The 288358-nt window shown below is 36.1% G+C and overlaps 3 protein-coding genes and 1 pseudogene across 3 annotated transcripts; 2 read left to right on the top strand and 2 right to left on the bottom strand.

The window, feature by feature from the left end:
- Positions 1–16304: 16304 nt before the first annotated feature.
- LOC148945876 (annulin-like) lies at positions 16305–24718 on the bottom strand. The gene is made up of 3 exons (XM_089098163.1): positions 24575–24718; positions 21418–21544; positions 16305–16745 (listed from the first exon to the last, which is right to left on the bottom strand). The coding sequence occupies exons 1-3, from the start codon at positions 24604–24606 to the stop codon at positions 16734–16736; spliced, it is 171 nt and encodes a 56-aa protein (XP_088954289.1). The 5' UTR covers positions 24607–24718; the 3' UTR covers positions 16305–16733.
- Positions 24719–45454: 20736 nt separating this feature from the next.
- Positions 45455–263522, bottom strand: LOC148945874 (annulin-like). The gene is made up of 10 exons (XM_089097538.1): positions 263223–263522; positions 258267–258397; positions 221528–221660; positions 212760–212989; positions 195071–195245; positions 176424–176562; positions 154711–154977; positions 152857–153081; positions 148235–148380; positions 45455–45564 (listed from the first exon to the last, which is right to left on the bottom strand). The coding sequence occupies exons 1-10, from the start codon at positions 263452–263454 to the stop codon at positions 45455–45457; spliced, it is 1788 nt and encodes a 595-aa protein (XP_088953664.1). The 5' UTR covers positions 263455–263522.
- LOC148945875 (small nucleolar RNA U3) lies at positions 98910–99089 on the top strand (annotated as a pseudogene).
- A 13042-nt stretch (positions 263523–276564) lies between the features above and the next one.
- On the top strand, positions 276565–276963 carry LOC148945873 (uncharacterized). Its single transcript, XM_089097537.1, has one exon. It carries the CDS (start codon positions 276565–276567, stop codon positions 276961–276963), a length of 399 nt encoding a protein of 132 aa, XP_088953663.1.
- Positions 276964–288358: the final 11395 nt, after the last annotated feature.

Genomic DNA, 288358 nt, shown 5'->3' with positions numbered 1-288358 from the left:
TTATAAGTTTCCAGCTTCAGTTGCTATTCAGTCTCTGACCTGTGAAGACCAATTTGTTCTTTCAATAGGATAAAATCCCAGTTTTAAACAAGTGTTGAAAACGCATCATATTCAGAATCAATTAGAGTCAGTTCCTAATCCAGTGGCTGTTATTTCGAAACATTTTACTTTAGGTTAAAGTGACCTAAATTCAGGATATTCATTTAGATTTTGGATAATCTTTACATTCAACAACCAATTGTGAATGGTGGCTGGCGTTTTCCCCCCCCCCCGGCCTCCTTGGAAAATACTTCCGAGGCAAAACCTATTTTCATTTCACCAGTGTTGTGACGTAATAATCGAGTGAATACCTGTTTTGGTTTATACATTAGCTGGCTTGCGCTGGACTTTTTGAATATTTATTTGGAATATTTTGTTTGGCCTCACGTAAAGATAAGTCTTTTGCTTTTTTTATCTTACTACTCACAATCATGGCTTTTAAACAGTTTGATCTTGCTCTTGCGAAGTTCAAGGATTATCCCCTCTGGCCAGTAAGAATAATCAAACCTGGTAAAGATACACGAGGCAAGCCAGTTTATACGGCATTTTGCTGTGGATCGCATGATGAATTTCACCTCGTGGCTGCAAATCTCAAAGTTTATGATCCTACCACTGTTAATTTGTCCGCTCCTTCTTCAAAAAAAGCTTTTGAAGAGCTTGCTACTAAGCCTGATATTTACATGAGACTATCAAAAACATACCTTGCGATGAGAGGTAATGATAAGAGCAGAGCAAATGGCCCAGCATTAGCATTATCTAGCAGTATTAGCCCGATACAACAGAGACTCGTAGCTACCCAAGCTGAACTGGATAAAACCAGAAATGACCTGATGGACAGTATAACTCAAAAAGTTTCGGAAAAACTGGCTAGCTCAGACTCTCTTAAGGAATCGACTGAGCTTATTGCTAGTCAAATTTATGATGCTCTCATGATTGAATTTAACCCCAAGTTTCAGCGAATTGATAAGTCGCTAAAGGGACTGAGTAATGAACTTCAAAATTTAGAGGACAGACTGAACAGGCTTGAGAATAAGTTGGATAGTTATGAACAAGAATCACTACTAGACAGCCTGGTTTTTCACGGTGTTAGGCAGAAAACTGGTGTTGACACTCATTCTGCTGTGTTGCTAACTATTAATCAGAAGATGTCTTTGCCTGAAATTAGTACAAATGAGGTCGTGAACGTGTATAGACTTAGACTGAATAATGCTGCTACAGCTGATTCAACTCAGGCGGTTCCATCTACTCCAAGGGTCGCTCCGATAACAGTGAAGTTTTCGAGCAAAAGCGTTGCTTGTAGAGTGTTCAAGGCCAAATCCAAGTTGACCTCTAATGGTATTTTTGTTGTTGAGTCTCTGACCAAGCAGAGACGAGATATTCTGAATGCGGCGAAAGACAAATTCGGTCAGCGGAACGCTTGGTCTGATCGGGGAAAAATATTGGCAAAGCCTAGTGACGGGACTCCAATAAAAAAAATAAGGTCTCTCGCTGACTGTATCTAGTTTGTTTTTTTTATTTTTTTGTTTTTGTTTGTTGATAGTAGGTTTGTTTTTTTTTTTTTTTTTCTCTCATTGATTGTTTGTTTATTGTCCCTTTTCTTTTTTTTTTATCTATACCAATTCAATATTTTTTGGTTAATTTTTTTATTCTCTGTTTTTTTTTTTTTTTTTTTTTTTTTTTATAAAAAAATTTTTTTGTTTATATTTATTTTTGGGTGTACTGTTAGGTATTTTTTTTTCTTTTTATTAATTCGCCTGTTTCATTTTTAGATGTTAATATTTTTCTTCTGCATAAATACCATAGCTCTGCTGTGAAGTCATTAACATTTGGTCTGGTGAGTTTGGTCGCGGAGCGGATTTACTATCCACCGTAAGTAAAATGATTAATTCTTTTAGTGACCAGGGTGATGTTAACTCTTTGGGGGAACGTTTTGTTGAGTTACAAAATAATCCTTTAGATGTAGAAAGTATAATTAATAATTCAGTTGGAAGTAGGAATAGGAATTATAATGATCCTAAATCGGTTATTGAAAGTAAATATGTTTCGCAATTAAGTGGTTCTGCCTCTTCTAAACAAGATGGTATTTTCTCTGTGCTTCACCTAAACATTCAGGGACTTTGTTCCTCTTTTGATGAGCTGAAACGGATCGTCAGTGGTGGAACTCCGGATGTTATTGGATTGTGTGAAACTATCCTGGATTCAAAAAAGGATATGCTTTTAGATATCCAAAGATTTAGGATGGAGAGGATGAACCGAAAACAGATGGCGAAAGGTGGCCTTGCCCTGTATATTGCCGATCATATTGTATATAATTTCCGAAGTGATTTGAGTAGAAATGAGGAAGGAATCTTTGAATCCCTTTTTATTGAGATTAAGTCAGGTTGTAAGAATTTAGTTGTTGGTTTGGTTTACAGATCCCCTAGTGGATCTATTCCTTCGTTTATGAAAATTCTAGAAGAGGTTTTGGACTTACTCCAAAAGCATCCTTGCGAGCTAATCCTTATGGGGGATTTCAATATTAACCTGCTGGATCAAAATTCTGCTTCGGCTGCAGATTTTTTGTCAATGATGCTTTCTGCGGGAGCTCTACCTTCAGTTTGTATACCAACCCGAGTTACTGAGATGCATGCATCACTTATTGATAATATTTTTTCGTCACTAGATGTCTTAGATAATTCGATGATTATTAGTGATATTTCTGATCATTTCCCTGCTATTTCAGGGTATAGGACTGCTAATCGATCGCAGTGTAAAGTTTCGCCATCTAATCTCCCATTTTTCCGTTTTGGTGTCAGTGAGATCAGTCTACTTAAATCTCGTTTGACTGATCAGTCATGGGATAGTTTGGATTCTGAATCGGATTTTAACCGCTCTTTTGATTTCTTTTATGATTCAGTAAAAGAAGGTATCCTAGAAGTTTGCCACCAGAATCCAAAGCCTCATACCTCGAAAAGGATAGTAGCCTACTGCTGAATCCGTGGATGACTCCAGGTCTCCATAAAAGCTAGAAAAGGAAAAATTATCTGTGGAAACTATATAAGTCTTCGTCATCTGCTTCTCATCATCAGCGGTTCAAGGCCTATAGGAATATATTTAATTCTCTGTGTCGGAAGGCCAAGTCTCAGTATTATCACAGGAAATTTTCTGAGTGTGGAAAGGATGTTGGGAAGACATGTAAAATTATTAATTATGTACTTAAACATACTCCCCCTCCGCATTATTTACAAACACCGCTTTTTTTTGCGTTTAAAAGTTTCAAAGTATAATAAATTGTTCAGATATAGATTAGTTCTTATTTTTGATAATATAGGAAAAGCGACTGCTTCATCTGTGAGCTCTACAACTTCCCGTTGTGATTTCAGAGCCTATATTGGACACTTATGTTTAAAGTCAATGGTTTTGAACTCTGTTTCTGAGTTTGAGGTAGCTTGTACCGTGAATGCACTCAAAGGATCATCGTCTTTACGCCCAGTCAGAATTCCTACAAGGGTTATCCGTGCGGTTCTTCCCGCTTATCTGTCACCATTGACTAAGCTTGTCAATCTGTCTTTCGTGAATGGAATTTCCCCTGAATCACTCAAGCGAGCTAAGGTTATAGTGCTGTATAAAGGTGGGTCCCAGAGTGATCCTGCTAATTATAGGCCAATTTCTCTTCTATCTGTTTTCAGCAAAATTTTTGAGAAGGCTATGCTATCTAGGCTTCTTAGTTTTCTGGATGTCAAAAATTTTTTCCATGATTTCCAGTTTGGATTCTGAGTGAATCACTCTACAGAGCATGCTTGCGCATCTCTCTTGAATTTCAGTCATTCGGCAATAGATTTCGGTTTTGTTCCGGCAGCTTTATTTTTGGATGTTTGTAAAGCTTTTGATTCTTTGACTCATCAGATTCTTCTTTGAAAATTATCGCATATTGGTATAAGATCAAATGTTTTTTCTTGGTTTGAATCATATCTTTCTGGTAGACTTATTTCAATTGATACGCTTTTCCGAAGCCCTTCTGAAGTAGAATATGGTCTCCCCCAGGGATCTGTTCTTGGCCCCGTTTTATTTCTGATTTATGTCAATGATCTGATTTCAGCAGTCAAGAACACCAGTCCTCTGGTATGCTACAATCTGTGTCATCCGGATGTTCCTTTGTGTCCCAATGCTACTTCTAATGAAGATTGCCTCGTTGCTTTTGCTGACGACAGCACTTTTGGGACTCTAGGGAGGACGGAATGTGATGTCAGGTCTAATCTGGTGGCAATATTTGAGAGAGTAGTTTCATGGTTTGAGGCGAATTACTTGGCATTGAATGTTACCAAGTCACATTTTCTTATTTTTTCTCGAATTGGTGTAGCTTTCCCTCAACTGACACAGCTTCAGGTGTCACAAGGCTTCTTGTGTAGACCAAAGAATCGGTTGGTCTGATTTCGTGGTATCCTACTTGATGAGAACCTTTCGTTTAGACACCATATAACCATGATTGGGGTTAAGGTCTCACGGAGTTTGGGGGTCATTCGAAAACTCAAACACACCTTTCCTGGATCAATTCTGAAGCTTCTTTTTTTCTGCCTTGTCCAGTCATATGTCTCTTATTGCCCCATAGTATGGATGTCTACTTTTCCTTCTACACTGCGGTCGCGTTCTGTCATTTATAAAAAAAAACCGCGTCAGGTTATGGACAACCACAGGTCTTAACCAAGAACGCATCTAAAACTAAAGTCTAAATACAATATTTCTTGTGGTTATTTTTTTTTTAATAAGCTTCATGGCAATCTTCCAAAATCTCTTCAAAAAACTCCTCAGTTTATTTCTGATTCAGCTCCATATAACCTTCGTTCGTTACATAATATCTGCATTCCTCCTACTCCCACTGTGCGGTCAGATTTCAATCCCCTCATCGCTTGTCATCAGGTTTGGAACTCCCGGCCTTCTTCAGTAAATAAATTTCACTCGTTTGGCACTTTAAAGAGTTTTATTAAGGACCATTTTGTTAATAATAAAACTGAATAATTTTTTTTTTTTTTTTTTTTTTTTTTTTTTTTTGTGGAGTTGATGTCCCCTGAATGGTTAGTTTGTTTTATGGTGGTTTTCTCTGCGCTATGACTCCCAGGCCTCAGGTATGATTATCATTTTTTATTGGTGAAACTTGTATAGTTCACTAAGGAGTAGCATTCATGAAGATAGGTTAAATTTTATTGCTTTCGCACCATTTTATTACAGTCTAATAATTACAGTCTGTTTCGACGACAGGAATTCGCTTATAGTAATTTTTTTTTTTTTTTTTTTTTTTTTTTTTTTTTTTTTTTTTTTGGGTCTATTTAATATAATTAATTAATTTAGTTTATTTATTCTAATTTTTTCTATAGTTTCTATTTTATTTATATTTTCTTTTCTTCTCCTTCATATGTGAGTAAGTGATCATTTTAAATTTTCTTTTGTTTTTTATAATTGAGTATGTAATTCATATTGAGTATGTTTTTTATCCTTGAGTATGTAATTCATATGTCTTCCCTCTTTGTACAGGCCAATGAGCCTTTGAGGGATTTATAACATCTAATATTGTATGTGTATTTAATGAAGAATAAAACTTATCTTATCTTATCTTATCTTAAATCCAGGGAAGTATTAACTACTTTTGCTTCTTGAAACTAAAATATAAACTCAGTCATAGCTGTTCGTTTTGGTTTCATCTATTCTTTAATAGTAATTTCTGATTGTTTCGAGTTTAAATTTTAAATGGTATTTGCATCTGCTGAGCTTAAGTTTAAAATGACCTTTACATTTCTTTTGAAAACATATTTTTCGGAAAGTTTTTTAATTAATTTTTGTTTGTTTTTAATTGCAAAAAATTTCATGTTTTTAAAAATTTCTTATTTCATAATCAAACCGAAAATTTACAAGAACCATTATTAAATTTCTGCATTTTCCAAAATCTCACTCTACATTTCGAGCTTCCAGGCAAGTGTTAACTGCTTTAGCCAGCGGTGCATGCTCCCCCACCATAGAGGATGAGTGGTCTATACTTACCTTTTTAGGAGTGATTAATTAGAACTATGTTTACAGAAAATTTACGTTTAAGCAATTATTCAACTTTATTTCTGCTCTCTTTGCTCTCTTTATCTCTTTATCGTATTTATCGTAGTGGGAAAAAAGAGGTGTGGGAGGGGGCCTAGTTGCCCTCCAACGTTTTTGGTCACTTAAAAAGGCCACTAGAACTTTTAATTTCCGTTCGAATGAGAACTCTCGTGATATTGTAAGACTGCTGGGTCTATACTATCACCCCTGGAAAAAACAACAACAAACAAACAAACAAATAAACACGCATCCGTGATCTTTCTTCTTGCAAAAAAAATACCAGTCATAGCTGTTCGTTTTGGTTTCATTTATTCTTTAATAGTAACTTGCTTTTTCTTCATGGAACTAAAGTATAAGAATAATACTTACCTTTTTAGGAGTGATTAATTAGAAGTATGTTTACAGAAAATTTAAGTTTAAGCAATTATTCAACTTTATTTCTGCTCTCTTTGATTTAATGTCGTAGCTCTTTACTTTTCATTGAAAAACATAGTTCTTGGAAAAGTTTTTTTTTCCTGGTTTTATCACAGACATTAAATCTCATACAGGCTTCTATCAATGACATTAAATCTCGCTCCGTATTTAAAAAATAATAAAAAAAAAACCCACATCTGGCTAATTGATGAATTTTAGACATACAAAAATTATAGATAAAATGAAAAAAATAAGTAACCCTGTTTATTACATTTATAGAACACCCCTCAGTATATTCATGAAGACTATACCTTTCCACAGAGCTTTTGACCATAGTGTTCTCGACCTTTTTAGGATGTATGGAGCGAGTGGGGGCTCACTATCGAGGTGGAGGAGAATCTTCTAGCTACATGTGCAGAGAACGAGAACATCGAGATCACCCCTGAGGAGGAGGAAGAACTTCTCTGTACATGTAGAGCGGTGGATCTCTTGAGGAGTGGGTCCTCGGTTCGAGTACATAACCCGCGAGTTCGAGTGCGTGAAGATTTATTTGCGGAGGAGATACCCTCTCTCATAAATATTGTGCCAGTGGAGGGGGATCTGTTGAGGAGTGGGTCCGAGGATTTATTTGCTGAGGAGATACCCTCTCCCATAAATATTATATCAGTAGAGGAGGATGAGGTTCAAATAATAGAACCTCCTGAGGTAGTATACATAAAAACAGTGATAAATATGGATATTACAAAGGAATAAATATTTGAACATAGATTGTTTGTAAATTTGTTCATTAATAAAATGCATATATATATACAACAATGTCTTTAAATCTTCACTTTAGATTTCTTCATCTTCGATGTATAGGCAACTGTCGTGAACCACTAATGCTGGTAAATCATCTGGATTCACTGTATATTGATCTTGATTGACTGCAAAGTCAGGGTCACATTTTCTACAGTACAATGTAACTTCACTATTGTCATATCTCTTTGTATAGTCAATGATACTATTTGCATTCATATTATGAAATTCAAGAGTTTCAATCTGTCTATTTGAAGTAATATCACATACAGTGTTTTCAAATGGGGAATCACATTCCGTCACAGCCAAATAAAAATCACTTGGTTTATAGTTATTGTAGGTGGTGTCATCGCAGCGATGTCGTAGAAACCAGATTGTCTTGTTACCCCAACGGTTTAATCGTCGATCATATTCCTCATCCCAAAATAATTTAAATCCACGACGATACTAATCTCGTAGCAATAAACTAAAATCACGTTTGGGATTCTTTCCAATCATTGCGGGGTAAGTATTCTCCCACTGATCACATTTATCATAGTGACAATTGGAGCACAGGTGCCCTCTAGGATGAGAGTCACACACCTCCTCAAGACATGAATTACATCTTTTAATTTGTACTGCATAGCCTCTATGTAATTTACAAGGATTACATAATTTACACTTTTCACTATAGTCATCAATAATTGTACAATTCTCACATTGATTCCAACTGCCAAGAGTGTACATGCACAATGGACATATATAGAACATTTTTCGGTTTCCAATGTCAACTCACTCACAGCTAAAACGTAGCTGATCCTCTTCGTTCGATAAATTCAAGGTAGAGGGAAATGGGGGAGAGAGGAGTAACTCTGTGACGTTACCTCTATCGAATGATGGGGGGAGCCATCTACATTGAATCCAATATTCCCACCACCACTAATATGTAAGCACGTCTCTGATTGGCTGAGAAGGAGGATGTATCCGACTCTATGATTGGCTGAGAAGGAAACACGTGATCTAACTGTTTCCTGTTCCAGGACACCTTGACATTCACCCCTAGCATGCACTTGTCCAAAACAACAATAATAAATAAATCCCTCAGGCCTAAAGATTAAAGAAACCTTAATGTTTCTTAATTCCCCCCTTCGTGAATCAATAATTCCCCCTAGCGATTATGTAAATCAATTTCTCAGGACAGGCTAGCCAAACAACAATGAAGCCATGTTTGTTTCTTAATTCCCCCCTTCGTGAATCAATAATTTCCCCTAGCGATTATGTAAATCCAAGTGAAAAAATTCCTGTTTTTTCATTCTCACTGAGAAAACCATAAAACAGACATGAATTGCTGTTGACATCCATAAATGTGACAAATTCCCTGTTTTTCAAATTATCACTGACAAAAACAATTAAACATCAATGAAAAACATCAAATAAATCGACCAACACACAAAAACATCCAAGAAAACATACATAAATGTGACAAAATTCCTGTTTTTCAAATTCTCACTGACAAAAACCATAAACCACGTGGTTCTCGTGCCAATATATGGTGTTAAAAAAAAGTTGTAGGTGGCAGCAGGGGTGCGTGACACGAGTATAAGATAGCCTTCTACTATAGTTGTGAGAAAGTCAAACTTTAGCGTAAAGAGCGAGGCGTTGAGGAGGGGACAGCCCCCTTCATATACGGAATAATTTCTGTTCGTTTTAAGTTTTAATGTCGCTCCTTACTTTCAGTTTAAAAAACTTGTTTTTTTTATTTAATTTTTGAACGTTTTTGAATTAATACAGGTTTTGATTTTGGCTCACCGTACATGAATAATTAAAACAAATTTTGCATATTATATTTGGTTAAATGGCTTTCTCGAAACTTGTTTAATTTTATTTACGAACGTTTTTATTAGTAATAAATATACGTAACTTAGAATTAACTTACGTAACGAACTTCTATATTCATAAAATTTTAACATGTATATTAGGGGGTTCGCCCCCTAGTCAATACCCTGCTCTTTAAACTATAGTTCGAATTTTTTTTCCAGTTCTTTAAAAATGACCTCTTAATCACAATCAGTTGATCAGTTGAAAAACTTGTTTTTTTTTTATTTAATTCCTGTTCTTTTTCTTTAATAATGCTGGGAAATCCGGCGCCCCCGTCGGAGCAAGGGCCCGGGCCCCAGGAAAACTTCCTTCATGGAAAGATCCTTCCATATAGCCCCCGACCCTCTCCTTCCCCCACCTACCAGAAAAAATCTCCTCTGAAAAAGTCTGTATACTTCCCAATAACCAATACTATATGTTAACATTGAGTAAAGTTCATAACTTTCAGCCCTCCCCCTGGGGACTTTGGGGGATCAAGTCATTCTAAAAGACATTTTTATCGACCATGCTGAACAAAATGGCTATCTGAAAATTTTGATCGGGTGACTTTGGGAAAAAAATGAGCGTGGGAGGGGGCCTAGTTGCCCTCCATTTTTTTTGGTCACTCAAAAAGGGCACTAGAACTTTTAATTTCCGTTCCAATGAGTCCTCCCACAATATTCTAGGTCCACTGGGTCAATACGATAACCCCTGGGTAAAAAAAAAAAAAAAAAAAAAAAAAAAAAAAAAAGCAACCGTGATATTTATTGTGGCAAAAAATGGAAAATTCCACATTTTCGCAGATAGGAGATTGAAACCTCTACAGTAGGGTTCTCTGATACGTTGAATCTGATGGTGTGATTTTTATTAAGGTTCTATAATTTTTAGGGGTTTTTCCCCCTTTTTGCGAAAATCAGGCAAATTTTCTCAGGCACTTAACTTTTGATGGGTAGGATTAAACTTAATGAAACTTATATATTTGAAATCAGAATTAAAATCTGATTCTTTTGATGTATCTATTGGTATCAAAATCCCGTTTTTTTCTATTGGTATCAAAATTCCGTTTTTTAGAGTTTCGGTTACCATTGAGCCGGGTCGCTCCTTACTTACAGTTCGTTACCACGAACTGTTTGAAAAATGCAAAATTCCACATCTTTGTAAATAGGTGCTTGAAACCTCTACAGTAAGGTTCTCTGATACGCTCAATATGATGGAGTAATTTTCATTAAGGTTCATTAATGAAACGATAAGGTTCATTACGGAAGGTTTCATTAATGGAACGGAAGGTTCATTAATGAAACGTATATATTTGAAATCAGCATTAAAATCTGATTCTTTTGATTTATCTATTGGTATGAAAATTTTTTAGAGTTTCGGTTACCATTGAGCCGGGTCGCTCCTTACTTACAGTTCGTTACGACGAACTGTTTGATTACTTTTTAAGTTAAATAGGTTGCGGACAGGTTTCCTTATAAAAGTTTTCAATTGTGTTCCCAGCTTTTCAATTCTTTTTGAACACGTTAAACAAATACAGACAAACGACTGTAGTATAATTGAAGCAATAGTTGAGATATCTTTTGAGAAAGTTCATCCTGGTCTATCCTTGCCAAATACTGGAGTCTCTATAGAAGTAGATGCCGCTGAAAAAATCGAAGTTGCTTGTCCTCAATGCAGAATCTGGCGGAAGAAAAAAAAGCATTGGAAGAAGTTTGCTATTCGGAAATTAATTTCAAAGAAACGGTAGGAATCAGCAGTATCTTCGCTCTTCTTTCTTGCATTATTGACTGGGCCGAGGCAGCAAAAAAACTGACACTTGAAGCTAAGTCGGATTCTGTCACTAACGTATTAAACGCTGTAATACAAATGTTAGACATGCTGTGATCATTACACGAATATGGATCTAGGCTTGTTTTTTTTTTTTTTTATTGTTAATACATTTTTATTATACTCCCTCATTTCTTTACAAATTGTCAACAGTCAATTTTCGGCGAATGCACGAAAGGAAAATAAAAACAAACTTTACATATTTCAAACAGTTATATAAAGCACCGGCACTCTATAAAACAAACACCTATAAATTTGTCCTATTAAAATATATTTTTGAGAATTAGCATTCAATTAAAACTGGTATTTAATATTTTTTATAAATCGTTTTAATTTTACACTAATAAAAAAAAAACTAACGACTCGGTGGAATTCCTATAAGATGTTCATCGGTATATTAACAGAAGGAGATTTTTGTAAACTGGAATTGTAAGAGTCGAATACAGTCCCAGGCTCAGAAAATAAAAATTTGCAGACTCCAAAAAGCTGAACCTTATAAAACCAGAAGATTTTAGGCGTAAACCAATTTTCCAATAAACGACGAAACCCAATAAAATGGCATTTCAATGCTATGATTTTACAATTAACATGAGTGGGCGCTTCGAGGGAGAGCACAGCTTCACATTTTCAAGAAGTTAGAAGAACTATTTTATACCTCAGATATATGGCCCACGGAGGGAACTTTATCGTTGAGCATTGCTGTGAATCAACTCCTTAACACGTAATATATTTGGTATCTTACAACAAATCTATAACTTTTCCACAGGGGATCTAAGCGTTTCAATTTGTTTCACTGGAGTGTAAAAGATGTTGATGACAACATCATCTTACGGGACCTTAAGAAACAAGGTGTTCTTCGGTTTGGACTTAATTGAAACTCCATGGAATATTCTTCTGACAGTTGTAGGACTGCTAAGGGATAAGACAAATTCAGATGCTCTTGATGCAAACACCGAATTGAAGTCCTACGGTCTTCTCAGTGCCCTTGCTTGTTCCGACTTTACAGCACAACTGATATTCATAAGTGTATTGCTTTCACGAACTCTCTGATTCAGGAACTACAAGTTATGGGACTGAATATTGTTAGTACGTGTCGCATAATGAATAACATGAAAACTCTAATCAACGGGTCTATGAGCAATAAGAGTAAACTCATTGGTCAAGTTATAGCATCGATCAGTATGGCCAAATGATTCATTTTGGGAGGAGATGGTTGCTATTTCATCGGATGAAAATAGCAAGTCAGAACTAGAGTTCCGTCCGTGGCGATATCCTCGCATAGACGATGATAATGAGCATAGTATAGACGATATCATCGTCCGTGGTGGGTTCCTAGAAGATTTGTTGATGAAGAGAGGACAACGAGGTATTGCCTATGATGCTCGACATATTATATAATGGAGTTCAAGGAAGCTTTAGCATTCGTTGGTGATAAGTTAGTGCTTGCGTAAAAAGGGACTAAAGAGATTATCCTACCTATATTTGACTGTCTTCCAAAAATTAATACTTCACACTGCCACTTTCTGTGTAACTTTTTGTATAACAGAAATAACTGTTCAAGCGTTCCAATTAGAAATGGGACTTTTAGCAGAGATTTGCAAAAGCGCTGGAAACGTCATTGAGTTTATCAAGGTGTTCTCAAAAAGAACAGACGAAGGTTGCCTTTAGTTTACAGAGCATTCACTTTTGGAAAACTATTTCAGTGACATTGGCCGTATTCTAACGAATATTTTGCAAGATGAAAATCACCAAGAACAGATTGAGGTCAACTATGGGAAACTATCGACTTGATGATCTCATGCTCATAATGTAAGAAAAATACCTGCTGGAAAATTTGGCCTCAATCTACTTCCAGAAAAGTGGAAAGTTGAAAAGCTGCGCAGACTTAAAATTTAGCTTATTTCCTATGTCACGACTTTGCTATTATATCTGAGCTCTTTCTCAACAATTTATAAAATTTTACGCTGCAAATAAACACTATTTTAACACATGAAAAAAAGTAAAACAAATTCGATTATCTTCGACACCTGCCCGATTTTGTCGACACATTTTGGACACCCTCCCCCCTAAAGGTAAAAGGCTGGTGATGCCCCTGAGCAGTAATAGTAATAATAGTAATAGTAGTAGTAGCAGAGTAGCAGCAATAGTAGTCATGGTTATTTAGGATTGTTCAACATACACGTCAACCTTCCCTGAGTGTCTTATCTAAATGCCCTTGGTCTTGGTAATTATAGCAGCAGTAGCAGTAGTGGTATGCAAATATTGCTTGTTGTCACTTCAACATTCCCCTCAAAATGCTCTAGAAATTTTAAATTAATACTCTAAGCTATTTCTGAGGAATAATTGATACGCCCTTTTGCACACATGTGACCTCTGTACATGGTATGTGTTCGGTCTAGTTCAATATCCCCTCTAATATTTCCTATGAGGTTCATATAATTACCATTAGCTTTTTTGGAGACCCAGAGTCAAACATGCCTCCTTTTTCAATTGGAAGTGAACGTTGGACATGCTGTTTAATGAAATCCCTTGCCTCTTTAGGTGTGGAGGTCCTGTCAACCCCAAAGACATAGTTGTTCGACCTTTCAACTTTGCTGAAGAAAATGGCAATCTCACAATTTTGATTGGATGTCTTCTGAGGGAAGGCAGATTAAAGGAGGGCGGAAAGGGACTTGTTTCCCTCTAATAACTTTTGACTCATACAAAAAAGCGCAACAACTTTCATTTTTTGATTGAATGAGCTCCCTTCAGAGTTTCTATAACAACTCCTTCCGTAGTTGTGAAGTGTTACTATTTGTGGTATTTGGGGGTTGCAGTCGTAGATGCCTTTATTCTCCCTTTATAGGGGAGATAAACTCTGGCCCTAAGGTAATTAAACTTTGGTAGCGTACCTTAGGCTAGGACCGAACTAATTAGGTATACTGACTTGGTATGTTCGAAGGCTAAAAGTAGATCGTAAAGAGGTTGTCTAAAATAAAATACTTTTATTCATTTTACATATAATAAACTCGGATATATCCTGTCTACTGGGACTGGCTGTCCCAAGTAGACTACAAGTCTCGAAAACAACAATAATATATAAAAAAGATACAGACACTTACAATGATCCAACAAACTCAAAGGTATTTCCAATGAGAAAACAAACGGGCAGAGGTTCACCTGGCAAGTCAATAAGTCTGCCTTCAGTCTAAAAAATCGGGGTATATATGTGAAAAACCTAACCACGTCCTTCCGGTGAATTGACGCATTTAGCCAGGAAATTGGTTATTGAGCAAGTTCCTTCCAAGCCCACACATTCCACGATTTGTATCCTTATCTTAAAAAGTGGTATTTTGAAACTTTGTTTTTGCGTCTTAATATATTTTTACTCAATTAATAATTAACTAAATTAGAAAGCTTTACCACACAAAGTGGCTTGGTAAAAAAAAATAGCTACAATCCACTTCGATCTTTATTGAGATTAATTAAAAAAACTTTTTCCACAAAATCAGTTTTTCAAAGACAAGTAAAGAACTCCACTAAACCAAAAATGAGCAAAAATAAAATCAAATAATCTACCAAGCGTGAAACTACCACACACATGCATCGATAAATAAATGAAACCCAAAACGAACATAAATTACAATAAATAACCGAGTCAAACTCAAAACGAGCAGAAATTGGGCGTGGGCGTGAGAGGGGGGTTACTTGCCATCCAGTCACTTTCAACTATTAAAAAGGGAACTAGCCGTTTCAATTTCCAATCGAATGGTTCCTTTTCGAAGTTTCTAGGACAACGCTTTCTATAAAAAAAACCTTATATGTCCCCAGGGCATACAACCTTTTCTCTGAGGACTGTGTGGGGGGGGGGGAGTGTCATCCTCAAAAACATAATTGACACACTTTTTAACTACGTCGAAGAAAATGGCTATCTCAAAATTTTGATTGGATGTGTTTGGGGAAATGGTGGGTGTGAGAGGGGTGTTAGCTATCCTCCAATAACTTTCGACAATTAAAAAGGGCACAAACTCTTCTTATTTCCAATCGAATAAGCTCTTTTTGAAGTTTCTGCAACATCAATATCTATAAAAAACCTTATATGCACCCAGGGTATAATTTACAACCCTTGCCCCAAGGGCTTTGAGGGGGTTATGATTCTAAAAGACCTAATTTCTAAAACATATAGCTACATTGAACAAAATGGCCTTATAAAAATTTTGATTGGATGTGTTTGGGGAAAAGGTGGCCGTGAGAGGGGGGTTAGTTGCCCTTAAATCACTTTCGACTATTAAAAAGGGCACTAGCCCTTCGAATTTCCAATCGAAATAGCCCTTTTTCAAGTTTCTATGACAGAGATTTCAATAAAAACCTTATATGCCTCCATGGCATAACTTACAACCCTTACCCTGAGAGCTGTGGGGGGGAGTGTCATCCTCAAAGACATATTATCCAGAATTTTCAACTACGTTGAACAAAATGGCTATCTAAAAATTTTGATTAGATGTGTTTGGATAAATGGTGGGCGTGGAAGGGGTGTTAGTTGCCTTCCAATCACTTTCGAATATTAAAATGGCACTAGCCCTTTGGATTTCCAATCAAATGAGCCCTTTTTGAAGTTTCTACGACAACGCTTTCTATAAAAAACCTTATATGCCCCCAGGGCATAACTTACAACCCAAGGCCGTGTCCACGGGGGGGGGGGGGCTACCCGGTTTGAACCCCCCCCCCCTGAAATTTTTGACCGAGTCGAAATTAGTCTAAAAATACGTAACGTAATGTTGCTCGAGGATGTCAGACAAAGTCGACGGGAAAAAATCGGGTAAAACTCCCCCCGAACAAAATCCTGGATGCGACGGTGTTACGACCCTTGCCCTGAGGGCTGTGGGGGGGGGGGGTGTCATCCTCAAAGACATAATTTCCATTTTTTCAACTACGTTGAACAAACTGGCTATCTCAAAATTTAGATTGAATGTGTTTGGGGAAAAGGTGGGCTTGAGAGGGGGGCTAGTTGCCCTCCAATCACTTTCGACTATTAAAAAGAGCATTAGCCCTTTGAATTTCCAATCGAACGAGCTATTTTTGAAGTTTCTACGACAACGCTGTATATAAAAACCTCATATGCCCCCAGGTCATAACTTACAGCCCTTGCCATAAGGGCTGTGGGGGAGTGTCATCCTGAAAAATGTAATTTCTATTTTTAAATCAACTACGCTGAACAAAATGGCTATCTCGAAATTTTGATTGGATGTGTTTGGGGAAATGGTGGGCGTTGAAGGGGTGTTAGTTGCCTTCCAATCTCTTTCAACTATTAAAAAGAGCACTAGCCACTTCAATTTCCAATCGAATGAGTCCTTTTCGAAGTTTCTACAACAACTCCTTTGATACGAAATGCTCTCGTCTAAGACCAAGAGCCAAAAATAAAAAAAAATAAAAAAGTAATACATTGTGCCAACATCGTTCTTTACTTAGGCAGCGCTATTGCGCTGCCTATGAAGACAGCGCTCTTGCGCTTCCTATGAGTTAAGTCAATAACTCCCAAGTTTTTTAGAACATCAAAGGGCTAGGCTTATTTCTACTTAGTAGGATTTTTGTTTGTATTACTAATTTTAAATATACAATTTTATTTTAATTATGTTTCCAAGAAGATTATATAAAAAACAACTTTCAATCAATGCTAAGCTAAAAAATGGCAACAATCCGAAGTTCAAGAAAGTTGTAAGTCTAATATTCACTGGGTTTTAAGGCATCGAATGTAGTAGAGGGTCATCAAAACTTGAATGATGTCAATTTATAACCTAAAAAAAAGAATTAATCAGAACAGATCTAAAAAAAAAAAAAAATTAAAGGGCAATTGACCTGCTATAGAATAAAAGTTCAAATAGGGATAAAATCCTTTTAATAAACAGTGCTTCACAAACAGTGATAAAATTTCACAAAAAATATCAGATATTTATTTTTGAAATTTTATAACTGTTTGTGAAACACCGTCTATTAAAAGGATTTTATCCCTATTTGAATTTTTATTTATTGTCACGGAAAGGAAGCGTGGTCTCTGAAATTATCTCTGCCACAGGAAATTAACACTACTAATAAAGTGAAAATTTTGAACTTAATAACTGTGAAATATAAACAACATGCATTACAAATAAGTCACGTGTATCAAACAGTTTGTGGTAACGAACTGTAAGTAAGGAGTGACCCGGCTCAATGGTAACCGAAAGTCTAGAACACGATATTTTGATAAAAATAGATACATCAAAAGAATTAGATTTTAATGCTGATTTCAAATATATAAGTTTCATCAAGTTTAGTCCTACCCATCAAACGTTACGCGCCTATGAAAATTTAGTTGATTTTCGAAAAAAGGGGGAAAGACCCCCTAAAAGTTATAGAACTTTTAATGAAAATCATACCATCATATTCAGCGTATTAGAGAACCCTACTGTAGAGGTTTCAAGCTCTTATCTACAAAAATGTGGAATTTTGCATTTTTTTCCAGAAGAAAGAACACGGGTGCGTGTTTATTTGTTTTTTTTCCCAGAGGTGATCTTATCGACCCAGTGGTCCTAGAATATCTTGGGAGGGCTCATTGGAATGGAAATTAAAAGTTCTAGTGCCATTTTTGAGTTACTAAAAAAATGGAGGGCAGCTAGGCCCCCTCCCACGCTTATTTTTTTCCCAAACTCACCCGATCAAAATTTTTAGATAACCATTTTGTTCAGCATGTTCGAAAATATTATAACTATGTCTTTTAGGATGACTTAATACCCCAAAGTTCCCGGGGGGAGGGCTGAAAGTTATTAACTTTACCCAATGTTAACATATAGTATTGGTTATTGGGAAGTATACAGACGTTTTCAGGGGTTATTTTTTCTGGTAGTGGGGGGGGGGGGGTTGTCGGGGGTTATGTGGAAGGATCTTTCCATGCAGGAAGTTTTCATTGGGGAAGGGACATTGCTATGAAGGGGACGCTGGACTTCCCAGCATTATTTAAAAAAAAGATCAGAAATTAAATGTAAAAAAAAAAGTTTTTCAACTGCAACAGCAGCAACATCAAAACTTTAAACGAACAGAAAATATTACATATATTATTGGGTTCACCACCTAGTCAACACCTCACTCTTTAAGCCAAAGATTTTTTAATACTTTCATAAGAGCTATTTATTCTAATGAACGGCCTTTGTGATTAAGTGGTCATTTTTAAAGAATCGGAACAAAATTCGAACTTTAGCTTAAAGAGCAAGGTATTGACTAGGGGGCGAACCTCCTAATATACGTATTAAAAATATATGAATATAGAAGTTCGTTACGTAAGTTAATTCGTAAGTTACATATATTTATTACTAATAAAAACGTTCGTAAATAAAATTAAACAAGTTTCGAGAAAGCCATTTAACCAAATAAAAGTAAATTAATATGCAAATTTTCTTTTAATTTTTCATGTACGGTGAGACAAGATCAAAACCTGCATTTATTCAAAAACGTTCAAAAATTAAATAAAAAAAAGTTTTTTTAATTGAAAGTAAGAAACGACGTTAAAACTTAAAACGAACAGAAATTATTCCTTATATGAAAGGGGCTGTCCCCTCCTTAACGCCTCGCTCTTTACGCTAAAGTTTGACTTTCTCACAACTCTATTTTTTTAAACAATAAAAAACTTTAGCGTAAAGAGCGAGGCGTTAAGGACGGGACATCCCCTTTCGTATAAGGAATAATTTCTGTTCGTTTTAAGTTTTAACGTCATTCCTTACTTTCAGTTAAAAAAACTTGTTTTTTTTTATATTTAATTTTTACAAGGTGTCGAAAGAAAAGAGAGGCAATACTGAGTGCCTAAAATAGAAACCTCAGCGCTTATTGAAATGAAGGAATAAAACTAAAAAACAACAAAATTACAAAATCAATACATTAATAAATAGAAAACAATGAATAAATGAATCCATCTGGAGAAGAAATCCAGTACCGGTGGGAAAATCTGAAGAAATATTTCTAGGCCAACTTTGTTCCTGGTATTCACAAATGACTTAGGGGACTGCCAAGTAAAAAGAAACCTTTTTACTTTCCTGATAATATGACGACAATGATCTTCATGGTGGACGATGAAAATCGTAGCAAATCCCTTGAGAAGCTTCAGGTTTATTTGGAAGATGTGGAGATACTTGTGGATACGGCTCCTCAGTTTCAAAGTCTCAAATACGAAGGAACTCTTAATTTTCAAGGTAGAAAGTGTGAATGCTCTCCATGTTTTCATCTTTAAAGGAGAGGCAATAACGAAAATTCATACGCTACATCTCCTTGGAGTTCATTCCTCGTTAGATGTCACATCGCCCAAACACATAAGCAAAGTGAGATGCACAGGGCTCCTCTCAGAACAAACTACCAGAATTATGTGTCGAAATCTTTAGTTGCCTCGGCATTTCTGCTAGACTTGCTGATTTTTTTCCATTTCCAGGATATCAGCATGAGTTAAAGGCTCGCTATTGACTAGAAATGCTGGTATTAGCTTATGTGTAATGAAGTGTAATACTAGTAATGCTAGTACTAACTATTATCTTATGACATCGTTAAAACTAGAATAGCAGTGGATATTTGTAAGCAAAAAAGCTCTGTTTCTAGTTTAAAATTATAGAAAAGTAGATAATCTGAAATTTGTATTATGAAACTTTATTTAAAATTAAGAATGTTAGTAATTTTACTGTTTATATGATACGGCCGGAATGTCTCCCATATCCCTTTAGTTTTTCCTGATTAAAAATTCATTGAAGTAAGGTTCACGCAGACCAATAAATCGTCTATAAACAACTGCCAATTTAAGCAGAAATAAGATTGTTGGGGTTCCACCCCTGTTTCTTTTCCTTTCAGATAAATGACCTGTTTTCTTTTTCTTAATTACATTTGAGTATAGTATAATTTCAAAAGACAGGTTAAATTCCCGTTACTAAGCGATAGTGGTTTTGCAATAGGTAAGCCTTGAACCAAGTTTATTTTTATACTTCCTGGTTTGGGAGTCATTGAAAGATAAATCTAAGAGTGAAAATTGGGTTTGAATGAGGATGTAACTGATTGGCTGGGCCAAGCGAAGGTCCACCCATATGAACAGTTGTGTAGATATTATTATTATTTTTTAGTTTGCGTTATGACCCCGTTTAGGGAAGGATATTTCGATAGTCATATGTGACCCTTTTTGGAAGAATACAAGTAAGGTATTTTCTACAAACTGTGTACTAGTTTCCGTAACCCAGGCAGGGTAGGAATAGAGCTACGAGGTACCGTCATTATTATATTGACAGGGAGGCTTGTTACCTCCAAGGAGAAAGTTAAGAGATTTTCTAGCCGTAACCCAAGGCGGGTACATTTGGCTATAGAAAGTGGTTATTTGACCATTCGACCGCATTATCATACCCTGGGACAGGGTATACTGTAAATAAGGTAGTACCAAACCCGATATTTGCAGAACCGTTGGGGTTAGAGCGGGAATCCCACTAATATTTGGGCCGACAAGGGGTTCTCCCCTTTGAGTAAGTGGCATAGCAACCTTTTTCCGCCATTTTTGCATCAATAAGTGGCGACCCCCGTACTTACACCCCAATAAAGATTATCTAAAAACGAAATCTAAAAGACGAATTATAATGAATAGGCCTATTATGGATTCTGAACCAAACAATTGGTTATGGAAAATTGAACCAAATTAATTGTTTGAACCAAAACTGAACTGTTGACATCAAAATTACCGTTAGCTTGTATTTTATGGGTCATACAATGCAATTCCCCTCTTACGGGCCATGGATTCTTTGTGGGGATTTGTAGATTCTTGTCTAATTATTGTACTGTTATATGAAAAATAAACCTATCAATCAATATATCTCATCTAATTAAAAATTGTTGAGGTTGCAAAAACAGACTAGCAGTTGGGTACCATCAGATAATGGCCTGCTTTGTTTTCTTAAAATAATAATTCTCAAATCATAATAGTGCTAGTGCAGAGAAATAGAAAGTTTACTTAAGGAAAATGTTATGGCTCTCCTTTATTTTCACTAATAAACGTCTAATTTTTAAAACAAACTGATTTTATGCAAGTTTTCCATGTAAGAGAGTTTAAAACCAATCAGGTTTTAAAAAGGCAGGTTTTTTTCTCTCCAGAAGTAAGGAATCATGTGATTGGCTTACGAAACGTGTCGCAATAATAAATCAATGATAAAGCACACTTCTTAACACGGAGTATAGGACAGTGATTCATCTTTTTCGCTTTGGTGTAACTGCTTATGCAATTATTGAAAATAATTTACATCTTCTTTTGTTTATATCTTGACATCGAATTTTGTCCCACAATCTATCCAAAATTATAATAACGTCACTGCGCCAAACTTGGTGTATCCTAAAGTTGTCTCCAAGCGACACCAAAGGCTACTAATCTCATTTATTTACTTAAACAGTAAACTGTTCTCTAATTGTGGGTGAAGAGCTACTTACTTTAACACTAGTGTATCCATTGACATCCTGCAAGTCTCTGGCCCAAAACTTCACAGCAATGGTTTTTACGCCTTTATGTTTTGGAGTTAATCGGACTGTGGCTGTGCCTTCACCACCAGGTGGTATTCTGCAGAAGGGAATAGATATAAACATTATTCGTTAAATAATAATGAAAATCTAAAAAAGCAAAACAAACTGGTCAAATACAATCGGTTAAACTAAAGTCAGTTCTTTAGCATAAGGTTCAAGACTCCTTAGATCAAAGTCGGGGTTCCAGAATGTTAATTTCGTCACTAAAGAATATTTGAAGGTATTGTAAAATTTGGTGTTCAGAAAAGCAAGAATATCTATTTTTCAGCTTCTAAATTCGTGACACCGGGTGGTTTTGATTATCTGATTTGTCATTAATCTTTTACATCACTCAATAATGAGGTCTTAATGACTTAAGTTTTCTCTTGAAGGAGGCGACAGAGAATCTTTAAGGGGAAACCAGTGACGGATCCAGGGGGGCGAGGGGGGCGTGCGCCCCCTAACATAATCTAAAGTAGTGGAATTTACTTAATTAACGCAAGTTTGCGTTAATTAAAGTTGCTCCTAACGCAATTTTATCAGATCAACCTGTTTCACGCCCCTCTATAAAAAAAATCCTGGATCCGCCACTGATTTGAATAACGGTTGAGTTGAATCAAACCTTTCATTATCAGACTGGAGAGAGCCATCGGTTAAATAGATTGCTAATATAGTGTTACCAATATATTACTAATATAGTAATGTGTATGACAAGTTAATAACTTACAAATATTAAAGTAGTAATGAAGATGTATAGAACTGAGGAAAATTGTTAACCGAATTAATCCCCAAGACCTTTAGAACCAAAAATGAAGTGTCAACTTAATTTTACAAATATTTATCTAAAATTAATATGATAGTTCTACCTTATGCACTAGAAGATAGCATGTTACCCTCTATTTTATTTATCAGTTTTCCTAGCGTACCGCCATTAGCAAGGTACCATCCCTAATTTAGATGGTTTTGGATCATAAAATTAGTGATTCATTACCCCAAGTCTAAATTTTTAGGCATGGGCACCCATAGGCTGATTTTTTTTTTTTGGGGGGGGGGGGGCTACGTGGTCTAATCGGCACTTCCAGTATTTTATAATTAAAATCTCATGACAAAATATCATAAGAAGCGTGATAGTGCTGCCTAAGTAAAGAGCGATTTGGGCCCAATATATTGTTTTGTTTTTTAGACCAGGCCATTTCTTATAGAAAGAAATGTCATAGGAACTTCAAAAAGAGCTCATGGAAGGCAACCAGTTATAGTACTTTTTTAAGTTATGGTGTTACAAATCACTACCAGAAATTTTTGGGGGCGTCCACCCGCCCAGAGTCTCGGGCAAGTGATCCAAAAATTTGAAAAATTTGTGAAAGATTGAAATTTTCTCAGAATGTGGGGCTGAGCTTAGGCAACGAATAGGTACTATTTGAAAGATAAAGATGGCTTTAAATGATTGTTTGCCTGTTATTTCAAGCAAATTAATGGTCCTATGTCAGTTCTATATTCTTGGTCAACCTTCTTAAGACCATAGGCGGGCGTGCCTTGTTTGCCTCCCATTACAGGCAATCTAACGGTCTTATGTTAATTTTAAATTCTTGGTCAACATGATGCCTGAGACTCTAGGCAGGCATGCCATTCCAAAAACTAACCTGACAAGTATGCGTCCAATAAAAGAGTCATGCCTACTCCAGCCATTTACCCGTGCAGCCCCAGTCATTTAAATATTTGCCTCTCAATTACTTGAACTATCTGTCTTGGCTTTTCTCTGTCTACAATTAGCCATGTCTTGATGCAACCTATGCATCCTGCTGCAAAATACTTGATAGCTTCAATTCCATTTTTTTTTGTTACCGATTTTTTTGCAAACCACTACCCCCAATTCACGATTTTTTAGACACATCAAAAATTCGCTTATATGTATTTTAGATACGTTCTTACGAGTCGGACAAACGTTTTGAGGGAGGGGAGGGAAAGTAATGCCTTCTAGCCCCCTCCCCTAGATAAGGCCTTTTGGGTTACTTATTTTAGACTTTTTAAATTTGTGTTGTTTCTTCCAGCTTAGACAAAAAATAGGGTTCACATTTAAAAATTGCAAGTTCATCATATTGCAGTAAAATTAGAATTAGTTCACAGATGACATTCAAAAATATTTTTCGTCCGAATTTCTTCGCATCACCTCTTTATCAAGTTTGTTTTTCAGTTGTGGGCTTGAATTGCTCTTTTTCTTTTTGTTTGTTTTTCTTTCTTTGTTTGTGTGTTGCTCTACTTAATATATTATATATGGTGTGGGTGAACTTTAAATAATATCGATTATCTGAAAAAGACTTCCAGAGTCTGCAAATAGGTGTCACGCTTAACCGGCTTAAAAAAATAGTGGCATTCACATTTTATACAACACAAAATGAACAATAGACCTGGGCCAATTCGTGATAACAGTACAATATTTTCTACAGTGTTGTCATAAACAAAGCTGATGTCACACTTGTAAATTTTCATAGCAAGTCACAGTGCAACATGGGCGCCCATAAGCTGAATTTTAGGGGGGGGGCCTTACCTGGTCTAATTGGCACTTCCAATGATGTATAATAAAAATCTCAAAACAAAATATAAAAAAATAAGGCAGCACCATCCTGCCAGGGGGGACTGGAGCTCCCCTCTGTCCCCTCCACCATATGGGCACCCATGCATTGCAATCATAGATCATCAACCAAAGACACAAAAACAGCAATAAAAGCTATTGATATGTTAAATGGATCTACTATGCTTGCGTTGAATTGAGGCTGAGCCAAGTAGGGTAAAGTTTTTCAGATTGAGCAATTTAAGAGGTTAAGTTGACCGGGAAAAAACCAATATAATTGATTAACATAACCATGCTTGCATTAAGTTGTGTTTTGGGAAGGTTCTTTTGGGACAGAGTTCCGAGAGTTTTGGTTGTGTCAAACATGCTCCAATTGTGTGTAATGTGACATGTGATTGCTTGTTTGTTTGACCCAGATTAGAGAGAGGTAAAGAGAAAGGGAGATGAAGAGAAAGAGAAACGGGATTAAGTAAAAATATAGAAGTGGACAGAGAGATTTTAAAAAGCGGATAGATTTACCTTGTGAGTTTGGATTTTTGAGCTCTACCCATTCCGGCTCCTTGTACTATAAAACGAGGTGAAACCAGATTTATTGGAAGTGGATTCGCTAAGGAAACAGTAACAGGAAATTCTTCACCAACAACCACTTCTTCGGGTACCTGTAAAACCAAATGGCAAAAAAAAAAAAAAAAAAAAAAACAACAAGGAGCATAAACATGTACCATAACATTATATACAGTAAACAAATTTCATATAGGATTAATAGATAAAGGTAAGAGCCAGATTGTAAACAGAGTCTTATCTTACCAGAAATCTAAGACTGTAAATTTAGCTTGCTAAAACTGCACAATAGCATAGATGGGGTGATGTTACCCTCGTGGACATGGAGTAGCATTTGCCAAAGATATGTACGTAGCATAGAGAAGGGGGCCTTCCATCCCATACTCTTCCCGAAGTATTAATCACTGCGTTATTAGTTATAATTTCTTATAGATTTCCATATAAATTATCCATGTTTGGCACTTTTACCAAAGGTTTGACCAATACCCCCCCCCCCCCTCTAAAGAAAATTCTCCGCAAATGTCTGCCAGTAGGAACCTTATATCTGAAGACTGAAAAGCCTGGGCAACGAAGATAATAATATAGACAATGTGAAACTTGGAACAAGTCTTCCCGTGGGCACTATTTCCATCACCCCCCTCGAAGAAAAAAAAAGGAATGTAATCAGAATAAAAAATTGTTTGAGCTATAAAGTATCCAGACCTAGTTTGACAAAGGGAAGAAGTAGATAAAAAAAAAAAAAAATAAATTACGAAACAAGATTCCAAAACTTGCTGGAGCTAAAGAATTACCGTTTCTACCTTTTAAAATATTCATATTTCTCTGCAATCTATATAAACTTCTTTTTTGGAAAGTTTTTCTTTTAATTAATTTCTGTTCGTTTTTTATTGCCAAATTTTTGCCAAGTTTTTCAACATTCCCCATTTCAGCATCAATTTTTTTGCCACATTAGAGTTTTAGTAAACTATCAAAACACATAGATGATGGTAGCCTATTTAAAAATTAAATTTTCTAATTAAACAATCCACCTACACAGGACCTGAATTTTTTAAAAATGATTGGCGGCAGATGGAGTGTCCTGAGGGGGGTGGGTGGAGGGAGGGGCCCTCCGAGCTTCCAACTTTTTTTGACTTCGTTCAAATTTTCTCCTAACGCTTACATTTAACAAAAACTTGTTCCCAACCCCCCTAAATTTATAAAATTTATTTTTTTATCAAGACATTTTGGAATACATAAGTTAGGACTGCATTCCCAGTTCCTCCTATCGCCCCCCCCAATCACATGAGACGCTGGACGCCCCGGGCGTGCAGTCACTGTCAGGGTTCAGGAGACAAAAGAAGGCACGTACAACTTGAAACAGGGCAGAATTAACAGTCCGGGCACTTGGTGCGGTGGGGTACGGGCATCTATTCAGGCTTAGCTCTTAGACTTTATTACTCTTTCAGAGAGCATGTTCCAAATTGATATCATCAGCTGTGTTCTTGATAGTGCATATCTATACCTTTTTAATAAACATTATGCACATAGTCTCTTTAAATTTTGTTTAATATAACACTCACCAGTCCCTGAATTTTAAACCTAAGACCCTTCGACTTTTAAAAAACTAGTTGAATATTAATGTCTCATTGTAATTAGTATACATCCTGAAGGTCAAGTGAGTAAATTTTATCATCTATACTCATACTCCTTGGGGCCGTGGGAGGCAGGGCATCCCCGGAGGCCTAGATACTCGACCTGTGTTTTGTATTGATCAAAATCTATTTGTCAAAAGGTTAATCGGTGATGAGGGGAATCAGCATCTAGAAATGGCAAGGGGAATGATTACCCTCCCGTAGCTCTTAAACTTAGTCCTCCAGCTTCACTGAGATTTTAAAATTAAGAACCTCATCCGGTCTCTAAATATTGATGATAATTTCTTATGACCATCAGTACTCTAACCTGGTGTTGAAGTGTGGTCAGGATCACTCGAAACTGGTTTGTTTTTTTATTATTTAAATAATTTTAACACTATATATCTTTAAAATTTTTTATCAATTGGTATGTTAGGGTTATTCAATCAATTTTCTTAGTTGTGTGCGTGCAACCCGCAAGCCCAGGTTTACACCCCCCCCCCCCTCACGTGGGCGTAAATGTTACAGCCCCACAACTACGAGTTACCTCACTTAAATAATATCATTCTGGGTGATAACATTTCTTCACATATTGCATGTTTATGTAATTTAGCATACCCCTCAAGATTTTCCAAGGTTTAACCTTGATGCCCTTAGCCTTTTCGGATACACCCAGGAACAAATATTTTCCCTTTTCCTAATGATAAACCCTACATGTAAACAATTGGAAAATTCCATAATTTGAAATCCTTGCCCCTAGGCTACAGGAGAATGGCAAATTTTGATCAACTTTGAACAGAGGGAGGTGCCTGAAAAAGAAAGGAGGGAGGTTGGGGACAAAAAAATTTGACTTTTGACAAGATCACTAAAACTTTCGACTTCCTATCAAAGTTTATACGACCACCCCTTTAATAAGAACCTGATATGGTAAAACTCATACTCGGGCTTACAGGCACTACATGGCCGCCGCGTCTGAGAGGGAGGGTTAGAAGGGGGTCTGCCACGAACTTCAATTGATGGGGATGGGATACAAATTGTTAGACCATGTAAAACGCCAAATTTTATTGGGTGCGCTTGGGGGGAAAAGGCGGGGGGGGGTGTGGAACTGGTTTAAATAGTGTCTCACATTGCCAGGGAATGGAAAGTTAAAAGGGCACGATCCCCGTCCCCGTTTAACAGACATGCCCTTCCACCACAAAAAAAAACATAGCTTAGAAAACATACCAATCTCCAGAAGATACACTCGTCTCCCCTGGTGCTATTATGGCTGTATCAATCCCATACTATTTGTTATTTGACTGGTTTTCTATTTTTAAAAAAATTAAAACATAAAATTTATAATCCTATGAAGGTTAACAAATTTTATGACGCGGGGGGGGGCCTGGTCACACTAAGATAAATTTTGAAACCTAAAAATGCCCGAGAATTGTAGATTTAAAAACAAACGAGACCCGTTCGACGTTTTTGGTAAACCCCCTTTTATAAAAAGATTTTATTGTCACCCCGGGAAACTAGACTGACTACTCTCCCGGCCCCCGCTTCATGGTGGGGGGGGGGGGGTTTAAAACCCGAATTTCGATTGTATACATTTGAGGGGGGAGAAGGGAGTGAGGAGGAGCCGGAGCGGCTCCCGCACATTAGGGTTGACGCTTAAAAAGGGCCCTAGAACTTCCGAGTCCCAGTTGTAAGAACCGCCTCCGAAGTTTATACGACAGCCCTATCCATATCCCGTGCGGTTGAGGGAGTAAAGATAATAGAAATAATTGAAAATTGAAGCCTTATGGTTTTTATTATAGGCAACACTATAGTGTTGCCTCTGATTATTAAAAAAAATAAATTTTTCTACTGTCTTAAAAAAGATTTATCTGTTATTATTAGGTTTTTGTTTCAATTTACGGTTAAGAACTGCTCCAAGCCTTGAATTTTATATATACAGAAAGTCGACCCATAATGATCGATATCTAAATTTCTCTTCATATCACCCTCCTTCTGTGAAAAGAGGGGCAATGATTAGCTGACAGAGTTTTAAAAATCTGTTGTCGTAATCATATAAATTCTGAATTAAACTATATCAAAAATATTCTATTCTGCAATGGTTACCCAATAAAACTTATTGAAAATACCATAGATAGACGATTAAAAAAGATAAACCAAGAAAATAGGGAGCCCATCCCCCTTGATTCAGGTACCCCAGCAATTGTAAAACAAACTTTCATCACTTTACCATACATTCCAAAACTTAGCGATAAACTTGGAAAAAAAACTCTCTGTTAGTAGAGATCTAAGTTATACTTTGGGTACTCTATGTTCCTTCCCATGCTATTCTGGGCCTTTACGTTCCTTGGCACCTTTCCAAGGCAGATTACCAGACTGGTTTTTTGGCAATGTATAATGTGGTCAAACATGTTTTGAGAGTATGTACGAAATTACACAGCTCAAGCAGACTAGTTTTTGAGCCAATATCCGTTTCTTAGAAACTATTCAGATAGCGGAGGTTACTCCGTATATGGTAAATTAATTAGTGATTGGGATTTGAATAAAAGGACTGATTTTCATTACAATTCATATTAGTAAGAGAATTGAATTCAGAGAGAATAGTTTATTCGAGAGGATATTATTAGAGAAAAATAAAGGGTGCATTTACATTATTGGAAAATAAGATGGACCCTACAGCAACAGCAACGATTTACGAGTACCCAATGTGGCAGTGGAAATAACCGGTGGCTGTAGACTATGCCTTGAATGGGACAATATGTATGCTAGATATGTGATATCATTAAGCAAGTTTAATCAGGAGGAGCAACTATGTTTTGCTGGAAAAGTGAATATTCTTGATATAAATAATTTTCGGTCAGCATTAGATGTCCTATCGAAATATATTGATGAGAACAAAATGTATCAGTGAATACTATTATTGTAATTATGTTCAATAAAATTGTTTCTAAATCAAAGGTATTTTTCTTTCTATAGTAGACTAGCGTATATTTTTTAGAGTAAAAAAAGAAATTCTGGTCAGTCTGAAATTGGTTGTGAGAGTGTTAGGACTAAAAAAAAATGGATAGATTTGAGAAAGAGCGAATCATGGGGAATCTAGTGCTTATGGAAAAACGTTTGATTCTAGATGACGATTTTCTAGAGCTGTCTATTTAAAGGAGAAATTTTCTCAGGGAATGCTTGTCGATATAATAAAAACTGATTCCATCATTAGACTATTGTATGAAGCTTCTGAGGCGTGGCCCAAATGCATTTACACAATTTATTGATATATTGATCACGAACCGGCAAAATTATATTGTTGATATGCTTTTAAACATTATTTTAGAAATTTAGGACATTTTTTTTTCATGAGAAACATGGCATTCAAGGATGATTTACTCCTCTCTCTCTCTATCTCAGACAATCTTTTGTTGTTGCTAGCTCAGTTTCATTGTGGCGGTGAGAGTGTCAACACATGAAAAAATGTTCCATATATGTCCGCTATGTATGTACACACTGGGCAGCTGGTCATCATGCGAGAATTGCATAATGATTGATGAGTATGATGAAAAGTGTAGATTATGCAACCCGTGTAAATTGCATAGAGGATATGCTGTACAAATTAAAGGCTGTAATTCATGTCTTGAAGAGGTGTCTGACTCTCATCCTAGAGGACACCTATGCTCCAATTGCCATTATGATAAATGTAATCAGTAGGAGAATACATATCCCGGTATGATTGGAAAGAATCCTAAGCCTGATTTTAGTTTATTGCTACGAGATTGGTATCGTCGTGGTTTTAGATTGTTCTGGGAGGAGGAGCCGGGTCAGCGATTCAACTGTTGGAACAAAAAAAAGAATATGGTTTCTACGTCATCGTTGTGAAGACAATGGGTGTTATGATTATAAACCCACTCATTTTTATTTGGCTGTGACGGAATGTGATTCGCCACTTGAGGACACTGTTTGTGAAATTGCTTCAAATAAGCAAATTGAAACAAGTGAATCCCATAGAATGAATGAGAATAGTATCATTGACTATACAAAGAGATATGACAAGAGTGAAGTTACACTCTACTGTAGAAAATGTAACCCTGACATTGCAGTACATCAGGATCAGTATACTGTGAATTCAAATATTCTACCTGCGCTAGTTGTTGTCGACAAATACCTAGTAGAAGATGAAATCTAAAGAGTAGAAAAGTCGTTTTGTCATGTATATAAATTTTTATTAATAAACAATTTCACATTCATTTTTAGAACAGTTTATTCGTAGGGCACTAAAATCAACATTAAACACGCTTGTAAGTATATTTTCCACTAAACAGTCGTTCAATCGAGGTAAGTCAACGTAGATGTCAAGAAACTGCTTGTAGGTATAGCCACGATATCTAAACATGAAAAAGAGTAGTGCATGAAAGCTAAATGTCTTAGTCGTTAAGTCCTATACTCTTCGTTGATTTTGAGTAATAGCTTTCAATAAAGTTGTTGATGTACGGAGTGTAGAATTTATACGATAGGCCAAGAGGATAAAAAAATTCAATATTCTTCGCTGTTTGAAAGATGCAGAGCCAATGACCTGTCTTCAAAGTCAATGGACTGCTATTAACAATGATTAGGGTATTGTTAACACTTGGAATTTTTTCAATGAAGATTGAAAGTATACAATAGGAGTTGTACTGGGACATGTAAGAATCCATACTAAATACGTTTATTATTTGGTTTGTGTTCATGGTACTAGGTCTAGTAGAACACTGCCGTCGATCGTTATTTCCTAATATGTTTCAAATTGACTCAGTGATAATAGCATGATACTCTCAGTCAGAGCATCGGCCAATGCACACTCTAAATGTGCATTCCCTGTTCGTACTATTTTAATGCGTTGAATCCTTGAAGAGTCCATCACATTTAATGCGTAATTGTTTTAAAATATTGAATCGGTTATTCCATTTTCAAATAGTTTAGAGTCTTGATCTAGGGATTGCATGGTCAACTCGTACAAAGTTCTATGGGATTTTTGTCAAATGATAGAGTGTACAGTGGAATACCATTCACTTTGCACAAAAGGCTAGATGGACCAAAAAAATTAAAATCATGGGGGGATTCAGTCCAGGATCCAACGGCACTGCCACTCTTCACCAAGGCCAAAGCCAATTTTGATGGGATTTCTCCATTGGTAAATGATGAATCGCTATGGCTACGAGAGCCGGTGGAAATGTGACGTTGATTAGTGATCGTATGGGGGACAAGAAGTTTAGTGTTGTTACCATTGGCTCTTAGCTTTTCCACTACCAGTGCAATAGAGCTCATAACTTGTTGTTTTCGAACATGGAGACTTACAAATGTGATAATAACATGTGTATCGGGTGCATATGGAAAAGTTTATCTCAAAACAGAATTCAATAGTATCATCTGTAACTATATTTCAATCCTGACATTAGAGGGTAACCATTGGGATGTATTGAATATTTCATGATTTAATTTTCCGACCAGAGAATACTCTTGGGTCACTGCAGTAGTCAATTCACCATTAGTATCAACACCTGATCGATATTCATAGCCCAATGATTGTCCTCTCAACTCCTTGTACGCCTTTGGCGTCATCATCATAAATTGTATGTAGCTTCCATAGTTTGATAAATTATTGCTAGTGCTCACCAATGTTCCATTAATAAATACATTAATTTATTCGGACAGATTGTGTAGAATCCAGTTCTCATAGGAGAGACCATCGTCAACAGTTGGAGTTGTATTATCTGAATTTTTCTTCACCACAACATTTAAATCAATAAATGTTGATGACAAATCAATGAAATAGTCTTCATTGGAAAATATTTGAAAATATATATTTTCCGAGAGGGGTTGCTGGGGATGAAATTGTTCATAGTAGCCATACTTGAAACTGACATCAACATTTTCAGCATTGAATAGATTCAATGAGGAACTCATTTATTGGTGTGATTGCTTGTGTGGGAGATAGGTCATCTTATCAATGGAAGTACATCATTGTTATCACAATCTTTTTCTTCTGCTAAATAGTTTTTCTTGTTTTAGTCATCGAAGGTCTTTGTGATATTCTTTAATTCATACCTGGACGGAACATTATGAGCAGATAACATGAACAAGTCCACTTCAGGCCCTCCCCTTTTTGTCGAGATTTTAGTTGCTCAACAACGGCTCTTGCTGAAGATCTAATATTTTTCTTAACACTCTCCTTGAAATTCTTGCCCGACCCCCAGTCCTGTAGTGTGGAGGCAGCAAAATTTGATGCAGCCGGTAAAAGATATTTTCTGGCAAGGGGTAGTGCAGAACGATATAGCATAGTAAACCAGCTACCAATACCATAGCCAGACATTGTAATACGCCCCTTGTAGTAGTCCAATCCATTGCCTATTTGACGTGGACTTAAAGCATCAACATAACAATCGATATCGGGACAGACAAGTGGAATTCTTCTATTGTTCATTTTAGGTGATGGTGCTGTCGCTGACAATGGGTCGAAAATGACATGTAATCACTGCTTAGCCTTTTGTTATTGCTAGAGGATCACCCAATTCACTTCTTAGGGTTAACTGACAGAGTTCCAAATACGAAGTGTTTACAGGAACATACTGAAGATGCTTTATATTACAATGATGAACATGTTTATGAGTTGTTTTTTGTTCAAGAACACGTAAGAGGAGAAAATTTGAATTACCGACTCTTGATGTTTACACAAAAGAGGCATAGAGAAATATTCATGAGTCCGAGGTGAAACGAGATGGATAATCCGCAACAATAACTTGGTCCATCCCGTAAACAGTGACAGCATTTTCCCCATTGATCATATTTTGTTTAAAGCCAAGAACGTCTCTAAGATTATCACTGAAAATAATTATTTCAGTGTCAACAGGAGAGGTACTGTAAATCCTATCGTGTTCCATTGAATAATTAAAATAGAATGTACCATTCCTAAGATATGAGATTTTTCTATTGATTGTACGACACAAATCTCTCATATCATCATATTCAATATATTTCAATTTGGCGTGTGAATAGTCGCTAGATTTAAGTGCCTCAACCCATTCATAGTCGACAAAGAGTGTCCAATCAAATGGTATAACTTTCATATCATACAAACGATCCTTTCTCAGGATGTCATAGGTATTTTTGAGAATACAGCCGACAAGAGGCACTTCATACGTACCGTCAAATTTGATGGTGGGGGAGAGTTTCGTCCAAAAATCACTTGTCGTATTCAAGTCGTTGTAAAGAGGATTGGAAACATTGGACATAAATGTTTCATAGAAATCATTGGGCATTGTCAATATCTTCAACACCGATCCAAGAATCAAAATCAGAGTTGTATCCTATCCACCGAACAAGTAACCGTTTCATACCCCTGCGAGTACGAGTCTTTAATATCTTTTCAATTTGATTGATTTCCCTCTTAATTTCAATTTTTTGTAGTTCATAGTCATAAAAGCCATTGATAATCTATTCATATTTGTTGTCGCGGAAACGAGAAGCTATGGTTTTAGTGTCTAGGATTTTTGCCACTTTAAAAAGTTCTGTGGACCACAAGTAATTCCCCTTTTCAAAAACATTAGTTATTCTATTAATTCGAACAGTATCACCAACATTGAATTTATTTTTCTTCTTGACAATCGTTTCATTGGATTATTGTTTAAGAAAGGTGTCAATTGTATCATGATCAGAATGATGATCTTCCGTTGGGGTTGAGTTGGACAATGATCGATGGGGTCGTTGATCATAGATCAACATGATTTTATTTAAATAATGAATAGAAGCCGAAGTATTTTTCATTGTACAATATATTGAAGTTAAAGGTTAAATATTTCCTGTTAATAATTCGGCCAATGCAGCCTTTCTAGGACGGTGACTGTGATGAAGTAGTGCACTATATTTCTCAAGTACTTTTGCAACATGGGGATAAACAAATTCACCACCACGATCCGTTTGAATTTTTTTTATACAAATCTTGTTCGAGAATACTTTCAATGGCCTGAGCAGCATCAACGCCTCTCTTTGATCGCAATGGAATTGCATATTCAGAGCGACTAAAAACACTGATTTCAAGTAGAATGTACTTTTACGGTGTTTTTTGACGTCCTTGGATCTCATCAAGAGTCAGAAGATCTGCTTGGATTGTATACAATGGGAAAAAAGCTTTTGTTTTTTTATATTAATCAGTACGAAGTATATGATTTCTATGCAAAGTGTACCTTGATTTATTTTGTAGATAGTTCTGTAAACTTTTAGTGTGAACACCAGTGACCGTGGAAAGAGTGATGGGTGAACTTAAACTCCCCGCTTCACCAATATTTTCATAATCACCTTTCAGAACTTCAACCATTTTGAACGTAAACACGTTGTGTAACGTCAGCTACCCTTTTGTATACTAGTTGTTGTTGGTGATGGTGACATGATACGTTTTTGCTTTTTCCTCGCCACCATTATCAATTTTTTTCCTCTAGGTGTGCTAGTATTTTCCCGGATTTATTTAAAATCTTCTTCTTGTTCTTATGATTGTTCCTCTTCATATTTATTGGTGTTGTTTTTGTTGTTGTTGATGTTGATTCAAGTTCATTTAATTTTTTTTATAATTTTTCTGTTACTAATAATACTTTTGGGGAACTTTAATGTATTTATAAAGTTGTATATATGAGCGTCAAATGATAATAGTACTTTAAGATTTGTAACCATATTACAGATTAAATAAAGTAGATTATAGCTCTTGCCCTGAATTATAATCCCTTTCCCATTGCTCTCAACTTGAATATGATCTTGACCACTTTCCATGAGATAGGTTAGGAGTCGTGTTATTTTTTCAAGATATTATTGGGGGCATATATTTAAAATTTTAAATAAAAAATAATACAATTCCTCCTGCTTTAATTGTGTTCCAGCACCAGCAGCAGCAACAGACTCTTGAGGAGATGATTCTTTTTTGTGATCAATACCAGCAGTGTCCTTCGACCGATAGGGCTTATGTTTGTCCACTCGGCGAAGTGCATCTTGAAGTAAAAGCAGTTTTTTATCATCCTCAATATTCTCGTTGTCAATGAATTTCCTCAGATTGATCTTAAAGTGTTCCACGTGTGAGAGAGTGAGTTCTATTGGAGTCAATTTGTAGGGTTTAGCCATTCTCTCTAGAGAAAACTGTTTACAAGTCCTGCAACTATTGGCAGTAAAAGTGTGAAAAAGCTACCGCCCGCCTGAAGAAGTCGTTTCTTTTTAAAATTCTTTCCTTTGTTTTTAGAGGCCAATGTATGTAAAATAGAACGATGTTGCTTTGCCTGTTGCTTAACTACTTCTGGCAGTTGAACATTTCCCTCGGTTAAATTTAAACAAAGATCAGATATTAGATTAATGAAATCATTGTCAATACCATGTTTGAGTATGGCTTTCCTAAGTGGGAGTTTTGAAGTGCTTAGAACGGAAAATAGATGTTTATTTTCATGTAGTTTCTTCAGTGTCATGATAGCAACTAATATGTCTTTTTAGTGTTCACGGGGAGATATACTGTAATTTCATTGTCGAAAATATCTGACTACACGCAGATCCTCGGGTGTATTTTGATTAAGATCTAATAGCATATAGGCGTAGGGTTTATTAGTTGCCTGATTGTATGCTGAGAGCAGAAATTTAGGGGCGCCTGGATAGATTTGTTTATTGAGAGTTATTAGGGAGCTGAAATCACGAACAACTCTGTAGATGATATAGTAGGTGCAGTTCAATGCAAGTTTTTGCATAAATTTGCTCTGATGAAAGAGATTGTGTAGAACCAGAGTAACGGAAATCTGTTCATGATGAGAGCGAACGGTGAACAATTGCAGCATTTCCTGGGACCATTGTTCAATAGATTCAGCCAGATCGTCAATAATCAGCCAAGAGTTTGCTTCAATAATGTTAAAAACATCAAGTCCCTGTATGAGTTGTATCTGCACCAATTCCGTCGTGGAAATTGCTTTTATTTTATCGTATGACTCCTGCCAAATACTGTAACAATAGTAGATTTTTTTCGGCTTTCCCACAAACATTTTATCACAATTTTTAATTATTTTAGTTAAGAGTGTTGTTTTGCCCGACATTCACGGCCCACACAGAAACGATCTGAATGGTGTTTTAAATTGATACATGTTCCCTTCAATAGTTCACCTGAACCACTAACTGTAGACTATAGTTGTCTAATGACTAAATACTTTCCCTACTACTACTAGTCCTTTCAAGAACAAAATCAATAATGAATCATATTTCTTGTATTATAAACAGCACTTTACAGAAAAAAAACAAAGAAAAATACACCTTTTAAATTTATTTATAAAAAAAAATCACTAGAAAAAGCACTTAAAATAATATCACTTTTTAATTTGAATGCAATATGTATATTTACAAAAAATATCTGCTCTAAGTAAAAAAAAGAGATAACTTTAGTAGTGGCTGGCGGTGCGCCCCCTACTGGCGGCCGTCCCCCCCCGGGCCGCGAGCCCCCCCCCCCCCCCAAGGCCGCGAGGTCCCCCCCAATGGTTTTGGGAAAAATTTATTGGACTTTATTCAAACCGAGACTTTCCCTATGGATAACGCATTCGGCCCGGTCTGAAGTTAAATAGTGCCCAAGGGGGAGGGTAGTCAAACCGTCTTGACAAACATAGACCATGTCGGAAATGGTACTCATGGCAATTTTTTCTACATTTACAGTAAAGTTCCTGTAGTTGAGGGAACGAATTGCCAGCAATTTGGCTCGTGGAATTGTATTTTCAGCAATACAATTCCTATAGATGTCCATGTCCAAATTCTTATCCACATAGCGCGTGGGTACTCCTTTGCAACTTTTCTTGATTTCCTCGTCGTGTGTCTGTATAAAGTACACCTTCGGACTTACAAACATACCACGGGAAATCATGTCGCTTCCTGTTTCTGATTTAAAAAATTAAAGTTGATTTGGCACCCGACGTTTCACTAGCACTGGGTAAAGCCCACTCCAATTGGTGTCGTCCATGCGTGAGCTGATAATTACACCGTACGCCAAATCGTCAATTAGATTTGGGTTTTTACTTTTAACAGTAGAGAGTCTGTGACCCCGTAGCAGACCTCTACTTGCCCCTTCTCCGGCCACTGTACACTAGCCACATTGTAGTAGAATTCCAACATGAGCTTTTTAGAGATCTCGAAGATCGCACTGCCTGCAGCAATATTTTTATTCAGGACAATGCTTCTTTTTTTCTATTCAATAGTATCAAGTCCGGGCCAATGACCTTGAAGGACGTGCAATTTGGATCGGCACTAATTTAAGCATAGTATCCAACATCGTTCATGACATCATAGCGATTCCAAGTACGAACACTCTCACACATTTCGCCGAAATTCGAATTCAAAATGAGTTTTAAAATTTCTTTTTTAGCTTTCATTTGTGCTTCAGAACGTTTCCTGACAAAAGTGTCAACAAATGTTATTAAATAGGGTTTTTGGCTAAACCGGAGCGCTCTATGGACCTTTGTGACGTTGAAACCGTTGTTGCACATCCTTTTTAATGGCAGATCATGTACAACAATATTTTTTTTCGGCAGAAGGTCAGCAATAAGTTTTTGTTTTGAAGGTGACCAATGCAATCCGTCCACCTAGAATAAACGCCTATTGCGGGGGCTCAAAGAATCCCTAGTCACAGGTCTATTGACTCACGAAAAAACAAAATCCTTTACTGAATTGTGAAGCTCAACTGGTATCTCCCCATCAATTTAAAAAAACCATTCAATCTGTCCATTCTCCTCAACACTGTCAATGTTGGGGAAATGGGGAGCTTGAGGGTCATTGAGTCATTTATAGTCATTGCAAGGTAGCGCATAATGGGACATGGCCGAGGGGTAGAGAGAATTCATATCCTGGAAATTTGCATCCGATTTTGTCCCCGTCTTCTCTACAGTTGGATCAGTATCCAAGATATGATCCCCGTGAAAAACAAACCCAACCCTCACTGACCTTTTAATGAACTGGTGTTGATCAAAGTCTGTGATTTGATCAATTTTTTCTTCGCTTATTCTAAGTATGAGATCCATCGCAAGATTAGGATATGAAAAATAACATCCCAAATCTAGATAAAATTCTCCAGATAAACTTTCCACATTTTTAAACGTTATGCCGGAAAGACTTCACACATTCTTTGAAAAATATAGCTTTCATCACTCAAGGACATTTTTAAAACCTCCCTCTGTACACACTTTTTTTTAGTGAAGCTTTTGTTATCGGGGGTGCACCTATAATTATGCAGACTATCGTAAAGCAATTTGATTGGTAAACTAGTTTCTACAGCAAATCTCAATTATGAGCAGTAATAATCATATAGCTGGACAACATTGGCCTTCAAAAAATCAAATAAATCATTTTGAAATTCTTGCTTGAGAAGGGGAAAGCTTTGCAGCTTTCATCGGTTTTCTGCACTTGAAACATTTTATTCAATGATCTGGGAAAAAAATCAAGGAATCTGACAAATGAATTTTATTCGTTTACTCGACTTTGTCTTGAGAATATCTCCACCTAACTTCAAACACAATCAACTTTTCACACGATTTAGGAATGATATTGTAGGACAAGCTGTCTATCACCCATGCATCATCCACTGTTCCATTTCTTTGGAGATGTGCCGTTGCTGGTAGCACATACTTTAGATCGTAGTTAGAGTTATATATAAAAACCGGAAGAAATAGTTGCTGTTTAATTTTTAAATTACATGAATTGTGAGCCCACCCCGAAAGTTACTTTTTCCCGTTGAATTGGGATCAATAAGATGATTATGATCCTACACAGCGTCTTTTGGGGCAAGATCGCTTCTACAAACCCAACAAATTGTCCCCTTTTCTAGTGCCAGCTCCTCCTTGTCTGATAATGACTTTCGGTATTTTGTGTGACGCAATCGTGAAATTGCGCTGTTTGCTGTTTTTATTAAAGATATCAATAAGTCTTCCATGCTATCCTCCTTATCCATAGCCAAAAAAACTCTTCCAGCTGCATTTTATTATTGGAATCGCGACGGGCATGCGCATAGGAACACGCAACTAGTTTATGTTCCTTGACTATATGTCGCGTTGATGGGTCTTATACCTCAGCCAGTCTTGATTCACAGTCCGAAGACAATTTATCAACTTGTAGCAGAGACTTTCATAAGTTTATAATTTGAAAAGTATCTTTGCCTTCTGCCAGCATTTTTGTTCGTTGATTTTCATGAATTTTGAAATGTCTCATGGGATCCTTAAATGTTTGTTCATATCTAAATTGGAAAAAGCACATCGGGGAATAGAGACGTTCCCCTTTCTTCACACCTTGGGATAAGAGTCGAATTATTGCTTTAACGGGGGAAAAATGACAATAAGAATTTACATCTTTGGGAGGCTTGTAAATAACCCAAACTCAATTTTTAACATTATCTGTCATCGGTGTCCTAACTGAATACAAAACCCTTTTTTATTCGGTTTCTTCCCCCCATTTACAAATTCTGTGTCATTCTGCAGAACAAACATCCCCTACCCCAGATTTTCATTTTTTATTTCAAATATGGTTATTGCTTTCAATGCCACCGGATACTTCCCGTCTAAACAGTCAAAATTTACTTTAGGGAAATTTTCTCCACCGTTACGTGCAAGTCCATCGAGATTTTTCATTGTTGACTCATCTTTCAATGTTTTATGGGCTGCTGCTAAAAATGCATATTTAAAGCATTGCAGCCCTGTGTCAAATTTGAAACCTTGAGCCCCTCCTGTAGCCGACAAATCTGGGTGGCATTTTATTTTGTTACCCCCCGCCCCTCTTAAAATAAAGTTTTTTTTAAATTTACTGAGATTCAGATCCATGTGTTAAATGTATAAAATTGTTGACCTGCTTCCCCTCTCGTTAACTGTGTCCAAAATCGATATTAATTTATTTATCCAGTCGAAAAAGTTAACATTAAATTCCTTTAGACCAGAGTAAAAAGTCGGATTGCCAGTTTAAAAATTAAAATAAAAAGTATCCCCAGATATCAACTTTTGTAAATAAACTTTTTGATTTACTGTTGCTTTAACCCCCCCCCCCCCCCCCCTTGACCCCCCAATTCTGAATCTGAATCTCTATAAGTGCTTGAATTTGGTCGATGTAGGTATGAAGAAGATTTACAGGGTCTGTTAAAATAACACCCCCTTCGTCAACCACGTTTTCTTCGGGAGGGTTAAAGTCTACCCTATGTGTTTTTAAGTGACCTAGAGCAGATTCTAACAAATAAAATTCACGTAGTTCCGGGGACATACCACTATTTTCATGTCCTGCACCTATTTGTACAGGATCCAATTCACTAATTATAAAATCATCGTCAAAATGTCCCCGGAAAAATTAAAACCCACAATTTGCATTGTTGTTGCTGTATTACTACTGCTATTACTAGCACTAGGTGTATCATTAAGCGGAATGGTGGGGGGCGATGTAGAATTGTCAATAACACCACCCCCCGTCTGTTCAATTACATTAGATGGAGATGGCATAAAGTCCCTTAGGTTAGTTAGCATGTTTTCCAGCGTGTTTGGGGGCAGCTGATCGAGCCAGCCTGTATTGTCCTGTGGCGTAAATTCTATATGATGAGCCGGTTCAGTTGCACTACTAACATCACTTAAATGCTCAAGCATGAATATATCTGCCCACTCAGGATCCTCTATCACGTCAATGTCACAAGTTAAATCATCTACACTAGCCACGTTTCCAAAACAATCATTAAGAAAACCTCTATGCCACTCCATATTGTCTAGAACTAATGAAGGTTCGTCTCTAAACTCCATTGGTGGTGCTAGAATTGGTTCAGGTCCAGTAAATGCTGATGGTTTATGATCCAATGGCACTGCTATTTCATTAATCTGTAGAAAAAAAGGGCTTATTTCTTATGTGAAATAAAGATTATTTTTATAAAGTTAATAAACTATGTCAATTTTTCATAGTCATTGTCCCACCACCTGAAAAATTAAAAGAAGCAAAGTTACATTGGCTTATGTGTATCATAATGACAACCGAACATGTTAAAATATATGTTTGGTTTAGTCAGGAAAATGAAATCTTATTCTAAGAGGATAAGTTAGAACAAGAGAATGCTATATAAAACTAATGTTTTTATTCGAAAAAAGTGTAGTTTTCAGAATGAAAATGCAAAATGGGGATCCAACTCTAGTGCCTGCTCCTCTTGATTGTAAGTCTCAATAAAACCCGACCATTGTTCAAACGAGGCAATATGTTCTATGAAGCATTGCTCTTCAGCCTCGGTTAATGGGCATGCATCCCATATATTGGATGTTGGTGGTGGTACTGGTGTAAGTTTCTCCCTTTTCTCGACAATCCGAATTTTCCTATGTCGCTTGGTGATGGATTTGATTGAAGTGCTGGTAGCAGTAAATCTGGACTAAATAAATCATTGTAAGAAGAAGAAGAACTTTTTTCTCCCTCCATATCAACGATTAAAGTACCAGTTCCGCAAGACACAATTTTTCTTTTCAAAGGAAAAGCTTTAAAAATTTACAAACGATTTAAGAATTAATGCTTAGGTAAATATCCACGATGGCGACTCTTGTAACAACTTTTATTATTAAAGTAGCCTTCACCGTTATCTAAGATTTTTCTTCTGATCGTTTCGAAAATTATGAAGTTCTTCAAACATTACCCGGACCTTGTCTGTTAAATGAAACACACTCTAGAATTATTAAGACAAAAATTTTTACATTCTAAATTTGTTGAATATCGAAGATGAATATTCAAAAAAATTTACTTATTGTTATAATTGAACCATCCATGTATTTCAAACGTCGTTTATAAGGATTGAATAAAAACCCTTATTATACAAAATAAATTTTTAAAAGAAAAATAGAAAACTCCATTAAAACAATCTAGATATCTTAAGCACAGATGAAGCTGATGGGCCTAGAAATTTGTAACACCCAGAAGACTCCTGCATCTCATTAACCCAAATATACATGCTAATTTCAGTTATATTGCGTCCTATATTTTTTACAACTCAATCGCCAAAGATCATTATTCACTTCAAGCTTAGTTTATAAGGAATTAATTAAAAACGCTTTTTCTACAAAATAAGTTTTTCAAAGAAAAGTAGAAAACTCCATTAAACAAAAAAAACAACAAGAATAAAAATCAGAATAATCTAAATGTCTCAAGCATAGATGAAGCTGACGGGGCTATATATTTGTAACACCCATAAGTCACTTACATCTCATTATCCCAAATATATATGATAATTCAGCTATATTGCGTCCTATATTTTTACAACTCAATCGCCAAAGAGCATTGTTCACTTCAAGCGTAGACGGTACTATTTAATAAATTATTAAAATATTTTCAGAATATCTATTTACACTTACGTCGAAAATCACAGCTAGCTCGCTAGATTCCTTCTTTCCTTCGGAATGTGGGGCGAAGCGAATTACACTTGGCCTGATTGAATTTAATGATTCGATTATCCCTGTCTCAATGTTCTCCTGGGATTCATCCAACTTTGTACGCTTTGGTTGCGATGGCTGATCAACAGCATTATAAAAAAAAAAATCATTTTCAGCTTTTAAACTATTTAGCTTACGAGAGGGCACCCCCCTTCAATACCACAGTACCAAAGTCCCAAAAGTTGAAAGAATTACAGAATTTAATTAGCTAGTTTAATTTTTACTTATTCAGAATATTAATGGAGGGCACTGGGCTTTTCAATTTTATAGTACCAAACACAAAAAGTTGACAATTATAGATATTTTTTTCAATTTTATATGCAAAGCTTTTAAAACTTTATAGACCTAAATTGCGAAATACTTAAAATCATAGAAAAAGGAAGAAAGAAGACTCCTAAACATAACCTAAACCAAAAAATTATTAAGTATATGAAGGGGTTCGCCCTCTAGGCAATACCTGAACCTTTACGCTAATTTTTTTTTTTTTTGCAATTTAAAAAGAGGTATCTATTATAATTAACCGGCCTTTGTGATTCAAGAGTTTTTGTTTCGAACAAAATTTGAACTTTAGCGTGAAGAGCGAGGTATTAACTAGGGGTAAACTCCTTAATACAAGTGATAAAAACATATAAATATAGAAGGTTCGTTATGTAAGTTAATTCGTAAGTTATGTCATAACTCAATTTTGAGAAAGCCATTTTATGATGAAACTGACTGCCCTGTTTTGAATATTTACTGAAATTTGAAGAAAAAAAACAGGACTTTAATTAGAATAGTAAGCTTTTTTGAAAATGATAACAGCTTTAGCGTTAAGAGCAATGTGTGGCCTAGCTGCAAACGCCTCAATACACATTATAAGCACAACTACCTAGAGACGTACTTTATTCGTAAGTTAATTCGTTAGTTACGTCATATCTCAATTTGGAAATAGCCATTTATTGTGAAACTGACTTCTCTGTTTGAATATTTACTGAAATTGGAAAAAAAAACAGGGACTTTTTAATTAGAATTTGAAGCTGTTTTGAAAGTTCTATCACCTTTATCGTAAAGAGCATGATATTGAGGAGGGGACGACCTTTCCTATTTGGATTAAATCTTCCAAAACTAATATGCACATTCTGTTTTAATTTTTCAATTAATAATGATAAAACATTGAAGTGAACCTGCCTATCTTTTTTTTTGAATATTTACTAAATTGAAACACAGGGACTGTTTTAATTAACATAGGAAGCTTTTTAAAATAGCTAACAGCACGGTGAAAAACAGCATAAGTAAGGAAGGTAAAGGAAATTCTTCCTTAACTTAATGACTAGACAAAAATAGATTTCTTTTTTATTATAATATAAAAAAATTTTACTCACCAAAAGTCGCTTAGAACATTCCATATCTCTACCAATGTAAATGATCGTAAAATACATATATCAATAGAACGAATGAAATATTCAAACTGTATAAAATTATAATTTGAAACTCGATTTTATACTTAAAAAACTGAATATATTAACACATAAACAAGACACACCGGTTTTTTTTGACACGGATAATGTACTTACCCTAAAAGGAATGTAGGCCATATATATATATATATTATGAAGTAGAAATCTGACCTACATAAATTATGTCAGAAACCTGTCCTTCATAACATATTACGCAATCCCAAATAGCACAGGAAGGAACATAATCTACCCAAATAGCATAGGAAGGAACATAAAGGCCCAGAATAGCATGGGAAGGAACATAAAGTACCCAAAGTATAACTTAGATCTCTACTTCTGTTTCTTTCAAAACCGAACAAAAAGTTGAACATTTTTTCAACTCAGGAAAAGATAAAACTGACCCTGTACTGGGTAGTGGTGTCTACAGAATCCCGTCTTCATGTGTGAAATTTTACATTGGTAGTACCCATAAACAACTAGGTAAACGTTTTCAAAAACACAAAATTTAAATAGATATGTCCTAGAGATTGGAAAATAAAAACGACAACTTTGATTTGGCATTGGCCCTGCATATTTTTGAAAGTCCGACACATCTGGTTCTTTTTGACGAGGCAACCTTAATATCTACTGTAAATGGCCTACCACAATCTTTTAAAGAGGTAATTGAGATAAAAAAATACATAAACCAAAACTTAACAATAAATAGAGACAATGGAGATATTTTATTAAGTCCAATTTATAACAATTTAATTTTGAAGAACTCAATCAATATTTTCGCCCGGTCTAACTTGAGAGAACCTATTTGCACATCAAATGAAGACCGAATTTGTAGACCAGGTAAAGCTATAGCAAGACAAAGGATTATTGCTCAATCATCTTGGTAAATTTCTTTTTCATTGACTCCAACCTGGTTCTTATTTAGTTTTTGTTCTATCGTTTTCAAGCAAACTTCAAAAGGTTCGATTTTCAGTAGTTTCTTTTTTCTTTTCTTTCTTTTTTGTTTAGCACTGAGGACGACTTGGTGGAGGTCCTTGTCGAAATATTTGCTTGTTTCTTCGTCTTCATGGTTCGCCACTGGCTGAAAAAATCCTCGTCTGTTCACCCTGTTTTGAGGTATTGTTCGATTGTGTTCTTTAAGGTAATCTATGAATTTCATATATCTAAATTGGAAACAAAAAGATACCCTTTTAGTAATGTCAACGCGGATGTTAAGTAAATGTTATTATATCTTCACACTCCTCTCGTATTACGTAAATTTTAAAATGATAAATACATCAGTTGTAACTTCTTTTTTTTTATAAAAATTACATGGATGTAAATTATTTTATTGTACCTTTATAAGTCATATTTATATAAATATTAAAATTCAGTGTCAGCAAAATATGCTATGCAGGAGTCCGTTAAAGATGAGTGTTCAGAAACATGTCCTGCATATTCACGAAAGGGGAGCTCTAAAGTCAATGTTGTTCCTAAAGAAACAAAAAAACATTAAACTGAAGAAAATGTGAAAAAGAGAAACAAGGTCAGCGTCTTGCAATCGATTGCTGAGCTATTGATTATGTCAATACCTCTTAGGTGAGTAGGTGAATCAATAAACCAATTCGTTTGTTGAGTTCTGAAAGAAGTAAACTTCAAATTAACTTTTGAAGTTTTTTTCAATACAGAAATCAGTTTAATAAATACAGGGGAAAACTCGATTCCCCTTATTAACCAAAACCTATTTTATGAAGAAAAGCTTTGGGAAAATGAGATTCATCTTCAAAAAAGACGAATTATTTGATAGATGTCAGAAAATAAATAAGAAATATTTTGACACTGTAGAAGGAAACATATAGTCAAATCGTATATACTCTGGTTATTCAAGACATAATAATTATTTTTTCATGTCATAAAACTATTTTTTTTGTCAAACAGTTCGTGTTAATCCAATAGTTCGTGGTAACGAACTGTAAGTAAGGAGCGCCAGTAGTAAGCTTGTATAAGATTTGAACCGTGCTTTTGAACCGTGCTTTTCAAGCGTACATTCACGCCTACAAGAATATGCATGTTCCTTCCACGTGGAGATTGCAAAAAAGCTGGCAACCTATAAAGTGATTAAACACGTTTTGAAACTATAGTCAAGGTTGTATAAGACAACCAGACTGGTTTTTTTTTAATCGAAAACTAGAGATTGTCAAATTGCGTTATCCACTGTTCCATTTCTTTGAATTATGTGCTATCAAGAGTGGTTTCTGATTTTTTTGGACAATTGCCTTTAGCCAAGAATAGTTTGATATGAATGTGTCGGTAGATAGCATTTGCGAATTGGGTCCTAAAATCAGAATTGTTTGATTGATATTTGCAAAAAAGGGATAAGGGATTTGCGAATTGGACTATACGAACTATATTAATTGAATAGTAACCAAGTTGCTAGCGAAAAAACCGATTGGATGACTTGAAAATAAAATTTTTAACGAGAAATGGCTGAAAAGTGTTTTGGGGGAGATGACTTGATTGGCAGAAGGATGTCTGTGGGTCAAGTTGCTAGCGAAATACCCGAGTGGATGACTTGAAAATAAATTTTTAACGAGAAATGGCTGAAAAGTGTTTTGGTGGGAGATGAGTTGATTGGCAGAAGGATGTCTGTGGGCCGAGTTGCTAGCGAAAAACCTGAGTGGATGACTTGAAAATAAAATTTTTAACGAGAAATGGCTGAAAAGTATTTTGGGGGAGATGAGTTGATTGGCAGAAGGATGTCTGTGGGCCGAGTTGCTAGCGAAAAACCCGGGTGGATGACTTGAAAATAAAATTTTTAACGAGAAATGGCTGAAAAGTGTTTTGGGGGAGATGGGTTGATTGGCAGAAGGATGTCTGTGGGCCGAGTTGCTAGCGAAAAACCCGAGTGGATGACTTGAAAATAAAATTTTTAACGAGAAATGGCCGAAAAGTGTTTTGGGGGAGATGGGTTGATTGGCAGAAGGATGTTTGTGGGCCGAGTTGCTAGCGAAAAACCCGAGTGGATGACTTGAAAATAAAATTTTTAACGATAAATGGCTGAAAAGTGTTTTGGGGAAGATGAGTTGATTGGCAGAAGGATGTCTGTGGGCCGAGTTGCTAGCGAAAAACCCGAGTGGATGACTTGAAAATAAAATTTTTAACGAGAAATGGCTGAAAAGCGTTTTGGTGGGAGATGGGTTGATTGGCAGAAGGATGTCTGTGGGCCAAGTTGCTAGCGAAAAACCCGAGTGGATGACTTGAAAATAAAATTTTTAACGAGAAATGGCTGAAAATTATTTTGGGGGAGATGGGTTGATTGGCAGAAGGATGTCTGTGGGCCGAGTTGCTAGGGAAAAACCCGAGTGGATGACTTAAAAATAAAATTTTTAACGAGAAATGGCTGAAAAGTGTTTTGGGGGAGATGGGTTGATTGGCAGAAGGATGTCTGTGGACCGAGTTGCTAGCGAAAAACCCGAGTGGATGACTTCAAAATAAAATTTTTAACGAGAAATGGCTGAAAAGTGTTTTGGGGGAGATGGGTTGATTGGCAGAAGGATGTCTGTGGGCCGAGTTGCTAGCAAAAAACCCGAGTGGATGACTTGAAAATAAAATTTTTAACGAGAAATGGCTGAAAAGTGTTTTGGGGGAGATGGGTTGATTGGCAGAAGGATGTCTGTGGGCCGAATTGCTAGCGAAAAACCCGTGAGGATGACTTGAAAATAAAATTTTTAACGAGAAATGGCTGAAAAGTGTTTTGGTGGAGATGGGTTGACTAGCAAAAGGATGTCTGTGGGCCGAGTTGCTAGCGAAAAACCCGAGTGAATGACTTGAAAATAAAATTTTTAACGAGAAATGGCTGAAAAGTGTTTTGGGGGAGAGGAGTTGATTGGCAGAAGGATGTCTGTGGGGCGAGTTGCTAGCGAAAAACCCGAGTGGATGACTTAAAAATAAAATTTTTAACGAGAAATGGCTGAAAAGTGTTTTGGGGGAGATGGGTTGATTGGCAGAAGGATGTCTGTGGGCCGAGTTGCTAGCAAAAAACCCGAGTGGATGACTTAAAAATAAAATTTTTAACGAGAAATGGCTGAAAAGTGTTTTGGGGGAGATGGGTTGGTTGGCAGAAGGATGTCTGTGGGCCGAGTTGCTAGCGAAAAACCCGAGTGGAAGACTTGAAAATAAAATTTTTAACGAGAAATAGCTTAAAGGTGTTTTGGGGGAGATGGGTTGATTGGCAGAAGGATGTCTGTGGGCCAAATTCCTAGCGAAAAACCCGAGTGGATGACTTGAAAATAAAATTTTTAACGAGAAATTGCTGAAAAGTGTTTTGGGGGAGATGGGTTGATTGGCAGAAGGATTTCTGTTGGCCGAGTTGCTAGCGAAAAACCCGAGTGGATGGCTTGAAATTAAAATTTTTAACGAGAAATGGCCGAAAAGTGTTTTGGGGGAGATGGGTTGATTGGCAGAAGGATGTCTGTGGGCCGAGTTGCTAGCGAAAAACCCGAGTGGATGACTTGAAAATAAAATTTTTAAAGAGGAATGGCCGAAAAGTGTTTTGGGGGAGATGGGTTGATTGGCAGAAGGATGTCTGTGGGCCGAGTTGCTTGCGAAAAACCCGTGTGGACGACTTGAAATAAATTTTTTTTTAACAAGAAATCTGAAAAAATATTTTTTTTTTTGGGGGGGGGGGGGGGGGTTGATGGCAGAAGGATGTCTCACTGGTTCAAATGTGAAACGTAAGTCCAGTTATGAATCGAAAAATAAACTATTTCTTTAAAATTTGAGCTAATAAGGGTTTTGACCATAAACTCTTGTTTTTTGTAAGAAAATTATTGGAAAATACAATTCTCTGTTTCAAATATGAAACTTAAGTCCATTTTTGGATCGAAAAATAAAACTATTTCCGTAAAATCTGAGCTAATAAGGGTTTTTGACCGTAAACTCTAGTTTTATGTATCAAAATTATGGAAAATACAATTCTATGATTCAAATGAGAAACTTAGTTCCATTTTGGATCGAAAAATAAAACTATTTCCGTAAAATCTGAGCTAGTAAGAGTATTTGACCGTAAACTCTAGTTTTTTGTAAGAAAATTATTGGAAAATACAATTCTCTAGTTCAAATGTGAAACTTAAGTCCATTTTTGGATCGAAAAATAAAACTATTTCCGTAAAATCTGAGCTAATAAGGGTTTTTGACCATAAACTCCAGTGTCTTGTAAGAAAATTATGGAAAATACAATTCTCTAGTTCAAATGTGAAACTTAAGTCCAATTTTGGATCGAAAAATAAAACTATTTCCGTAAAATCTGAGCTAATAAGGGTTTTTGACCGTAAACTCTAGTTTTTTGTAAGAAAATTATGGAAAATACAATTCTCTAGTTCAAATGTGAAACTTAAGTCCAGTTTTGGATCGAAAAAGAAAACTATTTCCGTAGAATCTGAGCTAATAAGGGTTTTTGACCGTAAACTCTAGTTTCTTGTAAGACAATTATGGAAAATACAATTCTCTAATTCAAATGTGAAACTTAAGTCCAGTTTTGGATACTCATAATGATGAGGACTGATGATTCTAATTCAATATTTTTTTTGATAAAAACAAACTTTTTTTTTTAACTTCGAAATTATTCAACTTTATTTTTTTTTGTATGTATCTTAAAATGACAAAATATGCTTACGGCTCTAACAATTGTACTCTATGATTGCTCAGAGACACGATGCGGCTTTCCCACTGGTACTCTCTGGTCGGTTTTCGACACTACCTAGTTTATTGCATGTATTAAATCAGTATTTTTTACGCAGCTGAACGATAAACACATAAGTTATACCTTAAAAAATAAAAAGTGAAGATGGTGCATTTTAATAAAGTGTGTTCACATGACAATGTTATTGTAGCATTGAATGCCGACAAGGAGAAGTATTTAAACTAAGAAACAAGTACAAGTGGTAGCACTATTGGAAATGTATGCATGCATTGTCATGACAGTAAGGAATTAAATTTCTTTGGAATACCGAAAAGATTCCATTGTACAAATGGTGGATATACGAGATTGAGATCTCCGGAAATGATTGCAATCAAAGAGAATGCCAACATAAAAATAATCGTTGATGATAGAGGACAACTCCTTGATACTGTTGCAGGTAACACATTACCTACTGATACATCCAATCGTCATCTCTTAGGTATTAGCATTCAACGGAAGGTCAATAAAAGAAAGGCCTACTCTTCTATTAATATCGTAAACCATATCTTGTCTACGTGCCGAAACTGTTACCTGTGTAAAAATAATGTGATAATAGACAGCGAAATTGCCAGAAAAATAAAAAGGGCATTGTCAGAAAATATCACTATGAAATATCAAGATGAATCGATGAAAAACAAAGGGCCAGCAAACGTTACTACCATTAATCAAACAGTCGATGAATCGAATAATACCAGAGATGAAACCCATATTGAACCTGTCGGTGACAAACCAGTAAATATTGTGTATGACTCAAAATGGAATAATGATTATTCTACGGATTACGAGTTAAGAGAAGAGAATAGCTACAATATCAAGAGAGAACTTGGTGAACTATTTTATGGAACAGACTCAAAATGTCCAAAGTTGATCATTGATATTAATAATGTATCATAATATATTTTTGTATTAATATTCCACATGGCATTATTTTATTAAAAATATATTATGCATTACATTGTTATGTGTTCATTATTTTTAGAGTAAGGTAGCATATCAAACGTTTAGAATGTCTATTAAAACATCGGAGATGTAAGAAAAGGAATTCGCATACATTTATTGTCAGACACATGGGATAACATTGACAAAATCTAGGTATCAGAATGAATAAATTCTTTATCAACATCCGTAGTTGGATATGTCATTATGTCATTATGAAAAAATTGTAAGTAAGTAAGAAGTAAGTAACAAACAAACTCTTTCTTGAATTCACCTCTTGGATACACAATACAGAAATTTAATTCAGGAAATTATGAAAAAAAAGGAACAAATTCTTTATTAACATTCACTATCGATTGAAGTCGCTTCCTAGACAGACAATACAGCAATTTCACAAAATCTAAGTAGTCTAAGTCATTATGTCATTATGAAAAAATTCTAAGTAAGTAAGTAAGTAAGTAACAAACTCTTTCTTGAATTCACCTCTTGGATACACAATACAGAAATTTTATGCAGGAAATTATAAAAAAATGCAACAGTTTCACAAGAACTATCTTTCAGCGTGTTTTAAGTTTAAATGAAAAGTATTCAATGAAGATTAAATTTGATTTTGATGTTGGATAAAAATCCATCCATTCTTATAGAAACTGCAATAGTTTCACGGAAAACATCTTCTTATTTAATACATACAATAAACTAGCTAGTGTCGATAACCGGACAATTCAGCGGGCCCCCGCTTCCCGGCCCCCCGCAGCGGGCCGGGGGCGGAGTAGGCCGGAGGGGGTTATTAAATAGTGGAATTTATGAAGAAATTGCTCTGCCTTGCACACATTGAAAATTGTTTGTGATAAAAAGAGAAAAAAAAAGAATTGTCCGGTTATCGACACTAGCTAGTTTATTGTATGTATTAAATAAGAAGATGTTTTCCGTGAAACTATTGCAGTTTCTATAAGAATGGATGGATTTTTATCCAACATCAAAATCAAATTTAATCTTCATTGAATACTTTTCATTTAAACTTAAAACACGCTGAAAGATAGTTCTTGTGAAACTGTTGCATTTTTTTCGTAATTTCCTGAATAAAATTTCTGTATTGTGTATCCAAGAGGTGAATTCAAGAAAGAGTTTGTTACTTACTTACTTACTTACTTACTTACTTAGAATTTTTTCATAATGACATATCCTACAATGGATGTTGATTAAGAATTTATTCATTCTGATACCTATATTTTGTCAGTGTTATCCCATGTGTCAGACAATCGATGTATGCAAATTCCTTTTCTTACACCTCCGATGTTTTAATAGACATTCTAAACGTCTGATATGCTAACTCTGGTACTTAGACTTTGTCAATTTTATCCGACATATCCGATAAAGGATGTTGTTAAAGCATTTATTCATTCTGAAATTTAGATTTTGTCAATTTTATTTGATGTATCTGACAAAGGATGTTGATAAAAAAAAATTATTCACTCTGAAACTTAGATTCTGTCAATTTTATTCGATGTATCTGAAAAAAGATGTTGATAAATAAAATTTATTCACTCTAACCCTTAGATTTTGTCAACTTTTTCCGATAAAGGATGTTGTTAAAGCATTTATTCATTCCAAAATTTAGATTTTGTATATTTTATTTGATGTATCTGACAAAGGATGTTGATAAAAAAAAAATATTCACTCTGACACTTAGATTCTGTCAATTTATCCGCTGTATCTGACAAAAGATGTTGATAAATAAAATTTATTCACTCTAACATTTAGATTTTGTCAACTTTTTCCTATGCATCCGAGAAATAGACGTTGATATAGAATTTAATCAATCTTATACTTAGATTTTGGGAAATGGCTGTATTGTTTGTCTAGGAAGTGACTTCAATCGATAGTGAATGTTAATAAAGAATTTGTTCAATTTTTTTTCATAATTTCCTGAATGAAATTTCTGTATTGTGTATCCAAGAGGTGAATTCAAGAAAGAGTTTGTTTTTTACTTACTTACTTACTTACTGTTGGAACCCTTGGTCCCAGTTTTTTTCAGATAAATGTCCCTCCCAGATTCATTTCTTTTGGCCCCTTAATTATTTTCCTTCCTCAAGTAATAAATATTAATTTTCCTTTTATTTTGTGGCGCCATTTTGGGTCCTCTTAAATGCGTACGTGCTTAATAGACCACGAAGTAAAGAATTGCACAGTTAGGGAGGCCGGCCAGTAAATTAGTATGTCCTAGGATTGGCTGGAAAGATTCATTTACCACCCTCGTAACCCCTGCCGCAGCATGCGGCTAGCAGAGCGGGCTGGGAGAAAGAGTCTTTTTGAAATCATTTCTTTTATACAACGTTGAGTGATTACAGTAAGCTTTTTTTTACTATGTACTCTTTTAACTTTTCAGCTTAGGTCGAGTCTAAAATAGATAGTTAGAAATCTTATCGGTAAACTTTGGCTTTAAATGTGGCCATAGACCATCCGATCACGTTTGTATATGCGGAACCGTTGGAGTAACCGCGGAAATCCCACTAATTTGGGGCCGACGAGGGATCTCCCCTCCAGTAAGTGGCATAGCAACTCTTTGCGCCATTTTTGCCTTTAAAAGTGGTGACCCCCGCACAATAATCCTCCAACAAGTGGTGGCAGCGATTTAAGGTCCTATCAATAAATCTGATAATAAAATAATTTTGCGCTTTCGAAGAGACGGGTTAATTTGGCCTAGATAGTAGCCTATGGTGGGTACATATATAAAAATCTTAAAGAGAAAATTTTTATCTGAGCTGCGCCTAGTCAGATAATAATAGGTAATAAAATTTAAGAATCAATAAATCACGCGAATAATTAACTTCTGAGACAAGGGAGGCTGCGCCACCCACAGATAATCGACAAATTAAAAGGAAATAATTTTTCACGAAAGGATAAAAAGAAAACATTGATAAAAGGATTTTCATTTGAACAAAAGACGTTAAGTAAACATTGAAATAATGGTGGCCAAACGAAGAATTCAGACAAGATCTACAGCGGTAAAACAAAATAAGATTCAGACACACAGTTGTATGCGACCCCCGCTGGAATTACACTAAGAAAAACACCATCAGATAGAACCATATATCACTCAACAGGTGAAATAGACATTTCCGGGACATGTGAAGAGGATATCTTCAAACCAAAATCAGTAATAGAGCGATCCCCGGTACGAACCAGAGAAGAAGAGAAAAGTCTAAAACAAATGCAGAAAGAATTACTCGCAGATAGAGAAACCCGAACAAAGGAAACAGTGGCGATAATACATGAGGAAAAATCATTACATGAAATAACGGGTATAACAAAACAAACTCACCCTTCGGAGAAGGTATAAAAAGTAGGGGAGTTGCGGGGAGAAGAAAATATTATACAACGAGCAGACTCAGAAAATGAATTAAGAACATATAAAGACAGTGGTATTTAAAGTAGGCCAAGTAGCAGGAGTAGTAGAAGTTCAATTTCCAGCAGGAGCTCACGAAAAAGCACTCAAATAAATATGACACAACAACTTTTAAATTACATAGAGATTAGATTAGAAAGAGTAATAAAAAATTAATAATATATAGAGCACATATAAAGAGATAGAAGAGACATAGGCAAAAGAGGCTGATAGAAGAGCCTGAGCGAAAAAGTAAGAGGCTGATAAGAAAGACAGAGATAAAAAGGAAGAGGCTCACAGAGAGGAAAGAAAATACATAATGGAAATGATTGCAGGGAGAAATTACCAAGAGCCTCAGAAATCGTCTACAATAGAGATAATGCAGGCAGTAAACCTTCAACCAATGAAAGAATATGAAGATGTACATTTATACATATACAATTCTGAAAAAACGGAGGAATTAAGCGGGTTGCCGAGAGAAAATTGGGTAACAAGAATACAGCCCAAAGCACAACTTGCAAAGCATTATCAATGGAATACTCAAAAGATTTTGAAAGACTAAAACAAGCCATTTTTGAAAAATTTCAACTCTTCCCCGAGCACTTTCAAAGAATGTTTAGAAGCGAAATAAAACGAAACAACGACACTTATAAAGAACATGGGTACAAATTGAAAGATATGTGTTTAAAATGGCTAGAGATAGAGAATTATACAATATTAGAAGACCCGGAGGAAATAAAAGACAAGATAACGGGAATAGTTAATAAAACAGCGATGGAACAATTCTTAGAAAACACCCATCCAAATATGAGGATGTACTTAAAAGAGAAAAGCCCACAAACAATTGAAGAAATGTCCGAATTAGCAGACAGGCACATTGAAATTAGAAGGGAGGCATTCTCGCAAAAAAGAAGGTTTGGAGGAAATGGCAGAAAAAAATACCAACACAAGGAGAACAAAAAGAATACTAGTGAAAAATGGCAAACGCAAGGAGAAGTAATATACTACCATTTTAACTTAAATGGCCATTATAGCACCAATTCCCCGAATAAAGACGATAGAAAATACAGTCAAAAACAGGAACAGTATGACGTTACCTGTTATAACTGTAATAAACGAGGACATTATGCTTCAGATTGCCGAAGCGCGAAAAAATACGACAATAATTACAGAACAAGGGAAGATGGGGCAAACGGAAGACAAGACAATCCGAGAAACGGTCGATCCCGAGAGAATTGGGAAAAGTCTCAAACGTATAAGAGAACCGCATGGGTTAAAAGCCCGGAGAATATGAAAACTTGCGCATTTGCAGAATCACACAAAGTATGTGGTGAACTAAATGGTAAATCGGTAGAAATAGCTATTGATTCCTGCAGCGACCAAAGCTATGTACGGGAAGACTTGATAAAGAAAACCGACATAAATTACAAAAATAAAGTGGCATCGCTATGCTGCTATGGAGCAGAACATAAATGTCCGACAGCTCAGGTCATAATAGAATTAGGCCATAAAGAGGGAAATACGGTTAAAAGAGAATTAAAAGTAGGGGTTATACCTACTCTTGCGGTAGACGTTTTATCAGGGGGAGACTTCGGAAATATCAAAAGATTCCTTGCACTGAAAGAAACTTCCATGATAAAAAGAGTAAATGCGGTGACACGAAGTCAAGAAAAAAATAAAAGGGAGGCTGTACCCCCCACTAATGAAAATGATGATCAGAATATACAAAACCCATTTCAATTCAACGACGAGATGTTCATAAAAAATGCAAAACTAAGAAAACCGAAAAGCCAAAAAAGGGCAGATAAAAAGGAATATAACCAAAAACAAGAAAAATTATTGACCATAGAAAAAGAACCAGAAAAGACCAAAGAGGAACTAACCGAAAAACTCAAAATAACTTCCGAAAAATTCGCAGAACTACAAACAAATGATAAAGACTGCAGAAAAATAAAACTAGCACTAACGAATAAAAAAATCCGCAATCTAAACAGTTTTCCAATAATGGAAATCTACTTTACAGAATAATGGAGACTGGGGAAAACGCTAGAAAACTACAACTTTTGGTACCACATGAATTAAGAAAAGTGGTAATAGAGTTGGCTCACTCAAGCCCAACGGGGGGAAACATGGAATCCCAAAGAACAAGAGATAGAGTCTTGCAGCGTTTTTGGTGGAAAGGTTTCAAAAAAGATATTATCAACTTTTGTAAAGGATACAAAGATTGTCAATTAATTGCATACAAAAAAACAAATGAAAAAGCTCCAATGAAAAAAATGCCTATTTTCGGCAAACCCTTTGAGAAAACTTCAATGGAGATTGTAGGTCCACTTCCGAAATCTAGCGTGGGAAACAGATTCATTTTAGTTATTAATGATCTGGCTACGAGATACCCAGAAGCTATCCCAAAGCGAACAGTAAAATCGCCAAAAGTCGCAGAAGAATTAGCGAAATATGTCTCGCGTCACGGTATCCCGAAGGAAATTTTAACAGATAATGGAACCAATTTTATATCGACATACATCCGAAAATTATACGAAATTCTCGGTATTAAACAAGTATTAACTACTCCATTCCATCCTCAGTCAAATGGAGTGACAGAAAGATTTAACAGAACCCTAATTAGTATGTTGAGACGTTTTGTAAGAGATGATGTAAACCAATGGGACAAAATGCTTCTTTAAGTCCTTTTTGCATACAGAGAAACTCCACACCAAGCTACAGGGTTTTCGCCATTTGAATTACTATATGGGACAAACCCAAGGGGGGTGTTAGACACTTTAAAGGAATCATGGGAGAATGAGGAGAAAAATGAAGAAACAGTGATAATCCACTTGCTATCACTACGAGAAAAACTGCAATTGCAATTGCAATACCATGAAATTGCAAAACAAGCACAGGGGAAATATGCAGACAAACGAAAACATGGTACGATAAATCCGCCCGAATGCGCAAATTCAAGGAAGGGGAGGAAGTCCTCATTTTATTACCGGACGGAAATAATAAATTGGAAGTGAGATGGAAGGGACCTTTTAAGGTAAAAAAGAAAATGAATGATGTAAATTATATGATAGAATTAGAGGGAGCGAGAAAAAAGGAAGAAGTTTACCATGTGAATTTACTGATGAAATTTAACAAAGAAAATGAAAAAGAAAACCTCAAGGATCCGCAAAAGCACTGTCTCATGATTTCAACCTCAGAACATGACGAGGAAAGTGCCCCTTTAGGTACAATAGACCCGGCAGAAGCAAATATAAAGGCCATTGAGAGGGCTTCGGCGGAGACATATCTGAGAAAGGCTCAGAAACCACAATTTAACAAGTTATTCACGGATTTTGCCGACGTATTTACAGACCAAATCGGAATAACAGAAACTGTAGTACATAGAATACTATTATAGGAGAAGAAAGCATTAAAACAATACCCGTACCGAATACCGGAAGCAAAAAGAAAAGTAATGAAAAAAGAAAGTGCCCGACGGCTCGAGTTAGGGGTGTTAGAGTCATCATACTCAGACTTGGCACCGCATGTTATTTTATCCTCGAAGAAAGATGTACTCAATAGGTTTAACGAAGACTGCAAAAAACTGAGTTGCACTTTCAAGTTAGACGCTTACCAAAGACTAAAGATGGATGAAATTCTTGAGTTAGAAGACTCCGTAAAACTTATATCAATTTCAGACTTGAGAAGAGACCCAGATGTTTCAGCCAAAACTGCTTTTATTACTCCATTTGGCTTGTACCAATTTAGGTACATGCCATTCGGACTAAAAGGGGAACCAGCAGCATTCTAAAGGCTAGTAGATTATATTTTAAATTCCTTACCCTATACAAGAGCCTACTTGGATGATATTATAGTATTTTCGAACTCGTTCAATGAACATCTAATCCATATGGAACAAGTATTAACCAGGCTGAGGAGAGCAAGACTAGCTTTGAATGTAGAAAAATGTAAATTAGTGCAGACAAAGAAAGAATACCTGGGACACAAAATAGGAAACGGTATAATAGCCCCATTAAGGGAAAAAACAGAAAAAATTAGAAACGCAGCAGTTCCGACCACAAAGAAAAAAGTTTTGTCACTTTTGGGATTGGCACTTTACTACGAAAAATCCATACTCAATTTTGCAACGATTGCTACACCTTTGACAAAGTTAACAAGAAAGGGGGCCGTAGACCCCATTCAATGGTCACAAATTGAACAAAATGCATTTGATACACTGAAAGATGCTCTTTGTGGCGAAAGGATACTGTGAAATCCAGATTTTTCCTTACCATTTGTGCTACAAACTGACAGTTCAAATTACGGATTAGGGGCAGTTTTATCCCAAAATTTTGAAGATGGGGAACATCCAATCACATTTATATCCAGAAAATTATCAAAAGCAGAATTAAATTATAGCACAATTGAAGAAGAATACCTTGCAATAATTTATGCAGTCAAAAAACTGGACTATTATTTATATGGCCGGATATTTAAAATAATAACGGATCACAACCCATTGAGATGGCTGAATATAATGAAGTCAGATAACCGACGATTGGCGGGGTGGGCCCTATGCCTACAGGAATATGATTTGAAAATAAAATCAAGACCGGGGACAGATAACGGAAATGCTGACGGCATGTCCCGATTGTGAAAAAAGAATGATATAAGTTATATTAGGTGGGCTGTGCCTACCTAATACCATGTATACATATGAAAAAGATAATAATTGTATTTTTTTCCATTGAATAGATGTCGATATTTTGGGGTAAGCGTCTGCCGACGGAGAAGGAGGTCAAAGAAGCATTTATGGCACAGGACATAGGATGTCTCAAAAATTGGACGAAACCAGAAATGATACCAATGGTAGAAATCAAACAAAAGCAACCAGTAATAATGCCAGACCGAGTAGTAATGGGGGGAACCATTGTAGGGTACACAATATTTAAAGCCGACATTGTCGCGTGGAAAATAACACCTCCAGAGGGAAGGCTTGTGGAACTGGCGAAACACCTGCACCGCAGCGGAAATCATCTAGCGGTGAAGGAGATGTTTCACCGCATAAAGGAATACGTACATGTTCCAAGCCTCAATCGAGTTTCAAAGGAATCGGTGAAGGGGTGTGGCTGTTCGGCATGGAAGGAAGAGTCCCTTCGAAAACGCCAGCTGCCGTCCCATCACAAAGGGAAAAGAGAGGTAGGGACCCACGCCAGAGCAGAAACAAGCAGATCCCAAAACCCTCCACCGCATTCACAAAAATTAAAGACACGTCAGACTGGACGGGGGGCTGTGCCTGGCCGTCCATCGTTATTAGGAATCGACCAACCAATATTCAGCTATCAAATACCCCGAAGGCCTTAGGCTGAGCCCGCGCGCCCTTACGTCAACCCTCTTCTTCCCCCTCCAAATCGTAACACCCGTCCGCCCACCACACACATTCGCCCAAGCACCACTCCTTATTTACACCCCTCCCCAAATCGTCACTCCCAACCGCATTCTATATCCATTCGCACCCCAATAAAACCCCACCACAATCCCCGTAACTCTAACAATCCCAACTCATCACCAGCCTCATCTGGAGTGGCCTTGCAAAGGCAACCTTCGAAAGGAACAACTATTAATGCAGCCGCACCAAAGATTCATTACCCCTCTATCGATATTCGGTATCCTTCTACTGCAACTACAAGCAGAGCAGAGATTATTTATCCCGCCACGGATATTCGATATCCGGCCGAGGAAATAAAACCCCTGCTACCTATGTCAACCCCCCTAATCCCCCCAGAAAGATTAACTGATTGGGCTCTCCTCAAAATTTTCGTTGACCGTCAGGAGACTCCCGAGGAAGACATCCTACAATTATTTCCAACGGAGGAGGAAGAGAAACTACTGAAAAACGAGGAAAACTTCATAGTACCCCACACTACTCGGCAAGGCAGAAACCCTCGCACGGCAGGAGCTATAAGAAAGAAGTAAACAGGAAGACCGGAGCAAGATGAAGAAAAATTTAGTGTTTATTTTAATTTGATTTTATGTCTGAGTTTCCAGCCAATCCACCGGAGAAACGGGCCATTTATCTTAGGAGGAAGGTGTTGGAACCCTTGGTCCCAGTTTTTTCAGATAAATGTCCCTCCCAGATTCATTTCTTTTGGCCCCTTAATTATTTTCCTTCCTCAAGTAATAAATATTAATTTTCCTTTTATTTTGTGACGCCATTTTGGGTCCTTTTAACTGCGTACGTGCTTAATAAACCACGAGGTAAAGAATTGCGCAGTTAGGGAGGTTGGCCAGTAAATTAGTAAGTCCTAGGATTGGCTGGAAAGATTCATTTACCACCCTCGTAACCCCTGCCGCAGCAGTGAGACATCCTAGCAACTCGGCCCACAGACATCTTTCTGCCAATCAACCCATCTCCCCCAAAACACTTTTCAGCCATTTCTCGTTAAAAATTTTATTTTCAAGTAATCCACTCGGGTTTTTCGCTAGCAACTCGGCCCACAAACATCCTTCTGCCATACAACCCATCTCCCACCAAAACACTTTTCAGCCATTTCTCGTTAAAAATTTTATTTTCAAGTCATCCACTCGGGTTTTTCGCTAGCAACTCGGCCCACAGACATCCTTCTGCCAATCAACCCATCTCCCACCAAAACACTTTTCAGCCATTTCTTGTTAAAAAATTTTATTTTCAAGTCATCCACTCGGGTTTTTCGCTAGCAACTCGACCCACAGACATCCTTCTGCCAATCACCACACCTCCCCCAAACCACTTTTCAGCAATTTCTCGTTAAAAATTTTATTTTCAAGTCATCCACTCGGGTTTTTCGCTAGCAGCTTGGCCCACAGACATCCTTCTGCCAATCAACCCATCTCCCCCAAAACACTTTTCAGCCATTTCTCGTTAAAAATTTTATTTTCAAGTCATCCACTCGGGTTTTTCGCTAGTAAACCGGCCCACAGACATCCTTCTGCCAATCAACTCATCTCCCCCAAAACACTTTTCAGCCATTTCTCGTTAAAAATTTTATTTTCAAGTCATCCACTCGGGTTTTTCGCTAGCAACTTGGCCCACAGACATCCTTCTGCCAATCAACCCATCTCCCACCAAAACGCTTTTCAGCTATTTCTTGTTAAAAAATTTTATTTTCAAGTCATCCACTCGGGTTTTTCGCTAGCAACTCGGCCCACAGACATCCTTCTGCCAATCAACCCATCTCCCACCAAAACACTTTTCAGCCATTTCTTGTTAAAAAATTTTATTTTCAAGTCATCCACTCGGGTTTTTCGCTAGCAACTCGACCCACAGACATACTTCTGCCAATCACCACACCTCCCCCAAACCACTTTTCAGCAATTTCTCGTTAAAAATTTTATTTTCAAGTCATCCACTCGGGTTTTTCGCTTGCAACTGGGCCCACAGACATACTTCTGCCAATCAACACATCTCCCACCAAAACGCTTTTCGGCCATTTCTCGTTAAAAATTTTATTTTCAAGTCATCCACTCGGGTTTTTCGCTAGCAACTCGGCCCACAGACATCCTTCTGCCAATCAACTCATCTTCCCCCAAAACACTTTTCAGCCATTTCTCGTTAAAAATTGTATTTTCAAGTCATCCACTCGGGTTTTTAGCTAGAAACTCGGTTATTATTCAATTAATATCGTTCGTATAGTCCAATTCGCAAATCCCTTATCCCTTTTTTGCAAATGTCAATCAAACAATTCTGATTGTAGGACCCAATTCGCAAATGCTACCTACCGACACATTCATATCAAACTATTCTTGGCTAAAGGCAATTGTCCCAAAAAATCAGATACCGCTCTTGATAGCACATAATTCAAAGAAATGAAACAGTGGATAACGCAATTTGACAATCTCTAGTTTTCGATTAAAAAAAAAAACAAAAAAAACCAGTCTGGTTGTCTTATACAAATGTACGCTTGAAAAGCACGGTTCAAAAGCACGGTTCAAATCTTATACAAGCTTACTACTAGCGACCCGGCTCAATGGTAACCGAAACTCTAAAAAACAGAATTTTGATACCAATAGATATAAGTTTCAAATATGTATGTTTCATCAAGTTTAATCTTACTCATCAAAAGTTACGCGCCTGAGAAAATTTGGGTGATTTTAGAAAAAAGGCGAAAAGACCCCCTAAAAATTATAGAACCTTAATAAAAATCACACCATCATATTTAGCGTATCAGAGAACCCTACTGTAGAGGTTTCACGCACCTATCTACAAAAACGTGGAATTTCGCATTTTTTACCAGAAGAAAGATCACGGATGCGTGTGTATTTGTTTTTTTGTCTTTTTTTGTTTTTGGTCCCAGGGGTGATCGTATCGATTCAGTGGTCCATTAATATCGTGGGAGGGCTCATTGGAACAGAAATTAGAAGTTTGAGTGCCCTTTTCAAGTGACCAAGAAAATGGAGGGCAACTAGGCCCCCTCCCACGCTCATCTTTTCCCCAAAGTCATCCGATCAAAATTTTAAGATAGCCATTTTGTTCAGCATGGTCGAAAATATGATAACTATGTCTTTCAGGATGACTTAATCCCCCGAAGTCCCCGGGAGAAGGGCTGAAATTTATGAACTTTACCCAATGTTAACACGTATTATTGGTTATTGGGAAGTATACAGACGTTTTCTGGGGGGATTTTTTCTGGTAGGGGGGGGAGGGGGGTGGGGGGGTCAGGGGTTATATGGGAGGATCTTTACATGAAGGACGTTTTCATGGGGGAAGGGACATTACTATGAAGGGGGTGTCGGATTTCCCAGCATTATTAAAGAAAAAGATCAGAAATTAAATAAAAAAACAACAAGTTTTTCAACTGAAAGTAGGCTAAGGAGCAACATCAAAACTTAAAACGAACAGAAAATATTACGTATATGATTCGGTTCGACCCCTAGTCAATACCTCGCTTTTTAAGCCAAAGATTGCTTAGTACTCTCATAAGAGCTATTTATTCTAATTAACGGCCTTTGTGATTAAGGGGTTATTTTTAAAGAATTGGAACAAAATTCGAAATTTAGCTTAAAGAGCAAGTTATTGACCAGGGGGCGAATCCCCTAATATACATATTACAAATCTATTAATATATAAGTTAGTTAAGTAAGATAATTATTAATTTAATTATTATTATTAATAATAAAAAAGTTATTAAATAAAATTAATCAATTTTATAGTAATAAATTTAACAAAATAAAACTAAAATTAATATTAACTACTATTTTTAATTATTAATGTACGTTGAGCAAAAATCAAACCTTAATTAATTAAACAAATTAAAAACATGAATTAAAAACACAGGTTTTTTTTAAATTTCATTAAGTTCCGACGGTATTTATGTCCTATATTATTCATTTGTCCTGATAGTAAATGGGGGGGCACCTCCTCAAACCATACCTAAGATATAGCAAGTGGTGTTGTTTTATAAACATTTTAGGGTGTATTCCTTGTACCCTTATATTTCATATCGAGGAGGGTAGTGGGGAACAGCACATTTTATATAATTACGCATTTAGTTAATTGGTAATAAAACCCGTCGTTCCTTAATTTAATATAAAATAAAATAATTATTTAAATCCATTTTTTTAATTTTTTTTATTAATTACTGGTTTTATTTTTAATTGTAAAAATAAGAGATGTGGCTCAATAGGAGTGACACTCGTCTTATTGTACTGATTTTAAATATTAAAGTTTCAGTAAGTTTAGTCATACCCATCAAAGAATACGAGCCTGATAAAATTTGCCTGATTTTTGAAAAAGGGGGAAACACACCCTAAAAGTAAAAAAATCCTAATGAAAATCTCAAATTCAGTGTATCCAGAAACTCTACTGAAGAGGTTTCAAGCTCAGCTCCGGTTTCAAGCTCGTACTCTACTCAAGTGTTGTCACCACTTGTAAAATTTTACTAGATCTTGTAAAAAGCATATCCACCTTGTAAATCGAGTAAAATGGTGGTCAGATCTAGTAAAATCAAAAAAATCTAGTAAATGTTTGCCAAAATCTAGTAAATAGTTTACCCTAATTTGAAAGTATTCTGTTGGGAAAACGTACCGGAGTCGGTTGCCTATTGTCTTACTGCTCCTACGACAATTATTCCGTGGTCACAAAACACGACAAACTGCTTAAGTCTTTTGGCGTGAAACTCGACACTTTTGAAATCTGTTTTTTTAATCAAGATCTGGACTTATTGGATCTGAATTTTTCATTTTATAATTAGGCGATAAGTCATAAAAGGTATGTTGAGCAAAGGCTTCATGCTTGCAGGCTGAATGCCTGTTAAATGTTTTTGGAGTGACCCATTTGTGCTTATCCTTCTCTTAAGTCTCCTCTAGGCTAGTTGTATTTCCTTGTAATGCTCCCTTTCAGGGATGGGTCTACAGGCTAAAATATTTCCCGGTAAGGTATTTTGAAGTACCTATCTCCATTTCTCCCTCTAGTGGGTCCTGACCTTTGGTGACCTTTAAAAATCTATGAGTTATAGAAGTGAAACCTAGCAAAATAGATCTTCTGCCTAAATGAATTATAACAAAATTGTTTTCAGCTTCACAACTTTGCTCAATCCCGATTTATAAGGTTTTAAAGATATTATTATTATTATTATTTATTTTTAACCCACACTATACAGAGGTACAATACGTGGAGTATCACGAGGAAAAACACAAAAAATGCGACACAAGACAATATATAAATCAAAAATTACCAAATTACAGTGTAACACATAATAATTTAAAAGAAACGAGAGCAAAAAAAAATAACGTGAAAGGAGGGGGAATAGAGGAAAAGAAAAAAAAACTGACACCTAGCAGAATCTAATAAGCAGGCATTAATATTATCATTATTGGTTTTTTACTCACTCTTTACAGATCTAAATTTTAGAATGACCAAACAGAGAAAAACAACTAAACAAATAAAAGAAAAATAACTTACGACTGAAACAACTTGATAAGGTGATAGTGCGGAGAAAAACAGATACAAGGAGTATTTGAAAGTTTTCTGTGTAGTGCTTCCAGTTTATCAGTAATATTAGGAATAAGAAATTTATCAATAATTACCCGGTTTTTAGTCCAAGGTGGAAGAAACAACAAAAATTTACAAAATCTAAAATAATTAATCTGGATTCTTTTTAACTCAGTTTTCTTCAGAAGGAGAAAAATTCCAGAAGCAAAAAGAATTGAATGGTCACAAAGAGTTGAGTAGAGCTTGGCTAACATGACTTTATTATATTTACCTCTATTGGCAACAATCTTAGAATATCCTAATTTAATTTTCATATTAATATCTGAGACTGTGCTCTGGCGCTAGCTCGGAAGAATATTAGTAATAGAAATACCGAGCCATCGAAGAGAATCTACGAGAGGGATAATAAAGCCACTACAGCGAAGGGAAGTACTAGACATATTATTAAAAGAAATTTGCATTTATCCACATTAAGAGAAAGGCCTATGTCAGAAAAAGAAGTAGCAACACGAGAAACCATGTTAGATAAACCAGTTTTAGTACGGCTTATATGAAGCAGATCATCAGCGTAAGCCAGGTAGGAAACATCAGAAAAACCGGAGAGATAGGTAGCCCAAATCTTTGCCAGAACTCCTGAAATACACAAATTAAAAAGGGTCGGAGATAAAACTCCACCTTGCCTTAAACCTCTTTTCAATTTAACATTAGATGCAGGCACAGATTTCAGCCGAAGAAAAGAATTAGAGTACCGGTACCGAAGAAGAAAAATAACCGATAGATTGACATCGCAACCACAAAGAGCAGAAAAAAGCTGACTATGATATATACTATCAAAAGCTTTTGATAGATCTAAAGCACAAAGATATATACTCTTTCCCTTGGAAGAATTTTCAAGGAGCAAAGAAGATAATACACGATGTGCGTGTTGACAACCCACTCCGGGCTTAAATCCAAACTGGTTATCTCTCTCAAGCATATTATTAGTCACAAAAGGTATTAAAACATGCTCAAGAACTTTACTAAAAGTGCAAGAGACAGTAATAGGTCGTTAAGAAGAGCAAATAAAAGGAGAATTCCCCTTCTTTAAAATTGAAGAGACAGTACCACACAAAAAACTCTCCGGTACACTAGAAGTACAAATACACATCTGGACAGTGCTTCCACTTTGTTCCTACTAGATTTCTGTTCCGTCTTTTTGAAAATCCTGAAAATTCCGACACCCGACCACAGAAAATCCGACTATTTTTCCGACACTGTGGTAGTCCGAAATCCGACAAATGTCCGACTCGAACCGAAAAATCTGACAAAAGTCCAACTTCAAGAATGAAGCTTCTCTTTTTCTACACTATTTATAGACCTTCAGAACGGCTTAAAATAGTTTCTCAAACGTCTTCTTCTGCAAAGGATTTTGGCAATTTCAGCTTGCTGTTGTGTTAGGCTGAAAAGGATGCAGTGAGTCGCCTTTCAGTTCCCCGATCCGATCCCACTACTCCCGCTTTCATCCTTTTGGCTCTTCTTTTAGCACGCAGCCGCGCTAGAAATTCCTTGCGCTGACGACGCGTCTATTTGCGGTTCAGACGTCGTGGACCATTAACCAAGACACTATGTCTTCAAAACGCCGTCAACCGCTACAAGAAGAAAATGAATTTGCACCGAATTTGGAATTTCGACGAAAAACCGAAATTGTGAACCAAAATTCTTCTTCTGGGCGTAAAAAAAACCTGTTTATTTTGTATTCCAAACTATTTTACTTTCTGCTTTGCCTATTTTTCCATCAGATCAAATGGCCAAGAGCAACTTCTACTTCTTCTTGGGCTGCTGTGTGGCGATATTGACCACGTTTTAGACAGTGTTATACCTTATGGGCCTAATGGTCCAGTCCAGTACAAGCTCTCTACGAAGGTGACGAACGCGGTGACGATTTCAAAAATGCTTAGCTACTCATGAGTATTCATTTATTGGAAAACTGGTATAACAAATCAGACTATTAATGTAAACAAGTATGGCAGTCTTTGGCCATAGTTTTGCATATTCAAAAGAAGAACAAAAAAAACGCTGTTGCTGCTGCCTTGTAGATTGCACAAGTCCATTGGACTATGCCCAAACGAGCAATGTAAGCCTGATTGCAGAAGCATAAGAAAATGTATGTGTTTTCTGCTGTCAAGATCAGCCCGGCGATTTTCGCCGTGTACGAGACATCCAAAACAGTGGAAAAGTAATGCAAAACAGGGTTTTCGATTTCTGTTTTCTTTTAGGAGAGAAACTTGCAGCTTAAACATTCACTTATGCTCATTACCCTCTTACGTCGTTCATCTGCACCTAACTTAAACTAAAGCTGCAGTTCCACTCGACTGAACGCACTCGTCTGCCGTTGCGTTTGCTCTAACACACTTGAGTCGTTTTAAGAGGGGAGCATAGATCTCTAAGTCTCAGGACACATGTTTCTTTCCTTTCATGCCAGACTTGGCCTGCATGATAAAGGTAAGGGTCACACTTTTCAGTGAATTCCTATGATCTGTTTTGACGTCTTTCAACGTAGAAAAGAACCGCCCCACAACTGCGGTCGAAAACGGCAAGGTCAAAAGATACTGCACAACCCCAACTATGTTGGGGAATCTCTGCGTACCATTTGGAGTTTTCAAAGAAGCCACATGGAGCCAGAAATCGCAGACGTCTGTCACATCTGGAAGATCAAAGATCAGTAGACTCCGCCATTCTTCTATAATTTTTGGTGCAACCCACGTTGGTGCCTTACACCGCTGAAGGCTCTTTTGGAGAAAAGTGACAGCACTGATATATAAAGCTTTCACAGGGTCAAGTATTTCGCAAAATGTAAACAGTTCATCTTCAAATGAAAATCGCTGCTTGATTTGCTTCACCGCCTCTACATACAACTTCTGAGCACATTCATAGATGACTTTCACTTCACGTTCATCTGCTTTTTTACTCGGGTCTGATTGCAAGGTCTGAAGAGACTCGTGAGCTGCAACTCCCAAGTACACATTTTCCACTGCAAGGTATTCAATTCCGTTGCCACGGTCAACATTCAAAGGCGAGGTTGATCTGACGTAGCAGGTATTCATGAACTTCATGGCCAGTTTTCTCAAGACTATCTCTACCTCTAATTTTTTTTTGTAGAACAAAGGTTTTTCACTTTGAAAAAGAAGATTGAAATCTGTAAACAACTCCAGTACATAGAGCTGGAACTCAAGCTGAATCCGAAACAGTGGATTCTTTAGGGCTTGCCATGCCCAGACGTTTGCGTGAGTGGGATCTTCAGCTACAACTAACTAAAAGTAGCTACAAAGTGCATCCCAATTCTGCAATAGTCGCTGAACGCACATCCGAAGTGATAGCCAACGTGTCTGACCTGGGGCAAGCACATTCAGGACTGGGGTGTCAGTAAATAGCTGATGTAGTTCAAACTCAGAGCGCCTTTTGGCACTCATGTTGAAGTGATTGTATACAGTCCGATGTAGATCTTCCAGTTGCTTTGGCAATTGTTTGCAAGCATAAGAAGCCACCAAATGAATGGAATGGCTGCTGCACTTGACACAACATCACAGATGGGAATTTTTCTTTGATTCTGCTGACAACAGAGTTCTCACACCCAAACATAGTATTGCAAGTGTCTGCACAGAGCCCAACCCAGTTCTCCGTAGGTATCTTTTTATCTTCAAAAACTTTGCATAGCAGATTGAAAATAGTTTTCGCCTTCCCGTCGGAACACTCAACCATATCTAGAAATTCGACTTCTACTTCGAAATCCTTATTGCAGAACAAAACTGCAATTGCAAGTTGTTTTTTTACTGCCACATCAGTTGTTTCATCAATACTGATAGAAAAAGGTTTCAATCTCAACTGGTCACACATTACTTCATTGTAGTGCGGTCCTAATGCCTGTCTGATCACATTTGTCACATTTTGCTTGCCCAGCCTAATTTTTTCAACAACAGCCTTGTGTGGCAAACTTTTCAGAAAAGGTACAAGAGTTTCTACAAATGATAAAGGCAGATTATTTTCGACAACGAAAGCAGCCAACTTGGCCTTTAGGCTTTCTTCTTCGTTTTTGTCTGTGGTAAGGACATGATCAATCCTTGTAGTGAGCTTTCTTGGAGCCTCTAATTTCCTTACACTTTCACTGTGCTTTGCACTCTTTGCATATTTTCGGAGTTCGGATTTACCACAACACAAGGACTGACTGCAGTGCAAACAGAAAGCCTTTTCATCAGAAGACTTGTTCTTTACAAGCCACCCTTTAAATTCAGGGATGTTCAGCCAGCTGTGTCTGAATTTGGCTTTTTTCTTCTTAGCCTTCTTTCTTGGGAAGGATTTTTTCTTCTCCTTTTCTTTTCCGCCTTTCTTCCCCACTAAGATATTCAATGTCAGTTTCAGAAGATGACGAGCTGTCCGACATGATGGTACTTCCTGCAAGCAGACTCGATAAGTAAAACGTAATAAGTGTATTACAGCACAGGATCTATAAAGTATGCTTAACTTCAAAAAGTAAGAAATTCACTGTCTCTTCACTGTTGAAAGCTGGTCCTCTTAAATCAGAATATTCTATTAACAGAGATATTAGCAAAAGATGAACCTGTGAAGCACATTAAATAATTGTGTAGATGATATTGAATTTATCTTGTAGATGATAAGTTTGCTGTTTTCAATACAGTTTGACTGAATAATTGTAGCTTTCTTAATCTCAATAGTAAAAAAAAAGAAAAGAAAAACGAATGTTAATTAAATAGCCTATGACGCTTTTTGATATATTAGAACAAAACTAATCTATGACATAGGCTCCACCAACCTGAAAAAGCCAGCGTAAATCTACTGTACGATAGTGAGAGTAGCTTTAAAGGAAATTGAAGCCCTCTTGACCTTTTAAACCTTCCTTGTAGGATACCCTAGTTATAGTCAGCCAGGAACTCTACTCTTTTGAGACTATTGCACAATAGAGCCAACTTTGCCTGATAAGTGGATATGCTACTACTTAGTGAATGCCCAAAACAAGATACAGTCCCGAGAGAGCTAAATTCCACTCAGGAGGAGATCTACCAATTTTTCTCCTAAGTGGAAGTTAGCTGTGCTTGGGAATAATTTCACTTTGGGCATTACTGACAAGAGACAGATTTTCTCATTAGAGGAAGTTTCCTAGGTTGGGTGATGATCGCAAAATAGTAGAGTTCCTGACCGGTTAGCTAGAGCCTACTGCTCAGAGAAACTCTTTTTTTTTCTCCTTCCATACCCCAGTTCCAGAAAAATACAGCCCATGCAGGGTACATGTAGGCTACATGTAGGCTATCCTGCTTGATGCAGAATCCATTTATTCTGTCCTGAGTGGCCATAGTGCTGCTCAGGATAGCTATGATGGTTCAAGTGTGCTTTGCAGATCAGTTCTGGAAAAATTGTGGGTAATTTCTCTGTTAAAATTAAACTTGACTTCAAGAAGATTGCCAGAATTACCAGTCTTTACCAATCTACATACATAGACCCAGACCCAACTTGAATTTTTCTTTTGAGCAGGCTATTTTGAGATTTTAAAACATTCTGAACCTGTGAAGCACACGGTGTCACTAAACCATGTTGGCGTAGCTCTCATGTTGGCTACTATGTTGGCAATAGACTTTCTAATCTTATGCTGGCATTGGAAAAAATTCTCACCTTAACTTTCCTCAGATCTTGAAATTAACTGAAATATCAGAGCAGATTGAAGCACAGCATGTGTAAATTTTCAAAAATTGTGCCTTGTCAAACTGTCGCCGCTAACACTAATGACTTTCTGAAAATCCCTAACAGAATTGGCCTTCTAATTTTACTAGTTTGAAAATCCTTTTTTATTGGAGTTGGAGACTCCAGTAGTCTAGAAAAATACACAAATCTGAAAAATATCCGTTTTTTACTGAAAATCTGACAAAATTCCGAAGTCCGACACGGTGTTTTTTTTGTCCGACAAGAGTGCCGAAAATCCGACAATGTCGGAAAAATCCGACAAAGTGGAAGCACTGCATCTGGAGAAGTAGGTGTATATGGTTAATAAGGGGGGAGCAATCTAATAAAAGGTGAAATCTAGATATACCATCATTATCAACATTATCTGATTTAAGTTTCTTAATTGCTTCAATTACGGATGAAAGAGAAATAGGAACACAGAGATGCTGAGATAGAGGGGTACTAAAAATAGCAGAAAGAGAATGAGAATACAAAGAATGCACACGGTAATTAACATTAGAAAAAATAGACGAGTAATGTTCATGCCAAGCAGATGCAGGAAGACAATCACTATTTGGTAAATAAATTCTAATCGACTCAGAATTAATAACTTTTCGCCATTCTCTCTTTGACACTGGAAAATCCATACCACGATAACGCATAGACTTAAGATATTTTTTATAGTCCCTGCGGGTCTTACGCCTAAGGTCAGAAACAATACCACAGGGCGGTCTATCACATTCATTCCAAACTTTTAACCAAAACTTAGCTTTATTTTTCAAAGTTTTTAAATTAGGATCTAAAGACCAAATAGGTTTTTGCGTACCACGTCTAACACGTTGCAGCGGCAATACAACTGCCTCGGCATCTTTTAAACATTTAATTATTTGATTATACTAGCAATCCAGGTCCTTTTTGCAATTCCCGTGTATAGAGCTCTAAAGCAGATGATAGGGAACTCGTAGAGCAGACTGCAGCCTTGTTAGTGTAAACGCATAAAAAGGAACATCAGCTTTCTTCCAATTACTTTTTTCAAACCCTTTTGAAGACTGGGGTACTTTGCAGAAACTAGCAGGGTTTAAATTCAGCGTAAGAGTAAGTGAAATAGGGAGATGGTCTAAGTTTTGTTCTTCAGCATGTAGAAACACTATTGATGTAATAATACTAGGTGAGCAAATAATGTGATCAATATTGTTCTTACTGCCTGAATGGTGAATATAAGAATACGGATGAGTATTGGGTATAATATGATAAGATGGAAGGCAATCCAACAACAAATCACATCTCACTGATGAGTTATTTATATCCGTATTGAGGTCACCAATGATCATATAATCTAGAGGAATAGAAAGAATTTTTTCCACTAGAAACTTCAACGTGTTATAGGCTTTAGCAAATCTAGCCATCGATCTAGAGGAACGGTCATCATAAGACAGATAAGAATTAAGGAAAACTATAGTGCCCATGCGAACAGCCAAAAAAACTCATCCGAGTAAAAAATCACCGGCGAAACCAAATTAGGATTGTGCTTAAAAACACAAGCTAGTCCGCCGGATGGCCGGCCTCTTGTGGCTCTGGCAGTAGTAAAAAACACATCATGATGAAGGCTACGACGCAAAACGTTAATGCTAGAGTCTGTAAGAAGATGCTCCTGTAAACAAACCAAATCAAAATCATAGTCGAACTCATCAATAACGAAATCCTTATCCTTTCTACCATTAATATTAAACGATATTATTGAAAACTCCAAAGTCATTGCAAAAAGTGGGAGCGCGACATTAGTTCCTTAGATATAGGGCAGGACAAGCTATAAGAAGTATGATTTTTACCACAGTTAGCACACTTGGGAGCAGCACTACAAGGACTATCCTTAGTAGAAATATGTGGCCCAGCACATCTGGCACATTTCTTGACATTTCTGGTGCAAGCACTTTGAAAGTGATCGTATGATCGGCATTTGAAGCAGCATTTAGGTATTTTTTTAAATACGTGAATTCGAAAAAATTCATATCCCACTTTAATTCCTTCTTTGAAATAAGCAGACTGAGTGAAGGAGTCTTCAAATTCCAGCTTGACTGACATCGTCTGGCCCAGTCGATTTGCACATATTATACCTTGCAGTCTCTTAATAACTGGAAGGTCAACATCAACTGGGAAACCTGTGAGAATCCCAAAAAAGTGCTTGGATCGTACTTTAACTGTTGCTCCAGTAATAAAGTTCTGAACGGATGTACAAAAATCTTCAGTTGCAGATTTATCAATATTGACATACCATCTGTCTTTAACAGGTTTCACAGCTATTTGATCGAGAACAGATTTGCGTTTAATCGGATCAGACAGATCTGAAGGCACTTTAGAAACAATAACTGTCGTATGAGTGTCAATTGCTGAGGTAGGTTTCGGAAGTTGAGGAAAATTCAACTGATAATTGTCAAGTTTCCCTGACATATCAACAACCACTTGTTGTAGCTCATTAAACTTAGAGAGTAAAGAAGTATAAGCATTCGCAGGGAGACATGGAACCTCTGTAGGTCGCTTTATCACAAACGTAGGTGCAAAAGTTTCACTACTGTCAAGAGATCTTAACAGATAAATAATGTCACTAAAATGATTAGAAAGTGCATTGTGCCCCTTATGTACTCGGCAATCCGATTCAGGTGCACTTTTTGCCACACTAAACTTTTAGCTTCTTTGACTATATTCACGTCGAAAAACTCCATACCATGTCTTTTGATAATATCCTCCTCAATTCCGCTTAGAAAATTGCTTTGAATAAAATTCAGAACCGGAGAATATACAAGTTCAGGCATTTCGTCGCAGCTTTTCATGGCTATCGCACTCACCACAAAATTAAAAAGTCTCAATATTAATTCAGGAAAAAATACTGAGTTAATAAATATCGAAATATAGGTCAAACTAAAAACACAGTATATTCCATTTTATAATCCTCTTAAAGTTAATCCTCTTAACTCAGGTCATCAACTAATTTGGAATAAATTATGACCTCACCAAAATAAATCCAGACAGGAATAATATCCAATTCAATTTTGATGTTACCTCACTGAACTCTGAAACGAAATACATTTCCTAAATTTTGAAAATAAAACATTGATATGGCTTAAAATTCTACTCAAATAACTTAAATTGCATTTTCAGAGCTAAAGCCAGAGAAAAAGAAACTGATAACTGAAAATTAAGGTAAAATGTTTTTTTGGTCAAAATTTCAATGGGTATACACGTGCCATGTGGGCAAATTTCAGGACCCTCTAGAGAGAGAAGGAGTGGAGGTAAACACTTCAAAATACATTCCCAGACATACTTAAGCCTGTAGACCCAATCCTGAAAGTTTCATTTTCCTAACCCAACCCCTTTCAAAGACAGCCAAAAGTAGCTAAAGTAGAATTTTACCAAATTCATTCCTCTGTCCAAATATAGCAATCTTTTCCGGTGGAAATTAATTCCAGAAATTTTAAAAGGCCTGGAGTTTCCAGATTCTCAGATAGAAACCCCTATTTTCAGTTTAGTTTTTGGCTTACTTGGAGCTCAGGGTCTAGACCACCACACTTATAACCCTGCAGCCCACCCTAGAATCCCTTTGTGCCCCTTAAAAGCTTGATTTATAGAATCTAGAGGATGAGTTTACACTGGAAATGATTGCTATATTTGGATACAGCCTTAAACTCTGAGTCAAATGGTTTAATTATTTCCCAAATATATCATTATCATCCTATATTTGAAATTAACCAAAAACAAATCATTCCTCAATCTATGTTATTCAGTAACATGTACTGTAAAGTTACAGAAATGCTGCCCAGTAGATACAGGATATGAACAACTCATTTTTTAATGTCTATTCTGGTTCTATCAGGCACCCTACACTATAGGGATAGCTAATCTTGCTAATCAGCACCATTATCAAACTGAGCTGGACTGTGTTCAAGAATCAATAGCAATTTCGGAAAGCAGTGTTTTGCAGGAATCCGATGAAATTGCATCTACATCTGCCACAATCGATCTGGCGGAGGACTCAGAGACTCGTGTGAAGTCTGTTGGTCACAAGTCTAAGAAGATGCACTATGCACAGAAGTTTTGACCAGAGTGGTTGACTGATTCAGTGCTGAAACCTTTCCTTATTCAATCGCCAGACGGAAGCAAAAAGGCCTATTGCAGATATTGTCAGCGAAAACTGATGGGAAGTTTGACTGCCATGAAGAATCACGTAACTAGTTAGCTTCATAAGAAGAACGTAAAAGCAGCATTGGAACAACTGACAGTTGAGGGAGCAGTTGGAAACGAGCAAAGGCAAGAAAAAGAGAACAGCGATAGGATGGTATCAGCTGCTAAATTACACCTTGCAGCATTGGTTGCAGCTGAAAATATCCTTTGACAAAAATTGATACTTTGTTCCAGTTTTGAAAGTCTTTTAGGGATTCAGCAACAGACAAACATACTGAAATGAAGCAAAATAAATTGTCCGGCATTATTAAAATGTTATAGGATTTCATGGCAAGAATACTTTAGAATCTGTTCTTCAAAAGAACCTTTTTCCAATAATCACCAATGAAAGCACAGACAGAACAGATAAAAGTCCCTAGTTGTTATTGTGAAGTATGTAGACAGTGAGAATACCGTGAGGGAAGAATTCCTGGCACTACTAAAGGTGGACGACGCAACTGCAAGTGGGCAAAAGGATCTGAGAAAGTACTTTAAGAAAGTTGATGTTCCATTAGAAAATATGATTGGGCTTGGTCTTGATAATGCGTTGGTAATATAAGGCGCAAAAACGGCTTCACAGCCCAGCTGCTGCGTGAAAATCCACAGCTGTTTGTCCTTGGTTGCACTTGCCATACTGCTGCATTGTGTGCTTTTTCTGCAGCGAAGCACTTACCTGCTGAAGTCGAAATTTTTGTGAAGGAACTCATCAACTTCATAAGCGCAAGCCCTAAGACACAGTTGGAACTGAAGGTTTTCCAGGAGTTTTGTGAAATTGCCAACCACAGACTTCTGCAGATTAGCAATACGCGCTGGTTGTCACTTGAAGCCAGAATTAACAGATTACTTGAACCGATTAGCCTTGCATTTCTATATGATAGAGTTGTCCCTAACATTGTCGGACAGCTTTACAAGGGATATAGACAAAAAGCTGCTAAGTGCGATGGATATAGGCGTGAATAAGGCCTATTTGTACTTCCTTTCGTATATACTGGCAAAGATCAACAAGTTAAACATTGAGTTCCAGTCATGCGGAACAAGGATTTATTGCTTTTTGAGACGTACCCATGAGCTTTACTCGTCTACTCTGCTGTGTTTCCTTCGTCCTGAGAAGCTCAAAGGTAACTTTACTTCCTTGAACGTGAGCAGTCCTGAAAACTTTTTGAAGCTTGAAAATGTTAGACTTGGGATGAATACTGAGTTGCACCTTGCAAGCCTGTCAGTGGAAGATCGACGTCACTGGGTGCAAGCTATTTGAAAAGCCTGCCTTGCTTATCTTATTGAACTTCCTAAGCAGATTCGTACTAGGATAAGACTGGATGACCCTGTTCTTACATCTTTAGAACTTCTGGATCCACTGAAAGCTATGAGCAACGAAACTATGTCACTTTTCCCTCTTCTACAGATGTTTCAACATGTTGCTGTTACAGAGTGCAGAAACGAAAGGGAAAGGGTGAAGATGCTGGAGGACCTTAATAGTAAGTACGTAGAAATTCAAATTCAAAGTGAATTTATTTCAGAAATAGTATCAGAATCAGATTTGGAGTGTCCTCCGACATTCTGGAAGAGGCTTCCCAAACTAAAAGATGGTAGCGGGAAAGCCATGTTCAGAGTGTTCCCCAAGTTTACGTTGACCTTTTCTGCTTTATCCAATGCTCCAGCTGGTGCAGAGCGGCAGTTTTCCAGTTTAAGTATTATCAAGGCGACTGGGCAAAACCAATTAAATATCAACACAGTTGGAGCTTTCATGCACTCCAATCAACTCTGCCTCAGAGACACAAGATGTGTTTTGGAGTGGGAGATTCCGCCCGCTCTGATTGATAGATGCAGAAAATGGAAGATGAACGCGAACGAACCCGGTACCTGGGAAACAGAAGAGGGTGCAGGACCGACGGTTAAGCTTAGAAAAAGTCGAATTTGGTCTGTCGAATCGGGCTTTATTATTATTGTTTTTTATTTTGAATTTCATTTTTCGTGGTCGTGTGTTTGTTTTTTTTTTGTGACTGAAATTTTTGTGTAGGTTAGTTGTAAGTGTATACTGAAACTAAAAAATTTAAGAAAAGTTGGTTAAACTATGGTGTAAGGCCGAGCCTGTCGATAATTAGGAGTCTGGAAGAAACTCTTTGGACCTAATGAATAACTAGGAACACATTTCTTACATATTTGAAGGCAAATACGCCGAATGGCCAAAAAAAATCATATTAAGATGTTGCACAAGCAAAAAAAAAATACACACTAGCTAATTTTTAGTTTTGTTTTCATTTCGATGACAAAAGTAGCCAATCTAGTAAATTTTTTCGCCAAAAACTAGTAAAAACCAAATGGTCAGAGTGACAACGCTGGTCGCACTATTGGAATTAAAATGTGTATACATGGTATGGGCTATATATTTGTCAGTTTGTAATCCGCAATTAGGAATTGTATAAGTAACTATTTTAGAATGTTTGGTACTTACGTGTTATAGCGACCACACCAAAGAGGTGCAATAAGGTTAATCATAATAAAATATACCAAAATATGATGAAAATCCAATACTTTGGCAACAAAATTATGGAAAATACAACAGAGAATTATCAGGCCGCTCAGAATGCATTATATTAAATACTGAACCTAACCACCTCTATATATCAAAAATTCAATTAAAATATACCAGCAAAGTTTCTCTCACCCAGGCTAAGCTGATTTTTTTTCGGAGTGTTGAGACAGGAAACCGGTTTCATTACAAATCAAGAACAAAGTGTGGTCGCTATAACACTTAAGTACCTCTCGGGTACTTATGTATTATACCAAACGTACTCAAGAAGTGATATTACCTTATTCATAATGAAATGTACCAAAATATGATGAAAATATAATACTTTTGTTTATATTATAACATAATTTGGGCTATATATTCTAAGATTTGTGGGTAGGGTGGAAGTAAAGTAACTTAACCTTCCTCCATCCCCTCCAATAATATGCAAATATATAGTCCAAATTATACAAGTCGAATGCAGTCTGTCACCCGTCATTCGTCTTTGTGGCTAGGAAACCGGTTTGCTTAGATCTTACATTCAGCAAACTTCTCGACTGTGTTTGGTATAGTGCGTAACTAACTTATTCTCGAAATGATATGAAGGATGCTTTACAGATTGGCTAAAATAAAAAAATTCTACCTCTTACTGACCTGAGATAATTCGGGAACCTAAAATCCACTTCTATCTCCCATTACTTTGCTTTTCTTATTAACTTGATTGGGAAAATTCTCAAAAAGGCTATTTGCTTTTTGAACTATTTGCTGCTGGCGAAATCTAATTTTAATTAACCTAACATTCAAAAAGGGTTTGATCTTGTTAACCACAATATATTTGTTGAGAGACTTGTCACTGAATTCAATATTGATTCTTTTGTGGTGAAATCGGTTGCCTCCGTCTTTTCAAGTAGATCATAGGTAGTCAAATATGAGAATCATTATTCCAGTCCCCTCCCTGTCCACAATGGAGTACCCAAGGTACTTTCCTATATCTGATTCTTTCAGTTATAATTAATAGCCTCGCTAAGGAATTTCCTGAGAGGTGGAAATTTTTGGATGACCGCTTGTTGAAACCTGCTACAGAAATTTAATAAGCAACCAATTTTAATTTAAAGTAGAATATCCACGTTAAAGACATTATCCATTGAGTTAATGCATCGATTTCCCTCCTTGAGTACAGAAATATATTTAGTGCCCCCTTCCTATTCTTAGGGATTTATGCTCCCTTTTTCCGCCAACATCTTGAATATTCTTGTCCAGTTTGGCATCCTGGCATCTCCCGTGAAGAATCAGAAAAAATTGAATTAATTAAAAAAAGTGCATTGCGAATAATTTTAAAGGAACCTACGGGTCTATACCCTCTCCTTCTAAAAAAAGCCAGGTTGGAAACATTTGAGCACAGGGGAATTACAATGGACCTCCGTATTGCAAAAAAAAGAACTAGTAAACCCTCGCATGGAAACAATTTGCAGTTTAATAATTTTGACTGGAATGATTTGTCATTCTGATAGTGTTATTTTGGCATTGTTCGCCAGTTTTTTAGTGGTCGTGTTTATTTTTATGATTTTTTGCTTATATCCTATCTGTATATCTTTTTAAAAGTTTGAATCTGAACTCTTTTAATTCATTGAGAGCAGAAGGGAGGTGAGTCACATCTTCGTTTGTTTAAACGCCCAGTCCGTGCGTGTAAGAACCTTCATTACGTAAAAAACCTTCTGGGAATACTTATTATAATTTTGAGCCCACGCTGCCCACGACTAGCCCTAGACTAGCCAACGTTGTCTAAGAAGATAGGCAACAAATTTTGATGGAAACCATTGTTTTTCTGTTTTTCTAGCACCATTTTATGACACTCTTCCCTAATGTCCTTGGATGGTAAATGCTAAAACCACAGATGAAATGTAATGGTTTAATTCTTTCTGAAATTTAACAATATGTAAATAAAAATGCCTGTATAATTGCCCCAACAATTAAATTAGCAAAAAGTTTAAATCAAAGTTTTAAAAGTTTTTAGTCAAACATTTGATGGAAAATAAATGGCAAATAAAAAGCGACCGTCAGCAATAAAAACTAAAAAGTCAAAATCAAACAAAATAAACAACTCTGTAAGAGCTCTGTAATAATGTACTAAACAATTTTCTAACAATATAGTATGTAGCAAATGCTATAAAATATAATAAAATATAGCAAATGTGGTTGACCAAATCCCAACACTAATCAACTGACAAGCCTGAACAACGTTTCACGAGACGTGAATGACGGAGGATTGCTACTTGAAACGGCCTGGATTAGTTGTCGGACAAGTTACACTTGCTAACCTCGGCACATGCAGGATAAATGAGGATAAGTGACGTCACATGTAAACAAAAATTCAATCTTTTTAAAAAGGGGAAAAAATATATATTCATAATCAGAGAACGAGAAGGAACAATTATTATGATAACAAGCCCGGATACAGGGGGGGGGGGTATTGGAGGGGCCCCCCCACCCAAACGAATTTCTTAAGAATCCTTCCTAAATTATACTACTGAGAAATCAGGACTTCCTAAATTATACTACTGAGAAATCATAAATCAGAAATCAGGACATAAATATATACGAGAAATCAGGACTGAAAAATCCATTATTTTCTGAAATAAGAACAATGAAACATATCAATGCATTAAAATTGTCCAAAGACGGCATGTGTTATAAACACAAGACTGAAACGTTTCTGTGTTGTTAGGGAGAGCCCTAGGGAGTGCAGACCCAAGACAAGAAGGTTGGACAGTGACAGTGCTGTGGACTCTATAAGCATGCACAGGTTGGTACCACTTAGGATGAAGTGTACGTAATACATACGTCCAAATGGAATAATTTTGTTTCGATCACTGAACTTGAAAAAAATCAAGACTCCTTCAATAACGCTATAAATGTGTTACTCATTGATAGAATCCACGCAACCATAAATGAAGTACCCTGACAATTGTGCCAATTCATCTGCCAGCAATCTAATGTCTGCTTCATTTGGTGGCACTGAAATAGCTTAGAGTTGTGATGAAGATACTGGCGTGTCATCAAACAGTTCGTGGTAACGAACTGTAAGTAAGGAGCGACCCGGCTCAATGGTAACCGAAACTCTAGAAAATGGTATTTTGAAGTAGTAATCAACCTTATACTTTGCCAAGGCCCCTGTACCAGACAGGTTTCTGGTGGGTATAGTCTGGTTTGGTGGGTACAATCTGGTTTGGTGGGTATAATCTGGTTTGATGGGCATAGTCTGGTTTGGTTTTTCAAAGAGAGTGACTATCCCCATGCATATAGGTAATACTTCTACAGGGCTTTACACCATTTCAAAAAGATTCAGAGCTCCCTCACATTGCGTTATACTATGTTCCGTCTTGTACTTGTTACATAACATGTTATGAAGGACAAGTTTTTCTGACACAATATACATGGACCAGATTTCTAATTCACGGTATACATGTCTTTTTAGGGTAAACCCGTGTTAGAAAACCAGCGTGTCTTGTTTAGCTGTTAATATATATCAATTATTTTTGTATATATTCAGCTTTCAGATTAGGATTTTCTACAGTTTGAATAGTTCATTCAATCTATCAGTATCAATATTTTTGCAATCATTTACATTGATATGAAATATTCTAAGCAGCTTCTGGTAAGTAAAGTTTTATAATTATTATAATAAAAAGAAATTGTCTCGTCATTAAGTTAAGGAAGAATTTCCTTCCTTGCACTTTTTTTTCACCATGTTGTTACCTCTTTTAAAAAGCTTCCTTCTTTTAAATATTAAACGGTCCATGTATTTCAATTTTAGTAAATATTTAAAAAAAAAGGCATGTTCACTTTGATTTTGGCTCATTGTATATGAAAAATTAAAATAGAATTTGCATATTAGTTTCGGCAGATATGAAAGGTCGCCTCCCTCCTCAATATCTTGCTCTTTACACTAAAGTTCGAATTTCGTTCGAATCACAAAGGTTGGTTAAGATATATCTTTTGAAAATGCTAAAAAAAACAAGCGTATAGGGTGAGATATAAGCTAGAGGGCGAATTCCTTATATACTTAATAATTTTTTAGTTTAGGCCATGTCTAGGAATCTTTTTCTTCCTTTTTTTCTGTGATTTTAAGTATTTCGTAATTTAGGTATATAACTTTTAAAAGCTTTGCATATAATTGTCAACTTTTTTTTTGTGTTTCGATACTATGGAATTGAAGGTCCAATGCCCTCTGTTAATATTTTGAATAAGTAAGAATTGAGCTAGCTAATTTAATTTTGTCATTTTTTTCAAATTTTGAGGGTTTAGTACCATGATATTCATATGTACGCGAAGGAACATTTGAGCAGAAAAATATTGATTTGTAAAAAATAGCAGGCATTCTAAAGCACTAATAGATTGAGCGCTACAAGTTTCAGAATCGACTTTATAGATCAAATTATATCACGGGAAGGGGGTTTTAAAATCCCCCCTTCCCTCCAAACTCAAAATTTTCCAAAAATTTATTTTAAAAGCTTTTTAAATATTTCTAAAGTGCTAATAGTTATAGCACTACAAACATCAGAATTGACTTTATGGGTCAAATTATATTATGGGGAGATGTTTTTGAAATCCCCCTCCCTCCAAACTCAAAATTTTCCAAAATTCTACTTCAGAAGCTTTTTTAAATATCTGTAAAGCTTTAAGACATAGAGCACTACAAACATCAGAATTGACTCTATAGGTCAAATTATATTATGGGAAGATGTTTTTGAAATCCCCCTTCCCTCCTTCCCTTCCCTCCAAACTCAAAATTTTCCATATTCTACTTAAGAAGCTTTTTAAATATTTCTAAAGTGCTACAAACACCAGAATAAACTTTAGAGGGCAATTTATCTGTAAAAGAGGGCTTATTATTTCATTACTAAATTTTTCTTCTTTTTTAAGGATGTTGAGGTGGATTCTTGCAATCACCCTCCCTCCGAAAAGAGACCAAGATGGGATGATATCACATCAATGCAAGCTGCAAGACCATCAGTCATTAGATTTGCTAATTCCAATACACGTTCATTGGACCAGCCAGGAGTTACTATGCAACCTGACAAGAAATTCGAGTCAGCCTCATCTGATCAAGATGGAGGGAACACTCCTCTTCATGCCTTGCCAGGAACTTCTGATGTACAAGTGCAGCCAGAATTTGTAAATGTATATATTTTTTTCCGTATTTTTTCAAGTAGCAAATAACTTATCATAGATTTATGAAACTTTACCTGTAATTTCTCTTTTAATCAAGATGTTTTCTAATGCAAAAATCCGATTATTTCTTTAAACAAACTAACTATATAAACAAAATTACTATTTCATTGTTGACAGTTGAACAAGCGCTCTTAAACCAGGTTATCTTTTGTGTGTTTTCGGTCCTTATCAAATGTCCCATCGAGAAGGGTGAATTTTTAATCCTACAGCTATAAATTCGAATGCTAATCAATCGTTACAAAAGAGCATTTCAAACGACTGGATGTTTATCTTCGACAAGATATTAACATGAGAAAAAGGGATTCTTAAAAGATGATTTTAAAAGTTGTTTTCGAAAAGAATTTGAGGCTGAAACTCTAGGGTCGTTATAATACACAAGTTCTATTTGAACGGTATTGTGAAGTCCTCTACCCTAACTCGAAAGAGCTCCAATCCTTCTACTCCAAAGGAAGCTCCCAGCCCCCAAAGGTCCCCCCCCCTGTGTGAGCGGTAAATGTGCCACTTTTTTTTCCGTATATCCGATAATTCAAATGCTTTACTACATATCAACCAAATTTTATTTTAAACCGTCAAAAGTTATGGGAAAATTAAGAATTTTTTGAGTAGAAATTAAGACATTACATAATTTGTTTCCGCAGCACGTTTCTATCTGACTTCAGCGCATTTCTATCTGACGCTGTTTCCGCAGCACGTTATAGACTAATTGAATATAGGCTAAGGAGTTAGAAACAAATTTCAACCTGTAAGAATATTTCGGTGTGTGTGTGTGTGTGTGTGTGTTTTTGTGTGTGTGTGTGTTTGTGTGTGAGCGTGTGTTTGTGTGTGTGTGTGTCTGTGTGTGTGTGTGTGTGCGTGTGTGTTTGTGTGTGTGTGTGTGTGCGTGTGTGTGCGTGTGTGTGTGTCTAGTGTGTGTGTGTGTGTGTGTGTGTTTTTGTGTGTGTTTTTTTGTGGGCGTGTGTTTGTGTGAGTGAGTTATTAACAAAATTTGTAATTTATTATACATTGTTTTGTAAATAATGCTATAAGCAAAAATTTCTAATTTATTATGCATTTCGTCAAAAAAAAAACTTAATCCATTCATTTTCTAGTTTCAGGGGGAAGCTGTGAAAACTTCTGCCTTCCCTGGTCCAGGACTTCAAAGTATCATGGGTAATTGTCCCCTCTCGCCAGATGTTAGTGAAGGTACGTTATTTGATATCCCCCTGGATTTTCAATTTACAGCTGAAGAAATGGACAGTCTTATGCAAATTGTTGGGCCTAATTTTTCCGGGGACATTTTTAATGAGAACTTTACTAATAGTGAATTAGATCCTGTACAAATAGGTACAGGACATGAAAATAGTGCTATGTCCCCGGAATTGCGTGAAATTTATTTGTTAGAGTCTGCTCTAAATCATTTGCAAACATATAGGGTAGATTTTAACCCTCCCGAGGAAAACGCGGGCATTATTTTAACTGACCCCGTGAAAGTTCTCCATAACTATATCGACAGAATTCGAGCAAAAATTGAAATTCAGATTCAGAAATGGGGGGTCAAGGAGGGGTTAAAGCATCGGTGAATCAAAAAGTTTATTTACAAAAGGGAACATCCGGGGATATTTTTTATTTTCATTTTTCAACTGGCAACCAGACTTTTTACCCAGGTCTAAACGAATTTGAAGACAACTTTTTCAACTGGGTGAATAAACTAATATCGACTTTGGAGACGTTTCATGAGAGGGGGAGTGGGTCCACCATTTTATAAATTGAATGCATGGATCTGAATCTCAGTAGATTTAAAAAAACTTAATTCCAAGAGGAGGGCGAGGTAAAAGAATCTACTGCTATTCAGAGTTTTCGATTACAGGAGGAGTTTAGGGTTTTAGACTTGAAACAGGACTACAATGTTTTAAATACGCATTTTTAGCAGGAGCCCAAAAAACATTTTATAATGAGTCAACAATGAAAAATCTCGATGGACTTGCTCGCAACAGTGGAAAAAATTTCCCTAAATTAATTTTTTACTTTTTAGAGGGTAAGTATCGGGTGTCATTTAAATAAATAAGAATATTTGAAAAAGCAAATGAAAATATTGGGGTGGGGGGGGTTGTTCTCCAGTATGACACTGAATTTGTATATGGGGTAAAAAAAACAAATAAAAAAGGGATTTTGTATTCAGTGAGGACACCGTCAGTAGATAATATTAAAATTTGAGTATGAGTTATTTACGAACCTCCATTATATTTATATTCCTATGGACATTTTTTCCCCGTTACAGCAATAAATTAACTCCTATCTCAAGGTTTTAAGAAAGGGGAAAATCTTTTTTATCCCATGTGCCTTTCCCCCTTCACATCAGATAGAAAATTCTCGGATTACATGAACCATTGTAAAATTCATCGGAATCAAAGACTAGACATGCCGATAGAAGGCAAAGATGTTTTACAATTTAAAAATTTCTGCAATTCCCTGCTACAAGTTGATAAAATATCTTACGATTGTGAAACAAGGCTGGTTGAGGTATCAGACCCATCAAGGCCGAATATAGTCAAGGAACAGAAACTAGTTGAGTGTTGCTACGCACATGCCTGTTACTATTCCAACAATAAACTGAAATTAGAAGAGTTTTTTTTTTAATATGGACGAGGAGGGCAGCATGGATATGCTAATGATATCTTTAATAAAAACAGCGAGCAGGGCTGTTTAAATATTGTGTCATATTAACTACACAATGACATTTTCAGATAAAGAGCAGCTGGCGTTGGAAAAGGGGACGATTTGCTGGGTATATAGGGGCGCTCTTGCCCATACAGACGCAGTCCACCACCACGACTACCTTATTGACCCCAATTCAACACGAAAAAGTAACTATTGGGGGTGGGCTCAAAATCCATGTAATTTAAAAATTAAACAGCAACTTTTTCTACCCTTTTTTATACATAATGCAAACTACGATCTAAAGTATGTGCTACCAGTATTTGTACATCTTCAAAAAAATGAAAAAATAGATGATGCATCGGTGATAGACAGCTTTACCTACAAAATCATACCTAAATCATCGGAAAAGTTGCTTGTTTTGGAATTTATGTGGAAATTTTTTGAAGCCGACGTTGAGTACACGAATAAAATTCGCTTTTTGGATTTTTTACAGTTTTTTCCCTAAATCATTGAGCGAATTAATTCAAGTGCAGAAAAACGATGACGGTTGAAATGCTTTCCCCCTTCTCAAGCAACAATTTCCAAATGATTTATATGATTTGTTAACGGTGAAGGGCATACATCCTTATGATTTTTATTTTTCCATGTCGAGATTTGTCGAGGAAACTATTCCTCCAATTGAATTGTTTTATGATATTTTTCACGATTGTAGTTACACCCTCGATGAATACAGTTTTTCTACAAACGTTTGGGCAGAGGGAGGGTGTAAAATAGGTTTGACTATTGCAAGCTGTATTTGTCGAGTGACGTGTTAACTCTGTTAGACATTATGTGTAAAAATACGGATAAAATCTATGAAGAATTTAATCTTGATTTGGGTTAATATTTTTCATCTCCTCATCTGGTGATGGATCTTATCCTAAAAATTAGTGGGGAAAAAATTGGGCTAATCACAGACATTGATCAGCACCTGTTCATCGAAAGATCAATGAGGGGGGGTTTTGTTTTTCACGGGGATCGTATCTTGGAAACTGATCCAACAGGAGAGAAGACGGGGACAAAATCGGATGCAGTTTTGCTTGATATGAATTCTCACTACCCCTCGGCCATGTCCCATTATGCACGACCTTGCGGTGAATATAAATGGCTAAATGACCGTCAAGCTCCCCATTTCCCCAACATTAACAGTGTTGAGGAGAATGACCCGATTGAATGATTTTTTGAAATTGATGGAGAGATATCAGAAGACCTTAACGGTTCAATAAAGGATTTTTTCTTCCCGTGCATCAATATAATTGTTACTAATAACTCTTTTAGACCCCAAATCAGGTTTCTAGTTAAGATAAGTGGCTTTTATTGGACATCTTCAAAAAAAACGCTTATTGCTGACCTTCTGCAGAAAAAAAAAATATCTGTAAAAAATTTATAGTTAAAATTTATGCTAAAAAATGGTTTAAAAGTAACAAAGGTTCACCTAGAACTCCAGTTTCGTCAAAAACCCTATTTGAAAATGTTTGTTGACACTTTTGTCAACAAACGTTCTGAAGCACAGACGAAGGCTGAAAAAGAAATGTATAAACTCATTTTGAATTTGGCTTTCAGGAAAATGTGTGAGAGTGTTCGCAATAGGAATCGTTGTCATTCTGTGACCGATCCCAAACGATGTGCTAGAATCATTGCCGATCAAAATTACACTTCCTCTATAATCATTTGCATAGACAGGGTACTTAGCAGTAGGAAAAAAAGAAATATTGTCCTGAATGAAAATATAGCTGCAGGCGGTGATATCTTTGAGATCTATGAAAAGCTCAAATTGGACTTCTCCTACAATGTGGCTAGGGTATAGCGGCCTGAAAAAGGGCAAGTAAAGGTCTGCTACGGTGACACGGATTCTCTATTGTTAAAAGTAAAAACCCGAAATCTAATTGATGATTTGGCGCACGGTGAAATTATCAGCTTTTATTTTTTAAATCAGAAACGGGAAGCGACTTGATTTCCCGTGGTATGTTTGTAAGTCCGAAGGTGTACTTTATACAGACACACGACGAGGAAATCAAGAAACGTTGCAAAGGAGTACCCACGCGCTATGTGGATAAGAATTTCAACATGGACATTTATAGGAATTGTATTGTTCAAAATACAATTCCACGAGCCAAATTGCTGGCAATTCGTTCTCTCAAATACAGGAACTTTACTGTAAATATAGAAAAAATTGCCATGCGTACCATTGCCGACAAGGTCTATGTTTGTCAAGATGGTGTGACTACCCTCCCCCTTGGACACTGTTTAACTTCAGACCAGGCCGAATGTGTTACCCATAGGGAAAGTCTCGGTTTAAATAAAGTCCTGTAAATTATTTCCTAAAACCTTTGGGGGGGGGGGGGCCTCGCGGCCGGGGGGGGCCTCGCGGCCCGGTAGGGGGGGGGGGGGGGCGGCCGCTTGCGGGGGGCGCACCGCCACTATCAAATTTATCTTTTTGACTTAGAGCAGATTTTTTTTTGTAAGTGTTTCATTAAAAAAAAGTGATATTTTTTTTTTCAAGTGCTCTCTAATTTAATGTTGTAATTTTTTTCTCTATAAATAAACAAAAAGTATTCAAGCGTTTTTTATGTCTGTGTGCCTATGTACATTTTGTATTTTTTTCTTATAAATAAATTTAAAAAAAAATTTATTTTTTCATGTTTAATGTGCTTTTTTTCAATGTATTGTTACTTTTTTATGTATATAATAAAAGAAAAATATGATTCTTTATTCGTCTTCTTGTTCTTGAAGAACAGAGTAGTAGTAGTAGGGAAATTATTTAGTCATTAGACAATTAGGGTCTACAGTTAGTTGTCCAGGTGAATTGCTGAAGGGAAGATGTATCAATTTAAAACGCAATTCAGATCATTTCTGTTTGGGTCCTCATTGTTGGGCAAAACGATACTCTTAACTAAAATAATCCAAAATTTCGATAAGATGCTTCTGGGAAAGCCGAAAAAAATCTTCTATTTCTACACTATTTGCCAGGAGTCGCACAATATAATAAAACCAATTGCTGCCACGGGATCGATGAAGATACAGTTTATACAGGGACTTGATGTTTTCAGAATAATTGAACCAAACTCTTGACTTATCATCGACGATCTGGCTGAATCTATTGAACAATGGTCTCGGGAAATGCTGCAATTGTTCACTGTTCGCTCTCATCATGAACAGAATTCCGTTACTCTGGTTCAACACAATCTCTTTCATCAGAGCAAATGTATGCGAACACTTACTTTGAATTGCACCTACTATATCATCTACAGAGTTGTTCGTGATTTTAGTTTGCTAATAACCCTCAATAAACACATCTATCCAGGTGTCCCTAAATTTCTGCTCTCAGCATACAATCAGGCAACTAATAAACCCCACGGTTATATCTTATTGGATCTTAATCAGAATACACCCAAGGATCTGCGTGTAGTCACAGATATTTTTGACAATGAAATTACAGTATATCTCCCCGTGAACACTAAAAAGACCTATTATTCGCTATCATGACACTGAAGAAACTACTTGAAAATAGATATTTGTTTTCAGTTCCAAGCACTTCAAAACCTCAGCTTAGGAAAGCAATACTCAAACATGGTATTGACAATGATTTCACTAATCTAATATCCGAACTTTGTTTAAATTTGACCGGGGGCAATGTTTAACTGCCAGAAGTAATTAAGCAACAGGCAAAGCAACATCGGTCCATTGTATGTATATCGGCCTCTAAAAAGAGAGGAAAGAATTTTAAAAAGAAACAACTTCTTCAGGCGGGCGGTAGCTTTTTCACACTTTTACTACCGATAATTGCAAGACTTGTAAACAGTTTTCTCTAGATGGCAAAAATCTATAAATTGACTCCAATAGAACTCGCTCTCTCACCTGTGGAACACTTTAAGAACAATCTGAGTAAATTCCTTGACAATGAAAATATTGAGGATGATAAAAAACTGCTTTTACTTCAAGATTCACTTCGCCGAGTGGACAAACACCAGTCCTATCTATCGAAACCCACTACAGCTGCTGGTCACAAAAAAGAATCATCTTCTCAAGAGTCTGCTGCTGCTGCTGCTGGAACACAATTAAAGAAGGAGGAATTGGATTCAATTGTACTTAATTTTGTAAATATATTGCCCATATAATTTGTTTAAAAAATAAAACGACTCCTAACCTATCTCTTGGAAAGTGGTCAAATTCAAGTTGAGAGCAATGGGGAAAGGATTATAATTCAGGGCAAGAGCTATAATCAACTTGATTTACTGTAAGACATGGTTACAAATCTTAAATGACTGTTGACATTTGACACTCATATATATAACTTTCTAAATACGTTAAACTTCCCCAAAAGTCTTATTGGCAATAGACAAATTCTAAAAAAAATTAAATGAACATGCATCATCAACATTGACAGCATTAAAATATGAAGAAGAAGAAGATTTTAAATCAATTTTGGAAAATACTAGCACACCCCTGATAGCTAGACAAAAGCGAAGACGTATCAAGTCAACGTCACCAACAGCCAGTATAAAAAAGGGTAGCGGACATTACACAACGTGTTTACATTCAAAATGGTTGAAGTTCTGAAAGGGGTTTATGAAAATATTGGTGAGGCGGGGAGTTTAAGTTCCCCCGCCACTCTTTCCAAAGTCACTGGTGTTCGCACTAAAAGTGTACGAGAATATCTACAAAATGAATCAAGTTACACTCTGCATAGAAATCATAGACTTCGCGCCAATCAATATCGAAAAACTAAATCCTTTTACCCATTGCATATAATGCAAGCAGATCTCCTGACTCTAGATGATCTTCAAATACTTCACAATCCACCGTACAAGTACACTCTACTTGCAATCAGTGTTTTTAGTCGCTATACATATGCAAGTCCTTTGTGCTCAAAGATAGGTGTTGAAGTTTCCCAGTCCTTAGAAAGTGTTCTCGAAAAAGATTCATATAAAAAATTCAAACGGATCGTGGTAGTGACTTTGTTTACCCCCATGTTGCAAAAGTACTAGAGAAATATAGTACACTGCTCTATCATAGTCACATCCTATAAAGGCTGCATTGGCCGAACGATTGATAAGAATTATTCGACTTTCAATTTCAAGATATTGTACATTGAAAAATACATCGACTTTTATTCATGATCTAGATAAAATCATGTTGATTTATAACCAACGACGTCATCGATCATTGTCCAACTCTACACAAAAGAAGTTCATCATTCTGATCATGATACAATTGACACCTTTCTTAAACAATATTCCAGTGAATCAAATGTCAAGAAGAAAAATAAATTCAATGTTGGTGATACTGTTCGAATTAATAGAACAACTAATGTTTTTGAAAAGGGGAATTACTTGTGGTCCACTGAACTTTTTAAAGTGGCAAAAATCCTAGACACTAAACGCATAACTTATCGCTTGCTTGATACCAAAGATGAAGAGATTCTCGGCGGCTTTTATGACTATGAACTGCAAAAAGTTAAAAATGCTAGTGAAATCTACCAAATTGAAAAGATATTAAAGACACGTACTCGCAGGGGTAAGAAACATTTACTTGTTCGATGGGTAGGATACAACTCTGACTTTGATTCTTGGATCGGCGTTGATGATATTGACAATGCCCAATGATTTCTATGTAACTTTCATGTCCAACGTTTCCGATCCTCTCTACAATGACTTGAATATGACAAGTGATTTTTGGACAAAACTCTCCCCTGCCATCAAATTTTACGTTGCGTATGAAGTGGCTCTTGTCGACTGTATTCTCAAAAATACCTATGACATCCTGAGAAAGGATCGTGTGTATGGTATAAAAGTTATACCATTCGATTGGACTATGAATGGGTTGGGCTATGTCAACTCTGAGCGGGTTGAAGCACTTAAAGCTAGTGACTATCCACATGTCAAATTGAAATATATTGAATATGTTAAAATAGGGGATTTGTGTCGTTCAAGCGATAGAAAAATTTCATATCGCAGGATTGGTATATTTCGTTTTAATTATTCATTGGAACTTGATAGGATTTACATTAGCTCACCAGTTGAAACTGAAACAATTATTCTCAATGATAATCTGAGAGATGTTCTTGGCTTTAAACAGAATATGATTCATGGGAAAAATGCTGGCACCGTTTACGGGATGTATCAAGTTTTTTTGCTGATTATCCACCTTGTTTCGCCTGGGACTCTTGCATATTTTTCTATATATCCTTTTTGGAAACATCGAGAGTCGGTAATTAAAATATACTTCTCCTACGAGCTCTTGAACGAAGAACATCTGCTGAGCTTGGTCATCCCTTTAATATACAGAGTCTTTAATATGGTCCTGAAAACAGTTTAGACTTGGAACTCTTTCAGTTAACATTTATAAGTGAATCAGGCAATTTTCTAGCACTAAACAAGGGTTAGCAGTGATTAAAAGTCGTTTCTAACCCATTGACAGCGACGGCACAATCACCTAAAATGAACAATAGAAGAATTTCATTTGTCTGTCCCGATATTGATTGTTATATTGGAGCTTTGAGTCCACGTTAAATAAGCAATGGATTTGACTACTATAAAGGTCGTACTACAATGTCTGGCTATGGTCTTGGTAGCTAGTTTGCAAGGTTATTTGGTTCTGCATTACCCCTTGCCAGAAAATATCTTGTACCTTCTGCATCAAATTTTGCTGCCTCCACACTACAGGACTGGGGGTCGGGCAAGAATTTCAAGGAGAGTGTTAAGGACAATATTAGATCTTCAGCAAGAGCCGTTGGTGAACAATTAAAATCTCGACAAAATGGGGAGGGATTGAAAAGGATGCGTTCGCGTCATTTACTCATCAGTCTCCACCCAGGCAGGAAGCAAAGGACATCAACAAGGACTTTGAGGAATAAAACAACGAAGGCCAATAAGAAGAAAAAGAAAAAGATTGTTAGATCGAAGAAGGATTTCTTCTCTTAAGATGACTTATCTGCCCCACAAGGAATCATATCCATCAATCAGTTCCTCATTGAATCTATTCAATGCTGAAAATGTTGATGTCAGTGTCAAGTATGGCTACTACGAACAAGTTATCCCCCAACAACCCCTCTCGGAGAATATATACTTTCAAATATTGTCCAATGAAGACTATTTCATTGATTTGCCGTCAACATTTATTGACTTAAATGTCGTGGTGAAGAAAAAGTGAGGTAATACAACTCCTAAAGCAAGCGATGGTCTCTCCTATGAAAACTGTATTCTACACAACCTATTAAAACAAATTAATGTATTTATTAATGGAACCTTGGTGAGCACTAGCAATAATTTATCGAACTATGCTAGCTACATACAATTTATGATGATGACGCCAAAGGAGTACAAGGAGTTGAGAGGACAATCATTGGGCTATGAATATCGATCAGGTGTTGATACTGACGGTGAGTTGACTACTGCAGTGACCCAGGAGTATCATCTGGTTGGAAAATTAAATCATGAGATATTCAATATATCCCAATGGCTACCCCCGAATGTCAAGATTGACATAAAGTTACAGATGGCACCGTCGAATTTCATTTTGAGAAAAATACTTCCTGCAGCACCCGATGCAAATGTCATTATCACATCGGCAATTCTCCACGTCCGAAAACAAAAGGTTATGAGCTCTGTTGCATTGGCAGTGGAAAAGCTAAGAGCCAATGGTAACAACATTAAACTTCTTGTCCCTCATACGGTCACCAATCAACGTCACATTGCCGCCGGTTCCCGTAGCTATACCGATTCTTCATTTATCTATGGAGAAATCCCATTAAAATTGGTTTTGGCCTTTGTGAAGAGTGGCAGTGCCGTTGGATCCTAGACTGAATCCCCCCATGATTTTAATTTTTTCGGTCTATCTAGCCTTGTGTGCAAAGTGAATGGTATTCCACTGTACACTCTATCATTTGACAAAAAATCCTATAGAACTCTGTACGAGTTGACCATGCAATCCCTAGATCATGACTCTCAACTATTTGAAAATGGAATAACCGATTCAACGTTTTCAAAAAATCATGGGGTTATTGTTTTGGACTTGTCAGACACACAGGATATGAGTATAGTACGAACTGGGAATGTACGTTTAGAGTGTACATTTGCCAATGCTCTGACTGAGAGTATAACGCTAATATCACTGAGTCAATTTGAAACCTATTGGGAAATCACACCCGACGGCAGTGTTCTACTAGACCTTGCACCATGAACACAAACCAAATAATCAATGTATTTAGTATGGATCCATACATGTTCCGTTTCAAGTCTTACTGCCTACCCTCGGACTTCATTGAAAAAATTCCAAGTGTTAACAATACCCTCATCATTGTTAATAACAGTCCATCGACTTTGAAGACCGGTCATTGGCTATGCATCTTTCAAACAGTGAAGAATATTGAATTTTTTGATCCTCTTAGCCTATTGTATAAATTCTACACGCCATACATTAGCAAGTTTATTGAAAGCAGTGGGAAAACCATTATTCAAAATCAACGAAGAGTACAGGATTTAACGACTAAGACATGTGGCTTTCATGCACAACTCTTTTTCATATTCATACGCTTGGGCTGTACTGAACATTAGTATTTTACTGACTGAGGAGAATTGTTACAATTTCACGACTTTCTTTGGTCGAATAGTCCACAATGCACGTTTAATAATGATTTTGGTGTCCTGAGAATAAAACGTAACAAAACTATACGACAAACCGGTTACAGCTTAAACAAATTACATAAATGATAAAACAACTTTTCAACTCTTTAGATTTCATCCACTACTAGGTATTTGTCAACAACAACTAGTGCAGGTAGATTATCTGAATTCACAGTGCACTGATCCTGATGTACTGCAATGTCAGGGCCAAATTTTCTACAGTAGAGCGTAACTTCACTCTTGTCATATCTCATTGTATAGTCAATGACACTATTCTTATTCATTCTATAGAATTCACATGTTTCAATTTGCTTATTTTAAGCAATTTCACAAACAGTGTCCTCAAGTGTCGAATCACATTCCGTCACAGCCAAATAAAAATCAGTGGACTTATAATCAAAACACCCATTGTCTTCACAACGATGACGTAGAAACCATATTCTCTTGTTGTTCCAACAGTTGAATCATTGACCTGGTTCCTCATCCCAGAACAATCTAAAACCACGACGATACCAATCTCGTAGCAATAAACTAAAATCAGGGATAGGATTCTTTCCAATCATACCGGGATATGTACTTTCCCACTGCTTACATTTATCATAATGACAATTGGAGCTTAGGTATCCTCTAGGATGAGAGTCACACGCCTCTTCAAGACAGGAATTACAATCTTTAATTTGTACAGCATATCCTCTATGCAATTTACACGGGTTGTATAATCTACACTTTTCATCATACTCGTGAATCATTGTGCAATTCTCACATGATGACCAACTGCCTAGTGTGTACATACATAGTGGACATGTATAGAACATTTTGTCATGTGTTTACACTCTCACTGCCAGAATGAAACTGAGCTAGCACTATCAAAAATTTTCTGAGATAGAGAGAGAGAGAGAGGTGCAAATCATCCCTAAATAACATCTTTCTCATGAAAAAAAAAGTCCTAAATATATAAGATAATGTTTAAAATCATATACACAAATAAGTTTTTTTATTTCTTGATCAGTGTTTAAAAAAATTTCGTAAATTAATTTGGATTACAATCAAGAACTTTCAGGCAATATTCAAATAACGAGAAATCAGTTTTCATTACATTGACCAGTAATTCCCGAGAAAATATATTCTTTTGAATATTTAGGTCTAGATGACCGTCATATAGAACTAAATGTTCTACCATAAGAATTAGATTCATCATGATTCGCTCTTTCTCGAATCTTTCCATTTTTTTAGAGTCCTAACTCTCTCACAACCAACTTCAGACTAACCAGAATTTTTTTCTACTCTAAAAAATATACAGCTAGTCCAATATAGAAAGAAAAAAATACAATTGATTTAGAAACAATTCTATTGAGCATAATTACAATAACAATATTCACAGATGCATTTTGTTCTCATCAATATATTTCGATATGACATCTAATACTGACTGAAGTAAATTCATATGGAGAATATTCACCTTTCCAGCGAAACATAGATGCTCCTCCTGCTTAAACTTGCTTAATGATATCATTTGTCTGGCATACATTGTTTCCCATTCAAGACATAGTGTACATCAGGCGGCTATTTTCACAGCAAGATCGGGTAATCGTTTATTATTGCTGTTGCTGCGGTCAGTTCCAACATTATTCTCCAATAGTGTAAATGCACCACTCATTTTTTCTTCCACTAATATCCTCGCAAATAAACTATTCTCTTTGAATTCAATTCTCTTACTAATATGAATTGTAAAGAAAACTATTCCTTTTATTCAAATCCCAATCACCAATCAAGTTATACTCACTCTCTTTGAAAAGGTGTAATGCCCTGTAGAAGTATTACCTATATGCATGGGGATAGTCACTCTCTTTGAAAAACCAAACCAGACTATACCCATCAAACCAGACTATACCCATCAAACCAGACTATACCCACCAAACTAGACTGTACCCACCAAACCAGATTGTACCCACCAAACCAGATTATACCCACCAAACCAGATTGTACCCATCAAACCAGACTATACCCACCAGAAACCTGTCTGGTACAGGGGCCTTGGCAAAGTATAAGGTTGATTACTACTTTTTGATACCAATTGATACATCAAAAGAATTAGATTTTAATGCTGATTTCAAATATATAATTTTCATCAAGTTTAGTCCTACCCATCAAAAGTTACGCGCCTGAGAAAATTTGGCTGATTTTCAAAAAAAGGGGGAAAACCCCTAAAAGCTATAGAACTTTAATGAAAAGCACACCATCATATTCTGCGTATCAGAGAACCCTACTGCAGAGGTTTCAAATTCATATCGACAAAAATGTGGAATTTTGCATTTTTTGCCAGAAGAAAGATCACGGGTGCGAGTTTATTTGTTGTTTTTTTTTTCCCAGGGGTGATCGTATCGACCCAGTTGTCCTAGAATATCGTGGGAGGGCTCATTGAAATGGAAATTAAAAGTTTAAGTGACCAAAAAAATGGAGGGCAAATAGGCCCCCTCCCACGCTCATTTTTCCCAAAGTCACCCGATCAAAATTTTTAGATAGCCATTTTGTTCAGCGTGTTCGAAAATATTATAAGTATGTTTTTAGGATGGCTTAATCCCCGGAAGTTCCCGGGGGGAGGGCTGAAAGTTAGGAACTTTACCGTTAGTATATAGTATTGGTGATTGGGAAGTATACAGACGTTTTCAGGGAAGATTTTTCCTGGTAGTGGGGGTGAGGGTGGGGGGGGGGTTATGGGGGAGGATCTTTCCATGAAGGAAGTTGTCATGGGGGAAGGGACATTGCTATGAAGGGGAGGCCGGACTTCCCAGCACTATTTAAAAAAAAAGATCAGAAATTAAATATAAAAAAACAAGTTTTTCAGCTACAACAGCAGCAACATAAAAACTTTAAACGAACAGAAAATATTACACATATGATTGGGTTCACCCCCTAGTCAATACCTCGCTCTTTAATCTAAAGATTTTTTAGTACTTTCATAAGAGCTATTTATTCTAATTAACGGCCTTTGTGATTAAGCGGTCATTTTTGAAGAATTGGAACAAAATTCGAACTTTCGCTTAAAGAGCAAGGTATTGACTAGGGGGCGAACGCCCTATTATACGTATTAAAAATATATGAATATAGAAGTTCGTTTCGTAAGTTAATTCTTAAGTTACATATATTTATTACTAATAAAAACGTTCGTAAATAAAATTAAACAAGTTTCGATAAAGACATTTAACCAAATAAAAGTAAACTATTCTTAAAATTGTGTTTAAATCTTTCCCGTATGGTGAGCAACAATCAAAAGCATTATTATTCTAAATATGTTCAAAAATTAAATAAAAAAAAAAGTTTTTTTAACTAAAAGTAAGGAGTAACAGTCAAAATTGAAACGACGATATCTTACTCCACATATGACAGAGACGGCCCCCTCCTCAGAGTTCCGCTCTTTATGCTAAAGTTTGACTCTCTCACAACTTTATTTTTTTAAACAATGAAAAACTTTAGCGTAAAGAGCGAGGCATTGAGGAGGGTACAGCCCCTTTCATATGTGAAATTCTTTCTTTTCGTTTTAAGTTTTGATGTCGCTCCTTACTTTCATTTAAAAATAACTTTTTTTTTTTAGTTAAAGAAGGGTTTTTAATTTTGTCTTTAACGTTTGACTGTAGCTTCTCTTGTTGGACTTCTTTAGAGGAGCACTGATAATGCGAAAGTACCGTTTTATCTTTATAATCCTTTTGGTGCCTGCTAAGTAAAAGGTCGCTAGCCGAACGTCCAAAAATAATCGTTGTCTACCGCTAGTTTCAATTACTAGCTCTAACTAGAAATTAAGATGTATAAAAACAGCTGACTTTTGGAAAAGTAATTTTTAAAAAATAATAGAATTCGAAAAACACATATTTTGTATCTTTATTTAAAACTGAAAGAAACGTCCCTGTCCCCCTTACGTTTTCGTGAATAGGCGCCCCTACTGAAAGACCTAACTGTGTTCGATTCTTGATCAGATTTTACAATTTCGTCATTTTGTTGTTGGTTGATGTTGCCTGCAGGTTTTAGAAAAATATAACAATTATCTTTTTTTAGCACTACCCTAAAAGACATGTAGGATATGACTTTCCTTTATACTTGTCGCAATCAAGTCCTTCTCCGCAGGGGGGGGGGTACCCGTGCTGCACCCCCATTTAAAAAATTTTTCGTATGCTAAAAAATTCCATCCAAAAAAACATTGTTTTGTTTATTTTGTAACCCCCCCCCCTCCCAAACGAAAATCTTTGTTGCGCCTTCATAGCCATATATGATCAATTGAAATGTTGCGGATTTTTTCTTATTCTTTTTTCTTTTATTTAGTGTCATCCTCACTTTGCGTTCGAAATTAATAGATACATCCAGCAATTAAGACTATTTTTACTAAGGTTTCCTGATACTAGCACTATTCATATTGCATTCATTAACAATATGTATGTGTCAGTAACAGTAAGTAGAATAATTGATTATTTAGTTTGCAGTTCTATTCTAGTAAGTCTCTAGTCCCTCGCAAAGGGATCAATTTTTAGGTAAAAAATCATTTAAACGAACAGGCAAAATCATAATTTAAACGAACAGAAAATATTACATATATGATTGGGTTCACCCCCTAGTCAATACCTCGCTCTTTAATCTAAAGATTTTTTAGTACTTTCATAAGAGCTATTTATTCTAATTAACGGCCTTTGTGATTAAGCGGTCATTTTTAAAGAATTGGATTGCCTTCAGAATTGCGCCTTCATAGCCATATAAGATCAATTGAAATGTGGCGGATTTTTTCTTATTCTTTTTTCTTTAATTTAGTGTCATCCCCACTATGCGTTCGAAATTAATAGTTACATCCAGCAATCAAGACTATTTTTACTAAGGAGCAATCAAGATCATTTCTGTAATGAAAATGATCAATTCTTCAAACCACGATGATGAGTGGAAACGTCTACCTCTGAGCGTGGAACAGACCGGATCTGGTTTATGCTGGAATTTGGTCATTGAGGATCGATATTGACTGTTATTATTACGCCTGGGATGAGGCAGGTGTAAACCGAGTGGTTGGGAATATCATTTATGTTGGAACTATTATAGTTTTACTAATTTATACTACACTTACACTTGGGGGTGGGGGTTAGGGTTGCCACCGTTAGTAGGATTTTACTAGATCTAGTAAATAAAAAAAAAAAGCTAGTAAATTTAGAGGATCTAGTAAAAAGACATGATTTATTGTAGACAAAACTTTTTTTATTTTCCACGAATTCAGGGGAAAAAACTATTGTAAACATGACAATTTACAATTTTTGCTTGTCTGTTTTAAAATTTACAATTTTGCTTGTCTGTCTCAGAGACAGACAAGCAGTCGCCTATTTTCATAAACAGACACTTCACTTCCAGCGTCTAAAGGTCGACAAAATCAGCTTTCTTTGTATCAAATCTTACCAACAAAAAATGAAGCTATAATGCAACTTGGATTTGTGATGATTGGGAATCTAATGGAATCAAAACAAAATCCAACCACCCAAGGTGATTAGGTGAATTCTCCTCAGTTTGAAAATTTTTATTGTGGAAAAAGGAGCCTGCTGAGAGAAATTAAAAGTAATTAGAAATGTAACATTATATATATATATATATATATATATATATATATATATATATATATATATATATATATATATATATATATATATATATATATATATACACACATATATATATATATATATATATATATATATATATATATATATATATATATATATATATATATATATATATATATATATATTATATATATATATATATATATATATATATATATATATATATATATATATATATATATATATATATATATATATATATATATATATATATGTATATATATACAGGGGCGTCGTTTGGGGGTGGCAAGGGGGGGCGGTTGCCCCCCTGCCAATAATGTGGAGAAAAAATTATACATCCCATGCGCTTTGACTATCCAGATATGGACCCCTATTGCCCCCCCCCCCCCCCAATAAAATTGCTGGAGATTCGAAAAGCGAAAAAAAAGAAAAGGAAAAGAGAAAAAAGAAGAAAAGGAAAAGAGAAAAAAAGAAGAGAAAAAGAAAAAAGATTGTGAAAATCGTATTTATTACCCTCCTATAGTAAAAATTGATGCTTGATGGTGCGCGTGCGGCGTAGCCGTACGTGGAAAAATTTTTTTGAGCATTTAGTAAAAACAGATGCAATCTAGTAAATTTTTCCTCTCCAATTTAGTAAATTCTTTCAGGTCAGGGTGGCAACCCTGCTTTACTCCTTCAGTCTCTGACCAGTTCACATCTTAAAACAAAGAAGTACATTTCATGGATTACATTTTTACTTGTGGATAAACCTAGGCACGGAGCCACTAGATTTTGAGTAAAAAGAAATCTATTAAGATAAGATCTGATTACACAAGTTACTTGTATGTGATTACGGCTTAAGGATTGTGGCTTTGGATTAGTATTCAGCACTATTATCATCTGAATCGTGCATTGAAATACTTGGACTTCTTGCAGTTACTTGAAATTATTTGCAAATTACTGAATTAATTGGCCAACTCAAAGATAAGCAATTATTTATTTTCATTTATTTTGAAATTACTTTCGGATAACTAGTGCTCGCAAAAGAACGGAAAAAGATGTTGGTAAAGCATTTACCGAATTAGATTCGTTTCCAGACATTTATAAATCGTCATCACCTACTTATCTAGCATTAAACCCAGCGATTGTTATTGCAGAAGACTCACTGGCACCTAGCCAATTAAATCGGACACAAGTGAATCTTACAGCTGATCAAGCAATTGATATTATAGTAAAAAAAAAATTCATGATGATATTTCCGTTGATTACAACCCAAAATTCCAAGAAATAGAAAAATCACTGAAAGGACTATTTGCAATGGTTAAAAGCTTGGAAAGTAGGATTTTGTCATTGGAATCGAAAGTGGATGATTTTGAACAAGAAAAGATGTTGGATTGCATAGTGATGAATGGAGTATATCAGAGGCCTGGAAATGATCTAAAGAAAGAAGTATCGGTTATCATTAAAGACAACATGCTGGTCCCTGGTTTTGAAGTCAATAATATTGTAAATGTTTATCGATTTAGTTTGAATGACTCTAACGATAAATCTAAAGTGTCGCCAGTGCTAATACGCATCAAAAATGTGGAATTAGCTCGAGCTGTTTTCAAAGCAAAGACTAAACTAGCAAAGAGTGGAATATTTTTTATCAGAATCGCTAACAAAAAAGCGTCGTGAAATTTTAAATGCGGCAAGAGATTGCTTCGGTAAATTTAATGTATGGACTTACCGCGGGCAAATTTTGGCCAAACCACCTGGTCAATCAATGATACGAAAGATTCGATCATTCGCGGATTGTGCTTATATATATATATATATATATATATATATATATATATATATATATATATATATATATATATATATATATATATATATATATATATATATATATATATATATATATATATATATATATATATATATATATTTTTATATATATATATATATATATATATATATATATATATATATATATATATATATATATATATATATATATATATATATATACATATTTTTTTTGTGTGTGTGTGTATGTGTGTGTGTGCATGTATATTTTATGATTTAATTCCAGATCTAAAATCTATTGTCTTTTTTTACTGGAAAATTAGAAACGCCCCCAGTTGTAGGACGACTTTTTGAGCTTGAAAATAACCCATTAGATGTTTTAAGCATTATCAATAATTCTATCGGACATGTCAACAGTGATTTGACCACAGTGAACCACGCAGTAATAAGTAAATATGTATCTAGTCTGAGGGAGGGTGTCAAGCGGGATGGATATTTTTCAGTGCTCCAGTTGAATATTCAGGGTCTTTGTTCTTCAATAGACCATCTAAAACAGATTGTTTCTGATGGGCCAGCTGACGTTGTTGGTTTATGCGAGACTTTTTTAGATTCTAAAAATGATATACTTTTGGATTTGCAAGGTTATAAAATAGAACGACTGAATCGACAAAAGATGGCCAAGGGTGGTCTTGCTTTGTATATTTCTAATAGTCTCCTATATTCTCTTAGAATGGATTTATCCAGAAATATCGAAGGTGTCTTTGAGTCACTGTTCTTCGATATTAAATGTAGAGGTAAGGATTTAATTGTTGGTATTATTTATCGATCTCCTCGTGGCTCTATTCTTCTCTTTCTACGCATCCTTAATCATCTGCTGGATCCTAAAACAGTCGACTGAATTAATTATTATGGGAGATTTTAATATAAACTTGATGGATATAAAGTCTTCTGTGTCTTTGGATTTTCTGTCGTCCATGCTTGCCAGTAGAAAGGGGGGTTCTACTCCGAACCCCACACCATATATGGGCATAGAATACTGACAGGACATAATTTATTCAAGGATTATCGATCGAGTCTAATGGGGGTCAAGGTCAATCGATCTGTTGTCGTTTGGCCACGTGTAATGACATGAGGGGTGATTTACATAATCGGCGGGAAAATTATTGATTCACGAAGGGGAAATTAAGAAACACTAAGGCTTCTTTAATCTTAGGTCTGAGGGATAAACGTTCTTTAGGTCAGAGAGAAAAACTAATATTCTATTTTTAAATAGGGCTTCATTGATCTTTAGTGTCAGGAATTATAAATGACATCACTTGTTATCTCGGAATTATGCGGGAGTCTAAAGAGATAGAAATTCTATTTTTAAATACGGCTTCACTGAGCTTTAAGTCGGAGAGATAAATTGATATTCTAACGAAACCTTAATAGTTTACCTAGGAAAATTTATGAGATGAAGAGATTAACGTAGGAAAGGGTTTCCTAGAAATTTGAAATGTGAAAGCACAGAGATGCCAAACAAAAGGAACACGCTGAAATTACTTTTAGGGGATTATTTGGGCGAAATGCTTTTAGACAGCTTATGGAATTATTTCGGCGAAACAGTTAGAGACATTTTAAAAGATGATTTAAAAGATGATTTTAGAAGAGGTTTTGAGTGTGGTCGTTATAATACACAAGGTCCATTTGAACAGTGTTGTGAGGTCCCCTACCCCAACCCCCAACGGTCCCAAACCCCCAACCTCCATACCAAGGGTTCCAAAACCCCTACCCCAAACCAGAAGGAACCCCCCCCGCCCCCCAAGGTTACCACGGCTACCCCCCGGCCCCCCAGACCCTCCAAGGCCCTCCCCGGGCCTCGTCTTTCGTTGATGTATGTTGACTGAAACCGATGATTTGGGGGGTATGGGTTGCTATTTTTGACTTTTCTGAGTTGGATTTCTTAGTCTTTCATAGGTATGTGTTGTCTGAAACCAATGATTTGGGATGGGTGGTTTGCTATTTTGACCATTCTGAGCTGGATTTCTTAGCCTTTCATAGGTGTGTATTGTCAGAAAATTATGATTTGGGATGTGTAGTTTGCTATTTGGACTTTTCAGAGCTAGAATTCTTAGTCTCTCATTGGTGTTTGTTGTCTGAAACTTCTAGTTTGAGATGAGTAGTTTGCTATTTCAGACTTTTATGAGCTAGGCTTTCCTAATATATCGTAAGTGAATGTTGTCAGAAAATTATGATTTGGGATATGTAAATTACTATTTCGGGCTTTTCTGAGCTAGATTTCTTAGTCCCTCATAGGTGTTTGTTGTCTCCAACCTATAGTTTGGGATGAGTAGTTTGCTATTTTTGAATTTCCAGAGCTAGGCTTCTTAGCCTTTCATAGGTGTGTGTTGTCAGAAACTTATGATTTGGGATATGTAAATTACTATTTTTGACTTTTCTGAGCTAGATTTCTTAGCCTTTCATGGGTGTTTGTTGTCTCAAACCTATAGTTTGGGGTGAGTAGTTTGCTTTTGGATTTCAGACCTGAATTTCTTAGACTTTCGTGGGAGTGTGTTGACTGAAACTTATGATTTGGGATATGTAAATTACTATTTCGGGCTTTTCTATGCTAGATTTCTTAGTCTCTCGTTGGTGTGTGTTGTCTGAAACCTATGATTTGGGATTTGTAGTTTTGCTTTTTGGACTTTTCAGAGCTAGGATTCTTAGTCCCACATAGGTGTTTGTTGTCTGAAACCTATAGTTCGGGATGAGTAGTTTGCTATTTCAGGCTTTTCTGAGCTAAGGTTTCTTAGTATTTCATAGGTGTGTGTTGTCTGAAACTTATGACTTGAGGTATCTAATTTGCTATTTCAGGCCTTTCTGAGCTAAGGTTTCATAGTATTTCGTAGGTGAATGTTGTCTGAAACTTATGATTTGGGATATGTAAATTACTATTTCGGGCTTTTCTAAGTTAGGTTTCGTAGTCTTTTGTTGGTGTGTGTTGACTGAAACCTATGATTTGGGATATAAGGTTCTTATTCTTTCGGTGATGTGTGTTGTCTGAATCCTGGCGTTTGTTGACTTAAACCTACGATTTGGGAAATAAGGTTCTTAGTCTTTCGTTGGTGTGTGTTGTCTGAAACCTATGATTTGGGATTTCTAGTTTGCTTTTTGGACTTTTCAGAGCTAGGATTCATAGTCTCTCATAGATGTTTGTTGTCTGAAACCTATAGTTTAGGATGAGTAGTTTGCTATTTCAGGCTTTTCTGAGCTAAGGTTTCCTAGTATTTCATAGGTGTGTGTTGTCTGAAACTTATGATTTGAGGTGTGTAATTTTCTATTTTAGGCTTTTCTGAGCTAAAGTTTCATAGTATTTCGTAGGTGAATGTTGTCTGAAACTTATGATTTGGGATATGTAAATTACTATTTCAGGCATTTCTAAGCTAGATTTCTTAGTCTTTTGCTGATGTGTGTTGTCTGAAACCAATGATTAGGGATGGGTGGGTTACTATTTTTGACTTTTCTGAGCTGGATTTCTTAGCCTTTCATAGGTATGTGTTGTCTGAAGCCTATGATTTGGGATGGTTAATTTTCTATTTTTGACTTTTCTGAGCTAAGTTTCTTAGCCTTTCATAGGTTCGTGCTGTCAGAAAAGTATGATTTGGGATTTGTAGTTTGCTTTATAGACTTTTCAGAGTTTGGATTCTTAGTCCCTCATTGGTGTTTGTTCTCTGAAACCTATAGTTTGGGATGAATAGTCTGCTATTTCAAGCTTTTCTGAGCTAAGGTTTCTTAGTATTTCATAGGTGTGTGTTGTCTGAAACTTATGATTTGAGCTATGCAATTTGCTATTTCCGATTTTTCATAACCAGATTTCTTAGTCTTTCGTAGGTATGTGGTGTCTGAAACCAATGATTTGGGATGTGTGGGTTGCTATTTTTTGACTTTTCTGAGCTGGATTTCTTAGCCTTTCGTAGGTGTGTGTTGACTGAAACCTATGATTTGGGAATGAGTGGTTTGCTATTTTTGACTTTTCCGAGCTAGATTTCTTAGCATTTCATAGGTGTGTGCTTTCAGAAAATTATGATTTGGGAGGTGTAGTTTGCTTTTTGGACTTTTCAGAGCTAGGATTCTTAGTCCCTCATAGGTGTTTGTTATCTGAAACTTCTAGTTTGGGATGAGTAGTCGGATATTTCAGGCTTTTCTGATCTAAGGTTTCTAAGTATTACGTAGGTGAAGCTTCCACGTCAGTTTTAAGTTCACCAAGACATAAAAAATTTAAAGTTCAGTTCTAATTTTTCCACAGAAGATAGGAAAAGTTATACTATGATTGTGATTATTTTCTATGAAGATAGAAAGTTTCACTTTAATTCTAAATTTTCTTAAATTCAGTTCCGACTTTTCTCAAAGAGATGAAAAACTTTAAAGTTCAATTTAAAATTTTCTCAACGAAGTCAAGGAAAGTTCAAGTTCTCTTCTGAATTTTCTCAATGAGAAAGAAATTAGTCATTGATCATTTCTACTTTTCCAAATAATATAAAAATTTTCCACTTTAGTTCAGATCGGTCTCGAAGAGATGAAAAATTTAAAATACTATTCCAAATTTTTCACAGAAGATAAAAAAGTTCAAGTTCTCTTCGGAATTTTACCAAAGAACACAATTCAATTCTAATTTCTCCAGAGAAAACATAAATCTTCCACTTCAGTTATTTATTTCACAAAGACATAAAGAAATTTAGAGTTCAATTCTAAATTTTTCGGTGGAAGATAGAAAAAGTAATACCATACTTGTGAATATTTTCACGGAACATAAAAAGTTCTAGTTCAATTTTAAATTTTCTCAACGAAGTGAGGAAAAGTTCAAGTTCCCTACTGAATTTTACCAAAGAACACAATTCAATTCTAATTTATCCAGAGAAAATAAAAATCTTACACTTAAGTTCTTTATTTCACAAAGACATAAAGAAATTTAAAGTTCAATTCTAAATTTTTCAGTGGAAGATAGAAAAAGTAATTCCATACTTGTGAATATTTTCACGGAACATAAAAACTTCTAGTTCAATTTAAAATTTTCTCAACGAAGTGAAGAAAAGTTAAAGTTCTCTTATGAATTTTTCCAAAGAACACAATTCAATTCTAATTTATCCAGAGAAAATAAAAATCTTCCACTTCAGTTCTTTATTTCACAAAGACATAAAGAATTTTGCATTTTAATTCTAAATTTTTCAGTGGAAGATAGAAAAAGTAATACCATACTTTGGAATATTTTCAAGGAATATAAAAAGTTCCAGTTCAATTTAAAATTTTCTCAACGAAGTGAATAAAATTTCGACTTCTCTACTGAATTTTACCAAAGAATACAATTCAATTCTAATTTCTACAGAGAAAACAAAACTCTTCCACTTAATTTCTATATTTTACAAAAACATAAAGAAATTTAGAGTTCAATTATAAATTTTGTTGTTGGAAGATAGAAGGAGTAATACCATACTTGTGAATATTTTCACGGAAGATAAAAAGTTCTAGTTCAATTTAAAATTCTCTCAACGAAGTGAAGAAGAATTCAAGTTCTCTTCTGAATTTTATCAAAGAACACAATTCAATTCTAATTTCACCAGAGAAAATAAAAATCTTCCACTTAATTTCTTTAATTCACAAAGACATAAAGAAATTTAAAGTTCAATTCTAAATTTTTCTGTGGAATATAGAAAAAGTAATACCATACTTGTGAATATTTTCTCGAAGAGATGAAAAATTTAAAATACTGTTCCAAATTTTTCAAAGAAGATAAAAAAGTTCAAGTTCTCTTCGGAATTTTACCAAAGAACATAATTCAATTCTAATTTCTTCAGAGAAAACAAAAATCTTACACTTCAGTTCTTTATTTCACAGACATAAAGAAATTTAGAGTTCAATTCTAAATTTTTCGATAGAAGATAGGAAAAGTAATACCATACTTGTGAATATTTTCCCGGAAGATAAAAAGTTCTAGTTCAATTTAAAATTTTCTCATCGAAGTGAAGAAAAATTCAAGTTCTCTTCTGAATTTTACCAAAGAACACAATTCAATTCTAATTTCACCAGAGAAAATCAAAATCTTCCACTTAAGTTCTTTATTTCACAATGACATAAAGAAATTTAAAGTTCAATTCTAAATTTTTCGGTGGAAACAAGAAAAAGTAATACCATACATGTGAATATTTTCCCGGAAGATAAAAAGTTCTTGTTCAATTTAAAATTTTTTCAACGAAGTGAGGAAAAATTCAAGTTCTGTTCTGAATTTTAGCGGAGAACACAATTCATTTCTAATTTCACCAGAGAAAATAAAAATCTTCCACTTCAGTTCTATATTTCACAAAGACATAAAGAAATTTAAAGTTCAATTCTAAATTTTTCGGTGGAAGATAGAAAAAGTAATACCATTACCTGTGAATATTTTCTCGAAAAGATGAAAAATTTAAAATATTGTTCCAAATTTTTCACAGAAGATAAAAAGGTTCAAGTTCTCTTCAGAATTTTACCAAAGAACACAATTCAATTCTAATTTATCCAGAGAAAATAAAAATCTTCCACTTAAGTTCTCTATTTCACAAAAACATAAAGAAATTTAAAGTTCAATTCTAAATTTTTCGGTGGAAGATAGAAAAAGTAATACCATACTTGTGAATATTTTCCCGGAAGATAAAAAGTTCTAGTTCAATTTACAATTTTCTCAACGAAGTGAAGAAGTTCAAGTTCTCTTCTCAATTTTACTAAAGAACACAATTCAATTCTAATTTCACCAGAGAAAATAAAAATCTTCCACTTCAGTTCTTCATTTCACAAGGACAAAGAAATTTAGAGTTCAATTCTAAATTTTTCGGTGGAAGATAGAAAAAGTAATATCATACTTGTGAATATTTTCACGTATGATAAAAACTTCTAGTCCAATGTAAAATTTACTCAAAGAAGTGAAGAAAAGTCCAAGTTCTCTTCTGAACTTTACCAAAGAACACGCTTCAATTCTAATTTCTCAATAGAAAATAAAAATCTTCAACTTCAATTTTAATTTCAACAATGAAATGAAGAAATTTAAAGTTCTATTCTAAATTTTTAGATGAAAGATAGATAAAGTAATACTATGATTGTGATTATTTTCAATGAAGATCAAAAGTTTCACTTTATTTATAAATTTTCTTAAATTCAGTTCTGATTTTTCTCAAAGAGATGAAAAATTTAAAGTTCTGTTCCAAATTTTTCATAGAAGATAGAAAAAGTTATACATTGATTGTGAATATTCAACATGAAGATAAGGAACTCCACTTTAATTCAGAGCTTTCTCGAAGAAGTGCAAAATGTTCAAGTTCTCTTCTGAATTTTCTTAAAGAAGAGAAAAAAGTTAGCTCAATTCTGAATTTTACCAATGAAAATGAAAAAACCTTCCACTTCAGTTCATAATTTCTCAAAGACATAGAAATTTAAAGTTCAGTTCTAAATTTTTCTGTAGAAGATAGGAAAAGTTATACTATGATTGTGATTATTTTCCAGTGAAGATAAAAAGTTTCACTTTAATTATAATTTTCTTAAATTCAGTTCCGATTTTTTGCAAAGAGATGAAAAATTTAAAGTTCTGTTCCAAATTTTTCATAGAATATAGAAAAAGTTATACATTGATTTTGAATCTTCGACATGAAGATAAGGTGCATCACTTGAATTCTGAGTTTTCTCGAAGAAGTGCGAAATATTCAAGTTCTCTTCTGAATTTTCTCAAAGAAGATAAAAAAGTTAGCTCAATTCTGAATTTTACCAATGAAAATGAAAAAAGCTTCCATTTCAGTTCTTAATTTCTCAAAGACATAAGAAATTCATAGCTCTCTTCCAAGAAAATAAAAAATCTTCCACTTCAGTTCTAGTTTTATCTCAAAGAGATGAAAAATTTAAAGTTCTATACTAATTTTAAATTAATTTTTAGCTCCTTTGTCTTATGGATTTACCCATAAAATTTTTAAATTAGAAAATGAGTGACTTCTTCTATTATTAAAGACAATCGATCCAACTCATTCATCTAACCTCCAAAACAATAGGTTAGGTTAGGTATAAATAAATATTAATAAATAAATATAAACATTTCTACATTTTTAAGTTAGTTTAGGTTAGGTTATCTTATCATGAGCGCTCATGATAAGTTAACCTAAACTTTTCTGGGGGGTATGGTTAGGTTAGGTTAGGCTAGAGTAAGTTAGGTTAGGTTAAGTTAGGTTAGATTAGCCTACGTACGATTCACTTAGGTTAGCTTAGGTTAGGTGAGAGACAGGCAAAAAGTTAGGTGTATGATTAGGTTAGGTTAGGTTAGATTAAGTTAGGTTAGGTTAAGTTAGGTTAGGCTAGGTTAGCCTACGCCTAACGCGCAACTTACCTAGCCTAACCTAGCCTAACCTAACTTAACCTAACCTAACTTAATCTAACCTAACCTAACCTAATCATACACCTAACTTTTTGCATGTCTCTCACCTAACCTAAGCTAACCTAAGTGAAGCGTACGTAGGCTAACCTAACTTAACCTAACCTAATCTAACCTAACTTAATCTAGCCTAACATAACCTAACCATACACCCCAGAAAAGGTTAGGTTAACTTATCATGAGCGCTCATGATAAGTTAACCTAACCTAACCTAACTTAAACATGTAGAAATGTTTCTATTTATTTACTAATATTTATTTATACCTTACCTAACCTATTGTTTTGGAGGTTAGATGAACGAGTTTGATCGATTGTCTTTAATAGTAGAAGAAGTCACTCATTTTCTAATTTAAAAATTTGATGGGTAAATCCATAAGACAAAGGAGCTAAAAATTAATTTAAAATTAGTATAGAACTTTGAATTTTTCATCTCTTTGAGATAAAACCAGAACTGAAGTGGAAGATTTTTTATTTTCTTGGAAGTGAACTTTGAATTTTTTATGTATTTGAGAAATCAAGAACTGAGGTGGAAGGTTTTTTCATTTTCATTGGTAAAATTCAGAATTGAGCTAACTTTTTTATCTTCTTTAAGAAAATTCAGAAGAGAACTTGAACATTTTGCACTTCTTCGAGAAAACTCAGAATTCAAGAGATGCACCTTATCTTCATGTCGAAGATTCAAAATCAATGTATAACTTTTTCTATATTCTATGAAAAATTTGGAACAGAACCTTAAATTTTTCATCTCTTTGCAAAAAATCGGAACTAAATTTAAGAAAATTAGGATTAAAGTGAAACTTTTTATCTTCACTGGAAAATAATTAAAATCATAGTATAACTTTTCCTATCTTCTACAGAAAAATATAGAACTAAACCTTAAATTTCTACGTCTTTGAGAAATTATGAACTGAAGTGGAAGTTTTTTTCATTTTCATTGGTAAAATTTAGAATTGAGCTAACTTTTTTCTCTTCTTTAAGAAAATTCAGAAGAGAACTTGAACATTTTGCACTTCTTCGAGAAAGATCTGAATTAAAGTGGAGTTCCTTATCTTCATTTTGAATATTCACAATAAATGTATAACTTTTTTTATCTTCTATGAAAAATTTGGAACAGAACTTTAAATTTTTCATCTCTTTGAGAAAAATCAGAACTGAAATGAAGAAAAATTATAAATAAAGTGAAACTTTTGATCTTCATGGAAAATAATCACAATCATAGTATTACTTTATTTATCTTTCATCTAAAAATTTAGAATATAACTTTAAATTTCTTCATTTCATTGTGGAACTTAAAATTGAAGTTGAAGATTTTTATTTTCTATTGATAAATTAGAATTGCAGCGTGTTCTTTGGTAAAGTTCAGAAGAGAACTTGAACTTTTCTTCACTTCGTTGAGAAAATTTTACATTAAACTAGAACTTTTTATCATACGTAAAAATATTCACAAGTATGGTATTAATTTGTCTATCTTCCACCAAAAAATTTCGAATTGAACTCTAAATTTCTTTGTCATTCTGAAATGAAGAACTGAAGTGGAAGATTTTTATTTTCTATGGTGAAATTAGAATTGAATTGTGTTCTTTAGTAAAATTGAGAAGAGAACTTGAACATTTCTTCACTTCGTTGAGAAAATTGTAAATTGAACTAAAACTTTTTATCTTCTGGGAAAATATTCACAAGTATGGTATTACTTTTTCTATCTTCCACCGAAAAATTTAGAATTGAACTTTAAATTTCTTTATGTTTTTCTGAAATAAAGAACTTAAGTGGAAGTTTTTTATTTTCTCTGGAGAAATCAGAATTGAATTGTGTTCTTTGGTAAAATTCTGAAGAGAACTTGAACCTTTTTATCTTCTGGGAAAAATTTGGAACAGTATTTTAAATTTTTCATCTTTTCGAGAAAATATTCACAGGTATGGTATTACTTTTTCTATCTTCCACCGAAAAACTTAGAGTTGAACTCTAAATTTCTTTATGTCTTTGTGAAATATAGAACTGAAGTGGAAGATTTTTATTTTCTCTGGTGAAATTAGAATTGAATTGTGTTCTCCGCTAAAATTCAGAACAGAACTTGAATTTTTCCTCACTTCGTTGAAAAAATTTTAAATTGAACAAGAACTTTTTATCTTCCGGGAAAATATTCACATGTATGGTATTACTTTTTCTTGTTTCCACCGAAAAATTTAGACTTGAACTTTAAATTTCTTTATGTCTTTGTGAAATAAAGAACTTAATTGGAAGATTTTGATTTTCTCTGGTGAAATTAGAATTGAATTGTGTTCTTTGGTAAAATTCAGAAGAGAAGTTGAATTTTTCTTCACTTCGTTGAGAAAATTTTAAATTGAACTAGAACTTTTTATATTCCGGGAAAATATTCACAATTATGGTATTACTTTTCCTATCTTCTATCGAAAAATTTAGAATTGAACTCTAAATTTCTTTATGTCTTTGTGAAATAAAGAACTGAAGTGTAAGATTTTTGTTTTCTCTGAAGAAATTAGAAATGAATTATGTTCTTTGGTAAAATTCCGAAGAGAACTTGAACTTTTTTATCTTCTTTGAAAAATTTGGAACAGTATTTTAAATTTTTCATCTCTTCGAGAAAATATTCACCAGTATGGTATTACTTTTTCTATCGTCCATGTATAAATTTAGAATTGAACTTTAAATTTCTTTATGTCTTTGTGAAATAAAGAACTCAAGTGGAAGATTTTTATTTTCTCTGGTGAAATTGGAATTGAATTGTGTTCTTTGGTAAAATTAAGGAGAGAACTTGAATTCTTCTTCACTTCGTTGAGAAAATTTTGAATTGAACTAGAACTTTTTATATTCAGGGAAAATATTAACAAGTATGGTATTACTTCTTCTATCTTCCACCGAAAAAATTTAGAATTGAACTATAAATTTATTTATGTTTTTGTAAAATATAGAAATTAAGTGGAAGATTTTTGTTTTCTCTGTAGAAATTAGAATTGAATTGTATTCTGTGGTAAAATTCAGTAGAGAAGTTGAAATTTTCTTCACTTCGTTGAGAAAATTTTAAATTGAACTGGAACTTTTTATATTCCTGGAAAATATTCCAAAGTATGGTATTACTTTTTCTATCTTCCACTGAAAAATTTAGAATTAAAATGCAAAATTCTTTTTGTCTTTGTGAAATAAAGAACTGAAGTGGAAGATTTTTATTTTCTCTGGATAAATTAGAATTGAATTGTGTTCTTTGGAAAAATTCAGAAGAGAACTTTAACGTTTCTTCACTTCGTTGAGAAAATTTTAAATTGAACTAGAAATTTTTATGTTCCGTGAAAATATTCACAAGTATGGTATTACTTTTTCTATCTTCCACTGAAAAATTTAGAATTGAACTTTAAATTTCTTTATGTTTTTGTGAAATAAAGAACTTAAGTGGAAGATTTTTATTTTCTCTTGATAAATTAGAATTGAATTGTGTTCTTTGGTAAAATTCAGTAAGGAACTTGAACTTTTCCTCACTTCGTTGAGAAAATTGAAAATTGAACTAGAACTTTTTATGTTCCGTGAAAATATTCACAAGTATGGTATTACTTTTTCTATCTTCCACCGAAAAATTTAGAATTGAACTCTAAATTTCTTTATGTCTTTGTGAAATAAAGAACTGAAGTGGAAGATTTATGTTTTCTCTGGAGAAATTAGAATTGAATTGTGTTCTTTGGTAAAATTCAGAAGAGAACTTGAACTTTTTATCTTCTGTGAAAAATTTGGAATAGTATTTTAAATTTTTCAACTCTTCGAGACAGATCTGAACTAAAGAGGAAAATTTATATTATTTGAAAGAATAGAAACGATCAATGACTAATATATTTTTCATTGAGAAAATTCCGAAAAGAACTTGAACTTTCCTTGACTCCGTTGAGAAAATTTTAAATTGAACTTTAAAGTTTGTCATCTCTTTGAGAAATTTCGGAACTGGATTTAAGAAAATTTAGAATTAAAGTGAAACTTTCTATCTTCATAGAAAATAATCACAATCATAGTATAACTTTTCCTATCTTCTGTGGAAAAATTAGAACTGAACTTTAAATTTTTTATGTCTTGGTGAACTTAAAACTGACTTGGAAGCTTCACCTACGTAATACTTAGAAACCTTAGATCAGAAAAGCCTGAAATATCCAACTACTCATCCCAAACTAGAAGTTTCAGACAACAAACACCTATGAGGGACTAAGAATCCTAGCTCTGAAAAGTCCAAAAAGCAAACTACACCTCCCAAATCATAATTTTCTGAAAGCACACAGACTATGAAATGCTAAGAAATCTAGCTCAGAAAAGTCAAAAATAGCAAACCACTCATTCCCAAATCATAGGTTTCAGTCAACACACACCTACGAAAGGCTAAGAAATCCAGCTCAGAAAAGTCAAAAAATAGCAACCCACACATCCCAAATCATAGGTTTCAGACACCACATGCCTACGAAAGACTAAGAAATCCGGTTATGAAAAGTCGGAAATAGCAAATTGCATAGCTCAAATCATAAGTTTCAGACAACACACACCTATGAAATACTAAGAAACCTTAGCTCAGAAAAGCTTGAAATAGCAGACTATTCATCCCAAACTATAGGTTTCAGACAACAAATACCAATGAGGGACTAAGAATCCAAACTCTGAAAAGTCTATAAAGCAAACTACAAATCCCAAATCATAATTTTCTGACAGCACGCACCTATGAAAGGCTAAGAAACCTAGCTTTGAAAAGTAAAAAATAGCAAATTAACCATCCCAAATCATAGGTTTCATACAACACATACCTATGAAAGGCTAAGAAATCCAGCTCAGAAAAGTCAAAAATAGCAACCCACCCATCCCTAATCATTGGTTTCAGACAACACACATCAACAAAAGACTAAGAAATCTAGCTTAGAAAAGCCCGAAATAGAAATTTACATATCCCAAATCATAAGTTTCAGACAACATTCACCTACGAAATACTATGAAACCTTAGCTCAGAAAAGCCTGAAATAGCAAATTACGCACCTCAAATCATAAGTTTCAGACAACGCACATCTATGAAATACTCGGAAACCTTAGCTCAGAAAAGCCTGAAATAGCAAACAACTCATCACAAACTATAGGTTTCAGACAACAAACATATATGAGAGACTATGAATCCGAGCTCTGAAAAGTCCAAATAGTAAACTAGAAATCCCAAATCATAGGTTTCTGACAACACACACCAACGAAAGACTAAGAACCTTATATCCCAAATCGTAGGTTTCAGTCAACACACACCAGGTTTCAGACAACGCACACCAACGAAAGAATAAGAACTTTATATCCCAAATCATAGGTTTCAGTCAACACACACCAACAAAAGACTAAGAAATCTAACTTAGAAAAGCCCGAAATAGTAATTTACATATCCCAAATCATAAGTTTCAGACAACAGTCACCTACGAAATACTATGAAACCTTAGCTCAAAAAGGCCTGAAATAGCAAATTAGACACCTCAAGTCATAAGTTTCAGACAACACACACCTATGAAATACTAAGAAACCTTAGCTCAGAAAAGACTGAAATAGTAAACTACTGATCGCAAACTATAGGTTTCAGACAACAAACACCTATGTGGGACTAAGAATCCTAGCTCTGAAAAGTCCAAAAAGCAAAACTACAAATCCCAAATCATAGGTTTCAGACAACACACACCAACGAAAGACTAAGAAATCTAGCTTAGAAGAGCCCGAAATAGTAATTTACATATCCCAAATCATAAGTTTCAGTCAACACACTCCCACGAAAGTCTAAGAAATCCAGCTCTGAAAAGTCCAAAAGCAAACTACTCATCCCAAACTATAGGTTTCAGACAACAAACACCCATGAAAGGCTAAGAAATCTAGCTCAGAAAAGTCAAGAATAGTAATTTACATATCCCAAATCATAAGTTTCTGACAACACACACCTAAGAAAGGCTAAGAAACCTAGCTCTGAAAAGTCAAAAATAGCAAACTACTCATCACAAACTATAGGTTTGAGACAACAAACACCTATGAGGGACTAAGAAATCTAGCTCAGAAAAGCCCGAAATAGTAATTTACATATCCCAAATCATAATTTTATTACAACATTCACCTAAGATATACTAGGAAAGCCTAGCTTATAAAAGTCTGAAATAGCAAACTACTCATCCCAAACTAGAAGTTTCAGACAACGAGCACCATTGAGAGACTAAGAATTCTAGCTCTGAAAAGTCCAAATAGCAAACTACACATCCCAAATCATAATTTTCTGACAATACACACCTATGAAAGGCTAAGAAATCCAGCTCAGAAAGGTCAAAATAGCAAACCACCCATCCCAAATCATAGGTTTCAGACAACACATACCTATGAAAGACTAAGAAATCCAACTCAGATAAGTCAAAAATAGCAGCCCATACACCCCAAATCATAGGTCTCAGTCAACATACATCAACGAAAGACGGGGCCTGGGGATGGCCTTTGAGGGTCTGGGGGGCGGGGTGGGATCCCTGGGACCCTTTGGGGGCACGGGGGGTTCTTTGTGGTTTGGGGTATGGGGATTGGAACCCTTTGGATGGGGGTAGGGGTATTGGGGCCCTTGGGGGTTGGGGTAGGGGACCTCACAACACTGTTCAAATGGAACTTGTGTATTATAACGACCACACTTAAAACCTCTTCTAAAATCATCTTTTAAATCATCTTTTAAAATGTCTCTAACGGTTTCGCTGAAATAATTCCATAAGCTGTCTAAAATGGTTTCGCCCAAATAATCCCCTAAAAGTAATTTCAGCGTGTTTCGTTTGTTTGGTATCTCTGTGCTTTCACATTTCAAATTTCTAGGAAACCCTTTCCTACGTTAATCTCTTCATCTCATAAATTTTCCTAGGTAAACTATTAAGGTTTCGTTAGAATATCAATTTATCTCTCCGACTTAAAGCTCAGTGAAGCCGTATTTAAAAATAGAATTTCTATCTCTTTAGACTCCCGCATAATTCCAAGATAAAAAGTGATGTCATTTATAATTCCTGACACTAAAGATCAATGAAGCCCTATTTAAAAATAGAATATTAATTTTTCTCTCTGACCTAAAGAACGTTTATCCCTCAGACCTAAGATTAAAGAAGCCTTAGTGTTTCTTAATTTCGCCTTCGTGAATCAATAATTTTCCCGCCGATTATGTAAATCACCCCTCATGTCATTACACGTGGCCAAACAACAGCAAATCGATTGACCTTGACCCCCATTAGACTCGATCGATAATCCTTGAATAAATTATGTCCTGTCAGTATTCTATGCCCATATATGGTGTGGGGTTCGGAGTAGAACCCCCCTTTCTACTCTTGCCGCAGATAGTTTACCTTCTGTATGTATCCCATCTCGCATAACAGAGAGTACGTCATCTCTGATAGACAATATTTTCTGTACGACTACCTTGATCCAAAATTGTGTTTTAGTGAGCGACATTTCCGATCATTTCCCTGTTTACTCTAGATACTGTTTTGATAAACTGACTATTGAGAGGACTTGTGAGTCTGGTAAGAGGCCTTTTAGGTTTGGTGAAGCGGAATTGATGCTTCTTAGGTCAAGATTGGCAGAAATTTCTTGGGTTGGTCTTGAGAGTGATTCTGACTTTTGTAATTTATTTGATACTTTTTATGAGTCTATTAAAGATGCTGTTCTTGATATTTGTTCTGTTTCACCTTCTAATCGTAAGTCTAAGAATACTTTTCCTCTAAATCCTTGGATGACCCCTGGTCTCCTTAGGAGTTGTAGGAGAAAAAATAATCTCTGGAGGGCCTTTAAGCCTGCTAGCCCTTCAATGAAAGCTATTTGCTTTCAGCGATTTAAAATGTATAGGAATATTTATAATTCTGTTTGTCGAAAAGCCAAGTCCCAGTATTATTTTAATTGTTTTTCAGATTGTGGTAAAGATATACGAAAAACTTGGCAGGTTATAAATTCTGTGCTTAGACCACAGTTTATATAATTATCCAGTATGATCTTTCCCTATCTCACCCATTATAAATACCCAGACCAAGGTGCGAGTGCTCCGGAGAACGTTTTTTGCAGATAGAAACATAGGCGGCATCAGATCTTTTCACGGGTAGACAAGTCAGACTGTGATCTAATCGGAAACAAGTGGGAACCCGCTTTTACGAATAATGCACTTTGTTAGAAACAATCGGAAACAGACTAACCCGCTAATGCAGAAATAAGTGGGAGGAGCTTTTTGTTTGCACCGAGAACGAAGACCAGAAATGATCTGCTATAAGCTTATTGGATAATTATATGAACTGTGGCTTAGGCCCTCTTTTCAGTCTCCATCAGCCCCTTCGTTTTTGGATCTTGATGGCAAAATCATCGAAGGTGAACTGAATGTTCAAGATGCATTTACTTCATATTTTGCGAATATTGGTAAAAGGACCGCTTCGGCTGTTGTTGCTTCTCCTTCAGGATTCAACTTCAGGTCTTATCTTGGGCCACCTTGTATGAAGTCAATGTTTTTGGAACCAGCGACGGAGAAAGAAATTGATAAAATTGTTATGGGATTGAAAAATTGTTCGTCGTCTGGCCCTGATAATATTCCTACTAAAGTAATTAAGTTCATACTTCCTTCCATTATTTATCCCTTAACAAAACTTATTAACCTCTACTTTCAGCATGGTATTTTCCCGAGTAGTTTCAAGCGTGCTCGAGTCATCATTTTATATAAGGGGGGGGGGGACACGAAATGATCCAGCTAACTATCGGCCAATTTCTTTGTCGTCTGTGTTTAGCAAAATATTTGAGAAGGCGATGCTTTCTCGTCTTAATCGTTTTCTTACTTCTAAAGTTTTTTTTTAACGATTTTCAATTTGGTTTTCGAGCAAATCATTCGACTGAGCATGCTTGTGCGGTTTGATATTAAAAAACTTTATATTCTTTCCTGTGCGTCTTTCGCTTTTCTTCAGCTCCGTGGTGATATTCCTAGGTCCCTTAGGTTTACGTCTTCTTTTGTATCTGATCGGTCAAATTATCAACTCCGTAGTTCTCTAAATATCCAAATTCCCCATACACCAACAATAAGATCCGATTTTAATCCTCTTGTTGCGTGTCATTTGACATGAAACACCCTTCCCGATTAGGCTCGAGAATGCCACTCGTTTGCCACCTTCAAAAGACTAGTAAAAAAATATTTGTTTTCATGTGATTAATTTTCTTTACTTTTTCCTGCTGCCATTTTTTTTTTTTTTTTTTTTTTTTTTTTTTTTTTTTTTTTTTTTTTAAGATGTTGTGATTCACTGTAGTTTGATACATTTTATTTAGTGAACCGTCCCTTTTTTTTTATGAAGCAAATGCTTCACATGTTAAAAGTTCAAATGCTTATGTTTATATGTTTAAATATTGATGTTATGTCTTTATTGTTTAAATCTTAAGCGTTTAAATGTTTAATGTTTATTTGATATTTTCATAATCCCCCTCCTACAGGCCATGGAGCCTTTGTGGGGATTTGTAGATTGTTATGTAATTATTTTACTGATATATGGAAAATAAACCTATCTATCTATCTATCTATCTATCTATCTATCTATCTATCTATCTATCTATCTATCTATCTGCTAAATTGTGGAATTTTGTATTTTTTGTCAGAAGAAAGATCACTAATGCGAATTATTCTTATCCAGGGGCGATCGTAACGACCAAGTGGTTCTAGAACATCGGTATAGGGGTTATTCGAATAGAACTAAAAAGTTTTAGTGCCCTTTATAAGGGACCAAAAAGATTGGAGGGTAACGAGGCCCCCTCCCAGGCCCCTTTGTCCCCGAAATTGTCCGATCCAAATCGTTAAATAACCATTTTGTCCAGCATAAATGAATGACCAAATAACTTTGCCTTTGGAGATCACATGACCTTTCCCTCCCCACCCCCCCCCCCTTCGACTGCCCCTAGAAAAAGGTCTTGAAGTTATAAAATTTGTCCATTGTTTACGTGTATTATTTGTCATTGGGAAGCATACATACATTTTTTGGGTGGGGGGGGGGAATTTTCTGCTAGGGAGAATTTCCACGTGCCAAATTTCCTGAGGGGAGGGAAGTTTCTATAAGTTGAACCTTTCAGGGAAAATTTTACCCTGGGAAAATTTGTCAGAAAATTTGTCCATGCGAAACTCTTTTTATGCATTTTGCTTTCTCTTTGCCGACTAAATTTTGTGCGTGGAAACGTTAACGGTAATTGTGTGGGGTAAATTTTCACCGGGAGCAAATTGTCAACAGGATATTTCTAAGGGGAGGAGGATTTTTCCGTGGAGATGGAGCTAGATTCCCTGGTGATATTTAAAAAACTATCAGAAATTAAATACAAAAAAACAAGTTTTTGAACAGAAAGTAAGGAGCAACATTAAAACTTAAAACTAACAGAAACTATTACGAACGTGAGGGGGGTTTTCCCTCCTCAACACCGCACTATTTACGCTAAAGTTTAAATTTTGCCCCAAAATTTTTAGAACGCCTCTAGAAACAAAACGGTGGTTTAATTGGAACACTAAGAAACTTTTTTAAGTTACTAAAAAACTTTTGCGTGAAGAGTGAGGCGTTGAGGAGGAAGCAATCCCCCTCAGATATGTAATAATCTGTTCTTTTTAAGTTTTGATGCTGCTCTTTACTTACAATTTGTTTAGAGATAGGCAGGACAATAGCACTGCTTAAGTAACGAAAGATGTGAGCACAATGTTTTTTTTATATGGGGGGTCTCTTAGACCAGGGCATTTCGTATAGAAGGAGTTTTCCGAACCCTTTTTAATAGTGAAAAGTGACTAGAGGGCCATTGGCCCCCCCCTCCCACGCCCAACGTTTCCCCAAACACATGCAATTAAAATTTTGAGATAGTCATTTTGTTTAGCGTAGTTTAAAGGTACGGAAATTATGTCTTTGAGGATGACAACCCACACAGCCCTCAGGACAAGGGTTGTAAGTTATTCCCTGCGGGCATATGAGACTTCTATAGAAAGGGCTGTCGTATAAACTTCGGAGGGGGATTATTGGACTGGTAATCGGAAGTTCTAGTGTCTATTTAAGAGCCAGAGTGATCGGAAGGCAACTACCCGCCCCCGTCTCCCGTCTTTTTTGGTTTTACACCAGGGCACTTCGTAAAGCAGGAGTTCGTATAGAAGGAGTATAGAAGGTAAATTTTCACTGGGAGCGAATTGTCAACAGGATATTTCTAAGCGGAGGAGGATTTTTCTGTCGAGATGGAGCTAGATTCCCTGGTGTTATTTAAAAAACTATCAGAAATTAAATACAAAAAACAAGTTTTTAAACAGAAAGTAAGGAGAATTATGTCTTTGAGGTTGACAGCCCCCACAGCCCTCAGGGCAAGGGTTGTAAGTTATGCCCTGGGGGCAAATGAGACTTTTAAAGAAAGGGCGGTCGTATAAACTTCGGAGGGGGCTTATCGGACTGGTAATCGGAAGTTCTAGTGCCTTTTTAAGAGCCAAAGTGATCGGAAGGCAACTACCCACTTCCCCCTGTCTCCCGTCTTTTTTGGTTTTACACCAGGGCACTTCGTATAGAAGGAGTTGTAGCAGAAACTTCGGAAGAGGCTCATTCGATTGGAAATTGTAACGCATAGTGCTTTTTTCAATAGTCGAAAGTGATTGGAGGGTAACAAGCCCCCCCCCCTACGCCCATTATTTTCCCAAATACATCCAACAAATATTTTGAGATAGCCATTTTGTTCAGTGTAGTTGAAAGGTCTAGTAAATATGTACTTGAATGTGACAACCCCCCTCCCCCAGAGCCCTCGGGCAAGGGTTGTAAGATGCCCCGGTTTAAATGGTTTAAATGGAAAGTTTGGTCGTATAAATTTTGGAGGGGGCTCATTGGATTGGAAATAAAATGTTCTAGAGATCTTTTTAAGGTTTAAAGTGATCAGAGGGTTACTCGCCCCCCCCCCTCTCCCCTCACGGTCAATTTTCACCAAATGCATATACTCAAAATGAAACTTCAAAATGTGCTCATTCGGTTGGACATTGAAAATTTTGAGATAACCATTTTGTAAAATCTAGTTGAAAGTTTTGGAAATTATATCTTGGAGCAAGAAACTCCCCCACAGTCTTCAGGGCAAGAGTTATAAGTTATACCCTGGGGGCATATAAATTTTTTATTAAAGGCTTTGTCGTAGAAACGTCAAAAAAGGCTAATTCGATTGAAAATTCAGAGGGCTAGTGCTCTTTTTAACAGTCGAAAGAGATTGGAGGGTAACTAACCTCTCTCTCACGCCCACCTTTTCCCCAAACTCATCCGATCAAATTTTGAGATAGCCATTTTGTTCAACTTAGCTGAAAGTTTCGGAAATTAGGTCTTTAAGGATGACAACCCCCTCCCCCAAACAGCCTTCAGGGCAAAGTTTGTAAGTTATGCCCAGGGGGGATACAAGATTTATATAGAAATCGTTGTTGTAGAAACTTCAAAAAGGGCTTATTCGACTGGAAATTGAAATGGCTAGTGCCCTTTTTAAGAGTCGAAAGTAATTGGAGGGCAATTAACTCCCTCTCACGCCCACCATTTCCCCAAGCATACACAATCAAAATTAAGAGATAGCCATCTTTTTTCAACGTAGTTGAAAGTTCTGTAAACTAAGTCTTTGAGGATGCCACCCCCCCCCACAGCCGTCAGGTCAAGGGTTGTAAGTTATGCCCTAGGGGCATATGAATTTTTTATAGGAGGTGTTGCCATAGAAACTCCAAAAAGGGCTCATTCGATTGGAAATTGAAAAGGCTAGAGCCCTTTTTAATAGTTGAAAATGATTGAAGAACAACTATCCCCCCTCTCACGCCCACCATTTCCCCAAACACATCCAATCAAAATTTTGAGATATTCGTTTTGTTCAACGTAGTTGAAAGCTCTGTACATTAGGTCGTTGAGGATGACTATCCCCACAACCCTTAGGGCAAGGGTCTTAATTTCTTTCTAAGGGAAATGTATGACTCTTATAGAAATGTTCGTCATAGTAACTTCAAAAAGGGCTCATTTGATTGGAAATTGAAAAAGCTAGTGCGCTTCTTAATAGTCGAAAGTAAATGGAGACTAAATAACCCCCTCTCACGCCCATCATTTCCCCAAACGCATTCAATCAATGTTTTGAGAAAGCCATTTTGTTCAGCCAGAATATAATTCGTACTTTACTGAAAAAAAGTTCTTTTAAATGTTTTGACTTTTATAACTTTAAGAAATCAAAAATTAATTAAGATTTTAAGGAATAAATATCAGCATTATGCATATTAAACTGACAATGCACATTTTTTTTCAGTAAATTCATATGTTATTTTTTCAGTAAAGTACAAATTATATTCTGGCTTTTAGAAAGCATAGGGTTTAGAACCCTACTCACATTAATTTCTGCCCGTTTTGAGTTTGACTTATTTTAATTTCTGTTTGTTTTGGATATAATTTATTTATTAATACTGATTTGTGGCAGTTGTATGCTTGGTAGATTGTTTGATTCGATTTTTGTTCATTTTTGGTTTAATGGAGTTCTTTACATTTTTTTTGAAAAACTTATTTTGTGCAAAAAGTTTTTTTGGTTAATTTTCCAAAAAGACGAAGGGAATTCAGACGAACCTTTCAGAGAATGTTGAGGGGAGTGTTTGAACTAAATCGAAACACGTTAAGCCTATACGGTTTTTCAAAAGGACGTAACTATTGAATGACTGGGTATATTAATTTGGAACTTTCGGGAAACAATAAGGGAGATGATCAAAAAGGGAATATTTGAATGCTACCATTACTACTGCAATTACCACTACTACTATTGCTAACAATACTACTACTTCTAATACCACACTACTCCATTTAATGTATTGAGAGAATATTTGAACAAAGTCAAAAGACGTTATGTGCATGCACACTGTCAAAAGAGCGTATCTCAAGAATTGATTTGATTATTAAATTGGAGCTTTCAGAGAATGCTAAAAAAGGGAAATCATCTGACCAAAAAGCAATATGTGTACGATACTACTATTACTCCTATTGCTGCTACATTTACTACTGCTACTACTTCAACTACTGCTTCTATAGCAACTACCTGTAAAGGCAATACCTTAATCTTGCTGTTGCTACTAGTACTACCGCTATTACATTTGACTACTAGTAATACAAATACTAGCACTATGATTACAATTATGCCTAAAATTATGAAGGCGAAATTTCAAGATTTTTTTTTTTGGGGGGGGGGGGGTGAACTGAATCACAACACACCGTCTGTATGCAGGTTGTCAAATGGGTGCAATAGCAATATCTTAGGAACAGTTTGGTGAGTGAAGTTGAAACTAACAGGGCTTGTTGTGGGCAATGTTGAACTAACTTAAAGAAAATATTTACATCCTATTGCTGCTGCTTCTACCCATACTACTGCTACTGCTACTGTTACTACGACTTCTATTACTACTACTGCCACTAAAGCTAAGGTAATTACTATAAATTTTACTTCTACTACTACTACTCCTGCTACTAAAACTTTAAGGCAAAAACTTTGGGAAATATTGAAACTCTATGAAATTAAATGGAAACACACTAAAAACGCACAAGTTGTTAAGAGGACGTATCAGAAATGCTTCAAGAACGTTTTATGGTATTAAACTTAAACTTTCAGTGTCTTTTGAAGGGGATGTGGAAGAAACCATAGGTGCTATGCGCTTACTGCAACTAATACTGCTGTAACCATTGCTACTATGCAAGCTAAGGTGAAGCTTTCAACGAATATTTAGGCGGTTGTTGAACTAAATCAAAAAGTTTGAGTGACATGTCAAAGAGTTCAAAGAGATTTGAGGGCCAGCAACCCTTCTCCCAAGCCCATTCATTTTCCAAACATAATCAGTCAAAATTTTCATACAATCATTTTGTTGAGCATGGTAGAACAGTGTAGCAACTATGTCTCTAGGAGTATTGAGTATGGTAACCCGCTACAATTATGTAATCGGCAAACTATGATTTAAAGCTAAATGTTGCTTTTAAACTAAATCAAAAGGCAATGTGTGTATGGTTGCCAATAAGACACCCCAGCAATATATTGAGAACGACTGGGGGTATTATTTTGACTGACGAATTCAGACGATTCGAACTGGACTTATTAGGAATTGCAGAAACTCATATCCCATGGGTAGGAAGCGTGAAATTAGGTTATATCGATTTTGTTTACTCAGGCAGGAAAGATGGGTTACATAGACAGGGCGTAGGGCTCAAGATGATAAGGAAGCTGCCAAGTCTTGTTTAGGCTGTTAAGATATTAATAATAAAATACCAATGGCTCATTTTATGACTAAAAATTTCAGGGTATCAGTTATAGTAGCATATTCCCCTATAGAACCGACTGACGGAGACACTAGTAACTCAGATGAATTTTACTTACTGTTACAGGAGCAAATAGACAGGGTCCTAGATAGAAATATGGTGTTTTTACTAGAATATTTTAGCGCCCAGGTTGGTAAAAATAGTGATAGATGGTATTCTAGCCTAGGTAAATTTGGCGTAGGAAAAGAAATCAGTCATGGTCACAGACTTTTGCAGTTTTGTAGGTATGACAATCTAGTTATAACCAATACGGTGTTTGGTCATAAAATGGCCCACAAGTAGACATGGTATTCACGTAATGGTAAGACAGCAAACCCTATTGATTATGTTATAGTAAAACGAAGACTGGCAGGATCAATACAAGATAATAGGGTATATAGGAGTGCTGTTATTGATGTTAAAAGTAAATATCATTATCTAGTAGTGTCTTGGGTTACTTTAAAGCTGAAATTTTGGAAGGGTAACTACCTCTCAGGAAGTTATGATGTTGATAGACTCCAGGGTAAGAATTTGAGAGAAACTTTCCAGGAACAGTTAAGAGTTTAACTAAACTAAACTTATGAGTTGAAAATTTGACAATGTGGAAGATGGTTGGAATAATTTCAAAAAGCAATTTGTGAAGTTGCTGAGGGTGTCTTAGGGAAGAAAGTTAGGACTGCAGCTAGGAATATTAGTGGACAAGCTTTATGTTTAATAGAGAGGAGAAGGGGCTTGTACAATAATTATCTGCGCGATAGATTGTTTGAAAACGAAAGGAATGTAAAGAAAGCGGAAAATTAAGGACTGAACTAACGAGGTGTCACGTGGAGGTCATGGATAAAATTGCCGAGGATCTGGAAGATGCAGCTAGACGGCATAATAGTAAAATATTGTACTGGCATGTTAATAAACTGAGATGGAGAAGTCAATCCGGACTTCTCCCAGTTAAAGATAGGAACAGGGTCACAATTATTGATAAGGAAAGAGTTAAAGAGAGATGGGCAGAACATTTTGAGAATGCGCTAAACCGAAATACAGTTGGAGGAAAAGATAAGAGGAAAATGAAAAAGTTTGTGATACCTTGGATGTGAAGGAAGTTTTGTTTTGTGAGGAAAAATTAGCGACAGTACAAAAGGTTTAAAAATAATTCGGTTCCCGATGCTGATAGTTGGTAAATAAGTTTCTTAAATATGGTGGCTCTGAAGTTAGAAATAAGTTACTGAAGATTATGAATATTGTTTTTGAAAAAGGAGAAGTACCTAGCAATTTTAGGAAAATCTTAATTAAAACACTGTATAAGAAAGGTGATAAGAGTGAGTATGATAATTATCGAGTCATTAGTCTGGTCTCTGCATGTAGCAAATTACTTAGTACAGTAATATGATACGTTTTAGACTGGGAGATGCTGTAGACACAGTTAAAAGAGAAGAACAGCGCGGTTTTAGAAAAGGTAGAGGATGTGTCGACCAAATTTTCTCTGTTGACTCAATTAATAATTTAAAAATGCCTGAGTTGTCAAACACCTCAGTCCTCAGTTTTATAGACTATGAGCAAGCGTTTGATTATGTGGATAGAAGAGCTTTAGCAAAGGTCTTTTTCTTGTATCGTATACCAGACAAATATATTAAAGTGATTAGAGCTATATACGAGAATAATACTGCTGCGGTTAAGGAAATGAGGTTAGCAGCTGCTTTTGTATTAAATGAGGAGTTAAGCAGGGTTGTGTTCTATCCCTCTTTATATGGACCATTTTCATACACTTTGACTTAAGGAGCACAGGAAAGGCAATGGAAGACCACCAAATCAAATGGGGAGAAAAAATCTTCTGGACGTAGATTATGCTGATGATTTAAGCATCCTAGATGAAAGTGTGAGCAAAATAAATAAGCTTTAAGTGATTTTGGGAGTTCAGGGTGCTAGAATAGGTTTTTAAATTAATGTTAAAAAGACTAAGTTACTTAGGCTAGGAATAAGTGAGGGTGAAAAGGTAACGTTGGGTAACGAAAAGATTGATCAGGTGGGCAATTTCATTTACCTTGGTAGTATCAGAGGCAGAGTTATAGCGTTGCCTATAGTAAGGGCCCTACGGCTCCAATATTTTATTATTTATTAATTAAAAAGAACTTTCCGAAAAATAATTTTACAAAAAACAATAAAGGCCATTTTAAACTTAAGCCCAGAAGATACAGATACATTCTAAATTTCATGCTCAAAACGACCAGAAATTACTATTAAAGAATAAATGAAACCCAAAACGAACCGAAATTAAATAAACAATCATAGGAAAAAACATACAACGAGTAATAATGTGAATGAATAAATAGATTTTAAAGCGATTAATGTTTCGATTGAGTATGAAAATCAAGCTTAAAACAAAAAAATATATTTTGCTATTGAAGTATAAATGAAGCTTGAAACGAACAAAAATCACTACAAACATGAGTTTGGGTATCGCCTCCTTCTCTCACTGTAACAGTCTAAAACCTACTGCGTCATTGGCGCTTTACTGAAACCTATATGTGTCTTGAACAGTCTTGGAAAGTAAAAACAACATAAATTGAATGTTCGATATATAATGATATTAGTTGTTGAAAGATCCATCAGTTCAAGAATTTATTTCACTCTAATTTTATTTTTCTTTTCAATGCTGTAAGAACTGGAAAAGAAAATATTTGTAATATAATTCGTTTTCAGTGAAACACCAATCACGCAGTAAGCTTTTGGTTTTTAGTTACAGTTAAGGAAGGGGCAGTATACTCTTGTTTGTAGTTATTTTTGTTCATTTCAAGCTTGATTTGCATATTCAATTTAAGTTTCACTCGTTTTAAGATTTATTTATTAATTTGCATTAATATCTATTAAATGTTTGTTTGCCTTGATTTTTTAGTCAATTTCTATTGGATTTAAGTTTCATTTATACTTCAATAGCAAAATATTAGTAGAAGGGGGGGTACCAGCGCGATTGCCCACCCCTGCTGCCACCTACAACTTTTTTTTACATAATTTATGTCTGTTTGTTGTCAGTGAGAATGAAAAAACAGGAATTTTCTCACTTTGATGGATGTTTTCTTGGATGGTTGTTTGTGGTTGACGATTTACATTGTGTTTTTCATTGATCTCACATCGATTCATGTAGTACTCATGGTTTTCGTCAGTGAGAATAAAAAAATAGTATTTTTTTCCCTTGAAAAAACAGGAATTTTCTCACATTTATGGTTGTTTCATGTCTTGTTGTTCAGTTGTGTACATTTGTCTGCTGTTTTTCCTGTATTTAAAAATTGATTCATGTATTTTTCATGGTTTTTGTAAATGAGAATTTGAAAAACAGTAACTTTCTCACTTTAATGGATTATTGAGTCTAATGGGGGCAGGGTCAATGACACTTCCTTCTTGTTGTTGCTCGAGACAAATGTTATGAGTTTCCAGGAAACAGTTAGATCCCGTGTTTCCCTCTCAGCCAATCAGAGGGCTTGTTTACATATTAGCGGCGGAGGGAATATAAGGAACGGGTTTTTTTGCTATAGTTTTATTAGTCTGTGAATAGAATTCAAAGGAGTGAGAAGAACATTTTTGACTTTACTCATTTGGAAACATAATTGTAATAATGAGTGAAATGTTTACACTATTAGAAGATGGTGGTGGAGTAGATGCAATGATACAAGAGCACCAAACATTGCGGTGGAAATTACGAAAGGATTGCGGCTTTGTCTGGAATAGGATGCAGTATATTCAAGATATGTGATATCCTTGAGCAAATTTAAAATGGAAGATCAATTATGTTTCGCCGCAAAAGTTGATATAGCACATGCGAATAGACTTTAATGTGCTTTAAGTGCATTAGTGAAACATATCGAAGACAATTATCTCTATAGCAAATTGTACATGCTTAGTATTATTGATGCTATAATTATTCAATAAATTGTTTCGAAATCGAAAATGGTCCCTTTCTTTTCTGGTCAGTCTAGTGAGCAGTAAGAGTGAAAGGATTGATAAATGAATGAATTTGAGAAAGAGAGAATTAGATTAAATCTAGTGTTTATTGAAAAGCATTCGATTTTGGATGACGATTTTTTCGAGCTATCTCTTCAACGCAGTATATTCTCTCGGGGAACACTTGAAAATATAATGAAAACTGATTCTCCCACATTGGACTATTGTTTGAAACTTTTAAAATATGATTCAAATGCTCATACTTAATTTATTGATATATTAATTGAAAAAAAGCAGAATCATATTGTACATGTACTTTTGAAATCATTGCTAATGGATTCATTATAGATGGCTCCTCCTTCGAAACAGGTAACGTCACAGAATAACTCCTCTCCCCTTTCCTCCACTTTGAATTTATCAAGCGAAGACTATCAGTTTCATTTTAGCTGTGAGAGAGTTGACATCAGAAACCGAAAAAAAAATTTTCCATATATTTCAATTGTGCATGTAAACTCTTGGCAGTTGGAGTCAATGTGAGAATTGTACAATTATTGCCGACTATATTGAAAAGTGTAAATTATGTAATCCCTGCAAATTACATAGAGGCTACGCAGTACAAATTAAAAGATGTAATTCATGTCTTGAAGAGGTGTGTGACTCTCACCCTAGAGGGCACCTGTGCTCCAATTGTCACCATGATAAATGTGAGCAGTGGGAGAATACTTACCCCGCTATGATTGGAATGAATCCTAAACATGATTTTAGTTTATTTCTACGAGATTGGTATCGTCGTGGATTTAAATTATTCTGGGAAGAGGAATCTGGTCTACGATTCAACTGTTGGGGTAACAAGACAATCTGGTTTCTACGTCATCGCTGTACGACACTGCCTACTATGACTATAAATCAAGTGATTTTTATTTGGCAGTTACCGAATGTGATTCACCACTTGAAAACACTGTATGTGATATTGCTTCAAATAGACAGATTGAAATTCTTGAATTTCATAATATGAATGCAAATAGTATCATTGACTATACAAAGAGATATGACAAGAGTGAAGTTATATTGTACTGCAGAAAATGTGACCCCGACTTTGCAGTTAATCAAGATCAATATGCAGTGAATCCAAATGATTTACCAGCATTATTGGTTCACGACGATTGTCTAAACACTGATGTAGAAATCTAAAGTGAAGATTTGAAGACATTGTTGTATATATACATTTTATTAATAAACAAATTCACAAACATTTTTAAAGCACTTTACTCTTAGGGCACTGAAATCTATACTATATAGGTCTGAAAGGATATTTTCCACTAGAAAGTCGTTCAGACGCGGAATGTCACCAAAAATGTTGAGAAACTGCATGTAAGTATAGCCACGACATCGGAACACAAAATATAGTAGTGCATGGAAGCCGCAGCTTTTAGTCGTTAGATCCTGCACCCTCTTTCGATTTTGAATAATAGTTTTCCCACTGCTCTGAATATAGTTGCCGATGTGGGGTGTGTAGAATGTACAGGGTAGGCCCAATGGATCAAAAAATTCAGTCATCTTCATTGTTTGATAGATGCATAGCCAATGACCCGTCAGCGCAGTCGATGGACTGCTATTAACAATTATTAGGGTATTATTCAAACTTTGATTTATTATTAGATAGTCTGAGGGTAGACAATAGGAATTGTACTGGGACATGTAGGAGTCCATATTAAATACATTGATTATTTGACTGGTGTTCATGGTGCCAAGTCTAGTAGAACACTGCCTTCGGGAGTGATTTCCCAATAGGTTTCATATTGATTTAGTGAGATTAGTGCAATACTCTCAGTCAATGGGTCGGCAAATGGTACACTCTAAACGCACAGTCCCCGTACGTACTATACTCATATCCTGTGTACCAGACAAATCCAATACAATGATACCATGTGTTTTAGCAAACATATCTTCGGTTATACCATTTTCAAATAGTTGCAAATCATGATCTAGGGTTTGCATGGTCAACTCATACAATGTTCTATAGGATTTATCAAAGGATAGATTGTTGAGTGGGATACCATTTACTTTGAACGCAAGAGATGAAAGTCCAAACATTACGAATGTATGTGGGCATTCAGTCCATGATCCTATTACACTGGCACTCTTCACAAATGCCAAAGCAAGTTTCGAGGGGATTTCACCATTGATAAAGGATGAATCGGTGAAGGTGCGTGACCCCATGGCAATATTACGTTGATTGGTGATTGTATGAGGAACAAGTAGTTTAATATTATTTCCATTGGCTCTCAGTTTTTCCACGGCCAAAGCAACAGAACTCATAACCCGTTGTTTGCGTACATGAATTATTGCTGAGGTGAGGAAGAGACTTAGATCGGGATTGGCAGCAAGTTCTTTAATCAATATGAAATTGGATGGTGCAAGCGTCAGTTTTATATCCACTTTAACATTGGGCGGCAGCCATTGGGATATATTAGATATTTCATGATATATTTTTCCAACTAGATGTAAATCACTAGTTGTAGCATTTTTAAGTGCATATGTACTATCAGTATTAGTAATATATTCATATCCATTGGAGGTACCTCTAAAGTCCTTGTGGGAACTAGGCGGGATCAGCATGAATGATATATATGAGGCACGGTTGGAGAGAGTATTGCCTGTGCTAACCAGTTTATCATTTATGTAGACGCTAATTTGATAAAATAAATTATGTATTGTACAATTTTCATAGGATATCCCATCGGCTCGAACTGGCATTGTATTATCGGATTTCCGGACTTTCATTTGTAAATCGATAAATGTTGAAGACATGTCCATATAGTAGTCTTCCTTGGAATAAATTTGAAAGTGGATATTAACAGAAAGGGGTTGAACTGGATAAAATTTTTCATAGTATCCATGCATGACACTCACATCAACATTTTCATCAATGAAAAGATTCAATGAGGTGGTACATGAAGATTGGGAATCCTTATGTGGCAGATATGACATCTTAGGAAAAGAAATCTAGTTTTGATCGAGCGATATTCTTACTGAGCCTTCTGGTTACACTGCTTGTCGACTTTTTCCTTCTTTTCTTCGACAAAAAGGTGGATGTCTTTCGTCTCCATCCTGAGTAGAGACTGATGAGTGATGCATTGTTTCTCGACCTTTTTAAACCTTTACCATTCTTTTTTAATCTCTCGCCAAGGGTTCGCGCACTGAACCTAAGATTTTTCGAAGCACTTTTTTTAAAATCCTTGCCAGAACCCCAATCGTGTAGTGTAGAGGACACAAAATCTGTCACAGCCGGTACAAGATATTTTCTAGCCAGTGGTAGTGAAGAGCGAAACAGCTTAGCAAACCAACTGCCAAGACCGTAGCCAGAAATTGACGAGCGACCTTTGTAATAGTCCATTCCATTGCCCTGTTGTCTTGGGCCAAGAGTATTAACTTAGCAGTCAATATCATGACAAATGAATACCACTTTTCTATTAGACATAAGACGTGGTTTCTCCACGTTTAAGTTAGGTTAGATTAGGTTAGCTTATCATGAGCGCTCATGATAAGCTAACCTAATCTAACCTAACTTAAACGTGGAGAAACCTAACCTCTAACCTAACCTAATCTAACCTATGGTTATGGTATTTCTATGCAATTTTGTGGAATTTTATGGTTATGCTAGTTTAGACTAAATTTCAACTCTAACTAAATCTCTAAGCTAAGATTCTAGGCTAAACCTCTAAGCTATAACCCTTAACTAAAACTAAACTAAACAATAACTCTAACTAAAACTCTAAGCTAAGACTCTAAGCTAAAACTATAAACTCTTAACTATAACTAGACTAAACGAAACTTCAACCCTAACTAAAACTCTAATCTAATACTTTAAGTTAAAACTCTTAAATAAAACTAAACTCGAACTATAAACTCAAAGCTTTGACTTTAAGGTAAAACTCTAAACTCTTAACTAAAACTAAACCAAGCTAGAACTCTAACTAAAACTCTAAGCTAAGACTCCAAGCTAAAACTCTAAACCCTTAACTATAACTAAACTAAACTTCAACTCTAAGTAAAACTGTAAGCTAAGACTCTATAGTAGAACTCTAAACTCTTAACTAAACTAAATTAGAACTGCAACAAAAATCTAATCTAAGACTCTAAGATAAAACTTTAAACTCTTAGCTAAACCCATACTAAACTATAACTATAATTAAAACTCTAAGCTAAGACTCTAAGCTAAAAACTCTAAATTTTCAAATATGACTAAAATAAACTTCTAATTCAACAAAGACTCTAAGATATGACTATATGATAAACCTCTAAACTCTTAACTAAACTAAACTAGAACACTAACACAAACTCTAAACTATGAATCTAAGCTAAAAACTCTAAATTCTTAACTATAACTAAATAAACTAGAACTCTAACAAAAACTCTAGGCTAAGACTCTAAGCTAAATTTCTAAACTCTTAACTAAAAGTAAACTAAACTAAAACTCTAGCAAAAACTCTAAGCTAAGACTCTAAGCTAAAACTAAAAACTACTAACTAAAACTAAACTAGACTAGAGCTTCAACAAAAACTCTAAGCTAAGACTCTTCTGAACTTTGTTTAAATTTAACTGCGGGCAATGTTCAACTGCCAGATGGTGTTAGACAACAGACAAAGCAACATCGTTCCACTGTACGCGCCTGGGCTTGTAAAAACAAGGGAAAAAAATTTAAAATAAAACGGCTCCTTCAAGCAGGCGGTAGCTTTTTAACACTTTTACTGCCAATAATTGCAGGACTTGTAAACAGTTTTCTCTAGAGATTGGCAAAACCCTATAAATTGACACCATTTGAACTTGTCCTATCGCCCGTCGAACATTTTGAAAACAATATAAGCAAATTCATTAATGATGAGAATATTGCCGATGATAAAAAATTGCTTTTACTCCAAGATGCTTTGCGACGTGTGGACAAACATAGACCTTATCTTGAGAGACCCATCGCCGATCCCTCTAAACAGGAAACATCTCCTCAAGATTCTGCACAATCAAAGGAGAAGGAATTGAATTCGATTGTATCAAAAATTGGAAACCTATTGCCACTGACCTATCGAGAACAGAGTAAAAGAGTATTATCTTATCTCATTTCGGAAACTGGTGATCAAGTTCAAGTCGACAGCACAGGGAAACGAATTATAATTCAGGGAAAAAGTTATAATCTAGTTGATTAAATTTGTGATATGGTGACAAAACGTAAAGGACTCTTGTCTTTTAAAGATAATCTATACACCCTTCTAAGTGTATCAAACTTTCCCAAAGGTCTTATCGACAATAAGCAAATTCTAAAGAAACTAAGAGAATATAGTCCTCCAACAACGCCAACACCATTTAAAAAAGAAGAAGAAGATTCAATATTTGAATATACTAGCAGCAATGATTTTACAACACCTGTGACTGCTAGTCAAAAGCGAAGACGGATTGATTAACCCTCCAGTATGCAAAAGGGGAGTGGACATTACACTACGTGTTTACGTTCAAAATGGATGAAGTTCTGAAAGGTGTCTATGAAAATATTGGTGAAGCGGGAAGTTTAAATTCTCCCAAAATGCTTTCTAAAGATGTCTCTGGTACAACATTAAAAAATGCAAAAAAGTATCTAGAGAATGAACCAAGCTACACACTACACCGAAATCACATGCTTCGTGGCAAACAATATCGACAAACCAAAGCCTTTTTCCCTCTGCATATAATGCAAATGGATCTTTTAACTCTAGACGCAGTTCAACGGCGTCACAATGCACCCTACAAATATATTCTGGTGGCAATCAGTATCTTTAGTCGCTATGCCTATGCCATTCCATTACGGTCAAAGAGAGGTGTTGAAGTTGCTCGGGCCATTGAAAGTATTCTTGAACAGGATTCATATAGAAAAATTCAATCGGATCGTGGCAGTGAATTTGTTAATCCCCATGTGCAAAAGGTTCTATTGAAATATAATACAACACTTTATCATAGTCACAGCCCGATAAAGGCTGCATTGGCTGAACGATTAATAAGAACGATTTGTCTATTAATTTCAAGATATTGTACATTGAATAATACACCGGCTTTTATTCATGATTTAGATAAAATCATGCAGATATACAACCATCGACCACATCGATCTCTGTCCAACTCTAGTCCTCGGGATGTTCATTACAGTGGAAAATACATTTGATGCTTTTCTAAAGCAATACTCCAATGGCAATGAGAAGAAAAAGAAGAAGAAATTCAATGTTGGTGATACTGTTTGAATTATTAGAACCACCAATATTTTTGAAAAGGGGAATTATTTATGGAGCACCGAACTTTTTAAAGTGTCCAAAATCCTAGACATCGAGCCCACAACGTATCGACTACGAGACACCAAAGATGATGAGATTCTCGGCGGTTTTTATGAATATGAACTGCAAAAAGTTAGAAACAGTAGTTAAATTTATCAAATTGAAAGGATATTAAATAGTCGTACTCGTAGGGGCAAGTAACAGTTGCATGTTCGTACGCTAGGATGCGACTCGGATTTTGATTCTTGTGTCAGTGCTGAAGATATTAAAAATGCTCAATGATTTCTATGTAACTTTCATGTCCAATATTTCTAATCCTCCTTACAATGATTTGAATAAAACAAGTGATTTTTGGTCGAAACTCTTCCCCACCATCAAATTCGGGGGGAATTATGAAGTGGCCTTTGTCGACTGTATTCTCAAAAATATTTATGACGTTCTGAGAAAGGATCGTAAATATGAAATAAAAATTAGACCCTATGATTGGCCGCCACCACCAGGTGATCAAGAACAAATTCAAAAAATCAATTGGAAGGATTATCCATATATTGAATTACCCTACGAGGAACTCACCTGTATGAATGATTTGTGTCGTACTATCAATAATAGAATTTTCGCATGTAAAAAAAGGAGCTTTTCATTTCAGCTATTCAATAGAGGAAGGCAAGATCTACATTAGTTCACCTATTGCCAGCGAAAAGGTTATTCTCAATGATTTCCTAAACGAGGTTCCTAGCTTTAAGCTCAATATAATCAATGGTAAAAGTGCCAGAAACACTAATTTCATTTTTGCTGACTACCCACCTGCCTTCTCCACAGACACTTGTATATTTCTCTAAGCCTCATTTGTGGAAACATCTCGGGTTGGTAATTCAAATGTCCCGCTCCTACGAGTTCTTGAATGAAAAACCAATCAAGAGCATATTCACCAGTACAATATAAAGCATCTTCAATATATACCAGTAAACACTTCCTATTTGGAACTCTGTCAGTTAACACTAAGAACTGAATTAGGTGATCCCATAGCAATTTAAAAAGATTTGGCTGTGATTACATGTCATTTTCGGCCCATCGTACAACAGCAAGATGTCTAATCGAAAAGTGGTCTTCACTTGTCCTGATATTGACTGCTATGTTAATGCTCTTAGTCCAAGACAACAGGACAATGGAATGGACTATTACAAGGGTCACTCGTCAATGTCTGGCTATGGTCTTGGCAGTTGGTTTGCTAAGCTGTTTCGCTCTTCACTACCACTGGCTAGAAAATATCTTGTACCGGCTGTGACAGATTTTGCATCCTCTACACTATACGATTGGGGCTCTGGCAAGGATTTAAAAAAAAGTACTACGGAAAATCTTACGTCCAGTACGCGAACCCTTGGCGAGAAATTAAAACAAAATGGTAAAGGTTTAAAAAGGTCAAGAAACAATGCATCACTCATCAGTCTCTACTCAGGATGAAAACGAAAGACATCATCCCTTTTGTCGAAGAAAAGAAGGAAAAAGTCGACACTTAGTGTAACCAGAAGCCCCAGGAAGAATATTGTTAGATCAAAACTAGATTTCTTCTCTTAAGATGTCCTACCTGCCGCATAAGGATTCTCAACCTTCATTAACCGCCTCATTGAATCTATTCAATGCTGAAAATGTTGATGTGAGTGTCAAGTACGGTTACTATGAAAAATTTTATCCAGTACAACCCCTCTCTGATAATATCCACTTTCAAATTTATTCCAAGGAAGACTACTATATGGACATGTCTTCAACATTTATCGATTTACAAATGAACGTCCAGAAATCCAGTAGTACATTGCCTATTCGAGCCGATGGGATATCCTATGAAAATTGTATACTACACAATTTATTTCGTCAAATTAGTGTCTACATCAATGGCACGCTGGTGAGCACAAGCAACAATCTCTCAAACTATGCAAGCTATATACAATTCATGTTGATGACATCCAAGTCATACAAGACATTGAGAGGCGCCTCCAATGGATATGAATATATTACTAATACTGATAGCACAGATGCACTTAAAAATGCTACAACTAGTGAATTACATCTAGTTGGGAAAAATATATCATGAAATATTTAATATACCCGAATGGCTGCCGCCCAATGTTAAAGTGGATATAAAATTGACGCGTGTACCATACAATGTCATATTGATTAAGGAACGTGCCGCCAATCTTGATGCCCGATTCTCCCTCAACACGGAACCATTTCACTTATGTAAATAAGAGTATCAGATTTCTGCTGCTTTGGTACTGAACAAGTTAAGAGTCACTGGACCTAATATTAAACTAATTGTTCTTCATATAATCACCACTCAGCTTCATAGTGCCAAAGGCTTACGCGCCTTCACCGGTTCATTACTTATTAGCGGTGAAAACACCTCGAAGCTGGTACTGACATTTGTAGAGAGTAATATCGACCCAGGGTTATTGACTGGATGTACACATAAGTTAGTGATGTTTTGACTTTCATCTCTTGTTTGCAAAGTAAACGTCATTCCACTCTACAATCTATCTTTTGATAGATCCTATTAAACATTGTATGAGTTGACCATGCAAACCCTAGATCATGATTCGCAACTATTTGAAAATAGTATAACCGAAGATATGTTTGCTAAAACACATGGTATCATTTTATTGGATTTGTCTGGCACACAGGATATGAGTATAGTACGTACGGGGACTGTGCGTTTAGAGTGTACATTTGCCGACCCATTGGCTGAGAGTATTGCACTAATCTCACTAAATCAATATGAAACCTATTGGGAAATCACTCCCGAAGGCAGTGTTCTACTAGACTTGGCGCCATGAACACCAGTTATATAATCAACGTATTGGCTATAGACCCCTAACTTTAAAAATCCAAATCTTGGGGTTTGCCCTCGGACTATCTTGGAAAATATCAAAGCGCGAGTAGGATCCTGATTATTGTTAAACACAATTAGTCATCTGCATTTACGTGTTGGTGGGCTAGATTATTTTAAACAATGAAGAGGATTGAATTTTTTTATCCTCTGGGTCCACCCTGTATCTTCTTCGCACCTCACATCAGTAACGATGTTGAGAGCAGTGGGAAAACTATTATTCAAAATATAAAGAGGGTGCAGGATCTAACAACTAAAAGCTGCGGCTTCCATGCACTACTATAATTTGTGTTCCGATGTCGTGGCTATACTTACAAGCAGTTTCTCCACATTTATGGTGACAATCCACGTCTGAACGACTTTCTAGTGGAAAATATCCTCTCAGACCTTTATAGTATTGAGTTCAGTGCCCTAAAAGTTAAGTGCTTTAAAAATGTTTTGAACTTGTTTATTAATAAAATGTATTTATACATCAATGTCTTTAAATCTTCACTTTTAGATTTCTTCATCGGTGTACAGGGAGCTGTCGTGAACCACTAATGCTGGTAAATCATTTGGATTCACTGTATTTTGATCTTGATTGACTGCAAAGTCAGGGTCACATTTTTTGCAGTACAATGCAACTTCACTCTTGTCATATCTCTTTGTATAGTCAATGATACTATTTGCATTCATATTATGAAATTCACGAGTTTCAATCTGTCAATTTGAAGCAATATCACACACAGTGTTTTCAAATGGTGAGTCACATTCGGTAACTGCCAAATAAAAATCCCTTGATTTATAGTCATAGTAGGAAGTGTCGTCACAGCGATGACGTAGAAACCAGATTGTCTTGTTACCCAACAGTTGAATCGTAGACCAGATTCCTCTTCCCAGAATAATTTAAATCCACGACGATACCAATATCGTAGAAATAAACTAAAATCACGTTTAGGATTCTTTTCAATCATAGCGGGGTAAGTATTCTCACACTGATCATATTTATCATGGTAACGATTGGAGCACAGGTGACTTCTTGGGTTAGAGTCCCATACCTCTTCAAGACATGAATTACATCCTTTAATTTGTACTGCATAGCCTCTATGTAATTTGCAGGGATTACATAATTTACACTTCTCACTATAGTCATCAATAATTGTACAATTCTCACATTGAGTCCAACTGCCCAGCGTGCGCAAGCAAAATAGGCATATATAGAACATTTTTCGATGTCCATTGGCAACTCTCTCACAGCAAAAATGAAACTGATAGTCCTCGCTTAATAAATTCAAAGTTTAGGAAAGGGAGAGGAGTTGTTCCGTGGCGTTACTTGTTTCGAAGGAGGAGCCATCTACAACGAATCCATTGGCAATGATTTCAAAAGTATATCCACAATATGATTCTGCTTTTTTCCAATTAATATATCAATAAATTGAGTATAAGCATTTGAATCACATTTTAAAAGTTTCAAACAATAGTCCAATGGAGGAGAATCAGTTTTCATTATATTGTCAAGTGTTCCCTGAGAGAATATCCTGCGTTGAAGAGATAACTCGAGAAAATCATCTTCCAAAATCAAATGTTTTTCAATAAACACTAGATTTGATCTAATTCTCTCTTTCTCAAATTTATTAATTTTTCAGTCCTTTCACTCTGACTGCTGACTCTAGACTGACCAGAAAAGAAAGGGAACATTTTCGATTTCGAAACAATTTTATTGAATAATTATAACATCAATAATACTATGTATGTACAATTAGCGATAGAGTTTATTGTCTTCGATATGTTTCACTAATACACTTAAAGCACATTGAAGTCTATTCGCATGTGCTATATCAACTTTTGCGGCGAAACATAATTGATCTTCCATTTTAAATTTGCTCAGAGATATCACATATCTTGAATATACTGCATCCTATTCCAGACAAAGCCGCAATCCTTTCGTAATTTCAACCGCAATGTTTGGTGCTCTTGTATTATTAGCATCAACTCCACTATCAACTTCTAATAGTGTAAACATTCCACTCATTATTAAAAATATATATCAAAATGAGTAAAGTCAAAAATGTTCTTCTCACTCCATTGAATTCTAATCACAGACTAATAAAACTATAGCAAAAATCCTTTCCTTATATTCCCTCCGCCGCTAATATGTAAGCAAGCCCTCTGATTGGCTGAGAAGGAAACACGTGATCTAACTGTTTCCTGGAAACTCATAACATTTGTCTCGAGCAACAACAACAAGATGATCTTGAAGGAAGTGTCATTGACCTGTCCCCATTAGACTCAATAATCCATCAAAGTGAGAAAGTTCCTGTTTTTCAAATTCTCACTGACAAAAACCATAAAACAGACATAAAGTGATGTTGACATCCATGAAAAACATCAAATAAATTGACCAACACACATAACCGTCCAAGAAAGAACCATAAATGTGAGAAAATTCCTTTTTTTTCAAGTGAGAAAAATACTGTTTTTCCATTCTCACTGACGAAAACCATAAAACAGACATAAATTACTGTTGACATCCATGAAAAACATCAAATAAATTGACCAACACACATAACCATCCAAGAAAACATCCATCAAAGTGAGAAAATTCCTGTTTTTTCATTCTCACTGACAACAAACAGACATAAATTATGTAAAAAAAAGTTGTAGGTGGCAGCAGGGGTGGGCAATCGCGCTGGTACCTCCCCTTCTACTAATATTTTTTTCGTTTTAAGCTTGCTTTTAATATTCAATTTAAGTATTACTCGGTTTAAGATCTATATATTCATTTATATCATTACTCGTTGCATGTTTTTTGCTACGATTATTTATTTAATTTCTGTTCGTTTTGGGTTTCATTTATTCTTTAAAAGTAATTTCTGGTCGTTTTTAGTCTGAATTTTAACAGGTATTTGTATCTGCTGAGTTTAAGTTTAAAATGGACTTTACTTATCTTTGAAAAACTTATTTTTCGGAAAGTTTTTTTTTTTAATTAATTGTTAGTAAAGACGGTGGGCGCAGTGAAAATGTTAAAAGTAGAATAGCCAAGGTGCTTTTTCACAGTTAAAAAAAGTTTGGAAGAATAGGAAGATAAGTCTTCAAACCAAGATTAGAATATTGGAAGCTACAGTAATGACAGTGGTCAAATATAGATTTAACCAGTGGTCAGAACTAGAATTGCTAGATGTTTTCCAGAGAAATTGACTAAGGATTATTCTGGGCACCCAGCTGACTGACCGTATTTCTAATAGTAGGCTGTACGAAAAATGTGGTTCGATCCAATTTTCTAGGGCTATAATGAAAGTGCGCGTTCTACGGATGAAGGATGACAGATTGCCGGAAATTGTTCTTTTCGGCCAACCGTCCAGGGCTAAACGGAAAGCAGGTCGTCCTCGTCTTGGGTTGGAGGATGTCATAAAGAAAAATTTAAAGGAAATGGGAAATTCCTTGGAGGCTGTAAAGAGGGTGGCTTTGATTAGATTGGGATGGAGAAGAAGCGTGCGTAGCTGTGTTGATCTCAGGTGGTTTTGTGCTGCGGTGAGTTGTTAGTAGTAGTATTATTAGTAATACTATTTATACCAGGATTAAACATTGCTGAAAAAGTTTTTCCAACATACAAATAGCAAGCCAAACTAGGTATTGTTATATAAAAAAAACGTAAATAAATAAAATATTTTTTTCCACGAAAAAGGCTATGTCAGTAAAAACGAATAGCAATAAATTTAAAAAAAAGTTCCACGAAACAAGTTTTTCAAAGAAAAGCAAACAGCTCGATTAAACCAAAAATGAACGGAAATAAAGGCAAATAATCTTCCAAGTGTGAAACTACCACAAATCACCTTCAATAAATAAATGAAACCCAAAATGAACGGAAATTACAATAAATAACCGAGTCAAACACAAAAAGAGCAAAAATTAATATGAGTACTGCTGAGAGCCCCCATTCTTTCTCGAGACGAGAACATAATTTGCACTTTACTGAAAACAAAATATATTTTAAATGTTTTCACTTTTTTGACTTTCATAAATTAATTTTTTTTTCAATTTAAGGAATAAATATCAGTATATGTACATTCAACTGACAATCCATGGTCGTTTTTTTTCAGGACTGCTAACCTTACTGAATATTGTATTGTCGATGTAAGATATTTGAGTTCATAGGAGTGTTTTTATTGATGTTAAAAGTTAGGAACTTTAAGAAGGTTAACCACCTTCCAGGAAGCTAAGATGCTAATAGACTCCAGGATTACAATTTCAGAGAAACTCTCCAGGAACCGTTGAATACAAACATTGAGAGTCTAAAGTTTTTAAAAGCGGAAGTAGAATAATTTTCTTAAAATAGTTTGTGTGGTCGCTCATGGTGTCTTAACAAGGAAAGTTAGAAATTAGGAAAGTTGGAAATGCAACTAGAAATATTCGTGAGAATGGTTTATGTTTAGCAAATTGGAGTAGGTGTTTGTAAAAGATATATGTAAGTTGTATATTAACATGAAAATAAAGGGAATGTAAGGAGAGTCGAGAAAACGTTAAAATTCTAATTAAGGAGATGTGAAATACTATTACTACTACTACTACTAGTACTACTACTAACAACTCACCACAGCACCAAGCCACCTAAGACCATCAGAGCTGCGAAAGCTCCTCATCAATCAAATCTATTAAAAGCCTCCTCCTTTACACCCCCTAGGAAGTTCCTATTTCCACTAACTCTTTCTTTATGACATCCTTCCACCCCAACCGCGGACGACCCACTTTCTTTTTAGACCTAGATGGTTGACTGAAAAGGACAATCTTTGGCAATCTGTCATCGATCATCCGCAGAACGTGCCCTAGCCCACTCAACCTTTCCCTCATTATAGCCCTAAAAACCGGGACTGCATCACACTTTTCGTACAGCTTACTGTCTAAAATACCGTCAATCAGCCGGTTACCCAGAGCAATCTGTAGGCAATTTCTCTGGAAAACATCAAACAAATGTTCATCCGTCTTTTGGAACGCTCATGCTTCAGAACCCTATTAATTACTGTCATCACTGTAGCTTCTAATATTCTAATTTTGGTTTGCAGACTTATCTTCCTATTCTTCCAAACTTGTTTCAACTGTGAAAAAAAGCACTGAGGCTTGGCAATTCTACTTTTAACATCTTCACTGCTCCCACCGTCTACCCACCTGGGAAGCTATCCACCAGATCAATATTTCCTTTACCCAACGCCACCTTTTCATCTTCACTTATTCATAGCCTTAGTTACTTAGTCTGCTTAACATTAATTTTCAAACCTATTCTAGCACCCTGAACTCGCAAAAGCTTTAAGAGTTCATTCGTTTTGCTCACTCTTTCATCTAGACTGCTTGAATCATCAGCATAATCTAAGTCCAGGAACGGTTTTCCTCTTCATTTGATTCTGTGTTCCCCCATTGCTTTTCTTGTGATCCTTAAGATAAAATCCATCAAAATGATTCATAAAAGGGGATAGAACACAATTTTGTTTAGCTCCTGGTTTAATACGGAACCAGTTGCTAACCTCATTTCCTACCTTATCGGTAACAGTGTTATTTTAGTACATAGCACTTATAATTTTAATGTATTTGTCTGGTATCAAACAGTTCGTAGTAACGAACTGTAAGTAAAAAGCGACCCGGCTCAATGGCAACCGAAACTCTAGAAAACGGGTTTTTGTTACCAATAGATACATCAAAAGAATCAAATTTCAATGCTGATTTCAAATATATACCTTTCATCAGGTTTAGTGATACCCATCAAAAGTTACGCGCCTGAGGAAATTTGGCTGCTTTTCAAAAAAAGGGGGAAAGACCCCCTAAAAGTTATAGAACCTTAATGAAAATCATATCACACCATCATATTCAGCGTATCAGAGAACCCTACTGTAGAGGTTTCAAGCTCCTATCTACAAAAATGTGGAATTTTGCATTTTTTTCCAGAAGAAAGATCACGGATGCGTGTTTATTTGTTTTTTTTTCTCCAGGGAAGATTGTTCCGACCCATTGGTTCTAGAATACCGGGGGAGCCCTCATTTGATCGTAAATTAAACGTTCTAGTGCCATTTTTAGCTGACCAAAAAAATGGAGGGCACCTAGGCCCCCTTCCACGCTTATTTTTTTCCCAAAGTCACCCTATCAAAATTTTGAGATAGCCATTTTGTTCAGCACGGTCGAAAATATGATAAATATGTCTTGTAGGATGACTTAATCCCCCGAAGTCCCTAGGGGAGGGCTAAAAGTTATGAACTTTACCCAATGTTAACATATAGTATTGGTTATTGGGAAGTATACAGAAGATTTCAGGAGGGTTTTTTGCTGGTAGTTGGGTGGGGGGGTCGGGGTTTTTGTTGGAGGACCTTTCCATGAAGGAAAGTTTCATGGGGGAAGGGAAATTGCCATGAAGGGGGTGCCGGACTTGCCAGCATTATTTATTGGTTATTGGGAAGTATACAGACATTTTCAGGAAGGATTTTTTTTCTGTAGGGGGGGGGGGCTAGAGGAGGGGGTTATTCTGGAGAATCTTTCCGTGGAGGATGTTTCATTGGGGTAAGGGACATTTCTATGAAGGGGGCGCCGGATTTCCAAGCATTATTTAAAAGACGATCAGAAATTAAATTAAAAAAAAACAAGTTTTTTCAACTGAAAGTAAGAAGCAACATTAGAACTTAAAACGAACAGAAATTATAACGTATATGAGGGGGTTCTCGTTCAAGTCAATACCTCGCTCTTTACGCTACAGTTTTTTTAGTGCTTTCAAAAGAGCTATATATTCTAATTAAACGGTCTTTGTGATTCAGGGGTTTGTGAATTAAATTTTTTTTTTTAACTTTTAGCGTAAAGAGCGTGGTATTGACTAAGGGGAGAACCCCCTCATATACGTAATAACATATACCTAATAAAAAAAAAACAATAAAAAAACAAGTGATACGGCTCAATAGTAATCGAAACTTTTAAAAACGGAATTTTGATGTCAATAAATGTATCAAAAGAATATGTTTATAATGCTGATTCTAAATATATAAATTTTATTAAGTTTAGTATTACTCATCAAAGGCTATGAGCCTGAGAAAATTTACCCGATTTTTTAAAGAGGGGGGAAACATCCCCTACAAGTGAAAAATTTTTATTGAAAATCACACCGTCAGATTCAGCGTATCAGAAACTCCTATTACATAGGTTTCAAGCTCATATCTGCAAAAATCTGCAACTTTGTATTTTTTTGCCAGAAGAAAAATATACGAATATAGAAGTTAGTTACGTAAGTTAATCTGTAAATTACGTCATAACCAAATTTATAGACATCCATTTAGCAAAAGAAAAGTAAAATTTTTATGCAAATTTTGTTTACTTATTCAATGACGGTGAGCCAAAATAAAAGCTGCATTAACTAAAAAAAGATCAGAAACTAAATAAAAAAAAACAAGTTTTTTAAATTGAAAGTAAAGAGCGACATTAAAACTTAAAACGAACAGAAATTATTCCGTATATGAAAGGGGATGTCCCCTCCTCAACGCCTCGCTCTTTACGCTAAAGTTTTACTCTGTCTCACAAATTTATTTCTTAAAACAATAAAACAACAATCAACAGAATCGAACGCTTGCTCATAATCTTTAAAACGGATGACTGAAGTTGTTTGATAACTCAGGCAATTCTCAACTATTAGCTGAGGAGTGAATATTTGGTCGAGACATCCTTTACCTTTTCTAAAACCGCACTGTTCTTCACTTAAAACTTTGTCTTTTACCATCTCTTTACCATCTCTCAGTCCAAAACATATCATATTACTGTACTAAGCAATTTGCCACATACAGAGACAAGGCTAATGCCTCAATAATTACCGTACTTACTTTTACCACCTTTCTCATACAGTGGTTTAATTAGGGTTTCCCTATAATCGCTAGGTACTAGGTACTTTAAAAAAAATTACATTCTTAATCTTTGGTAACTTATTTCTAACCTCAGAGCCACCATATTTAAGAAACTCATTTGCAACCCTATCAGCACCTGGGGCTTTATTATTTTTTAATCATTTTGGTGCCGTCACTAATTCTTCCACATAAAATAAATCTTCCTTCACATCGGATATCACAAAATTTTGCATTTTCCTCTACAACTTTTCCTGCAACTGTATCTCGGTTTAACACATTCTCAAAATGTTCTGCCCTTCTTTCTTTAACTCTTTCCTCATTACTAATTGCGGCCCAGTTCCTATCAAACAGTTCGTGGTAACGAGTAAGTAAGGAGCGACCCGACTCAATGGTAACCGAAACTCTAAAAAATGAAATTTTAATACAAATAGATACATCAAAAGAATCAACTTCAATGCTGATTTCAAATATATAAGTTTTATCAAGTTTAGTCTTACCCATCAAAAGTTACGCGCCTGAGAAAATTTGGCTGATTTTAGAAAAAGGGGGAAAGACCCCCTAAAAGTTATAGAACCTTAATGAAAATCACACCATCATATTCAGCGTATCAGAGAACCCTACTGTAGAGGTTTCAAGGACCTGTCTAAGAAAATGTGGAATTTTGCATTTTTTGCCAGAAGAAAAATCACGGATGCATGTTTATTCGTTTTTGTTTTTTTTTCAGGGGTGATCGTATCATCCCAATGATCCTAAAGTATCGCGGGAGGGCTCATTCGAACAGAAATTAAAAGTTCTAGTGCCCTTTTTAAGTGACCAAAAAGATGGAGGGCAACTAGGCCCCCTCCCACGCTCATTTTTTTGCCTAAGTCACCCGAGCAAAATTTTGAGAAAGCCATTTTGTTCAGCATGGTCGAAAATCTGATAATTATGTCTTTTAGGATGACTTAATCCCCTGAAGTCCCCGGGGGGAGGGCTGAAAGTTATGAACTTTATCCAATGTTAGCATATACTATTGGTTATTGGGCAGTATACAGACGTTTGCAGGGGGAATTTTTGCTGGTAGGTGGGGGGGGGGGTTGGGGATTATAAGGAAGGATTTTTCCATGAAGGAATTTTTCATGGGGGAAGGGACATTGCTATGAAGGGGGCGCCGGATTTCCCAGCATCATTAAAGAAAAAGATAAGAAATTAAATAAATTAGAAAACAAGTTTTTCAACTGAAAGTAAGGAGCAACGTCAAAACTTAAAACGAACAGAAAATATTACGTATATGATTGGGCTCACCCCCTAGTCAATACCTCGTTCTTTAAGCCAAAGATTTTTTAGTACTTTCATAAGAGCTATTTAATCTAATTAACGGCCTTTGTGATTAAGGGGATATTTTTAAAGAATTGGAAGAAAATTCGAACTTTAGCTTAAATTGCAAGGTATTGACTAGGGGCGAACCCCTTAATATACGTATTAAAAATCTATGAATATGGAAGTTCGTTACGTAAGTTAATCAATAAGTTACGTATATTTATTACTAATTAAAACGTTCGTAAATAAAATTAAACAAGTTTCGAGAAAGCCATTTAACCAAATAAAATTAAAATTAATATTCAAATTTTGTTTTAATTATTCATGTACGGTTAGCCAAAATAAAAACCTGAATTAATTCAAAAACGTTCAAAAATTAAATAAAAAAAAAATTTTTTTTTTAACTGAAAGAAAGGAACGACGTTAAAACTTAAAACGAACATAAATTATTCTGTATATAAAAGGGGCTGTCCCCTCCTCAACGTCTCGCTCTTTACGCTAAAGTTTGACTTTCTCACAACTCTATTTTTTTAAACAATAAAAACCTTTAGCGTAAAGAGCGAGACGTTGAGGAGGGGGCAGCCTCTTTCATATTCTAGCAATGATTCGCTACTCTTCTATGCCTATCACTGTTTAATTGTATATACACGTAAAAAAAAATGCAAAATTGCTGCCCTAGAAGCTATTTTTTGTTATGTTTTAAATATGCATAGAGTCTGCAATTTATGTATTCTGCAGTCAATGGTGTGCTCTTACGCTAAGGTGGTAGACGTAATAAATATTTTTGTAATGAAAATAATGATAAGAAGGAAGCAAGTAGAGTATTTATAAAAATAAGTCATTCTTACTAGATTTAGGCTCGATTTCCACTTCAAATTTTTCTTTTTTCACAATTCCAAGCATCTTTCCAGTATAGAGGATGGAATCAATTCGAAGAATAGCTGTAATGGAATGTCGTTTGCTTTCACTTCTATTAGTAACCACCAAGTCTGCCCTAGAATTGTCAGTTCTTGGTTTTTAACACATTATAATAATCTTTCAGAGCTTGAGATAAATTTGTAGTAAATACTATAAGTTTCAAACAGTTCGTGGTAACGAACTGTAAGTAAGGAGCAACCAGGCTCAATAGTAACCGAAGCTCTAAAAAACGGAAGTTTGATACAAATAGATTCATCAAAAGAAGAGGATATTTATAATTATTTTAAATATATAAGTTTCATCAAGTTTAGTCTAACCCATCAAAAGTTACGAGCCTAAGAAAATTTGCCCTATTTTCGAAAAAAGGGCGAAAGACACCCTAAAAGTCATAGAATCATAATAAAACTCAGACCATTAGGTTTAATGTATCAGAGTACCCTACTATAAAGGCTTCAAGCTCCTATCTGCACAAATGTGGAATTTTCTATTTTTTGCCAGAACAAAGATCACGGATGCGTGTTCGTTTGTTTTTTTTGTTTTGTTTTTCCCAGGGGTCATCGTATCGACCCAGTGGTACTAGAATTTTTTGAGAGAGCTCATTTGAACGGAAACTAAAAGTTCTATTGCCACTTTTACGTGACCAAAACATTGGAGGTCAACTAGACCCCTCCCACGCTCATTTTTCCCAGAGTCACCGGATGAAAATTTTGAGATAACCATTTTGTTCAGCAGTTGAAAAATCTAATAACTATTTCTTTGAGGACGACTTAATCCTCCACAGTCCCCAGGGGAAGGGCTGAAAGTTAAGAACTTTGCCCGTTGTTTGTATATAGTATTGGTTATTGATAAGTATACATATTTTTTCATGGGAGGGTTTTTTCTGGGGTGGGGGGTCTGGGCAATTGGGTTACGTGGGAGGATCTTTCCATGAAAGAATTTTTCACGGAGGAAGATAATTTCCATGAAGGGGATGCCGGGTTTCCCAGCATTATTTAAAAAACAATCATAAATTAAATAAAAAACAAGTTTTTTCAACTTGTTGAAAAAACTTGTTGAAAAGAAAGTAAGGAGTCACATTAAAACTTAAAACGAACAGAAATTATTCCGTATATGAGGGGGTTCGTCCCCTCCTCAATACTTCGCTATTTATGCTAAAGTATTTTTAATAATTTCAGAAGAGCTGTTTATTCTAATTAAACGGCCTTTGTGATTCAGGGTCATTCTTGAAGGATTGGAGCAAAATTTGGACTTTAGCGTAAACAGCGAGGTATTGAAGAGGGGGCTAACCCCACATATTACTTATATGAGGAATTTCTCCCCCTCTGATTGTCTGATTTTCATTAATGTTCTTTAACTTTTAGGGAGTATTTTTCCCCTTTTTTAGAAAATCAGGCAAATTTTCTTAGGGTCGTAACCTTTTTATGAGTAACACAAAACTTAATGAACCTTATATATTTGGAATCAGCATAACAAGCCGGAATTGGGAATCATTCATCCGATATATCTTTGGATATCAAAATTCAGTCCTGTAGAGTTTCAGTTATGAGTTTCGCCACTCCGTACTTACCGTTCGTTACCACGAACTGTTTGATAAGTATAGTTCTAGCTAAATCATAAAAAAGATTGTAGCGCAAAGTTTTTCTTTAAGTTTTCAAATGACAGAAAATTACGTGCATGTTATCTATCTGACGACATACAATAAGGGGGAGTGAAATAAATAAATGACAATAAAAAAAAGTGACTAATTATCTTCATTTTTTTACCTAAAGGGAAGAGATCTAGAATCATTGGTAAGATCAATGAATTGTGGACAAAATAACTATATCTACTTTAAATAAAAAAAAAGTTCTCATTCAAACGTATAAAGTGAAATTATTTTTCATTTAATAGGTGCTACCGTTTCGGCGAATCGTCACAAACACGAAACGCCATAACATCAAACCGTCAGAAGCTCGAACCGTCATAACATCTAAAAAAAATTTATAAGTTTATATAATAGTAATCAGTATATCAAACAGTTCGTGGTAACGAACTGTAAGTAGGCTAAGGAGCGAACCGGCTCAATGGTAACCGAGACTAAAAAAAACGGAATTTTGATACCAATAGATACACCAAAAGAATCAGATTTTAATGTTGATTTCAAATATATAAGTTTCATCAAGTTTAGTCTTACCCCTCAAAAGTTACGCTGAGAAAATTTGGCTGATTTTAGAAAAAAGGGAGAAAGACCCTCTATAAGCTATAGAACCTTAATGAAAATCACAACATCATATTCAGCGTATCAGATAACCCCACTGTAGAGGTTTCTAGCACCTATCTACAAAAATGTGGAATTTGCATTTTGTGCCAGAAGAAAGATCACGGATGCATGTTTATTATTTTTTTTTCCCCCAGGAGTGATCCTATCGACCCAGTGGTCCTAGAATATCGTGAGAGGGCTCATTGGAGCGGAAATTAGAAGTTCTAGTGCCTTTTTTACGTGACCGAAAAATGGAGGGCAACTAGGCCCCCTCCTACGCTAATTTTTTCCCGAATTCACCCGATCAAACTTTTGAGATAGTAATTTTGTTCAGCATGGTCGAAAATATGATAACTATGTCTTTTAGGATGACTTAATCCCCCAAAGTCCTCAGGGGGAGGGCTGAAAGTTTATGAACTTTACCCAATATTAACATATAGTATTGGTTATTGGGAAGTATACAGACATTTTCAGGGGGATTTTTCTGGTAAGTAGGGGGGGGGGGCGGGGTTTATGTGGGAAGATCTTTCCATGAAGGAGGTTTTCATGGGGGAAGGGACATTGCTATAAAGGGGGCACCGCATTTCCTAGCATTATTAAAGAAAAAGATCAGAAATTAAACAAAAAAAAACAACAAGTTTTTCAACTGAAAGTAAGAAGCAACACCAAAAATTAAAACGAACAGAAAATATTACGTATATGATCGAGTTCACCCCCTAGTCAATACTTCGCTCTTTAAGAAAAAGATTTTTTAGTACTTTCATGAGAGCTATTTATTCTAATTAATTAAAAAAAACTTTTTCCAGAAAGTAAGTTTTTCAAAGAATAGTAAAAAACTCCATTAAACAAAAAATGAGCAAAAATAAAATCAAATAATCTACCAAGCATGAAACTACCACAAACCAGCATCGATAAATAAATGAAACCCAAAACGAACAGAAATTACAATAAATAACCGAGTCAAACTCAAAACGAGCAGAAATTAACATAAGTTTGGCGCAAAACCCCTATGCCTTCCCAAGGCCAGAACAAAATTTGCACTATACTGGAGGCTTGGGTTGTGACAGCTCCTCCCCCTCTCAATGAATACGATGCGGTTTGATCGTATTAAGTCACTTTTCACTTTCATTATATAAACTAACTCATTTTTAATGAAAGCAGTTTCGTATTTGACTCTAATTTTACTGCTGTCATTCGGATACCCTAAGGTTTGGCTTTATTCAAATCTCCTGGCTTTTTCATTGTGCATATGCTGAGAAAAAGGAAAAAAATCTTAATAACGAGCAAAACAGCAGAGAGAGAGAGAGAGAGAGAGAGAGAGAGAGAGAGAGAGAGAGAGAGAGAGAGAGAGAGAGAGAGAGAGAGAGAGAGAGAGAGAGAGAGAGAGAGAGAGAGAGAGAGAGAGGATTTTTTGTTTATAGAATTGTAAAGCCTATGAACACGTTCACTGGAAGACTGGAACTATCTGTTTACGGGGTTTAACCTTGATTTATCTAACGTTAAAATTAGTTAAACTCCTTCTTTTATGCTTAGGTCTTATAAATTCAGTTTTGAGTCTGAGTACTGTTTGAGTTTTTTATACATAGTTAAGTCACAAGTACAAGCTTAGCGTCTGAGTTCGATTCACGTTAATGCTCTTCGATTCTTGGTTTGAGTTCTCGAGTTTGAATTTATGCACTATTTAAGAACGGAATTTTGATTGGGTGGTTTATGCAAGCCCTTTTTATCTACTCCCCCCCCCCCACACCAAAAAAAAATCCATGTATCAGGGTAATTACGGCTGTGCCAGTTTTTTTTTGTTTATTGTTTGACACTTTTTTTCTTGATATTTCAGTTGTTAACTTGTCCAATGGGCGAGAACTTAATTTTTATTTATGTGATTTCTCGAAAAAAGATTCATTTGAATACCTATATAAAGTGAATGCCATATTTTTCTACAAGTGCAAGGATTGTACTCCTTTTTAACATTGTTCTACCAATAAGAGAAGGAAGTTTGGCAACTCAGGTTCAAGACTAAAGTAAATCAAATAATCACTCTTTTCCTTGTCGAAAATCATGAAATTCGGTGACCAGAGTGAAAATTTGACTTCTGTTCAGGACAACCAAATTTGGTGAGGGCATTTTTGAAAGCACTATTTCTGGTTCTTTTAATTGAAAGAAACAACAACACAGATTAAATATTCGTTTAAAAATCCCCTCCCCCTTATATTTTTATGAATTAGTACCAGTCCTCCCATCAGAACATGGAATAATATATGTTAATAACTATGTAAATACCTTCGTAGACGTTTGGATGTTAGAACCCAAGCTTACTTTATAGTTTCACCAATAATAAAATCATCCAATGAAATCAGCTCAAATTGAATGTCTTCTATTGCTTGATTCAGGTAGATGCGCGTGAAGTGTGATTCAGACTGCCGTAGTGCTCTAAGAACAACTTCCCTCTCTTCAGCTGAGTTTTCCTTGAACTTATAACGATCTGTAACATCACTACGGCCAAATTTACCAACACTTTTTGTGCTGACATTTAATCCAATGCTAGAACACAACAAAAATAAATAAATTGTGCTCTTAGGTGCTTTATAAGCTAAGTGTTTAATGCGTAATTCATTTAAGTAGCATTTTTAAAGTTTTTTTTTTGGGGGGGAGGGAGACTTTCCGGTTTATTATTTTAGAATAATATTTGATAGAATGGAAAATTTCGAGCAATATAGCAATTAATTTATATCTCACTATATTAAAAAAAATTGAAGGGACGAGTTGCGAAGAAAATAAGGAATCAAGATAAAAATAAAATCAATCAAGTTGGTAAAAAAAAACTTAGCAAAGCTACAAAAGTTTTAAAATGACAAACTTCGACAAACCCTTGTTCAAATATTTACCGTTAACTCTTGAATACTAAAACTTCGCGTGATTTTTCTATTCTGAGGCAACACTCAATCGCACTCTGTTCTTTGGCCTTTTTTTTGCTTAATTTGAGAGTTGCTTTCTTTAAGTTCTATTAAGTGTTTTTTTAAATGATGATTCTTTAAGTAAGGAGAGTGAAAATAAAATCTGATTGTTTGAACTGGTTAAAAGGAAATTGAGTTCTTTAAGTGCTGCTTTCTTTAAGTTCCATTAAGTGCTGCTTTCTTAAGTAACGATAGTGGAGTAAGGAGTACCGAATATAAAGAAAAAACAAGAAACGTGATAAAAAACGAAAGGAACAAAGAATAAGCTAAAACATACCGTCTCAAACGACTTGAGAATGGGACAGCTTTTCTATAAGCGTCTAGTTGTCTTTGAAAATCAAGACATAATTAATCTTAATGTTTAGCGACAAAAAGCGTTCTGAACTAGATTTAAAAGTTTAACTTCCTCATTTAGAAGTCAAACGTGGCATTAATGATGATAATTTATTAGGCTATAGCTCTACAAACTTCAGAAGTTGAAACAACCCATGAGCAATATTAGAAAATTACGGTTTCTAGATGTGAGACCTTATATGAGACCAAAAAATTATGGTTTCCTCAAATTAGACCTTAAATAGGTCACGAGGGTAATAAATGTTTTGTGATGATTTTCTTGGTGCTTTAACTTATCCCAAAATAACTTATCTGACATGGCTGTTAGCCGTAATCTCAACATTCTTTTGCGTAAATATACAATTAACTTTGCTCTTTTGATAATTCTAGGTAAAATTCCTTGATAAAATTCTGAAGCTGAAAATCCTTCATAACGGGAATTCTGAACAAGAACGATGAGATAACTTCATTTATTGTGTTCATTATGGAGTTTCTCTTGTGCACTAAGAAAAAAATAGAATCATTTACTTAAATCATGCTCGCATACAAACTCAAAGGCTCATCCTACATCAAAGGCTCATCCTGAATCTTTTAGTCATACTCAAGGGTTTATCCTAGAATTTCAAAACAAAAATTTTACCAGTAGTATAATAAGCCAAAATCAAAATGTTCAGGCTCTGAAACAAACTTTATTTAAGCATTTTATTATTCCCCAGCATCCTTTAGCTCTCCAGTAGGCTATCTCTCTATTCCCCGGAAAAATATTCTTCTTTTTTAATTTTTTGGCTTCAATGCCTATTATTCTATCATGATAAAAAACCTTAATCATCTTTCAAATGATGAAAAACAGATACCTGCTTTCCAAGACAGTTTGATTACTCACTCGGATGTTTGTTTATGTAAAAACTTCAGACCTCTCTCCGTGTCTCTCCAGAAGACGCGATCGGCGTTAACTTCAGCAAATACGAAACAGGTGTCATAATGCTTACGAATTTCACCCCTTTTAACAGCTTTCACAGAGGTTGGACCACACTGAAATAAGCCTTCAGATGCTTCTTGTGGGGTTCCATCAATCACTTGCCAACCATCATAATCACCAGGGGCAAGATCAGGTCTTTTCATCCAGACTTCATTCCAAACATGGTAATTCCTTAAAAATAGTGTAAAAATAGCGAGAGGACATACCAGAAGCCAATTGGGATAGCGGACAGTTTTAAACACGAGAACTATTGTTCCTGTTTTGAAACGAATCAGGTGTTAAGATACCTGGGCTATTTGTTTTCCAAAAGATTAGGAATAATATGATAGACTTAAGGAAATACTGTATACCAATTAAATTAAAGCACAACCTCTTTTTTTCTCTAATTTCTGTTTGCGGATTTTCAAGAGGGTGATTTTGATTTCAGGATAAAAATTTTGAATTTCTTAATCGAAATTTTTTCTATAGTTAGTAAAGCCCAATTATGCCAGTGTAAACCTTCTCTTTATATGCCGACTTGCCAAATTTCTCTATGATAGTCGAGAACATTAGCTTCGAGATAAGGTCCTTATTGAATAACGTTAAAAGCACACACATACAATAAAGTGATGGTAAAAGATAAGCGTCCGGTTGAGGCAAAGGTGAAATATGGACTAATTTCTAAAGCACACACTTTGCCCGAACTCCTCTGGATTGGAAGTTGCATGGATTGGCTATTTAGCTACATACAAATCAACCCTGGGAACAGTTTCGTTCCCACGGATTGGTATGGCCATAGAAACCTCCTGGTAGGGACATTCACTGACATATTAGCGAGTAGAACCCATTAGAGATTAGACTCCTAGAATGACAATTAGAGTTGAGACTCTCCCAGATATACTTACACTAGAGAGTATCTTATCCGCCTATTTGTGTCACGAAAGGCTAGTATTATTCTAAGGATTTCTGAAGGCCTCTAGTTAAAAGCAGCTATTTTGCTGCTATGGCTGCACAACTGGTGATAAATTGCCTGTTTTACTATATGTAATTATAATCAGCGTTTTTATGCTGGAACATTAGTTTTTATCCTACGACTTTCCAATTTTGATAACCCAAGCAAGCAGCATCAGGGATTATCTTTAAATTACAAAATTATAAGAGATGGAGCATGCTGAGGGGTGGTGGCAATGTACTGCCACTATAACTGAGTTCATTTTTTTTTTTATAGCGGTGTGAGTAGAATGGCCCCTATTGACACGATCCCTCACCCCTGCTGCCATCTACAATTTAGTTTAATGCTGACGGGACATAATTTATTCAAGGATTATCGATCTGTTGTTGTTTGGCCACGTGTAATGACATGAGGGGTGATTTACATAATCGGCGGGGAAATTATTGATTCACGAAGGGGGAATTTTATGAAACATTATGGCTTCTTTAATCTTAGGTCTGAGGGATAAACGTTCTTTAGGTCAGAGAGAAAAATTAATATTCTATTTTTAAATAGGGCTTCATTGATCTATAGTGTCAGGAATAATAAATGACATCACTTGTTATCTTGGAATTATGAGGGAGTCTAAAGAGATATAAATTCTATTTTTAAATACGGCTTCATTGATTTACATAATCGGCGGGGAAATTATTGATTCACGAAGCGGGAATTAAGAAACATTATGGCTTCTTTAATCTTAGGTCTGAGGGATAAACATTCTTTAGGTCAGAGAGAAAAATTAATATTTTATTTTTAAATGGTGCTTCATTGATCGTTAGTGTCAGGAATTATAAATGACATCACTTGTTATCTTGGAATTATGTGGGAGTCTAAAGAGATAGAAATTCTATTTTTAAATACTTCTTCACGGAGCTTTAAGTCGGAGAGATAAATTGATATTCTAACGAAACCTTAATAGTTTAGCTAGGAAAATTTATGAGATGAAGAGATTAACGTTGGAAAGGGTTTCCTAGAAATTTGAAATGTGAAAGCACAGAGATGCCAAAAAACAAAAGGAACACGCAGAAATTACTTTTAGGGGATTATTTGGGCGAAACGGTTTTAGACAGCTTATGGAATTATTTCGGCGAAACCGTTAGAGACGATGATTTAAAAGATGATTTAAAAGAAGATTTTAGAAGAGGTTTTGAGTGTGGTCGTTATAATACACAAGTTCTATTTTAACAGTGTTGTGAGGTCCCCTACCCCAAGCTCCCAAAGGGCCACCGGCACCCCCAAAGGCCCACCCCAGACCCCCAAAGGCCCTCCCCGGGCCCCCCAAAGGCCCATCGAGCTCCCAAAAGACCAACGGGGTCCCAAAGGTCCTCCACCGGTCCCCAAATGTCCCCCAGACTCCCAACTGGCCCCCCGGACCCCAAAAGGCCCTCCCCCGGCCCCCAAAGGTCCACCGGGCTCCCAAAGGACCAAACGGTCCTCAAGTGCCCCCCAGCCCCCCAAAGGCCCTCCCGGTGCCCCAAAGGCCCCCCCCGGTCCCCAAAGGTCCCCCCGGGCCAGAGAAGCACCGCCGGGATGCGCCGTGGGCCAGGAAAGCGCCGCAGGATGTGCCGCAGGGATGCGCCGCGGGTCAGGAAAGCACCGCAGGATGTGCCGCAGGGATGCGCCGCGGGTCAGGAAAGCGCCGCGGGGGATGCGCCGCAGGGAGGCACCGCAGGAAAGCGCCGCAGGGATGCACCGCAAAAAAAGTAAACTAAAAAGTAAAAATTTCGAAATATAATCCCCCAAACGCCCCCCTCAGACCCCCAAAGGCCCTCCCCTGGTCCTCCAAGGGCCCCCGGACTCCCAAAGGGCCCACCGGCCCCCCACGGGTCCCCCAAACACCCTCCCTGGGCCCCCAACGAGCCCCCTCTCTATTTTTTTTTAAGACTTTTTTATGACGTTATAACATCTGGTATGAAAAAGTTCCATTCATAAAGTACGTCCTACACCCATTTTTACCTCACCCCGATCCACCTCCCGAAATCATTAATAATTTCTTGAATTTTTTAAAATGGTATTTTTTTAAATCTTTTATTTATCTCGAAATGACATGAAATATGCTTACGGCTCTACAAATTGTACTCTGTGCTTGTTCATGGACATGACGTGGCTTTCCCACTGGTACTCTATGTCAGGTTATCGACACTACCTAGTTTATTGCATGCATTAAATCAGTATTTTTTACGCAGTGTAATGATAAACACACAATTCATATCTGTAAAAAAGTGAGTATGAATTATTCGACGAACGTATGTGCACATGATAAAATCATTGTCGTATTGAATGCTGAAAAGGAGAAATACATGAACTATGAAACGAGTGCAAGCGGTAACACTATTGGAAATGTATGCATGCGTTGTCATGACAGCGAGAAGTTAGATTTCTTTGGAGTACCCAAGAATTTCAATCGTGTAAACGGTGGATATGCAAGAGTATCATTACCAGAGAAATTAGTGCTCAAAGAGAATGCAAACTTAAAAATAAGTGTCGATAATCAGGGACAACTCCGTGCTAAGGTTTCTTGTAATATATGACCTGTCGATAAATCATGGTATTCACTGTCCAGGTTTCACATATTATAGAGAATCAGAGGAAGACGAGGGACATAATCATGCACCAATGCCAGTAATCAAATCAATTCTACACGCCTAAAATGCCATTTATTCACAAATAATGTGACAATAGACAGTGAAATCACAGGCAGAATAAAAAGGACATTAGCAGACAATATCATCAATGAATATAAAGATGAATTGACGGAAAGCGAAGCGCAAGTGTACTAATAATGTGTAATAATGTATTTAACGTATTTTTATATTAATATTCTACATGTCATTATTTCATTAAAAATATTTTATGCATTATTTTGTTAAATGTACATTATTTTAGGGTATGCTAGAACGTCAAACGTTAAGAATATCTATTAAAAAGGTCAGAGATGAAAGAAAAAGAATTTTTAGAGATAAAGATACTACTAGCAGGCTCAATTTTTCATATAAAATATAAAAGTTCAAGATCTCTTCTGAATTTTACCAAAGAACAAAATTCACTTCTAATTTCACCAGAGAAAATAAAAAGCTTCCACTTCAGTTTTAAGTTCACCGAGACATAAAAAATTTAAAGTTCACTTCTAAATTTTTCTGTAGAAGATATGAAAAGTTATGCTATGATTATGATTATTTTCCATGGAGATAAAAAGTTTCACTTTAATTCTAAATTTTCTTAAATTCAATTCCGACCTTTCTCAAAGAGTCAAATTTAAAGTTCTGTTCCAAATATTTTCCCGGAAGACGAAAAGTTCAACTTCGATTCTGAAATTTTCTCAATGAAAATGAAATAAGCTATTGATCATTTCTGTTTTCCCAAAATAATATAAAAAATTGTCCGCTGCAGTTCAGATTTTTTTCAAACAGATTACTAAATTTTAGATACTGTTCCAAATTCTTCATTTAAGTTAAAAAAGTTCAGGTTCTCTTCAGTATTTTATCAATTAAAGTTAAATAAGTTACTGTTCAATTCTAATTCCACCAGAGAAAATAAAAAGCTTCCACTGCAGTTTTAAGTTCACCAAGACATAAAAAATTTTAGGTTCAATTCTAAATTTTTCCCTAGAAGATAGGAAAAGTTATCCTATGATTGTGATTATTTTCCATGGAGATAAAAAGTTTCACTTTAATTCTAAATTATCTTCAATTCAATTCCGACCTTTCTCAAAGACTCAAATTTAAAGTTCTGTTCCAAATATTTTCCCGGAAGACGAAAAGTTCAACTTCGTTTCTGAATTTCCTCACTGAAAATGAAATAAGTCATGTATCATGTCTATTGTCCCAAAATAAATATAAAAATGCTCTGCTTCAGTTCAGATTTTTCTCAAACAGATGAAAGAATTCTGAATAGTTTTCAAAATTTTTCATAGAAGTTCAAAAAGTTCAAGTTATCTTCAGAATTTGAACAAAGAACACAATTCAAATCTAATTTCACCAGAGAAAATAAAAGCTTCCACGTCAGTTTTAAGTTCACCAAGACATAAAAAATTTAAAGTCCAGTTCTAAATTTTTCCATAGAAGATAGGAAAAGTTATACTATGATTGTGATTATTTTCCAGTGAAGATAAAAAGTTTCACTTTAATTCTAATTTTCTTAAATCCTGAAATGACACGAAATATGCTTACGGCTCTGCCAATCGTACTTTGTGCTTGTTCATGGACACGACGCGGCTTTCCCACTGGTACTCTATGGCAGGTTATCGACACTACCTAGTTTATTGCATGCATTAAATCAGTATTTTTTACGCAGTGGAAGGATAAACACACAGTTCATACCTGTAAAAAAGTGAGGATGAATTATTCGACGAACGTATGTGCACATGATAAAATCATTGTCGTATTGAATACTGACAAGGAGAAATACCTGAGCTATGAAACGAGTGCAAGCGGTAACACTATTGGAAATGTATGCATGCGTTGTCATGACAGCGAGAAGTTAGATTTCTTTGGACTATCGAAATCATTCAAAATTGCTCAAGGTGGATATGCGAGAGTGAGAGCACTAGAGATGATAGTGCTAAAGGAGAATGCCAACTTAAAAATAATTGTCGATGATCGGGGACAACTCCTTGCTTACAGTTCTGGTAGCACGATACCTATTGATAGATCCTATTCCCATCGTTTTGGTATTACTATTCAAATGAAAGCAAAGAAGAAAAGAAAGGCCTACTGCTGCACTAGTGTAAGAAATCATATCATGTCTACCTGCCAGAACTGCCATCTATGTAAAAATAATGTGAGAAGAGACAGTGAAATCACAGGTAGAATAAAAAGGACATTAGCAGACAATATTATCAATGAATATAAAGATGAATTGACGGAAAGTGAAGCGCAAGTGTACTAATAATGAGTAATAATGCATTTAACGTATTTTTATATTAATATTCTACATCTCATTATTTCATTAAAAATATTTTATGCGTTCTTTTGTTAATTGTTCATTATTTTAGGGTATGCTAGAACTTCAAACGTTAAGAATATCTATTAAAAAGGTCAGAGATGAAAGAAAAATTGAATTTTTAGAGATAAAGATACTACTAGCAGGCTAAATGTTTCATAGAAGATAGAAAAGTTCAAGATCTCTTCTGAATTTTACCAAAGAACACAATTCACTTCTAATTTCACGAGAGAAAATAAAAAGCTTCCACTTCAGTTTTAAGTTCACCAATACTTAAAATATTTAAAGTTCACTTCTAAATTTTTCTGTAGAAGATAGGAAAAGTTATGCTATGATTGTGATTATTTTCCATGGAGATAAAAAGTTTCACTTAAATTCTAAATTTTCTTAAATTCAATTCCAACCTTTCTCAAAGAGTCAAATTTAAAGTTCCGTTCCAAATATTTTCCCGGAAGAAGAAAAGTTCAACTTCGATTCTGAATTTCCTCAATGAAAATGAAATAAGTTATTGATCATTTCTATTCGCACAAAATAATATAAAAATTTCTAGTTCAATTTAAAATTTTCTCAATGAAGTGGAGAAAAGTTCATGTTCTCTACTGAACTTTAACAAAGAACACAATTCAATTCTAATTTCTACAGAGAAAATAAAAATCTTCCACTTCAGTTCTTTATTTCACAAAAGACATAAAGAAATTTATAGTCCAATTCTAAATTTTTCGGTGGAGGATAGAAAAAGTAATACCATACTTGTGAATATTTTCTCGGAAGATAAAAAGTTCTAGTTAAATTTAAAATTTTCTCAACGAAGTGAAGAAAAGTTCAAGTTCTCTTCTGAACTTTACCAAAGAACACACATCAATTCTAATTTTCCAGAGAAAATAACAATCTTCCACTTCAGTTTTAAGTTCCCCAAAGAAATAAAGAAATTTAAAGTTCTATTCTAAATTTTTAGATGTAAGATAGAAAAATTAATACTATGACTGCGATTGTTTTCCATGAAGATAAAAAGTTTCATATTATTTATAATTTTTCTTAAATTCAGTTCTGATTTTTCTCAAAGAGATGAAAAATTTAAAGTTATCTTCCAAATTTTTCATAGGAGATAGAAAAAGTTATACATTGATTGTGAATATTCAACATGAAGATAAGGAACGCCACTTTAATTCAGAGTTTTCTCGAAGAAGTGCAAATTGTTTAAGTTCTCTTCTGAATTTTCTTAAAGAAGAGAAAAAAGTTAACTCAATTCTGAATTTTAACAATGAAAATGAAAAAACCTTCCACTTCAGTTCTTAATTTCTCAAAGACATAAAAAATTTAAAGTTCAGTTCTAAATTTTTCTGTAGAAGATAGGAAAAGTTATACTATGATTGTGATTATTTTCCAGTGAAGATAAAAAGTTTCACTTTAATTCTAATTTTCTTAAGTTCACTACCGATTTTTTTCAAAGAGATCAAAAATTTAAAGTTCTGTTCCAAATTTTTCATAGAAGATAGAAAAAGTAATACTATGACTACGATTGTTTTCCATGAAGATCAAAAGTTTCACATTATTTATAATTTTTCCTAAATTAAGTTCTGATTTTTCTCAAGAGATTAAAAATTTAAAGTTATGTTCAAAATTTTTCATAGAAGATAGAAAAAGTTATACATTGATTGTGAATATTCAACATGAAGATAAGGAACTCCAATTTAATTCTGAGTTTTCTCGAAGAAGCGCAAATTGTTCAAGTTCTCTTCTGAATTTTCTTAAAGAAGAGAAAAAGTTAACTCAATTCTGAATTTTACCAATGAAAATGAAAAAACCTTCCACTTCAGTTCTTAATTTCTCAAAGACATAAAAAATTCAAAGTCCAGTTCTAAATTTTTCTGTAGAAGATAGGAAAAGTTATATTATGATTGTGATTATTTTCCTGTGAAGATAAAAAGTGTCACTTTAATTCTAATTTTCTTAAATTCACTACCGTTTTTTTGCAGAGATGAAAAATTTAAAGTTCTGATCTAAATTTTCCATGGAAGATAGGAAAATCTATAATTTGATTTGAAAATTAACCAAGAAGATAAAGAGACTCACTTTAATTCTGAGTTTTCTCGAAGAAGTGCAAAATGTTCAAGTTCTCTTCTGAACTTCTTAAAGAAGTGAAAAAAGTTAGCTCAATTCTGAATTTTACCAATGAAATGAAAAAAGCTTCCACTTCAGTTCTTAATTCCTTAAAGACATAAAAAATTCAAAGTTCTCTTATAATTTTTCCAAGAAAATAAAAAGGCTACAATTCAGTTCTGTTTTTTTTTTCTCAAAGAGACGAAAAATTTAAAGTTCATTTCTAATTTTAAATTAAATTTTAGCTCCTTTCGCCACATGGATATACCCATCAAATTTTTAAATTAGAAAATGAGTGAATCGGTCTGTTATTAAAGACACTCGTTCAAACTCATTCATCTAATCTTCAAAACAATAGGTTAGGTTAGGTATAAATATATATTAATAAATAAATAGAAACATTCCTACATGTTTAAGTTAGGTTAGGTTAGGTTAACTTATCATGAGTGCTCATGATAGCTTAACCTAACCTTTTCCGGCGAGTATGGTTAGGTTACGTTAGACTAGATTAAGTTAGGTTAGATTAGGCTAGGTTAGGTTAGGTTAGCCTACGTACGCTTCACTTAGGTTAGCTTAGGTTAGGTGAGAGACATGCAACAAGTTAGGTGTATGATTAGGTTAGGTTAGGTTAGATTAAGTTAGGTTGGGTTAAGTTAGGTTAGGCTAGGTTAGCCTACTTTCGCGCGCGTACGTAGGCTAACCTGGCCTAACCTAACTTAACCCAACCTAACTTAATCTAACCTAACCTACCCTAATCATACACCTAACTTTTTGCATGTCTCTCACCTGACCTAAGCTAACCTAAGTGAAGTGTACGTAGGCTAATCTATCCTAACCTAGTCTAATCTAACCGAACTTAATCTAGTCTAACGTAACCTAACCATACTCGCCTGAAAAGATTAGGTTAACCTATCATGAGCACTCATGATATGTTAACCTAACCTAACTTAAACATGTAGGAATGTTTCTATTTATTTATTAATATTTATTTATACCTAACCTAACCTATTGTTTTGAAGGTTAGATGAACGAGTTTGAACGATTGTCTTTAATAATAGAACGAGTCACTAATTTTCTAATTTAAAAATTGGATGGGTAAATTCATGTGACAAAGGGAGCTAAAATTTAATTTAAAATTAGAAAAGATCTTTAAATTTTTCATCTCTTTGAGAAAAAAACCAGTACTGAAGTGGAGCTTTTTTATTTTCTTGGAGAAATTAGAAGAGAACTTTGAATTTTGTATGTCTTTGAGGAATTAAGAACTGAAGTGGAAGCTTTTTTCATTTCATTGGTAAAATTCAGAATTGAGCTAACTTTTTCACTTCTTTAAGAAAATTCAGAAGAGAACTTGAACATTTTTCACGTCTTCGAGAAAACTTAGAATTAAAGTGATTCTCATTATCTTCATGTCAAACTTTAATATCAAATTATAACTTTTCTATCTTCCATGAAACATTTAGATCAGAGATTTAAATTTTTTATCTCTTTGAAAAAAAACGGTAGTTCATTTATTAAATTTAGAATTAATTTGAAACTGTTTATCTTAGCAGGAAAATAAACAAACAATTAGTATAACTTTTCCTATCTTCTACAGAAAAAATTAGAACTGGACTTTAAATTTTTTATGTCTTTGAGAAATTAAGAACTGAAGTGGAAGGTTTTTTTCATTTTCATTGGTAAAATTCAGAATTGATTTAACTTTTTTCTCTTCTTTAAGAAAATTCAGAAGAGAACTTGAACAATTTGCACTTCTTCGAGAAAACTCAGAATTAAATTGGAGTTCCTTATCTTCATATTGAATATTCACAATCAATGTATAACTTTTTCTATCTTCTATGAAAAATTTGGAACAGAACTTTAAATTTTTCATCTCTTTGAGAAATATCAGAATTGAATTTAGGAAAAATTATAAATAATGTGAAACTTTTGATCTTCATGGAAAACAATCGTAGTCAAAGTATAACTTTTTCTATCTTCTATGAAAAATTTGGAACAGAACTTTAAATTTTTCATCTCTGCAAAAAATCGGTAGTGAACTTAAGAAAATTAGAATTAAAGTGAAACTTTTTATTTTCACTGGAAAATAATCACAATCATAGTATAACTTTTCCTATCTTCTACAGAAAAATTTAGAACTGGACTTTAAATTTTTTATGTCTTTGAGAAATTAAGAACTGAAGTGGAAGGTTTTTTCATTTTCATTGGTAAAATTCAGAATTGAGTTAACTTTTTTCTCTTCTTTAAGAAAATTCAGAAGAGAACTTAAACAATTTGCACTTCTTCGAGAAAACTCAGAATTAAATTGGAGTTCCTTATCTTCATGTTGAATATTCACAATCAATTTATAACTTTTTCTATCTTCTATGAAAAATTTGGAACAGAACTTTAAATTTTTCATCTCTTTGAGAAAAATCAGAACTGAATTTAAGAAAAATTATAAATAATGTGAAACTTTTGATCTTCATGGAAAACAATCGCAGTCGTAGTATTACTTTTTCTATCTTACATCTAAAAATTTAGAATAGAACTTTAAATTTCTTTATTTCTTTGGGGAACTTAAAACTGAAGTGGAAGATTTTTATTTTCTCTGGAGAAATTAGAATTGAGGTGTGTTCTTTGGTAAAGTTCAGAAGAGAACTTGAACTTTTCTTCACTTCGTTGAGAAAATTTTAAATTGAACTAGAACTTTATATCTTCCGAAAAAATATTCACAAGTATGGTATTACTTTTTCTATCGTCCACCGAAAAATTTAGAATTGGACTATAAATTTCTTTATGTCTTTTGTGAAATAAAGAACTGAAGTGGAAGATTTTTATTTTCTCTGTAGAAATTAGAATTGAATTGTGTTCTTTGTTAAAGTTCAGTAGAGAACATGAGCTTTTCTCCACTTCATTGAGAAAATTTTAAATTGAACTAGAAATTTTTGTATTATTTTGTGCAAATAGAAATTATCAATAACTTATTTCATTTTCATTGAGAAAATTCAGAATCGAAGTTGAACTTTTCTTCTTCCGGGAAAATATTTGGGACGGAACTTTAAATTTGACTCTTTGAGAAAGGTCGGAATTGAATTTAACAAAATTTAGAATTAAAGTGAAACTTTATATCTCCATGGAAACAAATCACAATCATAGCATAAATTTTCCTATCTTCTACAGAAAAATTTAGAAGTTAACTTTAAATTTTTTAAGTTTTGGTGAACTTAAAACTGAAGTGGAAGCTTTTTATTTTCTCTGGTGAAATTAGAAGTGAATTGTGTTCTTTGGTAAAATTCAGAAGAGAACTTGAACTTTTCTATCTTCTATGAAACATTGAGTCTGCTAGTAGTATCTTTATCTCTAAAAATTCAATTTTTCTTTCATCTCTGACCTTTTTAATAGATATTCTGAACGTTTGACGTTCTAGCATACCCTAAAATAATTAACACTTAACAAAATAATGAATAAAATATTTTTAATGAAATAATGATATGTAGAATATTAATATAAAAATACGTTAAATACATTATTACACATTATTAGTACACTTGCGCTTCACTTTCCGTCAATTCATCTTTATATTCATTGATGATATTGTCTGCTAATGTCTTTTTTATTCTGCCTGTGATTTCATTGTCTATTCTCACATTATTTTTACATAGATGGCAGTTCTGGTAGGTAGACATGATATGATTTATTACACTAGTGCAGCAGTAGGCCTTTCTTTTCTTCTTTGCTTTCATTTGAATAGTAATACCAGAACGATGGGAATAGGATCTATCAATAGGTATCGTGCTACCAGAACTGTAAGCAAGGAGTTGTCCCCGATCATCAACAATTATTTTTAAGTTGGCATTCTCCTTTAGCACTATCATCTCTGGTGCTCTGACTCTCGCATATCCACTATGAGCAATTTTGAATGATTTCGATAGTCCAAAGAAATCTAACTTCTCGCTGTCATGACAACGCATGCATACATTTCCAATAGTGTTACCGCTTGCACTCGTTTCATAGTTCAGGTATTTCTCCTTGTCAGCATTCAATACGACAATGATTTTATCATGTGCACATGCGTTTGTCGAATAATTCATCTTCACTTTTTTACAGATATGAATTGTGTGTTTATCCTTCCACTGCGTAGAAAATACTGATTTAATGCATGCAATAAACTAGGTAGTGTCGATAACCTGCCATAGAGTACCAGTCAGAAAGCCGCGTCGTGTCTAAGAACAAGCACAGAGTACGATTGGTAGAGCCGTAAGCATATTTCGTGTCATTTCAGGATTTAAGAAAATTAGAATTAAAGTGAAACTTTTTATCTTCACTGGAAAATAATCACAATCATAGTGTAACTTTTCCTATCTTCTATTGAAAAATGGAGAAATGAACTTTAAATTTCTTATGTTTTGGTGTACATAAAACTGAGGTGGAAGCCTTTTATTTTCTCTGGTGAAATTATAATTGAATTGTGTTGTTTGGTAAAATTATGAAGATAACTTGAACTTTTTTAAATTCTATGAAAAATTTGGAACCGTATTTTAAATTTTTTCATCTGTTTGAGAAAAATCTGAACTGAAGTGGGAAATTTTTATATTTATTTTGGGAAAATAGAAATGATCAATAACTTATTTCCTTTTCATTGAGAAAATTCAGAATCGAAGTTGAACTTTTCTTCTTCCGGGAAAATATTTAGAACAGAACTTTAAATTTGACTCTTTGAGAAAGGTTGGAATTGAATTGAAGATAATTTAGAATTAAAGTGAAACTTTTTATCTCCATGGAAAATAATCACAATCATAGCATAACTTTTCCTATCTTCTACGGAAAAATTTAGAAGTGAACCTAAAATTTTTTATGTCTTGGTGAACTTAAAACTGACGTGGAAGCTTTTTATTTTCTCTGGTTAAATTAGAATTGATCAGTAACTTATTTCATTTTAATTGATAAAATTAAGAAGAGAACTTGAACTTTTATATATTCTATGAAAAATTTGGAACAGTATTTAAAATTTTTTCATCTGTTTGAGAAAAATCTGAACTGAAGTAGAAAATTTTTATATTATTTTGGGAAAATAGAAATGATCAATAGCTTATTTCATTTTCATTGAGAAAATTTCAGAATCGAAGTTGAACTTTTCGTCTTCCGGGAAAATATTTGGAACAGAACTTTAAATTTGACTCTTTAAGAAAGGTCGGAATTGAATTTATAAAAATTTAGAATTAAAGTGAAACTTTTTATCTCCATGGAAAATAATCATAATCATAGCATAACTTTTCCTATCTTCTACAGAAAAATTTAGAAGTGAACTTTAAATTTTTTATGTATCGGTGAACTTAAAACTGAAGTGGAAGCTTTTTATTTTCTCTGGTGAAATTAGAAGTGAATTGTGTTCTTTGGTAAAATTCAGAAGAGATCTTGAACTTTTCTATCTTCTATGAAACATTGAGCCTGCTAGTAGTATCTTTATCTCTAAAAATTCTTTTTATTTCATCTCTGACCTTCTCAATAGATATTCTTAACGTTTGAAGTTCTAGCATACCCTAAAATAATGAACAATTAACAAAATAACGCATAAAATATTTTAAATGAAATAATGACATGTAGAATATTAATATAAAAATACGTTAAATACATTATTACACATTATTAGTACACTTGCGCTTCACTTTCCGTCAATTCATCTTTATATTCATTGATGATATTGTCTGCTAATGTCCTTTTTATTCTGCCTGTGATTTCACGGGCTACTGTCACATTATTTTTACATATATGCCAGTTTTGGCATATTGACAAGATATGATTAATGACATTATTGCAGGAGTATGCTTGTCTTTTCCTTCTTGTTCTCTTTAAAATGCTAATACCGGAAAGATGACGATAGGATTTATCAACAGGTAATGTGTTACCAGAAACTCTAGTAAAGAGTTGTCCCCGAGCATCGACAATTATTTTTAAGTTTGCATTCTCTTTGAGCACTAATTTCTCTGGTAATGATACTCTTGCATATCCACCGTTTACACGATTGAAATTCTTGGGTACTCCAAAGAAATCTAACTTCTCGCTGTCATGACAACGCATGCATACATTTCCAATAGTGTTACCGTTTGCACTCGTTTCATAGCTCAGGTATTTCTCCTTGTCAGTATTCAATACGACGCTGATTTTTTCATGTTCATATACTATCGTCGAATAATTCATACTCCCTGTTTTACAGATATTAAATGTGTGTTTATCCTTCCACTGCGTAAAAATACTGATTTAATGCATAAAATAAACTAGGTAGTGTCGATAACCTGTCATAGAGTACCAGTGGTAGAGCCACGGCGTGTCTATGAACAAGCGCAGAGAAGGATTGGTAGAGTCGTAAGCATAATTCATGTCATTTTAGGATACGTAAAAAAGTTAAAAAAATACCATTTTAAAAAATTAAAGAAAGTATTTAAGAATTGGGGAGGGGACTCTTTGAGGTTGGAAAATGGGTTTATTAATGACATTATTAATGTAACTTTTTCATAAAAGATATAAAAAACCAATAAAAAAGTATTTAAAAAAAATGGAGAGGGGACTCTTTGGGGGGCCCAGGGAGGGTGTTTGGGGGACCCTTGGTGGGCCGGTTGCCCCGTTGGGAGCCCGGGGGACCTTTGACGACCAGGGGAGGGCCTTTGGGGGTCTGAGGAGGGCGTTTGGGGGATAACATTTCGAATTTTTTACTTTTTAGTTTACTTTTTTTGCGGTGCATCCCTGCGGCGCATCCTGCGGCGCTTTCCTGCGGTGCATCCCTGCGGCGCATCGCCCGCGGCGCTTTCCTGACCCGCGAAGCATCCCCTGCGGCACATCCTGCGGCGCTTTCCTGACCCGCTGCGCATCCCTGCGGCACATCCTGCGGCGCTTTCCTGGCCCACGGCGGATCCCGGCGGCGCTTCTCTGGCCCAGGGGGACCTTTGGGGACCGGGTGGGGCCTTTGGGGCACAGGGTGGTCCTTTGGGGGTCGGGGGTGCACTTGAGGACCGTTTAGTCCTTTGGGAGCCGGGGGGACCGTGGGGGACCGGAGGTGGACCTTGGCAGGGCGGTGGAGCCAGGTGGGAGCCTGGGGGACAGTTGGGAACCGGTGGAGGGCCGTTGGGACCCTGTTGGTCTTTTGGGAGCTCGATGGGCCTTTAGGGGGCCCGGGGAAGGCCTTTGGGGGTCTGGGGTGGGGCTTTGGGGGCGCCGGTGGCCCTTTGGGAGCTTGGGGTAGGGGACCTCACAACACTGTTCAAATGGAACTTGTGTATTATAACGACCACCCTCAAAACCTCTTCTAAAACCTTCTTTAAAATCTTCTTTTAAATCATCGTCTCTAACGGTTTCGCCGAAATAATTCCATAAGCTGTCTAAAACCGTTTCGCCCAAATAATCCCCTAAAAGTAATTTCTGTGTGTTCCTTTTGTTTTTTGGCATATCTGTGCTTTCACATTTCAAATTTCTAGGAAACCCTTTCCTACGTTAATCTCTTCATCTCATAAATTTTCCTAGCTAAACTATTAAGGTTTCGTTAGAATATCAATTTATCTCTCCGACTTAAAGCTCCGTGAAGCCGTATTTAAAAATAGAATTTCTATCTCTTTAGACTCCCACATAATTCCAAGATAACAAGTGATGTCATTTATAATTCCTGACACTAACGATCAATGAAGCCCTATTTAAAAATAGAATATTAATTTTTCTCTCTGACCTAAAGAACGTTTATCTCTCAGACCTAAGATTAAAGAAGCCATAATGTTTCTTAATTCCCCCTTCGTGAATCAATAATTTCCCCGCCGATTATGTAAATCAAAGAAGCCGTATTTAAAAATAGAATTTCTATCTCTTTAGACTCCCGCATAATTCCAAGATAACAAGTGATGTTATTTATAATCCCTGACACTAAAGATCAATGAAGCCCTATTTAAAAATAGAATATTAATTTTTCTCTCTGACCTAAAGAACGTTTATCCCTCAGACCTAAGATTAAAGAAGCCATAATGTTTCATAATTCCCCCTTCGTGAATCAATAATTTCCCCGCCGATTATGTAAATCACCCCTCATGTTATTACACGTGGCCAAACAACAACAGATCGATAATCCTTGAATAAATTATGTCCCGTCAGCATTAAACTAAATTGTAGATGGCAGCAGGGGTGAGGGATCGTGTCAATAGGGGCCATTCTACTGGTGTGTATCAGACTTAGACACAGTGGCTTCTAGTTTTGTCTTGATCTGCAGCTATTTCAATCTTCTAATACAACAAGACCCCTCTTTTAAAATAGGATACAATAAGGTTGCTGAAATATTACTGAAAACATTAGCTAATGTCGATACAAAATCACAGTTATACAATATTTAATCTTCATTCAGTTGATTTTTCATATCGCAGTTCATAATTACAGGTTGTGAATCGTAAAACAATTATTTTGTAAATATTGAACTTAGTCACTATATCGTATAGTTTTTCTTTTAATTAATTTATCCACATGTTAAAAAAATAGAAAAGAAAACGTAGCAAGGCAAAGCAAACGGGAGAAAAAAGGCTAAACAAAAACAGTGCACAGTTGACACAACAAAACTGGTGAAAGAGCGAGAAAAAAAAGAATACAAATTAAAAAATTGTAAAAAAGAAAAATATCTATTAATACTTGACTTTTAAATCAAACTTTGACCTAGTTTATGATTATATTATCTTATTTGTCGGACGTTGGTGCAGTCTAAAAAGGAAGGATTTGAGTTGATTTTGTCCTGTAGTCCTTTTGCCTCACACGCTGCCTCGCCGGCGAAACTGTCAGAGACTCTGCCAAGCACCGCAACAATGCAATCAAATCTTGCCTTCACCCTCGAAATAAAGCGGACTGCGTAAAACTAGCAAGTCTGGACGATCCTCTGAAGCTCCAAGACTTTGTGCCCGCTAATACGCTGGGATTCTATAAATAGCTCGTGTCAAGTACTGCTGCATGATATAAATGCGGAAAGTCTTTGCACCACAAAAAAAAAAAAATATGAAAGTTCGCTGATATTTTTTAGGCAGTCAGTCAAAACCAAGTTTAATCTGTGGACATGGCAGCGTACACAAACTGCATGAGGTCCCTTCTCCCTAACTTTGCTTGAACTTCGTTAAATTTCCCACTCATTACGGATGCGCCGTCATTACATTGGGCAATACACCTCATCAAATCTAAATCATACTTTTCTATAGTTTCACAAATCGAGGTGGATAAGCTCTCGGCGTCTAATTTGTGCATGTGATAGCAGCCGATTGGTCGCTCCACTACTTCTCCATTTGATATGTACCTGAGTAGGATCGCTTTTCTAGACATATATTTTGTCTCGTCGAAAAGAATAGCAAAGTAATTAGCTGATTTTACTTCTGAAATAATGTCTTGGCGCAAAGCATTTCCTATCAGTGTAACTGCGTCATTTTGGTACTGATGACTGCAATAAAGACCATATTGGCGCTTTAACTTGGCATTCAGCTCTTCTTTGTCTTTAGACATTTCATCCATCAATTCAACCAAATTACCCCGGTTTGCAGTTGTTTCTAATTCGTCATGACTCCTTAAAGCAAGACCTTGGCGACCAAGAAAGCAAATAGCGCGAAAAATGTACTTCACGTGATCTCTATTTCCCTGAACCGTTTGAGATCTAGATTGAATTCTGGCATTTGATATAGATCTCGAAGTATAGTACTATTTTTCTTAAATTCCGTCCATGCTGATATACAATGCCTGTGTCTTTCAGAACCATCGTGTTGCTTTAATAGAGCAGAACTGTCTTTCCACTTGTAAAATCCCGAATCAATGAAAGCTTTTTTTCCAGCAGTTTCTCCAGCTCTTAGAGTCCCCATAGAAAAATTGTGGCAAGCAAAACAAAACACAGAATTCAAGATATTTCGGTATTCAATTCATTCATAAGTCTTACTGTAATTTGCACTGAATTTTCTTCCGTTAGAAGTGGAAAGCGGATGTCTCTCAAGAATAGGTTGAGCTGCTTTGTCGTGACGTCTCGTTGAGATATCCGAGCGAGGTTCTTGACTGCTATTGCTACTGGGGCCCGCAAGGGGTTCAGGAATGCACACCGAACTTTCATTTTGACCTGAGCCAGTTGTTGTTCCGCTTGTTTCCGAAGGACTGTCACAGGTGGGTAATTTATCTCCACTAACCTGACGCTTTGAGCGCTGACACTACTGCTAGTTTCTTCATTTTTCTTGTGCATTTTTACCGAAAAAAAAAAATCCAACGTTTCTAGTCGCTTTTTAATTTTAGTTTGAGTACAAACTCTTCACAAGATACAATAAGGAAATACTGACCAGCTGAAGTTTAGTTTTGAATGAACCCTACTCAGAAATCACATTTCCGGTCGAGGATTGGGTAATAAAATAGCGTAGACACGCTCTTAGACATTTCAAAACAAGATTGTTTCCTAATGGTAGAATTAGGGTGGCACAAAAGTGGGAAAGACAGGATATTTCAAAATAAGGTCATCAAAAAGTAACTTCAAAAAGTGCTATTTAATAGCTGTGCAAAACAATGCATAGGGTTGACTAATAAAAACGAACAGTTAGACAGTTTCGTTGCTTTAATATAGCACATAACTAAAATAGAAAATGGCTGTGAAATATAAATGAAAGGTAATCTTCAAAGTCCAGGGGGGGGGGCATGTCTCCCCTTCCCCCTCCCTAATTAGCGCCTCTGCCGCGTACTAATACCTATTGTATGTTTAAATTTAAATTATGTGAAAAATCTAGGTTAGGATTATCACCTTCTATTTTACAACCTCAACGCCATCATTTACTAGCATTTGTTTTCAGGAGTCTTTTTTCCCTGCGCACCACAGAAAATCTAACTGGAAATTCCCTTGCAGAGAATTCTCCCAGTGCATTAATAACCAGGGTATCTATAACTTAAATGGTTTAAAAAATAAGGATAAAATTTTTTACTTCCGTTTTACCACCTTAATGCCATGTAATCCAAGCATTCGTGCTCAGGTTTGTCTAAGTTCAGTAAGCACGAAGAGTGTTTCAGGGGTTCATAGGGCATAGGGGGAGGATTTTTACACCTATACCCTTTGCAAAAGTGAATCTGTTCAAAAAGTTTAGGTGATTCAAAACTTTCGGTTTATCATCTTAATGCCATCTATTTCAGACATTTTTGAAATATCCAATTCTAGTCAACGAAATAAAAAAATCGAAAGATTAAGAGGGCATTCGTGGGGGGGGGGGGGGGCGGGTGATACAAACTCTATACTAAACCTTAGAAAGAGTGTGCTAAACAACTTACAGCTTCTTGGCGATCAAATGAATAATGCATAAGCTACAGGACACACAGACAGACATGCATTCAGTTTTGACGGCTTGTGACGGCAACATTTGGATTAGTGACTTTAGGGCACAGTAGACAGAATATACGAGTATGATCATTCTCTATCTCACCCATTATAAAAACCCGGACCGGGGTGCGAGTGCTCCGGAGAACGTTTTTGCAGATATAAACATAGGCGAAGTCAGATTAGCGGGAATACAGGTTAGTCTGTTTCCGATTGTTTCCATCAAAGTGCATTGAAACAATCGGAAACAGACTAACCAGCATCCTCGCTAATGCAGAAATAAGTGGGAGGAGCTTTTTGTTCGCACCGAGAATGAAAGACCAGAAATGATCTGCGATAAGCTTACTGGTATATTCTGTCTACTGTACTTTAGGGTTTGTAACAGTTTGAGGTAATTACTTTCTAAGATGTATTCAACATCCTAATTTATCGGTTTCTTAATTATTTATATATTCTCTTATCCTTTTTTCGTTTTTTTTTATCAAACGTAATAGCTACAGGATATCAAACAGTTCGTAGTAACGAACAGTAAGTAAGTAGTGACACGACTCAATGGCAACCAAAACTCTAAGAAACGGAATTAGGGTATCAGTAAATATGTTAAAAAAATCTGCTTATTATGCTGATTCCAAATATATAAGATACATGAAGCCTAGTGATACCAATAAAAGGCTACGAGCCTGAGAAAATTTGCCTGATTTTTGGAAAAAAGGGGAAACATCCCCTAAAAATCAAAGAATCTTAATTAAAATCACACAATCAGATTCAGCGCATCAAAGAACCCTATTGCAGAGGTTTCAAGCTCCTATATGCAAAAATGTGGGATTTTTTTTTTTTTTGTCAGAAGAAAGATCACGGATGCGTGTTTATTTGCTGGATGTTTTTTGCCCAGGGGTAATTGTATCGAACCAGTGGTCCTAGAACATCGGGAGAAGGCTCATTTGATCTGAAATTAAAAGTTCTAATGCCTCTTTTAAGTGACCAAAAAGAGTAGAGGGTAACTAGTCCACCTCCCACGCCCCTTTTCCTCAAAATTGTCCGATCAAAATTTTCAGATAGCCCTTTTGTTCAACATAGTTGAGAAGTCCTAAAACTATACCATTTGGAGATAACATGACCTCTCCAGTTCCTGGGGATAGGTCTTTAAGTTATTAAAATTTCCCATGTTGTCGTATAGAATTAGCTATCGTGAAGCATACAGAAATTGTTCGGGGGGGGGGGGGGTATTTTGTGCTTCGGATGGGTTTCCATGGGGACAATTTCCCGTGTGGAGGGAAATTTTTTGGGGTGAACTTTTCAGGGAAAATTTTACACTGGGGGGGGGGGGGATTTGAAAGTATTCCTATATGAAATTACTTTTATTCTAATTACTGTCCTTTGTCTACTCAATTTTGCATGTGATTACCCCAGATTACCCAGATGAATTACCCCAGATGTTTCGGGGTAATTGTCCGAGGAAAATTTTCATCTTGTTTGGTTTTCCAGGAAACGATTTTCGTGGAAGGGGGGGATCTCCAAAGTGATCAGAAAAACTATTAGAACCTAAAGTCTTTTAAAATGAAAGTATGCTAAGGAGAATTTTTTAGACTGAATCTTCTGTAAGAGTTTTTACGGAGGGGGGAGGTGGAATTTTCAGAGAGGTTGGAGTTATGTGGAAGAAATTTTACAGTGGAGGGTGTATTTTACTTTGTATGAATTTTCCACAGAGGATTTCCCATCAGAGGAAGGAATTTTTCATGGAGGGTAAGCCAGGTTTACCGGCGTTATTTAAAAAACGATCAGAAATTAAATAAAAAATCTTTTTAACTGAAAGTAAGGGGCCACTTTAAAACTGAAAACGAGCCTGAATTATTCCATATATGAGCGGATTGCTTCCTCATCAATACCTTGCTCTTTACGCTTAAGTTTGACAGTTTGTCTAATTTTTTAAGAACAAATCCTGAAATACAAGGGGCGTTTAATTAGAATAGGAAGCCTTTTTTAAAAGTTCTAAAAACTTTAGTGTGAAGAGCGAGGTAAGGAGGAAGGGGACAATCCCTTCATATACGGAATAATTTCAATTCGTTTTTAGTTTTAATGTTACTCCTTACCTTCAGTTGAAAAAAAAATATTTAATTTAGCACTAAAATGGACCGCACTAATAATTTAGAAATTTCAGCCACATTTTGTAAAAGCTGTTCTATATTGACCGAATGCTGTTGGCTTGTTCGAATTTCTTATTCATCTACAGAAAACCTGCGCAAGCTCCTGCACCAAACCCCCTTGTTTATAAGCTACATGGAAAATTCTTACCAAACTGTGTCAAATATCTTTTCTGCTACGGGGTAGCCATTATCATCTACAATCACATCTACTGTTAAACTTCCGTGGGAGTCATGAGCCGATTCATAGTTGGTAACAGGCCGGCACGGAATACCAAGAGATCGACAAACTGAAAAAAGCTAAATCTTTAGAAGAGTGGTAACAGAACAATAGCAATAGCAAGTGAATCTGACTGAGTTTCAGTAATTTCAGCAAAGGTTTAATCAGGGGCGCCAATTAGGGGGGGGGGCAGGGGGGCCATGCCCCCCCCCTAGACTTTGAAAATTACCTTCTTATTTATATCTCACAGCTATTTTCTATTTTAGCTATGTGCTATATTAAACCAGCAACTGGTCCAATAAATATGATCAACAAACTGGTGCCCTCATTATATAATCTTGTTTTGAAATGTCTAAGAGCGAGCGCGTCTACACTATTTTATTTCCGAGTAGGGTTCATTCAAAACTAAGCTTCATGTGGTCAGTACCCGTTTCGTTATTATTCTTGTGAAGAATTCGTTGTAAACTATGAATTTTGTATATTGCCTTTTTAAGTAGCTGGGAAAGGAAATGTGTTCTAGGGTTTCAAGGGGTTTTGGTCAGCAGATTCTTGACGTTGTTGAATAGTTTATGGGATGACTAGTCCTAGTGGAGTGTATGGGACTGTCGTGAACAGGAAATGTAAGTGATTGGTTTATGGGGTTTCTAAGGGGGGTAGTTTCACCGTGGATTTTGGGAGTTATTTTCTATGTGTTTTTCTACGTGTTTCTTCAGTTCTTCTCTTGCCGTGTCTGAGTGATGTCATTGTCTACTACTCGTTTAACTATGAGTAAAAAGCGACAACAAACTTTGGATTTTTTTTCGGTGAAAATGCGGAAGAAAAATGAAGAAACTTTAGTGCAAGAAACTGGCAATAGTGTCAGCGCCCAAAGTCTCGGGTTAGTTGAGATACATTCCCCCACAGTAGAAGTGACCCTATTGACCCGGTCACCCACCCCTGCTGCCATCTACAATTTAGTTTAATGCTGACGGGACATAATTTATTCAAGGATTATCGATCGAGTCTAATGTGGGTGTGTCAAGGTCAATCGATCTGTTGTTGTTTGGCCACGTGCGAATGACACGAGGGGTGATTTACATAATCGATGGGGGACTTATTGAGTCACGAGCTTGGGGCTGACGGGACATAATTTATTCAAGGATTATCGATCGAGTCTACTGTGGGTGTGTCAAGGTCAATCGATCTGTTGTTGTTGTTGGGCCACGTGCGAATGACATGAAGGTGATTTACATAATCGATTGGGGAATTATTGATTCACGAGCGTGGGGACTTATGAAACAATATGATCATAGAGTCCCTAGTGGGAAAGATTACGTAATCGCTCAATGACCTCTTTTTCCAAGGTCGATTTATTTGATGTTTTTCTCGGCTAGCCTGCCCTGAGAACTTGATTTACATAATCGATGGGGGACATAATTTATTCACGAGCATAGCACCTGTGAACTTGATTTACATAATCGCTAGGGGAAATTATTGATTCACGAAGGGGAGAATTAGGAAACATTAAGGCTTCTTTAATCTTAGGTCTGAAGAAGGGGGAATTAAGAAACAAACATGGCTTCATTGTTGTTTGGTTAGCTTAACCTGAGAAATAGCACCTGTGAACTTGATTTACATAATCGCTAGGGGAAATTATTGATTCACGAAGGGGAGAATTAAGAAACATTAAGGCTTCTTTAATCTTAGGTCTGAGGGATAAACATTCTTTAGGACAGAGAGAAAAATTAATATTCTATTTTTAAATAGGGTTTCATTGATCTTTAGTGTCAGGAATCATAATTGACATCACATGTTATCTTGGAATTATGCGGGAGTCTAAAGAGATAGAAATTCTATTTTTAAATACGGCTTCACGGAGCTTTAAGTCGGAGAGATAAATTGATATTCTAACGAAACCCTAATAGTTTAGCTAGGAAAATTTATGAGATGAAGAGATTAACGTAGGACAGGGTTTCCTAGAAATTTGAAATGCGTTAGCGCAGAGATGCCAAACAAAAGGAACACGCTGAAATTACGTTTATGGATTTTTTGGGTGAAACCGTTTTATCCATTTTATGGGATTATTTTGGCGAAACAGTTTGAGCCATTTGAAAGAAGATTTTAAGAAAGGTTTTAGAAGAGAATTTGAGGGTGAAACTCTGTGGTCATTATAATACACAAGTTCCATTTGAACAGTGTTGTGAGGTCCCCTACCCCAACCCCAAAGGGTTCCAATCCCCCACCCCAACCCCGAAGGAAGCCCCCCGGTACTCAAAGGTCCCCCAAGCCCCCAAAGAGCCCCAGCCCCCCGAAACGCCCTTCTCAGACCCTCAAAGGCCCTCCTCTGGTCCTCGAAGGGCCCCCGGACCCCCAAAGGGCCCCCCAGACCACAGAAGCCCGCCCCCCAGTCCGCCCTGGTCCCCCGGGCTCCCACAGATCCACCGGTGCCCCCACAGACCCACCCATACCCCCAACAGCCATCCCCGGGCTCCCCAAAGGACCATCGAGCTCCCAAAGGACCAACGGGGTCCCAAAGGCCCTACACCGGCCCCAATGGTCTCCCAAGGTCCCATATAGCCCCAGCCCCCAAACGCCCTCCTCAGACCCTCAAAGGACATCCCCAGGCCCCCCCAAAGGCCCATCGAGCTCCCAAAGGACCACCGGGTCCCAAAGGCCCTCCACCGGGCCCCAAATGTCCCCCAGGCACCCAAACGCCCTCCCTGTCCCACAAAGGCCCCCCAAGCTCCCAAAGGGCCACCGGCGCCCCCCCAGGCCCACCCCGACCCCCAAAGGACACCCCCGGGCCCCCCAAAGGCCCATCGAGCTCCCAAAGGACCCACGGCCCCCAAAGGCCCGGCCCCGGCCCCCAAATGTCCTTCCGGACCCCCAACGGCCCGCCCTGGGCCCCAAAGGCCTACCGGTCCCCAAATGTCCCTCCGGCCCCCCAACGGCCCCCCCTGTGCCCCCCCCCCCCGTGCACCCGTCTTTCGTTGATGTGTGTCGTCTGAAACCTATGATTTGGGATGTGTAGTTTGCTACTTCAGGCTTTTCTGAGCTAAGGTTTCATAGTATTTCCTATGTGAATGTTGTCTGCAACCAATCGTTTGGGATGTGTAGTTTGCTATTTTTGACTTTTCTGAGCTAGTTTTCTTAGTCTTTCGTTGGTGTATGTTGACTGAAACCGATGATTTGGGATATGTATTTTGCTATTTTTTACTTTTCTGAGCTGGATTTCTTAGTCTTTCATAGGTGTGTGTTGTCTGAAACCTATGATTTGGGATGGGTGGATTGCTAATTTTGACTTTTCTGAGCTGGATTTCTTAGCCTTTCATAGGTGTTTGTTGTCTGAAAGCTATAGTTTGGGATGACTAGTTTCCTACTTTTGACTTTTCTGAGCTAGGTTTCGTAGCTGTTCATAGGTGAGTGTTGTCTGAAACCTATGACTTGGGATATGTAATTTGCTATTTCCGACTTTTCATAACCGGATTTCTTAGTCTTTCGTAGGTGTGTGGTGTCTGAAACCTATGATTTGGGATGTGTGGGTTGCTATTTTCTGACATTTCTGAGCTGGGTTTCTTAGCCATTCGTAGGTGTGTGTTGACTGAAACCTATGATTTGGGATGGTTAATTTTCTATTTTTGACATTTCTGAGCTGGATTTCTTAGCCATTCGTAGGTGTGTGTTGACTGAAGCCTATGATTTGGGGGGGTGTAGTTTGCTTTTTGGACTTTTCAGAGCTAGGATTCTTAGTCACTCATAGGTGTTTGTTGTCTGAAACTTCGAGTTTGGGATGAGTAGTTGGCTATTTCAGACTTTTCTGAGCTAAGGTTTCTTAGTATTTCGTAGATGATTTCTGTCTGAAAACTATAGTGGGGGATACGTAAATTTCTAGTTTGGTGTTTTCAGAGTTTGATTTCTTAGTATTTCTTAGGCTTGTTGTGTCTGAAACAGAGGATTTGGTATGTGTCATTTGATAGTTTCGACTGTTCATAGATCGTGTTCTTAGCCTTTCATAGATCTGTATTGTCAGAACATTATGATTTGGGATGTTTAGTTTTATATTTCAGGCTTTTCTGAGCTAAGTTTTTCTAGTATTTCGTATGTGAATGTTGTCTGAAACCAATAGTTTGGGATGAGTAGTTTGCTATTTTGACTTTTCTGAGCTAGGTTTCTTAGTCTTTCGTTGGTGTGTGTTGACTGAAACCTATGATTTGGTATATGTAGTTTGCTATTTTTGACTTTTCTGAGCTGGATTTCTTTGTCTTTCATAGGTGTGTGTTGTCTGAAACCTATGATTTGGGATGGGTTGATTGCTACTTTTGACTTTTCTGAGCTGGATTTCTTAGCCTTTCATAGGTGTTTGTTGTCTGAAACCTATAGTTTGGGATGACTAGTTTGCTATTTTTGACTTTTCTGAACTAGGTTTCTTAGCCGTTCATAGGTGAGTGTTGTCTGAAACCTATGATTTGGGATATGTAATTTGCTATTTTTGACCTTTCTTAACCGGATTTCTTAGTCTTTCATAGGTGTGTGGTGTCTGAAACCTATGATTTGGGGTGAGTGGGTTGCTATTTTTTGACTTTTCTGAGCAGGATTTCTTAGCCATTCGTAGGTGTGTGTTGACTGAAACCTATGATTTGGGATTGTTAATTTGCTATTTTTGACTTTTCTGAGCTAGATTTCTTAGCCTTTAATAGGTGTGTCCTTTCAGAAAATTATGATTTGGGAGATATAGTTTGCTTTTTGGACTTTTCAGAGCTAGGATTCATAGTCACTCATAGGTGTTTGTTGTCTGAAACTTCGAGTTTGGGATGAGTACTTGGCTATTTCAGACTTTTCTAAGCTAAGGTTTCTTAGTATTTCGTAGGTGAATGCTGTCTGAAACTTATGATTTGGGATATGTAAATTACTTTTTCGGGCTTTTCTGAGTTGGATTTCTTAGTCTTTCATAGGTGTGTGTTGTCTGAAACCTATGATTTGGGATGGGTGGATTGCTACTTTTGACTTTTCTTAGCTGGATTTCTTAGCCTTTCATAGGGGTTTGTTGTAAGAAAACTATAGATTTGGATGAATAGTGATCTATATTTGAGTTTTATGATATATTTTTATTATCCTTTCATAGGTGAATGGTGTCTGAAAAATATGAGTTGGGATATGTAAATTACTATTTCGGGCTTTTATAAGCTAGATTTCTTAGTCTTTCGTTGGTGTGTGTTGTCTGAAACCTATGATTTGGGATGGATGGATTGCTACTTTTGACTTTTCTGAGCTGGATTTCTTAGCCTTTCATAGGTGTATGTTGTCTGAAACCTATATTTTTGTATGACTAGTTTGCTATTTTTGAATTTTCTGAGCTAGATTTCTTAGCCTTTCATAGGTGTGTCCTTTCAGAAACCTATGATTTGGATTATGTAGTTTGCTATTTTTGACTTTTCTGGTCTGGATTTATTAGCCTTTCATAGGTGTGTGTTGACTGAAACCTATGATTGAGATGAGTGGTTTGCTATTTTTGTCTTTTCTGAGCTAGTTTTCTTCACACAAAAACTTACACACACACACACACACACACACAACGAAAACTTACACACACACACACTTCAAAACTTACACACACAAAAGCTTAGACATCCACAAACTAACACACACACAAACACAAAAAATTACACCGACACGCAAAAACTTACACACACACGCAAAAACTTAAATTCACACAAAAACTTACATGTACACAAAAACTTACACACACACTAAAACTTACACACACACAAAAAAACTTAGAAACACACACAAGAACAAACACTCACACACGAAAAATTATGCACACACATACACAAAAACACACAAACACAAACACACAAAAAACTTACACATCCACACGAAAACTTACAAGCACATAACATCTTACATTCACACAAAAACTTACACACACACACAATCTAACACTCCCACACAAAAACTTACACACACACACTAAAACTTACACACACACGAAATCTTACACACACATACACATAAAAACTTACACACCCACACATGAAAACTTACACACACACACACACTAAAACTTACACACACACATGCCAAAACTTACACGCACACAAAAACTTACACACACACACACACACACAAAACTTACACATGCACAAGAAAACTAACATGCACACAAAAACTTACAAGCACACAAAAACTTACACACACACACACAAACACACACACACACACACACACACACCCACACACACAAACACAAACACACACACACACACACACACACACACACAAACACACACACACAAACACACAAACACACACACACACACAAAACTCACACGCACACACACGAAAACTCACACACACACACAAAACACACACACACACACACACACACAAAAACTTACACATGCACATGAAAACTTACATGCACACAAAAACTTACATGCACACAAAAACTTACACACACACACACACACACACACACACACACACACACACAAAACTCACACACACACACACACACGAAAACATACATACACACTCCAAAACTTGCACACACACAAAAACTAACACACACACACACACAAAAAAAAAACTAAAACAATGAAAAAAAAAAAACTCACACACACACGCACGCAATATTAAAAACACACACACACAAACACACACACAAACACACACACGCACAAACAAACTAAAACACACACACACGAACACATACACACACACGCAAAAACTAACACACACACAAAAATACACACACAGACACACACACCCAGACACAAACACACACACACACACACACAAAAACTTACACACACACACACACACACACAAAAACTTACACACACAAACACAAAAAATGACACCCACACACACAATCTTAGACACACAAAAACTAACACACACACACACAAACTTAAACCCACACGCAAAAACTTACATGCACACAAAAACTTACAAGCACACAAAAACTTACACACACACACAAAAAATTAAACACACGCAAAAAAACTTACACACACACACAAAAAAATACACACAAACACACCAAAAATAAAAAAAACAAAAACACAAAATAAAACAAAAAAAACAAAAAACAAAAACACACACACATACTACATGCACACACACACACACACACACACACGTCAAAACTTACACACACAAAAACTTAGACACACAAAAACTTACACACACACACACACAAAAACTTACACACACACGCAAAAAATAACAAGCACACAAAAACTAACATTAATACAAAAACTTACACACACACAAACTAACACAAACTCAAACAAACTAAAACACACGCAAAAAAACTCACACACACTCACACGAAAACTTACCTACACACACGAAAACTTACACACACACACGTCAAAACTTACACACACACACAAACTTACACACTTACCATATCAGAGTTACATTGTCTTAATTTTTCAAATTTCCTTTTGAATTTCTGTCGTGAAATGCAAGAGTTGGAATATTTCAGTAGTGACTTGTTGTGCTTTACCTTCTCACAGTTACATTCTCTTGATTTTTAAAAGTTCATTTTGAATTTCTGTCATGAAATGCAAGAGTTGGAAAATTGGGGTCTTATTCCACCAGCCCGAATGGTGGAAATCCACTAGCTCAGTATTGGGGTCACAGTCCACCAGCCTGAACAGTGGAAATTCACTAGCTCAGAATTGGGGTCTTAGTCCACCAGCCTGTATGGTGGAAATCCACTAGCTCAATCTTGGGGTCTCAGCCCACCAGTATGAATGATGTAAAATCACTGTTTAAGTTCGGTTATGTTAAATTATCATGAGCGAGCAGGATAATTTATCCTAAACTTTATCGGCGCGTAGGGTTAGGTTAGACTAGATTAAGTTAGGGTAGGTTAAGTTAGGTTAGGTTAGCCCATTTACGCTTCACTTAGGTTAGCTTAGGTTTGGTGAGAGACAGGCAAAAGTTAGGTTTATGATGTTGTTCGGTGAGGTTGGTTTAAATTAGGATATGTTTTTCCGGCGAGTATGGTTAGGTTAGACCAGATTAAGTTAGGTTAGGTTAAGTTAGGTTAGGTTAGCCCAATGTACACTTCACTTAGGTTAGCTGAGGTTTGGTGAGAGACAGGCAAACAGTTAGGTGTATGATTAGGTTCGGGTAGGTTAGATTAAATTAGGTTAGGTTAAGTTAGGTGAGGCTAGGTTCGCCTACGTACGCGCACGAACGTCGGGTAACCTAGCCTAACCTAATTTACCCTCTCCTAATTTACTCTCACCTAACCTAACCTACTCATCCCCCTCACTGTTTGCCTGTCTCTCACCAAACCTAAGCTAACCTAAGTGATGCGTATATGGGCTAACCTAACCTAACTTAACCTAACCTAACTTAATCTAGTCTAACCTAACCATACTCACCGGAAAAACCTAACCTAATTTAATCCAACCTAACCTAACCTAATCATACACCTAACTTTTTGCCTGTCTCTCACCAAACCTAAGCTAACCTAATTGAAGCGTACATGGGCAAACCTAACCTAACTTAACCTAACCTAACTTAATCTAGTCTAACCTAACCATACTCGCCGGAAAACTTTAGTATAACTTGTAATGATATCTCATGATAATTTAACCTAACCTAACTTAAACAGGGAATTTACATCATTAAGACTAGTGGGCTGAGACCCCCAAATTGAGCTAGTGGATTTACAAAATTCAGGCTGGTGGACTATGACCCCAATTCTGAGCTAGTGAATTTCCACCGTTCAGGCTGGTGGACTGGGACCCCAATACTGAGCTAGTGGATTTCCACCATTCGGGCTGGTGGACTAAGACCCCAATTTTCCAACTCTTGCATTTCATGACAGAAATTCAAAATGAACTTCGAAAAATCAAGAGAATGTAACTGTGAGAAGGTAAAGCACAATAAGCCACTACTGAAATATTCCAAATCTTGCATTTCACGACAGAAATTCAAAATGAAATTTGAAAAATTATGACGATGTAACTATGATATGGTGAGTTTGTAAGTTTTTGGGTGTGTGTTACTTTTGGTGTTTGTGTGTGTAAGTTTTATTGTGTGTGCGTTAGTTTTCGTGTGTGTGTGTGTAAGTTTTTGTGTGTGTGTGTGTAATTTTTTGTTCGTGTGTGTAAGTTTTTGTGTGTGTAATTTTTTGTGTGAATGTAAGTTTTTGTGTGTATGTGTGTGTAAGTTTTTGTGTGTGCTGTGTGTGTAAGTTTTGTGTGTGTGTGTTGTGTGTAAGTTCTATGTGTGTGTGTGTGTAAGTTTTTGTGTGTGTAATGTGTGTGTGTACGTGTGTGTGTGTGTGTGTGTGTGTGTGTATTTGTGTTTGTGTTTGATTTTTTATTTGTTTTTGTGTTTTTTTGTGTGAATGTGTGTGTATTTTTGTTTGCGTTTGTGTATGTTTGGGTGTTTGTGTTATTTTTTTTGTGAATGTAATTTTGTGTGTTCATGTAAGTTTTTGCGTGTGTGTGTAAGTTTTTGTGTGTATGTGTAAGTTTGTGTGTGTCTTATATTTTGTTTGTGTGTGTTAGTTTTTGTGTGTGTTTTTGTTAGTTTGTGTGTGTGTGTTTTTGTGTGTGTGTATGTTTTTTGTATGTATCTGTGTTTGTGTGTTTGTGTGTGTGTGTGTGTGAGTGTGTGTTAGTTTTTGTGTGTGTAAGTTTTTGAATGTGTGTGTGATTTTTAGTGTGTGTGTTTGTAAGTTTGTGTGTGTGTGTGTGTGTTTATTGTGTGTTTGTAGTTTGTGTGTGTGTGTTTGTAAGTTTTTGTGCGTGTGTGTGTGAGTTTTGTTGTGTTGATGTGTAAGTTTTTTTTGTGTGTGTTTGTTTTTAAGTTTTTTTGTTTGTGCTTTTTTTTGCGTTTATATTTATTTATTCGTGTGTGTGTGTGTGTGTGAGATTTTTGGTGGAGGTGTTTGGTCTTTTTTTTTTTTTGTTTGTGTGTGTTTGTGTGTTAGTTTTTGTGTGCATGTAAGTTTTTGTGTGCATGTAAGTTTTCGTGTGCATGTGTAAGTTTTTGTGTGTGTGTGTGTGTGTGTAGTTTTGTGTGTGTGTAAGTTTTGTGTGTGTGTGTAAGTTTTGTGTGTGTGTGTGTGTGTGTGTGTGTGTGTGTGTGTGTGTGTGTGTGTGTGTGTGTGTGTGTGTGTGTGTGTGTGTGTGTGTGTGTGTGTGTGTGTGTGTGTGTGTGTGTTTTTGTGTGCATGTAAGTTTTTGTGTGCATGTAAGTTTTCGTGTGCATGTGTAAGTTTTGTGTGTGTGTGTGTGTGTGAAAGTTTTTGTGTGTGTGTATGTTTTGGCTTGTGTGTGTGTATGTTTTCGTGTGTGTGTGTATGTAAGTTTTCATGTGTGGGTTGTTAAGTTTTTGTGTGTATGTGTGTGTATGTTTTCGATTCTTAGTTTAATTTTTAGTGTGTGTGTGTAATAGTAATATTTTGCTATAAATTGTTTTTTATTTTTTTATTTTTTTAGTGCATGTAATATTTTATGTTAAAGTAATTTTTAGTTTGAATTTGTTATTTTTTTTTTTGTATTTTTGTTTGTGTGTGTGTGTGTGTGTGTGTGCATAAGTTTTCGTGTGTGTGTTTTAGTTTTTGTGTGTGTTTTTAAGTTTTTGTGTGTGTGTGTAAGTTTTAGTGTGTGTGTAAGTTTTTGTGTACATGTAAGTTTTTGTGTGCATGTAAGTTTTTGAGTGTGGGTGTAAGTTTTTGCGTGTGGGTGTAAGTTTTTGTGTGTGTGTGTGTGTTTGTTTTTTTGTGTCTATGCTTTTGTGTGTGTTTGTTTTTTGGTGTGTGTGTTTGTTAGTTTTCTTGTGTGTGTGTGTGTGTGTGTGTGTAAGTTTTTGTGTGAAGAAAACTAGCTCAGAAAAGACAAAAATATCAAACCACTCATCTCAATCATAGGTTTCAGTCAACACACACCTATGAAAGGCTAATAAATCCAGCCCAGAAAAGTCAAAAATAGCAAACTACATAATCCAAATCATAGGTTTCTGAAAGGACACACCTATGAAAGGCTAAGAAATCTATCTCAGAAAAGTCAAAAATAGCAAACTAGTCATCCCAAACTATAGGTTTCAGACAACAAACACCTATGAAAGGCTAAGAAATCCAGCTCAGAAAAGGCAAAAGTAGCAATCCATCCATCCCAAATCATAAGTTTCAGACAACACACACCAACGAAAGACTAAGAAATCTAGCTTATAAAAGCCCGAAATAGTAATTTACATATCCCAAATCATATGTTTCAGACAACACTCACCTATGAAAGGCTAAGAAACCTAGCTCAGAAAAGTCAAAAATAGCAAACTAGTCATCCCTAACTATAGGTTTCATACAACTTACTACTATGAAAGGGTAGGATATCGAGCTAAGATAAGTCAAAATTAGCAAACCACCAACCCAAAATCATAGGTTTCAGACAAGACACATCTATGAAAGACTAAGAAAACCCCCGCAGACAAGCCCAAAAAAGTAAATTGTATAACCCAAATCATAAGTTTCAGACAACATTCACCTACGAAATACTACGAAACCTTAGCTTAGAAAAGTCTGAAATAGCCAAGTACTCATCCCAAACTCGAAGTTTCAGACAACAAACACCTATGAGTGACTAAGAATCATAGCTCTGAAAAGTCCAAAAAGCAAACTATACCCCCCAAATCATAATTTTCTGAAAGGACACACCTATGAAAGGCTAAGAAATCTAGCTCAGAAAAGTCAAAAATAGCAAATTAACCATCCCAAATCATAGGTTTCAGTCAACACACACATACGAATGGCTAAGAAATCCTTCTCAGAAAAGTCAAAAAATAGCAACCCACCCACCCCAAATCATAGGTTTCAGACACCTCACACCTATGAAAGACTAAGAAATCCGGTTATGAAAGGTCAAAAATAGCAAATTACATATCCCAAACCATAGGTTTCAGACAACACTCACCAATGAACGGCTAAGAAACCTAGCTCAGAAAAGTCATAAATGGCAAACTAGTCATCCCAAACTATAGGTTTCAGACAACAAACACCTATGAAAGGCTAAGAAATCCAGTTCAGAAAAGTCAAAATTAGCAATCAACACATCCCAAATCATAGGTTTCAGACAACACACAACTATGAAAGACAAAGAAATCCAGCTCAGAAAAGTCAAAAATAGAAAACTACATATTCCAAATCATAGGTTTCAGTCAACACACACCAACGAAAGACTAAGAAACCTAGCTCATAAAATTCAAAATAGCAAACTACTCATCCCAAACTATTGGTTTCAGACAATATTCACCTACTAAATACTGTAAAACCTTAGCTCAGAAAAGAATTAAATATCAAACTACCCATCCCAAATCATAATGTTCTGACAATACATGCCTATGAAAGGCAAAGAAACCTATCTCAGAAAAGTCGAAAATAGCAAATTACACATCTAAAATCATAGGTTTCATACACCACACGCCTATGAAAGACTAAGAAATCCAACTCTGAAAACCCCGAAATATTAATTTACATATCCCAAACTGTAGGTTTCAGACAGCATTCACCTACAAAATACTAAGAAAGCTTAGCTCAGAAAAGTCTGAAATAGCCAACTAATCATCCCAACGTAGAAGTTTCAGAAAATACACACCTATCAGCGACTAAGAATCCTAGCTCTGAAAATTCCAAAAAGCAAACTATACCTCGCAAATCATTGGCTTCAGTCAACACACACCTACGAATGGCTAAGAAATCCAGCTCAGAAAAGTCAAAAATAGAAAATTAACCATCCCAAATCGTAGGTTTCAGTCAACACTCACATATGAATGGCTAAGAAATTCAGCTCAGAAATGTCAGAAAATAGCAACCCACACATCCTAAATCATAGGTTTCAGACACCACACACATACGAAAGACTAAGATATCCGGGGATGACAAGTCGGAAATAGCAAATTACATATCCCAAATCATAGGTTTCAGACAACACTCACCTATGAACGGCTAAGAAACCTAGCTCAGAAAAGTCAAAAATAGCAAACTAGTCATCCCAAACTATAGCTTTCAGACAACAAACACCTATGATAGGCTAAGAAATCAAGCTCAGAAAAGTCAAAAGTAGCAATCTAACACTCCCAAATCCTAGGTTTCAGACAACCCACACCTAAGAAAGACTAAGAACTCCAGACCAGAAAATTCAAACAAAGCAAACTACATATCCCAAATCATCGGTTTCAGTCTACATCCACCCATGAAAGACTAAAAAACCTAGATCAGAAAAGTCAAAAATAGCAAACTACACATCCCAAACTATTGGTTTCAGACAACATTCACCTAGGAAATACTAGGAAACCTTAGCTCAGAAAAGCCTGAAGTAGCAAACTACACATCCCAAATCATCGGTTTCAGACGACACACATCAACGAAAGACGGGTGCACGGGGGGGGGCCACAGGGAGGGCCTTGGGGGGTCCGGAGGGACATTTGGGGACCGGTAGGCCTTTGGGGCACAGGGAGGGCCTTTGGGGGTCCGGAAGGACATTTGGGGGCCGGGGGAGGGCCTTTGGGGTCCGTTGGTCCTTTGGGAGCTCGATGGGCCTTTGGGGGGCCCGGGGCGGTCCTTTGGGGGTCTGGGTGGGCCTTGGGGGGCGCCGGTGGCCCTTTGGGAGCTTGGGGGGCCTTTGTGGCACAGGGAGGGCCTTTGGGTGCCTGGGGGACATTTGGGGACCGGTGGCGGGCCTTTGGGACCCGTTGGTCCTTTGGGAGCTCGATGGACCTTTGGGGGGGGCCCGGGGATGTCCTTTGAGGGTCTGAGAAGGGAGTTTGGGGGGCTGGGGCACTATGGGACCTTGGGAGACCATTGGGGCCGGTGTAGGGCCTTTGGGACCCCGTTGGTCCTTTGGGAGCTCGATGGTCCTTTGGGGGGCCCGGGGATGGCCTTTGGGGGTCTGGGTGGGCCTTTGGGGGCACCGGTGGCTCTTTGGGAGCCCGGGGGACCATTGAGGACCGGGGGGAGGGCCTCTGTGGTCTGGGGGGCCCTTTGGGGGTCCGGGGGCCCTTTGAGGACCAGAGGAGGGCCTTTGAGGGTCTGAGAAGGGCGTTTGGGGGGCTGGGGCTCTTTGGGAGCTTGGGGGACCTTTGAGTACCGGGGGGCTTCCTTCGGGGTTGGGGTGGGGGATTGGAACCCTTTGGGGTTGGGGTAGGGGACCTCACAACACTGTTCAAATGGAACTTGTGTATTATAATGACCACAGAGTTTCACCCTCAAATTCTCTTCTAAAACCTTTCTTAAAATCTTCTTTCAAATGGCTCAAACTGTTTCGCCAAAATAATCCCATAAAATGGATAAAACGGTTTCACCCAAATAATCCATAAACGTAATTTCAGCGTTTTCCTTTTGTTTGGCATCTCTGCGCTAGCCCATTTCAAATTTCTAGGAAACCCTTTCCTACGTTAATCTCTTCATCTCATAAATTTTCCTAGCTAAACTATTAGGGTTTCGTTAGAATATCAATTTATCTCTCCGACTTAAAGCTCCGTGAAGCCGTATTTAAAAATATAATTTCTATCTCTTTAGACTCCCACATAAGTCCAAGATAACATGTGATGTCTATTATAATTCCTGACACTGAAGATCAATGAAGCCCTATTTAAAAATAGAATATTAATTTTTCTCTCTGTCATGAAGAATGTTTATCCCTCAGACCTAAGATTAAAGAAGCCTTAATGTTTCTTAATTCTCCCCTTCGTGAATCAATAATTTCCCCTAGCGATTATGTAAATCAAGTTCACAGGTGCTATTTCTCAGGTTAAGCTAACCAAACAACAATGAAGCCATGTTTGTTTCTTAATTCCCCCCTTCTTCAGACCTAAGATTAAAGAAGCCTTAATGTTTCCTAATTCTCCCCTTCGTGAATCAATAATTTCCCCTAGTGATTATGTAAATCAAGTTCACAGGTGCTATGCTCGTGAATAAATTATGTCCCCCATCGATTATGTAAATCAAGTTCTCAGGGCAGGCTAGCCGAGAAAAACATCAAATAAATCGACCTTGGAAAAAGAGGTCATTGAGCGATTACGTAATCTTTCCCCCTAGGGACTCTATGACCATATTGTTTCATAATTCCTCACGCTCGTGAATCAATAATTCCCCCATCGATTATGTAAATCACCCACATGTCATTCGCACGTGGACAAACAACAACAGATCGATTGACCTTGACACACACCCAATAGACTCGATCGATAATCCTTGTATAAATTTTGTCCAGACATCCCCATGCTCGTGAATAAATATTTACCCCATCGATTATGTAAATCATCCCTCATGTCATTCGCACGTGGCCAAACAACAACAGATCGATTGACCTTGACACACACACAGTAGACTCGATCGATAATCCTTGAATAAATTATGTCCCGTCAGCATTAAACTAAATTGTAGATGGCAGCAGGGGTGGGTGACCGGGTCAATAGGGTCACTTCTACTCCCCACCTGTGACAGAATCATGAGATCAACATGAGAGTTCGGTCTGCATCGCTGAACCCCTTGCGGGTTCCAGTAGCAGTCAAGAAACTCTCTCAGATATCTCTAGGACGCGTCACGACAAACCAGCTCAACCTATTCTTGAGATATCCGGCTTCCACTTCTAACGGAAGGAAATTCAGTGCCCATTACTATAAGACTTATGAATGGATTGAATACTCAAAAACCTTGAATTCCGTGTTTTGTTTTGCTTGCCGCCATTTTTCTATGGTGACTCTAAGGGCTGGAGAAACTGCTGGAAAAAGGGCTTTCATTGAGTCAGGATTTTGCAAGTGGAAAGATAGTTCTGCTCTATTAAAGCAACATGATGGTTCTGAAAGACATAGGCGTTGTATGTCAGCATGGACGGAATTTAAGATAATGAGTACTGATACTTCGAAATCTATAGTGAATGCCTTAAATCAATCCAGATCTCAAGAGGCTCAGGAAAATAGAGATCATGTGAAGTACATTTTTCGCACTATTTGCTTTCTTGGCCGCCAGGGTCTTGTTTTGAGGGGTCATGACGAATCAGAAAAATATACAAACCGGGGTAATTTGGTTGAATTGATGGAGGAAATGTCTAAAGGCGGTGAAAAGCTGAAGGCCAAGTTACAGCGCCGATATGGTCACTATTGCAGCCATCAGTACCAAAATGACGCAGTTACACTGATAGGAAATGCCTTGCGCCAAGATATTATTTCAGAAGTAAAATCAGCTAATTACTTTGCTATTCTTGTCGACGAGACAAAAGACGTTTCTAGAAAAGAACAATTAGCGATCCTACTCAGGTACATATCAAATGGAAAAGTAGTGGAGCGACCAATCGGCTGCTATCACATGCACAAATTAGACGCCGAGAGCTTATCCACCTCTATTTGTGAAACTATAGAAAAGCTTGGTGTAGAATTGATGCTGTGTATTGCCCAATGTTATGAGGGCGCATCTGTTATGAGTGGGGAATTTAATGAAGTTCAAGCAAAGCTTAGGGAGAAGATGCCTCATGCAGTTTTTGTACACTGTCATATCCACCGATTAAACTAGGGTTTGACTGACTGCTTCAAAAATATCAGCCAACTTTTTGAATTTTCCTCTGTGATGCAAAGACTTTACGCATTTATATCATGCAGCAATACTCGTCACGAGTTATTTTTGGAATCCCAGTGTATTAGCGGGCAGAAAGTCTTGGAGCTAGAGAGGACCGTCCAGACTCGCTGGTTTTACGCAGTCCGCTCTATTTCGAAGGTGAAGGCCAGATTTGATTGTATTGCTGCTGTGCTTGCTGCAGTCTCCGGTAGTTCCAACGGCGAGGCAGCGTGTGAAGCAAAAGGACTACTGGACAAAATCAACTCTGCCTCTTTTGTTTCAACTTTACACATAGTGGAAAAAGTATTAGTCATTGTAAATTGTTTATCAGAGCAACTTCAATCCAGAAGTTTGTTGATTTATAAGGCACTTTCACTGATTTCTGGGACATATGAGACACTCCAAAAGCTGAGAAATGATAACGAATGGAACAACTTAAGCAAAAACATATCTGAATTCTTAGCTCTAAACGATATCCAGGAATCGAAATCTCCACAATCTAAAACCAGTGCTCGAAACAAGAGAAGTCAAGCCATTTCCATTCGTCTCAAAGCTTTTCTTTCAAACTCAACAACCGGTAAACGCAATATCAGTCAGCCCGTTGAATCAGACTGAGGTAAACTTCTGTACTTTGAGGTAATAGATCGTTTCACGAGTGAGATGGACCAACGTTTTATGCAGAATATGCCTCTGCTCAAAGCTTTATCTGCCTTCGACCCCTCAAGTTCCAACTTTCTCGAACTTTCGAAAGTAGAAAGAGTTATGTGTCATTATCAAGAGATCCTTGGTGTCGACGACCATGACATAGAATTCCAGTTTTCTCTTTCAGAGCTGCATTTGTCAAAAAGTGATATTTCAAAAATGGATCTTCTTCGAGCTATCGAAACCTTATCCGACCTCCCAATTGCCTATTCTGCAGTGCTAAAACTGATGAAGCTAGTTGCTAATTTGCCTGTGACCACTGCCAGTAATGAATGGTTCTTCTTGGCAGTAGGGCGTGTGAAAGACTATCTGCGATCGACGATGGGAAACGACAGACTCAGTGATCTCATGATAATGGCCGTTGAAAAAGAGGAGGTAAAGAAACTGGATTTGGATAGATTAGTCGACGATTTTGCCAAGCAGCGACCTCGCCGCTACCCTTTGTTTTAGGTATGTTTGCTAAATGTTGTTCTTTTTTTGCATCTTAATTAAAAAAAAAATCGAAAAAAAATCCGTCCCCCCCCCCCTACATTTTCGTGAATTGGCGCCACTGGGTTTAATCAATATGAAAAAATATGGAGAATCAACAGCTGATTCTAGTATAGTTTTCTAGTATTTTTATTGAGTCTAAAGTGAAAGCAAGCTTTGGTAAAAAAAAAAAAGATACGCCACTTATAGAATTGTTTCAGGGATATCCTGAAACAATCGGGAAAAACTTATTATAAAACAACTCAATAGTTTAGGAGAGCAGATATCTCACACCCTCTTACATTAAGAAGTGTAAAAAAGAAAGTCCCAAAACCTCTTTGGCTATAGCACTGATAAACAATAATACAAAAACTAAACATTAAAAAATAATTTAAATAATTTACGAAGATTTTTAAATCTTTTATTAAGTTTTTTGAAGTAGCCTTAATGAAAGAACTACTTCAGATATGCAAGTAAGAGGAGGATAGGTAAGAATTTGGTTCTTACGCTCCCCGCGAGAAGTTTTCTGACTTCTAAGGTTTCCTCTGCAATTTATCTTGTTACGTCTTTGAATCCCTTGCAAACAACCGTTCCGAATATTGCCATATATATGGAACCTTATTTCTTAGCTGGTTTAGAATCGGGAGGGGGGTGTATAATTTGGTCCAGATAATATAAGTATGAGAAATTATATAAACAATATGGAAGGAAAACAGTAAATAATTTTCTTGAAAGGTGTAGAGCTTACTCTCACTTATGCTTTCCATTTTCTTTTTAGATTGTTAATAAGACCAAATTCATGTAATTTATCCTTTTCTTTCCTTTATAAGTAACTGATGCTTACTTGTAGTAATGACACCAGCAAAGTTAAAACACTGTCCAAACTTGACTGGCTCTTTTGACTCCCAGTATCTTTTAAGGATTTCCAAGCTGCCTGTCCATTTGGTTGGTGCGAATCCACCTTCATAAGCATCTGACCACAGAGCTACCATGATTCCACCATCATCCGCATGATTCACCTATATAACAAAATAAAAAGATTTTATCTCTAATTGAAATATCTATAAACTGTATCCTGGTAAAATTGATATTTTTAAAGCTAAAAATGGAAATGAGGGATGTTCAGGACACAAAAACTGCCAGTGGGAAAATATGAAACGAAACACCCCAAATTTTCATTTTTAGCTGTAGAAAAAATCCGTTTGTCTTGGTGGTAAAACCAAAGAAGAGATTTTTAGTACACTGGAGGCAAAACATTTGTTTTTTAATTTTTTGAAATATCTCATTTTAGTCTTGGGTAGCTTTTAAAATACCCTATCAGCTATAACCATCCTTATTGGGTGTTTTTATAAAATAAAGCTAAAAAATATTAAGAATATAAAGCTTGTTTTTGTAACTTTCTAAATTTTTTATACCTTTAAAAGTAAGATCTGTGTTACCTACAAACCACATTCATACAGGTGTACTAGTAGACAAATCCTACTTACAATATTTTTTCCAGAGTAAATATAAAATTTACCCGTCGGGGAATTGATTGAGCAAGAGGTGTCTCGTCGTTTTTTGTTTGTTTTTTGTTTAAAAGATGTGAGGATGTTAAGTTGAAAGGAGATAGTGTCTGACAAGCCTGAATGACCAGGCTTCTGGAAGTTTGTAAATATTTATGCAAATAAAGTGATTTCTCTATATAAAAAAACAACAACAAATATTTCATATTATTTATTTCAAAAGTCCTCTAGCCAATTTTCGATCATTACGCATAGAATGATTCTTATGCATTAATAAAGCTAAACTAAGAGCATGCATTAAGAGGCTAGTTGGAAACCAGGCATCTACAATCTTTACCTGCTGTTTTCTCTTTTACCAAGACATATGAAGTTTGATAAAAGCCCTTTGAAAAGGAACAAAACAGAGCCCAGGTCCCCAACAATTTACATAGCAAAAGAAAAGGAACTCAAGAGTGCTTAAAGCAAGTTGATATTTTTCTTTCTTACCCCAGCGCAAATACTGACGAATATCACGGATTACTAGTTACAGGACAACCTAGAAGCAAGATTGGCGAGGATGAGTGTTTTTGTTGCCGTATAATTTATTTTTTTTAACAGATGGGTTGCTTGCAGTGCTTATTATCTTGGGAAGATTTCAAAATCCCCTGTCGATGGGAATCCACTTAAGTTTTTCCAGTGAGGCAGGAGGTGCATAAAACTTGTATGGGAGGGGAGGTGATTTACTAGACACTGCAAAATTTTCTACTGTTTATATATTTTTGTCTTCTTTGGCAATGGAGCAAGTAAACACTTTGTCCGCCCTCCTGGGGGGTTTTCATAGAAAGGTACACATCAATTTTCACAGAAGAGCTCGAGACATAGAAAGGGAGGATTGGTGCATCGTTGGGTCTAATCAACTCTAAGTATAATTTGTGGTTCAGTCGAGGAAAAAGAGTGATTCTAGTTTGATTCAAGTGATTCATGCGGCAATGGTTGCATATTATAAGCTATCTCAACGGATGATTAATCACTTCGTAATATACACTAATTACGCGAGTACCCTATCTAAATGAAACTTGTGACTGTTATTTAATATTTTTGTTTTTATTGATTGTTCATTATTTTCTATATTTTATTGCGTGTGATTTTTACATACCATTAAAGTAATGATTATAATCATCGCCTGAACTTTAATTTTCAGTTAAATAAAAAAAGTTTTTTCAATCGAAAGTAAGGAGCAACATTAAAATTTAAAACGAACAGAACTTATTACGCATGTAAAGGACGGTTCCCCCTCCTCAACACCTCGCTCTGTACGCTAAAGTTTCTTAGTACTTTTAAAAAAGCGTCTTATTGTTCTAATTAAACGGCCATTGTGTTTCAGGAGTCATTCTTAAAGAATTGAGACAAAAGTCAAATGTTAGCGTAAAGAGCAAGGTGTTGAAGAAGGGGCAACCCCTTCTGCATACGTAATAATTTATGTTCTTGTTAAGTTTAATGTTGCTCCTTAATTTCAGTTGAATTTTTTTTTTAATGTAATTTCTAATCGTTTGTTATTAGTGCCAGGAAATCTGGCCCCACCTCCACGGGGAAACTCAATCCCCACGGAAATATCCTCTAGACAATTCAATTCCGGTGAAAATTTGCCCGGAAATAAATTATATTTTTGAGGTGGACACTCCCCCACAGCCCTCAGGGCACTAGCCCCCTCTCACGCTAACCCTTTTCCCAAACACATCCAATCAAAATTTTGATATAACCATTTTGTTCAACGTAGTTGAAAGTTCTGGAAATTAGGTATTTGAGGATGACAAACCCCATCCGCCACAGCCCCCAGGGCAAGGGTTGTAAGTTATGTCCTGGAGGCATATAAGAATTTTCCAGAACGTTTTGTCGTAGAAACTTCAAAAAGGGGTCATTCGATTTGAAATTGAAATGGCTAGTGCCCTTTTTAATAGTCGAAAGTGATTGGAAGGCAACTAACACCCCTTTCACGGCCACCATTTCCATCAAACACATCCAATCAAAATTTTGAGACAGCTATTTTGTTCCACGCAGTTTAAAGTTCAGGAAATCATACCTTTAATTAGGACATTCCCCCCAGAGTCTTCAGGGCAAGGGTTATAAGTTATGCCCTGGGGGCATATAAGTTTTTATTGAAATCTTTGTCGTAGAAACTTGGAAAAGGGCTCATTCGATTGTAAATTGGAGTGGCTAGTTTTCTTTTTCATAGTCAAAAGCGATTGGAAGGCAACTAACACCCCTTCCACGCCCACCTTTTCCCCAAACACATCCAATCAAAATTTTGAGACAGCCATTTTGTCCAGCGTAGCTGATTTCCAGATAGAAAACATGTTTTGAGGAGGACACTCCCCCAGAACCCTCAGGACAAGGGTTTTAAATTAAACCCGGGGGCATAGAAGAACGATGTTGGCACAATGTATTATTTTTTTTTTTTACTTTAGAACAGGGCACTTCGTATCAAAGAAGTTGGCGTAGAAACTTCGAAAAGGGCTCATTCAATTGGAAATTTGAGTGGCTTGTGCCGTTTTTAATAGTCGAAAGTGATTGGAAGGCAAAACCCCTTCCATGCCCACCATTTCCCGCAATACATCCAATCAAAGTTTTGAGATAGCCACTTTCTTCAGCGTAGTTGATTTCTGGATAGAAATTATGTTTTTCAGGAGGACACTCCCCCAGAGCCCTCATGGAAAGGGTTGTAAGTTATGTCCTGGGGGCATATAAGGTTTTTATAGAAAGCGTTGTCGTAGAAACTTCAAAAAAGGTTCATTCGATTGGAAATCCGAAGGGATAGGTCCCTTTTTAATAGTCGAAAGTGATTGGCGGGCAACTAACCCCCCTTTCACGCCCACCATTTCCACAAACACATCCAATCAAAATTTTAAGATGGCCACTTTGCTCAACGTGGTTGAAAGTTCTGGAAATTAGGTCTTTGAGGATGACAACCCCCCCAGAGTCCTCAGGGCAAGGGTTGTAAATTATGCCCTGGGGGAATTTAAGGCTTTTATAGAACCCGTTGTCGTAGAAACTTCAAAAAGGGCTCATTCGATTGTAAATTGAACTGGCTAGTGCCCTTTTTAATAGTCGAAAGTGATTGGGAGGCAACTATGGCCCCTTCCACGCCCACCATTTCCCCAAACACATCCAATCAAAATTTTGAGATGGCCATTTTGTTCCATGTAGTATAAAGCTCAGGAAAATAGACCTTTGAGCAGGATACTCAGCCCACAGTCTTCAGGGCAAGGGCTATAAGTTATGTCCTGGGGTATATAAGTTTTTATTGAAATCGTTGTCGTAAAAAACTTGAAAAAAGGCTCATTCGATTGGAAATTCAAAGGTCTAGTGCCCTTTTTGATAGTCGAAAGTGATTTGAGGGCAACTAACACTCCTTCCATGCCCACCTTTTCCCCAAACACATCCAATCCAAATTTTTAGATATCCATTTTGTTCAGCATAGTTGATTTCCAGATAGAAATTATATTTTTGAGGAGGACACTCCCCAACAGCCTTCAGGGCAAGCGTTATAAGTTCTGCCCTGGGGGCATATAAGGTTTTTATAGAAGGCGTTGTCGTAGAAAGTTCACATCCAATCAAAACACATCCAATCACATCCACCATTTCCCCAAACATATCCAATCAAAATTTTGATATAGCCATTTTGTTCAACGGAGTTCAAAGTTCTGGAAATTAGATATTTGAGGATGACAACCCCCCCCCAACCCTCAGAGCAAGGGTTATAAGTTATGCCCTGAGGTCTTATAAGGTTTTTGTAGAACGTGTTGTCGTATAAAATTCAAAAAGGGATTATTTGATTGGAAACTGAAATGGCTGGTGCCCTTTTTAATAGTCGAAAGTAATTGGAAGGCAACTAACACCCCTTCCACGCCCAACATTTCCCCAAACACATTCAATCAAAATTTTGAGATAGCCATTTTGTTCCACGCAGTTTAAAGTTCAGGAAATTATACCTTTGATTAGGACACTCCCCACACAGTCTTCAGGGCAAGCGTTATAAGTTATGTCCTGGGGGCATACAAGTTTTTATAGAAATCTTTGTCGTAGAAACTTGAAAAAGGGCTCATTCGATTGGAAATTCATAGTCGAAAGTGATTTAAGGGCAACTAACCCCCCTCTCACGCCCACCTTTTCCCCAAACACATCCGATCAAAATTTTTAGATAGCCATTTTATTCAACATAGTTGAAAGTTTTGGAAATTAGGTCTTTAAGGATGAACCCCCCCCCCCAGAGCCCTCAGGGCAAGGGTTGTAAGTTATACCTGGGGGCACATAAGGTTTTTATTGAAAGCGATGTTGTAGAAACTTCAAAAAGGGATCATTCAATTGGAAATTGAAAGGGCTAGTGCCCTTTTAATAGCCGAAAGTGATTGAAAGACAACTAAGCCCCCTCTCACACCCACCGTTTCCTCAAACACATCCAATCAAAATTTTAGATATCCATTTTGTTCAACGTAGTCGAAAGTTCTGGAAATTAGGTCTTTTAGGATGATAACCCCCTCAGAGCCCTCAGTGCAAGGGTTGTAAGTTATGCCCTGGGGGCATATAAGGTTTATATAGAAAGTTGTTTTAGAAATTTAAAAAGGGCTCATTTGATTGGAAATTGAAATTGCCCTTTTTAATAATCGAAAGTGATTGGAGAGTAATTAACCCCTACTTTCACGCCCACCATTTCCCCGAACACATTCAATCAAAGTTTATAGATAGCCGTTTTGTTCAACATAGTTGAAACTTCTGGAAATTATGTATTTAAGGATGAGAAACCCCACAGAGCCCCCAGGGCAAAAGTTGTAAGTAATGACCTGGGGGCATATAAGGTTTCTATAGATAGAGTTCTCGTAAAAACTTCAAAAGGGGCTCATTCAATTGGAAATTGAGAGGGCTAGTGCTCTTTTTAACAGTCGAAAGTGATTGGTGGGTTGCTACCCCCCCCCCCCCTCACGCCCGCTATTCCCCCAAACACATACAATCAAATTTTCAGATAGCCTTTTTGATTACACAGTTCTTCTTTTCGTGTATTTCTGATCGACAGACATTACAGTCTGATAGTAAGTGTTTTTTGCAGGCTCAACCTCTATCTGAACCGTAACCATATTTTTATAATTATTTCTAAGTCAAGGTATGTGATTTTTTTAAAGTTTAGATTATTTCGTAGAACATATTTTAAATTTTAACAATATTGAAATTGAAAGATTTAGTCAGTTTCAACACGTTGGCATGATTTTAAATGACACATTGTATTGGAAATAGCATGACAAAGTTTTATCAATCAAAATTTTGAGAGGTTCAGGTCTTCTATTGTAATAAAAAAAATTTATTTCTAAAAAAGCCTTGTCATTTTAAAAAAGCTACTGAAGAAAAGGAGTACACATGAAATGGCCGGGAGTACTGAAAATAAAGCTTGCTTCGGAACATGGTAAACTCCTACAACCTCAGTAAATCTGAGTGACCTGATAGCCATCTCTCAATCCTCCCTTGAACCTGATATTTTCTTGTAGAGCTATCATCTGGCTATAGTTGCTTATCAGTATCTTGTACAAAAATCTTAACAGTGATTTTTTTTTACCCCAAAAATTGCTATTCTAATTTGGCAAAATATTATCGAACAGGAAATTTTATATTTCCTTTTGGATCTAACACAAATCGTGGGTACAATCTTTGTTAATATTAAAAGAGAATAATACTCTTGTACTTTTTGTTTCAGATTTAAGACAGTTATAGCTCTATTTTTGTTAATTTAAAAAATTGTAATTAAGCTATATTGTTAATGAAAATTCTGGAGATAAATCGTAGAGGAGAGGAAAATGTCTTGCTATAAAATCCCGACACAATCTGAGAGTTTCCTCTTTTGTTTTCAAGATTGTAAATGATCCTGCACCAAAGGGCCTATTGAATTTTGGCCTATTCCGCAGTTCTATAGATTATCAGCATTATGCAACTTTTTCTGCGCTTAGTGATTTGCTGATGTTCATCACCATACAACAAAGAGTTGATTTGCTGGTGTATATCACCATACAACCAAGAGTTCTTTTTCTTCTAAACACAAGGATTTCAGATATGAAATAATATACCAGACTAAATAAAAAAAAATCAGTTTCATTTCCGTACTTTAAATTTAAAATGAAGAAATTTTTTTTAGCAAGGGATTCTTCAGTAGTTTATTCATTTTTTTATACCATTGTGGCTGATGCATTATTGTTTTTCTTAATGCTGTCGACTGATTGTAATTTTCTAAGTTAAAAGCTGTGTAGTGCTCAGGACTTTTTTTGGCCAAAAGGCATGTTTGTTAAGTCTTGGGTGATTTTGTGATATATATCAGATGCAACGCCATAGCGTTGCCTATAGTAAAGGCAGTACGGCTCCAATGTTTTATTATTTTTTTCCCAGAGGCACTTCATATGGAAGGGGTCGTCGTATAAACTTCAAAGGGGGCTCATTCGATTGGAAATCGAGAGTTCTAGTGCCCTTTTTAAGGGTAAAAAGTGATTGGAGGGTAAATAGCTCCCCCACGCCCATTATTCCCCTAAACATATCCAATCAAAATTTCGAGATAGCCATTTTGTTCAGCGTAGTTGATTTCCATATAGAAAATATGTTTTTGAAGAAGAAACTGTCCCACAACCCTAAGAGCAAGGGTTTTAAGTTATACCCGGGGCCATATAAGAACGATGTTGGCACAATTATTTTCTTCCTTTAGAGCAGGGCACTTCATATGGAAAAAGTTGTCGTAGAAACTTCGAAAAGGGCTCATTGAATTGAAAACTGGAGTGGCTTGTGCCCTTTTTAATAGTCGTAAGTGATTGGAAGGCAACTAACACCCCTTTCTATCTTGATTTCAAGATAGAAATTATATTTTTGAGGAGGACACTCCCCAACAGCCTTCAGGGCAAGCGTTGTAAAATCTGCCCTGGGGGCATATAAGGTTTATATAGAAGGCGTTGTCGTAGAAACGTCAAAAAAGGCTCATTCGATTGGATATTCAAAGAGCTAGTGTCCTTCTAAATAGTCGAAAGTGATTGGAGGGCAACCAGCCCCCCTCTCACGCCCACTTTTTCCCCAAACACATCCAATCAAAATTTTGATTGGATTTTGATTTGGGGGCTTGTATAGACCGCGTTGTCGTGGATGCTCATTCAATTGGAAACTTAAATGGCTATTTCACTTTTTTAATAGTCGAAAGTGATTCTAAGGCAACTGACACCCCTTCCACGCCCACTATTTCCCCAAACAAAAATTTGGATATAGCCATTTTGTTCAACGTAGTTGAAAGTTCTTGAAATTTTATGTTTGTGCAGGGCACTCCCCCACAGTCTTCAGGGCCAAGGGTTATAAGTTATGCCCTGGGGCATATATGGTTCTTATGGACGGAATGCTCATATAAACTTCAGAGAGGGCTCATTTGATTGGAAATTGAAAGTTCTAGTTATCTTTTTAAGCGTCAGAAGATATTGGAGGGTATCCAGCTCCCCCCCCCCCCCAAACCTCTTATTCCTAAATGATCCAATAAAAAGCTTATGTTTGAGCAGGACACTCCCCCAGAGTCTTCGGGGGCAAGGGTTATAAGTTATGCCCTGGGGCATTTATGGTTCTTATGGACGGAATGCTCATACAAACTTCAGAGAGGGCTCATTTGATAGGAAATTGAAAGTTGTAGTTCACTTTTTAAGCGTCAAAAGATATTGGAGGGTAGCCAGCTTCCCCCGCCGAACCTCTTTTTGCCAAATACATCCAGTAAAAATTTTTAAGATCTCTATTTTGTTAAATATAGTTAAAAGATCATATAGCAAAAATTCCGGTATCGACACAACCCCCCAGGGCTCGGGGGTAGGCGTTGTAAGTTATGCCCTGGGGGCACATATGAGTCTTATGGAAGAGAGGGTCGTATTAACTTCAAAGAGGGCTCATTTGATTGGAAATTGAAAGTTCTAGCTCACTTTTTAAGAGTCAAAAGAAATTGGAGGGACCTAGTCCCCCCCCCTTCCACGCCCTTTTTTCCTCAAACCCATCCGATAAGAAATTTGAGATAGCTTCTTTTAAAAATAGTTCCAAAACCATATAACCAAAATTCCGGGGTCGACAAAGCCCCCCAGGGCCCGAGGGCAGATGTTTTACGTTATGCCCTCGGGGAATATATGGTTCTTATTGAAGGGATGCTCGTAAAAACGTCAGAGATGGCTCATTTTATTGAAAATTGAAAGTTCTACTTCATGTTTTTAGAGGCAAAAGAGATTGAAGTGCAAATAGCCCCCCCACGCCCCCTTTTCCCCAAATGCATCCAATAAAAATTTTGAGATAGCCATTAAGTTAAAAATTGCTCTAAAGCCAGAACAAAAACTCAGGTGTCGTCACAACCCCCCAGGGCCCGGGGGCAGGCGTTGCAAGTTATACCCTGGGGCATATATGGATCGTATGAAAGGGATGCTCGTATAAACTTTAGAGAGGGCTCATTTGATTGAAAATTGAAAGTGTGAGCTCACTTTTTAGCAGTCAAAAGAGATACGAGGGCAGCTAACCCCCACGCCTTCTTTTTCCAAACCATCTGATGAAAATTTTAAGATAGACATTTTGTTAAAAATATTTCAGATATCGGATAAGAAAAAATCCGGTGTTAATACAACCTTTTAGGGCCCAGGGGAAGGTGTTCTAAGTTATGCCCTAAAGGCATGTATGGTTTTTATGAAAGGGATGCTCGTAGAAACTTCATAAAGGGCTCATTTGATTGGAAATTGAAAGTTCTAGTTCACTTTTTAAGAGTCAAGAGAGTTAAGGGCAACTAGCCCCCCCACGCTCGTTTCGCCACAAACCCATCCGCTACAAACTTTAAGATAGCCAGTTTTTTGGAAATTGTCCAAAAATTAGATAACAAGAGCTCCCCCCGGGGCCCGGGGGATAGGCGTTGTAAGTGTTGTCCTGTGGGCGTATATGGTTCTTATGAAAGAGATGCTCGTATAAACTTCAGAGGGGGCTCATTTGATTGGAAATTGAAAGTTCTGGTTCAATTTTTAAAATTCAAAAAAATATCCGAGGGCAACTAGCCCCCCCCCATACACATCCTTTTTTCCCCAAGCCCATCTGATGAAATTTTTATAATAGCCATTTCATTAAAAATAGTTAAAAGGTCAGATAAGAAAATTCCTGTGTCGACGGAAGCCACCAGGGCTCGGAAGCAGGCGTTATGAGAAACCCACCCAAGGAGTGAAGTTAGGTTACTCCTAATGAAATATAACCTGTGATAATATAATTTGGGCTACAAATTTGCATATCAGGTTGCGGGGTGGGGGTAGGGTGTATGGACAGCACCATGAACCTAATCTAACCTCTAGGGGCATATATAGTTCTTATGGAAGGGATACTCGTATAAACTTCGGAGAGGGCTCATTTGATTGGAAATTGAAAGTTCTTGTTCACTTTTTAAGAGTCAAAAGAGATCAGACGGCAACGAGTCCCCCTTCTTCTCGCCCTAAATGCATCAGATAAAAATTTTTGAGATAGACATTTTGTTAAAAATAGTTCAAAGCTCTGATAACACAAAACTCCGGTGTCGACACAGCCCCCAGGGCCCGGGGGTAGGCGTTGCAAGTTATGCTCTAGGGGCATATATGGTTTTAATGGAAGGGATGCTCGCAAAAACTTCCAAGAGGGCTCATTTGATTGAAAATTGAAAGTTGTAATTCACTTTTTAAGAGTCAAAAGTGATTGGAGGGCAGCTAGCCTCCCCCCACATTCCAATTATTTTTTCCCAGAGACACTTCATATAGAAGGGGTCTTCGTATAAACTTCAAAGGGGCTCATTCGATTGGAAATCAAGATTTCTAGTGCCCTTTTTAAGAGTCAATACTGATTGAAGGGCAACTGATCCCCCAAGACCTTTTTCCCCAAATTGATCTAATAAAAAATTTGAAGTAGCCGTTTTGTTAAAAAAAATTTCAAAGATCATACAACAAAAACTCCTTTACGTATGGCCATTTCGTTAAAAATAGTTCAAAGGTCATAAGAAAAACTTCTGTGTCGACACCCCTCTCCAGGGTCTGGGAAGACGTTGTAAGTATTGCTCTGAGGGCATATATGGTTCTTATGGAAGGTATGCTCGAATAAACTTCGGAGGGCTCATATGATTGGTAATTGAAAGTTCTCGTTCACTTTTTAAGAGTCAAAAGAGATCGGAGGGCAACTAGCCCCCCTCTCCATGACCTATTTTCCTCAAACCCATCCGATAAGAACTTTGAGAGAGCTATTTTTTCCAAAATAGTTCAAAGGTCAGATAACATAAAACACTGGTGTCGACACATCCCCCAAGGGCCTGGGGAGCAGGGTTTGTAAGCTATGTTCTGGGACCGTATGTGGTTCTTGTGAAAGGGATGCTCGTATAAACTTCAGAGAGGGCTCATTTGAATGGGAATTGAAAGTTTTAGTTCATTTTCTCAGAGTGAAAAAAGATCGGAGGGCAACTAGCCCCTCCCGCCCTCCACGGCTTTGGGTTTATCGGATGGATAAACCCATCCGATAAATATTGAGGTGACCATTTTGTTAAAAATAGTTCAACCATCAGATATTAAAACTCCAGGGTTAACACAACCCCCCAGGGCCAGGGATATGCGTTGTAAGTTATACCCTGGGGATATATATGGTTCTTATAGAAGGGATACTCTTATAAACTTCAGAGAGAGCTCATTTGATTGAAAATAGTTAGTTTTAGTTCACTTTTAAAGAGTCAAAAGAGACCAAAGCTTAATTAGTCCCTACACGCCCTTTTTTCCCAAACCCACCCGATAAAAATTTTGAAATAGCAATTTTGTTGTAAATAGTTCAAACATAAGATAATAAAAACTCCATGGTTGAAACAAATCCATTTTTTCACTTGGATATTGTTACTTTGCTACCAGTTGTGATACTTTGATGAACATTTGATTTTTTTTTAAAAAGTTTGATGTTGAAATAAGGAATTTTTAAAAACTTGAAATTTTTTGCAATCAAAAACGAATAAAATTTATTAAAAAAACTTTACACAAAATAAGTTTTTCAAAGAAAAGTAATGGCCATTTTAAACTTAAGCTCAAAAGATACAAATACCTTTTAAAATTCAAACTCAAAACGACCAGAAATTACTATTAAAGAATAAATGAAACCCAAAACGAACAGAAGTTAAATAAACAATCATAGCAAAAACATACACAAAGTAATAATATAAATGAATAAATAGATCTTAAAGCGATAATGCTTAGATTAAATATGAAAATCAAGCTTAAAACGAAAAAATATTTTCCTATTGAACAGAAATAAAACTTAGTAATAGGAGAAATAAACTCCTATTGAAATAAATCCTATCAAATTGAATATTTGATGCATGATGATATTCACTGTTGAAAGATCCATCAGTCCAAGAATTTATTTGACTGGAATTGTATTTGTATTTTCAATGCTGTAAGAACTGGAAAATAAAATAATTGTAATATAATTCGTTTTCAGTTAAGCGCCAATGACACAGTAGGTTTTTGGTTTTTATTTACAGTTAGGAAAGGAGGCAGTATCCAAACACTTGGTTGTAGTGAAACTATATTCGTCTTTAACAACTTTAAAAAGAGCTAATATATTAAACTGAATATTTGATGTATAATAATATTAATTGCTGAAAGCTCATCAGTTCAAAATTTTACTATGATTTTAATGTTTATTTTCAATATCAAGTACAAAAAAATGTTTGTCGTAAAATTGGTTTTCAGTAAAGCGCCAATGACGCAGTAAGTTATAGACTTTTACAGTGAGAGAAGGAGGTTGTTGGGGTTCTACCCCTGTTTCTTTTCTTTTCAGATAAATGACCTGTTTTTGTTCAGTAATTACATTTGCTTAGATTTGCCTATAATAAAATTTTCAATGGCAATTGAAAGTCTCGTTGCTAAGCTATAGTTGTGTTGCAATAAGTAAGCTTTGAAGTAAATTCTATTTTGGACTTCCTGGTTTGAGTCATTGAAAGATAAAGCTAAGAAAAAGTAGAATTGGTTTTGAATGGGGATTGAGGGAATTGGCTGGGCCAAGCGAAGGTCCAACCCTATGAACAGTTGTGTACAGAATATTATTTTCGAGTTAGTCTGCATTTAGACCCCGTTCGGGGAAGCATATTTTTTGGTTGTTGTATGTGACTGTTTGGAAGAATACAAGTAAGGTATTTTCTACAAACTGTGTACTAAGTTTCTCGGAACCCAGGCAGGGTAGGAACAGAGTCAGGAGATACCGTCCTTATTATATTGACAGGGAGATTCGTTACCTCCAAGGAGAGAGTTAGAGATTTTTAGTGTTAACCCAGGGTGAGCACACTTGGCCTTGGAAAGTGGCCATTTGACCACTTGATCACGTTATCATGCCCTGGGGCAGGGTATACTGTAAATAGGGTAGTACCAAACCCGATATTTGCAGAACAGGTGTGATAGACGCGGGCATCCCATTATAATTTGGTGCCGGGGCTTTCCCCTCCAATAAGTGGTGATACCCGTACATTACCACGCCATTACTGGTGGCATTGTAGCTTACCACTATAACACTGGTGTTATTGTGGCCTACCGGTATAATATTGGTGGCTAAATACCCCAACAATGGTGGCAGCAAGAAATGGTCATATAAGTAAACCTGATAGTAAAAGAATTCCACGTTTTCGAAGAGACAAGTTAATTTAGCCTACAGAGTAGCCTGTTGTGATTACATATAAGGAGAAGAAAAATACGGAATCAATTAATAGAATTATGAAGATCTTATTGGGCTGTGCCTAATCAGACAGTATTAAAAAAAAAATTACGAATCAATATATCGCGCAACTAATTAGTGTGCAAAAATATAAGGCTAATTGACATGCAGCAATTTTTCGCGAGAGACAGGAAGTTACATGGGTAAAAGAATTTTCATTTAGACTGAAGAGGTATTTTGAAGTTAACGGAAATTTGAAATAATGTCGGACAGAGATAACATTAACTCAAGATTGAGAAGGGCAAATGAAGCCCATAGAAAAAGTAGGAAAATAGAAAGAAATGCTAATATGGAGGCGTTTGAGAGAGAGAGCACCGAGAATATGAGGGAAAAATGCAGGCTGAGAAAGATGAAGTTAGAAAGAATAGAAAAGAGGACGAAAGGGCTAGACTAGCCTATAAAGAAAGAAACAATACGGATAGAGAACGAACAGATTCAGAAAATGAATTAAGGAGAAATAATGACAGACGGAATCAAAGTAGTCCGAGTAGAAGGAGCAGTGTTGAATCGAGATCCAGCAAAGGCTCGCGAAAAATTATTCAAATAGATATGACACAACATATATTAATTTTCATGGAGAAAGAGAGGATAGCCAGAGAGGCCCATAGAAAAAGTAGTGAAAAGCACCTAGAGTATATGAAAAAATTACAGGATGAGATAGATCCAATTGAAAAAGATGAAATACTTCATCAAGCCCGTATGGACAAAATTGAAAAAGATAGACAAGCCAATGAAATATATCATCAGGCTCGTATGGAAACCCTTTTTAAAGCTTGTGAAGCCCGTAAGGGATGGCCAATGAGTGAGAGATTATCAGAGAATTATCAGACAGTAAATGCAGTAAGGAGAAAATATAAAAGTTCACTGACTACGGAGGGAGGTGGACCGGCCCATAAAACAAATTGAGAGGCTGTGCCACCCTGTCGGAAAAATGAAATGCTTGATACTCAAAATATTGATAATCTGATAAAATTTGATTCCTTGCAGCCTTTTTCTAAAAATTGCCACAATAGAGATGAGAAAATAAACTATGAAAGAACAAACTGGGCAATAGCCCATAATGAAAGAAACATTGACCAGTTTGTGAAATTACATAAAATAGAAGGAAAATTCAACGGAAAATTGACCGAAATGGTAATTGAGTCAGGGAGTGAGCAAACTTTTGTGCGAATGGACCTAATTAAAAAGACGGAAATAAACCATAAAAATAATATTACAACAGTGTGTTATTATGGAGATAAGCACCAATGCCCGTCTGCTTGGGTAAGAATAGAAATTGCAAATAAGGACGGTACGGTCCAGAGAAAAAAGATAAAAGTAGGCTTAGTACCTACTCTAGCAGTGGATGTTTTAGTAGGAGAAGACTTTGGAGATATCGGAAATCAACATTTCCAGAAAATGGAAAACTTGAGAACACTTTTAACGAGTGAGAGACGCCAAAAAATGTTTGCCAAAATGAAGCGCTGATTGTACCAGAGAAAAAGGAAATGAAATTTATTGTACGCGCTTTTCCGGAAAGTTCGGTAAATTGTAGTACAATGTTAAAAACCAAATGTCGGAGTTCAATTTCCATTTGTTAACAAAATATTTGTTTCTGCGGTAAGATGAAAGAGAAGTAATATAGACAGAAAAGATATTAAACGGAGATACAATCAAAAAATGCAGTCAATGATGGTGGACACTGGAGTCCAAATCAGATTTAACGATGACTTATTATTTTGTGCGAATGACAAAATTGAGAAAAGTGAAAAAGAACAAATAAATGCAAAAAAGAGACAAAATTTGGAGATTCAGCCTGCAGTGGCGAGAAATAAAAAAATGTTGGATGGGCTGTGCCTTGATAACATAAATAATAGGGGGGAAAAGAGGTCCAAGATCCATGGGGAATAAAACAAGATGATTACAAAATAGAGATGAATGGCCTACAACGGGTTGGGGGAAAGCTGGGTGATATTGAATGTCGATTCGGATTGGAAAAACCTGGAAAGGAATCTGAGATTAGTATTATTAACTCAAAAGATATGTCGATCCTTTATGAGGGGGAGGAATCCCTTGGGGAAGATCCCCTGCAGGAAGTCGCGAAAGATAGCCCTTTTCCTCAATGCACAACTGGCGGACAAGTTGTGATCCCTTTACCGAGATTTTGCCTCTCTGATCTGGAGGCCTTTGGGGATACTCTCTCCCAGTCACTTCATACTTCACCCAAACCTTTGTCCAGTAACCCTATTCATAGCTGTTATTCTTCATGGGAATCGACAATTATTTTCGGAAAACCATATTCAGTATCTAAGTTTCATCTTCAGTTAGCATCAACGCATATTCTGCATTTGATTATCCCAGGGGAGGAAACCCAGAAAAAAGGCAATTCATGGTTTGCTCAAAATTTCACTTCATTCCCAGTATCCTTATCGTATTCAGAGGCCTGTGTATTTTTGGCCTGGGACTATTTCAAATTATGCCAAGGGGCAATTTACTTTTTTAATTGAGATGTGGGGTTGTTTCCACGGACAAAAATTAAGAGGCTAGTGCAGTCAATTTTTCATGATGGCTGGCATCATTAAATTTGCCAGAAACTTATTCTCTACTGCTCTCAAATTTAAATTCGCGAAAGCGAAGAAATTTTTGTCTTTGATTGTGCCGTGCATGACCATTTCCTACAAATCCTAGGAATTTAAACTTTCAAAACTAAATGCGGATGCTATACGATGTAAACCATGGTGGTTCTACGAGAAGGCAAATGGATTTTGTAAAGTTGAAGTTATGTGTTTATGTTTGTAAGGGTGGACCAAGGTAGCGCGTAGGCGGTCATTTATTTTACGGGGGGGGGTGTTGGGGTTCTACCTCTGTTTCTTTTCTTTTCAGATAAATGACCTGTTTTTGTTCCGTAATTACACTTGCTTAGATTTGTCTATAGTATAATTTTCAATGGCAATTTAAAGTCTCGTTGCTAAGCTATAGTTGTTTTGCAATAAGTAAGCTTTGAAGTATATTCTATTTTGGACTTCCTGGTTTGAGCCATTGAAAGATAAAGCTAAGAAAAAGTAGAATGGCTTTTGAATGGGGATTGAGAGGATTTGCTGGGCCAAGCGAAGGTCCACCCCTATGCAAAGTTTGTGTACAGAATATTATTTTTGAGTTAGTCTGCATTTAGACCAAGTTCGGGGAACCCTATTTTTTGGTTTTTATATGTGACCGTTTGGAAGAATACAAGTAAGGTATTATCTACAAACTGTGTATAAAGCTTCCCGGAACCCAGGCAGGGTAGGAACAGAGTTGGGAGATACCGTTATTATTATATTGACAGGGAAAATATTTCTATTCGTTTTAAGCTTGATTTGCATATTCAATTTTCACTCGTTTTAAGATTTATTTATTAATTTACATCAACATATATTGTACATTTTTTTGCATTGATTGTTTATTTAATTTCTGTTCGTTTTAAGTTTCATATATAGTTCAATAGGAATTATTTCATTTATCGCTCAATAGGAAAATAATTTTTTGTTTTAAGCTTGATTTTCATATTTAATCTAAGCATTAATCGCTTTAAGATCTATTTATTAATTTATATTATTACTTGTTCTATGTTTTTGCTATGAGCGTTTATTTAATTTCAGTTCGTTTTGGGTTTTATTTATTCCTTAATAGTAATTTCTGGTCGTTTTGGGTTTGAATTTTAAAAGGTATTTGTATCTGCTGAGCTTAGTTTAAAATGGCCTTTACTTTTCTTTGAAAAACTTATTTTTAGGATTTTCTTTTTAATTAATTTCTGTGAAATAATAAAATGTGAACTCTTAAGTCTGATTTCACTCTCAACAAGACATTTAGACATTTATTGAATATTTTCATAGAATATCTTTGTTGTCCTATGTGAGACTTTTGAAGTTCAAGAGAATTAAAGTTAACAACCTAAGACCTTAGGACCACTTAAGTTCTTTAGTGCACTCGCCCCCCCCCCCCCCACAAAAAATACATGTCAACCGAATGAAATTGACATTTGGAAAGATAATAGGTTACCAGGAATCACTCCAAAATCTTTTCTTGTATTCTTATATATTCTTATATGTTTTTAGTAGGGGAAAAAAGGGAAAAAAGATTTTCTATTTTCTGAATAAACCCTGAATTGTCATTTCTTGATAATATTAAATCGCTGAACATTTTGGAACATAAGGCAATCCAATCGAAAACACAAATAAGGTGAAATTAAAATAATAAATGGCTAAATTGGAGAAAAACCTCAGGCCAAACTAATAAAAGTTAAAAGAAAAACAAACTCACCGCAGCGCTGATAGCTCTAGAAACAGCAATAGGGTCAGATCTCCGAAAGGGAGGGAGTTTAGATATATTCCACAAACTCCAGAAGCTAACGTCTAAAACAGGATCTTCAAACTGTGAATAATTCCAAACAGCTGCTTGCAAGTGCTTGGCAGTGCCACGAAAGAGAAGGCCAGACTCTTCTAGCACATATTCTTTCCTATCAACTTCTTCATCAACAAAAACTGGATCATCTGAAAAAAAATGAAAGCATGTTTTTCAATATGAATCATTTTCAATTGAGCTATGCTGCTAAATTAAGCTCAAATGAAAGGAAGTTGTATCAATTTCTGAGAGCTTGACACAAAAGTTCTAAATGTGAAGAACGAGACAAAATGGTTCCAACTTTGATTCCCAACTGGCAGGGGCATCATTTAGGGGGGCTGGCTGGGGCTATAGCCCCATTCTGATTTTAGGAGGAGCCCCAAATTAACTGTCGTAATTTCTGTCAATTTGATTTGAACTGTAAAAAAAAAATTGTGTAAAAAAGTGTTCTCAATTAAAACAAATTTGTTTCTAATATAGTTCTACTTCACAACAATATACAGTGGGCGTCATTCCCAAACATATTTGTTCCTTATTCCTGTTTCATATATCGCAACACATTTTTATTGCCTTATTGTTACAGCTACGGTGACCAACTTTCATTTCAATTAAGTAATTAAGCCAGGATCCGTAACAAAATGATGCATGTCGGTTACGTGATTCTGGAGTAGTGGTCCCCTCTTCCAGGCCGTATCCAGGAGGGGGGAGGGGTAAGTCCTTTTGAAACCCCCCACCCCCCCCCCGAAATGTTTTTCTGACACGTAAAAACGTAACAAAAATGAATAAAAAAATTTTGTATGTGTTTTTTAAGTTTTTTTTTGTGTAACGGGTGGGGGGGGGGGGGTACAGTATATATTAAATACATAACCTAACCTGACCTAGTTGCCTTTCTCCTCCCCCTAACCCTCCCCCCCCCCAAAAAAAAACAGTATAAATATCGTTACCGCAATGAAAACTACAGCTTGCATTGCATTAGTCTATAGCGGTCTCTTGAATGGGCGGGTTTTTCTTGATTGGTTTCCAAAAGAGTACGTTTAATATATAAGTACCCATAAATACATACACAATTATTAGTCACATATAAAGATAGTATATACATACACACATATATTAATTGCCATTACAGGCACTGCCATTTATTTTTCCCTATCCCCACTATCAAAATAGCTCTAATTCCTTTCCAACCAAGAGGTTCCGGATCATAAGATTCACAAAGCTGTGCAGAAAATGGGGTATAATTAATCAAAAACTATTATGAAAATAAGGACACAGATTCACACGTTGGATTAAATAGCTAAAATTAGCTTTGATAGCTAATCACACATTGAATTAAATAACTCACTCTCCTCAGTAAAGTATATAAAGTAATTATAATGATCAAATCTTAAGGCCATAATAATTCGCTTTTTCCGTAATAAAGGGGAAACTTTGGGCTCTTTTCACTAAATGAACATCTAGACCTCCAACAATTGATATTGTGCACCCGTTGCTATTTCCTGAATATTAATAATGGTTTTATTTATTTTAGAAATACAATTATCTTAAAGATCATGAATAGGCTATCACCATTTTTATGAAGAATGTTCATGGAGGACAGTAATGTAGCGCTAACATTCTCCTTCCTGTCACGCAAAAAGAGGATATGGGGTGCTTGCTGCGTACGCAATCTTTATTTCAAACAGTTCGTGGGAACGAACTGTAAGTAAGGAGCGACCCGGTTCAATAATAACCGAAACTCTAAAAACTGGAATTTTGGTACCCATAGATACATTAATAGAGTCAAATATCTTTGTTGATTTCAATTATGTAAATGTTATTAACTTTAGTTTTACCTATCCAAAGTTACGCGGCGGAAAAAATTTGTCTTATTTTCGAAAAAAAGGGGAAACACCCCCAAAAAATCATAGAAATGTTTTGAAAATCATACTATCGGATTTGACGCATCAAAAAATCATACTGCGGAAGCTTCAAGCTCCTATATGCAAAAATGTGGAATTTTGTATTTTTTGTCTGAAGAATAATCACGGATGCGTGTTTATTTGTTTTTTTTATTTTTTTTTTCGAAGGGGTGATCGTATCGATCCAGTAGTCCTAGAATACCGTAAGAGGGCTGATTTGAACGAAAATTAAAAGTTCAAGTGCCCTTTTTGAGTGACCAAAAAAATTGGAGGGCAACTTGTCCCCCTCCCACGCTTATTTTTTTCCCAAAGTCACCCAATCAAAATTTTGAGATAGTCATTTTGTTCAGCATAGTTGAAAATCTAAGAAATATGTCTTTGAGGATGACTTAATCCCCGACAATTCCTGGGTTAAGGGCTGGAAGTTATGAACTTTGCCCATTGTTTACATATAGTATTGGTTAATGGGAAGTATAAAGACGTTTCAGGAGGGATTTTTTTCTGAAGGGGGGGGGTGTAGGAGGAGGGGGTTACGGGGAAGGATCCTTCCATGGAGGATGTTTCCTTGGGGGAAGGGACATTCATAAGAAGGGGGCGCCGGATTTCCCAGCATTATTTAAAAAACAATCAGAAATTAAATAAAAAACTAGTTTCTTCAACTGAAAGTAAGGAGCAACATTAAAACTTAAAACAAACAGAAATTATTACGCATATGAGGGGGTTCGCCCCCTAGTCAATACCTCGCCCTTTTCGCTAAAGTTTTTTTTGTACTTTTAAAATAACTATCTATTCTAATTAACCGGCCTTTGTGATTCAGGGGTTTGTGATTCGACAAAATATCGAGAAAGCCATTTAGCCAAAAAAGTAAAATTAATAAACAAATTTCGTTTTAATTATTTATGTACGGCGAGCCAAAATCAAAGCTGCATTAATTCAAAAACATTCAGAAATTAAATAGAAAAAAAAACAGTTTTTTTAGCTGAAAGCAAGGAGCGACATTAATCCCCTCCTCAATACGTCGCTCTTTATGCTAAAGTTTGAATCTGTCACACTACCTTATTTTTTAAAACAATTAAAACTTTAGCGTAAAGAGCGAGGTATTGAGGAGGGGACAGCCCCTTTCATATACGTAATAATTTTCGTTTTAAGTTTTCTTGTCGCTCCTTACTTTCAGTTAAAAAAAAACTTGTTTTTTTTTAAATTTAATCTCCCATAAAAGTATGCGGTCGAACATATCTACCAAAGTATTTTTTAAGCCCACAATAATTAGCCCAGGAGTAGGTTACTAGCAATTATATTTGACTGAGTTTTACAGATACATGATCCTTAGAAACTTTTAAAAGTATGACTGTTCAATTCAAATCTTCTTCTTGGATGGGAATTTAGTTTTGTCAGCTATAGGATGTATATTCTGGGTGTCTCAAATTTGATTATAAAATACATCTTCTGCAAACACAACTCTTATTTGAGTGAAGGTTTTGTTGTCAGCATCGTCCTGAAAATATCTTTAAAAAAAAAAGAAAATCTTTGTTGGATATTCCAGAGAAATTATCATTTTCTTGTCTAAAAATAACATGTTGAGTGTTCGTAATTTCGATATTGCTTTGTCTTCAAGCAGGTTTCATGCAAGAGACACCGTTTACACTTCATATTTTGTTTCCAAATCCCTAGCAAATATTGGCAAAACTGACTTAAAATCCTTAGCATAGCATATTTGTTGGATATTCCAGAGAAATTATCATTTTCTTGTCTAAAAATAACATGTTGAGTATTCGCAATTTCGATATTGTTTTGTCTTCAAGCAGGTTTCATGTAAGGGACATCGTTTACACTTCATGTTTTGTTTCCAAATCCCTAGCAAATATTGGCAAAAATGACTTAAAATCTCTTTATCAATAGTAAAATTCCTAAAATTTTGGTGAAAATCCGTAGTGAATTGTGTTATCAATAACAATATCTTAAATGACTTTGTGCCAGAAGAGCATTACAAGAAAATAGAGTGTAAGGCTTTTTGGCCTAGAGAATATACTCTCACGTGATTATAGGGCAATAAGTACTTCTTGGTGAAAAAACAGAATTAAAAAAATTTTGGTTGCCATCTTGAGTATTCACATCTGAGAAATATGCCTTGACATTACACTACAGCGTGTAATGTGTCCCCTTTGCTTGCTAGAGAAAGGGGATTTTGTGTGAGAGAATAAAATACAAAATCACAATTTCAAAGGTTTTTTCCACGCGCGCAACTAATTATACAATATTTTTTTTTAAGTTTTTGGAGTGAAATTTAAAAGAAGGGAGAAAGGGTGTTATCATTGATTCCTTCAGTTTCTTGAGTACTAAAGATTCAGTTATGCTGATACTGGAGATCGGCTCGTGATCGTTTGTGCTGCTGGTCGAGGAATGGATTCTTTAATGTCTGGTTCTTGAGTAAAGACTCTTGCAAATTGCTTGCCAAGAAGCTCTGCTTTGCCCTTTGTGTCTTCTATGAGGATGTCCAGCTGCTTGTCAAACAAAGGTGGAATTCTAACTCCGTTCTACCTCAGTTTCCGTTCCCTTTCATTTTCTTCAAAGCAGGTTGCTTTTCGAACTCTTTTAGAAGTCTTTCGTTGGCCAGCGCTTTCCGAGTCAGCAGGAAGCTTACTTCTTAGTTTCAACTTCATTTTCTCCCAAGCTTCTTGTTTTTCTTTTATGAGGTTAGTTGTTTCGCTCGGCAATGCTATCCGCGATTCACGTCTGATCAGCGGAATGTGTCGCCAATCAGCCTCTTTTATGATCGACAGGAAAGTGTCATAGAGTTTGCCAGGTGAGTCTTGGTCCTTGAACATTTCTTCCTAGTCAATATTTCGAATGTCTTGTCTGATCGCTTGATAATTTACCTTGTACTAGTTGCGCTTCAGTTAAGCTGGTGATTTCGCTTGTGGTTTGGCTTTGATGTCAAACGCTATAACGGTATGATCGGATTTTCTCTTGATGCTAGCACTACAATATTCTTTACCATACTAATATCACTCACGAGAAGGAGATCTAAGATGCTTGGGGTGTCGGTGCCACGCACTCTCGTGGGCTCATCTATTAGCTGTTCGAGATAGTTTTCGTTAAACGTTTCCATGTAGAGCCGTGTAGGCCCATGCGTCAAAGTGCCAGTGTAGCGTTGTTGCCAGTCAACCTTATGTAAGTTGAAGTCACCGACAATTACAAGGCTCAGATCTTGCTCACTAGCTACAGAGAAAATTGTGAGCATATCGCCTGGTCATTTTCCAAAGAGCTGTTGGGACTTTGGTAGGTTACCCCTACAACTATGCTGTTGCCGCTAGGGATAGGTAGCTTGATCCAAAGGCATTCGTGAGGGTTAGAATTTCCAAAGGAAACACGCTGAGCTGAGAATTCTTCGGAACAGTAGCTTATTATTGCTCTGCCGCTTCCATCTTCCAGGTTTTAGGCAGTGGTAGTGTAGCCATCCAGTTTAAATTCGGCCAGTGTCGGTAGGTATCTGCAATTTTTCGGCTTCACTTCGACTGTAGCAAAAAGACCCGGGTTTTGCGTCCTGATTAATTCCTTTGTTTCTGAGAGTATATTGAAAAGTGAGTCAGCGTTGAAATAAATATATTTGATAGGTGTTTTCTCAGTTTTTCGTCGCTTTTTCTGATGTCAGTTTAGTTGTATATCTTCAGTAGGGTCTTCTGGGATTCTGGACTGTCTTTGTGGGTTTCTCAAGTGATTTTGCGGGTTTTCCAACCTTCTAGCTTGACGCTTTGTTGCTTGATTAGCTCCTTGCATTGGTGTAAGATCAGGATTTATGAAAATGTTTGATTTCGTGAAGATGTAAGCAGAACTTCTAAGGTTTTGGGCGAACTTTACATATTTTGTTTCGCTTTTCGAGGCAATCAAGTGAATTTTTCTTGAGCTTGATCATCAGTAGACGAGGCTTTCTGTCTTCTATCTGGGCTCCTATTCTCAAGGTTCCGGATATGTCGTCGATCTGCAGTTCTGTGCCCAGGTCATTTTCTGCAATTGGTTTGATCACCGTCTCTTTGTCAGGCACGGTCTTTGATTCTGAAAGTCCAAACACAACGAACTTTTTTTGTTTCTCTTTCCTCAGTATTTTCTTGTTTTTTTCCTATGAGCAGGCCATCGATAGTAGAGCTAGAGCTGAGAAGCGTTTGTTGACTGGCTGATGTTGTAATGGGAGCTTGGTTCGCGGCTTGATGAGGGGCCAGCGCTACTCGTTGCAAAATCGGAGTTCCACCTGTTTGAAGGCTTTCCCTTAGCTTGAGCTGCAAGTAAGAGACACTTCTTTTACAGCAACTTTGGCACTCGTACTTGAATAGGGGTTGAATATGAACGCAGTGTAGAATCCGCTAAATACAAATCATATGAGAAGAATTGAAAACTGTGTTTTCTTACTGTTCCTGGGATCACAAAATCTAAATTGAGCACAACCTCGGTTAAAGAATCAAACTATTTCCATATAAATTTGACCTATTTCAAACATGGTATTTTATTTGCTTCCACTGATTAAAAATTTACTAGATGACCTTCTACTTTACTACTTTTCTAATTCTACTTCTGATAGAAGAGCCTTAGCGAAGGTCTTATCCTTGTATGGTATACCAGAGAAATACATTAAAGTGGTTAGTGCTATGTACGAGAATAGCACTGCTGCACTTAAGGTGAGGTTAGCAACGGATTTCACAGTAACTAAGGAGTAAAGAAGGGATGTGTTCTATCCCCATTTATATGGATCATTTTGATGGACTTAGTCTTAAGAAGCACAGGAAAGGCAATGGGAGAACACGGAATCAAGTGGGGAGGAAACACTTTCCTGGACTTAGATTCTGCTGATGATTTAAGCATCCCAGATGAAATGTGTGAGCAAAATGAATGAACTCTAGGATGTTTTGCGAGTTGAGGGTGCTAGAATTAGTTTACAAATTAAAGTTAAGTCACTAAGGTTAGGAATAAGTGAAGATGAAAAGGTTACGTTGGGTAACGAAAAGATTGAAGAGGTGGACAGCTTTAGTTACCTTGGTAGTATTATTAGTGAAAAAGGTGGGAACAGTGAAGATGTTAAAAATAGAATAGCTAAGGCTCAGGTTTTTTCACAGTTAAAAAAAAATTGGAAGAATTGGAAGATAAGTCTGCAATCCAGGATTAGAATTTTGGGAGCTACAGTGATGACAGTAGTCAAATATGGCTCTGAAGCATGGGTTTTCCGGAAAGCGGATGAATATTTGCTAGATATTTCCAGAGAAATTGCCTACGGATTTTTCTTGATACCCCGCTGACTGACCGTATTTCAAACAGTAGGCTGTAAGAAAAGTGTGGTTCAATCACGCTTTCTACGGCTATAATGAGAGAAAGGTTGAGATGGCTTGGGTAGGTTCTCCGGATGAAGGATGACAGATTGCTAAAGATTTTCCTTTTAGGCCAACCGTCTAGTGCTAAACGGAAAACAGGTCGTCCATGGTTGGGGTGGAAGGATGTCACAAAGAAAGATTTAAAGGAAATGGGAACTTCTTGGGAGGGTGTAAAGAGGTAGGCTTTAAATAGATTGGGATGGAGGAGGAACTTGTGCATCTGTGTCGGCCTCAGGTGGCATGGTGCTACGGTGAGTTACTATTAGTAGTAACTAATGCAAAGTGCACTGGTATGGAAACCAAAAAAAAAAAAATACATAGACGAAAATTATTGTACTGATCAGTGACTGATCAGTTTTGCCCAAGAAAAAATTCTTCTGAGCCAACTTCGAACCAACTATTATGTGATTTTTCTTAGAATGTTTTTGGGTTAACCTGTTTATAACAAATTGAATGTATAAAAGAAAGAAAAAGCAAGTGCAGAATGGACTTTCAATTTTAAACTTGTACAAATTAAAAACTTTAATTTTTCCCGACTCTCAAAACATGGTGGGTCGTTGACCAGTCAGGAATGCTGACCAGTATGTCAGCTTTGGGCGTCTCAACTTTTCAATGAGTTTGTAGGAGTAGTTTTTATAGTATCAGTCTTGAAGTGAATTCATTTTGAAAATATTTGCAAAATTTTGCAGAATTGGAGTGTTACTTAATAAGATTCAACCATTTGCAAATGGGTTTCAAAACAAATGCAATTATTTAAAGCCCTAGTTAAATAGCAACTATTGGTTATAGTATTTTAAGACCAACTAGAAAAGATTCTGATATAACTTCAGCCCTAAAACGTTATTTGTATGAATTTGACATATTAGGGGATTTAGTGGGACTTTTGGAAAAAGCTGGACCTAATTTATTTTAACTCTAATATCAACTCCGACGTTTTTCACAATATGCCATAAAACCTATCAAAGTCGAATACTTTTAGACCATAAATTATGTTCTATATTTTAAGGAAGAAACTTTGCCCTTAACTTTGCAGTGCTTAGTAGTAGGCTCTACTTAATATTCTACGATATGGAAGCGTATATTACTTTGCGGAAAAGTAAATATATGAGTAATTAATTCGTCTTGAAAACAAACTGATAGACTTTCTTAGAAATCCTTTCAGGGTTTAATCAGAGCTTGAATTCACATCTCCATATCTCATTTTAATTTCTAAATAAGTTGCTTTTGATGATTGCGATAATTTTACAAGACCAGTTTGATGATTTTACGTTAGCCTAATGTGATGGAACTGGTTTAAGCTGGAAAAGCTATTCTCGAAAAACGTAACTTGACCACTTAGCTTAGAAAATTAGGTACATAGCATGAAAGCCACTTTACAGACTCGACTATTTTTTCGAACAAATTTGATGAAATAAGAAAATAGTAAGTTTACCTGGGCACCATGGATTAAATATGATAAAGAATGGTCTATCTGCCTTGAAGTTCATTCTCTGATGAAAACCAATTAGTTTTGTATCAAATTCAATTTCCCATGGTCCCACGATGCACCCTGAACCAGAAGTTACCTGAAATGTTTAAAATGACCATCATTTTAGAAAACTATTTTTTCACGTGGGAAGTGTTAGAATATCAGTAAACGTTAATGCACACTTATTAAGATAAACGAAGCTACCCATAGGCAACTGTTATAAGCTAGCACCCGGAGACTACAACCGTCTAGAAGACATCGGAATCAAACCCGATGTTCTACTAATGCACTTCGGTAGAATTCAATACCTCTCCCAACTACCTCGACGGGATGTGGATAGAGAGATGTATTTCTCTGTGGGTATACCCAAGCTGAAAAACTATAGTGACAAGTGAAACCTAATTAGATCAGAATACGGTAGCTCTTCGGTATATTCTTTACCGGGAATACCACTGCCAGGATCTGGGAACTACAAACCCAGATTGCTTGAATCCAACGTGAAGATTGTACCTATCCTAGTACAGAATAAGGCAAAAATAAGCCATTCGAGGATGTACAAAGCAGACCTACAATATACTGATTGAACTCGTGACAAACGGCATCTGAACTGAGTTGCCCCAAAATCACAGAATCTCGACCAGAGAGGCTTGTATGTCATCTTTCAGATAAGTAGCTTATATTAAAGCAATAAAACAAATTAAAAGCCATATTTAGCAAGTTGCAGCAGGCATGCTGAATCAGAATTTTGAGAAACGTTAGACAGAATTTTTAAAACATTTAGCAATTGCAAAAAATGATTAACAAATAGACAAGGGAAAAAGAAACTTAACGGAAAGGGAAAAACAATTGATTTTTTCAGAACAAAGGTCTGAAAACAATAGATTGTTTTCAGAGCAAATGTCTGAAAACAACTAAATGTCTAGACGTCTAACATCATTAATGTTCTGATAAAAACAGTAATAAAAGTCAATTTGCTGGCTCAAGTTCCCTTAAACAGTCAAGGGTTATGGCCTCTCTATGAAAATCCAAAATTTTGTATTTTCCGGTCGTGACAGTCTTGGAAATGTAATTAGTTTTCATGTTCCTTTATTTGAAATGATAGTTTTCTTTTTTCTCTATTTGCCTCGTGATAAAGAAATTTGAAATACAAATTAGGCCTACAAATCAATGGCTATCATACCATAAAAAAACTAAGTCACTTATTCACGTAGAAATAGGGCTCAGACCTTAACTTTAAGATGTTGGGACTATTTGAACTTGATCTTTCTCAAAGCCTCTCTCTAAACAGTCTTCCTTGGTCAGAGAACTGTAGGACATGGATGAGACGTTCAAGATTCAGGCAGAAATTGTCTCAGTCGCAAGTAGTTTCAATCTAAACTATTTGTAGTCATGAACAGTCACAACCAGTCATGGTCGCAAGCACTTGAGGTGGCAAGTTCTCACAGTCACAAATAGTCAACGCCAAAAGTAATCAAAGTAACCCTTAGTCAAAGTCGTAATCACTAGTAGCGTCAATTGTAGTCGCAATCGCAAGAAGTTGCAGTTGTTAGTAGTCACAGTCGCAAATAATCACAGTTGCAAAGTAGTCAAAGCGACAAGTGGTGACAGTCGTAGTCGCAGATACAATTTGTGATATTCGTAGTCACAAGTAGTCATATTTGCAAATGCTTGTAATTACAGTTTGTGTCATATGTAGTCCCAGTAGCCGCCGCAAGTATTCATAGTCTCAAGTAGTCGCAGCGCTAATTGTAAGCATTCCTAGTTGTAATCTCAAGCAGTTACAGTTGTAGTAGTAGCCATTAAAGTTTCAAGTTAAAACCTTAGCCGTTCCTAAGATAAAGCAGATGAGCCCTTTTGATAACCTAAACACACATAGGGCATTTTAGTTCAGTTGTCTATCTCCCTCAACACTCCCTGAAGTTTCTGTTTAATATCCTTACTCTTTTTTGGAAAAACCCCGGATCGAACATTCCCTTCTTTTCCAATGATAAATCCTGTATTGAAACAATGGGTAAATTGTATAATTTAAAGCTCATTCTGCGGGGGTGTGGGGGCGCAGAGTCCTGGAAGATACATTTATTAGAGGTTTGGACTATTTTGGACAATCTGGCTTATTCAGGATTGTCATCAATTGTGAGGGGGACACCAAAAAAGGAAGAGAGGAGTCTTTGCCTTCTGGGGGCCTTTCAATATCCCCGAATATGTCCCGAAAGTTTCAACTTGATACCCTCACCCTTTCCTTATATTAATTAAAAAAAGACTTTCCGAAAAATAAGCTTTTCCAAGAAAAGTAAAGGCAATTTTAAACTTAAGCTCAGCAGATACAAATACCTGTTAAAATTTAAACTCAAAGCAACCACAAATTACTATTAAAGAATAAATGAAACCCAAAACGAACAGAAATTAAATAAACAATCATAGGAAAAAACACGTAACAAGTAATAATATAAATGAACAAATAAATCTTAAAGCGAGTAATGCTTAGATTGAATATGAAAATCAAGCTTAAAACAACAAAAAAATATTTTCAAATGAAATATAAATGAAACTTAAAACGAACAGAAATTAAATAAACAATCAATGCAAACAAACATATGATGGACATTCATGTAAATGAATAAATAAATCTGAAACCGGGTGAAACTTAAATTGAATCTGCAAATCAAGCTTAAAACGAATAAAAATCACTACAAACAAGAGTTTGGGCATTGCTTCCTTCTCTCACTGTAAAAGTCTAAAACCTACTGCGTCATTGGCGCTTTACTGGAAACCAATTTTATTACAAATATCTTCTTTTGTGCTTATTATTGAAAGTAAACATTAAAATTATAGTAAAATTTTGAACTGATGAGCTTTCAGCAGTTAATATCATAATACATCAAATATTCAGTTTAATTTATTAGCTCTTTCTAAAATTGTTCAAGACGAATATAGTTTCAGTGCAGACAAGAATTTGAATACTGCCCCCTTCCTTAACTGTAAATGTAAACCAAAAGCCTACTGCGTCACTGGCGCTTCACTGAAAACGAATTATATTACAAATATTTTCTTTTCCAGTTCTTTTAGCAATAAAAATAAAAATAAAATTAGAATGAAATAAATTGTTGAACTGATGGATCTTTCAACAAATAATATCATTATACATCGAATATTCAACTTGATGTTGTTTATACTTTCCAAGACTGTTCATGACGCATATAGTTTTCAGTAAAGCGCCAATGATGCAGTGGGTTTTAGACTTTTACAGTGAGAGAAGGAGGCAATACTCAAACTCTTGTTTGTAGTGATTTTTGTTCGTTTCAAGCTTCTGTTTCAAGCTTCGTTTCAAGATTCTGTTCGTTTTGAATTTCATTTATTTTTTAATAGTAATTTCTGGTCCCTTTGAGTTTGAATTTTAACAGGTATTTGTATCTGCTTAGCTTAAGTTTAAAATGGTCTTTACTTTTCTTTGAAAAACTTATTTTTCGGAAAGTTTTTTTTTTAATTAATTTTTTTTTGTTTTTGATTGCAAAAAATTTCAATTTTTTAAAAATTCTTTATTTCAAAATCCAACTTAAAAAAAAAATCCAATCTTCATCAAAGTATCAAAACTGGTATCAAAGTAACAATATCAAAGTGAAAAAAGATGGCCCCCTTAGAAATGATACCCCTTTGAAGTTTATGCGACGACCCCTTCTATATGAACTGCGTCTGGGAAAAAAATAAATGGAGTGTGGGGGAGGCTAGCTTCCCTCCGATCTCTTTTTATTCTTAAAAAGTGAATTAGAACTTTCATTTTCCAATCAAATAAGCCCTCTATGAAGTTTATACGAGCATCCCTTCCATAGCAACCATATATGCCCCCAAGGCATAATTGACAAGACCTGCCTTCGGACCCTGTGGAGCTGTGTCGACACAGGAGTTTTTTGTTATTTGAACATAGAACTATTTTTAACAGTACGTTTACCTAAAAATTTGTATCTGGTGCATTTAGGGCGTGGAGGGAGGAGGAGGGCTAGTTGTCCTCCAATTTCTTTTGACACTTAAAAAGTGAGCGAGAACATTCTATTTCCAATCAAATTAACCCCCTCCGTATTTTATACAACCTTACCTTCTATGAAAAAAGTATATGGCCCAAGAGCCTAACTTACTACGCCTGCCCCCGGGTCATGGGGGGTTGCACCGAAACGGGAATTTTTCTTGTCTGACCTTTGATTTATTTTTAATCAAATGACTGTTTTAAAAATTTTATCGGATAGGCTTGAGGAAAAAAGAGTGTGTGGCGGGGGTCTAATTGCCCTCGGATATCTTTTGACTCCCTATAAGTGAACTAGAACTTTCAATTTCCAATCAAATGAACCCTCTCTGAAGTTTATACGAGCAGCCCTTTCATAAGAGCCATACAACCCCCCAGGACAACACTTACAACGCCTGTCCCCTGGGCCCTGGGGGATTGTCTTGACACCGGAGTTTTTGTTATCTAATTTTTGAAAAATTTTCAAAAAAAAACTGGCTATCTCAAAATTTGTAGCGGATGCTTTTGGAGAAACAGGGCATGGGAGGGCTAATTGCCATTAACTCTCTTGACTCTTAAAACGTGAACTAGAACTTTCAATTTCCAATCAAATGAGCCCTCTATGAAGTTTTTACGAGCATTCCTTTCATAAGACCCATACATGCCCTTAGGGCAAAACTTAGAACGCCTTCTCCCGGGCCGGGGGCTGTATTGACACCGGAGTTTTTCTTATCCGACCTTTGAACTATTTTTTTTTTTAACGCCATGTCTATTTCAAAATTTTCATCAGATGGGTTTGGAAAAAGATGGCTTACGGGGGGGGGGGCTAGTTGCCCTCGGGTCTCTTTTGACTATTAAAAAGTGAACCAGAACTTTCAATTTCTAATTAAATGAGCCCTCTCTGAAGTCTATACAAGTATCCCTTTCATGAGAACCATATATGCCTCAGGGCATAACTTACAACGCCTGGCCCAGGGTGCTGAGAAGTTGCTACAGCGACTTAGTTTTAGCAATTTGATTTTTGAACAATATTTAACTTGATGGTCATCTAGAAATTTTTATCGGATGCATTCGGGAAGAAAAGGCGGGGGGGGGGTCTCCAATCTCTTTTGACTCTCCAAAACTGAACTATAACTTTCAATTTTCAATCAAATAAGCCCTCTCTGAAGTTTTTACGAGCATCCCTTCCATAAAAACCATATATTCCCCCAGGGCACGAGTTACAACGCCTGCCTTCGGGCCCTGGGGGGCTGTGCCGACCCCGGAGTTTTCGGTATATGGTCTTCGAACAATTTAAAAAAAAATGGCTATCTCAAAGTTCTTATCAGATGGGTTTGAGAAAAAAAGGCGTGGAGGGGAGGGGGCTAGGTGCGCTCCAATGGGCATAACTTACAACGCCTGCCCCCGGGCCCTGTTGGGTTGTGTCGACACCGGAGTTTTTGGTATATGATTTTTGAACTATTTTTAACAAAATAACTATCTCAAAATTTTTATCGGATGTATTTGGGAAAAAAGGCGGGGGGAGGGCTGGTTACCCTCCAATATCTTTTGACGCTTAAAAAATGAGCTAGAACTTTCAATTTTCAATCAAATGAGCCCTCTGTGAATTTTATACGAGCATTCCTTCCATAAGAACCTTATATGCCCCCTGGGCAAAACTTACAAACCCTTGCTCTGAGGGCTGTGGGGGATTTTTCATCCTCAAAGACCTAATTTTCAGAACTTAAAACTACGTTTAATAAAATGGCTGTCTCAAAATTTTGATTGGATGTGTTTGGGGAAAAGGTGGGCGTGACAAGGGGGTTAGTTGCCCTCCAATAAGTTTTGTCTATTAATTTGGGCACAAGCTCTTTGAATTTCCTATTGAATGAGCCTTTTTTGAAGTTTCTACGACAACGCCTTCTGTAAAAACCTTATATGCCTCCAGGGCATAACTTAATACCCTTGCCCTGAGGGTTGTGGGGGAGTGTCCTCCTCAAAAGAATAATTTCTATTTGGAAATCAACTATGCTGAACAAAATGACTATATCAAAATTTTGATTGGATGTGTTTGGATAAATGATGGGCGTGGGGGAGGCTAGTTGCCCTCCAATCACTTTCGACTATTATAAAAGGCAGTAGCCCTTTGAATTTCCAATGGAAAGAGCCTTTTTAAGTTTCTACGAAAACACCTTCTATAAAAACCTTATATACCCCCACGGCATAACTTAAAACCCTTGCCCCGAGGGTTGTGGGGGAGTGTCCTCCCCAAAAATATATTTTCTATCTGGAAATCAACTACGCTGAACAAAATGGTTATTTCAAAATTTTGATTGGATTTGTTTTAGGGAATGATGGGCATGGGGGGGCTAGTTGCCCTCCAATCACCTTCGACTATTAAAAAGGGCACTAGCCCTTTGAATTTCCAAGAGAATGAACCTTTTTTGAAGTTTCTACGACAACATCTTCTATAAAAACCTTATATGACCCCAGGCATAACTTAAAACCCCTGTGAGGGTTGTGGGGAAAGCCTTTTTGAAGTCTCTACGACAACGCCTTCTATAAAAACCTTACATACCTCCAGGGCATAACTTAAAACCCTTGCCCCGAGGATTGAGGGGGAGTGCCCTCCTCAAAAATACATTTTCTGTCTGGAAATCAACTACGCGAAACAAAATGGTTATCTCAAAATTTTGATTGGATGTGTTTGGAGAATACTGGGCGGGGGGGGGGGGTTAGTTGCCCTCCAATCACTTCCTACTATTAAAAAGGGCACTAACCCTTTGAATTTCCAATCGAATGAGCCTGTTTTGAAGTTTCTACGACAACGCCTTCCATATGAAGTACCTCTGGGAAAGAAAATAATAAATAATAATACAACATTGGAGCCGTATGGCCTTTACTATAGGCAATGCTATAACGTTGCCTCTGGTATTGATTATGTGCTCTTTTGACAACATGCATGGGTGCAGTTGGTTTTGACTTAGTTCAAAATCCCCCTCAACACTTCCTAAAAGTAATGGCACAAAATAATGTTGATCCAAAAAAACGTCGATAAGATTGCTAGTGATCCTTCACTTTTGTGGAAAAGTTTTAAACGCAGTGATCGGACTTCTGTCGGTTGTATTCCAGAAAAAAGCTGGATTGATTATTATAAAAGTGAGTTTTCGTCGCCTGACCTTGTTGCAGAAAGTAAATATGAAAAAGAGCTTGACCGTTTGCTTGCTAATTCTTAACGTTTTGCTTTTATAGTGACGCCTTCTGATATTGAGTTTACTCTAAAAACATTATGAAAAAATCTTTTGCCGGTGTTGATCTGCTAAACACTTCAAACATTGTAGTAGACTTTTGTTGCAGCAACTTTCGTTACTTTTTTAAACTTCTATTTATTCTGGTATTGTGCCTCAACAGGTTTGTGTTGGCCAGATTACGCCTATTCCCATAAAAGGGAAAAAGATCTCACTGATTGTCGATCGTATCGGCCTATAACCGTTTCTAGTACTTCTTTTAAAATATTTGAGTCTATTATTCTTAGAGATATTTCCCAAAAGTGTTCTGTGCTTGTTCTGGTTTTCAGACAGAACTTAGTCGTGATCATGCTCTTTTTCCTTTTTTAAGGTTCTTGTACATGTGGAAGGTTCCGGGGATTTTCTTGTTCTATGTGAGCTAGACATACCCAGAGCATTTGATTCGTGTATTTTTGCCCAGAGTTTAGTAGAAGCTTTAAAGAGAGGGGTTGACTTATCAGTTATAAAATGTCTTCGATACATGTATAAACATCTTCGTGCCAAAATGAAGTGCGGTTCAGAGCTTTTCTCATGTGCTAAAGGGCGTTAGACAAGGAGGCCTCACTTCAACCGCGCCCGGCCCGGGGGAAGTTCTATTGAGTCCACCTGTATTTACGGGGGCTTAGACGTGTCTTTACTTATGTATGCTGATGATATCCTGAATCTGAGTCGCACTTTCTCTGGTTGTGAGAGCACTTCCCCAAAGTTAAAACTAGAATATTAGCAGATTGATTTAAGTTTTAATGTGGATAAAACTGTAGCGGTCGGTTTCAACCTCAAAGGATACTCTGATAAATCCCTCCAACTTACTTAAACTTATATCCCCCTCTCTAAAAACCTTATTTACCTGGGAATGCCCATAGGAAATTCAATTAAGGAAACTATTGGGAGTGTAAGGTACGGGTGTCACCACTTATTGGAGGGGAAAGCCCGGCAAATATCGGGTTTGGTACTACCCTATTTACAGTATACCCTGTCCCAGCGTATGATAACCCGATCAAGTGGTCAAATGGCCACTTTCTAAGGCCAAGTTGACCCGCCTTGGGTTACCACTAAAAATCTCAAACTCTCTCCTTGGCAGTTACAAACCCCCCTGTCAATATAATAATGAAGGTATTTCGTAACTCTATTCCTACCCTGCCTGGGTTCCGGAAAATTAGTAGACAGTTTGTAGAAAATACCTTACTTGTATTCTTCCAACGGTCACTTATAATAACAAAAAATATGTTTCCCCGAACGGGGTCTAAATGCAGACTAACTCAAAAATAATATTCTTTACAGCAACTGTTCATAGGGGTGGACCTTCGCTTGGCCCAGCCAATCCTCTCAATCCCCATTCAAAACCAATTCTAATTCTCTTCTATCCTCTCTATCAGCCTCTTCCTTTCGTTTTCTAGCTATTCTAATATTCTCTTCTCTCTGCTCTCTAGTTATCCTCTCTTTCTATCTTTCTTTTCTATCTTCCTCCTCTTTTCGTTCTCTGGCTATCCTCTCTTTCTCTCTTTCTTTTCTATCTTCCTCCTCTTTTCGTTCTCTGGCTAATCTATCTTTCTCCATGAAAATTAATAGTTGTTGTGTAATATCTATTTGAGTGCTTTTTCGCGAGCTCCTGCTGGATCTTGATTCAACACAACTCCTTTTACTCGGAATACTTTGATTCTGTCTGTCATTATTTCTTCTTAATTCATTTTCTGAATCTGTTCGTTCTCAATCCGTATTGTCTCTTTCTTTATAGGCTACTCTATATCTTTCGTCTTCTATTCTATTCTTTCTCACTTCATCTTTGTCAACCTGTATTTTTTCCTTATATTATCGGTGCTCTCTCGTAAAGGCCTCCCTCCATAATAGCCTTTATTTGTGTTTTCCTACTTTTTCTGTGGGCTTCACTCACCCTTCTCGGTCTTGAGTCTTGAGTCTCGGTCTTCTCGGTCATTATTTCAAAATTCTGTTAGCTTCCAAATACTTCTTCACTCTAAATGAAAATTCTCTCATCCATATAACTTCCAGTCTCTCGCGAAAAATTGCTGCGTGTCAATTAGCCTTATATTTTTGCACACTAATTAGTTGCACGATATATTGATTCGTAAATTTTTTAATTATGATCTAACAAGGCACAGCCCATAATAGATCCTCATAATTTTATTAATTGATTCCGTATTTTTTTTTCTCCTTATATGTAATCACAACACGCTACTCTTTAGGCTCAATTAACTTGTCTCTTCGAAAACGAGGAATTCTTTTACTATCAGGTTTACTGATAGGACCATTTCTTGCTGCCACCACTTATTGGGAGTGTAAGGTACGGGTGTCACCACTTATTGGAGGGGAGAGCCCCAGCTCCAAATTATAATGTGATGCCCGCGTCTACCACACCGGTTCTGCAAATATCGGGTTTGGTACTACCCTATTTAAAGCATACCCTGTCCCAGGGTATGATAACGCGATCGAGTGGTCAAATGACCACTTTCTAAAGCCAAGTGGACCCGCCTTGGGTTACCACTAAAAATGTCTAACTCTCTCCTTGGAGGTTACAAACCCCCCTGTCAATATAATAATGACGGTATCTCGTAGCTCTATTCCTACCCTGCCTGTGTTCCGGGAAAATTAGTAGACAGTTTGTAGAAAATACCTTACTTGTATTCTTCCAACGGTCACTTATAATAACAAAAAATATGTTTACCCGAACGGGGCCTAAATGCAGACTATTCAAAAATAATATTCTTTACAGCAATTTTTCATAGGGGTGGACCTTTGCTTGGCCCAGCCAATCCTCTCAATCCCCATTCAAAACCAATTCTACTTTCTTAGCCTTATTTTTCAATGACTCAAACCAGGAAGTCCAAAATAGAATTTACTTCAAAGCTTACTTATTGCAAAAACAACTATAGCTTAGCAACGAGACTTTTAAATTGTCATTGAAAATTATACTATAGGCAAATCTAAGCAAATGTAATTACGGAACAAAACCAGGGCATTTATCTGAAAAGAAAAGAAACAGGGTTGGAACCCCAACAGAAACTATTAAGCTTGCCATCCAAAATCATAGGCTGCGCAATCGCGCTGCCTAAGTAAAGAACGATGTAGGCACAATGTATTATTTTTTTCCATACCAGGGCACTTCATACTGAAGGAGTTGTCGTAGAAACTTCAAAAAGGGCTCATTCGATTGGAAATTGGAATGGCTAGTGCCCTTTTCAGTAGTAAAAAGTGATTGGAAGGCAACTAGCCTCCCCCCCTCACACCCGTCATTCCCCCAAACACATCCAATCAAAATTTTGAGATAGCCATTTTATTCAACAGAGTTGATTTCCAGATAGAAAATATGTTTTTGAGTAGGATACTCCCCACAACCCTCAGGAAAAGGGTTTTAAGTTATGCCCTGAGGGCATATAAGAACGATGTTGGCACAATATATTATTTATTATTTTTGTCGTTTAGACCAGGGCACTTCGTATCAAAGAAGTTGTCGTAGATACTTCAAAAAGGGTTCATTCAATTGGAAATTGGAGTGGCTTGTGCCCTTTTTAATAGCCGAAAGTGATTGGAAGGCAACTAACACCCCTTCCACGCCCGCAATTTCCCGAAATACATCCAATCAAAATTTTGAAATATCCATTTTGTTCAGCTTAGTTGATTTCCAGATAAAAATTATATTTTTGAGGAGGACACTCCCCCACAGCCTTCAGGGCAAGGGTTGTAAATTATGCCTTGGGGGCATATAAGGTTTTTATTGAAGGAGTTGTTGTAGAAACTTCAGAAAAGGCTCATTCGATTGGAAATTCAAAGGGCTAGTGCCCTTTTTAATAGTCACAAGTAATTCGAGGGCAACTAACCCCCCTCTCACGCCCACCTTTTCCCCAAACACATCCAATCAAAATCCTGAGATAGCTATTTTATTCAACGTAGTTTTAAGTTCTGGAAATTAGGTCTTTGAGTATGACAACCCTTCTACATCCCTCAGGGCAAGGGTTGTAGGCTATGCCCTGGGAGAATATAAGGTTTTTATAGAACGTGTTGTCTTCGCAAGTGATTGGAGGGCGACTAACCCCCCTCTCACGCCCGCCTTTTTCCCAAACACATCCAATCAAAATTTTGAGATAGTCATTTTATTCAACGTAGTTTTAAGTTCTAGAAATTAGGTCTTTGAGTATGACAACCCCCCCCCCCCCAGCCATCAGGGCAAATGTTGTAAGTTATGCCCTGGGGGAATATAAGGTTTATATAAAACGCGTTGTCGTCGCAAGTGATTGGAGGGCAACTAACCCCCCTCTCACACCCACCTTTTCCCCAAACACATCCGATCAAAATTCTGAGATAGCTATTGTTGTCCAAATTATGTTCTGGCCTTAGGAAGGCATAGGGGTTTTGAGCCCAACTCATGTTAATTTCTGCTTGTTTTGGGTTTGACTCGGATATTAATTGTAATTTCTGTTCGTTTTGGGTTTCATTTATTTATCGATACTGATTTGTGTTAGTTTCACACTTGATAGATTATTTAATTTTATTTTTGCTCATTTTTGTTTAATGGAGCTCTTTACTTTTCTTTGAAAAACTTATTTCGTGGAAAAAAGTTTTTTTCTTAATTAATCTTGAAAAAAAGACAAGGATAGCTTATGCGTCACTTGTCTTTAACATTACACCCCTTAATCGTTTCAATCTTTCTAAAATTTACAATAGTCTAACTGTTCCTCATCTTCTTGCTCTGTCTCCTATTTGGCAACTTTTTCCTGCTTCAAAAAAAAAAAAACTTGTTCACCGGATTTATCTTAAATTGGCTAAATTCCTTTTACATATGTCCCCTTGGACTAGTAACTCTTTTTTGTCCCGAAAATTCAAACTCATCTTTCCTTCTACAATTATTGGTAAAATAGTAAAAGACTTTAAATCTTCCGCCAGTAAACTTAATCATGAAAGGTCTTCTTTATTTTTATGATTTTTATGATTGGGTTATGATTTTTATGTATTATGATTTGTGTCTTATGTGTTTTCTATTATGATTGTGTTACATTATAGATCTTATGATTATGTTATTATAATTATAAAAACTCCTTTTTTTTGTTCAGTGTATGAATTTTCTTCCCTTTCTTTTTTTTCCCCTTTTTAGGGAAAACTAAAAGGGAAAAGTCATTTAGGGAAACTGTCATTTAGGGGAACTGCGCCCTTTTTTGTTTTGACAGGTTATAAATAAATTGAATTCAATTGAAAATGCTGCTCAGTCATAAAACTTCAGATTTTCAGGCTTCGGAAGAAAGGGTTCTCGGTCCCTCCCTCTTTCAAAAGCCAAGTTTAGTGGTTGTATATTTTATTGAATTATCCGCAAGTTGGATTTTATTATAACAATTGTGACTATATTCTTTAAATGCCAGTCGTTTTTGGTTGACTTTGCAAATACTACCAAATTTGTTTGCTTATTAATTCTATTAGCCTAGGCCTATATGTTCTTTTTCGGATCTGTATAAATTTAGGGTTTGTTATTTGAAAAAAAAAAATTCTAGAGGTTGTCGTAACTTGATCTTTTTCCCTAAGCAAATTTACGTGTCCAAGTGTTGATTAGCCCTTTCGTAGTCTTAGAATTAAGTAGAAAAAATGCTAACTAAAAAATGAGAAACTCTAAAGTAAATAGCAAATTACGAGGAAGGACGAACTCCCCTCATTTTTTTGAATAGTTTCTGTATATTTTAATTTATAATGTTGTTCCTTACTATCAGTTGAAAAATACACGTGTTTTTTTTCGTTTCCGGCTATTTTCAAATCATACGAGGAAATCCTCCCCCATATAATTCCCCCTGGAAATTTTTTTCCCGCGGAAATCCACCTGTTAAAAATCCCCGCGCAGAAAATTTCCCCGGATAAGGTTTGTGTAAGTAAGTTTAGTCACCAATAAATACAGAATTGAAATACGATACTCTTATTACCCCTCGAAAGGCTCCATGGTCACTAACATAATGTGTATTTCCTATATAAACAATGGGGAAATTTGCGTAACTTACAGCCCTTTCGACTGGGATCGTTGGGGGGTAATATCTTGTTCAGAGGAATAGTTATTCAACTTCTTAACTACGGTAAATCAAGTGGCTATCTCAAAATCTCAATCTGATGTGATATGAAGTACGTATCTAGGCCTGTGCTCTGTTTTTTAAGATATATATATATATATATATATATATATATATATATATATATATATATATATATATATATATATATATATATATATATATATATATATATATATATATATATATATATATATATATATATATATATATATATATATATATATATATATATATATATATGTATAGATATATCATAATATGAACGCAGTGTGGAATCCGCTAAATACAAATTATATGAGAAGAATTGAAAACTGTGTTTTCTTACTGTTCCTGGGATCACAGAATCTAAATCGAGCACAACTTCGGTTAAAGAATCAAACTATTTCCATATAAATTTGACTTATTTCAAACATGGTATTTTATTTGCTTCCACTGATTAAAAATTTACTAGATGACCTTCTACTTTACTACTTTTCTAATTCTACTTCTGATAGAAGAGCCTTAGCGAAGGTCTTACCCGTGTATGCTGTACCAGAGAAATACATTAAAGTGGTTAGTGCTATGTACGAGAATAGCACTGCTGCACTTAAGGTAGGAAATGAGGTTAGCAACGGGTTTCACACTAACTAAGGAGTAAAGCAGGGATGTTTTCTATCCCCCTTTATATTGATCATTTTGATGGACTTAGACTATCATATCAGGACATTAGTCTATCATATATATATATATATATATATATACGTATATATATATATATATATATATATATATATATATATATATATATATATATATATATATATATATACACACACACACACACATATATATATATATATATATATATATATATATATATATATATATATATATATATATATATATATATATATATATATATATATATATATATATATATATATATAAAAGTGTTCTAAGTCTAATTGAAAAATAATCGTGATATAGCGGCTAGCAGCCTTCTAGTCTTTTTGGCCACTTAAAATAATAGCTAGAACTCTTACAAAATTTTCGAATGAGTAATCTCCCAATCTTCTAGGACCGTCGGTTCTATCCGATCACCGCTTGGAAAAATACAAAAAAAAAAACAAGAATTCATGATCTTTCTTCTACCCGAAAATTCCACATTTTTATAATACGAGCTTGAAACTTGTGTGATATGGTGGATCTAGAGGTGCAATTTTCATTAAGATGAGCTGACATTTTGGGGGGTATTTCCCTCTTTTTTAAAAATCAATTAAGTTTCCTCAAACCCGTAGCTTTTGATGGGAAACATAGAAATAAAACGCTCGTTACTTAGAGTTCGTTGCCACAAACTTTTGGATATCACCTTCGAATGACTGATACGAAGAGTGTTGATTTATTATTCAGATTTTCTTTAATTTATTCTGTCCTTTCCAATGCCTAGTTTTGGCATGCTATAAATTTGGCACTGTTTCTAAAAGACTAATAATACATTACAAATGATTTAATATTTACGGACGGAAATTTGAACAAAAATTATGCTGACTAAAGCCATATCAAACAGTTCGTGGTAACGAACTGTAAGTAAGGAGCGACCCGGCTCAATGGTAACCGAAACTCTAGAAAACGGGTTTTTGATGCCAATAGATATATCAAAAGAATCAGATTTCAATGCTGATTTCAAATATATAACTTTCATCAAGTTTAGAGCTACCCATCAAAAGTTACGCGCCTGAGAAAATTTGGCTGATTTTCAAAAAAAGGGGGAAAGACCCCTAAAAGTTATAGAACCTTAATGAAAATCACACCATCATATTCAGCGTATCAGAGAACCCTACTGTAGAGGTTTCAAGCTCCTATCTACAAAAATGTGGAATTTTGCATTTTTTGCCAGAAGAAAGATCACGGATGCGTGTTTATTTGTTTGTTTGTTTGTTGTTTTTTTTTTGTTTTTTTTTTACACATGGGTGATCGTATAGACCCATGGGTCATATAATAACGTTGGAGGGCTAATTTGAAAGGAAATTAAAATTTAAAGTTACCTTTTTAATTGAACAAAAAAAATGGAGGGCAACTAGGCCCCCTCCCACGCTTATGTTTTTACCAAAGTCACCCGATCAAAATTTTGAGATAGCCATTTTGTTCAGCATGGTCGAAAATATGATAAATATGTCTTTTGGGATGACTTAATCCCCCGAAGTACCCAGAGGGAGGGCTAAAAGATATGAACTTTACCCAATGTTAACATATAGTATTGGTTATTCGGAAGTATACAGAAGTTTTCAGGAGGTTTTTTTTCTGCTCGTGGGCGGGAAGGGGGGGTCGGGGGGTATGTGGGAGGATCTGTTCATGAAGGAAGGTTTCATGGGGGAAGGGAAATCGCCATGAAGGGGGCGCCGGACTTGCCAGCATTATTTATTGGTTATTGGGAAGTATACAACCATTTTCAGGAAGGATTTTTTCTGGAGGGGGGCTAGAGGAGGGAGTTACTCTGGAGAATATTTCCGTGGAGGATGTTTCTTTGGGGTAAGGGACATTTCTATGAAGGGGGCGCCGGATTTCCAAGCATTATTTAAAAAACGATCAGAAATTAAATAAAAAAAAACCAAGTTTTTTCAACTGAAATGTAAGAAGGAATATTAGAACTTAAAACGAACAGAAATTATAACGTATGTGAGGGGGTTCTCCTCCAAGTCAATACCTCGCTCTTTAAGCTACAGTTTTTTTTTAGTGCTTTCAAAAGAGCTATCTATTCTAATTAAACGGCCTTTGTGATTCAGGGGTTTGTGAATCAAATTTTTTTTAACTTTTAACGTAAAGAGCTTGGTATTGACTAAGGGCAGAACTCCCTCATATACGTAATAACATATACGTAATAAAAAAAAACAATAAAAAAACAAGCGATACGGCTCAATAGTAATCGAAACTTTTAAAAACGGAATTTTGATGTCAATAAATGTATCAAAAGAATGTGTTTATAATGCTGATTCTAAATATATAAATTTTATTAAGTTTAGTATTACTCATCAAAGGCAACAAGCCTGAGGAAATTTACTCGATTTTTTAAAGAGGGGGAAACATCCCCTACAAGTGGAAGAATTTTAATGAAAATCACAACGTCAGATTCAGCGTATCAGAAAACCCTATTACATAGGTTTCAAGCTCATATCTGCAAAAATCTGCAACTTTGAATTTTTGCCAGAAGAAAAATATACGAATATAGAAGTTAGTTACGTAAGTTAATTTGTAAAGACATTCATTTAGCAAAAGAAAAGTAAAATTTTTATGCAAATAAAAGCTGCATTAACTAAAAAACGATCAGAAATTAAATAAAAAAACAAGTTTTTTAAACTGAAAGTAAGGAGCGACATTAAAACTTAAAACGAACAGAAATTATTCCGTACATGAAAGGGGCTGTCCCCTCCTCAACGCCTCGCTCTTATTCCGTATATGAAAGGGGCTGTCCCTCCTCAACGCCTCGCTCTTTACGCTAAAGTTTTTTATTGTTTTAAAAAAAAATTGTGAGACAGTCAAACTTTAGCGTAAAGAGCGAGGCGTTGAGGAGGGGACAGCCCCTTTCATATACGGAATAAAGAGCGAGGCGTTGAGGAGGGGACAGCCCCTTTCATGTACGGAATAATTTCTGTTCGTTTTAAGTTTTAATGTCGCTCCTTACTTTCAGTTTAAAAAACTTGTTTTTTTTATGCAAACAAAGCTCCAACAAAGCTGCTGTAACCTGACTCTTTTTTATCATTTCAAAGGTACTCTACCATATCCACAATGGGATTAAAAAAAAAACTTACTGTGTAAATTAAACACCAGGATTATCGTTAGACATTATTTTTTATTATTATTAGCACAGACAAACTAGAGTTTGACCCCTAACAAATTGAAACAAAAATGATTTTAATACCATATTGTAGAGGAAAAAAGCTTCACAACATATCCAAAGTTGCACATTCTAGGTCGACGAAAAGTTAGTTTTTTTTTGCTTTTCGTGTCAATTTTTCAGTTTAAAAAAAAATGAAATATCGGTAAATATTCGTTTTCTGTATATGAAGTCCCGTCCTAATGTAAAATGAAGAGCTGAGCTCGAAAATGAAAGAAAATTCGATGTACAATTACCAGAAAAAAGTTTTATAATCCTCAATATGTGATTTTACCCTTCTTATTGTTGTGACCTCTTTTTCACCATACTATCAGAAGGCAAATATTCTCACATAAAATGATGAGCTGAGCCCAAAAATTAAATTAACCTGATGTATTGTCTACTAGAAAACCCGTTTCATATTCATCGATATACACTTTTTTTTATTTTCAATTTACATGTTTTTTTTAGCAATTATTGTTCATCATTTCGTCGATTGTTGAAAAAAATAAATATGCTACTCAAGTGATTTTACACCATAATGTAGAGGAAAAAAAAACTGAACAACATATTCTAAGTTATACATTCTAGGTCGACGCATAACTAGTTTTTTTGCGTATCGTGTCAGTTTTCTCACTTTCCTAACTCCCCGCCCAGAATATCTGAAAACGAGTTTCGCCTGGCGATCGGTTGCCACATGGATTAGATTGCCGGCAGAGGTAATCCCGGAAAATTCTTCCCTTGACGCGTTCAAGAGAAGGTATAACAAGTGCATCAGTGTTAGAAAATGAGGTAACTACCAGGACAAGCGGCAAATCATCATCTGTGATGGAGCCGTGAAGCCTATATAGTACAGGCAAACTAGCCAAAAATATGGGTTGACCCCAAACAAATTGCAACAGAGATGATTTTAATACCATTTTTTAGAGAAAAAAAGCTCAACAATATATCCAAAGTTGCACATTCTAGGTCGACGAAAAACTAGTTGTTTTTTGCTTTTCGTGTGAATTTTTCAGTAAAAAAAAAAAAAAAATTAACTATCGGTAAATGTTCGTTTTTCTGTATATGAAGTACCGTCTTGATGTTAGATGAAGAGCTGAGCTTTAAAATAAAAGCAAATTTGATGTACAATGTACCAGAAAAAAGTTTTATATAATCAATATGTGATTTTACCCCTCTCATCCTTGTGACTTATTTTTCGCCATGCTATCAGAAGGCAACCATTCTGACATAAAATAATAAGTTGATCACAAAAATCAAATTAACCTGATGTAATGTTTACTAGAAAACACGTTTCATATTAATCAGTATGCACTTTTTTTTATTGTCATTTGACATGTTTCGTTTAGCGCTTATTGTCCACCAATTCGTCGATTGTTGATAAAAACAAATTGCAACAGAAATGATTTTTACACCATGTTGTAGAGGAAAAAAACTGAACAATATATCCAAAGTTGCACATTTTAGGTCGACGCAAAACTAGTTTTTTTTGCGTATCGTGTCAGTTTTCTCACTTTCCTAAAAAAAAAAAAAAAAAAGTTCCGGCAATTGTTCATTTTTCTTGAACTGAATTATTATTCCGATGTAAAAAGACGAGATGAATGGGGAAATGAAGTCAAATTTGGTGTACAGTATGTAAAAAAGTTTCATGATCACCAATATGAGATTTTTACGCTTCTCGTCGTCGTGACTCCCATTTTTTTTTTACCAGACCATCTTTTGCTGGCTAAATTGTCAGTTTTGAGATCTAGTAATTAGCCTGAATCTGATCATCGCTGGCTCCGTCACCTGATGGTTCGGCCTAAACAAATTGATTGAAAGATGTTTGTTAAAACATTAAAAATATTAGATAAGGGAAATCATCTATGAAACTAGGTTTCAGCAGCCAACTTTTAAAATCCCTCTTATAATAAACACCGAAGTCTTCACAACTGATAAAATTATCGAATCAACTTCATGAACATTTGAAAGACAAAATCAAACTCCGACTAGTACTCACAATTTATTCTTTTAATCTAAGCTTCGACGGTCTCCTCATCGTTATAGTTTTCGTGTCATGGAGAGTTAGAACAAGCTGTCCCTTTGCATATTTACATACTACAATGCAACCTAAGTCGTTTTTTAAGCCGCTACATCTCGTTGAGTTACATTCCAGTTGACAGGAGCACTTCACAATTTTTAGAAGCAGATGAGGGGGTGATGGGACTTAAGTAGTCAAGGGCTACAAGAAGTCATCATTAATTTTCTAACTTCACCCTTCAGTTTTAACTTCAGAATCAAAAACTCCACTCTATACCTGAAGTTGGTAGAAAACTTTGTAGATAGGGAATTTAGCCGCATCAGACATTGGTGGTAACTGTTCTGGGTGGACAAAGGTGCTAGCAGTAGTCACCGTCTTTTTAAAACTTCCCTGCAGAGTTCATTCAGATTTTCACCTTTTGATGAGCCATATATCATGAGCAGATCGTCTTCTCCAGTAACCCTTACTTCCTCCTTCGAAGCTGACTTTAGCCTGAAGACTGCAGCTGATGTACGAAAATCGGTATCTGTCATAAGCTTCTTCAGTACAAGGTCTTTTCCCACAATGTGAATCTGTGAAATAGTCACAGCATAGAACGGCGCGAGCAAAAAGAATCAGATGGCATGTCTCTTAGCCAAGCTTCTATTTCAATTAGTGAATATCCAATATTCGGGGAGCATTGTTCTACTTTGTCTGAGGTGCAAAGAATTCTTTCTTGCTTGATAGGTCACCATGATAACATAATAGAACCAAAAGATCAGTATCATCTCCAATGACGGCAGTGTCGTAATACCGGGAAGAATCAACAGCAGCTTGCACAATTGGGACATCTGCATCAATTTGTGCATGGACTACGACGAAGCCCTTTAATCGGAGGTAAACAGCCAACGCGCAGATAAACCTGGGCTTGTTTTTCTTGCAGGACAAGAACTCATCCTATTTTACCTTCAGCTGCATATCTGATGTGAAGAAGATCTCACGGACGATTATACAACTTCTCTTCGGCTGGGCCATATCCTTTATGGTAACTCCGCCATCGTAGCCGTCGACCATAAGTGGCAAACGGATACTTTTGGGTCACATAAGTAGCATAATGGTCAAGGATTTTGGAGTATCGTTTGTTTTTGGCTCATGGAAGTCTCTGCAGAAGAGCTCCGCCGTCGATGATATATCGAATGCCTTTGAGAAGGGGAGTAGAGCGCTCCTCAAGATTGCCAACCTGTGCCAATGCCTTGGCAAACTCTGGCTTGTTCGGAGACCGGAGCATGCAAGAACTGTCAAAAAGTGATGGTGGGTAGGAACATAGTTCGTGTTGAAAGTACTCACCGTGATTCCGAGATTCCGTGAGATTGATCCTCTTTGGTAGCGCGATGAACCTCTGAAAAAGGAGAGTGGAGTCCAGTCTTTTCCAATCTTCACCTGGATTCTGCTTTGTGGTAAATTGAACTGCCTGTTGTTTTTGTCGAAACACAAAATCAGCGACGAGCTTTCCAGACACGGAGTCAATGATTTTTAGGCCTAAATCTCTAGCAGAATCAACGTTGGCAGATTCGTAGGCTGTCATACCGTTGGTGATGTTTCTTAGTTGAAGATCCTTATTAAATGGTGATCCTTTTTCAAGGAAATCGATAACGATCTGGGGGTTTTTACAGTCTCTTAGTTGCCTTGGCTCGGACGTTTTGTTATGTTGTTCACTAATTCCATAGAAAACCCGTGACATACCCTCCATCAGAAGATTTAGTCCAGAGCAGACTGGTCGAAACATAACCCGTACAGACCTTTGAACCTCTGTCAGACTACCTCCATCGGTAAGGCCACCAGCCATTTTGAGACACCGCTCGACGTCGCAACGTTAAGGGTCATCTGTTAGCACAAGATGCTTTTCAAGGCGCGATTATCTTCTCAGTAGATGTCTCTGTGAAAAGAAAAAAGATAAAACAGTTCTTTGAAACAAAATTCCAAGAGTTTTACTACGTACGGTTGGATACATTAGTTTACCATTTCAGACTGTAGATATTTGGTTGAAATGATGACACAAACAAAAATGATCTCTTACCTTTAAATATCAAGTCAATGGGAAAGGAGTACATTCGAAGTGAAAATTTTTTAGCTTGTTAGGTGGCAGATACATCGAATTTTTTGTATCTATAGATGGCAATGGCAAGATATGAAACACGGGCATTAACGTAACTTAATAAATGATTACTCGGGGTAATTTTCAATTGTGAATTTTTAGCTTACGGCTTTATCCGGGAAATCATTTGGACAAAGCGTGGGACGAAACGTTAATATTATTTATTGCATACGAATGTCATCAAAATAGTGTAGTTGCCTTCTGATCTCCTAACATTAAGCGTTAACTGGAAATAAAAAAAAGTGCATATTGATAAATTTGAAACGGGTTTTCTAGTAGACATTGCATCAGGTTAATTTGATTTTTGGGCTCAGCTCATCATTTTATATCAGAATAGTTGCCTTCTGATAGTATGGTGAAAAAGAGATCCACAACGATGAAAAGGGTAAAATCTCATACTGATGATTAGAAAACTTTTTTCTAGTCGACTTTACACCAAATTTGCTTTTATCTATGGAATCAATTATTTAGTTTACATTAGGACGATGGTTCAAATGGGAAAAAACGCGTATTTAACGGTGGTTCATTTTTTTTTAGAAAAAACTGAAAAATTGACACGAAAAGCAAAAAAAAAAATAATTTTTCGTCGACCTAGAATGTGCAATTTTGAATATGTTTTTAAGCTTTTTTTCTACAATATGGTATTAAAATCATTTCTGTTGCAATTTGTTGGGGGTCGACCCATATTTTTGGCTAGTTTACCTGTACTATATGGGCTTCACGGCTCCATCACAGATGATGATTTGCCGCTTGTCCTGGTAGTTACCTCATTTTCTAACACTGATGTACTTGTTATACCTTCTCTTGAACGCGTCAAGGGAAAGATTTTTCGGGATTACCTCTGCCGGCAATCTATTCCATGTGGCAACCGATCGCCGGGTGAAACTCGTTTTCAGATATTCTTGGCGGGGAGTACCCTGCTCAAGGTAGTCCTGACGAGCTGTACTTAGGCGAGTTGATCGCAAGAGCTTTGCTTTATCAGGAACGAGCTTTAATGGCTCCTCTGATGGAGGGCTATACATGTACTTGTAGAAACCGACATGGACGCCACATCGAAACGTTCCTGGATCAGCTGTGGGGTTTTAGCTTTCGTGTTACCAGAGGTTGCTCCATAGCATATACTCATAGTAAAAATAGTGTATTTCTATGATTTCACCATGGAATAGGCCTTTTTAATCAGAAAGTAATTGGTAAAGGAAACAGATATAAAATAAGATTACAAAAGCGTGTCTTCGAAGAAAAAAAGCAAGTTATGCTGAAAGAATAAAAAAGTATAAAGAAAATTATGGAATTTTTCGATATCTCAGAAAACCATGGGCCTGGACGCCTCCTCAGCCCCCCTTGTACGCGTCTTTTTTGTATGTGTATATTGAGGCCCTCGGTCACAATTTTTTGACACATCCTCTTTAACTAATTACGTCTGTCTAGTTGATTTGAGTCATTTTTATGCCCCATAAAGCTTGAAAAGAAATGCACCTTAAGGTTGCGATTTCTAAACGCGTCCTATTCCACTGTTTTTTTGTTTTGTTTTTTGTTAGAATTTTTTTTTAGGAAAATGGTAGACAAATGTAATAGGAGAGAAAAAATTATTTATGGGAGAGATTAGAAAGGTAGAAATCTATGGAATAAATTTGAAGATAAAAGGGAAATAGATTTAGAAAAAAGAATTTTTTTTTTATTTTAGCAGCTGTAAATTAGTCTGTAAGAGCTATTTAGTTGTCCTGCTATGTTTCACAGATGACGTCGCGGTTTTGGTCAGAGACGAAAGAATATACCATGTAAATATAACACATTCCACTTTTTTATGCCAACTCAGCTTATTAGGATTTATAAAGAAATTAGTAAAATAATTGTTTTGGATAAAAATAGCCATAACAAACGATTTGCGAAATTTCTAACGGAAGCTACCCAGATAATTTTTTAGTTTCGCAGCTGCAATTTAGTCTGTAAGAACTATTTACTTGTCCTGATATGTTCCACAAATAACGTTGCGTTTTACAGATGACGGAATGTGCTAAACCATGTAAATATAACACAATCCACTTTTTATGCCAACTCTGCGTATTAGGATTTTTTCTATATATAGATTTCCCTATATAAAGGGCAAGTAGGATTTATTCTATATACAAATTCCCTATATAAAGGGCAAGTATGTTCTTTACAGAAACTAAAAAAAAACAATTTTATTTGACTGAAATTAAGGAGCAACATTGAAATATAAAACAGATAGAAATCATTCCGACAGAAAATATATCATAGAAAACTAGGGGGATTGTCCCTTCCTCAACCCTCGCTGTTTATGCCAAAGTTCTTAGAAAATTATTTTTATGCAAATTTAAAGGCTCCTGATTTAGAGCAGTCTTTCTTAAAGAATTGTAACAAAAAGTTAAACTTAAGCGTAAAGATTGAGGGTTGAGGAAGGGGTAGGCCCCTTCATATGTGGTTTATATTATAAAAGTTTAATGCTATGTATCAAAGACTACGAGCCTAAGAAAATTTTCCTGATTTTCGAAAAAGTGGGGAAAGTACCCCGCAAATTTGATCGATCTGAGCTAAAAACACAACATCAGATTGAGCACATCAAAGAACCCTACCCTAGGTGTGTTCAGCTTTTATCGATAAAAATGTGGAACTTTTTATTTTTTTGCCAGAAGAAAGCTCAAAAATGTTTATTTACTTGTTTTTTGTTTTATTTTCTAGGGGTGATCTGATAATATCGAACTAATGGAACTAAAAGATCAAGAGACGGCTCATTCGAATAAATTTCTGATCCCTTTTTCAATAGCCAAAAAGATTTTGCCACTAGAAAAGGCGTTATCTGCCATTTTGTGATACCAAACAACGATTTTGCCCCAAAGAGGACCAAGATGCTATCGATTGAAAATTCCCAGATAGATAATCCATTTAGAAGTGTAAAAAATAGAAAAAAAGTTATTGAGCTTCTGAATTGGAAAGGAAATAAAGAAACACCCCAGCGCATTTGTTCCTGAAAAGTCTCTTGGTCCGTTCAAGATAAATGGTTAATCCGGACATTTATTTTTTAACTAAAATTCAAGGACCTGTGACAAAGGGAAATCACTTGGAAATAGATAACAGGCTTCAAAGAGGAAATTCCTCGTGCGAAAGGCAAAAAATAGAATCAAACAGTTCGTGGTAACGAGCTGTAAGTAAGGAGCGACCCAGCTCAATAGTAACCGAAACTCTAAGGAACGGAATTTTGATACTAGTAGATACATTAAAAGAATCGGATTTTTACGCTAATTTGAAATATATAAGTTTCGTCAAGTTTAAACTTATCTACCAAAAGTTACAAGCCTGAAAAATTGCCTTATTTTCGAAAATAGGGGAAAAAACCCCTAAATGTAATAAAATCTTAATGAAAATCAAACCCTGAGGTTCAGTGTAATAGAAAACCCTACTGTAGATGTTTCAAGCTCCTATCTGCAAAAATGTGGAATTTTGTATTTTTTGCCAGAAGAATGATCACGGATGCGTGTTTATTTGTTTGTTTTTTTCCCAGGGGTGATCGTATCAATCCAGTAGTCCTAGAATACCGTGAGAGGGCTCATTTGAATACAAATTAAAAGTTCTAGTGGCCTTTTAAGTGACCAAAAATTGGAGTGCAATGTGGCCCCCTTCCACGCTCATTTTTACCCGAAGTCACCCAATCAAAATTTTTAGATAGCCATTTTTTCAGCATAGTCGACTGTCTAATAAATATGTCTTTTAGGATGGCTTAATGCCCCACACATCCTGGGGGAAGGTTTGCAAGTTATGAACTTTGCCCATTGTTTACATATATTGGGAAGTATACAGACGTTTTCAAGAGAGATTGTTCTGGTGGGGGGGGGGGAGAGGGCGGTCAGAAGAGGGGGTTTCATAGGAGGATCTTTCTATGGAGGATGTTTTCTTGGGGGAAGGGCATTTCTATGAAGGGGGTGCCGGATTTCGCAGCATTATTTAAAAAACGATCAGAAATTAAACAAAAAATAAGTTTATTCAACTGAAAGTGAGGAGCAACATTACAACTTAAAACGAAAATTTTTTTTACTTATATGAGGGGGTTCGCCCCCTTGTCAATACCACGCTCTTTACGCTAAAGTTTTTTTTTCAGTACTTTCAAAAGAGCTATCTATTCTAATTGAACGGCCTTTGTGATTCAGGGATTAATGATTCCAATACAATTCGAACTTTAGCGTAAAGAGCGATGTATTGACAAAGATGTGGACCCTTTCATTTACGTAATAATTTCTTTTCGTTTTAAGTTTAATTGTTGCTTCTTACTTTTATTTGAAAAAACTGGTTTTTTATTTACTATGCAGAAAAAGAGAAAAAAAGATTGAGTATGTTTAATTCTAAGGAGTTTTTTTAGCATTTCTTTTTTTGTAAAATGTTTCATCCCTGATTTTTTCCCTGAGTACTAGTGGGTCATATTCTCAGTAGGGGCTTCCCCCAGGCCACTCAGCATGGCCTCAGGTGATGGATAGAGGAACATCATTTAGATATACAGGGTACCACCAGGTAGGGAGGCACGGACCAAGGAGAGACCCAGTCTCTAGGGATCTATAAATAAAGCCAGAACATCCACGTCTGGGGAACATAAATTCAGATGGAGGAGGTGGAAGGCCACTCTAATAGGTACTGGAAAGGGCCCATTGGCGCATGGATTTGTCCCACCAGTCAAAAATTTCTCCTACCAATGGGATAAATTGTTAGGGGCGCAGGTCACCAGCAGGGCGCATTAATGGCTTTACATATGGCCAATCCCTGCTAGAATTGGAGAGGAGTGGCTCACCGCTCTCCTGAAATTAGCTAAGAAACCTGCTTTCTTCTTAAAACAAAATGGTTAAATACAAACGATCATAGGCAGCGCAATAGCGCTATGTAAGTAAAGACCGATGTTGGCACAATGTATTGTTTTTTTTTCTCCATACCCCGGCACTTCGTATCGAAGGAGTTGTCGTAGAAACTTCGAAAAGGGCTCATTCGATTGGAAATTAAAGTGGTTTAGTGCCCTTTTCAATAGTCGAAAGTGATGGGAGGGCAGCTACCCCCCCCCCTCGACGCCCATAATTCCCCCAAACACATCTAATCAAAACTTTGAGATAGCCATTTTGTTCAGCGTAGTTAATTTCCAGATATAAAATATGTTTTTGAGGAGGACACTCCCCCAAAACCCTCGGGGCAAGGGTTGTAAGTTATGCCCTGGTGGCATATAAGATTTTTATAGAATTTGTTGTCGTAGAAACTTTAAAAAGGGCTCATTCGATTGGAAATTGAAATGGCCAGTGCCCTTTTTAATTGTCGAAAGTGATTGGAAGGCAACTAACACCTCTTCCACGTCCACCTTTTCCCCATACACATCTAATAAAATTTTGAGATAGCCAATTTGTCCCACGACGTTCGAAGTTCAGGAAATTCTACCTTTGAGCAGGACACTCCCCCAGAGTCTTCAGGGCAAGGGTTATAATTTATGCCCTGGGGGCATATAAGGTTTGTAAACCCCCCTTTCACGCCAACTTTTTCCCCAAACACATCCAATCAAAATTTTTAGATAGCCATTTTATTCAACGTAGTTGAAGGTTCCGAAAATTAGGTCTTTGAGGATGACAACCCCCCCCCACACCCCTCAGGGCAAGGGTTATAAGATATGCCCTGGGGGCATATAAAGTTATTATTGAAAACGTTGTCGTATAAACTTCAAAATGGCTCATTCAATTGGAAATTGAAAGGACTAGTGCCATTTTTAATAGTTGATTGGATAGCGACTAACGCCCCTCTCAAGCTCACCATTTTCCCAAACACAAACAATCCAAATTTTGAGATATCTATTTTGTTCAATTTAGTTGAAATTTCTGGAAATTGGGTCTTTTAGGATGATACGCCCCCCCCCCTCAGAGCCCTCATTGCAAGGGTTGTAAGTTATGCCATGGGGGCATAAAAAGTTTGTTTGAAAGTGTTGTCGTAGAAACTTCAAAAGGGCTCATTCCATTGGAAATTGAAAGGGATAGTGCCTTTTTTAATAGTTGAAAGGGATTGGATAGCGACTAACACTCCTCTCACGCCCATCATTTCCCCAGACAAGTCCAATCAAAATTTTGAGATATCCATTTTGTTCAACGTAGTTGAAAGTTCTTGAAATTAGATCTTTTAGGATGATAAATCACTCAGAGCCCTCAGTACAAGGTTTGTAAGTTATACCCTGGGAGCATATTAGGTTCATATTCAAAGTTGTTGTAAAAATCAAAGGCAGCGCGATCGCGCTGCCTAAGTAAAGAACGATGTTGGCACAATGTATTATTTTTTTTCCACACCAGGGCACTTTGTATCGAAGAAGTTGTCGTAGAAACTTCGAAAAGGGCTCATTCGATTGTAAATTGGAGTGGCTAGTGCCCTTTTTAATAGTCAAAAGTGATTGGAGGGCAGCTAGCCCGCCCCCCACGCCCATAATTCCCCCAAACACATCTTATCAAAATTTTGAGGTAACCATTTTGTTCAGCATAGTTAATTTCCAGATATAAGATATGTTTTTGAGGAGGACACTCCCCCAAAACACTCGGGGCGAGGTTTGTAAGTTATGCCCTGGGGACATATATGGTTTTTATAGAATGCGTTGTTGTAGAAACTTCAAAAGGGATCATTCGATTGGAAATTGAAATGGCTAGTGCCCTTTTTGATAGTCGAAAGTGATTGGAAGGCAACTAACATCCCTTCCACGCCCACCATTTCCCCAAACACATCCAATAAAAATTTTGAGATAGCCATTTTGTCCCACGATGTTCGAAGTTCAGGAAATTATAGCTTTGAGCAGGACACTCCCCCCAGAGTCTTCAGGGCAAGGGTTATAAGTTATGCCCTGGGGGCATATAAGGTTTGTATTGAAATCTTTGTCGCAGAAACTTGAAACTGGGCTCATTCGATTTGAAATTCAAAGGGCTAGTACCTGTTTTAATAGTCGAAAGTGATTTGAGGGCAACTAACCCCCCTTTCACGCCCACCTTTTCCCCAAACTCATCCAATCAAAATTTTTAAATAGCCATTTTATTCAACGCAGTTGAAGGTTATGGAAATTTGGTCTTTAAGGATGGCAACCCCTCCCCCACAACCCTCCGGGCAAGGGTTATAAGATATGCCCTGGGGGCATATAAAGATATTATTGAAAGCGTTGTCGTAGAAACTTCAAAATGGCTCATTCAACTCGAAATAGAAAGGGCTAGTGCCATTTTTAATAGTTGATTGGATAGCGACTAACGCCCCTCTCAAGCTCACCATTTTCCCAAACGCATCCAATCAACATTTTGAGATATCCATTTTGTTCAACTTGGTTGAAATTTCTGGAAATTAGGTCTTTTAGGATAATAGCCCCCTCAGAGCCGTCAGTGCAAGGGTTTTAAGTTATGCCCTGGGGGCATAAACAGTTTTTTTTTGAAAGTATTGTCGTAGAAACTTCAAAAGGGCTCATTCCATTGGAAATTGAAAGGGCTGGAGGACAGTCCCCCGCAGCCCTTAGGGCAAGGGTTGTAAGTTATACCATGGGGCATATAAGGTTTTTTATAGAAGGCGCTGTCGTAGAAACTTCAAAAAAGGCTCATTCGATTGGAAATTCAAAGGGCTAATGCCCTTTTTAATAGTCGAAAGTGACTAGAGGGCAACTAACCCGCCTCTCACTCCCACTTTTCCCCCAACACATCTAATCAAAAATTTGATATAGCCATTTTATTCAACGTAGATTTAAGTTCTGGAAATTAGGTCTTTGAGGATAACACCCCCCCCCCTCCGCAGCCCTTGGGACAAGGGTTTTAAAATATGCCAAGGGGGTATATAAGATTTTTAAAGAACACGTTGTAGTAGAAACTTCAAAAATGGCTCATTCGATTGAAAACTGAAATGGCTAGTGCCATTTTTAATAGTCAAAAGTGATTGGAAAGCAACTAACACCCCTTCTACGCCCACCATTTCCCCAAACACATCAAATAAAGATTTTGAGATCTTTATTGGGAAATTATACCCTTGAGCAGGACCCTCCCCCACACAGTCTTCAGGACAAGGGTTATAAGTTATACACTGGGGGCATATAAGGTTTCTATTGAAATCTTTTTCGTGGAAACTTGAAAAAGGGCTCATTCGATTGGAAATTCAAAGGGCTAGTGCCCTTTTTAATAGTCGAAAGTAATTTGAGGACAACTACCCCCCCCCTCTCAGGCCCATCTTTTCCCCTAACACATCCAATCAATATTTTAGATAGCCATTTTATTCAACGTAGTTGAAAGTTTTAGAAATTAGATCTTTAAGGATGACAATCCCTCCCCCCAGCAGCCCTCAGGGCAAGGGTTGTAAGTTATGCCCTGGGGGCATATAACGTTTTTTACTGAAAGCGTAGAAACTTCAAAAGGGCTCATTCAATTGGAAATTGAAAAGGTTAGTGCTTTTTTTAATAGTTGAAGGTGATCGGAGAGCAACTAACGCACCTCTCACGCCCACCATTTTCCCAAACACATCCAATAAAAACTTTGAGATATTCATTTTGTTCAACGTAGTTGAAAGTTCTTGAAATTAGGTCTTTTAGGATGATAACCCTCTAGAAGCCCTCAGTGCAAGGGTTGTAAGTTATGCCCTGGGGCATAAGTTTATATAGAAAGTTGTTATAGAAATTTCAAAAAGGGTTCATTTGATTGGAAATTGAAATTGCCCGTTTTAATAGTCGAAAGTCAGTGGAGAGTAATTAACCCCCCTCTTACGCCCATTATTTCCCCTAAAACATTCAATCAAAGTTTTGAGATAGCCGCTTTGTTCAACGTAGTTGAAAATTCTGGAAATTATATATTGAAGGATGACAAACCCCCCAGAGCCCCAAGGGCAAAGGTTGTAAGTTCTCCCTGGGGGCATATAAGGTTTTTATAGATAGAGTTTTCGTAAAACTTCAAAAGGGGCTCATTCAATTGGAAATTGAGAGGGCTAGTGCCCTTTGTAATAATCGAAAGTGATGGGAGGGTAACTAACCCCCCTCTCACTCCCACCATTTTTCCAAACACATCTAATCAAAATTTTCAGATAGCCATTTTGTTCAACGTAGAAGAAAGTTCTGGAAATTATTTCTTTGAGAATGACACCCCCTCCCCCACCACTCAGGGCAAGGGTTGTAAGTTATGCCCTAGGGGCATATAAGATTTTTATTGAAAGTTTTGCAGTAGAATCTTCAAAAGGACTCATTTGATTGGAAATTGAAAGGGCTAGGGCCATTTTTAATTGTTGAAAATGATTGGAGAGCGACTACCGCCCCACTCACGCCCATCATTTCCCCTAACATATCCAATGAAAATTTTGAGATAGCCATTTTGTTTAACGTAGTTGAAAGTTCTGGAAATTCGGTCTTAGAGGATGACAACCACCCAAACAGACCTTAGGGTAAGGGTTGTAATTTATACCCTAGGGATATATAAGGTGTTTATAGAAAGCGATGTCGTTTCAAAAAGGGCTCATTCGATTGGAAATCGAAAGGCCTAGTGCCCTTTTTAATAACTGAAAGTGATTGGAAGCCTTAACATTTTTAAAGTAAAGATCGATGTGGGTATAATGTATTATTTTTTGTTGTTGTTGTTGTTTAGACCAGGGCACTTCGTATCGAAGGAGTTTTCGTGGGAACTTCGAAAAGGGCTCATTCAATTGAAAATAGAAAGGGCTGATTCCCTTTAAAATAGTCGAAAGTGATTAGAGGGCAACTAACCCGCCTCTCACGCCCACTTTTTCCACAAACGCATCTAATCAAAACTTTGAGATAGCCATTTTATTCAACATAGTTTTTAAGTTCTTGAAATTTTGTCTTTGAGGATGACACCCCCCCAGAGCCCTCAGGACGAGGGTTGTAATTTATGCCCTGGGGGCATATAAGGTTTTTATGAAAAGCTTTGTCATAGAAACTTCAAAAAGGGTTCATTCGATTTGAAATTGAAATGACTAGTGCCTTTTTAATAGTCGAAAGTGATTGGAAAGCAACTAACAACCCTTCGATTCCTACCATTTCCCCAAACACATCTAATAAAGGTTTTGGGATATCTATTTTGTTCCACGCAGTTCAAAGTTCAGGAAATTATACCTTTGAACAGGACACTCCCCCCAAAGTCTTCAGGGCAAGGGTTAGAAGTTATGCCCTGGGGGAATATAAGGTTTTTATTAAAATCATTGTCGTTGAAACTTGAAAAAGGGCTCATTCGATTGGAATTTCAAAGGGCTAGTTCCCTTTTTAAGAGTCAAAAGTGAGTTGAGGGTAACTATCCCCCTTCTCATGCCTACTTTATCCCCAAACACATCTAATCAAAATTCTTAGATAGTCATTTTATTCAACGTAGTTGAAAGTTTTAGAAATTAGTTCGTTAAGGATGACTACCCCTCCCCCAACAGCCCTCAGGACAAGGGTTGTAAGTTATGCCCTGGGGCCGTATAAGGTTTTTATTGAAAGCGTAGAAACTTCAAAAGGGCTCATTCAATTGGAAATTGAAAGTACCAGTGCCCTTTTTAATAGTTGGAAGGGATTGAAGAGTAATTAATGCCCCTCTCAAGCCCACCATTTTCCCAAACACATCCTATCAATATTTTGAGATATCCATTTTGTTCGACGTAGTTGAAAGTTCTTGAAATTCGGTCTTTAAGGATGATAACTCTTTCAGAGCCCTCAGTGCAAGGGTTGTAAGTTATGCTACTCCCACCCTCCCACGTCTACCCTCCCATTTGCCCAATATGTTTAAAAACTAAATATTACCTTAAGATTAAATCAAAATGAACTGTGTTAATTCTTATTCCCAATAAGGCATCTCATTAGTACCCAAGAACAACTGAGGGTATTATGTTCGAATTTTCAAGGCTACTTCTGCTCTTAAAATTTAACCAAATCAAAATAGCGTAAGTGTATCCAAGCTATCAAAGAAAGTAAATAGATTTTTTTGCGAATGGTATCAAGTTTACCATTTCAGGTCAACTAGAGGAGGTATGAAACTATATTAAACAGTACTATTTGTGTCAAGATTTTTAAAAGGGTGTATGTTGTTAAAAATTGCTGAAAATTTTTCTCCAGCATACAAATAGCAAGCCAAACTATAAAGTCTTAAAAAAACGAAAGGATTTAAAGTATTATTTTCTTTTTCTCTGAAATAACTATGTCAATATAAAACGAACAGAAATTAATTAAAAAAAACTTTTTCCCCATTATAAGTTTTTCAAAGAAAAGTAAAGAACTCCATCAAACAAAAAATGAGCAAAAATAAAATCAAATAATCTACCAAGCGGGAAACTACCATTAATCAGCATCGATAAATTAATGAAACCCAAAAAGAACAGAAATTACAATAAATAACCGAGTCAAACTCAAAACGAGCAGAAATTAACACAAGTTGAACTCTAGACCCCTATGCCTTCCCAAGGCCAGAACAATATTTGCATTTTACTGAAAAAATACAAATGAATGTACATTGTCAGTTTAATATACATATATTGCTATTTAGTAATCAAACTGTAAATATTATTTGATTTATTAGAGTTATAAAAGTAAAAACATTTATATTTTTTTCAGTAAAGTGCAAATAATGTTCTGGCCTTGGGAAGGCATAGGGGTTTTGAGCACAGCTTATGTTAATTTCTGCTCGTTTTGAGTTCGACTTGGTTATCTATTGTAATTTTTGTTCGTTTTGGGTTTCATTTATTTATTGATGCTGATTTGCGGTAGTTTCACGCTTCGTAGATTATATGATTTTATTTTTGTTCATTTTTTGTTTAATGGAGTTCTTTACTTTTCTTTGAAAAGCTTATTTTGTTGAAAAAGTTTTTTTATGATTGAACAAGAAAAAGAACCAGTGCTACCGAGTCTGAGGTAAGCAACGAAGACCATAAGAAGATAACTACAATGTCCGGAGCACCCGACGATTTAACTCCGACCCTGGAGGCTATGTTATCCCCCAAATCGATTTTATCTATTTGAACCACGAATGCTAGGACGCTTGCAAAACAAGGCAAAAAAGATCTGATTCTCAATGAATTAAACCGATATAAATGGGATATAGTTGGACTCTCAGAAACACACCTACCTACCAGCGGCAAAGAAAGGATCGGGAATGCTAGTCTTATAGTGGCTGGACGAACCGATGGCATCAATCTCCAAGGTGTTGGCTCTTTGATATCTAGTAGAGCACGAGGATCCCTGATTTATGCGACACCTGTTTCAGAACGGCTAATTATTATACGAATAAAAGTATCGCCGATCCACATTACGATTATCTAAGTCTACACTCCAGTAAACCAGATGTAGAGTGGGAAATTTTCTACCTTAAACTTCAAAGTCTAGTTAATGCAGTTCTGAAAAAAACATTTTACTGGTCATTGGCGACTTCAATACTATTGTTGGAAAGGCTGTTGCTGGAAATGAGGTTGTATGGGTAGATTTATCATTATTATTATTTATTAGAATACCCGTGATACAAAAAAAAGGAAAAGCCGGAGCAATAAGCAAAAAAAAAGCAATAGACATAAACTTAGGAGTTATACATGTGGTTTTTAGTGACGAACGCTGGAGCAAAGATCTAAATCAGCTCTTAGAACATATTACAAAAACGAGAAAGAAAAACTCAATTATACACGGCACTGCAGGTATGTGACACGTTTCTTTTTTTAGGCTCCTAAATGCTGAAAAAAACATAAGCAATATGAACTTCGTTGCATCAAGCCCCAATTGGCCAAAAAAAAAAAATTGTCTTTTGACAAATTAACAAGAGGGAAGAACACCTTATTGAGTTCTGCAAAGATAACGATATAACCATTACTAACACTCTCTTCCAACATAGAGAACTTCGGAATGTGACTTGGACCCCACCTTATGGAAAAACCCGTAATCTTATTCATTACGTGCTCTTTAGTAGGCGGTGGAAATGGTCTGAGCTAGATACTCTTACCCTTGCTGGTTTCGATTTTAACAGCGACATTTCACTAGTCGTGTCTGCACTTAATATACGTCTTACGAAAATCTGAAAAAAAAAATCACTCATTTCAACGCTCATCTCCACAAAGACCCTCAAACTTGCCAGACCTACATCTTTGAGCTGTCTGTCCTAATGTCAGATATTCTCTTAAATACCCTTTAAACTTTATCCAAACAGGATATTGACAAACTGGTCACCGACTCCTCTAGAGCAATCAGTGATGTCACGATCTCTGTTTTAGGAACAAAAAGGGAAAATAAAATCTCTCTCACTATCTTTGCCTATGTGTCTGGGCGGGTGTTTGCTTGTTCCAGTGCCAAGAAGTGAAGCTTGGTCAATCAAATCAATCGACTCCTGAAAGGTTGAATATATTCTAATCATATTCTGACATTTATATAATGTGGCGTGGGAGTCACCATTCCCTTGGACTTATCTTTAGTTGGTGAGCAATTTCAACCATTTGAGTGAACTTAAAGCAAATTACTTCTGCATGTTGAATGTACCTCGATATTCTTCCTCAGGTATGAATCATGCAAATTATATACTTTTCTGTATTACAAAATAAACTATGTAATTTCAGTAACTGATTCTGGTCACTTTATACGGTATTCGGGCTGGAGTCCAATGAACTCCCTCTTGTATAGTAAGGGCCTCCACTGCTCTCCTTCCTCAACACCTCGCTCTTCAAGCTAAAATTTTTTAGTGCTTTTAAAAACTTCTTGTTGTTCTAATTAAACGACCCTTGTGTTTCGTTTTTAAAGAATCAGAACAAAATTCAAACTTTAGTGTAAAGAGCCCGGTGTTGAGGAGGAGGCAACCCCCCTCATATACGGAATAATTTCTGTTCGTTTTAAGCTTTAATGTTACTCCATACTTTCAGTTGATAAAACTTGTTTTATTTATTTAATTATATTCTAAGTTGAAACATTTCTTGACCGAAAATCACAAAATATAGCTGATGATGTCATCGATTATGAAAATTAGGTGATATTTGCTTTGGCACACACAATTTTTGTACCCCCCTCTATTTAAATTCGTTTTCATTTTCGTAAATTCGTAACCAATTCTGCTCCTCATAAATTCCTCAGACCTTCTCCAGATTTTTGAGGCCTATGGTAATAGAACTTCACTGGCTGGGTCCGTGACTATAAGCTGATTCAGTTGATTTTTCATAAAATTATGTTTAGTGATATGCAACTGCCCATCACCTACTAGGAACAGAGACGGTGGATCATTTTTTAAGCGAGGGAGGAGGGGTAAGATGCTTAAAGAGCACATTTCAGTGCCTAAATTGTCTAAATGTCTCTGAGCTTTCAGATAAATATGGAAAGGGGTATGAAAGGGAGGTATTTTAATTTATCTCTCTTCACCCTTCATTTAGACTAAACCTTATTAAGGTTGCTGTGGAGTAATTTCTGCCTTCTTATTGCAAAAAAAAACACATCTCTGGAATTTATTTGAAAGCTTCATTTAACTGATTTGCTTTATATTTCATAAATAAAATTATACACAGTGAAACGTCAGTTTGTATTATAAGGCATATATATGGGATAAGTGATAAGGGAGTAAGTGGCAAGTCAGAACACGCTTTGACTTACCTATGCTGGCGCTCCATGACTTAGCTTTTTTTTTACTTTTTCGCATGCCGACCAATGGTCTGCGTTGCGCAGGTGCCGATCTCCTGATTCAATGGGTTCGGCCAGGGATCTTTTAAGGTGTAGGGATCTTTTGAATATGCTTAGATCTTACAGAAACATCTTTTAAGATGTAGGGCAAGTTACTGAAAAAAAAGATAGCAAATACGATTTTGCTATCAAGTTATATCCGAAAAAATCTACTAAGGAAAAAATGATGTTTCAGAAATTGTGTAACATTAAATTTAAGCGTGCTTTAAAAATGGGAATGTAGAAAATCTTGTGTTTTAAGCAGCCAATCTATGTTTTCTTTTTTAGAAATAAAACATGTTTGAAAGTCAAGGCTTATACAGAAGCATAAAACCTAGTGATTAAGCTATAGGACAATAGGACTAGCACCTTATTGAGCACTAATTATATGCCTAGTAACACAAAATACTTAATTAGAAGTTTGCATTAAACTACCAAACGTTTTGATACTTTTAATGAAATATGAATCAGTTCATTTTTGCGATTTGGCCACCAACACTAACAGATATAAGATAGATTTTAAAACCCGTGCCATCTATTTTACCACTTAAGTATTTTTAATTTGTGGGTCTTGAAAATTTCGCCAGCTTGAAACGTTTGTACCCAGACTTCGTGCTTCCTTCTTCCCAAAACAGGGAGTTCCAATTCCTTAAAAAAGTATCTTTAGTATCAAATATCCTGATTTTGTAAATGTCTGTACTTTCTTTTGTGGTCGTCATACACCGTTGGAGGGAAGTACTATAAGTGTACTTACTCGAATCAGCAAATTATTGTCGGTTGAATCCAGTATCTCGCCTTTCCATGGGGCTGATAATGTATTATTCCCTTGAAATTCCAAAGGAACTACAGCTTGAGTACCATGACTTATGCTTGGCTGTAGAGCATCTGAAATATACGTTTTAAAAAGGGACTGATACAAGGGCAATCAAAGCTTGTACATACTTACTGTTGTTACGGAAAGTTACAGTTAAAATATAATTGGTTATCTACATGTATCATCCAAATTTCTTGAAGTTCAAGAGTTCTGAAAAAACATTAAAGGCTGACTGGCCGTCACTTTCTTCAGACCTCCTAATGGGATATAGATGAAAATGTTTCGTCCAGCATTTACGTTACGTCTTTGGCTAAATTTTAGGTGGAAAAATGTATGCAGCCGTATATGCTAGAACTTACTATGTCTCCTAATTTGAAATATACCAGGAATAAACGCACATCATGTTTGATTTAGTGAGAACTACCTGAAAAGGAGCTCCACCCCAGTCATCTACCTTTTGTGCGTGACCTTGCGGATATAAATGGGAACACGAATATCAGATTTCAGACTTTGAAAAAATGTTTCTCCGAAAACTCCTGAACTCACTATGCGCTCTCTCCCTATTCGTTTCAGATACGGATTAAAAACAACCAAATTATTATAACGAATATCGTCCTTGAACGCTTATTAAATAAAAAAAAAAGTTTTTTAACCGAAAGTAAGGACGACATTAAAACTCAAAACTTAATACTTAAAAATCGCTCTGTACTTTCAGTTAAAGAACTTGTTTTTTTTTATTTAATATCTGAACGTTTTCGAGATAATGCAGGTTTTGATTTTGGCTCACCGTACATGAATAATTAAAACGAAATTTCCATATTAATTTTATTTTTTTGGTTAAATGGCTTTCTCGAAAGTTGTTTAATTTTATTTACAAACGTTTTTATTAGTAATAAATATACGTAACTTACGAATTAACTTACGTAACGAACTTCTATATTCATATATTTTCAATATGTGTATTAGGTGGTTCACCCCCTAGTCAATACCTCGCTCTTTTTACGCTAAAGTTCGATTTTTTTCCAATTCTTTAAAAATGACCGCTTAATCAGAAAGGCCGTTAATTAGAATAAATAGCTCTTATGAAAGTACTAAAAATACTTTAGCGCAAAGAGCGAGGTATTGACTAGGGGGCGAAACCAATCATATACGTAATAATTTCTGTTCGTTTTAAGTTTTGATGTTGCTCCTTACTTTCAGTTGAAAAACTTGTTTGTTTATTTAAGTAAAAGCGGCTGTTCTATGAACACCCTATACTCTACACTTCTTACATCCCCACACAATTGACACGTTTCTACAACCCGAGTGGGACGCTGCAGAGGCTGTAACAGGATACCGAGGAAAGTGGAGACTCGCTTACCTCCGTTTTGCTTCTGGTGGATTCGTAGTGGTTTTGTTAATAACAGTGCTGGCATATATGACAGGGTTTTTTGAATATTCATGAGGCCACCTAAACAAAGAGGGGGAAAGGGTAGATTCTAAAGAGTCAAAGCCCCTCTGAATTACGCGCTTAAGAAATATAATTAATTGCTGGGGGGGAAATACTTATTTTGAGCAAATGAATCTGCCTAATTTGCATTCTTTGTGCAATACCTTAAACCAGGTATGCTTTTTCCAGACTACACTGCCTTTCTGTGACGAACAAATGAAAGCTCCAATGGGGATAGGTCCATTTATTTAGACAGTTGAAACAGGTACAAAAGTTTAGTTATTTCGATCACATATACAGCAATCGTCAATAGTAGAAATACGAAAGTGTTAAAATTAAAACTAACATGTTTATACTATACAAAAAATTAACTTCCGGGTCATTCACTAGATTTGAGTCAGAGAGTTCAATAACAGGGTTCATTCAAAGTTTTGAGATGTAAATTTTCTTCTTTAATAATTCCTAAATGTAAAATGAATTTCCAATGAAGGTGGTAAAGTTTTCTGTGTCTTCTAATTGCTAAAGATTTGTTGAATTTATAGTTGTATACTTAGACTTTTGTACCTGTTTTCACTGCCTAAATAAATGAACTTATCCCCATTTCAACGTTTATTTGTTATGCCTAAATTGGAATTACAAGACTCTTTCAGATTCTTTTACCATCGAAGGTGTATCACCTGAAAGTTCTTAGTTTCAAATTGTAAATAGCGAACAAGGACATTTTTCACTTTCCTTAAATTGCTCCAAGTTCATACTTCAAAGACACCTTTTGGCTTCATTATCAAGGCTCTGGAGTGATGTTAGTAGCTATTTAAAGAACTCTCCCTTAACACCAATGCAAATTTCCTGTTTCATGCATTACATTGAATCTAGAATATCTTAGAAAAATGAAAAAAAAGTAATTGTCTGCCTCTGAAAACAGACTACCCGAGACGCCCTCGATACGGAACATTGACCTTAGTTCGTGTTTGCTCCAAAGTCGCAGGTTTATAATTACCTATCCTCCCCAGCTTTTACATTGGTTTCAGATTGGCTAAGTAGGTTTATCACGCGGGTTTTCAGACAATTCGTGGTAACGAATTGTAAGTAACGAGCGACCCGGCTCAATAGTAACCAAAACCCTAAAAAAGGAATTTTGATACAAATAGATATTTCAAAACAATCAGAGTTTTATGCTGATTTCAAATATATAAGTTTCGTCAAGTTTAGTCTTACCCATCAAGTTACGAGCCTGAAAAAATCTGCCTTATTTTCGGAAAAGGGGAAAACACCCCCTAAAAGTCATTGATCCTTAATGAAAATCATACCATCAGATTCAGCGTATCAGAGAACTCGACTGTAGAGGTTTCAAGCTCCTATCTGCAAAAATATGGAATTTTGTGTTTTTTGCCTGAAGAAAAATCACGGATGCGTGTTTATTTGTTTTTTCCCCAGGGGTGATCGTATCGACGTAGTGGTCCTAGATTATCACAGGAGGGCTCATTCAAACAGAAATTAAAATTTCTAGCGCCCTATTTAAGTGACCAAAAATTGAAGGGCAACTAGGCCCCCTCCCACGCTCATTTTTTCCCAAAGTAACCCGATCAAAATTTTAAGATAGCCATTTTGTTCAGAATGTTCGAAAAATATAATAACTATGTCTTTGAGGATGAATTAATCCCCCACGGTCCCCGGGGGAAGGGTTGCAAGTTATGAACTTTGCCCAATGTTTACATATAGTATTGGTTATTGGGAAGTATACAGACGTTTTCAGGGGGGATTTTTTCTGGTAGTGGGGGGGGGGGAGGCCGGGGGTTATGTGGGAGGATATTCCCAAGGAGGAAGTTTACATGGGGAAAGGGACATTGCTATAAAGGGGGCGCCAGATATCCCAGCATTATTAAAAAAAAACGATCAGAAATTAAATATAAAAAAAACAAGTTTTCAACTGATAAACTTTTCAACTGAAAACTTTTCAACATTAAAACTTAAAACTAATAGAAACTCTTACGTATATGATTGGATTCGCCCCCTAGTAAATACCTTGCTCTTTAAGCTAAAGTTTTTTTTAGTACTTTCATAAGAGCTATTTATTCTAATTATTGGCCTTTGTGATTAAGGGGTCATTCTTAAAGAATTGGAAAAAAATCGAACTTTAGCGTAAAGAACGAGGTATTTATTAGGGGGGCGAGCCCCCCCCCCTAATATATGGAATAAAAATATACGAATATTGAAGTTTGTTACGTAAGTTAATTCGTAAGTTACGTATATTTATTACTAATAAAACGCTCGTAAATAAAATTAAACAACTTTCGAGAAAGCCATTTAGCCAAAAAAGTGAAATTAATATGCAAATTTCGTTTTAATTATCCATGTACGGTGGGCTAAAATCAAAACCTGGATTAATTTAAAAACGTTCAGAAATTAAATAAAAAAACAGGTTTTTTTAAACTGAAAGTAAGGAGCGACATAAATACGAACAGAAATTATTCCATATATGAAAGGGACTGTCCCCTCCTCATCGCCTCGCCCTTTATGCTGAAGTTTGACTCTTTCTCACCACTCTATTTTTTAGAACAATAAAAAAACTTTAGCGTAAAGAGCGAGGCGTTGAGGAGGGGACAGTCCCTTTCATATACGGAATAATTTCTGTTCGTTTTAAGTTTTAATGTCGCTCCTTACTTTCAGTTAAAAAAAATTTGTTTTTTTTTAAATTTATTTTAAGTAAGGCACCTAGAATTATGACCTTGTCTCTGATTCGTAGGTTATTGGTATGTGACAAGTCAGAGACAATTTTAAAGGGTAGGCTACATTCCAGATCGTAATCCCTAGTAGCTTTACATTAAATACGGAAGTAACTTTCAGTTGACATCCACCGGGAACGGTTGCAGTAAATACGGCTAAACAGGATTATTAGGGTATAATCTTCATAAGTTTCCAATGTATCCATCTCTCTCAATCTAATATAATTTCCTGTATCTTTCGACCAGATAGTAATACCGATGATGATAATGATGCAGATTTACTTCAGCAAAAATATCCGTTGAGTACATTTAGCAAAAGTTACTACAAAAATAAATTCAAAGTTTCTTTTATGCCTGTCCAGCTGTTACGACAACGTCACCTGGAAAAGAAAAGTAGGTTTTTAGTAGCTTTTTAGCGACTTTTGGTCAAACTTGGAATGCACTCATATTCTAGCATCAAGTAGCTCATGTTAGGGAGTGGTAATGTAAAGCTGCCGTTTTATTTTGTAGTTCTGTCAAGTTTATATTACAGGATCTGGTATTCATTAATGTTTGCGTCCAAAATTAGGTTTAAGGCCACGAAAGAAATGGCATTTACACAAATTACGTAACATCCATTCTGGCTGTTCTGGGTGTGTTTGTTGTACGCAAAGCTTTGAAGCCTCGGAACTACATGTATATCTTAGATTATAAAATCAATTATGCACCATAGTCCTATATAAATGTAACAAATTAAAATAATACCTTGTACTGTAGTTACAAGGACAATCACATCTGTTTCACCATCATATTTCCTATCTGTCTTGAGTAGCAGCAAAAAAGGCTGACCTCGTCTTACAACAAGTCTCGATTTTTCACCTTTTTCCATATAATAATAATCCCAAGTATGGTGGGTGTCACCATTATCTTCAATACACCATTCCAGACCTTCAATATTCAGTATGCCATCCATGATTATACTGAGAAGAAATTCCATCTCTCAAGTTTTATAACATGCTGGCAAATTCTTTCTCTTTTTCGTGCCAATTATTTTGGTGAACCGACGGATCTAATCCTTCATTTAAAAAATTAATGCAAAGATTTCTTGCCAAGCAGGAGTGAATCTGTGAGAAAATCGAAAATTTCAAATTATAACTAACCTCTTTTTATAGGTCAAGATAATCCTAGGTTCACAATAATACAAAAAAGTACACAGAGACGTAGTACAAAATACAGAAAATGACAAAAAAACAGGAATAAGAAAAAAAAGACATCTCAACGTTTACCAGAACAAATAACAATATAATATATACTGAGCAAACTATAAAACACCGAACAACTGTTACATACATCATACATACAACTTTAAGCATCACTATATAAGAAGGGGACACCATGAATGAACACTGATTTTGCGGTTATGCGTATTGATAGAACTATTGCTGGGTCGGCTATTTTAAATTTGCGAATTAATGCTGAATTTCAAGTTCATAGTGGTAAATGAGGTTAATATTTTGGAAATTTGAAATACACTGAATGGAGTTAACGTTTATTTGTTTGTGAGAAAATCTTCCAAAATGTTTGTACTGAAGAGAGGGACCAATATTTTTGTTGGGGGCAAAAACTAAAAGTACCTAAGTTGTACCTCATTTTCTACAAATATCTCCCCACTTTGGGGGCATTTTATGAATTATTTTGCCTTTGATTATGATAGTAATACCTAGACCCTCCCTTCATTGATGTCGCTGTTTGGGTCACTTAGTCTTTTAAAGTCACTGTTGTGTCGTTGAACATTGAGATATTTAAAAAAAAAGCAATAATGAACATTATCTTTAAAACCTTCAAAAAGCCTTATTGAGAGCGCTGACCGTATTCTTGATTGTCTATATTCTTGAATGGTCTTTTTTTAGGATGGCCGGTGTTCCCCCCGGAATATTCCCCTCTGAAGATTCCCACGGAAAATAACACCCTACGGAACCCCCTCCCCGCAGAAACTTCGCCAAGGATAATTCTTCCCATGAAAAACTCCTCCACGCAAAGAATTGAGCAGCCACAGAAAAAGTACAAAATAGGTACCAAAAATGTCAATCAGATGTCCTAAGAGGTAACAAAAAGACAGGATATTAAGAAACAGCTCTAGGACAGGGGCTAAATGGTCTCCAATCACTTCGAATTGAAAAAAAAAAAAAAAAAAAAAAAAAAAAAAAACAACAAAGGACTAGAACTCTCAATTTCTGATCGAATGAACATCCTCTGAAGTTTTACAACCCCAAAGGGGAGGTTGCAGTCTACTATGCAGAACAAAAATCAATTCATTTTGGGGTTTAATAATACTCTTTACTTTTGTAATAACAGTGTATACCAAGAATATTCCCGGAATCAATACATATGATATAACAATTTCTGCCTGTACCCCTTCTTGGAACTAATTCTGTATTTACCTGAAGGCTCAACAAGATCTGGGATGTTTTGTAATTAAAATACACCCTTTGAGGTATCTGCAACCTCCCTAACTAAAAAAAAATCAGAGAACCCTAGTGAAGAGGTTTCGAGCTCTCATCTACAAATATTTCAAATTTTGCATTTATGGAAGATCGTGGATGTGTCTTGTTTGTTGCCCTTCCCCCAGAGATGATCGTATCGGACCAAGAATCTTAGAAAATCGGAAAGGGCTCATTCGAGCCAAAATTAAAAGTTTAAGGGCCATCTTAAATGACCAAACAGAATGGAGGGCTTCTTTTATTTATTTTGTATTTTTGAAGGTAAAGTGAGCCGTTCCTCTTACAAAATATTCGTCAAGTTTCTTTCAATGTTTTGTTGGCACCTGATCATTTTATCACCCCTTAGGATATCTGATCGACTTTTCGAGGTACCCATTTTGTACTTTCTCTGTGGCTGCTCAATTTTGCATGTGGGGGAGCTTTCTGTAAGGGGTTGGGGTATTCGGGAGAAACTTCCGGGGGAGAGGTGGTTAGCAAATTCTTTTAGAGTATAGCTTAGGAAAATAACAAATAAAAACTGAAAGGATAAAACTGTTTCAGGATAACGTGTAAATTATGATGCGCAAATTTATCAATTTTTGTACAATCCTTAATCAATTAAAAAAAAGAATAGAATTTTTTTTTGTAAGAAAAAAAACTTTATTGTGGCCGCCTTTTGAATGATCAAGACTAAAATGTTAATATGAGCTGACAGAAATATAGCAGACAGACTGCATACAGAAATGTAGTCTTTCAAACCCAGTAAAGCCAGATGAAACAACAAAAAGAAACTGATACAAATGAAGAAAAAAAATTCAATTTAATTGCTTCTGAATACTTTCTAAAATAAAATTTCCTACAACCACTCTAAGTCTAGGCGAGGTTGATTTAAAGAATCCCAAAGATCCTTGCTGTTACTGATAAACAAATCTCCCCTTAAATTCACTTTTATTACATGTAAAAGGAAAATGTCACAGTCCACTCCCAAAAAAAGAGCATAGTGGGCAAGTTCGCAACCTATTTAGAAAATTAAAATCCCTTCAATTAGTTACTAACAGGGGTGCAATTTGCTAAGGGGCAGGGGGAAAAATGCCACTCCCAGACCTCGGTCCCATCCCCCCAGACCGCAGTTTGCCCCCCCCCCCCCAGCTGAAATTAAGTTTCTTCCAAAATCTTGTCAAAACTAAGATAAACCTACATAATTCAAGCATCAACAAAAACAGATCAGTTCTTTAGTACATATTTACCTTTATAGTACTAAAATTACCTTTATATAGTACTATAAAGTACCTTTATAGTACTTTTATAATACTAGATAGTACCTTTATAGAACCAAACGGCTTATTTTTTAGGTTTTACTGTCATTTTCAATTGATTTGGGAAAATTGGCGCACACTTTGCCCCCTCCCCCAGGATTTTGACGAAATTACGCCCCTGGTTGCTACTGGTAGAAACTTCACACTTGGATGGCTGCCTTTTGGGATACCAAGACTAAATTATTAATTTAAGTTTACGAATAAAAGCTATTCTGCATAGAGAAATATAGCTTTTCAGACCCAATAAAGCCATACGAAACAACAAAAAGAAACTGATAAAAATAAAGAACAAATTCAATTTACTTGCCTCTGAATAATTCTTAAAATGAGCTTATAACCACTCTAAGTCTAAGAGAGGTTGAATTAAGGAATCTCAGCTGTAGCTCCTCGCTAACACTGTTAAACAAACTCCTTAAATTCACTTTCATTACGCATAAATGGAAAATTTCGAAGTCCATTCCCCAAAATAGAGCATAGTGGACAAATTTGTAACCTATTTGGATAAGTGGTAGAGAATTGGCTCGCATTCGAATCCAAATTCTAATTTACTTAACAGTTAATTTTGGCTTAAATGACATTCTTCATTCTTTAGCCATGGAGTCTTTCGAGGGGAATAAAGGTATTGTATTTCCATTTTGTAATTATTGGTAAATAAAAAAGCTCTGAACTCACAAAAACCTTGTACACCCACCCCCTTTAAATATTGAAAAATATGTTTTTATCACTTCCATTTAAAATGGCTTATTGGTGGTTTCATTGATAAGCTGAATAAAAAATTGCCTCCTAACTGGATTTTCAAAAATACATTCTGCCTCCCCTACATTTTGAGAAGGACCGGAAAGACTTCATTTGTTTTGCTACGTCAGTCCCTCCAACTACTACTCGACAGTTTCATGAATAATTGACAATAGTATTATACTCTTAGACTATTTTTAGACTATAGACCTCATTTAAGCTGTTGTTTTTATGTAGAGCACACACGGCTGCTTGGAACTACTAGATGAAAACCTATTAGATGACAGCCAAATAGTACGCCTCTTACTTTTCATAGCCTTTTGCCTTTGTAATTGAAATTTACATGCTTTTTTACCGTTATTTCTTCACTTAGTAGAATCTGTGAATCCCGTTTTATCGGGAATTACTTATGATCTTTCCAGATCCAGATTAACCGAAGTAAGACCAAAGAGTGTCTGCAAATCCTTTTGTGGGTTTCCCACTAATGCAGTATCCTTCACAAATAAAAGCATTGAGGATACCATATCCCTTATTTACCTTGCTGGGGCCAAGTAATTTATATTTATATTATTCACCAGATCAAGTTTACGATGTTTACATGATTTCAAGTTTACATGTTTCACAAGTGTACCAAATAATTATTGGTTTATTTGCTCTATTAGTGTCTTGGCAGCCGGAGTTAAAAGGTTTTTTCCAAGGTTCTTATTAAAAGATAAGAAAGATAATGATCTTAACAATCTTGCTTAGCAAGATTTTTAATTTGAGGTTCCAACCTGAAGTTTTCATCGTCATGCTTTGTAGTAGTGTGATTTAATAGCAAAGAAACTGGATTAAAAAAATTGATGCCTATGAGTAATGCGAGGGGTCTTCACTCTCATCCACCTTGTTTATAGGTTGGAGAACCACTTGCTCTGTTACACACGGGGCAATTATAGAAGGACTTTCGTCCCCTATATAGTGGGCATGTTAAATATTAGATCCCTCCTCACTTTTTTTGCCTTACAACTGTTAAATGTTTAACTTACAAATTTAGTGATTTTTAAATCACTGATTTTTAAATGTCTTGTAGGTTTTAGTGCAAGACTTAGGCCTATAGGTTGGTTTTTCATCTAACTTATTTGTTTCTTAATTTTGCATGCTTTTTTTACTGTTTTGACAACAATATTTTTACAACATTTTTTACTTTCAGAAAAAAAACTTCAGGCTTATATTTGCTTTTACATTTTGTATTGTTTTTCCACTAAAGTGTAAAACCCCTCTCCTTCGCCCACTATTTTCCTAAGCACATCCAATCAAAATTTACAGATAGCCATTTTGCTCAGCGTAGTTAAAAGTTCTGAGGGTGATACCCCCCCCCCCCTCCCCATACCCCTCAGGGCAAGGGTGGTAAGTTATGCCCTGGAGACATAGAAGGTTTTTATTGAAAGAGTGGTTGTAAAAAAAATCGGAGGGGGCTCATTGGACTGGTAATCAGAGTGCTAGTGGTCTTTTTAAGATTCAAAGTGATTGGAGGGTGGATACTCCCCCCCACACCTCGTATTTTCCTGAAATGCATCTGATAGAAATTTCGAGATAGCCACTTTTTGTCGTAGAAACTTCGAAAAAGGCTCATTCGATCGGAAATTTAAAGGGCTAGTGCCCTTTTTAATACGTCAAGAGTGGTTGGCAACAAGCCCCCCCCCCCCCATGCCAATCAATTCCCAAAATGGTGGCCGGCATTTACACACACCCCCCAGGTGAATACCCCCCCCCACCAGAAAACACCCCCCAGAAAATACCCCCTCCTCCGAAAAATACCCCCCCATCGCGGAAAATACCCCCCGGAAAATAGATAAAATTAGATATTTATAAGATAAGAATTAACTTATATTATTAAGCTAGACCTTTAAGGTAAGTTGAGGGGGATTTTGAACCAGCCAGAAGGCCCTATGTGTATACTTTTAATACTACCACTACGATTTCTGTAACTAATGACGCTAAGGGTATTAAGGTGAATTTTCTAGGAAACGTGTAGGAGGAGTTTTAATTAAAAGAAAAAACTGTATGCATACATGTTATTAAAGGGGCATATAAGCAATATCATAGGCGGCTCCACTAGTAGTATAGTAAATACAGGAACCGCCCCACCTAGATCAACCCATCAATTTACCCCCTTCTCAACCCAACTTACACGATTTTCAAATGAAAAATCTACATTTTTAATCATTTCCCATCATAACTTTTACCATCAAAACAGGGCTTGTGACATAAGAAATTGGTATATATTTTATATTCAGTATTTTTCCTATACTACTAATAAAATTTAGTAGCTTAATATAATTTAATATTTATTGGACAGTTCAATTTCAATATCTAAATAATTTATATTATCTTTATTTTTCTTTCAATAACCTTTAAAATAATACCTTTATCCATTTTTTTTAATTTCTTTTTAAGATCAGCTGATTTAGAATCAAAACCTTTAGATGCAAATAGGTCGAGCATTTCACCTTTAAAATAATTAATAATAACGAGTTTATTTCCATATTTAGTTTTTACACATTTCAGTCCTTTGATTGTGTATTCAGTTCCTAGATCCAAGTCCTATTTCTTAATAGTTCGATTGTATTTATTCTCCATTTTCATTTCGCTTAAAAGTTCCCCATTTATTAGTTGATGATTTTATTAAAGTAATTTCCAAACCGAAAATAATTTATGTTCCTTTAGGTTCCGGGTTCAAGTGCAGTAGCCGGCAAATTTTTTAAGAATGTTGTGATACACATAATAGAAAAAATATTCAGTAATTAAAGGAAAAATAATAAAATAAAAAGGAGTCAAGTAAAACAATCCCAAACAAAGGGAAGATTGTATATAATAACACTTGGCTTTCTTTCCTTCAATGAAAGATATCTGGGAAGAAATCTAACCACGTGTCAGAATCCTGTACGCAATTAGGTCTGACTTGTTTCATAGAGCTCTGGTTTCTTAAGTACTCATTTGAAAAGAATTTTCAGCTTTTAAAAGCAAACCTTTAGTTAATGACTCGCTATTTGGCTAGATGGCATATGAGTAACATATCTGTTGGCCCACATATAGATAGCATATATAGATGGCATATGAGTAACATATCGCGTGTATAGCTATAGGTCAAAGTTGGTTTGTATTTTCAAGGTTTTAGAGAATATATCGTGGAAAGTAAGAAGGGTTTTATATATGTGTAAACTTAACAGACTTTACGCAACATTTATAACCATTTAATACTCTTTTGTTTCAAATATTATTCACGAGGTAAAAACTGCAATGTTTTCCGTAATTCATTTTCTCTTTTAAGTACTTCATCACCGTTAAATTCACCCGCTGCACTCATACCTAGTAATTCTAAATAGAATCAATAAGCAGCTTTATACTCAGCCTTTTTTCTGTTATTCTTAGGTATTTTTCATGTATTTCAATTCAGAACTGTCCCAAGATTTAAAGAAACAAGGGGTAACATACCAAAGGCAGATAAACCTGAAGCACTAAATATAAATTTAGATACTAAGAAAGCATTACTAACATTTCCATAATATTTAAAATCTCTACGATAAACAAATAATCTCTTTTCTAGTTCTTCTTCCATTTATGTTTGAATGAAAACTTTAGATACAATTCTGAGGATCCATTCCTTAAATCTCCTTTTTATATAATCAACGCACAAATGAACACAATTCACATCGTTAAAACTCTTGACTTCAGTAGAATGATAAGAAATTTGTTTATTTGGAGTCTTTAAGTTGTTAACAATTTCATTTCCAGGTTGGATTCCAAAAGAATCATATAATTCCACAAATGAGCATTTGGGGTCATTGAAGTAACAAGTCCAATGCGTCAAAGGTAATCCCATGCAGTCATAATTAATTACACCAAGTTTTCTTTTACCAATTTTGTTTGGTAAGTTATCTCGATAAAAAACACCTTGTAAATAAGGAATATGACCTAATTCATTCAATATATCAATATTTGTCAGCGGTATCATGTGATTTTTTATTCTGTCTGACGTTCCCCGTTTTTCGAAAGTAAGCATTCTTTGAATTGTGAAATCTCAGCTTCAGCAACTTTTCTAAGTCTTCCACGCTGTTTTGGTTCTTTAATCTCTTCTAAGTACCCGGTAATTTTAAACTTTGACCTTTAGGTAAAGTCCCTTGTAATGTTAAACTTTAACCTTTAGCGTTTGAAAAATCAGTAATTTTATCAACAATTTTCTTTCCAGCACATGTACCTAATGCAGCTGCACCACTTGTTAGAGCAGCTTTACCTATTGCAGCTGCTAAGGGTATTAAAAATTGAAGTGTGCCACCATTTTGAATTAGTTGATGATATGATATATTTATATAGACATCTTTATTCTTTATTTTTCCTTGCTCAATCTGTTATATTGGTTTTCTTTTAAGCAATAGTTTAACAGGATCTTTACCAACAATAATATTTTCTATCTGAATTTGGCAATTTTCTCTTTTCTTCAAATATCTATTTATTTTACTTTTCGAGGAGGAGATAAATGAAGTGTGTATTCAATAAAGTCAGCTTTTTCATTCACTTTTGTATGCCTTACTCGCAATTTACATTTTTGTTTTGTATCGAATTTTTTTTAAATTGTGATAAATAGATTGTATAATCTTCCATTTATTAGAGAATTATTTTTATAGATAAAATTCCATGGTAAAGATTTTCGTAAAACTCTTCAAAAAACTTTTTAGGCTTGATTTTTACTCCAACCTTCCTTTTATTCTCTTTTTAAATGCTTCATCAGGATTTTTTCAAGTATATTTTTTATAACATCTTCAAAATTGTCTAAACGATCATATAAATGCACAAAACCCTTCGAGTGTACCAATAACGTTGAAAGATTGACTGCATCTGCACCATTTTTGGGATTTGCAACGTTTCTAATTCTTGTATTTTCTGCATTAATATCTTCTTTTGATACTTTTAAGTAATTTTTACTAATAGTCCTTTTTCATTAACTCTAGTCAATATATTGTCAGGTGATTGATAAATTTTAGTTAACCTATTAACAAGTTCGGCCTTGAAAACATTTCAAATAATTTTCACATTTTGCAAATTCATAGCATTATTATCTGATTTTGGATCACTTAGATTAGTTTATCGTTAGATTAGTTACCATCCTCATCCGGTATTTTGCTTTTGTTACTTGTATGTTTCCAAAAATTACTTCCTTAGCTTCCAAACTTGTTCATTTAGTATAGGCTACGCAAATTTTATTAAGCGAATATCTAAGTATTTCTGTACCTGAGAGATTCATCATTTGTTTTCAAATCGATTAGTAAACATCCATGATTCTTTTTTGCTTGATTGAAGTAGTTGATAATTTTTTTTTTCAAGTCATATGGATAATTTTGTCTGATTCTATCAATTTATTTAGGATTACAACACTTGAAAAATGCAAAATAGTTACAGTTTAAATGTATAATTTTAGGTGTATCAAAATAGGTCTGAGAAATATAGATTATTGATATATTTCGCTTCTACCTCTTACAAAAAAAATCTTTAATTTTTTCTAATCTTTTTCTTTTACAAAATCGTCAAAGATAGCTAAATTTTAACACTTGGGATCTAGGTCATCTACATCAACGATATCTGTTTTATCATTACTCGTAACCAAAAGGTCCTTGTCAATTTTTACTTCCAAGACACTAATGTTAAAAATTAAATCTTTATATTTATCTTCTTCAAGATCTTTAGGATACAGATAATTTTTTTGAAAGTATAAGTAATCATAAATCAAGATCATGAGTAAATTGGTTTTACCACATCCAGAATTTCCACAAATCAATAGTTGAAATGGCCATTGAGGTGCTAGCAGTTGTTATTTTTAAAACGATCTTTCTTTTTTTCCACATTCATATACTTTAATAGGTGGCTTTCCATCCATTTACTTGATAAAATCTTTTACTAAGTAAAATTAAACTATAAAACTTATAGCTTTGAAGCTTATAGCTTTTAAGCTTATAGTTTTGAAGCTTATAGCTTTGAAGCTTATAGCTTTGAAACTTATGGCTTTTAGCTTCAAACCTATAAACTATAAGCTTCAAAGCTATAAGCTTCAAACTTATAAACTATAAGCTTCAAAGCTTTTAGCTTTGAAGCTTATACTTTTGAAGCTTATAGCTTTTAAGCTAATAGCTTTGAAACTTATAGCTTTGAATATTACAGCTTATAGATATTAGCCTTGAAGCTTATAACTTTGAAGCTTATAGCTTTCAAGCTTATAGCTTGAAGCTTATAGGTTTATAGCTAATCGATTTGAAGCTTGTAGCTTTGAAGCTGATAGTTTATATCTTTGAAGCTTATAGCTTTGAAGATTATAGCTTATAACTTTGAAGCTTATAGCTTAACTTTAATCATGAATCTTAACACTAATACCTAACTAGCTTAACTATAATGTCTTAATAATAGTTTAACTAGCTTATATATTGAAGGGATTAAATTCCCGGGGTACCGTGTTTACTTTATTTTTCAAAACTTTTCTTTTAGTTTCATTAGGGTATAGAGCTCTTTTATTTTTTTCTGAGAATATTCTATGTTTGTTTGATCTTAAAGTATACTGAGTTTCTGATAAGCTTTTCACTTTTCTGAATAATAAATATTTTTAATTCTGTAAGTTTATTTTATCTTTAACGATATTAGTTTTGATACCTTTCAATTTTTTCCTGGCTTTGGTTTCATCGTCATCTTATTTTAAATAAGCTTGTACTTTTGATCTTAAACCTAGAAAATCTGAGATTCATGTTCCAGATAATTCATCCTTCATCATACCTATTACTTTTTTATGGACTGCCGAAAGTTATAAGGGCTATCTTTCTTATAATCCGAAGTATCGAATTTTTCTTGGAGGGTTAATATCTTCATAAAAATCCTCAGTTCGAGTATCATAAATACAACTGTCTGTATCCATATAGCATAAATCAATATTCTCATTATAATTTGGTTTCATTTATTCAAAATGAAATTAATACATCATTAACTTAGCTAATTCTAAAACGGTGAATCCGACTTAAATAGGTTTATCTAGATTTATTTTTGACCTTGCCATGCTGGCTACCGAGAAATTCTCGCTAAAGATTATTTCCGATCTAAAGTTATGTTTTTTACTTATTTTTTGCCTTTCTTCATCACTAGTGATTATTTCAATACTAGTACTTTTTCTAACATTTTCCATGGTTTTCCCAAAACAAGTAGTATTCATAAGTTTAAAAAAATCTTCCTTGAAATCATTTGGTCCCTTTTGTCGTAATTTAGTATCTTTTAAACAGGGTGACTCAGTAAATGCTAGTTTTCTATGTACTTTTTTCAATACTAAGCCGTGTTTTAAATAAACTTCTAAATTCTTATAATGTACAACATAATTATTTTATTATTTAAAGCTGTACTTAATTTATATTGAAAATGTTCAGGAGCTACTGGTAAATCTTTATGTAAATTAGTTAACTCTCTTGGATATTCTAAATCAACTTCATAAATTGCTCTGACATTATCCTTATTAATTTCTGATTGGACGTAATCTTTTGATAGTTGGTAATAGTCTGAGGTGTTGCTTTGTTTTAAATGGTTGGGTATATTAACAACTTTAAAATCTTTTTTAGGCTAATTTGGTGACATTGCCCAACCATATAAATTATTAGCATCTAAATACATTACATAATTTGAGGGTTGTATTTTATTAAAGTATTTTATAAATTTATTATTTGCTTTAGCATATTTTTTTTATACACTGAGATACACCTCGTTTTATTCCTTTTTCAATAAAGGTATACATATTTTCATCAGAAAATAACCGAATTTTAGCTTTAGAGTGTTTGAGAAAAGCTTCACATTCTCGTCATTGTGTTGAGAAGAAGTGTAGTGGATCTAGTTTATAATTATTTAAGCATACATTTCTAAAATTTTCAACGACATCTAATAAAATAAAACATCGCTTTTTAGATATAATTTAGTATTATTTAAGATTGTTTTACATTTAAATAATTTCCAAAATAGATTTTTCTCTTTTATAATCTTCTTCAGAAATATTTTTTCCTTTTAATCTAGAATAAAACTTGTCTATTGAAGGTAATTTTGCTTAATTTATTGTTTCGCAGCTGTCAATATATTCATAGGGAAAAATTCCTTTCTTAATTATTTCTTTAAATTCTTCAGTATTTTAAAATACATCATAATTATACTTAAAATTATTGCTTAAACAATTGCAATTTACTTTACATTCACATTTAGCCAAATTTTTAGAAAGCCTATTGAACGATGAAGCCATAAAATGGAGTGAATCTATGAAACGCATTTCGTATTGGGTTTTATTGACAGTTATTTCCTTATAAAACGATATAAAGCTCTCCGCTGAATCAAAAATACCGTTATGAGCGATTAATTCTCTGAAAAAAATAAATGAGAGTCATATTTTTAGAGATTATGCATTACAAAAGGGATGTGTCCCTATTTTCCATTGCATTCTGCATTACAATTTTCCATTGCATTCTGCACGAGTAAACCCACGCATGTTACCAGTCGTATGATCGTGATATAAATGATAACTATTATCTACTATTTCCTTTTCACAAATTTGACAGCCTTTATTATTTGTATTGTTCCATTTTTCTTTTCCTTGTTCTTGTTTATAACCATGATTTCTCTGTTTATTTTCATACTCGTTGGCTATTTCTGTGCACACATATGTTATGGCAATTACGAAATGGTCGCTAGCATCTTCACCAAAGTATTCGTAGTATTTATTTTGTATCATAGGCAGCGCGATGGCGCTGCCTAAGTAAAGAATGATGTGGGCACAATGTATTTTTTCTTCTTCTTCTTCTTTCCCCATACCCGGGTAATTCGTATCGAAGGAGTTGTCTTAGAAACTTCAAAAATGACTCATTCGATTGGAAATTGGAGTGACTAGTGCCGTATTTAATGGTCAAAAGTGATTGGAGGGCAACTTGCCACCCAGCCCCCCCCCCCCCCACGCCCATCATTACCCCAAATACATCCAATCAAAATTTTCAGATAGCCATTTTGTTCAGCGTAGTTGATTTACAGATAGAAAATATGTTTTTGAGGAGGACACTCCCCCACAACCCTCGGGGTAAGGGTTTTAAGTTATGCCCTGAGGGCATATAAGGTGTTTATAGAAGGTGTTGTCGTAGAAACTTCAAAAAAAGGCACATTCGATTGGAAATTCAAAGGGCTCGTGCCCTTTTTAATAGTCGAAAGTAATTAGAGGACAACTAACACCCCTCCCCTCACGCCCACAATTTCCCCAAATACATCCAATAAAATTTTTTAGATAGCCATTTTGTTCAGCGTAGTTGATTTCCAGATAGAAAATATGTTTTTGAGGAGGACACTCCCCCACAACCCTCGGGGCAAGGGTTTTAAGTTATGCCCTGAGGGCATATAAGAACGATGTTGGCACAATGTATCATTTATTATTTTTTTCCTTTAGAGCAGGGCTTACGACTTTGACCAGTCTGGAGATCAGCGAAGTACTCACTTCAGCTAAAACTTCGCCTTTTCAGAAGCAACGTCCTTTCGATCTTGACATACGCGATGGAATGTTTAAAACTCACAGCTGAGCAGGAAAAACGACTCACTGCGTATGAAAACAACTGTCTTCGACGTATCCAAAACATTAACTGGAAGGATAGGATAACAAACATGGAAATTCGCCAATACACAAACCAGCCTGATGTCGCTGATGTAGTCAGGCAACGAAGATGGCGCTATTTTGGCCATGTTATCCGTATGCCAAGATCGAGGCTACCAAATATGATCCTCCAGAGGCAACCAGATGGCATACGCCGGGTAGGAATGCCCAAACACCCGCTTCACAGGACATTTGTGAGGCATAAGAGAGCCCTTCACGCATCTTTCATACTAGAGTGGGAGGACGTTTACGCCACAGCTCAGTTGCAGGAGGACTGGTGGTTGTTAACGGACGCCCTGTGAGCCTCTGGAGGTACAGGGGGAGCTAAGGTCTAAGGTAAGGTAAGAGCAGGGCACTTCGTATCGAAGAAGCTGTCGTAGAAACTTCGAAAAGGGCTCGTTCAATTGGAAATTGGAGTGACTTGTGCCCTTTTTAATAGTCGAAAGTGCTTGGGAGACAACTAACATCCCTTCAACGCCCACCATTTCCCGAAACACATCCAATCAAAATTTTGAGATAGCCATTTTGTTCAGCGTAGTTGATGTCCTGATAGAAATTATGTTTTTGAGGAGGACACTCCCCAGCAGCCTTCAGGGCAAGGGTTGTAAGTTATGCCCTGGAGGCATATAAGTTTTTTATAGAAGGCGTTGTCGTAGATTCAAAAAAGGCTCATTCGATTGGAAATTCAAAGGGCTAGTGCCGTTTTTAATAGTTGAAAGTGATTGGAGGGCAACTAGCCGCCCCCACGCCCATCATTCCCCCAAATACATCCAATCAAAATTTTGAGATAGCCATTTGGTTCAGCGTAGTTGATTTCAGAATAGAAATTATGTTTTGAGGAGGACACTCTCCCACAGCCTTCAGGGCAAGGGTTGTAAGTTATGCCCTGGGGGTATATAAAGTTCTTATAGAAAGCGTTGTCATAGAAACTTTAAAAAGGGCTTATTCGATTGGAAATTCAAGTGGCTATTGTCTTTTTTTATAGTCGAAAGGGATTGAAGGGGACTAACTCCCACTTCACGTCCGATTTTTCCCCAAACCCATCCAATCAAAATTTTAAGACAGCCATTTTATTCAACGTAGTTTTACTTTCTGGAAATTAAGTCTTTGAGGATGAAAATTCCCTCAAAGCCCTCCGGACAAGGGTTGTAAGTTATGCCTGGGGGCATATAAAGTTTTATAAAACGCATTTTCTTAAAAACTTCAAAAAGGGTTCATTCGATTAGAAATTGAAATGGCTAGTGTCCTTTTTAATTGTCGAAAATATTTGAAAGGCAACTAACAATCCTTCCACGCCCACCACATCCCCAAACACATCCACTCAAAATTTTGAGATAGCCATTTTGTTCCACGCAGTTGAAAGTTCAGGAAATTATAACTTTGAGCAGGACACTCTCCCCACAGTCTTCAGGGCAAGGGTTATAAGTTATGCCCTTGGGGCATATAAGGTTTTTATTGAAATCTTTGTCGTAGTAACTTGAAAAAGGGCTCATTCTATTGTAAATTCAATGGTCTAGTGCCCTTTTTAATAGTCGAAAGTGACTTTGAGGGCAACTAGCCCCCTCTCGTCCACCTTTACCCTAAACACATCCAATCAAAATTTTTATATAGCCATTTTGTTCAGTGTTGTGGATTTCCAGATAGAAATCATGTTTTTGAGGAGGACACTCCCCCACAGCCCTCAGGGCAAGTGTTGTAAGTTATGCCCAGAGGGCAAATAATTTTTTTATAGAACGCGTCGTCGTAAAAACTTCAAAAAAGGCTCATTTGATTGGAAATTGAAATGGCTATTTCCCTTTTTAATAGTCGAAAGTGATTGGAAGGCAAATAACACCCCTTCAACGCCCATCATTTCCTCAAATATATCCAATCAAAATTTTTAGATAGCTATTTTGTGCCACGCAGTTCAAAGTTCAGGAAATTATACCTTTGAACAGGACACTCCCCCCACAGTTTTCAGGGCAAGGGTTATAAGTTATGCCCTGGGGGCATATAAGGTTTTTATTGAAATCTTATTCGTAGAAACTTCAAACAGGGTTCATTCCATTGAAATTCAAAGGGCTAGTGCCCTTTTTAATAGTTTAAAGTGATTTGAGGGCAACTAACCCACCTCTTGCGCCCACCTTTTCCCCAAACACATCCAATCAAAGTTTTTAGATAGCCATTTTATTCAACGTCGTTGAAAATTTAGAAAATTTGGTCTTTAAGGATGACAACCCATCCCTCCCCACAACCCTCAGGGCAAGGGTTGTAAGTTATGCCCTGGGAGCATGTAATGTTTTTGTAGAAAGCGATGTTGTAAAAACATCAAAAAGGGCTCTTTCAATTGAAAATTGAAAGGGCTATTGCCCTTTTAATAGTCAAAAGTGATTGAAGGGCTACTAACCCCCCTCTCACGCCCACCTTTTCCACAAACATATCCAATCAAAATTTTGAGATATCCATTTTGTTCAACGTAGTCTAAAGTTCCTGAAAATAGATCTTTTAGGATGATAACCCCATCAGAGCCCTCAGTGCAAGGATTGTAAGTTATGCCCTCGGGGCATATTAGATTTTTATAGAAAGTTGTTGTAGAAATTTGAAAAGGGGCTCATTTGATTGGAAATTGAAATTGCCCTTTTTAATAGTCGAAAGTGAGTGGAGAGTAATTAACCCCCCTCTCACGCCGACCATTTCCCCAGACGCATTTAATCAAAGTTTAGAGATAGCCATTTTGTTCAACGTAGTTGAAAGCTCAGGAAATTATGTATTTGAGGATGACAAACCCCCCAGAGTCCCCAGTGTAAAGGTTGTAAGTTATGCCCTGGGAGCATATAAGGTTTTTAATGATAGAGTTGGTCGTAAAAACTTCAAAAGGGGCTCATTCAATTGGAAATTGAGAGGGCTAGTGCCTTTTTAATAGTTGAAAGTGATTGGAGGGTAACTAACCCCCATCTCATCAAATAAAGATTTTGTAAAAATAAAGATTTTTTTAATAAAGATTTTGTTCAAATAAACCAAATACATCAAATAAAGATTTTGAGATAGCCATTTTGTTAAAAATAAATCAAAGATCAGATAACAAAAACTCTGAAGTAAAAAAAAACAACTAGGATCCGGGGGTAGGCGTTGTAATTTATGCCCTAGGGGGCTTATAAGGTTCTTAGGAAAGGGATGCTCGTATAAACTTCACAGAGGGCTTCATTTGATTGGAAATTGAAAGTTCTAGTCCACTTTTTATAATTCAAAAGTGATCGAAGGGCAGATAGCCCCTCCCCGCCCTTTTTCCCCAAATACATCAAATAAAAAATATTAGAAAGACATTAAAAAAAAAATAGTTCAAGTCTGATAACAAACAATCAGGTGTCAAGACAGCCCTCAGTGCCCGAGGGCAGTCGTTGAAATTTATGCCCTGGGGGCATATATGGTGCTTATGGAAGGGATGCTCGTATAAACTTCAAAGAAGGCTCATTTGATTGGAAATTGGAAGTTGTAGTTCACTTTTTATCACTCAAAATGAGATTGGAGGGCAACTAGCCCCCCACGCCCTTTTTTCCTAAATACATCGGATAAAAATTTTTGAGGTAGCCATTACGTTAAAAATAGTTCAAAGATCATAAAAAAAATCTTCGGGGTAGACACAACCCTCAGGGTTCGGGGGCAGGTGTTGTAAGTTGTGCCCCGGGGGCAAATGTGGTTCTTATAGAAGGGATGCTTGTATAAAATTCAGAGAGGGCTCATTTGATTAAAAGTTCTAGTTCAATTTTAAGAGTCAAAAGAGATCGGAGGGCAACTATACCCACCCCCCCCCCCACCCCTCACACACCCTCATTTCCTCAAATGCATCAAATAAAATGTTTTTAGATAGACAATTTGTTAAAAATAGTTCAAAGGTCAGATAACGAAACTCCGATGTCGACAAAACCAACTAGGGCCCGGGGGCAGTTATTGTAAGTCATGCTCTGGGGACATATAAGGTTCTTATAGAAGGGATGCTCGTATAAACTTCAGAGAGGGCTCATTTGATTGGAAATAGAAATTTCTAGTTCACTTTTTTAGATTCAAAAGTGATCGAAGAGCAGATAGTTTCACTCCCGCCCTTTTTTCCCCAAATGTATCACATAAAAAATTTTGAGATAGACATTTTTTTTAAAAATAATTCAAGTCTGTTAACAAAAACTTCGGTGCCGGCACAGCCCCCAGGGCTCGGGGGCAGTCGCTGCAATATATGCCCTGGGGGCAAATATGGTTCTTATGGAAGGGATGCTCGTATCAACTTCAAAGAGGGATCATTTGATCGGAAATTGAAAGTTGTAGGTTAATTTTTAAGAGTCAAAAGTGATCGTAGAACAGCTAGCCTCCTCCCCACAAACGCTTTTTTTTCCCCAAACGCATCAGATAAAATTTTGAGATAGCTATTTTGTTCAAAATAGTTCAAGGGTCAGATAACATAATTTCCTGTGTCGACACAACCCCCCAGGGCCCGGGGTGGGCGTTGTAAGTTATACCCTGGGGGCATATATGGTTTTTATGGAAAGTATACTCGTATAAGCTTCAAAGTGGGCTCATTTGATTGGAAATTGACAGTTTTAGTTGGGTTTTAAGAGTCAAAAGAGATCCAAGGGAAACTAGCCCCCCACTCCCATGCCCTTTTCCCCCAATCCCATCCGAATTAATTTTGAGCCATTAAAAACAAGGTTCATAAATCATATATTAAAAACTCGAGTGTCACGACAACCCCCCAGGGTCCGGGGGCAGGCGTTGTAAGTTATGCCCTGGGGGCATATATGGTTCTTATGTAAGGGATGCTCATATAAACTTCAGAGAGGGCTTGATTGATTGGAAATTGAAAGTTCTAGTTCACTCTTTAAGAGTCTAAAGTGATAGCAAGGTAACTATGCCCTCCACCCTCCACACTTATCAGATAGAATTTTTGAGATGACCATTTTGTTAAAAATAGTTCTAAGTTCAGATGACAAAAATCTGATGTCGACAAAACCCCCAGGGCCCGGGGGTAGGCGTTGTATGCCCTATGCCCTGGGGGCATTTATGGTTCTTATAGAACACTTTTAAAGATTCTAAAGTGAAAGATTCACTTTTAAAGAAAAGAGATCGAAGGGTAATTAGCCCCTGTTTTTCCCCAAACCCATCTGATAAAAATATTGAGATAGCCATTTTGTTAAAAATAGCTCAAACATCAGATAATAAAAACTACGAGGTTGACGCAAACCCCCAGAACCCAGGGGCAAGTGTTTTAAGCTATGCCCCGGGGCATAAAAGGTTCTTATGTAAGGAGAGGTCGTATAAACTTAAGAAGTGGCTCATTTGATTGGAAATTGAAACTTTTAATTACCTATTTATGAGTCAAAAGGTATCGGAGAGCATCTACCCGCACCCCAAACCCACCGTTTTTATACAAAAGTATTCGATCGAAATTTTGCGATTGCTAGTTTGTTTGAAGTAGTCCAACGATCAGGTAACAAAAACTGAGGGTTAACATAACCCCCCACCCCCAGAGCCCGGGGCGAGGGTTGTAACTTGTGTTGTGGGGGTATATAAGGTGTTCATGGAAGAGGTGGTCGTATAAACTTCGAAGGGGACTTAAATGACACACCCCCTAGAATTAAATCCGGCCCCCTAATATCCTCGCATTTGCGGCGCAAATGGAAGGATAATTCTATATAGCCTACTGCTTGTGAGTAGTTATCTCTTTTGGTAAAGTTATATTAGTTTTTTGTAATTATTTTTTTTTCTGTTACTCAGTTTTAGACAATAGATAAAGGTCATAAAGGCAATAAGGTTTTGATATTTTATTGTTTTTTTCAGTTGTGCCTTAAGATTAGTGAAAACAGGGCCACCACGGGAAAATTGTGCACAGCCAGCCCCGCCCACCCCGTAGCATTAAACCAGACCACCTAATATCCTCAAATTTGCAGCGCAAATGGAAGGATAGCTCTATATACTGCTTGTGAATGGTTATCTCTTGTGTAAAGTCATTTTGGTTTTTTCAATTAATTTTTTTCAGTTACTAAGCTTTTGACAATAGAAAACTAAAGGTCATAAAGGCAATAATGTTTCGATGTTTTATAGATGTTTTTATGTTTTATTATTATTATTAAAGAAAAGTAAGGCTAACAAAAACCTTTGTTAGCCTTACCAGAAGCTTTGAAAAACCAGAAAGTAATTTGCTCTTTACAGAAAACAATTTTTTATTTCGAACTGTCTATTTTCACTTCTCATAACATAAGAAAGTACCAAAATAACCAAGATTACTGAAAAAACAAATGAATATGGATTGACTGTTTAATTTATACTAATATTCACTCCTAAAAGTTTCAACAGTTTTGGATTTATTAAAGTTATAAAACAGAAAACACGTAAAATGTGTTTATTACGTTGGGGGTTTAGATGACGTAAATTATGTTTTTGTCTTTAGATGGCAGTTAGCCTTGCTCCTCTTTGTGGTAGTTGCTGCTCGTTTTAAGCTTCGCTTGGTTATTTATTGTAAGCGATTTACGGTTCTGTTATGCTTGAAATATTGTTATACTTAATGTTTACTCATCGTTGTTTTAACATAGCACTTTCCTTTCTTTTGAAAAACATCTTTGGTTGGAAAAGTTTTTAATAATTTTTTTTTCATTTGTTTATAGTCTTTTCATTATTCCGGTTACTATTTTAATTCTTTTCAGTTTTTCTTTATAAGAACTGGGATTTTGGACTGCTGTTTGTATTTCGAAAAAAATTGTGCAATAACTTTCAACAGTACTTCTACTATAGTGCTTTCGATGGATGCATATACCGAACTTTGGAAGTGGGGACGGGTGTGGCTGCAACAGGTTGCTGCCTGTTATAGCAGGGGCATTTTCTGGTAATGTTCCTTTTCTTGGGCTACGTCTATTCTAGTGCCGTTATTTAATAAGGGAGATCGATTAAACCATGGGAATTAAAGGGGTATAAGCCTAAGTAATGTGCTTAGTAAGATTTTGGCTAAGATATTATGTCGTAGGATAGATAGTTGGATAGACCAAAATAGAACTTTATCAGATTCCCAGAAAGGGTTCAGAAAAGGCTATAGTCCTATAGATCAGATTTTTATTTTATTAGGGATGATTAGGAAACAAGTTAAGAGAAAAGAGGGTTGGCTATTTATTGCATTTTTGGATTTAAAAGGGGCGTTTGATGGAGTGGATTGATAGGCGTTGAAGGGCAGCTAGCCTCCCCCACCCAACGCTCTTTTTCCTCCAAACGCATCAGATAAAAATTTTGAGATAGCTATTTTGTTCAAAATAGTTCAAAGGTCAGATAGCATAATTTTCTGTGTCGACACAACTCCCCAGGGCCCGAGGGCAGGCGTTGTTAGTTATACCCTGGGGGCATATGTGGTTCTTATGGAAAGGATGCTCGTATAAGCTTCAAAGTGGGCTCATTTGATTTTAAATAGAAAGTTTTAGTTGGGTTTTAAGAGTAAAAAGAGATCCAAAGGAAACTCGCCCCCCCCCATGCCCTTTTTCCCAAACCCACCCGAATAAATTTTGAGCCATTTTTAAAACTTAGTTCAAAAATCAGATATCAAAAACTCCTGTGTTGCGACAACCCCCAGGGTCTGGGGGCAGGCGTTGTAAGTTATGCCCTGGGGGCATATATGGTTTTTATGGAAGGGATGCTCGTTAAAACTACAGAGAGGGCTTCATTGATGGGAAATTAAATGTTCTAGTTCACTTTTTAAGAGTCTAAAGTGATCGACGGGTAACTAGCCCCTCCACCCTCCATGCCTTTCTCCCCAAACCTATCCGATACAATTTTTGAGATGACCATTTTCTTAAAAATAGTTCAAAGGTCAGATGACAAAAAATATGGTGTCGAAAAAACCTCCAGGGCCCGGGGGTAGGTGTTGTATGCCCTATGCCCTGGGGGCATATATGGTTCTTATAGAAGGGATACTCGTATAGGATACTCGAAGGGACACAGGGTGACTAGCCCCTCCACGCCTTTCTCCCCAAGCCCATCTAATAAAATTTTTAAATGACCATTTTGTTAAAAATAGTTCAAATATCAAATATTAAAACTCCGGGGTCAACACAACCCACAGGGCCCGGGGACAGGCGTTGTAAGTAATATCCTTGGGGCATATATGGTTCTTATATAAGAGATACTGGTATAAACTTCAGAGAGGGCTCATTTGATTGAAAATTTCAGGTTCCTGCTCACTTTTAAAGATTCAAAAGAGACCGAAGGGTAATTAGCCCCCTTTTTTCCCCAAACACACCTGATAAAAAAATATTGAGATAGCCATTTTGTTAAAAATAGCTCAAACATCAGATAATAAAAACCCCGAGGTTGACGCAAACCCCCAGAACCTGGGGCAAGTGTTTTAAGCTATGCCCCGGGGCATAAAAGGTTCTTATGTAAGGAGAGGTCGTATAAACTTAAGAAGTGGCTCATTTGATTTGATATTGAAAGTTCTAGTTACCTTTTTATGAGTCAAAATGTATCGGAGGGCATCTACCCCACCCCACACCCACCGTTTTTATCCAAATGTATCCAATCAAAATTTGAAGATTGCTAGTTTGTTTGAAGTAGTCCAACGGTCAGATAACAAAAACTGAGATTCAGCATAACCCCCCACCCTCAGAGCCCGGGAGAAGGGTTGTAACTTATGCTGTCGGGGCTTATAAGGTTTTTATGGAAGAGGTGGTCGTATAAACTTCGAAGGGGACTTAAATGACACGCCCCCTAGAAATAAACCGGCCCCCCTAATATCCTTGCATTTGCAGCGTAAATGGGAGGATAATCCTATATAGCCTACTGCTTGTGAGTAGTTATCTCTTTTGTAAAGTTATTTTAGTTTTTTGTAATTAATTTTTTTTTGTTACTAAGTTTTAGACAATAGAAAATTAAAGGTCATAAAGGCAATAAGGTTTTGATGTTTTATTGTTGTTTTAGTTGTGAATTAAGATAGTGAAAACAGGCACGAGAAAATTGAGCACAGCCAACTCCGCCCACCCCTTAGCATTAAACCCGACCCCCTAATATCCTCACATTTGCAGCGCAAATGAATGGATAGCTCTATGTACTGCTTGTGAATGGTTATCTCTTGTGTAAAGTTATTTTAGTTTTTTAAACTAATATTTTTCTTTTAGTAAGTTTTAGACAATAGAAAACTAGATGTCATAATGGCAATAATGTTTGGATGTTTTATTGTTTTTTTAGTTCTGCGTTAATTTTAGTGAAAACAGCGCCCCTCTCCATTTTTCAAAGGGCATCCGGTCAAACTTTAGAGATTACCATTTTTGTTCAAAAAAGTTAAAAGGCCAAATAACTATGCTTCCGGGGCTCAACTCCCACCCCAAACCCTGGGAGATGGCTCTGAGCTACGGAACTTGGTTATTGTTACTTCGACACTTTGTTTACTTTAATTTTTGGATTTAGTGGTTTACGTGGCAACTTCGATTTACAGGGCAAGGGCTGTAAGTTATTCAAATTGCTTATTATTATTTCGATACCTTGTTTACTTTAATACTATCTTTACTTTGTTATTTTTACTTTGATATTCTTTCTTTAATAGTAGTTTTGATACTTTAATGATCGTTTGATGTCGAAAAAAAAGTTTGATTTTGAAATAATGAATTTTTAAAAACTTGAGACTTTTTGCAATCAAAACCCAACAAAAATTAATTAAAAAAGACTTTCCGAAACAGAAGTTTTTCAAAGAAAGGCAAAGGCCATTTTAAACTTAAGATACAAATACCTGTTAACATTCAAACGACCAGAAACTACTATTAGAGAATAAATGAAACCAGAAACGAAAAGAAATTAAATAAACAACCATAGCAAAAAAATATACAAGTACTAACATAAATGAACAAATAAATCTTAAAGCGAAGATACTTACATTGAATATGCAAATCAAGCTTAAAACGAAGAAAAATATTTTGCTATTGAAGCATAAATTAAACCCAAAACGAACAGAAATTAAATAAACAATCAATGCAAACAAACATAAAATAGATGGTAATATAAATGCATAAATAAATATTAAAACGAGTGAAACTTAAATTGAATATGCAAATCAAGCTTGAAATGAAAAAAAATCACTGCAAATAAGAATTTGGGTATCGTTTCCTTCTGTCACTGTAAAAGTCTAAAACCTACTGCGTCATTAGCGCTTTACTGAAAACGAATTATAATACAACTATTTTCTTTTGTACTTACATTAAAATTACAGTAAATTATTGAATTGATGAGCTTTCAGCAATTAATATCATTATACATAAGATATTCAGTTTAATTTATTAGTTCTTTCTAAGATTGTTCAAGAAGAATATAGTTTCACTACAAACAAGAATTTAGATACTGCCCCTTTCCTTAATTGTAAAAACCTAAAGCCTACTGCGTCATTGGCGCTTTGCTGAAAATGAATTATATAGCAAATATTTTCTTCTCCAGCTTTTACAGCATTGAAAATGAAAATAAAATACAGGGAAATAAAATCTTGAAGTGATGGATCTTTGAACAATTAATATCATTATTTATCCAATATTCAATTTGATTTTCTTTATACTTTCCAAGACTGTTCAAGACACATATAGTTTTCGGTAAAGCGCCGATGACGCAGTAGGTTTTAGACTTTTACAGTGAGAGAAGGAGGCGATACCCAAACTCATGTTTGCAATGATTTTGGTGCGTTTCAAGCTTGATTTGCATATTCATTTTAAGTTTTACTAGATTTCAGATGTGTTCATTAGTTTATATCATTATCTATTTTGTGTTTGTTTGTATTGACTGTCTGTTCAATTTGTGTTTATTTCGAGTTTCAGTTATACTTCAATAGAAAAATATTTTTCTTCGTTTTAGGGTTAGATTGCATTTTCAGTTTAGCATTACTCGCTTTAAGATTTATTTATTCATTTATATTATTACTTATGTTTTTTTGCTATGATTGTTTATTTAATTTCTGTTCGTTTTGGGTTTCATGTATTCTTTAATAGTAATTTCTGGTCATTTTGAGTTTGAATTTGAGGTATTTGTATCTGCTGATCTTAAATTTAAAATGGTCTTTACTTTTCTTTGAAGAAACTTCTTTTTCGGAATTTTTTTTTTAATTAGTTACAATAAATAACCAAGCTAAACTTAAACGAGCAGAAACTATCAAAGCGCATCGGACAGTCCTTGATCGTCAAGGTATTCTTCTCCGAGGCTGCTGGGTCTTCAAAAGCACTTCGTCTCGGACTTCAGGTAGAATATGAACTTTTCCGAGTATTTGAGTGCCTCCGTCCACCCCGCTGCTGTTATAAGTGGTAGTCGCCTGATCATGTGAAGGCCAATTGCACCAGCCCTACCCGCTGTTCTCGCTGCAGTAGTACGCATTTATCGACAAAAGATGCACCATGCTTGGCTGAACCGAAATGTGCGCTATGTGGTGAAGGCCATGTTGCATTTAGTCTAAAGTGCCGCATAGTCCGCAATGCCATAGCTAAGCGTGCCTCGAACAAGAACTGACTGGAACAGTAACTTTTCTGTGTGTTCTTTCAACATAAATGGCGCCAAAGACAAAGATTATTCAATAAATCAGGAAATGAACGATTTTGACATCATGTTGCTACAAGAACATCTCTTGCCGGCTGTAAGTGTCAGTTCACTAAACAGAAGTAACGAAAATGTAGTTTATACAACCAGTGCCGGATGTACGAGGTGCAGACCTTCCGGAGGACTTGCATG

The sequence above is a fragment of the Artemia sp. Qi Xiang Cuo genome, chromosome 12 (genome assembly GCF_049724085.1).
Source record: "Artemia sp. Qi Xiang Cuo chromosome 12, ASM4972408v1, whole genome shotgun sequence".
In the NCBI taxonomy this organism is placed as follows: Eukaryota; Metazoa; Arthropoda; class Branchiopoda; order Anostraca; family Artemiidae; genus Artemia; species Artemia sp. Qi Xiang Cuo.
Note: the sequence above shows the minus strand (reverse complement) of the source record. Positions and strands in the feature narration are given on the sequence as shown.

Excerpts from the sequence above, each read along its gene's own strand:
- LOC148945876 (XM_089098163.1), bottom strand. The coding sequence starts at position 24,606 with ATGGGTAGAGCTCAAAAATCCAAACTCACAAG. Across the intron at positions 21,545-24,574 it reads CAAAAATCCAAACTCACAAG|AATACCACCTGGTGGTGAAG; the intron begins GTAAATCTATCC and ends TCCCTTCTGCAG.
- LOC148945874 (XM_089097538.1), bottom strand. The coding sequence starts at position 263,454 with ATGGAATTTCTTCTCAGTATAATCATGGATGGCATACTGAATATTGAA. Across the intron at positions 221,661-258,266 it reads ACAATAATTTGCTGATTCGA|GTAACTTCTGGTTCAGGGTG; the intron begins GTAAGTACACTT and ends TAAACATTTCAG. Across the intron at positions 195,246-212,759 it reads CTAGAGCTATCAGCGCTGCG|GTGAATCATGCGGATGATGG; the intron begins GTGAGTTTGTTT and ends TTTGTTATATAG.
- LOC148945873 (XM_089097537.1), top strand. The coding sequence starts at position 276,565 with ATGGAATGTTTAAAACTCACAGCTGAGCAGGAAAAACGACTCACTGCG.